Here is a 269,259-nt window from a genome sequence, read left to right on the forward strand (position 1 = left end):
ATTGAAACGGTCAAAACGGTAGAAATTGAAGCCCGATTTCAACAAAAACTTGAACCCTCAGATAGTTAGCTAGGTGAACTAGAAAGCTGTGCGCTTTTGTTCAACTTAATTGCATCCTTGGGGTGTCGGGACATGATCCCAGCCGCCAACTTGGCGTCTCTTGCGACAAATTGATGTCTTCTTCTACCAACCGTGCTCCGATTAAATTGTCACCCTCTGGCTTAACGCTTGCCAAGCCTCGCGCTCCTGGCGCAGACGTCATGTGGCTGCTTGTGGAGGCCGCCGGTAATATTGACTACCAGACATCGACCATGATAGAGCTACAGATGGTTCATGATTTGCACAGCTCTCTTGCGCTCCACCTAGGACCCTGCTCAATGCCAGTGCTCACCATCCACCCTTGTTCTTGAGTCTTGGACATCTGCCCTTGAGCTTCCTCACGTCCGCTCGTGCCAAAAGCCTTTGACATCGATTCTGGCATGAACGCATTGCTATTCGACGTCAGCGCTCGTGTCGGCTTTCACAACTGTACAGTCCATTTTTTTTCTAGAGATCGCCTATCAGTCAATTGGCATACTCCGCTGAATATCTAGATTCTAAGATATCTCGACTCTCCCCTGGGGACCGCATTGTCGTGCCTGTTTTGTTTCAACACCATGCCCAACACGACCAACAGATGGAGGTGGTCAGCCATTGACCGCGTTCTTGGCTCCAACGGCAATCAAGGGACACGGGCTCATGATCTGGCCCGTGAGGAAGAAAGAGCATGTGAGTTTGACTATTATTCGCCTATACTCCATGCGAGAATGTCATTGTCAACGACATGTAGCACACCAGACAAATCTTGCTAATATCTCTGACTTGCTCTACCTCGACAGTGCTCCCACATTTTAATCACCAGCAGATGACCTCGGCCGTGCCCGCATCCGAAGTTACCAAAATATGCCTTCGCCTGCGCCATCTGGTTCAAGAATGCGTGCCGTGTGAGATGGAGGAGAGCCGCGTCACAGCGCCCCATAGTCGCATCATTACAACCAAGGTTGTTCAGGCGGCCAAGGAGGCTGGCGGCCAGGAGTATAGAGGATGCGTGGTAAGTGTCGCTGCAGTTGTGCCTCACTCTGAGCCGCAGGCCTAATTATCTAGGTCTTTTGTTTGTTGATCAACCAGCGTTGGTTCCGACGTGAAGCTCTCATAGAGCTATGGGATTCGAGCTTGCACAAACTGCGAGCAGAGGCGTGTGCCGTCATTTCAAAAGCCTTGTAAGACCTTGTCCTGGGTATTCGAGCTTTCATCTCGAAATCCTTTAATATTGTTGTCAACTAACGCCCTGCGCTAGGATTGAGAACGAAGAAGATACCAATTATCTATTGTACTCCGTGTTACTTCATCGATACTCATATATAGCAAACGGCATCCCCACCCCGCCGGTGAATGTGATCGAGAAGGCTGTTGACTTGCATTCCGTCCGAGTCATTGGGTCGTCCGGATATCAGAAATGTATCCATTACTTGTGGCGTGGCTGGCTTGTGCAGGATGAAAATGACCCATCCGTCTTTGTTGATTACAAAGACAAGGATAATCCAAACTTTTTCGTCCATATGGATCCAGAACGCATGAGAGCTCCTCGAAACCAGAATGCCGCCCAGTTACTGTTCTCTGTCATCTATCTTCTACTCTACACCATCGCCGTCAACTCCATCAACGCTTCAGGAATTTTAGATGGGGCCGAGGTTGCCTTATATCTTTTTACCCTTGGATATATCTGCGACGAAATTATGAAATTCTACAAGGCAGGATACCATATTCTTGGCTTCTGGAATGCCTTCAATGGTGTTCTGTACTCGTTTTTAACCGTCTCTTTAGTTCTCCGAGTCATTGGCCTGGCTGCAGCCCGTGACTCGCAGTACCGCGAGCATTACAACAAGCTGAGCTACAATATGCTTTCCTTTGTTGCTCCTATGTTCTGGTGTCGGCTGATGTTGTACCTTGACAGCTTTCGTTTCTTTGGAGCCATGCTTGTTGTGCTCAAGGTCATGATGAAAGAGTCCGTTATTTTCTTCGCTCTTCTTATAATCATTATTATTGGGTTTCTTCAAGCCTTTATTGGATTGGACCTGACAGATGATAACGTTGCCAATGATGTCTTGTTTATCATTGAGTCGATGACGAAAGCCATCTTGCAAAGTCCCGAGTTTGAAGGATTCGAAGGCTTTGGTCCCCCGTGGGGCATCATTCTGTACTACTGCTTTACTTTTGTCGTCATGGTACGTTTTACTAATATCTCCATCATCAGAAAAAAAAAAGTCGAAAGACGTCATTGACACGTACTTCTAGATTATTCTCCTCAACATCCTTATTGCTCTGTATAACTCTGCCTACGAGGATATTTACGAGAATGCCGACGACGAGTATCTAGCTCTCTTCTCCCAAAAGACCATGCAGTTCGTCAGGGCTCCGGATGAGAACGTGTACATTGCACCGTTTAACCTCATTGAGATCGTTATCTCAGCCCTTTTCGAGTGGTGGATGCCAAAGCACATGTACGAGGTGATAAACGACTACGTGATGGCTGTCATATATTCGCCTCTGCTATTTGTGTCGGCATTTTTCGAGACGCGTGCTGCTCATCGCATTCGACATAACAGGTCGAGGGGAGACGAAGATGACGATGTGGTGGAGGAGTGGGAGCAATTGGAACATGAGCTTGATATGGAGGCTGAGGGTTGGACCAAAACGTGCGATTCTGTGAAGCCGAATATGGAGGATGATCCTGCAGTTTTGGAAGTCCGAAAACTACGTACCGAGCTCGAAGAGTTGAAAACGATGTTGAAAGAAAGGACTCAGGATGTCGGGGGTAATAAGACCGACGACAGCGACAAGTTGGGTGGGGGGAACCCTTCCAGGACAAATGATGACCAGTAGTATGGGCAAAATGAAGTTTGGATACGGAGTACTCAATTGTGCATTCGCGGCAGTGGAAGGGTGAATTGCTCGGCGGGCTTACTCTTTTTGCTAGGTGCGCTCACGCTCTACCAAGTACTTGGGTATTTGTTTTATATTATATTATATATTAGTATGTCACACAAGGTTTGCCTCTATGATGACGGTGGCTGAGGCTATCGCGAGATGGCCTTGGCTAGCGGCCGCGGCGCGGCACCAATTGCGCTGGTACGTCTGACGCGTCACGATGCGTAGACGGTCTACTTTTCTAGTCTCCTACTGTCCTTGGCCTGGTACAGCCCAATACTGTTTTGGATTTTACGCTTGCACGATACCTGTATCATGCGTGTAATTTCATTTGACTACAGAGCGAATCAACCACAAATTAATATATTAGTATGTACTTATTATACGCAAATACGTAATATATTTTACGACAAATTACTAAAGTATATAAAGGCAGAGTTTAAATATACAGTAAATACCTACCTAGGTAGTATGGGATAAGCGCACCTAGCAGAAAGAGTAAGCCCGCCGAGCAATTCTCGTGGAGGGTACCTTGCGAGCTCCTGGAATTCTGTGGATTGTGTTTCCAAAGGCTTGTTGAAGCGGACTAATCACACTGCACTGATGGCTATTGGAATATAAGTGATTCTTGGCATTGTGGCATCTAGTCAATTGATGCTAACTTTATCCTTAGCATCCGTGCCCGAGCTGTTTGATCTGTACACAATCAATGCTCACTCTTCTGAGGGGAAGTACTTGCTGCATCATCATCATATTAGCGAAGATGTTTCCCAAAAACTAACACTTGTATCAAACTTACGGAAGTGCATCCTTGTATGCAATCACATCCTTCTGCTCAAAAGTAACAAACACTACTCTGTCCAGAGCACCGCCGTCATCGTCTAGAAACTTTCTCACGGTTTCGCAAGCGACCCGTGCGGCATCTGTGGAAGGATAACCATAAACACCGGTGCTAATCGCGCTAAAAGCCAGAGTTTTGATGCCTGAAGATACCGCCAGACCCAAGCTTGTCTGATAGCAGCTCCTTAGCAAGTTTTCACTTGTCTGTGGATGATGGCGATCGTATATTGGCCCAACAGTATGTATGACATGCTTCGCAGGCAGCTCGTACCCCTTGGTCAGGCGGGCATCTCCTGTAGAGCAACCCCCGATTCCACGGCATTCGTACAGGAGTTCGGGACCAGCAGCACGGTGGATGGCCCCGTCAACGCCGCCTCCACCAAGCAGCGTCGTGTTGGCTGCATTCACAATTGCATCCAGTTGGAGCTTCGTAATATCGCCGCGGATGAGGCCGACGCGAGAGTTAATGGATGTTGAAGGTTGGAAGAGAGAAGGAGAGGGTGGCGGCGATGTAGCTTTTTGGAGAGCTAATTCTCGATAAAGTTGAGCCACTGTAGGTATGTCCATGACAGCTTTGATAGAGGCTCGGGCCATTGTGACGACTAAGATGAACCACAAATCCTGTCGTTTTCTTTCGCAGAGTAAGCTTGAATAAGGACTAGAGAATGCTGGCTTGAAGCTGGATCTCAAGGGCGGTATTCTTTGCCTCTATGAATAAGGCATTAACTCTTGTCCTTTGGGTCAGGCTAGGGACAGAACCAGCCAGGGTCAAGACGAAGGTGATTGAATGTAGTGTTGCAGGTACGAAGATCAGACTACATGGAAACGCTTTCTAATTTTGAATGGAAAGCGTGTGTAGCACGCGAAAGTAAGGCAAAAAGGCCGTCAATTCGATTATTAGCCGCTTGTACAGTGTTCAAATATTGATGGACTGCATGTTGAACACAGTAGGTAGTCGGGTGGGTTGTTGAGGGCTCGGCTTACTGTGCTAGCAATGTGGGCCCCGACCCTGGCTGGCATGGACGCAGTTTCGCTTATCGTGCTTATCGCTCCCGTTTTGTGATCCGAGCCCCTCGCCAACCACTCAGACGTTTTTCACACCCCGCCATCCTGCTCCCAAGTCAGATACCAGTCACCGCTGGCGGCAGAACAGCAATCCCATCCCTACACGGTCAACTCTTACCGCGGATCCCGAAGTTCAAAGCAACCATCGAAGCAGTTTTCATCTTGAATTGACCTACCTTTGCCGTAGGACTTGCGACAATGGCCGACGACGCCACAAAGAACATGGCCAAGCTTCAGCTTGACGATGTCACCGGTGAGATGGTGTCGAAATCTGAGCTGAAGAAGCGCCAGCAGAAGCGAGCTAGAAAGGCTGCGCAGGAGAAAGTCCGCCAGGAAAAAGCAGCTGCCGGTCCAACTCAAAAAACAGCAAGCCCAGCTCCAAAGCTAGAAGAGATCCCTGCCGATCCCGAAGCCATGTTCAAACTGGGCTTCCTCCATGACGTGTATAGCGAACGACCCGAAAAAAAAGTTGTCACTCGTTTTCCACCAGAGCCCAATGGATATTTGCATATCGGTCATGCCAAGGCCATCGCTGTCAACTTTGGCTTTGCCAAGTACCACGGTGGTGTTTGCTACCTGCGATACGATGATACCAATCCAGAGAAGGAAAAAGAGGAGTACTATACCGCAATCCAGGAAATTATAAAATGGCTAGGATTTGAACCGTACACGATTACATACTCTAGCGACAACTTCGACAAGCTTTATCAGCTTGCAGAGAAGCTGATCAGTCTGGACAAGGCCTATGTTTGTTCATGTAATGGTATGCAGCGGCTGTCGGCAATTGCTTTATTCAGACTCTGTAGGAAGCTAAATCTCACTCAATCATAGATGTCGAAATCAAACTTCAGCGAGGAGGCGAGAAAGGGGCAACTCCCAGATACCGCTGCCAACATGCCGAGCAAACCCCTGAGGAAAACTTAACCAAATTTCGAGACATGCGTGACGGCAAGTACAAGCCCAAAGAAGTGTTCCTCCGCATGAAGCAGGACATCACCGATGGCAACCCCCAAATGTGGGATTTGGCTGCGTACCGGATCAAAACCGACGAGCCCCATCACCGTACTGGCTGGGATTGGAAGATCTACCCAACTTATGACTTCACGCACTGCTTGTGTGACAGCTTCGAGGGAATTACACACTCACTATGTACCACCGAGTTCATCCTTAGCCGTGTGTCGTACGAGTGGCTCAACAAGTCGCTCGAGGTTTACGAGCCTATGCAGAGGGAATATGGACGCCTCAATTTGACTGGTACTGTGCTGTCAAAGCGAAAGATCTCGAAGCTCGTGGACGAAAAGATTGTGAGAGCTTGGGATGATCCAAGACTCTACACTCTTATTGGTATTCGTCGACGTGGTGTCCCACCTGGTGCCGTTCTCAATTTCGTTAATGAACTTGGCGTCACTACAAACATCACAACCATAGCTACGAACAGATTCGAGCAGGTTATTCGAAAATATCTGGAAAAGACTGTTCCTAGGCTAATGATGGTTCTCGACCCGGTGCCTTTGGTCATTGAAGATGCTGAGGCCGTGGACATAGAGCTGCCTCTTTCGGATCGAGCGGACATGGGATCCCGCATAATTCACTTCACACCAACCGTTTACATTGATCGATCAGATTTCAGAGAAGTGGATAGCGAGAATTATTTCCGTTTGGCTCCTGGAAAGACTGTTGGCTTGCTGAACGCGCCGTACCCTGTCAAGGCTGTGTCTTTTACCAAGGATGAAACCACAGGAAAGGTGACGGAAATCCGCGGTGTCTTTAACAAGGAGGCCGTAAAGGCCAAGGCATATATCCAATGGGTTGGCACCGAAGGTTCACGAAACGTAGAAGCCCGAGTTTACAATGCTCTCTTTAAGTCAGAAAAGCCAGACGATGCGGAAGGAGGGTTTTTGAACGATCTTAACCCAGACAGCGAAGTTATCTACCCCAATGCCGTGATCGAGTCAGGATTGGATGAAGTCAAGCGCCGAGCACCGTGGCCCGAGGCTGCCGGTGAGAGCGAGCTTGGTAAAGGGGGCCCCGAGAGTGTGCGCTTCCAGGCCATGCGTGTTGGGTACTTTGTAAGTTCCAGCTGTTCATTCATGCCTTGGAGACAGACAAGCGTTACCATGGCTACTAACCATAACATTTTACATAGGCAATGGATTCCGACAGCACTGAAGACAAAATTGTATTGAACCGGATTGTGAGCTTGAAGGAAGACGCTGGCAAGAAAGAATAATAGAACAGGCATTTTTGATAGGCGTTTCGCGAGACGGAGAGGGTGGTTACTCCGAATCGAGATGGTCATGGGCTGGCAAACTAGACGGGTAGGGCACTTGGTTGCTAGTGTGGCATTGAAAATCCGATGTGACGAGATTCTTTGTTCGCAATAGACTCCGTTTCGTGATGAAAGAAATACACGAACGAAAATCAATACTATTGTGAGGACACTAGGGCCCAATCCTCTTGCCCAAGTTGACAGAATGCTCTGGTATTCTTTTATCATCACACTCCACATGGCGGGCTCCCCCCAGAATAAGATAAGATTAAAGGCGGGCTAGATTAGTAACAGCCCAAATACTTGCAGATACTAGTAGTATCATGATTCGGCAGACAGTCGGACCACTGAGATAAACTTGCTGCGGCCATGTGGCTGGAAGACTAAAGCGGAGTGGAACGGGATAAGTACCTAGGTACTAGTCAAATGGTATCTCGTCCATACATACATGCCTCTGCCGGCATGCTACGCATCCAACGAAATGCAACGGCGACAGCCACTGACGAAAAGCAGTCTAGTGGCCCGGCAGAAAGCTCTGACAGGTTTCAACGACGACTCAGGGGCCGGGTTTGCCGAGCAACTAGTACTCAGTACTAGTACTACGTACCCCGTACCAGCGGCAGTAGTAGTACTAATACTATGGAGTTTTGCATGGGCATTTGGAACCTTCCCAAGCAGGGTGGGAGCCACATCCAACACGATCCGTCAAGGTGTTCGATGCTCTGCGTGAGTTTTGCTCACGGCCAACTGCGCACTTGTCGGCATCTCCAAGATCGAGGCCGCGCCCCAATTGATGCAAGATCTGTCCGTGCCAGCCACAGGTATCCTCCACCACAAGCTATTTTTGGCATTGGGCGGCAACACTCATTCGAAAACCAGAGGTGTACGAAGTAACAACTGCAAAGTTGAGGTAGGTCCCTAGGTAGGTGTATGGAGCCTGTTCGAAATATGAGAACCGACAATGGACACTGGACGAAGATGGGCCTGACAAACTACAGAGTATTGCCAGCCGATTCCAAGGACTGACATCGAACGTCTGACGCGAGACATGCACGGGCAGAGCTGAGGCTACCGTCAGCCTCATTGAGCGTCTTTGAGACAGACAGGCCAGACACGCCTCAGACTTGACAAGAAGTCGTACATACATACCTAGATACTCAAGAGTGTGCGGGTGTGTCTTGGCACTTACATAAGACAGAAGCGGCAACGGTGGATCAGATCGACCTGACGGCACTCCCTCATCTCACTGCAGCGTAGTATTTCGACAAGAGCATTTTGCATCGGGGTGATGATGATAGATACCGCGAAGAACAACGGGGCAGGCGAATTGACTGGCCTCGCCAAGTTGCTTCTGCTGACCACCTATGGCTACTAGTGCCACGGCCACTGGTCGGTGGTCGGCTCGCTCGCCCTTGATGGATTTTGCCTTTCGCCGCGGCGCCTTGGGCCCTCGCCGCCTCACCGTCTCATCTGTCGTAGCAGAACCTAGGCACTCTGTTCTCGAGTTTGCCTGCACTGGTGCACCTACTAAACAAGCACCAAGTAGTGACCATGTGTATGCCGAAAACCATAACCTCAGCCGCCTGTCGAGCCGGTCAACTTAAACTCTGCCACACAGCGCACAGCGCATCAATCTCGGGCAGCCAACCACGACGCCACCCAGGCTTGTCCTTGGATCTGAAATCATCTGAAGCTGGCTGGCCGTGCTCCATGAAACACGGCCACGGCGACGACTCACCGCCCTTGCCTTCTTGCCACATCCGGCTTAGTCCAATCCGATAAAGCCCGATAAGCCCTGCTCGCTGCCAAATGGAGGGGCAGGATGCGTGCGAATTTTTTTTTTCTCTCGGTCGGCCAGGAGCCCAGCATCCCCCATCCGAGTTTTAGCGCACCCAGGCAGAAGGGCTAAGAAAAAAATACTTTGTGGAGGCCAGGACACATAAATCTTGTCCACCCACGTTTACGCCACCCCAGAGTTTCTTCTCCTCCTCCACCCCTATAAATCCTCTTCACGTCCCTTTTCCTCCTTGTCATCTTTTTTTGGTCGTCATCCCTCCAGACGAACCGCGGACTTGTCCTCCAAACTCGTCCTTGTTCTTCGTTCGAGTTGTTCCTTGGATCCTCCTCCTGTGAACAACCCCACTACCGTCGCCGATAGACACAAAAACAGGGCCGCGATAGAGCAGAGTCGACTCCTCCATCGTCTCTGTGGGCTTCTCCGATAGAAAAAAAAAAAGCAATACTGTCTGGATACATTTCGATAGACCTCGAGTCGATTTCAGAGCTCTGTCACTTTTCCTACGCCGCATTTAGACTCGAATTTTTTTTTTTTTTTTTGCATCTTAATACCCCCCGATTACCGACACCATGCCTTCCGAAAACGCCCAGTCCGTCAAGGTCCTTGACGAGCTCTTCCAGAAGCTCACCGTCTCCAAGGAGGCTGCTGACATCAAGGAGTCTGCCAACCAGCTGGCCAGCTTCATCAACGGTCGTATTGAGGACCAGGATGTTCCCAACAAGTAAGTGTTTTGTCCTTGTCCTGCCGTGGATGTCGCTGCTTCGTAAAACATCCCGCGAGTCGCACCGGCGCGGGCGCAGAAATTTTTTTGTGCCGCCACAGTGGAAGAGAAACCCCGCTAGTACGGGTGCTTTCCCCCACCATGGCACCCAATAGCACCGGAGTCCACCGCTCTACTGGGCCCCGGGCAGTGAGCTAAGCTGCTGTCCGAATTCCAGCGCATTCAGACGCCTGGAATCCAGGTGTCCACGTCTTGGTTTTAGTGCAATCGGCCGCTAACAAATGCTCGCCACTAGGACCATCGACAACTTGAAGAAGAGCCTTACCAACAAGAAGGATGCCGTGGCTCGTGAGCAGGCTTGCGTTGCCATCCAGGCCATCGCTTCCCACTCTGAGGTTTCTGCTAACGTCGAGCCTTACCTGGTGGTCCTCCTCCCCAGTGTCTTGGCTGCCGTTGGTGACAAAATCACTGCTGTTAAGAACGCTGCCACTGCTGCCGTCCTTGCCATTGCTGGCGCCATCAACGGCAATGCCTGCAAGGCTGCCCTCCCTGCCATCATGGAGTCCATCCGCACTGCTCAGAAGTGGCCTGAGAAGATGGCTGCTCTGGACTTCATCGACGCCCTGATCAAGACTGCTCCCGCTCAGCTTGCTTTCCGTGTCCCTGACTTGATCCCCGTCGTCTCCGAGGCCATGTGGGACACCAAGAAGGAGGTCAAGGAGCGTGCCTACAAGACCATGGAGCAGATCTGCCAGCTCATTGTCAACAGAGATATCGAGCGCTTCATTCCCGAGCTCATCAAGTGTATTGCCAAGCCCGAGAACGTCCCCGAGACTGTTCACTTGCTCGGTGCCACCACTTTCGTCACTGAGGTCCAGGAGCCCACTCTTGCTCTCATGGTCCCTCTTCTGGATCGTGGTCTTGCTGAGCGCGAGACTGCCATCAAGCGAAAGTCTGCCGTCATTGTCGACAACATGTGCAAGCTCGTCGACGACCCCAACATTGTTGCTCCTTTCTTGCCCAAGATGATGCCCGGTCTCCAGAAGAACTACGACAACTTGGCTGACCCCGAGGCCCGTGAGAAGACCAAGCAGGCCCTGGACACCATTACCCGTGTCGGTAATATCGTTGACGGCAAGATCCCCGAGGTCCGCAACGATGGTGACATCAGCGTCGTCCTCGGCAAGCTCAAGGAAATTCTCTCCTCCAAATATGCCACGTACCTCGAGAAGATGGGCCCCGTTGCCGAGTACATTGCTGCTATGGCTGGTCAGCTCATTGACGAGAAGGAGAGTGAGAATGCTGTCTGGGTTGAGAACCTCAAGGCTTATGTCTCTGTCATCACCGGTATTGACAACGCCGAGGCTATCGTCGACTCTCTCCGCAAGCGTGCCTCCCCCGGTGCTGCTGAGGAGGAGGCCGTTGAGGCCGATGAGGAGGAGGGTGAGGACCTTTGCAACTGCACCTTCTCCCTGGCCTACGGTGCCAAGATTCTTCTCAACCAGACTCACCTTCGTCTTAAGCGTGGTCAGCGCTATGGTCTTTGTGGTCCCAACGGTTCCGGAAAGTCTACTCTTATGCGCGCCATCAACAACGAGCAGGTTGAGGGCTTCCCCAAGCAGAGCGAAGTCAAGACCGTCTTCGTGGAGCACGACCTGGACTCTGCCGATACTGAGATGACTACCATTGACTGGACCATGAAGAAGCTTGGCGAGGCCAAGGTCGATGTCACTCAACCCGATGTCGAGAAGCAGCTTGTTGAATTCGGCTTTACCCCTACCATGATTTCTGGCGAAATCACCGCTCTCTCCGGTGGTTGGAAGATGAAGCTCGCCCTGTGCCGTGCCGTCTTCGAAGCTCCCGATATTCTGCTGCTCGATGAGCCTACCAACCACTTGGATGTCAAGAATGTCAAGTGGCTCGAGGACTACCTCACCAGCTCCCCTTGCACCTCTATCATTGTCTCTCACGACTCCAGCTTCCTCGACAACGTCTGCCAGCACATCGTCCATTACGAGCGCTTCAAGCTTAAGCGCTACCGTGGTAACCTGGCCGAGTTCGTCAAGAGAGTGCCCTCTGCCAAGTCTTACTACGAGTTGGGTGCCTCTGAGATGGAGTTCACCTTCCCTGAGCCCGGTTTCCTCGAGGGTGTCAAGACCAAGGCCAAGGCCATTCTGCGTGCCTCAAAGATGTCCTTCCAGTACCCTGGTACCTCCAAGCCCCAGATCAGCGACATCACTTTCCAGTGCTCTCTGGGCTCCCGTATTGCTGTCATCGGTCCCAATGGTGCTGGCAAGTCTACTCTCATCAACGTCCTGACTGGTGAGCTGATCCCCACCCAGGGTGAGATCTACCAGCACGAGAACATTCGTATTGCCTACATCAAGCAGCACGCTTTCGCCCACATTGATAACCATCTGGACAGCACTCCCTCTGAGTACATTCAGTGGCGTTTCCAGACTGGTGAGGATCGTGAGACTATGGACCGTGCCAACAAGATTATTACCGAGGACGACGAGAAGGCCATGGACAAGGTCTTCAGAATTGAGGGTACCCAGCGCCGCATTATTGGCATCAACTCCCGAAGAAAGTTCAAGAACAGCTACGAGTATGAGTGTTCATGCGCCCTTGGTGAGAACGTGGGCATGAAGAACGAGCGCTGGACCCCCATGATGTCTGCCGACAACGTCTGGTTGCCCCGTAACGAGCTTTTGGCTTCTCACCAGAAGATGGTGGCTGACGTCGATATGAAGGAGGCTCTTGCCTCTGGTCAGTTCCGCCCCCTGGTCCGAAAGGAGATCGAGGCTCACTGCGCCAACTTTGGTCTCGATGCCGAACTTGTTTCACACTCCCGCATGCGCGGTCTGTCAGGTGGTCAGCGTGTCAAGACCGTCCTTGCGGCCTGCTCATGGCAGCGACCTCACTTGATCGTCCTTGACGAGCCTACCAACTATCTTGATCGTGACTCTCTCGGTGCCTTGTCCAAGGCCCTGAAGAAGTTCGAGGGTGGTGTCATCATCATCACTCACTCTGCTGAGTTCACTAAGGATTTGACTGAGGAAGTCTGGGCTGTCATGGACGGCAAGATGACTCCTTCCGGCCATAACTGGGTTGCCGGCCAGGGCAGTGGTCCCCGTCTCAAGCAGGATGACGATGAAGAGGAGGACAAGTTCGACGCCATGGGCAACAAGATTGTCAGCACCAAGAAGAAGGCCAAGTTGACCTCTTCTGAGCTACGAAAGAAGAAGAAGGGTAAGTTGTCTACATATTCCCCCGTACCTAGCACAAGGGTTTTCTATCAGGGGCAGTTGATGCTAACCAGTAATTACAGAGCGTATGGCCCGCCGCAAGCGTGGCGAGGAGGTTTTCAGCGACGAGGACGATATTTAAGCGCGTTCATACCCCAAAGTTGCTGTAATAATCTGACAGCGTTCCGCCGCCTTCTTTCACGACATTTTCTCCGTGTTTATCTAATTTTCCTTTGTACGGTAATGAGAGGGATGGCAAAAGTTTTCAAAAGTTGCGATGCGTCCTGGGATATGATTGGCATACTCGGGCCGCCAATAGAGGTGGCCTCCTACTTAGATGAAGACAGAGTGTGTGCCTACACCGATTTCTCGAAGCAGCGATGGAGGGACTGGAGGACCCCGACACACGTTGGTAGTAGATGAAAATCATGGCGCTCAGGATTGATGGTAAATGGTAGATAGACCCGAATAGAATTGTCAGTAACCATCAAAACAGTGACGGCGTGTCGTGACGGCGGTGCCTAATATGATGAGAATATCGCCTTGCGTGGGCGACGAATCGATGAGATTGGTAGGAAGATCAGTCTTCTCTCGGGGGTCGTCATAGCACACGGCGGTGCGAGTTTAGGGTATGTCTACCTTGTACCACAACTGCTTGCTTTGGTGATCTCGATGTCCTCGTTCATTTACCCTTTGTCTAATTTACTTGTCTAAGTTTTACTCTTTTCAGTAATATCCCTAGTGTTCTATTGTGGTTCTGCCACTTCCGTCGCAAAGCTGCCCGCTCCAACACATCCATTACACATCTGCCAGCGGGGGTCATCACATAGGCTCAAGACGAGGTCCTACTCCAACGACTTTTTGCAAACTGGTGCATTGCTCCGCGGGCCTTGATCAGCTAGCCGTGCAAAGGCAAGGTCATCCTACCAATCCATTCCAGCTAGTCAATGGACTATTGTCTCGGCAGTTGCTGTCGCCGTCCCCCCCCCCAAAAGCCAAGTCGCGCCTCCCAGCGACCTAACAACCCACGACATCTACACGGCAAACGCTCCTCAGATGCCTCCCGTATCTCGTAGACAAACACCCTGTCTTTCTATAACCTCGCCCACTCCTGTAAGCTAATCACGACCCCCTGCCCGACAGCCCGGAGGGACAAAACCACCAACCAGTGATATTGTATTTCCCATCCAGCTACCCATATCCTCTCTCAGGACTATCAAAGCCCTCGCATCTAATCCCCCCTCCCCGAGCAGCCAATGGCACCGGTCTGATATCAGAGAAGGTGCTCACAGCCCGTATGTATACTGTGTACATGTCCCACGCACGAGTTGCAACGCCCTCTCCATTTACGAACTAGTTTCGTAGCTGCCCGGCACGATGTCGACCTGCATATTATCGTGTCGTGTAAGAGCCACGGGCCTCCAAGACACGAGGGTTTCCCATAATTCTCCGCTCCGCATAAGGATTGACACATCCTTCTCATATGTGCACGTTGTATCTTGCGTCTTGGCGGTAACGCCAGCATTGTCCCTTCATCCGGACATCGCTCGGCGATCGGCGTCGTGTGAGCTGCCTACACACCAAACCCGTGTTTAGTGCATCTTGGGTAAGGAGCCGTAACATAAAGAACAAAACTATGACACATGGGTATCGCGCTCGTGAGGGGTAGCTGCGTTCTAATGGCATCCCTCTTATCGTCCATCTTCGTTTGGACGCGGTTTCGTCTCGAGAAATCCAAGTGGAGGGCCTGCATACGTCCTCGGACCGTTCGCTGAGCTTGGAATCGGCGGAGTTTCGCAGACTCTGGGGTCTTTTATCATTGCTATGGAGCACTTGCCAACAGGGGGAGGCGGGGAGGGGATGGTATACAAACGCACACCTGATGCAGTTTGAATCCGGGGAAGACAAGGGCGAAACGCGGAGGATAACCCTTGTCCAGAAGAGGACCTGAGTATTATATGATGTATGTCAGTCATGACTCTAGGGGACGACCTGTGCTGATGAGTTAATGGATAGCAGAATCAGTATAGAATTTGAGAAGGAAATTATCACTCTAATGACAAATATTTCAAGACACAAGACACAAGCACTGTAGTCATAAATTATTCAATTCGTCAACTTCTCGGGGTATATAATATGTACTTCCCAAGCCCACATAAACAATAGCGCCTGGAAAGTAGTCAGTTCTATCAGCCGTAATCTAAACTTGCGAGACGGTGCCTCCGTGGCAAACATCACAACATCTCATACAAGCCATAGTAATATCGACATTTTCAAATGGCGAATTCTATGTGCAACAAAAGTCTTCAAATCATGTCATCAAATGAAGCTCAAAGCACGCAACCAACGACCAGAGAACAAGACTTATTCATCCCTTTGGTGTGCTTTGTTCTTTCTATTGATGCCAACTAGGCGACCCATTTCAGCCCAGAAACCAACAGGCTCGTGCAGAAAACTGGCCTCGTAGCGGTCAATAGTCGGCCGCTCCCACACCAAGTCAGCCTCATGCGGCTTGACGAAGCTGGTGCGCTTGTAGAACTTCCAACCAAAGAAGAGAATGGGCGCCAGAATTTGCATGGTGTAGTTTCTGAAGAAGGTCTCAACATTCCAAGGGGTGAAGGCCGTGTATCCGTAGAAGATGACCACCAAAGTTTGAACGAATAGAGCAATATAGGCACAGTATGGCTGGAACCTCCCGTAGTATGGCATTGTCTTGCGATCAATTCCCTGAGCCTTGCAAGCGCGGTAGTAGAAAATGAAAGTCACCGACATGCTCAAGTAATCGATGATACCACCGGCAGTGATGAGATCGACGAGCCATCCGACGACCTTTCTTGAACCGTTGCCGACCTGAAGGAAGGAGAGAAAAGGGAAGCACATGACCACGCAGAAGCAGTAGATTGGGACACCGTTGCTCCAGCACTTTCGCAGGAAGGTCGGCGCACGACCTTCTAGAGCCAGGCCGTAAAGAGATCGAGTCGCGCAATAAGTGTAAGTGTTGCCGGCTGAGAAGATAGACGTGAACATGAGGGCGTTCACAATGTGAGGCAGAACGTCAATTCCCATATTCTTCATAGCAATAACATATGGCGAGGCAGCGGCACTGGTGCCATCTGCCTCACCTTTCATGACTGCTTGGAGCGTTGGATCATTCCAGGGCACCACAATGCCAACACATAAGGCACTTCCGAGGAAGAAGAGACCAAAACGCCAGTATATCGTCTTAAACGCAGTTTTGATGTAGATTCTCGGGCGCTTGGCCTCGGCGGCAACCATGGAGACGTATTCTGGACCAACAACAGCAAAACCGGCGCTCCAAAGGGCACCGAGAAAGCCCTCGAAGCGGCCCACGGCGCCTTTGGTGTGATACTCGGCGAAGGCGCCAGGGTCATTCCAATATCGGAAGCCATAGCGGTCGTGTGACGGGTTACCGCCAAGCATCGTCACGAATGTAAACATGAAGAGCATAAAGAGGAGAATAACCTTGCCTCCTGAAAGCCAAAACTCTGCCTCGCCGTAGGCCCGAACGGCAAGAATATTCAGTACACTAGAATCCACAAGAACAAATGTTTAGCATACGACCTCTCAGAAATTGGGGAAGGACCGGGGGATAGGCGAGAAAAGGATTATACAGCGAGGTGTGCGCATGCCGTTATGGCAGGGATGCAACGACGCCATTTCTTTTATTTTCTCCACGCCCGGTTGGAGCATAATTCTTACGCATAGCAAAGAATAACGGCAATGCAGATGCCAGCAGTAGGTCCCGGTTTCGTGACTTCTTCGTTCCAGAAGGACAAGACGAGGTTCAAGGCGGTAATTTCAAAGGGAATCAAGAGAGCTTCGTAGATGAAGAAGTTCCAACCCGTCATGAATCCAAGGGCGTCATCTACCCAGTGGCCGGCCAGACGGATAAACCCACCAGAAACGGGCATGAGAACAGTCATTTCAGCCACTGAATTGTTAACGCAAGCGAGGACCAGAGGATAGAGAATGAAGGCAATGAGCAAGCTGCCAGGACCGCCTTTTGCCAGACCTGAACCGATACTGACGAAGAGCGCAGTACCAATGGAACCGCCAATGGCCACGAGCTGGATTTGGCGGTTATTGAGACTCCGGTGCAGACCATCGGCATTATCGCCAGCGTAATCGCCGGCGAGTTCGCCCACCTCTGGAGATCCGGGGACCTCAATTTTGGAGCCCTTTTCCTCGTCGCTAGTCGCCATGGTGGGCGAGTTTAAATCGAAATTGCCGGTTCGGGTGTCTTCTCAGCGAGAATTTTTCTCGGTATAGAATCGCAAATGAAACGCGTAGCTCATACGGGGACGGACCGAAAGAGCGCACCTTTAGCCGGAAAGGGATCTTTGCAGTGGCGGAAGGATGTCAGACGTAGGAAGTGTAAGTCGATGATGTTGGAACACTCACACGGCATCAAGAGATATGCGTGGTGTGTGGTGTGGTAAGGATGAGGACGGAAGGAGGAAAGGAAAAGGAAAAGGAGGGGGGGGGGGGTGGTGAGATGAAGGAAGTGGTAAGGATGGAAGGAAGAAGGATTCGAGGAAAGAGTGAATAAGACAAAAAAAACAGAGAGCTGAGGATGGAGGGGGGAGGCCAGGATGTATATAACATGGGCAGTGAGACTAACGTCGAGTAAGTCACAACAAGACCAGACACAAGTCAACAATGACAGACCTCTGCTGCCGTACCGAACTGCAAGGACCATTCGACAATGTCAAGGAGTGTGAGCGTCGAAGAGGGACTGGGACGGTGGACGACCATGTGGATCTGCAAGTGCTGCAGTTCGTGGAATCTTTGGAGTTTTATTCGTAGGTTTGGCATGGTCCCAAAGCGGAACCTAGACAAAAGCGTAGTTTGTGCTCGCGGAAGAGGGACGAGGCAGCGAACACAATGCAAGTAATAATTGAGACTTGAGACTTGAGACTTGAGGCTTTGGACTAATAATGGGACTTTACCACAGACCAAGGTACCTGGAGACGCTAATAAGAGGGCAGTGGAACGGAGTATTACTACTCATTGTCGCGGGCATGCACTCGACGACGGGGCCGGACTAGGCTTGGCGTTTTTGGGCCTGTCTGTTTCTGCCGCACTGTCTACTTGGTACTTAGACCGCCACCTGCGCCCCATGCAAGGTTTTGCCTGGGATGAGAACGAGCGAGGCAGGCGCAACAGGTGTAGCCGTGGAGCAGGGGGGTGGGTTAGCGGACGTGGAAAGGCGGGCCATGGGTCGTGACAAGGCAGGGCGGCTGGGGAAGGGGCTTGGGGGCGCCCGGGAGGCAATTTGAACAGCGCCGACTGGCTGAATCTGACCTGTTGACCAGTTCGATCAGAACGGTGAAGACTCGTTTGCCCTCGAATATTACATAGTACATGCATCGGACAGACTGTAAGATTGCTGCAGTCGCCCTCAAATGTACAAAGTTTGGCACCGTAATTGGGTTGTCTATCACAAGTATTTGGCTTCTTTCTGTGCTGGGAGATCCCTTCCACTCCCACAACCCCCGTTGGAGCACGATGGTGGCGGGACTGGTCAACTTGGGCAGGGAAGACGTCCTGTTTCGCCGCCAGCAGCATCACTAGAGGGCAACACTGAATCTTGGTGTAATACGGAGTATGATGGCAGAAATGGGCGTCAGGTAGTGTTGTGTGGTGCCGACACTGGCCGGGATCTGATCTCCGGTCATACCTGCATGGAAGCTGGCGATCCTGCCTAGTAGCCCTCTCCATTTTGCTCGTCATCAACAGAATACGTCACTGAAATCGGGTGACTTTGGTATCTCCAGAGAAGCGTTTCATAGGGTTTATAGCGATACTCGAGTACTGATTTCGATCACATCTGTGACCACCTGCATGCTGACATCCAACTGAACGGCTGTGGGTGTTATTCTGGAGAGAGGGGATGAGCCGCCCGCTGCGTTACCCAGGGCTGCCTTATTCATTAGTGACGGATCGATCGTCATGGCGCAGAATACCGGTAGCTTATATATGCTTCACCATGGCTAATAGTGCTTCGCGCTGCGACGGACATACCCAGGTGGTTTTCCCCACGTGGACCCTGAAAGGTCTTTGGAACCCTTTCGTTTGTTCTAGTGGTGTCATCATACATGCCATCGTCATTCCCTACCATCACATTTGAATTATAGGACGCCGATAGATGCAATACATCAGGTCGTCTGTGGCTCTAATGGCTCCAATACTTGGGCTCTAATCAGTCGTTTGGAACATCAAGTCGTATACAGTCTTTGGCTCAAGATTGGTAAGGACCGTATTACATTACGCCCAACCGCTAACCCTGTAATATCAACAATTAGTACCGAACCCTCGTCGACCAGAAGAACTTGTTTCATAAGGCTTGTGATGGGGCGGGGGCGTGACAAACACTCTGGGCATCCTTCCAATGCACAGGGATGCTTATTACCTTGACTTCTTCTTTCCCTATCACGCGCAATAAACGGTGAGAGAAAGAGTTCTCAGCGAATGGGTAAATACAGCAAAGTGTCTATGCCACTATTTGCTGCTGCCAAATGGCCACTTGAAACAAAACGGTGACACCGAAGAACGTGTGGCGATCTGCAAAACGGAGCCGCATCGAGGCACCTGCGGCCGAGGCTAATTTCAATGCTACCCAAGGCTCGGAAGGCTGAAAGTGAAGGGTTCCGGAGTCCGCGGTGGAGGCTGGTGAGGACGCCGAAACAGCAAGGGCCAAGTAAAAGTTGGGCGAACTGAAGTGTTGCGAGGCTGTACATGGATGTCGTTGGGCTGTTGATGTAGTTCAGGTGCACCCCCCGTATCGTACGGAGCACCTTATTTTTCGATAACTCTAGAACGGTTAGGAATGGAAGGCACAACCCATCGTTGTTGACCATCGCCTAATAAATGTCGCAGTCCGTGCTAGCGGGCCAACAAGCAACCAGTTGACCAGCCGCCTTTTGTACACAATAGCTGGTGTCAATGGTTTGTTCAGACACTATTTTTGAACTGGTGCGAAACGGAATTGGCTTCGGCCAGCAGCCACAGTATGACCATTTGACCGACGGCCACAAAAGCGGCACCGTTGCCAGCTCAGCACTCACAGGGCTCTTCAATCTTTGACTGCATGCAGTCCAGTGTCCACCGCTGACGCTCTGCACTATGACGTCAGAAGATACGCGGGTCTTGGCGGCAGCTCCAGGCAGTTGCGGAGTACAACGAGGATAATTATTCGCACTGTACAAACCCCCCGCTGCAGGGATCAATTTGCATGCAGCCAACAAAGACTGGAATAACCCTTGCTCATGGACATTGTGCAGTGATTGGCGACCCTAGGCGAAAGTTAGATACTAGCACTTGAGGACCTGAGAGACACACTTCGATCTACGTTTGGGAAAGATTGCTCGCGTGAGTCGCAAATCCTCTTATCAACTTCAAGCAATTCTTGGCTTTCTCAAGCGACGTGGATGGGGGCGGGACACCAGTCAGCCAATTCATGACCCTTCCACGGATACTTAAAGCGACGACCAGAGAGAGATATGAGGTTCCGACCAAGAAAAAGTCATCAATCTAAAATCTGTCGTGATAGATGTTATGACACTTGAGCTCCCGGCCAATTGATATGCATTCTCTCTAGAATCTATTGAAGCGACGAATTTTGCTGGCCTATCGCACTATGGTGAGTCGTATGATTCAACATGAGGTACATACATCAGGTTGCTGAATCCCTAGACAGAGAGTGGAACAACAGCCTTGCTGAAGGCTCGGGGCAATCGACGAAGAATGGCTGCTGTCGACCCACGCCACCATTCTTGCATTTGACACTAGTACTCCGTACTGAGAGTGGGACATCCACTTGTCATTGCTGCTAGGCAGAAGAAAGTGAAACTGGCGAGAGTTATGGACGCCAAGCCCAGGCTGGTGTTTTGTAGCGCCATTGCGGAGCCCCGTGAGGCGCTGGACTTGAGCATGGCCACGATTGCACGGCTGCCCGCGGGCAAACCAGGTTGCGTCACTTCGGGCTAATACTACCTTTAGATAGTCATCTGATTCCCACCACGAGTCCGACTCCGTGCTCCATTTTCCACGATCGACGGCCGGGCCGGTAGCAACACTCTCGCCTCGGCAAAGGGACTCGTCCGATGTGAACCAGCTTGAACGGAATCGACTCAGGCTCGAATTCCAAAACCCTGTAGCAGAGAGCATTTAGAATGTCTTGAGCCGGCAAGCCATTGGATTCAACCCAAGCCTTGACGGAGGCCCGCGAGGTTGGGCGGCGCTTTCACGAATAGACAGACCAGTTGTTTGTAAATTGTTGTGTTTTGGCGGCAGGCCTGGCTGAACATACATAATCCGAGTTAGCAGTGTCACAGCTGCGACTGCAATACACGAATAGCTCATGGACTATGTATTTATTTATAGAACAGAACAAGGTGAGGACTTGGACATACGGTTGAGGGTGAATCCCATGATGATGGGCATGTTTGAACGTTTGAAGCCCTCGGTACACGTAGACGGAATGCAACCATGCATACTTGGTAGAAGCACGGTTGCTATGTCTTCGAGCCCGCTGAATTGAGGGATCTACTACAATATGTAGTACGTCCATGGCGCTGCATGCAGGTGCCTGGAGGTGTTGTTGACATACCTTGCATGGCAGGCTAGCATAGGATCTCAACGTGGTCCTTACTCGACGCTATTCTCATACTAAAGCTTTAGGCTTAAAAAAGCCACCAATGGCTGAAATTCTCGCATCATCTTGACTCCTTGAGCATTCTCGGGGAGGCACGGCTTCGCGACAGAGATATGGACAGTACAACGCGCGAGTACTTGGTGATGATGCGCGGAGTGCAGTTTCTGAAAATCGCCCATCTCGGCCTCACCAGAGGAAAGAACTAACTTGCAACAGAGATTCGTGCAAGCGGATATTACCAAACCTGTAGCAAACCTACAAGAAGGGAGGATTGATGAATGGCAATTTGAGTCTGACGAAACCACGCTATCCAAGGTCGTCCGTCTTTAACGGCATTATGACCAAGTTAGTTGGCAAACAAAGAAGCCACAAGCGACGAGAGCAGAAATACAGTTGAAACGAAAATGGCAGTGGTTCTATTCTCGGGCCCACCTTTACGTTGCGTCCAATTTATGACGGATGTTTGGGCGAACAGATAACTCGCGCGCGGTGGTGTTTTGGTGGAATGGCACTATGTCTGGCGAATGAATGGTCAGCCCATGAACGCATGAGGCCATGCCAGGAAAACATTGCGGGGCCAGGCACACTGATCAATGACAAACGGGAGGCAATTTTGGGGAGAAAATTTTTTAACGCTTCAGCCAAGAATATTTCCGTTCCCCAATGGCAGCAAGCATATTAAACCGAGCTGTGGGCCGAGTCATTTTCTGGGCGATACGGTTTTGATGCGGGACGACTCAAGCAGTGGATGCAGAACCCTGTCATCACGCTCAGTCTATCCAATAAACTTGCCCCAGAGCGATATTCTTTTCTTTCTCTCTCTCTCTCTCTGTCTTTTGGCCTGTGTACTCCGTAATGTTATTAGTCTCTTCTTCTTCTATTTGCTGTGACTGCTTTCAAGAGATGAGGACAGCGCACCAGGATCATTGTGGATGCGACCTTTGGAAACGCTTGGTCTTTTTTTTTTGCCTCATTCTTTAAAAGCGAGGCAGTGTCCAGTATGTACATATGTACATCTCAGGCCGATATTGCTAAGAGTCGATTTTAGTGTGATCAGTGGTGTGAGACAGGTTTGTAAATTGTGAGGGTCGAGGTTGGTTTAATACATACATACATGGAGGGGCAAGTGAAGATTTAAAAATTTGTGCCCCGCCCCCACTATGGCACATGGTAAAAAATGTCTGGTCTCACTCGAGCAGGATGAAAGCAACACGGCGAGGAAAAGCACACTACGGACTATTCCCGTAGAAAAGTATAGTGCTGAAGAAAATGACACCATTTATTATTTATTAATTTTTTTAAAGAAAAAAAAAACAGACGAAGCAGGCCCCGGGTTAAATGCTTTGGTGCCACAACTGTAGAAATCTCCATGTGACTGACGATGCCTCCAACGAGGTCGAATTTTCTTGACCAACTCTTCCCCTCCATCACTTCAGCTACTTCATCAGCAAGAAAACGGCTGCCACGCGCAAACCTCGACCCTTCAATCGCCAAAACCTCCCATAAACAGCTCTCACTCTGATTTGACGGCAGACCTTCAACTTTGACAAAGACGGGGGGAGGCGAAATATGGCGGCGCATAGCCCGGACCCGGCGGCCTGGAAAATGTCAGCCTCGTCCTCACATCACGATGCCGCCACGAATCTCTCTATCCTGGCCGAGGGCCAAACAGCAGCTCGTTTGATCCAAGCTCATGTAGCCGAAGTTGCCAGTTCGCCACGGCAAAAACAGCCCGCCGCGCCATCTACTGTCGATATCTCTGCCATTCCTTCTCGGGAGAGTCTGTATGTGGGCCTGGCTGCTCTTGATATCTTTCTTCAAGCGAACGTAACCGGGCCCGTGGTGCCTGCGGACAGGCTTGCGTTGATCCAATCGAGATTCAGCAAGGCTTGGACTGCGCCGTTATCCGCTGATACAGACCAGTCTGCCGCTCTGACGCAGTTGCATAAAGCCTGCTTGGCTCATCTTGAGGTTGATGGTGTCTCTCCTTACAGCCACATTCCTCACCTTGAGCTCTTCTCTCTGGCTAGATACGTTTTCAAATCGGTCCTAGCTAGCGAGACCATGACCTCCGTGGACGTTTATTTCCAAGATGAAGAAAGTCGCTCTGTCAAGTATAGCCTGTCATGGATCAGACTTCGCATCAACATCTGGCATTACAAACTACTTACCCAACCTAGTCTCGGCCCTGGGTCTAATTTCACAAAGAGCTCGCAATGGAGCGAGGTCCCCAGCTTGGTTTCTAGAATATTGATCGACATGGACACGGTCCGTGACCAAATAGCCGGCAACGAAGTGTGGTCTGAAGCAGGTTCATGGGGCCGCGAAGACAAGGCCTACTTCTTAGTTGAAGCTGCTAACAACTACATCCTCCTTGGACGCCATGGAAAGGCCAAGGATGCTCTCGAAGAAGCCGCTCAACTTACCGGACTGAAGTACGCCCTGTCCGGCGCTCTTGGCAAGCGAACTAAATTTCAAGAGAACAGTGTCAGTCAGCTGGTTGTCCTTGCCCGTAGCAGCACTGACCAGGATCTCATTGAAGAGGATGGAGGTGATGAGGAAAAGGCAAAGCCAGACGCGCTGAAGCTCAACGACGACACTCTCTTGGAGGAAATACAGTTTTCAACCCATCATGACAAGGACGGATACAAGGAGAAGGAATTGCCGCCTTCCTTGGCAGATGTATCCCCGGATAATCAACCCCAGCTTGCCCCCCTTGATCAAATCATACTTCTCACAGAGGCAACTCTGAAAGATGCCTTCTCACCCGTTGATACTCTAACGTCACAGGAAATACTACCCTACGCTGTTCGAGTCCTCGCCGATAAATCCACCAACTGGCAAATTTATACACAGGCATTGCTCGTGCGATCACGGATTGAAGTCCACCGCAGCAGGACGGTAGAACGTGGTGTATTGCAACTGCAAGCTGTGGCAGACCAGGTTCTTACAGACACAAATGTCGAAACCGAACTCACTAAAGAGTCCGACGAAAGGACAACAAATGAGAGCGACGTGCCGGCTATTCAAGTCACCGCCCCTGGCCACGAAAATGCGGTTCCATCACCCAAGGCCCAAGTTCCTACATCCTTCTTACCCGCTCCTAAAGCAACTGAATCGGCTCCCGCTCATGTTCGTCTCCGGTACATCGATGCCCTGTCTACACCACCCCGTTGGCATCTTGAATCAGAGCTCGCCTACGCGTGGGCTGGAGTGGGTTCTCTTACCTCCGCCCTCGAAATATTCAAGCGCTTGCGGCTTTGGGCGGAAGTTGCCCTGTGTTATGCCAGCGCTGCCGCCTCCGAGGACGAGGACGGCCGTGGCAGTGGTGGTGACGAAAAGGCAAAGTCTATTGTTCGCTGGAGATTGTTCCACCCCACAGCCGAAGATGCTTCTGCAACATCTGATCCAGACGACCAAGATGTTGAAGACGTCATGCATCTCAAGGCAAGCAGCTTCGAGGGCCCCGAACGAAGTCCTCCACCGCCCAATGCCGCCAGACTCTGGTGCATACTAGGAGATCTGGAAAACAATCCCAAGCACTATGAGCAGGCATGGATCATCTCTAAGCAGCGGTATGCTAGGGCCCAAAAGTCTCTCGGGGAGTACTACCTCGCGCAGAAAGACATGGTAAAGGCTCGCGAAGCCTACAAACTAGCCACCTCTGTTAATCGACTAAGCCCCGACCTCTGGAGCCGCCTTGGTGATATTAGCCTTCGCCTGGGACAATTTGACGATGCGGCAGAGGCATACAGCCGCTCTATAGGCACTGCTAATGACGTGGCTGGCGGTGAAGATGCCAGAACCTGGAGCAATCTGGGAAGTGCCTTGTGGAGCTTGTACTGCGAAGTAACTGCCGAGAAAAAGGGCACAGTTCCAGCAAACAATGAAACCAAAGCCGCTGCTCGCGCAGATGACGAGGAGGAGGACGACGTCCTAGAGGATCCAGGAGACAAGTCTCGCGACCCTGCCACCTTGTTATCCAAATCCCTAGCCGCCTACAAGAAAGGCGCGTCCATTGCCCACGACAACTGGCGAATCTGGGACAATGTCCTCACGCTCGCTGCTCGAATGCAGCCCTCCGACGTGCCAGACATGGTCCTGGCCTTCACCCACATCCTGCGAATCCGCAAGACCGAAGACGCCATCGACGCCGACGTTCTCACCGCCCTCCTCCAGGACGTAGTCATCTCCAAAGAAAAACCTGCCGGAACAGGCATCTACGAGCCACCGCGAGGATCCAGGGAACGCCTGGTCACGCGTCTCCTAGAAGAAGAGATCGTGCCACTCATCACGCACCGCGCCGAGCTATGGTCCCTTCTGTCTCGTCTTCGCACATGGAGAAGGGACTATGCGGGCGCCATTGATGCGTCTGAGCGCGCGTGGAGAGCAGCCGTGGGGTCGTCTGGCAGCGGTCTCTTGCCAGGCGAGGTGGCTGCGGACTCGGCAGATTGGACAACAGATCTGAAGGGATGGACAGAGGTGGTCAAGCGAACGGATGAGCTTGTATCCATTTTGGAGAACTGGGCACACGACGTCGACACGGTGGGCAGTAAATGGAAAGGCAAAGCGCGCAGTGCAATTCGTAGCGTCATGAGCCGCGGAAAGGAGAATTGGGAGGGATCAGAGGGTTGGAATACGCTGGAAGCCCTGATGGAGGGATTAAAGCTCTCGAAATAGACGTGTCCTCCCTCCAGAGGAGAAGACAAAGGATGAAGGGTGGATGGGGAATGGTCATCAAAGACGGAGAAATACGGAGACGTCTCGAGGGCAAATGATGCTGGTGCGATGATTTGTGTCAAACGACCCCAACGATATAAATGGATACATAAACCCCAGAGCCAACAAGAGTGGCGTATTATGACGTGAAAACAAGTCCTTCTTCCTCGCGTCTTGTGACTGCATGCGTCCTTTGATTGTCAATGTACGTTTGTGCATCACCCAGTACCTTTAACATAAGACGCCGTATTAATTCAAGGTGTGAACATTTTCCATGTCAGTTTGACAACGCTTCTGCCCCTATTGAGGCCTTCAATTGCTACCATATTTTGATAAAATGGCTCCTACACGCTGTACAAATCTTCATCACCGCTCTCATACCTTAGGTATTTAGTTTTCTCCTGCATCGTTGAAACCACGCATTCAAAGCCAGAACAGGTTGTCTCCAAACAGATGCAACAGCAGCAGTTTCGCAAACCACAGTTGCCTTCATCCCAAATTGCTGCCTCCAGCGAAGCTAATCATTTGACACTCAGCGTCTACGTTCAAACAAGGATTTTTTCCTAGGCTCGGCGTTCCTTCGAGAAGTAGAAGAGTGATGTCTCTATTTCTTGCCCTTCTTTCGGCTTGGAACTACCTTAAAGCCAGCGCCTTGGATTCCGGCGTCGGCGTCTTTAGGCTGGGCACTTCCGCTTCGCTTTGCGACTTCACTCCATCCACCTCCAGCCGCGGCTGTTTTCGCGGCTTCTCCTGGTGACTGTTTCTCTACAACACCCTTTTCAGCCAGCTTTTTTCGCCGCACATATTCAGCAGCGAAGCGATTGCCGTCCATTGTGGTAGAGCTGGCGTAGACGGCATCTGCAATTATGCTCGAGTCGAGAGGGAACATATTCAAGTCGGCTTGGAGCGAAGTTACTGTGACAGTAGGGTTAGTCCGAGACCTCGCCAGCACGATGTCTGCTCGTCTTGCACTGGCAGCGCATTGGGACTTACAATCGCACTTGAGACCTCCTCTGGACAGCTCTCGCACCGTCCATTTGTTAAACTCTTCCATTGCTACATTGGCCGGCTCAGCCTTACCACCGACGCTGCCAACAGTCGAAGCCGGCTTGCTGATAGGTCTACCAGGTGTTGGAGCTTGTGCCTTGATATTAGAGGAGCTTAGAGACCGTGGAACTTGGGCGGCCGCTGGTCCGTTTGGTACCTTGACCTTGCCGCCGGCACCAACGGTTGCCCAACCGGCAATGGATGGGCTTGCAGCCTGTGGTAGAGATGGAGAAGGTAAAGGATTAGGCTTGCCCGCGAGATTGGCATAGCTCTTGGAAACATTCACCGGCATCCCGGATTGACTAGCAGTATCCTTTGCTTTCTGTTTGCGAAACTCCTCCTCACGTTGAATTTCGGCCAATGTTTTCTTACTACTAGCAGAGCTAGATGTTGTGGGCCCAGAAGATGTTCCCTTGTTGGTCCCCGGCTTGGTCCACGGGCTAGAGGCAGATACAGGAGAGCCGTGTCCCCAGGTGCTCGTGGCAGGAAGACCCGCGGCAGCGGCAGCAGCGGCCTGCCTTTCCTTTTCTCGCATCAGGGCAGCCTCCTGCTCGATTGCAGCCTTGCGGAGGGCGGCGGCGGCTTCTTCAGCTTTCGCAGCCTTGCGAGCCTCAGCTTCTTGTATCTCTTTCAGACTGGGTCCCTTTGTCCCCTCTTGGCCTGGCTCCTTTGCCCATGGAGCCAGGGGTGGGGGTTGAGCCGCATCTGGAGTACCGCTTTGAGATCGGCTATATTGCTCAGGTAGGTTGGATCGTGCTCGTTGAGCTGTCGGCGCGGGCAGAGGTGTAGCGGATGAAGGAGGAGGAAATGGCATTGGCATGTCGGGTTCCACTGGCTGGACACTTGCAGCAGCAGCAGCCTGTGCCTTCTGCACCTGTTGGGTGAGCGACAAGGTGCCATCCTCAGAAATCTTCTTTTTCCCCTTCCCGCCCCGAGTAGGATGCTGAGGGGCGGAAGTGTCGAGGGTAGTGTCAACAGCAGAACTAGTCTCTTTCTCGCTTGCCAACTCAGTCAGCCGCTCTGCGTCATGCTGTGCACGCAATTCCTCAAATTCCTTCAGCCTACCACGGAAGCCCTCCTGGTCCTCGGCAAGTTGTTCGGTATCAGGAAGGCTTCCCCTAAATCCTGCGTCTGCGGCTTGCTGCTGATCATCCGTTACCTCGTCACTAGCACCACGCATACTTGCAAGAACCTCCCGCTCAGCCACAGATAGACCGACTAACTCGTCCACTCTAAAGGGGTCTCCGTTTCCCAAACTACCTCTCCCGGCAGTCTGAACCCCTGTTTGAGTATCCGGAAAAGAACCATGCTGCGGAGCGGCAGCTCCAATGGGCTGTTGCTGGGGGGCAACACCAATGGGTGACGTCATGCTGCCGAAGCTTGGCTGGCTTTGCAGACTGTGAGCGCTGGAATGATGCTGGAGCCCGGGGCCTGGCATTGGGAACTTGGGCATGGTCTGCTGGCGCATCATATACTCTCGCTGCTGGGCCATCATATACTGTTCCTCCTGCTTTCTTCGTTCAAGGTTATTCTGCTCCTCCGCCGTCAGCGTTCTACCAAAGCTGGGGAACACTCCGCTCAGTGGCGGGATGACACCACCACCTGTCGTTGGATTGAACGGGCCGCCTTGAGGAGCTGGGCCATGTGGTATACCGATTTGCGGTACCAGAAATGGTTCGCGTGAGTTGCCAATGCGGCGTATCAACTGACCAAGGGGTTCGAAATCTGAATCCTCAATCTTCTTGACTCGAAGATCAGGGGTAAAGAAGTTGGCCTTGTACCAATCGTTCATTTCTAGTCCAGTAAAAGGTCCCTGCATGTGCCCTTGAGGATCAAGATACACCCACCTCATCCTATCAGGCATAACCATCTGTCTCGTTTGAGTTCCAGAAGGGTCTGCACTTCCTTGGGCACCACCGAACGGAATACCACCAGTGACTGGCGTGAATGATTGAGATCCTCCGACCCCAACTTGTTGGACATTGTCAGGCGCACTAAAGCCTGTATGCGATCGACCACTGTCGCTTGATGGGAACAATTCTTCGAAGACGCCCCTGTTGGGTCGCATAGGGCTTCCGGTATCCCGTACTGGGCCAGGCAAATTGCCTCGGCCAATAGCTCCTAGGGGGTGGCCCTGCAAGGTGTCGTTCATGCCATGCTCTTGATCATGTCCTTGCATTTGGGCCTGCATCGCCGTAGGGAAGAGCGACCCAAGCTTGCTGCCACGGCCAATGCTTCCTGCGCCAAGACTAACACCAGGGGCTCCAAATACGTTACCTAGATTGGACAGGCCTGGTGACTGTATATCTCCAACTGGACTGAACAAAGAACTGCCAAATGGATTGCCAAAGCTGGGCCGTTCTCTGTCCGGCGTTCCTGTAGATGGCCCGGCCGGAGCTGGCCACCCGGACAAACCTCCCAACGGATAACCTTTTGCGCCAACGCTGGAAGTCTGACTGCGGTCACTACCCTCGAAATTAGGCGCACCGAATCCCCTGGATATAGACCCGAAGGTGGCTGGTGGTTCGTTGTGTCCTGCTGCCAGGGGTTGCTCGCCAGCACCGGTTTCCGCTTCATCATGTTCATGACGCTCCGCAGGAGGGCTGCGATAAGGATTGGTTTCTGAAGGACTGGCGGGTCCGTCGTGCCCTGGCTGGAGTCCAAGATTGAGCCCTGACATCCCAAAGTCGCTTGTTGAGCCTTTCACAGGAGTGCCAAGTACACCTACGCGACTGACATGGGAGTGCCCAGCCGAACTGGTGTCTTGTGCGCCACCCAGGACGGCACTTCCAGACAATTCGTCGTCACCAAATGGGTCAGTATCAGTACGAGGACGTGATCGCCAGGAGTGCTGTGATGGAGGGTTTTGGGTGTCGCCAGATTTGGCAACATTGTTATCCGAAGTATCCTTGGGAATCAAATGAGCTAAGCGACTACCACTCGCACCAGGCGCGGCGCCGCCAGCCCTCCTGTCCCCAATCGCGGATGAGGACGGCATTGTAAAGTTGCCAAAACCGCCACCCGCAGGGGTCGTTGGGTTCGAAGAAGGCCACATGGATATCATCCCGGCACTACCGGCAGTATTCGAACGCATCAGGTTCCCAAAGGGCAGCTTAGTGGTAGACTCTCGCGCAGCTGCTGCGTCGGTTTCGCCGTCATCTGGCTCAGACTCTCGCAAGTCATTGCTTCTCCGTTGCGTCCATGGCGAGGAATCCTCCCGAGAAAACCTGTTCGCTGTAGTTGGTGAAATAAGGGCACCACTGAATGGGTTCGATTCAATAGTTTCGCGTCGTCGGGTTCCCGGTCGCGTAGCGGATGAGGGAGATATGACCCCAAACGAGTTTCCGGAGCCCTGGGAAATGGAAGCCTTCCGGCCATTCACATTTCCCTGATGGCCGTCTTTGTTTTGCGTTGGGGGTTTCAGAGGCGAGTTGATCTCGGTAGAAAAGGCCTGAATCAGAAAGAATGACATTAGTCCGCTGCGAGACAACACAAAACGCAAGCGATTGCCTCAGTCGGAAAGCCTACCTCCTTTTCCTCTGTCGAAAATTCGTGCAAGCCCATGGGAGCAGTATGTCCATCATGGTCCCAGCAGGCACCGGGTTCCTGTGGAACATTACTGTCGTTGGTCTTTCCCCAGCCCCTTACATTGCCGCCATTAACGTGTGTCGGGTCCCATCCTGGTATAAAGAGGCGTGTCGCATCATCACCTGGCTTTTGCGACCGATAGAATCCCAACAGATCATCCTTGGTGTATCGTGCAGGTCCAGCGTCGTAATTTGAGGGCAGCACTGGGGTTGTGTCAACGGGCATTGGTTGCTGGACGGCGTGGTCGGTCGAGGGAGCTGACTGTGAAGCTTGGCCGATGGGGGTCGTTGAGGAGCGTCGGAGAGTGAGGGTGCCATTAGCAGACCGGCCGTCTCTGCGCGACCTAACCAGAAGAGTTAGCGATAGTTGCGCAAATTGAATTTCGCTTATAGCTTCAAGATGATTGTGAAGAGATATACGATAGAAGCTGGGCATCAGGCGGCATCCGCACTGACCACACGTGCCCATCGATCTGGGAGACGCGGTGCGTTGAAGTATGCCGCGAAAAAAAAAGGGTAAATAAAATGAAATTGACATGGTGCCATTGCCGCAAGGGAAGCGTCTCCAAGATAAAATTCAAACAATATGGTCATTACAGAAACATCAAGCATGGAAAATGCGCAGGCATCGGCGGTGGAGGAAAAAACAATGGGCAAATATCGAACTCACCAGTCACCTCCAGCAGCTCCCCTTCCATCTCCTCTGCCGCCCCTCGCATCCCGATTCGCATTCTGACCAGCTGCAGCCGAGGCAAAGCTGGAAGGAAGATTGGACGTCATACTGTTCTGCACCCACGGGTCGTGTGTTGTGTGTTGTGCTAGAAGGTCGCGCCTCGTTAAGGGTTTGTTTCTTTCGTCCGTGTTTGTGGTGGACGAAATGTCAAAAAGGGCGGATGGGTGAGTGTGGGTGTAATACTGATTGTACAAGTAGAGGTCGATGCAGAAGATGCTTTCGGAGCGATTAAGCAATGCAAAAGTACGCGTAGAGGGCTGGCGGTGAATTCGTGTATGGCATACAAAGCGTAAGGTGGAAGTTGACGGAAAGCTAGTCGAGCTGTGAGGCTAGTAGGTGGGAAAAACCTGAGGTTTGGGCAAAAGGCAAAATTGCAATACGGAGAAGTCGAGGTGCAGCCACTTGGTGCCACTTCCATGGCGTCGACGCAGGTTGGCAGGCGCCGGAAGACAGCGCTGCCAGTGTGCAGACACTGACCAAAGTGACGGGGATGGCGGGCCAAACACAAGTGGCTGGATTTCAAGTCCACCACCAGCTCTCCAAGTCCTTTGAGTGGCTGGAAGTTGGGAGGCATGCAACGCTAAGCCGGAAGAAGCCCCTCCGATCTTTAACCGACGCCGCTTCGTGAGGGCTGAATCCTAACGTGGAGAGCACTTGAGCATATGTGCAAAATGGCAGGCAATATGCGTGCAGAGCGCGTGCTTCAAGGTTTGCGCGTACCAGGTCCTGTATTAGGTTCTCAAGCGACTCACGCGGGTGTAGGGTTGGACGTTTAAGCTTTGATACCAGGTCACTACCTCAGCAAGAATAAGTTTATACACACTCGAGACGAGAATCCACTTTTGCAACTCTGCTTTTGTAACGGAATCTTATGTTTGCCTTTCCCAAGGCCCCAATTAGTGGTGAACTCTGGCCGTGTTTTTGACTTCCAGTGCCCGGGGACGTTCTTCCAAAGCCCTTGATGGACGCTTAACATCAAAGTCAGCTACCATGTCTAGCGTATAATTTTTTGGGGGCATTGATGATTCTTAGAATGGGGATCACGAGGCATCGTGTCCACGTTTTGTGACCCTTCGGGAAGCGTGATTGCACCGGAGAAGCCAGTTTCTACGCTACATGGTGGCTGCACGTTGATCTGGTGGATTTTAATCTTATATACCACTAGTGCTCTAATGCATGTTTGGTTGAAACCGATCGATTAGTCACACGACAGCTTCATTCAACAAAATATGTCAAATCTGTGAACCCAGAGCCTGTGGACAGATCTTCCGTCTTCTGCAAGTTATGTTGGTTAGGCTGTAAATCGTTTCTGTTGACGACTTTCCAATGGAAGTGGAGGGAAGATTTCAAAATGCTGGAGTAATTGAGTCGAAAGGGCATGTCGTACAGAAACCTGCCAAAGTGAATCCTTGAATGACGTACTCCTGAGTCATCTATTGCCAGTTTCAACACAACCATGCTACTGTGATGGGCATGGCGAAAATGGGACTGAGATATGGGTGCTAACTGTGACAAACGGGAGGGATGTCTGACGGATTTGACTTTGCCCAGGATCTACCTAAAGCAGAGTGATGCATATCTCAATCCGCATTGCACAGATGGGTACAAAGTGGATTAAGCAAAGCCGGCCTGATGAGCTGGAGGTAACCAGAACAGAAGCCCGGGATACTGAAACTGCTCTAGAAGGTTTCAGCATAGGCTTTCGTGCAAAGCTGTTCGTCCTAGGATAAATGACGTGTCCGTCCTAACAGGCAGTTCTTAAAGATCGGGGAGAAAGTGCTGCTTGAATTTTCTGTTGGCGCGGTCCGCGGAACGAAGCATCAGTTGATCCCCCAAGACTTCAAACACAAAGGGTTTCGAATCAGAGGCCGTTTGGGTCGTCTCGGGCCTAACTTCAATACGGAATGTCGTTCCTTCTTTGGGGATAATTTTGATGCCCTTCTTTTCAGTGATTATCTCGATAACGAACTTGCGATCGCGAACAATGATGCCCTTCAAGCCCACACGTCCCGGACATCGGCTTCTAACGACCTCAGTAAGCGCACCATGGAGTTCCGCGCTGGCCAACTTGGCCGCTGCCTCGGGGCCACGGCGGAATATATCACGCCCCAAAATCTCCCTCGCATAGCCTTGCCATAGTTCGTAGAGTGGCTCATATATGCTGTATTTCTGACCGTCCTTGGGGATGTCGTACAGCCCTAGCTTCCGCCGTTCTCGAGATGAGAGAGGCTTCGGACGGGCCTTGCTCCTTGCCTTTTTTTGGTCCCGAATCTTTCTCCGCGCAGTTCGAGCATTGACTGCGGCGGGCGGGGGGGAAGATGGCCGAAGATGTAGAGCACGGTGTAGAATTTTTTCATTGTAGATGCGGTTGACACTATCTGGAGAATGGGCTCTGGCAAGAAGATCTTTCGTAAGCTGCTGGGGGGTTGTTGCCGCCATATTTGCTGGCCCGTGACAATTATCGCAGACTCATGCACAGATGGAAGATGTCAGGAATTGTATAATGTCGTAAAAGCGTCGTTTTAGCCTCAGCGGGCTTCGAGGAGGCGTGGTGTGACTATGCAGATATCTGGCTGCTGGGCAAGAAGATTGCTGATAGATGGCTTCCCCGACATTTGTGATCTTTTCAAGTTTCTTGATCAGTCAGGCCTGGTCCGCGTCTGCCCCACATGTAGCGAACCAGTCGGTTCAATGCTTGAGGTTACAGGCCAGCAGTGCTCAGCCACAGGCGGCTCGGTTGCTGCTACGCGGGGCCACCAGCGGCCAACTTGGTCAAGTGGCAGATGCATGTGTCTAGATGTCCATGTCGGCACCTGGGATTCTGGCCCAAGCTCCCACCAATGGTTTCACATGTTGGCCATTCCCTCGGCTGGTCGTGCAATCAGCCAGCTTCCCCCACAATAGTAGTATTATCCTGGCCGCTCGCTCTCTCGCTGTTAGCTTCTCATCTCCATTCCATGCCGTTCAGAGCATCAACGTTTGTGGGGGATGCCGTACTGTTCGAGCCTGCTGTTTGATCCTTAGCATCTCGCTTCAGCCATCGGCGCCCGTGGTACCATATATTCCTTCTCAATCTCGCGCCGTCCATCGCCGGCAGAAGCATGCCGCCCAACGACGAGCCCGCCGATGCTGGCAGCAGCTCTGCTCCCGATCTACAGATTCTCGGCGATGAGATCACCCTGCAACCTAGTGGCTATGTTGAGCCGGAGGGTGGCCATGAGGGCAAGGAAGAGGCATTGCTGAACCAATTTGCCTCGTTCCGCGCCGAGCCTTTACAGTACCGCGACACCTACATATCCCATGAGAGTTGGCGACATGAGCTGAAGCACAGACTGACTGGTCGTACTGTAGATTCCTTCGAGAAGTGTCATTGTATGTTTCGGGTCAGGGCTGGCGAGCATATAACAACGTCATTGGTCAACCGGCCTTTTATTCCGGCTTTTCAGAGAATATGAAGTCAATGGTTCTGTCAGCACCACTGCTTCAGGAACGCATCACAAAGCTTGCAGAGGACAGGGTCGCCGTTGAAGTCAAGGAAGGACTAATAAACAAGGATGACAAAGACTTTGGAGTAAAGTGCGCCCAGAGGCGAAACGCTCTCGAGAATGGGCTCCAGGAAGTCGCAGATAAGATGACCGACGACATGATCTGCAAAATGGAAAGCAAGCCATTTATTCGAGGGGCCTACTACATGGCTACCCAGCTTTTGACCAGAGCCTATCACCAAGGAATCCACGTGTCCAGCGAAGAAGTTTTGCGCCTACGAAAGGTTGCTGACTTTGCTGCCAAGAAGAAACAGAGTATCATCTTCCTACCCAGCCACCGATCTCACGTCGATTACGTCTCGCTGCAGCTCATTTGCTATCGCCTCGGCTTAACATTGCCTATCGTCGTTGCCGGAGATAATCTCAACATCCCGCTCCTCGGCAGCTTCCTGCAGCATGCTGGTGCCATGTGGATCAGGCGATCATTTGGTGACGATGCCTTATATACCACGTTGGTTCAGAGCTACATCGACACCTTGCTCCAAGAGGGCTACAACTTTGAATGTTTTATTGAAGGAGGCCGCTCTCGCACCGGGAAGCTATTGCCGCCGAAATTCGGCATTCTGAGCTTTATTCTTGACAGCATTCTATCTGGGCGGGTTGATGACGCAATTGTTTGTCCCGTCAGTACTCAGTATGACAAAGTCATTGAAACCGAGGGCTATGTCACTGAGTTGCTTGGAGTACCGAAAAAAAAGGAGAATTTGGCAGACTTCGTTTCTGGTGGCTCGTCTGTTCTTTCATTGAAGCTTGGTAGAGTGGATGTCAGATTTCATGAGCCGTGGAGCCTGCGCAAGTTTGTTGATGAGCAGTTATCTCGCCTTCCGTCTATTCCCCCTGGCTTAGACACCGAACACCACAAGCCTGACGTGAGAGCCGCTCGTGAAAAGATTTTGAGGACCATGGGGTACAAGGTGCTAAGTGACATCAATGCTGTGTCTGTCGTTATGCCAACTGCTCTCATTGGCACAGTTCTCCTTACTCTGCGTGGTCGTGGAGTTGGTTTACAAGAGTTGATCCGCCGTGTTGAATGGCTCACTGCCCGAATTCGTGCCAAGGGAGGGCGTGTTGCTCACTTTGGAAACGCGCCCACGTCTGAAATTATCAATCGTGGTTTGGATGTGCTTGGCAAGGACCTTGTCGGCATTGTCAATGGCCTAGCTGAGCCGACCTTCTATGCGGTTGACCGCTTCCAGCTGTCGTTCTACCGAAACATGACGATTCATTTGTTCATCTATGAGGCCTTGGTTAGTGCGGCAATGTACATGCATGTCAAACGTGGTGGTGGGCCTGCTATGCAAGACATCTCATACACTGAACTGAAGGACCAAGTCTTCTTCTTGTCCTCTTTGTTCCGCGGCGAATTCATTTTCGGATCCGATGGCCTTGTCACAAACTTGGACAACACTCTCCATGGTCTCGAGGCAGACCATATTGTTCGACTCGATCGAGATCAGAGCGGCACTGTCACCACAATCGGGCTGTCCGTGGAAGAACGCAAGGCAGGCCGCGAGAATTACGACTTCTATTGTTTCTTGATTTGGCCGTTCATAGAAGCCAGCTGGCTTGCGGCTGTCTCGCTGATGGGCCTATCACCACCACCTGGGAGTAATGGAGAAATCTGGGTTGAGCAAAACAAAGCACAGAACAGCGCTCAGCTAGTAAGTGATTGAGTAGAACTGGCATCTTTATGATACATGTACACTAACTAACTCTGAACAGTTGGGTAAAACTCTCTACCACCAAGGAGATTTGTCGTACTTTGAAGCCGTGAACAAGGAGACCCTCAAGAACTCATACACCCGTTTTGAGCAAGATCAAATCATTCACGTAGTCAAGTCCAAGGACCCCAAGATCCCGCCTAGGATTCAACTCGATCCAGAATGGCGGCCGTCGCGAGACCCCAAAACCGGTGCCCTCGTTGCTGCAGGTAAACTTTGGGATTTCACGGAAAAGATTGCTAGTTCACGACGAGAGGGCAAGAATCGACGAGACGGGGCCACGGTCAGTGTGCGTGTGCTAAGATTGACCGACCAATTGGGGGCCAAGCTATTCGCCGAGGCTGTGGACGGCGAGAAGCAGGGGAAGAACAAAGTTCCCAGTCGGCTCAGTGTCGAGGAACAGGAGGCGCACAAGAAGGATGTGCGGAGGAGGAGGAAGAAGCTGAACCAGCGGGCACATTTGTAAAGATATGAATATGTATATTTGTACAACCAGAAAACGTCTATATACCCATAAATATCAACGCTTTTGCATGCCACGTCTTGGTCTTGACGTCGCTGAACCCCGCGCAAAGTATCCAAGCCCCGAGCCAAAAAGAGCCGACTCAGACATGAACAAAACCGCTGCCCTCTTTATAATGTACAACAATAGCAGCGGCTAAACCGCTATAGCCGCTGATGGATCCGCGCCGTAGAAGACAACTCAAGTTGATTTAGGCGGTAGAATGATATTGTCAATTAATCTGACAGCAGGGCCACCGGAATGGCCCAGATCCTCGCCCTCATACGGCTCTTCTACAGGGGACATTCGCACCGCGCCGCTCAAAACAGCACCCCTTGCCACATCGACGGCATCAACCTCGTGCAAAGAATCCGGGTCGGCGAGGGAAATGTAATCGACTTCAAATTGAGCCCGTTCACTTGGCTTCATGTCCATCTGCGCCCTGAGCATCATGGCGCAAACATGCTGCGCAGCGCCAAGGATGGTGGCGCGATCGGTGTGTCCTCCGCGGTAGGCATTTTCAGCAGCTCGCAGGGCAGTATTAAGAACGATGGCGACATCGCGACGGCGAGTGCCGAGGTAGACGTTGCGTGAAGCCATGGCCAGGCCATCAGTCTCGCGCTCGGTCGGGCAGACGACCACCTCCGTAGGCACCATGAGGTCCTTGACCATGCGCCGGATGACAACCGTCTGCTGGACATCCTTCTGCCCGAAATACACGCGCTCCGGCTGCACGATGTTGAAGAGCTTCATGCAGACCGTGGCGACGCCCCTGAAGAAGGTAGGCCGGCTGGCGCCCTCGAGAACCTCGGCCACGGGCGTGATGGTGACAAAGCTCCCCTTGCTATCGACGGCCTGTCCGGGGAACCCGGAGGGGTACATCTCGGGCGTGGTCGGCGCAAAGATGGCGGATATGCGTCCGAGATTGGCCCCGTCATCAGCCAGCTCGCGATCGAGCTTGGCCAGCGCAGCGGTGTCGGTCTCCCACGTCACCGGGTAGGACGACAGGTCCTCCTGGACGCCGAACTGGGCCGGGTTGACATAGATGCTCACGACAACGTGGTGGTTTTCCTTGGCCGCGGCCCGGATCAAGGCAAGATGACCCTCGTGGAGGGCTCCCATGGTGGGAACGAGCCCTACGCTGCGATAGTTGACCGTGTGCGGCCTCCTCCATCTCCGGACCTGCTCGACCGCGCGGAGCACGCGAATAGGCGAGGACGGCACGGTCTCGACGGCCGTCCGTAGTGACCTTGACCACATGTATGGCGACGGGCCACGCCGCGGGCCATGGGCAGCACGTGCCCCGATCTGAGGCGCTACCAGACGCTGCATTGCAGTGGGAAAGCCGAGGGGGAAGGAAAGCGACAGTGTGTGAGGCGGCGCGGGTGGAGGGAAATTACAAGAGAGGGGAAAAGCGTATTTTCCATTTTCGGGGCCGCAATGGCCTTGAAAAGGAGTCTGTTCGTGATGGTTTCTGCTGCGGAGATTTGGGGACGCCGGAGTTTTCGATGGGGAATGAGGGAAAAGGCGGATGAGTCAGCAGCCTCAAAGTGAACCACGGGAGCGGTGCTGCGACGCCGTGGTGTTGGAATGGTAGGGCGTTGGATAAAAAAAAAATGAAAAGATGAAAAACTGAAATGTGCTCCGGGCCAAATGATGGTGTTATATACCCGGCTCGCAGTCCAAATCTATTATGAATTGATGAAGAGTCTGCGGTGAAAACCGATTGTTCTGTCGTGCACAAGGGACGTGGTGGGTAGAACAAGGATGACGAATGGCTTTGAACTGTATTGTTCTGAGCTGGGAAGTTGGCTGCCTAAAGTATTCATGCTTGCTCCCGGCACTTGATAATCTCGCTAGTTTTACAAGACCATTGTGTTTTCAATTGATTGTTGAGAAAATAGAGTTGGAAGTGGAAAGCATGCCACGTACTTAGACATATCCGCCGCACCAGTCATGGTGACGAGGTACGAACCTCTGCCGTAACAAACAGGAAATTAATGACTGCGGGTCATGGACAGGGGGGTCAAAATCTTTGAAAAATCACTCAGCGTTATTGTTCCTAGTGCCGAACTTGGACTATGTCAGGTCTGATCTGCGCGGAGAGCAAGGGCCTCTTTGTGAGTGCCCGTGGGCATAATTGTAACCCTAACCCTTAAAGCCAGGCTACATGAACAAAACGAGCGGGCAAACTTTGCTGTCAGGCAAGAATTCGTGCTTTGACCCCTTTTCTACCCCATCCTTTTCGAATATTTGAAACTATTAGTCATTCATAAGAGTGTTCAATTAAGAAGTGGGAGATTGTGCTCATTAATCTGCGACATCTATCAATTCTATCGATAGTATAATATAGAATTCCCTCCTGCGCCAACACAAAACTTCATATTCCCAATTCCCAATGCAGTCATTAGAGTATTCTATTCTAAACCAACCCAATTCCGAGCATTAATTAAATTGCAGAGCCGCAATTATGAAGCATGTTATACTTAGGCCATGCCGCCACCAGTCATACTTCCCTGCTTCAGCTTCGACCATCGAGTGAAACAGCCGATGAGAGTGGCGATTCCAGTGGCCGCGATGCACATGGCAAAAACAACTTTAAGACCAGCCATGTAGCCGGCAATGACAAGAGGCTGTTGGTCCGCAGGGAATGCGTGTCGAATCTCAGTAGCGCCAGTGAGGACAAGGGTTCCCAGGTCAACTTGGGGTGCGTTCTTGAGAACGTGGTCGACCATCTGATTGATGAATGCAGCCTGGCTTCCAGAGACGAGATAGGCACCTCCAATACTTTGGAAGACTAAAAAATTTCACTGGTTAGTCATTGGGGGGGTCCGCGTTGGAAAAGACAAACGTCGCAAAGGCACTTACAGAGGAGCATGCCGGTGGCCGAGGCAAGATCTTCAGGGGGAACTGAGCCCTGAACAGCAATCATGGGAATCTGGAAAGCGGTTCCCCAACCAAGTCCAGCGACAATCTGGTATCCGATCCATGCACCGGTAGAAGAGTCGACGTCGAGCATGTACAGGAGACCAGCGCCGACGGTGGCAACGGCGCCACCCCCGAGGAGCATGGGCTGGTATCGGCCCGTCGCAGATACGTAGGTGCCACTGAGAATGGTAGAGATTGTGACAGCAACGATGAACGGCAAGTTGCGAACACCGCTCATGGTTGGGTTCGTTCCATGGACGGACTGAAAGTAGATGGGGATGTAGTAGATGGCGGCGAAGAAGCCGCCGGCAAAGATGAAAGCAAAGGCGCTCATGACCCAGTTGGTGCGTTCCCTGGCGAGTCTAGGAGGAACCATGGATCGCTCGCCCTGGAAGTACTGCAGAGCAGCCCAAGCCGCCGTGATGGCGACAAAGCCAACGAGAAGGCCAATGACAACAGACGAGTTCCAGGCGTGGGCAACACCGCCATACTGCACAGCAAGGATGTAGGTGACGGTGGCGCCCATCATCAAGACAATACCAAGAGGGTCCATCTGCAAGAACTTTTCCAAGTGAGTTGCCTTGACGGGGACAGCACTCTTGGGCGTCTGGAAGAAGACCAAGATGACCAGGGCGGAGAGACCTCCGATGGGGAGGTTGATGTAGAAACACCATCGCCAGCTGACGTTGTCGGTGAATGCGCCGCCCAAAAGAGGGCCAATGACACTGGCGAATCCATACGAAGCACCGAGGATGCCGGTAAAGGCAGGCCGCCGCTTGGGAGGAGCAGAAAAGGCGATGATGGTATAAGCGCCAGCTCCGAGACCAGCGGCGCCGACACCAGCAATCGCGCGTCCAGCAATGAGGGCCTCTGCGCTGGGGGCAGCACCGCAAATGACGGATCCGAGCTCAAAGATGAAGATGGCGACGAGGAAGGATGTCTTTAGTGGGAAGTACTTGTAAACCTTGCCCCCTATTCACGATGGACTTAGCAACTTTTGCGACTAGGATGAAGACGGGAACGACGTACATGTTGACTGCATAGAACCAACCGTCATGAAAAAGGCAGCACCATACCAGCCTACTTTATCAAGGCCCTTGAACTCGTCGGTGATTTTAGGAATGGCGGTGGCAACAATGGTCTACATGTAAACGTGTCAGTGGTGTTTCGACAAGCTTGTGGAAACAAGGAGCAGCTAAATGCGCGGCTTACCATATCAAGAGACAGAAGGAAGACGCTCATGACAAGGGCAACAACGATGAAGACCATTTTGATACCAGAGGGATACTCGATATCGTCAGACGCATCGTCGGCCACGGTGGATGACACATCGTCATGTTTCTCTTGTATATTATTAGCACGCCTTTCGTCCTCGCCGCCACTCGAGTAATTGGCCTTTTCCGATGCTTGGTCCCCGGCGATGGTTGATGCTGAAGAAATAGTTCGATCCGAACCCTTTGGGACCGCTAGGCCCGTAGCGCTGGTCATTCTGGGCAATATTTTGTGTCGTCCTAGGTTCTATGCTGAAAGACGAATACGCAGTGGGAGAAGAGAAGAAGAGACTGAAGAGTGATACATATATATATCTTCATAGAACAAGGTCCCCGGTTATCCCAAGTCTTCGATGAAGCGAGCGGAATACTGAAGGGAGTCGACACGGTGGTCCCCAGACATACATATAGGCAGAAAACCGACGACGATATCCAGTTCCCCCTCCTGCGTGGACCATGACCCCGGCGGTAGCAAGTTGCAATCTACCATGACTCACTGATAATCACATAGACAGATCCGGAGAGATGATGCGGTTAGCCATGCGGAGTTTACGACCCATTGAAGATCCCAAGGCCTAGCGGTGCTTATTCTCACAGCACGGCCATGACAACGAGACAAAATTTGGACAGCCTAATAACCACGCAACAACCGGCGCTTATGAGCCATAACGGGATGTGTTAGTGCGGTGGATACACACCATTACTCTGTACAATGGACATTTTGCCATTCCCAGGGTACCATGAGTCCATGACAATCATGGGTGGCCAGCCACATGCAGCTTGCCCGGGTGCATCCCCGACCTGAGACTGTTCGATTCGACGGCGCCCTGGCGAACCCGCCAAGTCCGCAGGGCTGATTGTGTAAGCCGCCTAATTTAGCCTCAAGCGAGCGAGTTCCAACATGTTACCAAGCAAGTCCGCCAAGACGGGCAAAGGAAGGCCTTGTTTGATGGAGCTCGCAGTTGATGTTGCGCCGGCCAGATATCGCCAACCAGACAGGGTTCTCGCGCTCCGATTGCCGCAGCTTTCTGCTCCTTTGGATTCGCTGCTTACGCCGTGCTCTGTAGCTTGTCGCTCATTGAACGCGGCGAGCCGACATCAGTCATGACGGTGATGTGAGCGTCAACATGGCTCATGATGAGTGGGTGGGTGAGGTTGCGGTGAGACGGACATACACAAGTTACATAACTTGCATAACGCCCATTCCCATTGCATAACGGCTCCTGGTCTGCGCTGATGTCGTGTGCCGGCAATTACGGACTTAAGCATGTTGCAAGTCTGGTATGCTTATTCCCCTGTCCCATCTTCAGACAAGCCCTCACAGATCTGCCACACGGCTGCTTCACGCCATTCCCATATCTCGGGCGTGCCCACGGGACTTGTACCGAGTGGCTGAGAGACTATCGGACAAAATGGATTCGGCGGAGTTTGCGTGATCCGCTGTCCGCACCCCTTGGTCGCGTCGCTCTTCGCATCGTCGCAAGTTTTCCAGCGCTAGATTTGACGAGCTTGCAACCGTGGTTCATGGGAGGGATACCCATCTGCACCCATCTACGCGCAAATGCTGTTCAAAGGAGAAGGATTTTGGCGTGGACCAGCCCCGGCCATCAATGCTCTGCGTCGCCATCGCCAGTACTGAAGACATCGCAAGTCTACGAGCTCCCGACCAAGCAGGCTTTTTCAAAAAAAAAAAAAAAGGTTTCGCTAATCTTTTGTTTTGTTTTATTTTTTGCTCGCAGTGCCTCGGGACTGGCTCAGCCCCCGGATTTCGGCCCCGTTTACCCCGGGTTTGCGCGCCGATAAAGCTCGTTAGATCTATATACACCGTCATTTTGTCTCAAGCCATTGAGCCTTTATACCTTTCTCTTGTGCATGTATAGTCTCTATTGACAGTCTACTGCCCCCAATGCAGCTCGTCGCTTGGCATCTCCAGGTCCCATCTAGGAAAGAGACACAACATTGAACCACATTTACCCCGCCTGCTCCTTCATCGGCCATTCCCTACATATCAAACTCCAACTTCACCTATTCCCAAGTCGAAAAGTTCTCCGTCTCTGTAGGAACAATGAGCGCCCCGTCCATCCAACTAACAGCTCCAAACGGGGTAAAATATACCCAGCCTACGGGCCTCTTCATCAACAACGAGTTTGTCAAGTCAAGATCCGGAAAGACCATCACGTCTCTCGACCCCGCGTAAGTGCATCACGCGTTTGTTCAGCAGAGACTACAAGTTGACATTTCAAATCATGGCAATCTGACCCAGACTTTCTCTTGCAGTACTGAAAACGAAATTGCTACCGTCCAGGCCGCTGGCCCTGAAGATGTAGACGACGCTGTCAAGGCTGCCCATGCGGCGCTGAAGCACCCCTCGTGGAAGCAGATGCCTGTGTCCGACAGGGGCAAGTTGATAAGCCGTCTTGCGGACCGGCTGGAAGCACAAAGGGAGTTGTTTGCTACGATTGAAGCCTGGGATAATGGTGAGTTCGCTGTCACGTCGGCCGTATTTCCGTCCTCTTCATCACCCACCCCGGGCCTTCAAAATACAACTCGCACAAATGTCCCACAGCTATTCACCCAGCGTGCTAACACCAACTCTAGGCAAAACGTATGCCGAGGCTCTCAGTGTCGATTTGGAGGAAGCCATTGGCACATTTCGCTACTATTCTGGCTGGGCGGACAAGATCTCGGGCCAAACCATTCCCACCACTCACCAAAAGTTCGCCTATACCATCCGTCAACCCATTGGAGTTGTCGGCCAAATTATTCCTTGGAATTACCCGTTATCGATGGCTTCTTGGAAACTCGGGCCAGCCCTCGCGTGCGGAAACACCGTTATTATCAAGGCAGCCGAGCAGACTCCCCTTAGTATTCTTGTTCTAGCCTCATTGATCAAGGAGGTCGGCTTCCCGGCCGGCGTTGTCAACGTCGTGAATGGATATGGAAAGGATGCAGGAGCGGCCATAGTCGAGCATCCTCTAGTGGACAAGGTCGCCTTCACCGGTTCTACAGCCACTGCCAGACACATCATGAAGATGGCTTCCGCTACGCTCAAGAACATTACTCTGGAGACGGGAGGAAAATCGCCTCTCCTCGTCTTCGCAGATAGTGACTTGGAGCAGGCTGTAAAATGGTCTCACCTCGGAATCATGTCCAATCAAGGCCAGATATGCACGGCCACGTCGCGCATCCTGGTCGAGGACAGCGTCTATGATCAATTCGTCGACCAATTCGTCCAGCAGACCAAGACGGTCAGCAAGGTTGGCGACCAATGGAGTCCTGATACATATCAGGGCCCCCAAGTTTCCAAGCTGCAGTATGAGCGAGTTCTCGAGTACGTTGAAGCCGGAAAGGCCGAGGGTGCGAGACTTGTGTGTGGTGGGAAGCCTCTCCATGCTGACACCAAGGGATTCTTCATCGAACCTACCATCTTCACCGAGGTCAAGGACAGCATGCGAATTTACCGTGAGGAGATTTTTGGTCCCGTCGTGGTGATTAGCCGGTTTAATTCGGAGGAAGAGGCAATTTCTCGAGCCAACGACTCCACCTACGGCCTCGGAGCTGCCGTCTTCACCAAAGATCTTGAGCGTGCGCACCGGGTTGCATCTGAGATTGAGGCGGGTATGGTTTGGGTAAATAGCAGTAATGACGGTGATCCAAAGGTTCCTTTCGGAGGTGTCAAGCAGAGCGGCATTGGGAGAGAGCTTGGTGAGGCTGGTTTGGAGGCCTACAGCCAGGTTAAAGCCGTCCACATCAACATGGGTAATCGACTTTGAGTGAAATGGCTGTGGGGGAGCCAAGAGCCAAGTCAAAGTGACAAATAGACATTCTTCATGGTGCATCGCCTTGACAAATTATTGGGCATGTCACATCGAGGCTGCCCAAGCCTCCGGACCCACGTCACGAGCGCCAAAGCCACACAACCCGAGACAGTCGTCTTATGTAGGTCTATCCCATATCTTGGCGAAGACTAGGCCGTAACATGCGCGGCGATCGTGACCGGATACGACTGGTTTCAGTAGTATAATAAGGGCCCTGATTACGCTGCCCCAAATTGATTTCACAGCTCCACTCAAGCTCTGGCAGCAGCAATCCACAGAGATGGACGTTGAGCCACCTTCATACAGCGAAGTCACCACCGATGGGGAGTATCTTCTTCCTCCAGCGACTCTGCGAATAAGCGGCCATGTCATCTACTCTGATAAATCTGCCACAGAGCCGCTATATGAGCTCTCACATGAGCTGATCCATCTCCGCGATACAACAAGAAGCATAACCGTCAAGAGACTGGATACCACTATCAAGCCATCTTCCTCGTCAACAGGACCACTCTCTCACGCTGTCACACAAAAACGCCATATATATGACCTGAAACATCCGGGCATCATCACCGGTCCAGTATTCTTGTACAACGCTGAATCAGTCTCGCGACATAGTCTTTGCTCTTTTGGGATGAGCACGTATCGGCCTCGGTTGTTCTCGTCGGCGAATGGATTCCGAGTACACCGCGCTGGAAAAGGGCTAGGCCACCAGGTTGTTGTCCGGGGATTGCTATTTTCAGCAGTGTCAACCAAGGCCAGTGCGGTCAAGTACGAATGGTCGGATGAACGGGGAGAGATTCTTGCACGCGAGTTGAATTCTGCACAAGGCTGCAAACTGTTCATTACCAAGGAGATGAGCGTGAAGAAGAGAGATGCGCTGGTGACAGCGTGGGTGCTAAGGACGTGGTGGGAGCTCGCACGGAGCGGGGAGTATGAATTATGACAACATGTCTGCATTATACCATTGACGTTGGCATTGTTTCGTACATGTGAACCATGTTATGGGCTATGGTTTTGTATCGCAGTGTTTGCCTTTGGGGCCGTGCCTTCGCTTTGCGTGCTTCAGTACATGTCCCAGAGACTCACTTTGCCATCCTTGGCCCCAGCCGCAACCCAATGAGCTGCCTTGACGCGGTGAATTCGTCTATCTTGAACAGACAGTCGACTCACATCAATAGCGTCATCAGCTTGCTGCACCTCGCAACCGACTTGTGCCTCTCTGTCCGTGTCGACAGTTTGCGAAGTCTCTGGTCCCACATCCGAGAAAGTGACGGCGTAAGCACCGTCCTTGTGCCACTTCAGAACAGCCAGTTCTTTGAGGCTCTTGCAGGAGTATAGTCGAATCTTGGAGTCCCACCCAGCAGTTGCGAAGATTGCTCCGTCAGATCGGACCTCGAGACTCTGTTGCCCCGAATGTTTCGTATTGGTTACTTTTCTCGGATGTTTCCACTCTTCCAATACAGCATCGTGGTCTTTCCCCTTTGCATATTCTGGTTTTGAGGTACTTGAAAGAAGAGAAATATTTTGTTTGGGGTCCTCGTCGATTTCTTCTATAACTCGCTCAGAAGGATTGAATGGCTTGGCCACCTCTTGCGGGGCCGTCGGGATCGGGTGTTTGGCAACAATGGCATCTGCCCCCGATGTAAAGAAGCATTTCAAGTCTGGCCGGAGGTCTAGGGATAGAATGGGTTGCGAATGTGCCTGTGTCCTGTATGTCGTGATCCAACTCCCCTCAGGAGTCAATCGGTGAACAGACGCATATCCATTTTCAAAAGCAGCAACCAACGTCAGGCGTTTCTCAAGGTGAGCCAGGGACAGGCTCATTGCCATGCCATTTTTTGGTCCCGGTTGGACTGTGTAGGCACGCGTTTGTGATGGCAATGTATATATATCAACCTATAATGTTAGTGTATGACGTGATGATACGAGGGGAAGGGACAAGGACATACAGATTCTGATGCGAGAGTGTTTGGAACAGCTACCAGAATTTCGGGAGATGTTCCAAGAAACGGCGAGTATTGAGAATCTTCTAACGGACAAGCTGCGAATGAGCAAAAGTTCATCGTATTTACTTCCAGTAGATGAACCACCCAGGGACGACGTCTTTCGACATCCACACCATCCAACGGCAGGACTGTGCTTAAGCCACTCTCATCTTCTCTCGCAATCTTCCAAACAATAAGTTTATGATCTCGACCATGTCTTCAGCAGTGTGAGCGAGCCATGCTTTCCAAAAACGACTTATAAAAGACACAAGGGATACCCGCGAGCCACTTACGTGATAAGCTTGTCTTCTCCCCACCCTCGTACTCCCAGTATTGCATTCTCATGTGCGCGCCAAACAGCCCGAGGTCTCATAACGGTAAGATCCCATAGCACCACGAAGCCTTCGGAATCTCCCGTCACAAGCCGCTCATTCTGCCTGATGAATGTGGCTGCATGGACGGCGGCCTTGTGCCCACGGAGGATGAACTTGGGAGACGGGACAGGGCTAGCCATTGCTCAGCCTTCATATGTGGATCAGACCGGCGGGTTTTGAGTGCTGTCTCGGATGCATAATGCACTCTAAAATATTATCAAGTTTCGTTTCGCCAGCGTAACGGAGTCTTGGATACTTTGTAAGCTGGCTGTGGAGGGAGACTGAGAAGCAAGAGCAGTTTGGTGACCGACTCCATCGATAAACGTCACGTGCACGCTTCAACCACGACTGGTAACTTTCAATCTTTGACCGACCACCTTGGCTTTTTGCGACTTCTTACAACAGCACCGAAAAACAAAGTAAACTCCACGATACGGCGATGCCACACAAGAGTCTTTCTACCCCCACTAGGTTCATGCCCACCAATTTCTGATGCTATAGCCTAGGCGTGTGCTCCGTACCATAGACGGTATTCTCACAACGCACAAGACCCTGCGCTGCAAAGGGTCCAATCGTGGCAGCAAAACCGCTCCCAACCTCTGCAAGGATACGGAAATCGATGTGATACGTAATGTCGATATACCCCATTAGCTCTCTGAAACTCTTTGACGAATGGCAAGCCGTTGCTAGCGAAAAGGCCGTGGGCTCATTTGCGCAAACCGTGTGACAAGAAAAACTCAACGTGGCCCGGCGTAGGGTCATGGGACTCATGACAGAATATAGGGTTTGAAGAACCGAGGACTTGACCTGTAGCGTGCGTTTTATGCTTTGATGTGTTGTAAATCTGAGACATTCACCTTGTACGAGAACGGCGGTGAGACATTATGGATAAGCACCGCTAGCATCCCCCAATGCATCTATGATGTGCAGAACGAATGATATCAACCGTTACCATTTTAACCTATAACCCAATCTAGAGTCACCAACAGCCGGTATTGGCTGAGGACTTTTGCACGTTTCTCCTTACTCCCCTGGCGGCAAAGTGTGGCTTAATCTCAAGGCAACTCAACCAGCACAATTGAGACAACTCGCTACGAGGCCAATAGTATTCAGGGCTCTGTCCTTTTACAGCATCATTCTATATTTTCCATGACACTCCGTCATTAATATGCAGGCGAATGGCAAGGGGATTCTTGGTGCATCAGCCACATGTACACGGAGAGTCCGGGCCAGATCGAGTGTCTCTGAACCCGCATCTCGATCTCGCATTTGTGCCACGGCCAAGATCCCACGATATAGATTCAGTGGTCTCTTCAGATTACCGGTAGCACCGGACTACTGAGAGACCTCAATGCTCGACGTCATAAATGATTCCATATCATATTGACGATGCTGCATTTCCGTAGCGGTCAAGTGCGCATGTATAAGGCTTGCCCAGCATCCTGGCTCAATCATTTTGGGAAAAAATAAAAAATAAATCAAGTTAAAAGAGTTGGTGCTCTTCAGAGAGTCTATTCGCTTTCCCTAGAACCATATCGGGTCTATAGACAGTGGCATCGACGTAAGGGCAATGGCAAAGCTTAGGAGAGTTCGAACAGGCTGTCTTACATGTCGCGAGCGGCATCTCAAGTGCGACGAAGCAGTTCCGGACTGTATCAACTGCCGCAAAAGCGGACGGAATTGCAAACGAGGCCTCCGGATCAGCTTCCTTGATATAACAGTGCACAATCCGACGCCGCAACGGTGTTTGGGCGTTTGTCAAGGTAAATTCGGAACCCAGGCGCCCTTCATGCCGCAATCTACTGATTACACCATGGTGAGAAGCCGTTGAATTCTGCGACGAGTCCCGTCTGATCGCCTCAGAATATCGAGGCGGGTTACAGCGCTATACCGATGTGCGTGCGGAGAATAAAGAGACCACAAGTCCCGATAAACAGAACCGATTTGCCACAGATTTACACTTACCCGATCCCACAGGCCGTAATGATATTCAGGCTCAACTTTCTGCGCAGGCACAGCTTTCTGTCAAGACAGAAGACAGCAGCAGCTTCCTTAGCTACCCAAGCCGCCATGCCAGTGCATCGGCTGCCATCTGGCCGCCTGCGACGAAAGTAGCAGGATACAGGAACCAGAAAAGCTTTATAGATCGGATGGACTCGTCGTGTGGAGAAGACTGGTCTATAACGCAAGTGTTCTATTCAGACGAGCTTCCGATTCACACGCCCTCTAGTTTGGGGGACACTAAGAGAGCATCGTTAATCTGCCACGGGCCGACCAAGAGCCATGACTGGAGTTCGGAAACGCCAGCGATGAAAAGGGAGCCAAAGTTATATGGCAGCAAATACAGCGACGATATGATGGAGTTCATCGCAACTCAGGACGAACTCAATTACCTACAAGCCTTTGCCGATGGTGTCGGCGTGTGGATGGATTCACTCAATAGCGGCAACCATTTCACCCAGGTGATTCCATGGCACGCACTTAAATCATCTCTTCTTCTAAACTCCCTGATGGCGTGCGGCGCAAAGCACCTCTCCTTCAGCAAGCCCGGATTAGAAGACAGGGCCATTGAACTCTACAACACGGCCACAGCACAGCTCGTTCGAATGCTTCAAAACCCAGAGAGAAACGTCGTCGACTGCACAACGGCATCCATTTTGCTCAACGTATACGAGGCCATGTCGCACAAGCCCATACATCGAATGAGCCACATGGTTGGGGCCAGAGCCCTCATTCGAGAGTGCGGATGGAATGCTGCCAGCACGGGTATCCCGGCAGCATGCTTCTGGCTGAGCATCGGCATGGAAGTCCTATCCTGCTTGTCCATGAACTGGGCGGTAACCTGGCACCCTGACGATTGGGGACTCGATCTAGACTGGAGCCACGATAACGACCTGGACGGCGGCGACTCTCAGACGTGGGTTCACAGGTCGTTTTATATCCTGGCCAAAGTTGTCAACTTCCGAGCAACCTCCTTGACATATCCTCCCTCTGATCCGCACAAGCACCAATCCAGGCTCTCTGACCGTCTCACAGAGTGGCAGGCGCTGAAGCAGCTCTGCGACGACTGGAGCAACTGCAGTCCCAGGTCGATGCGGCCGGTTGGCTACTTGGCTATGAGTGGTTCAAGTGAGCCGTCGGCGTTTCCGAAATTTTGGTCAGTGGCAATCGCCGACCTGCATGTGTGCAGTGAGCTAACATCATCAGTCTAATAGGCTGGCGCAGACGTCGGCAATGCTGGGTAGAATATTCTATCACACGGCCCAGTGTGTTCTCGCCCAGGTAAATCCAATAGAATCATCAGAACAGTCGCCAGAAATGAAGGAACTTCAGCTGCATCACGCTCGTCAGGTCATGGGAATCGTGGCAAGCGATCGTGATCGAAGTGTCATGACAATCGCCCTCCAAGCAGTCAACGTTGCCTTCTTATCATTGGTAAGCCCAGAAGAACGACAAGAAGCTTCTTCGATTCTTCACGAAGCCCGGACGTCCGGCGCAAACACAAACTCAGAAGCACACAAGATGGCGTGCCAATGGCGCATGGCAGTGATGGAATTGTCAGAACTAGAGTCGGCCTCGGGGGTGTCACTTCCCTGCGAACAATCTTGGTTTAGGGCTGCAAACATGTCAAATTCCACCTCGTGGGAATTTACCAGTCACCAAAGTTCAAGGGCTGAAGCACCGATTGACAACCCTCTCGAGTCGGCCTATTTTGGTCACGTAGATCAACCATACAAAACGTGGTATCAACCAGTATGTGGGAATGATTTCCAAGCATTCGGTTTTGGGATGTAAAATGATTTGCACATTGGTGTATTTCAGGGAGCAATGTACATGTTGTGCAGCTTATTTCTTGACCGTGTTGTTATTTGCCCCCGTTGTATGAATCAAATTCTAGCTGTTTTGTGGCTGAGCTTCAAGCAGCATGTGCCATGCACAAGGTGCCTTTGTGTGAATCTCTGCCAAGGGTATCAATGGTTCTGTATGCGGTGATGCTATTTGCGGTAGGTCCGGGCTAGGACGACTTTGACGACTCCCCTCCTGATGTGAAATTCATGCTGTACCCACCAGTCTTGCCGTCCTTGGCCATCTGAAAATTGTCGGTACTTAGCCCGAAAGGCTTCAATATGCCGTCGCCGAGCGTCTTTAATTTCCCCCACATTTCTGACATTTCCTTCTCTTGCGCGGCCTTTGTTCGAGGGGGCAGTGTCTTGAGTTGACTTTGGACTGTGCGCAAATCTGCAGCTCCCAAGCCAGGCATAGTCGATAGTGTCTTGTAGTCCTCCTCTGCACCTGCGAGGTGTTGCCAACCCCCAGCTTCTGAACGAGCCCGGGCACGCCGCAGCAAAGCCTTGGTGCGGATTCTCCGAATGTCGGCTTTCCTCGTTTCAAGGAACGAATTCTGGGGCGGTGATGGTGCAGGAGCAGCACGGGATGCACCGGAACTGATGATCTCGTCGTCAACACCATCTGGGTCTGTGAGTGAGGCTTCGCTCGATTCCTTGTCGCTTGAGTCCGACTTTTTCAAGTTGCTCATCGAGTTGCACAGACCCGGGTCTGTCTTTTCCAGCTCCACCAGTCCGTCCAATGCTTTGGAGGCAATCTTGATAGCTTCTGTCCACTGCTCTGTCTGTAAGTGGCAGGCGGCCATGTTGCTTTGGATAACGGCACGTTCATAATGCAGGTAGTTGGGGCATGACAATATGGCATGCTCGTACTTGGCCAGTGCATTCTCATAGTCCCTCGACGAGTACAGGGCGTTTGCTTCCGCCTTGATTGAATTTGACTCGGCAACCAATGCCTTCCACCGGGTGCACAAATGCATGTTAGTATGTGAGGATCATGAGGCTGGCAAGCAGGCAGACACGTCGAGCGGTTCAGGGTTGGGCTCACCTGCTCCTCCTCGACCGAGAACCTGACTATCTCCGGCACGGTGCCAACATCTGACGGGTCATGGCCTGCCGATTCTGCCATGTTCAGCGAGCGCAACAGAGATGTTACAGATGCAGAAGACAAAGGGCCGGGTTAATTGGAAAGCCAAGTGGAGACTGGCGACGGAGGGGGCAGAGAGTGAGAGGAGTCAATGAGAGGAAGAGAAAACGCAGAGCCTCCATGTCTCAGCTGTGGCCACAAGCCGGTCAATAGTGGAGCACCGTGGATTGAAAACTTGCATCAGAAAAGGGTACATGGTGGAAGAGACGCAACCTGCATTGTTCATAGACATAGACCGGAGGCCAGTAGACTTGAAATTTTTTGAATTAATTCGCTCCCATGTTATAAACCCTGTTCCCCCCCGACTTGTCAATTTTCTTGCGTCGAGACCAGCCGTTCGTCCCAACTTCCTACGTGGTTCGCTCCGTGAATCGGTGGTTCTGACCAACCTCTCTGCTGTAGATGCACGCATAGTCCTCCTCGAGCACCATGGCGCCTAGAACAGAGTAAGTGTATCACACCCTTGCACCAGCACATTTCTTTTCTTCTTCTTCTTCTTCGATACGCCTCCTGTGGCAAGGAGGGGGGAAACAAGCGGCGAACATTGGGCTGACACCAATCCAAGTTTCCCTCCTGTTCGGGCCTGTCTCTTCGACATGGACGGCCTGCTTCTTGACACGGAAGATCTTTACACGCTGTGCGTGAACCTCGTCTTGGACAAATATGGACGGCCCCCGCTTCCCTGGTCCGTCAAGGCCAAACTCCAAGGTCGTCCCGGTCCGGCAGCCACCAAGATCTTCTCCGACTGGGCAAAGTTGCCCATCAGCACAGAGGAGTACATGGCCCAGCTCCATGTTTTCCACAACCAAGTGTTTCCGACTACCAAGCCGCTCCCCGGAGTCGTCGACTTGCTCACCAAGCTGTCGCACCCGGACATCGAGAATGTCCACATTGCCTTGGCGACAAGCTCTCACAAGAGCAACTATGAGCTCAAAACCGCTCACCTGGGGTACCTTTTGTCCAAGTTTCCAGATCACCGCCGTGTGCTTGGCGATGACGCTCGGCTGCAATCCGGTCGGGGCAAGCCACTTCCAGACATTTTCTTGCTGGCCCTGAAGACCATCAACGACTCCCTTCCAGCTGGCGAGAAGCCCATCACGCCCGAGGAATGCCTCGTTTTTGAGGACTCTGTCCCGGGCGTCGAGGCTGGCCGAAGAGCCGGGATGAGAGTGGTCTGGGTTCCACACGAAAAGCTCAAGGAGGAGGTTGCGGGCAGAGAGGAAGAGATTCTGGCCGGTCGTGCTGGAGAAGCTGGAGAAGTCGACATGCACCAGGTTGGTGAGATTGGGGACGGGTGGGCCGAGGAACTGACCACTCTGGAGGCGTTCCCATTCAAGAAGTATGGCATTGTTGTCCCTTCTTAGCAGAAAAATCTTGTTGCATTTCTTGATCTAAACTACTGAATGGCATGTTCTGACGATATCTTTTTTTTTCTCTCTTTTGGCAGTCTTCCCATTGTTACATACATCAAGGCATGCTGAGCATCCATCGATGCGGTGATTTAGAACACATCCTCGACTCTACGCACCGTGAACTAGAAGCTGTTTTGTACGACCACCGCTGCAGTGTCGATTTGGTTTAATTCTATGTGAGAAGCCAATATTTGATCTATGTCTTAATATACGTCGAAATAAGGTACAGTGTCAAAAAAAAAAAAAGGAGGGAAAAAACAGAGATTCTATCGTAATACAGCCCCGTGTCTCCTACACAGTAGATCCCTCCATCCGAATAGACATTCCAATAAGCCTTGAACGGTCATCTCTGCCCCAGTCTGTCAACTCCCATAACCAGCCAAGTACATGGACCCTTGCATAGGTGGCTGCGTCGAGCCTGCATAAACCGGTGCCAGCGACATTTCAGCGTTTGTGGTCAAAGGAAACGGTCCATCCGAATACTCTTGATTGGCGCATCCGCTCTGTGCCAAGGGTATAACTTTGTCTCGTCGTAACTGCAATGCATCATGGGATGCCTCATTCGCAAACTCAACGGCTCCCAAGTCTGCAACCGGAGCTGGAATGGGCGCCAGAGCACCCTCAGTGGCATTTCCCACCGGAATGTACGATGCCGGGGTCGTCCCTATGGACGAAACGCTCGAACAGCCCGTGGACGCTGATGTCGCAAGTTGCGGCGCCCATGCAGCACTACGCGGGACGTTGAGATATGTCAATGATGGGTGCTGGTATTGCTCCCCGTGTTGGACGTGGCCAGAATTATGCTGGCCCGGGACCGAACGCGGGGGGCTATAATTTGTGTCATTTCTGGAACTGTAATCTGCCTCTTGTTTGCTCGTCAACGAGGCATCCGGTATCATCATTCCTCGGGGAGCGCATGCAGGAGGCCTGGGACAGCCGACAGCGGCAGACGCACGGAATTGTCGCAGTTCGGTCTCCAAAGCCTCATTACATCGTAATAAATGCTGGAATTCTCTGTTGAAATCCCTACTTCGGAGGCGGCGAACCTCGTGCTCTAGACGAGCGATATGTTGTTTGGTCCTTGCTCGAATGGCCCTCTGAGACTCGCGGTCGTTGGCTCGCTTCCGCTCCAGTTGAGCAGAGTTCAGATTCGATGCTGTTCTTGAAGCTAGGAGATGATTCAGACCGTCGTGTTAGCCGCTGTGCCATGAGTTGTATGACGGTGGAAGCGTATTGCACTTTGTGTCAAGGGATGGTTCACCTTTACTCTTGGCTGTTCTGGTTCCAGAATCAGATGCATTGGAGGTCGGTGTTGACATCGTGACTACGCTGACGCCTTGGTAGTCTGCAAGTTTCAGCTTGTCGGGACAGGGCAGGGCAGACAGAGTGAGTTATTACAATGAGCGTGCGGCGAAACCGACGTATGGCGCCGCATTGAGATCAACTCAAGCAGTTCCTATGCATCTAGGAACGGGTTAGAAGCCAAAATAAATGGGTTCTGGAAATAGCCGATCCTGGGACGCGCATCTTGCGATGGTAGAGAGGGAGTAAGAGTCCTCTAGTAACCACGGCAAGAACCTAACCATCCTTTGTGAGATGAATTATTTAAACATGTACGCTTCGCATTGTCCTGTGAATTTTTTATGAAACTACGGCTGAAGTTGAGTTCCCAAATACTCAACATGGCGGCACGACGGACATTCAAGCAGTACCCTACCCTACCCTACTCAATACTCAAATATGAGAACTCGAAGAGATCGAGGAGATTGCTAAATTGCTTTATCACTCGTCTATTCACCGGGATGAGCCTGCCAAACCACCGGCTCATGCCGAAACGAGTCTCGGGGCGTCCGCGCGGTCTCGACGGGCTCTAGAATAAGCATTCCCCATGATGTCATTTCCCTTGGGTCTTCGTTCGGCACAACATAGTCGAAGCCGCAATATGTCTATACTCCATACGCATATGCAGGGAGCCCCGAAACGCAAATACTACATACGGCGAGCATTCTTGTAATGCCTGGCGATACGGAACCTCCAGTCCGAGGTGCCTCGCTGGCTGAAAATAGTGATCAAGGCTCACGCACAACCCGCGTCTTGACTCTTGAGTCCATGTCAGCGTTGGGGCCTCTAAACCCCACCCATTCACGCCATCTATCCTACTGGGGTTAACGTACGGAACCTCGTATTTTAGAGTTGATCAACGAACCCGGTCACACAGCCAGGTGAGCAGAAGTAATGACTAGCATGCAGCTGCACCTAATATATGCATATGCATACCTACATTGAACTAATTTAACCTTGCACCGCTCTTGTTGAGCGGTATTTCCCGCCTCAGACCTGTCAGATAAACTATAGACATCAATTATAAAATGGGGTCATTCTCTCTTACAATCTCAATGCTGCTCAGCCGGATTGATAGTAGTGGATCCTGTTTCCTAAAGAGGGCATAGTGCAGTTGCGTGTTTATCGGGTTGTTCTTTCCATCGAGCAAAGACCCAATGCCAACAAAACTCGCCCTTCATTCCAACATGGTCTCACTTGCAAGCTAAACCGTCAATGCATCAATACAACCAAAGATTCCCGAGCACCCAGGTCCACAATGGATTTACCGAAAGAGGAGGGAAAAAGCAAAAAGCACAAAAAGCACAAAAAATGGGTCAACTCTGTAATACATACGGAGTAGCCATAGGGCGTCCCGGAACACAGCATAATCGGAAGAGGTCGCAAATCAGCGACTCACAATTTCACAAACAGCACAAGCCGCGAATCTATGACCCGACGCTCTTTTCGTAAAAACCGGCCGTATGGGGCGGGGCCCGAAGCGAGGAAGCATTTCGAAGACGTAAGGTGAACATCTTCCTGCGCCCGAGTGGCCTAACGTAGCATCGGCCTGAGCGATATACCAAGGATCTTCCAACACAGGCATCTTGGCGTCACCGTACGCTGTCCCGCGTTTTACAAGGGTAAATCCTTGTTTTCAGCGGGCTGTAGGGCCTTGGTTTCCTACTTGGTCACTGAAGATGCTTAATCGGTTAGCTCCCATGCAAATATCTTGCCCAGGTTTCTCCTTCTTACAGATTATATCCCAGAAGTTACCGGTGACGGGTGGAGATGTCCGGATGGGCGCCGGCAACATCAATCGATGTCTGAACACACCAGTGGGGCCGGGAGACATGGACTGTCTGATGCCATTATGTGCCGAGATTGCTCACTCGGCCAATGTTGTGAGTGTCTCGGATGGTTTGTCCTCCTCGCTCATGTCTAGTCCAGCCATAAGTATCCGGGGCCTGCCCTCTGGTGAGCCGTCTGGCCCTGTCTCCTAACTGAATTTTTGCCGTCACCATCAAAAGCAAATTCAGCACCTTGACCTTTGCCGTGAGACTTCGTGTCGATACCTCTGCACCATGTGGTTCGGTGCTGTTACCGTCTTGTCCGTGCTGCCATGGCTGGCCTCGGCAGCACCCGTGACTGATACCAAGCCCAAGATTGACTATGATGCAATCATTGTGGGAGGCGGTCCGTCTGGGCTGGCTGCTCTGAGTGCCTTGGCACGTGTTCGTCGCAATGTCCTGCTGGTAGACTCGGGCGTATACAGAAACGGCCCTACAAGACACATGCACGATGTTTTGGGTTTTGACGGTACGGCTACACACCATCAAGTATTTCCGCCGCTTCAGATGACGGCTTTGCTAACTAAGAGGGGTTCAACAGGTGTTCGACCTGCATACTATCGCTGGGCAGCCCGAGAGCAAATCTCCCATTATGACACTGTTTCCATGACCAACGGAACCGTGACCAACATCACCGCCCAGGAGAACAACACCTACTTTACCGTAACCGGTACTTACCAGGACAACGAGGAGAAGACTCTGACGGCCCGCAAGGTCGTCCTCGGCACTGGGCTCAAGGACCTCCTCCCCGACACTCCCGGTCTCATCGAGAACTGGGGCAAAGGAATCTACTGGTGCCCCTGGTGCGACGGCCACGAGCATGCGGACCAGTCCATCGGTCTGCTCGGTCCCCTGACAAGTGTCCCGGGTACGGTTCGCGAAATCCTCACTCTCAATAGGGACATCATTGCCTTTGTCAATGGCACCGACACCCCTTCCAACCGTGAAGCCACCGAAAAGGACAATCCTCGCTGGCAGGATTACCTGAATCTACACAATGTGACGGTTGAGAACCGCACTATTGCCTCAATAGAGCGCCTGAAGAATGGCTCCAACCCCAATGCCGACCCCAGCCTGCCTTCGTACCCGGAGTACGATCTGTTCCGTGTCCACTTCACCGACGGGGACTCCGTCACCCGGGCCGCCTTCCTAACCAGCTTCAAGCACAAGCAATACTCAAACGTCGGAGAGGAAGCCGGCGTTGTATTGTACGGCGAGAAGCTAGGCGTCGACCCTACAAAGGGTCTTGTCACCAACGTTCCTGGAATCTACGCCATTGGCGACTGCAACTCAGACAATTCGACCAATGTACCGCATGCGTTGTACAGCGGGAAGCGGACCGCCGTCTTTTTACATGGTGAGCATGCCCTCCCTCCTCTGCAGAAATTCGGAAGGAAGGAAAATTACTAACTCATCGGGGTGACAGTGCAATTAGAAAGGGAGACTGCTAACGCGGAGCTGGCTGGCTTGAACAAGACATTGCATACACGAAGTCTTCACGAGGAGGTTCGTTCTCTTTGGGATCACATGAACGGCGGCAAGGACGACTTGTTATACGCCGGGCCTTTCGAGGAATAAAATTTCTGCACGTGGGCTTTTTGTATATGATATGACACGGCATTGTTAGTTACAGGTGCCCAGTACCAAGGTGGAATTTGGCATTTTAACCTATAAACCAGCGTAATGAGATTTTTTGACTTATGAATCCTGAATGTCAAGGCTCATGCCTTTTGGAATGTGAGGTTGGGTCTGTTTCATTTTTATTGTTTTACTAATTACTTATCCCCATCGATTGATGATTGCAATACAAACTAGATGGTCGACTGCTGAGATGCTCACACTTTCTGTATCCGTGTCTGGTGAACGGTCTTGCGAGACCAGTTACCCTGAAGCAGAATACAGCAAAGGGTCGGTGACGTCATGAGGTGCCCTCATCTGAACGCGGGACGCAGCGTTTGAACTCTGTCTGGAAACTGCTGCCACTTCCAAGCTGCCGCACACTGGTTGTCTATTTCATTCGCCGAGGGCGACTATCTCCCTTAAGTACGATCTAATAGACTAAGGCTAAGCAGTTGATCCCCGGCTACTTGTACGTGCGGGGAATCTATCGGCCCAAAATAGCCAAACAAACAAGCTCTTGGTCTTGGTGCTTACCAACACGACCTCCAGGTCAACTAGTCTCGTGGACAAGAAGACGGCCAAACAACGGCACCATGGCAGACTCCCAACGCTTCTCACTTACCAAAACCCTCCTTTCATCCGACGCCGCTGGCTTCCGGCAGGCTACCCAGTCGACCTTTCTCCAGCGAGCAGCCGAGGGCAAGGTCCCCAAAGACACTCTGGGGCAATGGCTCGCCAACGACCGCCTCTACATCTTGGGATACATCCGAGGAATCGGCAAGACGCTAAGCTTCCTGCCCCTCCCGGAAACGGTGCCGCCGCCGTCACAAGGCAGCAGAGAAACAGCTACCACCCGTCTCCTAGACTGGCTCATCGACGCCGCGACCAACATCCGCCGTGAAGAAAAGTTCTTTGTCGACACGGCACGCAAGTTCGGCATCAGTGTCAACCTGCCCGCCGACGAGGACGGCCACGTCCCCGACAGCGCCAAGCTGGAAGGCCTGCGGCGCTTCGAAGCTCTCTTTGGCGGGCTTGGCCCCAGCGCCAGCGCCACCCTGCCGTGGCTAGAGTGCGCCGTCGTCTTCTACGGGACGGAGAAGTGCTATCTGGAGGCGTGGACGTGGGCCAGGAACCGCCAGCGCGAGCTGGGTGAGCTGGAGGGCGGAGATGCCGATGGCGGGGCCTTGCGCACCGAGTTTATTCCAAACTGGACTGGCACCGAGTTTGCTGCCTTTGTCGACCAGCTTGGCAAGATCGTGGACGATGCCGTTGTGGAGTGCACCAGAGGCGCGGGAGACGAGGTTAGAAATGAGCTTGTTGAGCGGTCGTTGGCCAAGTGGCGAGAGCTGCTGGCGGCCGAGAAGGCTTTCTGGCCGGCAATGGAGTGATGATGGTACGTGCCCTGTCCTGTGCTTTATCATGCACGGTGCCTGGAAATGGCTGTGAGGCTTTGGAAACAAGCCGGAGATGATGTGATGGTGGCCTGCATCATGAAAGGGAGGGGCGCCAGGCGCCAATTCTACTCCGCGGTTCCTTGGAGTGGACGGCTGGGCGGATATGCTTGGCGTCTTGGCGTCGAGGTTTGTTTCCTTTTAATGTTCCTCCCAGCACGACGCACGGGTTTTCATGCACGGCCTGTATCTTGTAATCTCGAGTCTCTCTGTCCTGTTTGCGAATCGTCATCTGACGAGTGTGCCAGTGTACTGCTTGCAGAGAGAACAACACAGCTGCAGATCTGGAACTGCTGTTTTCCCCCGCTTTGTCTCTTGTTTCTTTCAAGTTGTGCTAGTGTGCCTCGGCTTATTCTTGCAATGCCAAGCACGTAAAGTCACCCTGATCGTATGGCCAGTACTACCACTCCCCAAGGCTCATATTACATGCATGGAACTTGTTCGCCGGGAATGCCGGGGTGAAGTCGCATGTGCACACTTACACAAAGGGGACGGACCACACATTTGGGGGTGCATCACGACAGACGCTTCAGTGTTTCGGCGATGATTGCAGGCCAGGCTTGGAGCTGTGTGCTGCAGCAGCGGGCACAATAATAATAGTAATAGCGGACGCGGTGCTTCCTCCGCCGGGTTAGCGGCACGCTTATTCAGGATTAGCGCTAATAGATAGATCTATTTATTATATTACGTATATAACTTTAATAACTCTCGCAATATGTATGAGGGTTAAAGAGCTATTTTTTTTACCTTATCTTTAAACCTATTTTTACTTAATATAACTTAAGAGTTATAAATATACTTTTATTATACTTTATACTTTATATTAAGTAATTATATTCATTTTTATACGTAAGATCTGAGTGAGTTCACGAACGGGAAATATAGTGGGGCGTGGTCCGATTAGAGTCGATGGCGAGGTATCCGTTGTTGGGAGCACTACTCCGTACCAATTGGTAACCCCACCACTGCAAGTTACCGCCGCATTGTACATTAGTCCGCCCCGCGCACAAAATTATATTATTTTCCTCGTCATCCAAGAGCTCCGTCTTCGCTGATCGCAACTATCTAACTGTGCTGTTCTCTGCTTCGACACTGTCTCACATTTTGAAACATGCCGATCACTGCGATCCTAGGCTCCCAATGGGGTACTTACAGCCCTGTCATCGCTTAGCACCAGGCATGGAGATCTGCTAACGCGAGCCTGCTTTTCTAGGAGATGAAGGGGTTTGTCTGCCTTCACACGCGATATTGAACCTCTTCTGACGAGCGTGGCCGACAGAAAGGAAAGCTGACCGACATCCTTGCCACCAACGCGCAACTCTGTGCGCGAGCCGCCGTGAGGACGATCCGATCCGCATAGGAAATGTATACTGAGATAGAGATGTAGGGCGGTCATAACGCAGGGCATCAAATTGTGTGAGCCGAGACGGATCTGTGTAGGGGTATTGGAGTGGTCTTGCTGATTCTGGAATAGTACCGGGGGTGTGTCGTACAGGTATGCAGTCACATGGCACCGTCAGAGGTGATGGAGAATACTTACTCACCTAGTTTCCACCTTCTTCCTTCTGGTCTCATCAACCCGAATTGGTAACTCATTCGATTCACTGCTTTGGTGTTGCAGGACTGATACTCATCTTAGCTTGAACTTGATTGGTTCAGGTGTTGTTTTCCATGTGTAAGTCGCCGCGGGCCCCCGGGGAGGAGGTCTAGTTCTATCAATTGGCAAATTGACTTCCTTTAGCCCATCATTCTTCAGCGAGCTCAAAGAACTTGATGAGAAAGGCCTCCCCCGAGTTTACGATCGTATCCTCGTCTCGGACCGGGTTCATATTAACTTGGACCTTCACATTGCTGTCGATGGCCTTGAAGAGGCTGAGCTTGGAGGTGAGTAGTCAGTCTACTTAGTACGCGAAACACCCCCCAGCAGCTTCTGATGTCGCATTCTAGAGCAAAAAATTGGAACCACAGGCCGTGGAATTGGCCCATGTTACAGTACAAAGGCTGCAGTAAGGACTACACCAAAGCGACGATAAAACAACACTAAAATCTGCTCAACAGCGAACTGGAATCCGATTAGCAGAGGTTTTCAAAGCCGAGCTGTTTGAGTCAAAACTTCGGCGACTTGCATCAGGCTTCGCCAAGAGATACGGGGACTTGCTGAGGTAAGAGTCAGCTCATTGCGGAGTATGCTGCCCATTCTGACACCATCATCAAACCAGGTATGACGTTGAGGACGAAATCGCCCGTTTTAGAGAATACCGTCCGAAGCTTGCCGGATTCGTCGTCGATGCCGTGTCCTTCATGCGGTCTGCGCAAGAGAAGAACATGAACATTCTTGTGGAGGGTGCCAATGTAAGAGCTCTCTTCTTTATAGAAGTACCGCGCTGATCTATTTGGTGGCCTGAGCAAATGTGCCTGCGCAGGCCCATTGCTCGGTCTGCCTAGACAAAGGCCTTGATGCTAGATCTCGACGTTGGATCATATCCGTATGTATTCTAAAGCTCTATCAACCAGATGTCAGGCATTAACAGTGAACAAGATACGTGACAAGTTCTACCACAACCGTGGCAGGCATTATTGGCGGGTTGCACCTTAATCCACGTGGCCTCACAGAAGTGGTCGGGGTGATCAAATCCTGTACGCTCCATCCATTTTCACCCGGCTGAAAACAACATCTTTCCAAGGAGTTTTGGCCGCTAGTGGCTTTTTTACCCATATATTTGCTTGTATATACTAATAAGAAACAGATACGACACGAGTTGGGATGGGCAGTTTCAAAACGGAAGATCTTGGAGAGTTAGTCATTCAGCCTACAAAATGTGTTTAGTTGCTAATCATATGCGGCAGAGATGGCACAAAACTCCAGGAACTCGGCAAAGAATGGGTACTTATTTTTTCCCGAACTTATTTTAATAGTGCTAATTGTGTCAAGGGGACGTCCACTGGTCGACGGCGTCGTTGTGGTTGGTAAGTTTCTCAGATATTCGAGACTTGTGACGAGAAAGTCTTGGCTAATTCAGATAGGCTCGGTACATGAAATCGCTTGCCCCAGTCTAATATATTCTTCCCGGTATTATTAACATAGATTTTGCAGATCTTGTGGTCCTTCGATATAGCACAGCTATCAATTACTATACAGCACTTAACCTAACTAAGGTGATTGAATATCTCTGTTTATGTTCGCCCTTTTGGTCGAACAGCGGCTGACTCGCTTCACCTCTAAAGCTGGACGTGCTGGATACATTCGAGACGATTAAGGTCGCTGTGGCGTATAAGGACCCCGAATCCGGTGAAGTTCGTTTACAGATGTCTCCTATAGAGTTGCCAGCAGATACTAACTAATCTTGCAGGAGTTGGCTTCGTACCCTACGGATCCCGATATTCTCGATCGAGCTCATGTGGTTTATCATGAGATGCCGGGATGGAAGAGACCGACCACAAACGTGAAGACCTTTGATGATCTTCCCAAGCAGGCGCAGGACTATGTCGAGGTAAGAACCATATCATTGCTAGGGGGCAGTGTCATTAACTGTTGTTGCTAGTTCATTGAAAGCTTTGTTGGAGTCAAGGTAAAATTACAATTTAGAAGGTTGATTTTAACATTTTGATATATTAACATTAAACAGGTAAAATGGATTGGTACTGGCCCTGACCGGGAGAGCATGATAGAGAAATAGGGGCCTGATCTCTACGTTCCGGTGTGCTTTCCTGTGTGGCCGACGGGTACATAGCTAGGGTATGTAGATCAGTCAGGGCCCTGGTCTTATACCTGTGGAGGTTTACTGAAAGAGTCAGTGAGCTCTATAAAACTAGCTGGAGCGTTGAACTCGCCACTTCCATGAACGCAAGTGGCCGAACTCTTTATCGACCTCTTGCCGTATATTGGGACACGACCTAATCGAAAGTTGAGAAATGCTCGTGGAGTCGTAGTAGCAAATCATTCTCTTTCTTTCGTTTATCTCAAGTGGTTGGTGTTGATGTGTAGGGCACAGATATAGACCAAGGGCGTCGGTGATTGCTGTCGTAATCGGTCGATATTTTTCTTCCAACAACGGAAGGGTCTCGCAATTGGTGCCCCGGTCTCGGTATGAGTGGACATACAGGGTCCAAGTCTGACCAAGGGAAGCCTGTCACCTGCCTCGATTGCGAATTTGATAGCGTCACAGTTGTACCAGGCATCTGACTTGAAGTTGCGAATGGACTTGTGGGGCAGGCGCTTCCTCCCGAGGCTAATAGTGTCTTCCTCTTCAACCTTGGTTTTGCTGAGAACCTCACAGAACACCGCAGCAAGCTCCTTGACTGATTTTGTCAAGCAACAGCGAGATAGTGGCTCCTGGGCAAGTCAGCACATCTTACCTGTTGAAGGCCATGCTCGCTCTGCAAGTCCGCTGCTGCTTTCGCATCCAGCACGCGGCATGACATCAGGGCATCGAGTAAGCCGGACACGACCAGTAGCTTCACTTGCCGCCGCATTGCATGCAGCACATCGATCGCACGCTGGTCTGTTTTGAGTAACTCAATAACGTCTTCCAAAACTCCCACCGACAGGTAGCTCCATTTCCCACGGAGCGGTTAGGATATTGGACAAGGAGACTTCGTCACACAGGCTGACCGACCAGATTTTCCGGGATAGAATGATCCCTGGTCCAACTCCTTCGACGAGCCTCCGAACTTTCTTGGGTGCGCTTGACGATGGCATAGAACCTGCAAGAGGCGACCACCAATCAACAGGATGAGCAAAGAAAGGATCGCAGGTCTCATACACATGCCACTGCTCCTCTAGGGCGTTGAGGGGCACTTCTGTTCCCTCTTTGTAATCTTCAGAGTCAAACTTGCCTTCGATGAACTCCTCCAACCCGCGCTGGTAATATTCTGGGGGATGGACAATCCCACCGGAGAGCTGGATCTGGTCCTCGACATCAATATCGGTGCCAAGGTCGCCGTCGAGGTCACAGTCAAGATCAACATCCTCAACGCTGGAGACGTCGGTGTCTGAGTCGCCTCTAGGCTCATCCGACTCGAAGGCTTTGTAAATATCCTCAGACATGTATGGGTCATCTGAATTGTCCACATCAACGAGAGACTGCCGACGTCGTGCCATGCGGGAGAGAGACCGTGACGAGGAGGCATGATGTAGCGATGTATCAGATAGGCGAGAGAAGAGAGAGAAAGCCGTAGGCGTCCGCGACGAAATGCAGCAGACACACCGCTATTGAGCTCCAACGCGAGCGCCATATTGGGAGCCTTTTTGGGCTTTGGTCAAGGTGAATGTGGACGATGTGGTTTCCGTCGAGAGCCTTTTGGTCCCAAAATGGGCCGAGGTACCGTAATGTACTTTGTGGTACTTGGGCACGGCGGGGCGGCGTGCACTAGGGTATGTTTTTATTGCCTGGCGTCTTGGCGTTGAGGTTTCCTTTCAATACTTGATGTTCCTTCCAGGACACACGGCTTATATTTTACACTTTTAAGTTTCTTAATAAAGTAGTATATTTGTAAATTATTATTTAATAAGTATATTAATATATTACCTATAAATAAGATAATACCATTGTAAATTTAAAACTATGATCCCCCCCTTTATCTCTTGTTTCTTTGCGCTAGTATACCTCGGCTTGTTCTTGCGATGCCAAGCACGCAAAGTCACCCGTCGTGTAGCAAGTACCACTCCCAAGGCTCGTGTATGGAACTTGATTGCCGGGAATGCCGGAGTAAAGTGGCATTAATGTACATAAAGGGGACGGACCACACATTTGGAGGTGCGTCACGACAGACGCTTCAGTGGCTCGGCGATGATTACAGGCCAGGCCTGGAGCTGTGCGCTGCTGCATCGGGCACAATAACAGTAGTACCAACAACATTGAATTAACATGCGCAGAGAGTCTGGGCCTGGCGCCTGTCCAGTGTGCCATGCCAGTCAGTACACCAGCCACTTTGACTGTGATCAATTGGGTCAATGAATAATGCGTCGGCGGCCCACTTCAATCAAATGCCTGGCTAGTCACACTTGACTGGACATGCAGCACCAGACCACCAGACACATGTGTGTGCAGTCTGCCGTGCTGTGCTGTGCCTCGCCATCGAATAGCCACAGCCATTTTTATCCCGCCTTTGATGCGGCCCCCCGTCAACAAGTCTAGAAAGCTCTGTCGCATTCTATCCGCACATGTGCAGCCCGAAACGGCCCTCCCGACATGTCCCTCCAGGTCCCCCAATGACGACCCCCTCTCAAAGGCGGCGCAGTCGCGCGCAGGCAAGATGCAAGTCCTGTCCGGTGGTCCCTTGCTGCGCCACCATCGACGCTCAAGTGCTGCGTTTCACCGGGCCACCAGCAAGGCGCACTTTGTCCAAGACGTCTTCTGGTGCCCCAGACCCGGCGAACACAGCCCTACGCTACCATCATTGATGGCTAACGTGCTGCCGTCATAGGTTGACGCGAGGCCGATGAGCAAGGCAGTGGCCGCAGCTGCGTAGGACCCCGGCCAGCCAGTGCTTGGCTTACGCTCCCCCACTTCGTCCATCGCTTGAGTGCGTGCTTTGTTCACGGCTTTCGGCTTTCTGTCAGATGATATTTAAGTTGGCCTTGTCCTCCGGGGGCGCTCCTTCCATTTCCTCTCCCCATCTCACTCACGCATTCCTCTTGCCTCTTCCCATCAAACATTCATCCATCTCGACAACGTCCATACCACCACAAACGTCCCTTACCACCCATACAGCCACAATGTCCAACCAGGGTTACTACAGCGGCGGCGGCGGCGGCGGCTATCCCCAGCAGCCCACCTACGGCCAGCAGTCCGGATATGGTGGCCAGGAAGGCTACGGCCAGCAACAGGGCTACGGCCAGCAGGGCAGCTATCCCCAGCAGGTAAGAAAGAAAGGCAACGCCAAACCTGCGCCGTTCCAACAGTCACATCAACGGACTCTAACAAATCTCTCATAGCAGCAGTACAGCCAGCAGTCGGGCTACCAAAACCAGTACAACCAACAACAGCCATCTTACGGCCAAGGCCAACCCCAGCAGGGCTACAACAACCAGTACGGCAACCGCGGCCACTCGCCCCAGCCGTCCCAACAATACGGCCAGTCTGGCGGTGCCGCCGCCGACTACGCTGCAGGCGCTCCGCAGGGCCAGTATGCCACTGGTCCCACTGGCCCTGGCGGCCCCGGCGGCCCCGAGGGCGCTGTAGGTCCCGATGGTGAGCGCGGTCTCGGCGCCACCCTCGTTGGAGGCGGCGGCGCCGCCTGGGCTGCCCACAAGGCCGGCGGCGGATTCCTGGGCACTGCCGGTGCCGCCATTGCCGGCGCCATCGGCGCGAATGTCCTGGAAAACGCCTTCGACAAGAAGAAGAAGAAGAAGCACGGCAGCCGTGGCCTTGGTGACGACTCTGATTAAGCGGGGGCATATGATGAATTTTTCATTTTTTTTCAGGCGAGATTGACGGGAATTTTGTAATATGATTTTACGGCTTTTTATTGTTCTCTCTGGTAGATACCATGGACAGGATGGAAAGAGGACAACACGATTTATGCACTTGGCCCCAACGAAACTAGTATACGATGCACTCGTCTCTTTGTGACTGTCACCGACACCCCTGTCAGTAGTCATCTTTTGTCGTACGCGGAAAGGTCTAAGCGATAAATAGCGCTGCAATTACATAACTTAGAATAATTGTTAAGAGCCGCGCTGTAAGCATTTAAACAGGTTGCATGAGTATTTCACCATGGCGTAGCATTCATCGCCACGTGCACCGTCTGGTTTCCCAATTTGTCTGTTGGGGTATATTTGAACACCCATCCATGCACAAGTCACATCTCACAAAAGGCATGGTCATGGCACACAAAGCTTCATTAGGTCGGTAAACGCAGGCCGTATCGAAAGAACAAGAAAAAATAGAGACGAAGCCCTAATTGTGATGAACAGAAACCCTCTTCTCCTCATCATCTTCAATGTCACGGGCCTTGCCACCACTATTCTCATGTAAAACGCCGGCACGGCCAACAGTCTCAACTCCAACGGCCTCCTTGGCATCCCGGTCGTGGCTGACGTCGAATTTGCGGCGCAGATGCTCGGGTCCGAGAAAGGTGAGCAGCAGGGTGTATGCGTAGACGCAGCCCATGAAGATGCAAATGACCTTGCCGTACTCGTAGCGCTTGACGCCCTTTTCCGAGGGCGGCAGCGGGAAGCGCTCCCCGAGACGGGCCTCGATGGTGGACGAGGCAGACGAGACGAGGTTGCCGAGCTGGTAGGCGGTGCCGACGACAAAGGTGCGAAAGGCGCCGGGCGACAGCTCCATGAGGTGGATGGGGATGACGCCCCAGGCGCCCTGGACGCAGAACTGCTGGAAGAAGGCGGCGGCCATGATGGACTTGTCGCCGACGAAGCCGTAGGGGTACAGCAGGGCGCCGCCAACGATGCAGCAGAGCACGATGCTGAAGCGGCGGCCGACCGACTGGCTGCAGAAGCCGACGACGGTGCCGCCCGTCATGGCGCCCAAGTTGGCGACGACCTGCGTCACCGTCACGGCCGTCTTGCTGAAGCCGAGCTGGTTCTCGAGCATGGTCGGGTACAGATCCTGCGAGCCGTGGCTCATGAAGTTGAAGCCGGCCATGAGCAGCACGAGGTAGGTGAGCAGCAGCCAGTGCCGCCGCAGGGCCACCTTGCCCTCGCTGATGAAGACGGCGCCGGCCGACTTGCCGACGTGCCCGGCCTCGTTGCGCATGCGTTCGCGCTCCTGGAACACCTTGGTCTCGGGCAGCATGAAGCGGATGGCAATGAAGATGACGGGGGGGCAGGCGGCGAACCAGTACAGAGGGCGCCAGGTATGAGACGTGGTGTCGACGAGGCCGCGGGCAAAGGCGGCGCAGAGGAGGTAGCCAAAGGCATACTATAGTATGAAGGCGAAGAGAATGTCAGCCCAAGAAACTGAACGATTGTATGCACGGTTTGTGGTTTTGATAATAAGTATTCGACCACCCGGTGGTGGAGTTGAGTGAGCAGCGCCGCAGGGGTCTGAATACTCGACTTCCCCCCACTATTGCCGGGGGGGGAAGGAATCCATTGATCTTTTAGGAAGGGGCACTGGGGACGGGGGAGGGGGAGCGGATAAAAAACACCACAAGCACCATGGGCAATGATACGTACGCCTTGCTGCAGGATACCGCTCATGAGACCGCGCGCCTCTTCAGGGAGGTCTTCGAGGGCCGTCGCGGCAGCGTTTCCGTAAAGGCCGCCCATGGCAATGCCAAACAGGGCGCGGCATGCGAGGAACTGGGAGTATGTCTGGCAGAAACCAGTGCCCTAAGAAAGATACGTTAGCGAAATAGTCACGCATGGGGTTTCGATCATCTGTTTCTATCATCACAGATGATGTCTCTCTCTTCTCTCTTTTCTTTCCCTCTTTCCGTTTTCCTCCCGCGTTTGCGCACTTGCGCCTACCCCAGAGACGAGGCCCAAGCCATCTGGAACATGGCTGCGAGCGCCAAGGTGGCCAAGTCGGGTGGCTCCCCGCGCCGCGCGCCCAACAGCGCCTCCTCGCTCCATCTTCTCATCTCATCTCATCTCAGTCTTGGCAAGCCCTACCAAGATGGGGACCAATGCAACGATCTGCAACGAGCACAACGTGTTCAACGCCGTCAAGTGTGGGTTTGACAGTTTGCATTGTCTCAGTGGTCTCGATGCACCATGGTGTGTGGCAAGAGGGATTTTTTCCTTCTCTTTCGATTCTCATCGATGAGCCGTCCTAATCTCCTGCAAACATGGCCACCGCACGCAAAAATGGCAAAGGGTGAAGGGGGTTCATCGTACCAGCTCAAGAACAATAAAGAGTAAGTTGTTCACAATGAATGGCCACCGACGGCCGTATCGATCGCTGGCAATACCAAACAGGATGGATCCCACAGATCGGAACATGAGAACCAGCGTGATGCCCCATGTGATGTCTGTGGCGGTTTTGCCAAATTCTTTCGACAGGTCAGAGACGGTCAGGGAAACCGTAAAGAAGTCAAAGGCATCCCACGTCTGTCCACTTTTGTCAGCACTAACTTGGCCCAAGGCATGCATGGGAAATTTTCAGCTCTCACCCAAGCAGAAAAGGCCAGGGCAAAGAATGCCCATTGTTGCGCGTCGAGCATGCGAACCAACTTCCACGGGTTGGGAACGGGCAACATGGGTGGTTTGAGGGTTGAGAATCTCGTCGCAAGATACTTGCCGGCCGACATGCCCTCGTGAGGCGCCGCGCCTTCATTTTCGGCGCTCTCGCCACCGTGTTGTCCCATGGCGACTCAATTGATGGTTGATGTGATGAGAAGATTTGAAGTTCTCAGATTCTGGTGGTAAACGATAGGAAAAGGGGAAGATGAGAGGAAGAAGGAAGAAGAAATGGTCGACTGGGAGGAAGAAAAAGAAGAAGACGACGACGACGAAATGGCCAGCACAAGCCACTTGCAGATCTCGCGTCAAGCATCAGGGAGAGCCGGCTAATATACCATCATTATGCCGTCAACAAGAGCGACGGGCTAGGGACAACAGCTCCCAGTTAGCCTGGCCCAAGTGTCTCCGACGCCGACTGGCATGACTTGGGATCTTGCTTCTGCCGTCTTGTGATTTGACTGGGGTATCACAGCTTCAACGTGTTTTCGACTGCCCACATCTTCAAGTGCCCACACTCCGTCGCAGCTCCGCAAGCGCCACCCTCCATCTCCAAGCATCTCTCCCCCCAACAAGGCATGGAAAACCGGGGTAAGCCTGGCCTTTCGCCAATCGAGCTCCATGGTCTAGAGTGGCCGTAAGCAGAGGGGGCCACAAAAAGACTAATACTAATACCATCGTAAAGGTCTTGCAGCGTTTCGAGAGAACGGCCGAAGGGGCCCAGCAAGGACGAGAGGCTTCAGAAGAAGGGACGCCCCAAACGCCCAACTGCATCACCATGGTCAAATCCGGTTCGCAAGTGCAAATGCCGTGTTGAATTCAGTTCAGCCGGTTACGACATTGTTCCAACTGCAAATTGCACTCTGGCCGTGTCCATGGCAGCTCTTGAGTCTTGCCCCTCGTTGCCAAGGTCCATAGCCCTCGGTTTGATGTTGGCGACTTGACAACTGGCCGAATCGCGACCGGTCCTCCTCGGCCAACGATTATTTCCACGGTCCATGGACGACAGGCCATGTCCAAGGGCCCGGTTCCGGAATGCGGCACTTGATGAGTTGGCTCTCCAGTCTCCACCGCACGACACATGTAGGACGTCTCGCCCGTGGTCTATTCTAAAGTTTGTACTGGAAGTGACGAATATGCAAACCTTGAGGCCTAGCGGTGTAAGAAGCACAGAGTCACATGACGCAACGCAACAAGGAATACCATGCTACCATGGAACTCCTTTTGGCGATAGACTTTGATGTCGCGCGGCCGGCATCAGAGCATGTACTTACTGTACATACATGTGTACGAAGTATCAACCACAACTCATCGTGCTGGTCCTTTTCCTTTGCTCGGCCCCGTCTGTGGATCCCGATGAACGATGCAGGCAGCTCCGACTACGCATGGATTACCCGCAACAACACGAGAAAGCCATTCGGCCCCTGACAACACGGTCATCAATGGATCAATGGATCAATGGACCAAAGTTCCATAGTTTGTGGTTCTGGCCCACGCTCCAATAAGCCTAAGTCTCAAGCTTCAAGCCCCGAACATTGAAGCCATGTCGTCGACACGCCCGCTGTGACCCCCTCGGTGAGGCGTCGATTCATCAAGTCTTGGAATCCTAGCCCCAGGCTATCTCGGCAATTCTCTGCCGGCCCGAATCCACCACCAGGTGCCTCCCCTGCCATTAGCAATGTCTTGGCCTTTTGCGAATTGTGTTTTGAGGCCGAGTACTCCGTACGGAGGGAGGATGATGAGATGGATTCCAGCGGCTCGCAAGATTGCCAGCCCTTATAGCCGACGGGCCACAGCTAGTACTGGTAAAGCCTGCTGTTTGATCCGGTTTGATGCAGTCAGTCACGGCGCTACGGAATGCCATTGACAAATTCATCCTCAAGATGAAAGCAAAGGTCGGCAATGACGGGGCCTTGCGGCTGATTTCCCGCCCGCGAAATTTCTCCTGCGTGGCGTCGCAAGGAGGATGGCGCCGGCTAGTCTCCTGCCTCACCTCCTCTAACCTGTTTGATTATCCAGCCAGAGTAAATGGTGATGCGCCACCTGCACACGCCTCTTCTTCTTCTCCTTCTTCTCCTTCTTCTCCTTCTTCTAGTTCTTCTTTTTCTTGTCCGGCCTATGCGCATCTGGTGGAGACAATCCGGACAATTATCCGCCCTTTGAGACTAGTTAGGCTACGGACATGGGCCGAAATTCGAACCCCCGATGCCATGAGCGCGAGCGCCAATTTTGGTTGTGTCCGTTAACATGATCAATATCTTGGGTGCCGCCTTGGATGCGGCATGCATGGCAAACCCGACGACATGGGGACTGCAACATGCACACGTGAACCACCCAGGCTGAGCATCTCACAGTTACCGAGTTTGCCTACTTTACCTAAAGTACCTAGGTAGGTACCTAAGTAGTGCATTGCTTGGGAGAACGGCTGTCTGTGCAGAAATGGCCAATCTACAACAATTGCCAATTCTGGCTCCAGCGTAGGATTGGGAACGGGATGCTACGGGATCAACTTGGGCCTTTTCTCAATGCTGGGGCCAGGGGAGGCCCCCATGGGGGGAGCATGGCTACTCCAGTCTGTTTGTACGGAGAAGCGTCATGCCTGGTCCTTCTTATTGGCAGGCTCGAGTCAGCTGGTCGTCGTCACTGAGTAGTAGTACTCCGTATTACTAGTCGCTATTCCCTCCATCCGGAGCGCCACAAACCCCCGCGTTCGGAGTGGGTGACGCAGAAGATCTGGACATGGATCTATCAATGGTGAACTAGGTGTATGCATGTACTACATACATATGTACGTACTGCTACTAGTACAACAGAGGAGATCCCGGGCCGACAGGTCCGACTAGACCATAGGGGCGCATGAAAATACCCTTTTCATTAATTGACCCTTCCATTAACCAACAAGCTGTCAACTTCCAATCTTAGCGCCCGACGCAGGGACACGACTTGATGATCACTGCCTTCCGGCTCATTCTCGTCGCCATCTCCTCACGGCCGCCGCAGGTAGCCGACGAGATAAGGCGACAGCACACGAAATCAAATTGGATAAGTATTGAAAAGAAAGAAAAAGCCAACCACCCCCCAATCATGCAAGTTCCTACTCCGTACACACGGGCCCAACCTACCTTGACTTCTTTACTTCCCATACCCAGCTAGCTGTTGGCGCAAAACGTCGTCGATCCGCCTCCCAGTCATTTCCATCCGCCGCCACGACACATCACAATGACAGCAGCACGCTACACCCAGAGGTACGTATCCCGGTCGGGTACATTGGATGAAAATAGCGACTCCATCTATGCAGCAAGACCCGAAGCTCCAAGAGCATGGCCCAGATAAAAGAGTAAACGAATGTATTAAGAAACGGTTGACAAACTAACATTCGTCTAGTAATCTCCTGACAAATAAGTCCAAGTCAAGACATCATGCATTCCCGTATGTCGTCTCGTCGGCATCCATTTTAACGACCCCTATTGTGACTGTGCATATAACCATTCCAAATCCCTGCAACGCCGCCCCCCCCTACCTAATGAATCACCGGGTATCCGTCCTGCTCGTATAATCCTACAAAAGAGCCCTCCGTTACTCATCCCCCTTCATTCGCCTAAGAGATACCTTCAATAAGCAACTTCATGCCCCATGTTGCCATACAATAACAGTGTGCTTCGGGGTTGTCAAAGACGCCTCACTGCCGGCGTGCTGCGCCATCAAGCATGAAAGGCGCCAACCCCTGGGCTGACTGTCAAACGCCACCACCCATAAATGCGGCAAGGTCATCTAGGTCGAGAAGCTGCCTCTCGAATGCCTGGCAGAGCTCTGGTGCTGTCATGTCTTGGCTCGTGGTCTGACCCTCTTGTGATGCAGAGACTCCGTTCGATGCCGAGTCGGGACTCCGCTGCTTCGCATCGCCAGATTGCATTGTGGCCAGCGGTGCGCCCGGAGGGGGCGATGTAGTAATGGAGGGTGTTTGAATACCGCCCGAGCCCCCATTGATTGTCGTAACGCCGCGTCGAGGAAGAGTGACGGCAGGTGGTTCACTGTCACCTCGAGCGGATTCCGAAACTGACCTCGTAGCAGAGCTGTGGTGGCCAGCCCCAGACCCTCCAGTTTGCTGATCGTAATCCATCGCATCAGGGTTAGTGTCAGCGTTGGAAGAAATCTCATCTTTAACACCAGAGGCAGACTGATGCGAGCCAGAGCCGTGCCTATGAGTTGAGGGGATATTGTTATTGGATGCCGCAGCGTCATTGTTGAGGACCCGCTGCATGACAGCAAGATGCCGAAGCCAGCTTGACATGAGAGGCCAACTTTCGGTGCCTTCATGCATGAACTTCAATCCATCCTTGACAATGTGGGCAGCTGTTTCGACGGCATTGGGAGGGGTAAGTCCCTTGAGAGACAAGTAGGCAACAGTTGCGCTGGCAGTGAATGCAGAAAACAGCATCACAATGGGGAAACAAGTTGGATGATCCTTCTCAGAACCAGCCTCGACAGCGTTGAGAAGCGAGATTGTTCCATGGCAAGAAGTGAAGAGCCGGTCCACGACATCATGGCATCGGGTACTCAATCGGAAGGAGTCCAAATTAAAGCCCGGCGATATGACGTCCTGCAGCAGACGTCGACGATGAACGAAAACTGACGCACAATGCAGCAAGCAGTGCAGCATGGCAAAAGTATACCCGGAGCCCATAGTCATGTGCAAATTGATTTGGCCAGGCTTGTCGACAAACTGCATGGGCAATGAGGCCCGGAGACCTTCAATCTTTGCGAAGAGATCGCTGCAATCTTCATCCCGGAAGGTCTGGACGGTGCCTGCGGTGAGCATACCCACTACATCACGCCAAATGGTGGAGGCGAGGACAATGTATCCGAATTCGCCAATCTCACCACCAGACCCGTGGCTAGGGGACAAAGCACTGTGGCCAAGATACTGGGGTAGGGTCTTGACGTAGACTGCGTTGCCGAAGGCAAAGTTGATATCGGAGCAAGGCAGCGATACATCCGACGTGTCTTGCACCGCAAGAGCCGCAAACCGGCCAGGGGTGCTTGTCAAGAGACAGTCAAGGATGTAAACCAACCACAACGTACGTCGTAGGCTCTCATCGCGAAGAAACTGGTCTGCTTGATCAGAACTGTGATGGCCGTTGAGGATGCGGTACATCTGCAGCATACGGGCTGCTTGGCCAAGGTAGATGTAAGCACGGACGGCATTCCGCGTCCCCCATTCATGAATGACGATGAGACAAAGGGCCTGAATATCGGCTAGATTGGGGTGGTCCAAGTTCTGGTTGATGAGTGCGATGGCCTTGGAGGCATATGACTCGGCAGCATGAGTTGGGCTTCCATGTCGACGAATGAGTGTTGGTGAGCTCCTGCGCGTCAAAAGGTCAGTGATTATTCGGCGCAAACCCTTTCAAGACGTATTCAGCTCCCTTGGCTTCCGTCTGTCAAGTCCACGTGCGGCGATTTGACGAACAGAAGCCGGACAGTCGGGTGTTGGGAAGTGGCGCGATGCACCGATGGGTGGCATTGGCAGCACAGGCATGCAAAGCGACTGCAGGATGGGCCGATGCAAAACAGCATCTTGTCCACGCCGCACAAGATGATGCCACTCGCGGGATTGACGGGAGAAATGAGGCGGCTTACCGAGAAGCACAGGTCAAGAGACCGTAAACAAGAGTCGGCTCCAAAGTGGCATTCTTGAGCTGCTGGACAAACGTGGGCTTGTGGAAAGCCACACAAGCCGGGAATGTCTTGGAGACGACGCGCTCACATTCGGCGATGAGTTCTGGTGTAAGCCTGAGGCGAAAAGAGTCTGGTCAGCAAGAACAACTAGCTTAGGGAAGGAGGATGCACAGTTAGGCAGCGCCAGGCAAAGAGACGGGTATCCATCGAGAGCACATGGCGCCACCAGCCGACGACGAGCTTAGTCTGGCAGTAGACACCAAGCCGGCTGTGTTTCGACGTCGGCGTGGAGTGGGCGAACGTGTCCTTGGCGGCAGCTCGTTGGCGTGGGCTCGACGGGGTCGCAGCCATGAGCAGCCGCGGAACAAGACTCGGTGCTCGAGCTCGGTGCCATGTGAGGTGAGAGGGGAGAGGGGAGAGGGTAGACGGCTTGGCTGGGCAGCGCAGGTCGCCGGCATCTCGGAGGAAGGGGGCGATGTGGATGTGGAGGGTGCCGAGCCAAGAAGGAGTGGTCCGTTGTGATGGGTGTGGCGCGGCACCCCAAGGCCATGCAGGGCACAGCGCGACGGCCGCTTGGCCCGGGAGGTGCTGGACGGTGCACAGGACGTGGGAGAGAGGAGAGAGGGAGAGGGCCAGGACGAGGCCAGGACGGCGGCGGGGGAAACAGACAGAGAGGTGCGCGCAGGCAGCGGGCAGACGAGCACGGGGGGCGACGAGATACTCACTTCTCGGGGGTGACCTGGGCGTGCCTAGCGGATCCAGAGCCCACCACGGGCTGCCTGGCATCAGAGGCGCCGGCGCCGGAGGCCGGGAGGCTGTCGCGCGCTGGGCGCTGCGTGCTTGCGTGGCGAGCAGGGCTCTGGCCGTGATGGTGAGCCATGCTCTCCGAGGGCAGATAGCACTCGTGCATGCCCTTTGCGCAGTTCTTGCAGGGCGCGCGGCCATTTTCGTAGACGCACTTGGTCTTGCCCTTGCGACAGCGCACACAAGCGCCGCCTGCCCTGAGGGCGGTTGAGCGAACCACGCCCGACGACATGGGGACGGTCTGGCGCGTGGACGGGGGGCAGCAACGCAACGAGGAAAAAATTGGTCAAACGACGAGGGAGACGCCCGCGGTGTCTGCGGTTGGCGTCCGGATCAAGGCGACGAAGAAGATAGGATGAAAATTGCGCGTTGGCGATGCTGGAGGAGAGGGAAAGCGCGGTGCCGGAGAATCGAGGGCCCTTGCCGTGCTTGGTCGGACCGGGCGACCAGGGAAGAAAAAAAAAAGAGGCTCCTCAGGCGTGAAATGACGCGTGAGGCGACGAGGCCAAGCGGGCTGGCGACCTAGCAGATTGCCAGCAAACGAGCAACGTGAGCGTGCACTCCAACGCCAGACTCGAGAGACAATGGCCGACACGGCAATGTGCGAAGCAAGATGATGGAGGAGGGAGATGGAAAACCGAGCGGGAGAAAAAGAGAAGCGGGAATGCGGGCACGCGGGAGAGGAAGAAGAGAGGCAGAGAGGCAAAGGCAGCAGACACGGACGGGCAACGGACCTTGGGGGTGGGCGGGCGCCTCGAAAGACGGGGAGGGGGCGAGGCAGAGCTGGTCATGACTGGAGCGCCAGCGCAGGGTACGGGCGGCGGATCGGCTGGGTCTGCCGGACACGCTGCTCCACCTCGCGCGCGCAGAGTTGCATGTCGCACGTCGAGTCGGCTCCAGGACGCTCCAGGACGCTCCAGGTTTGAACTCTGTCTGCCTTTGCGTCTGCGCTTTCCTCGTGGACCCCAAGCCGGCTGGGGCCGGGGCTTGGTTGGGCTTGGAGGAGGCGACGAGGCCGCGGCCGCGGCAAACCATGGGCAAAAAGGCTCGACTCCCTACGGTCCGTTGTCTGTCTCTCTGCCAATTCCCTCCTCATAGGCCGTGGATCATGTCCTTCCCACCCACCCCTCAAACCGGCCAATGTGCGGGTTGGGGATGAATTGTTTTGGTCTGCCGGCGCATCCAGGCATGCCACCTGAGCCGGTCGACCCTTCTGATCCAACGTCCAGGCTGGCCGGCCTGCTCCTTGTGCTCCAGCCGTCGCGTCAGGCGAGACGGGCTCTTGGGCTCTGGCTGGCTGAGCCTGGTGCCTTCAAATGTTCCACGCCATCCACGGGCCAGCCGAATCGCGGGCCTGCGCATTTGCACCAACGTGCGCCAGCCATGCCGCGTGGGCAGCAACTCCAGACCTCCAGACGCCATGTACATGGCCGCGGGCCCGGTGGGAAACCGATCCAGGCATTGCAAAGTCAGACATGGCAAACGCAAGTGAGCAGAACTGGCGAGGCTCGGCACGGCGGCGCTTCCCGACCGAGCCTGGAACCCACCCTGCCTCCTGCCTCCTGTCTCCTGTCTCTGTCTCTGTCTCTGTCTCTGTCTCTGTCTCTGTCTCTGTTTCCAGTCCAACATGGAAGCAACGAGGCAGCCTGGCCCAGGTACATGGACCATGACTTGCCAACACTGGACCTGCCAGGATGGCCGGGGCGGAGTACGGAGCTTCATCGTAACAGCGCCGGAAGGCCGCAGATTCGTCACACCTTGGCGAGTTCGCGGATTTGCGCATTGCATGTTTGCCCTGCCCATCTCTGCCTCTCGACCTCCCTACAAGAGGCAGATGCGTCACGTCACTGTTACGGAGCACGCGAGGCCAAAATATCAAACCACCACCTCGACCATCGAATGAGGTCGTGGGCTCGCCAGGAGGAGTCGTTGCCGCCTGTGTGCTCGTGTCACCCCCAGCGCGCTGCTCTTTCCCTTCCGGCTTTGCATTCTCGGGGTGGGATGCATTTGTGTGTTTGATATCGAGCCAGGCAAAGACCAGACCACCCACCACCATGACAATTACCACCACCCCCTTTTTCAACTTCCAAGACTTCCATGTCATCAACAAGGAGGAACGGGGAGGTGACGGCGGGAGCCCAGTGCGGCGGGCGAATAAGGCTCGTCGCTGGGGTGCGCTGCTCGGCGGAAGGAAGGCACCACCAGCTCTGGAACGGGGTTTCCTCAGATGCGGACGGTACATGCCTGGCGAGGTAGGTACCTTGGTGCGTACTGGATACTTGTCTCTCGCGGTCGTGCGGCCCTTACGCCGTGTCCTGGACGGCGCATGTGCTCAAGTACTCGAGTACCTATCCGCTACTCCGTGCACATGTGCTCCGTGCTCCGTCCCTGCTCCTGATTTGGTTGCCCAAATGCTGCGTTTCTGTAGAGATTATTTTTATCCCGCTTCTCCTACTTAGTACCTACCCTTCGCGCCGACTGCGCCCATCAGACTCTTCAATATTGCTTCCAGCAGAGACCTCAGCCTGCCAGGCCACTTCACTTGGCATGGACCAGACTGCCCCATTTCATTTGGTGGGCTCGACAGATGTCCAATACATTGACCCCTTACCACAGCCCCCAGTCCGGTGAGGTCTGGTGGCCTTCACCCACGGCACACTCACGACCAGGAGGCGCCGCAGATCCTGCTTCCTCCGCACTTGTCGGGGCACCAGCTTCATGCCCAACACCTCTCCCGTCGTGCCAATTTTAAATGAACGGAATCACCACAAGTCGGACACCATGGTCGCTCCGATGCGTCAGCAGCGGCTGCTTGAGCCCGTACCAAGCCGAGTCGACGTGTCGATTCGATTCGACGCGGAGTGGCGCGCCTCCACCAGTAGAAATCAGATAATGTTGCGGTCCGACCAGCCTTCATGCTTTGCCGTCTCATCTTTTTCCCCCACGGATTCGGAACCTCGCCTTATTCCCTTGTGGGGCCGAATGTCTTCCTGAGGCTTCACGGAATCGCCAATTTGCCCATGCCCGACGGGGGCTGGCCTACTTCTCATGTGCCTGTGTAACCGCAAACCTCAAATGCGCCCTTGTTGGCTTTGGAAGAGGCATTTGGACCTCTGCCCAGTCAAACCGGCCCGCGAGGCTGTCGCCAGTAGGAAGGAGCTGGGCGGGATTGCAGACCATCACGCCACTCTCCTCGCGGCACCCCATCTTCTACACCGCGCTTGCACGGAGTACCTGATTATTAAATGGAAGCTCATGTTGCCTTCTCATGGCTGAGCGCTTCAGAGCGTGTAGCACGGCGTAGTCAATCAGCGCATGCACTCGTGTGATGAGCCATGGCTTGAGTTGATGGCTGGCCATCCTGTTTCTAATTTTGAAAGCCCAGCCAACGGGGGTTGGATCCCAAGCCCGCCTCCTCCGGCTCGAAGTGACTGCACCCGATCTTTCTCATTGGCCACAGAGACAAACACCTGGGAAAACTTGATCTCGACGGCCACGGCGCTTGCCCGCGCTCAACGTTACCACTGTTGATGGAAAGAAGTCCAAGGCATTGCGACCTACCGCGTTGGGGTCCTCATCCGTCATCGCGTGAGCTTGCCGCACCGGTGACATGAACAATTTAGCATTGGTGGAGACATTCTAGGCCGCCAGTGAGGCCGGACGGCTTCGGCCCTGGTTGATGCCAGATCCTGCTGGCTTCCCCACACCAGGTCATTCATTATTCAACATTCAACGTTGACGCTTCGGCCTCCGGGTACCTGGGTTCGGATTGGGGTGTATCCAAGCACGGAGCAGGAGCACACCAATATTTCGTGTGCTTGCTCGGCGTTTACAAGGACACGTCGAGTTGCTCGTATGAAACACGGTCGAGGACACATTGGCAAATTTACTACGCCTGGACCGACACGGCCCGATGAAGATCATGTGTCGTGCCTGCTCACAAAACACGCGCTCAAGCAACAAGAGTTTTATTGCCGCGGAAAACTGGTTTGGCGACAGAGAGAGCAAAGGCGAGGGAGGCATGCTGGCAGGCACGCAGGTGAGTGGAAAGTATGGATTGATGGCCCGAGCTGTGAGACAGGCACAAATCGGCAACCTGATGCGAGGGTATTGTGCGCATGGCCCGCCATGGCGAAGGGGTATGCAGGTTGCCACGAAATACCGGGTCATGGTGCGATCCGAGCATTGGGGGCGGTCGTCTCTTTGCCCGGGAAATTTGGGAAACCAAGGGTGCTTTGAAACAGACGCTGCAAACATTGACGCCGGCTCGGCCGCGCTCCTGGCGTTGTGTGTCCTGATCCAGACGCTCGGAGATGATGCTGGTCCCAGCTTTTTATGACGTGGCAATCGGTGATCCACGCTCGTCGGTCGGCTGGCGTCAAGGCGAAGGCCAGGAAGGGTATCGGCATACGGAGTATTACCGCTCACAAGTCCTCGGGCCCTAGGCTTGTGCTGCGGGACGCGAGTAATCCTGATGTCAAGCTTTGTTCGCAGAGAGGGTACGGAGTAGTTGCTTGCACGTACTCTGCATTTGTTTTTTTCTTTTTCCTTTCTTTTTTCTGCTTGCCGTCTCCTCAAGGACCATGCCCCCGGTGTGAGTGAGTGTCCTTCCCGGTGCGGATGTGACTGACTGGTCGGCGAACTGCCCGTCTCCTCGCGTCTTCTCTGCCAGCATGCCACGTTGACGGGTAGAGTCACCAACAGCACAGCTGTTTGAAGATAAGAGACGATTTAAATTAAGCTGAAAGGTATTGCGGGCTATCTGGTCTACTCCGTACTCAAACAGTCAATTTGTACATGTGGGCTTGTGGGCGGGCAGACGGGGGTCAAGACCATGTACCTGGCTGGCGGGGCCATTACTGTTGTAGACATAGGGTACGGGGTAATGTATGTACATTGATGAAAGACACGAGAGAAATGGATGCAAGATACTCGTCTACTCGTTCCTCGTGAGGCATCGCCATTTCTAAATTACTTATGCCAAGATGTGAAAGAAGAAAAAGAGACAGAGACAGAGAGATGGATTTAACATTGTATTCGAGTGGCATCTCCCATCTCCCATATAACCGTACAGACTACTGATATGGGAAGGCTTTTTCAAAACGAGAACCCTCAACTCATATATATAGTGACAAGTTGCATCCCACAAAACAGCGTTCCCGTGTTACAAACACCCGAAAACAGCTACTCCGTTCAAAAAATATAAATGGACGTAGACACAGAAACGGCACAGCCACATACTGGGATGCTCGTTTGGAATCATGCGCTGACAAGGTTACTTACCTGGGCAATCAATGAACAGGGCGTCACGGTATGAGATATGATGGGAGCTTTCCCCAGCATTTCATTCAATATCAGACAAAGCATGTTGAGGCCCTCGCCTAACTACCTAGGTAACTAGCACTGCTCGTATCAATGTGCAAATCAGCACGGGTATGTTCCTGTCGGGAAAGCAATTGCATATTCCAGCGTCAATCGCACGGCCTTGCCCGCGTTCAGGCTCACATCCCAATTCACCTCACCGTCCTTCTTCAGACTAGCCTTGGCGCTACCCCAATCCTTATTGTCTCTGGCCTCCAAGCCCGGGGCTCCTGCTCTGACTTCTCCGCCGCCCAGCGACATGCCCTGGGGGTTGAGCACCTCCACCTTGAGCTTCTCGTCCTGCGATACCGGCACTTGATCGAGCACCAGGAGGGAGGTGGGTTTGCCGGCGGATGCGCGGGTGTTGTGGAGCATGATGGTTCTGGTGAACATGGCCGTGTTCTCTTTGCTAAACAGGCCTGCCGTGGCCCGTTGGACGACGGGCTTGGGGTACGTGACCTTGATAGCTGGGTCGATTCCCAGGCTGAGAGTAAACGTTTCACCAGCGCTGCACCGCGGCAGGCTCGTCCGGCCCATGAAGCTTCCGTCGAGGGTCAGCCCCGCGCGTCCCTTGAATAGCGTCATTTTGCTGGTGTTCTTGAACTTGGCCTTGAGGAATGCCACGGGCTTGTACTTGGCGACAACGGTATGACTGTAGGCTATGTTTGAGAAGTGGACGTGGGCAACGCGTTGCTTTGTAGCAGTAGACTTGGGGATGAGCGTCCTCAGCCCAGGAAGCTCGTATGTAGATGTAAGACCAGTCTCTTCCATGATGGAATCTGCCGAGTCGGACTCTTCCTCATGGTCTTCATCACCGTCATCATCACCGCCGCCGCCACCCACAGAAAGCATATCCGAGTTCTCGCGGCGTCCCACAACGCTTGATAGCATTCTTGCTCTCGCAACACCAGGGGCAGCTGACCCGAACCCTGCCGTCGATGATGGCGGTGCACCACCGAACAGTGGCCCTGACGCTCCCCGGGTATCTGAGGCAGGTGCTCCAAAGAGGCTCACACCAGCTGGTTGAGCTGGAGGCGGGGGAGGCATAGCGCACTGCGCTACAGGGAAGGAAGTAGGAGGAGTAGCCGAGATGGAAGAGTACTGGGCGGCAAGGGCCCGTTGCTTCTTCTTGATGGACTTTCCAGCCTGGAAACTAGCAATGGACTGGACTCCATCAGGAATACCAAACATTTCACTCCGAGCTTTGTGTGGCCCAATTTGTTTCTGCTTGGCCAGGAAAATACCCGTGTTGGAAACTTCATCGCCGCTTCGGGCTATCCGTTCATGGCTCTCAGAATACCCGAATGGAGGAGCGCCATGCGCGAGACTGATGTACCACGGATTGAGTGTCGGGATAGCATCGTCCAGTCCTGAGAATGTCGCCTGGGACGTCGACAAGACAACCTTGCAGTTCGACCACGTCTCAGACGTAGAATTGTGAAGCTCGGCATCGAAACTGAGTGTCCCTGTGGCACTCGTCGTGGAAAGCTGCAAGTCGTATGTTGGAGACCAAGATGCTGACGAGGTGACGTACGACAAGACCAGGTCGCACAGGGTAATTTCGCCGTCGGCCGCCTCGTCAGCCGGCGTGTCATCTACAACTGGCTTGGAGACACGGGTCTCGCTAGACATGGAAGTCCTCCTCGAACTCGACGGGGTAAAGGTATCCGTCTCAAGTGTAATGCGGACAGCGTAGCAGTATTTCGGCCAATACTTCTCCCTCTCCTTTCTGACTCTGTTCTTCTCCTTCCTCTGCTCTTCTTGTCGCCTGGCCTTTTTGAACATGTCCTTGGACCTGGCTTTGCGAATCCTTTCTTTTGCCCGTTCGGCTTTAACGCGCTCTTTGTCGTCCATCTTTTGCAGTTGGTACACTTGATCGATTTGATCTTCAATTTTTTCAGACACCTCACGCTGCTGCTTTAGGCCAGTCATGTAGTCATCGTAAGCTTTTGATCGTTGTGACTTGTATGTCTCCAGACTGTCTTCAATAACAACTCCACGTTTCTTATCCAAAGTCTTGCCGTATGCGTCGAGAAGCTTGAGACGGCTTTCTGCGCTGGCGACGGTTTCATCTGCCCGTCGGCGCGCATCCTCCAGCTGTGTCAGCTCTTCCTTGGCTGCTTTCAACTCAGGGCCTTCTTTCCACCGCCTGTCGTCTAGATCGTCGTCATCTGATTCATCTGAGTCATCGCTGTCTGGCTCAGGATAGACTTCTTCAAAGATTTCTCGGTTGGGGAGTTGTTCTACTGAGACGTCACTGATGGTGAAGCCTGCTCTGCCCTCGACCTTGACTGAGTCTTCATCTACGGTGGGGCTGAGTCCAAAGATGGTGATTTCATTCGTGCCGGACTGTGGATGATGTTAGTCTGGAATCATGAATGAGATTGCTGTGACACTTGCCTTGAGATTCACGCTCTTAATGTCCCGCTGGATCTGGGCTCTGGTAGGGAAAAGGGTTACGGAGCGCGTACCGAGGTCTCGGAGTTTGTACTCAATCTTGTGGATGGGGTCCATGATGAAGAGCCGATGGTGCCAGTATGGTTTGTTGATTTGCTGGAGCGATAACCAGGTGAAAGTTGTTGTTGTTTGGCTCACAATTGAGTGGTAGATTTGAAAATTGGGTCGCGGAATTCGCTTCAACAAGCTGTTGACGGTTGGGCTGGGTACAGAATCGTTACGATTGTCGAGGGGCGCATAAATTAAGATGAAGTAGACGGCATGAGGGGAAGAGCGCCATGTTATATACGGCAGAGGATGTATGTATAAAGGCTAGCAGATGCTCAGCCCCGAGTTTTGGCTTGATCCCAGACGATGGGATGGATGGTCCATGTCGCCACTCGCCAGTACCCTTGTCGGAGTTTGCAGGCATCCAACTAGGCAGCGTCCCAGGCAGAATAGACAACACAAGGTAGCCAATAGAACAACAGCGGAATGACGGGACCATTCGTCAGCGAGGAGAAGGGTTGCCAAACATAGAATCACGGATGTAAAGTGGAGGCATACAAGATGTAGGCTGCAAGCTGAGAATGGGCTGCCTCTATGAGGTCTGCAGGTGGAAAATTCACGCCTGGCCTGAATGGTTGGCTATCAGTGGAGCAGACGGCTCTCCAAAAGTTTGGCGTCGGAAGGTGCAATACAACATGCTCCTTTCCCGTTTGACAGATCGACTGGATCGGATCAATGATGCCTGCCAAAGTCATAGCAGTCAGCTTGAGTAATAATCCCAACCCTTCAATGCTGCTCCTTTGCGGGTAAACATTTCAAGGGCAAGAGTCCCGCAGTGGTGGGAGTGACTGTATTTTAAAGCAAAGAGCAATTTTGTTGCACTTGAAAATACCCAAAAGTATAAATAGCTCTCTGCGATAAGGGATCAGGGTCATCTAGTGCATGATGTTATTATTTCTTCTAAACCAATTGATTGGTGTCTTTCTTGATCTTCGCGCCCCCTTTATCTTCTTTTTTCCCCCGCATCACGCGCCGCCTTATGTAAGAGGTGATGATGGGAGAGAGATGAGATCTTCGCAGCCTCGATATACACATCGGTGAGTCATCAGGGTTTTGGCCTATCGGGGTGGTTGTTTGGTGAGCAGAGGGAATGGGAAGAGTCGGTGGGTGTGGTGGAAATCAATACCCAGAAATACATGCTGCTATTGAACATGTCCGTCTCTATGCTTCCCAAGTTATCCACGAGGGCCAGCGTGACAAGGGGAAGCGGTCCGGGGCGCTGCAATCATGCTTTTGCACGTGCAAACAAGGGCCGGAAAATAGAATGGCTTCAATGTTCCGGGCCATGCTCGACCTTGGCAGAGAGGCAGTCCCATCAGCTGCGGCCAATAGTGTCACACGGCACTGTGGCTTTGCTCTCAGCATCTGCCAGCACCTGTCACTCCATGTGGTTCACGGAGTATTCATCCATGCATGTGTCCATGTCCATGTCACCCCAGAATGACGCCCAGAATGACGCCCGGAGTGATGCCCAGCATGGCGCCCACTTTACCAGCCCCCCAATCAAATCATCGCCTAAAAGCTGGCAGTTGAACCGCAAGTGCTCATCCATAATTATCAATCTTGGATGCCGCTCTCCTTGACTATCATCGAGGAGCCTTGCAGCTTCTTCGTCTTGCCCCAACAATGGCATCTCCAAGCTCCCAACCGCCCATGCGGCCCATAGACCCCCAGCCGATGCTATCGCCATCTAATGCTCCGTACTTCCCGCCTCCTCATGCCGGACTACACGGTCCTCCGGGCCCTCCTCCGCCAGGGCCAGGTCAGGGCTTCGCCTTGCAACTCGGGCCCGACTCCCAGATACCAGATCATCCCGGAAGCACAATGGACATCCCGACCGTGCCAGGGCATACCTTGACTCCCATGGCCCCTCCCGTACCGTTGGATATTCGCAACGTCAAGGCCAGCGCGCGGTTTCACCTCCGTGAGTTCCTACGTGTCCGGAGCCAGCTACAAGAAGGTGGCGGCGCAGCGAGATTCGAGCTTGAATCCCGCCTCAGGAGCCAGGTTGGTCTGGCACTGGGCGACCTGAGCACCTTGCAAGCCGAAGTGAGAGCTCTCGCCAAAGCTGCTGAGAATCATCGGTGGAGAAGATTCCTTGTCGGAGGCGCAATGTAAGTCATCGAGTCCAAGCTGCCAGCCTAGCACGACGCTTGAATTTTGCCTCGGTTCCAGTTCTAATGCCAACCCAGCGCGGCATTCATCCCCGCCGTCCGTAAAATCTTCCGCCGCAACTCGGATGAAGATTCACGGCTTTCGTCCAACGACACCGAGTACGCCTTTCGCAAATCCAAGGGCTTACTGTCCGGGATGAAGAGGGCCATTCTGGGCGGAGGCATGCTTGCCAAGGTGGCGTTTTTCGTCTTTGCCATTTTGTATGTGTTTCAGAATGAAGTGACCATCAGAGTGGCCAAGACCTTGAACAAGAGGTTGAGGGAGTTGACCGAGAGGGTCGAAGGGGGAGATCCCGACTTCAATGAAAGTGATTTGAGGACCTTTGACGGGTGGCGATGGAGGGTGCTGTTGTGGTGATGTATAGTCTTTTAGAAACTACCTAGTAGTAAAGGAAGACATCATCCTTTGCTCCAATATGCGCCCAATTAACAGACGCAAAAGCTGAGAGTCTCAATATTCGAGTCTTCCGGTTCATGTGAGCGGCAACTGAGTGCATCAATGGTAGCTTGGCACCGCAGCGTGATGTATCGACAAGTCTACTCCGCCAGACTATCAATGGCAGCCGGCAAGACGTATTCAGAGACCAGGAGTGGTCAGACAGAGATGCTCTTCTTGGTTGAGGATGGCATCGGTCAAACATACTGGCCTAATGGTTGAGTGAATACTGTACCATCATGATAGCAGCGGATTTTTGGCTCGGTTATCCTCCTCAGAGGGAGAATGGCTCACCGCATTGGAAAGAGATCATAGAAGTCTCTTCCGACTCGTGCTTTTCCAGACCTGTTGCAACCTTGCAGCTGTTTAGCCAAGGGTTCGCCTACTAAGTGCGATTGAAGCCAAAAAGTGGAGGGCTGTGCTCGAATCTCGCCGGAACGCTCCTTCCGCACCACAAAGTTACAAGCTCAACTGCATTCAAGACTCAAGTATCCATTCGGCTGTTTGTCAGGCGGGCCTTGCTTGCATCTTGCACAGCTCCGCACAGACAATGCCGAAGAATGAAGAGAGTATATCCCAACAAAACGATGGGAACGACTCCCAGCAGACCGTCGTCGTACATTCTGATGGGAAAATGTCTCTGGGTGACACGTTTTGGCATGGGACCATCCAACCCATAGCAGCACTTGTCAGCTGTACGCAGCCGGAGCCGCAGCCGCCCCACTTGACACCCTCCATGACACCAAACTGCTATCAACTTCAACGTTTGAACCACTAAACTCCAATCGCCGACTCAAAATTCTACTAGGGTTTGGTGCATCGCGCATCCAACTGCTTGCTGGGCAACTGGCTGGGCAACTGGCGGTGATGTAAAGCGTATAGTCCGAAACAAGCGTAATCGAGGTCCATGCAGCGCAGACGAAAAGCCTCTTTGGAGGCTGATACGAGTGTGAAAGAACAAGCCGATGGGAGCTTAGTGAAAGCGCCAGGCAACAAGACCATCGCCAAGCCATCCAGCAGAAATGCGATAGATCGGCATTTTCGAGAGCTTTATTCCACACCGCCCGACTTTAAAGAGCTATCTCGTTTGGATCCCGAGTTTGCTGCCGTGTTTGTCGCCCACTTCCAACATTAGTTCGACTGTGTGGCAAGGCTGATTCGTTGAGCAGTGCTAAAGGGCGAGATGTGGACTTTCGGAACCCAAAGTCGGTCATGCAACTAACCAAAACACTTCTCAAGTTAGATTTTGGTATCAAACTAGAGCTTCCAGACGATAGATTATGTCCGCCAGTGAGTCCCAAGTTGCCCTTCCCTCAACCGGTCTGCACACTCACCAAACCGCCAGGTGCCAAACCGCCACAGTTACATCCTTTGGATGAAGGATTTACTCGACACATCCTCTTATAATGAGCCTGGACGGAAGCTTACCGGAATGGACATTGGCACCGGCGCCAGTTGTATCTATCCCTTGTTAGGATGTGCTCAGCGGCCATGGTCCTTCATTGCAACAGGCACGTCCGAATCCTTATCATCTATGCCATACTTGGACCTTGCTCATGCTTTAGCAGACATTGACCCTGAAAGTCTAAAATGGGCAAAGAGGAATGTCGAAATTAATGACCTATCAAGTCGCGTCAATGTAGTTGCCCGCTGTACAGGCAGCTCACTTATCCCGCTGGACGAACTGGCGCTAGATTCCATCGATTTCACCATGACCAACCCCCCCTTCTACAGGTCAGAAGAGGAATTGCTCAGCAGCGCGAAAAGGAAACAGAGACCGCCGTACACTGCATGCACGGGCAGCAAAGCTGAAATGGTCACACCCGGCGGAGAGTTGGCCTTTGTCGTTTGCATTCTCAAAGAATCCTGTGTTCTGCAGGCACGAATACAGTGGTACTCGGCTATGTTTGGGTTTCTCTCCAACCTTGTAGATTTTATCGAGCAGCTGCGGTCATCCGGGATTGAAAACTATGCAGTCACAGAGTTCGTGCAGGGGAATAAAACCCGGAGATGGGCTGTGGCATGGTCTTTTCAGCCAATGCGTCCAGCGCAGCATGTCGCGCGGGGCACGAGATCTGCGCTATCGAAGAACATTCTTCCTTGTGTGACGGAGGCGGAAGTGATGTCAGTTGAGATACCTGAGAGCATTGGAGAGTTTGCTTCCAAAATCACTGCCGCTATTGAGTCCCTGGACTTGATATCTTGGGACTGGGACACACAAGCATATGAAGGAACTGGCCGCGCGGTCGATAAAGTATGGGCGAGGCCATGGCGCAGACGGAAGAAGAGAGAACAGCAAACGCCCGACGAGAGCACAGGGAGCTCGATTTCGAAAAGCGACCCAAGGTGTATGTTTGGCTTCAAGGTGTGGATTCGCGTATCAATGAAAGAGGTATTGGTGGGATGTCGCTGGACGGAAGGGTTTGACGCGAAGGCGTTTGAGAGTTTTCAGGGTTTTCTACAGTCGACGGCCACAGCCGCCGCAAATGTAAAATAACCTACACCCGTACGAGCCAGACGCTCAACGAGAAGGAAACATCTCCAAGACTCTTCCGCCTGCGAACGTGCCCTGCAAAGGATAAACACACTCACCATGAATAACTCTACTCAGCCCCCAAGCTTCCCATGGCCCGACGATGAAGGAAAATACATGACCAACCCACAGGGGAATGCTTTCACAAATTCTATGTTTTGTGTCCATCTATGCTGTCTGTCTACTTTGCAAGTACGTCTAATCCTCACTTGGATCCATTCACCACGGATCCCCTCGGCAGATGCCTGTCATAACCCGCCCTCACGAGCCTCTCCATGGCCGCCCACACACCATCCGGAATGACCTGCTCAACCTGGAACCCCAGCGCGGGATAGTCCCGAATCCTCACCAGGTCCCCGACCATGATGCTGATAACCAGGTCCCGCGGGTTATCCGCGTCCGGGTACTCCTCAAACGTAAACTGCGGCGACGTGACGGCGAAGCTCGCCTCCCCGGGCCACTGCTTCCTAAACGTCGCCCACGTCCGGCGCTCCATGTACGGCTTCTGCACCAGGATGAGCGACTCGGGGCGGAGGCCCATGCCCTGCAGCAGGGCGTGTGTGAAGCGCACATTCTCCCCCGTGTTGGTCGCCCTCGGCTCCACGACCACCCTGTCGCCGGGCACGCCCATGGCGCGGGCGACGTCGGCAAAGGTCTCTGCCTCGGTCTTGGCGAAGCGTCCCGCCGTGAGCTGCCCCGAGGCGCCGGAGAAGATGACCATCGGGGCCAGGCCGTCGAGGTAGAGCTGGGCGGCGCGCCGGGCGACGCGCGTGTCGAGGCTGCAGAGGCAGAAGATGGCGTCGGCGGGGCGGATGGGCATTCGCAGTTGGTGGTAGTTGTAGATGAGCTCGGCGTCGAGTTGGATCTGGGCCGAGTCGGCCATGTTTACGGGCCCTTATTTTTCGGTTGATTTGATTTCCTTGCCGGTTTTCCCGGGTGATTTTGTCACTTGTATGCGCAGAGGTGCGTTGTTTTCCTTGCAGGAGCGAAATACGAGCTGAGCTGTCAACTTATTATCCGACTCCTGTCAGGGTTTACTAAGCCCCCACGATCATGTCTTTAATGTTTACGTAGTTGCTGGTGTTGAGATTCATGAATTTGCTACTACTCAAAATCTTCATATTAAAAAAAATGATGTACCAAGAGGGAAATTCCCAACACAGAGAAAACAGCTATAGCGTCATGCCGGAGTGCCCCCCGTCAGGATCCAAAACGTAACATCTCCCCTCCCCCCGATATGACACTGGGAAAGGCTCGCCGATCCGGAGGTAAAAACACCTCCTTGGCCTCGCTGCTGTTCAGAATCATCTCGGAGTAGTACATCAGAGGCAGGCGTTCATACGCTAAGTGAGGATTGGAGTTCATAAAACTGTCAAATGACGACTGTTCCGCAGTTTGCTCGACAGCAGCCAGAACCTGCTGAATCCAAAACATCTTGCAGGTAAGCCCCTCTGCCGATGGCCCCGAAACTCCCAGCGCTTTGTTGACGGCTTCGACAAGACCGCTTCGTCTTTTTGAAGTGGCCGTTGGCCTGTCATCCGGTCCAGCCCGGACGCCGAGGTTGGCCACCAGGGTATCGTAAAGAAACACAATGAGCTCCGTGTGACTCTTGACCACGCCGTCTACCGCGTCCGTATCAGACAAGGCGGCCGCATCACACACGGCAGCTACCATCACCGCAAGACTCTCTGGGGGAGGCATGCGCGGCGTTGTGGCAACACCCAGCCCGGCCTTGGACGCCATGTGCAGTTTCGCACGGCTGCTGCTCGACTGTGGCGGGATGGAGATGAGCCCGGGTAGCGGCGCTTGATCCGGGTTGACAAAGGCAATGCGAGCCTGCATACTATCCCACAGATCAGGGGAATAATACCTTTTCCACTCGTCACCAGAAATGTCGAAAAGGGACTTGAACGCCGTCAGGGTAAGACTTGTCATGGACCCGTGCCATCCTGCAGTGCGGTTTAATCCATCCCCCGGCGACGATTGCAGAGAGGCAAGCGCTGCATGAACGTACTGGATCCAGAAGTAAGCCTGGGTCTCGGAATACGGGCTAATGTTTGACAGGGAAGCCCTCTTTCGCATGATGGATGTCTGCAAAGCACTCAGAGCATGTTTGATGACAGCACCTCGACGGAGTCTTGTTCCCAATGTGCTCTGAATGACTGTCAGGGCAAAGCGAATTAAATGGTCGCTATCCGCAAGTGGGATATCGCCCGGCGACGACTCATGTTGGACGGGCTGTGCGATGGATGGGAGTGGTGACTTGTCCGGCAACACCCAGTTCGCTCGAGCGTTGGGCGCAAACATCAAGTCTTTGGAGTAGTGTACTTTCCACAAGCTGGCATCCATGAGCTCCGGCGTATGAATTAGAATTTGGGGGAAATCTTCGCGACAAGTGAGGCCAACCAAGTGCTTGAGGTGTGCGTATCTGATGGTAGCTACCTGAAGTTGGAAGAGCCAGAATATCGTCATTGTACTATATTTCGTCAGTCAAAGGAGTTTCGGGTGCTTTTCGTTTCATGAAAGCATCATACCGGTGGGTGGTGTTGCGGAATCTCTCGGGTCTCTTGGATCTCAACATGTCTACATGGTCCATGAACATGTCTGCGCATTTCATCACAGTGTTTCCGCAAGCCATGCCCTCCAGAAGCACAAAATACCCAGCTCGCAAATGATTGTAGTGGTCCCAAACGGGTAAATCAGCATCAAGGAAGCCTTGCCAGAAATCATCAGCGGATGCTGTGTTCCTCTTGACATTTTCATTGATGCGCTCTTTCGAATCCGTCTCACCCACATGGCTGCTCCGTGGCTTGTCGTCATTTTCCAATGGTTTTGGAGACTTGCCCCCTGGTATAGCGTCCGCTACTTCATCAAGCAAGGCAGCGGCATGGCCATGTTCAAAAGCATTGAAACCGGGTGGACCAAAGATGCGTACCCTCCCTGACTCTACAGTCTTGGATAGCCCCTTTTCCAGTTTTGTTCTGATCTGTTTGACAGCTTCATCGCGTTCATTTTGTGGCAAAAGATCCTGCTTGTTGAGGACAACCCACAAGTTCTTTTTACCATGTTCGTTGTCCAATTCATTAAGAAGACTTTGTATCTCGGGGACGACCTCGTCAAATCTGCAGGTGTCTGCGCAGTCTACGATGAAGAAGAAGACGTCCGTATTTTGGAAGTAGTGCCGATACAGAGGACGCATTTTGTCACAACCTAGCTCACAGTGTTAGCTGCAGTCTTTCCATATGCCTCAATTGTGATGGATTTTGTGACAAATCATCAAACGAAATGTTGACGCAGGGTCTCTTGGGTCGTAGCGATACATGCCTCCAACATCCCACAACGTGAACTTGTGGCCCTTTGTGCTCTCCACGGTTTCGACATTGAATCCAATGGTAGGGATCGTCGTGATCTTCTCATGAGGCAGCTTCAGCTGGTAAAGTAGCGTAGTCTTGCCGGCAGCGTCAAAGCCCATCATGAGGCCACGATACTCGGGATTCTTCCCGAAGAGCCACGATGCAAGCTCTTTTAATCCCGTCAGTGTCTGTGGTATCATGTTGACTGTTGAACAGGAAACTTACTCATGGCAGGCTGCTAAGTGATGATGATGCAGCAGCGATGTATGAGTAGCGATGAACGGCTCATCGTTCCTCAAAGGAGGCAATTGAACACGTTCCACTTGATATAGGAGTTTCTCTCGTGAAACCGTGGCATGAAGTCGAGATGAAAACTGGCCAGATGCTAGATTTATCTCGCAGCCTGCAGGTACCCACGATGTTGGGCAAGGTGGACACGAGAGGCGCTGGATGCCTGTCAACTTGTCGAGATAATGTGACATGGGCTCTCGATGCGAGGCTGAGTCGACTCAGCCGCAGGCCAGGCTCTCTTAATTTCATAGGCATCATCGTTTTGCAAGAAGGCGGGTGAATGAAGATGAAAGTGGACGGCGGACGCCATCAAGGCAGCAGCCACGAATGTGTCTACTTGGTGTTTACGCATGCTGGCCAGCAGGGTGAGCGATGAAGCAAAGCAGGTAGGCTCAGCCAAAACATACACGAGACAATTGCAAAATACACTGCCCATGACCGAGAAACACCATCGTCGGACTGCCGCCCTCCGAAAAGAAGTGGGCGACTGTCACCCCGCAGACAAGGCGGGAGGGGAGCTCGCTGCATCATTCACGAGCTACACATCTATAGGCTCTTGGCTTTTTCAATCACCCTGCACGGCACAATTTCAATTACATCCAGCCAGATGGCTTCTCAACCACACGCATCAGAACGGGATGCCCTCACCTCGCGCGTCCTCCCGTCCATGACGCTCGCGCAAGGCGACGACTCCAAATACACCATCAACAGCCCAGCCACGCACACGCACCCCCGGGACTCGGCGCAAGGCCGCTTCGCCGTCTCGGGAAACGCCATCGTCACAGGCGGCACCGGCGCCATTGGCCTCAAAACGGCACGGGCAATGCTCCAGCACGGCCTCGCGGGCCTCATGCTCCTGGATCTCAACGCCGACGCCTCTCAGCGAAGCATCCAGCAGCTCAGGGACGAGTTCCCAGGCGCCAAGATCGAAGCACTGCCCGTGGACGTCACCAACGAGGAGCACGTCTCTGCAGCCGTCGCGGAAACCGTCTCCCGCCTCGGATCGGTCGACGTGCTCGTGTGCTTTGCGGGCATCGTGGGCTGCGCGCACGCCCTCGAGACGCCGGCATCCCAGTTCCGCAGGATCCTCGACGTCAATGCGACGGGAAGCTTTATATGCGCGCAGGCGGCGGCCCGGCAGATGGTGAGGCAGGGCACCGGCGGCAGGATCGTGCTCACGGCGTCTGTTTCCGCGCACAGGGTCAACTTTCCCCAGCCCCAGGCTGCGTACAATGCGAGCAAGGCGGCCGTCGTGATGCTCAAGAGCTCGCTGGCCGCCGAGTGGGCCAGGTATGGCATCACGGTGAACAGCGTGAGCCCGGGGTACATGGACACGGTTCTCAATGCTGGCGAGGGTCTGGCCGACGCGAGGAGGACGTGGTGCGAGCGGAACCCCTTTGGGAGGATGGGCTTGCCGGAGGAAGTCGCTGGGGTGGTGGTGATGCTGGTGAGCAGGGCTGGCTCGTACATGAATGGGGCGGATGTAATATGTGATGGCGGCGGTGTCGTATTCTAGACGATGGGAGAGCTACGGAAAACGAAAATACGTTTTTGCTGCACAAGGTTGGTGTTTACGACGGAGTCATTCAATGCATGCATGCACATGTGCTTGTGCTGGGGCTTGTGCTAGCATTGAAAATTGCATCGACTCAATCCGTTGCATTACTCAGTCACACGACCATTCATAAAACATCAACACAGAATCTATTCCAACACCACATGTCATTGTCAACCAATCCTCCCCTCCAAGAGTCGGCTTACCGCATTGGACGTGCGCACCTTGACGCACACCGCAATGTTGCAAAGTATATGCATGTCGCCAGCGCCACAGATGTCCTGCGCGCATTTCGCATCAACGTGACTGGTGAACCAGTTCGCATCTCATTCTAAAATGCGGCCCGGGAGGCTCTTTCGGTCCGGCCGACGAATCAGCGGCCCCACGTGGAAGCGAGCGGTTGCGTCGTTCGCCCGCAGACGGGACTTGTCGGGTCGACGGTGGCATCGATGCTTTTCATTCTTTGTCCACACAGGCCCTCCGTGAGCCGGGCGGCTGCCCAAAGTCTGCCGACATGCCAGTCCCTCGTCCCTCATCCCTCCTCGTTGGTCTCCTCCGTGCCCACCGTGGCCCCCGTGCCCCCGGGCTTGACGAGTGAAGCGTCGCGGATCGGCAATGTGCCCTGGCGCCGAGTTGTCGAGAGAGCCCCGTCTCTCCCAACTTGGCGGCGTGTTGCTACATCTGCTCAATGCAGGGAATCTGGTTGGATGGGCTTGTGAGTTGTGACTACGGAGGAGGGGTCTTGGTGGAGGGCGCTTTTTGGTGAAGCCGTCTGCCGCGTCTGCTTTATAAAGTCCATGTTGCAATCTTGACAACTCCAACGGAACAGCGTCTCCTTGTGCTCTCGGTGTTCTCTCTTCTTCCCTGTCCCCTCATCTATATCAAATGCACACAAGTCATAAAAGGCAGGCGCTTGCAACAATGGACAAGGGTTCGCTTCTGGCAGCTTCCAAGGTGGAGCCCCTGGTTTCCATCAACCCTCGCTCTACCGTCATCGGTCGTCTCTGGCCTGCTCTTGCTTCCGCCGTGCGATTCCAGTACATGATCAGCTCTTTTTCCTCCTTCCTGTACATCCAGACCTATTTCGTTGCGAGCCTCGCCGTGGTCAACGCCCTTTATGCAAGCCGTTTCCTCGCCATCCAGGCTTATATCGCGACCAGGTTTGGGGCCTTTCACGGTTTCAACATGTCCGCCAAGGCACTTGCAGATTTTTGGGATGCCAAAACAACACGGATGCTGAGGAAAAAACTCTTTTACGAGTTTGCTGTCTTTATCCTCGGAAGTGGAAACCCTATTATCCTATTGCTGTTCTGGCCGGGGTGGCTGATAGTCGGCGGGGCTTCATTCGCATTGTGGCAGTTTTGGGGGTGAAGGCCGGAGCGAGCCACAATCAGGCATGATACTTATTAGCACGTCGAGCGTGGGAGAGATTTCACCCAGCACCTCCAACATACAAGACGGCATGGCCACTGTTGGTAGAAGCCCCCTGGCGCACTTACTCTGGAACCGACCGATAATCCGATGTCGACGCCACAAGTCATTTGGAGAAAAAATACGTGTTGCCGCCGGTATCCTTGCGTATCTCGCTGGAGTAGTCCTTCTCCGGGTCAAACTCCTGCCAAGTGCTAGCAGGGTAGATGTGCTTATTTCTCTCATACCACCGACGATCCACCACCTTTGTCCTCGTTGGGTCTTCCGAAGCCCCTTCGAGGGTATCGATGCTCGCCAAAGACTTCGCCGCGGCTGCCCGCGACGCAGCCGTGCTAAGACGGTTTTCACTAGACGGACTAGACTGGTCCATCGCAGTCTCCTTTCCCACAGGTGCCTCGGAACTATAGTCAAATAGTCGACGGCCCCCGGGCCCAGTGGTCTTGTTCATCACAAAGAAGTGAAAATCGTAGTGCTAGATAATGTCCAGGTCAGCTGTGAGTAGGATGATGGACTGGGAAAATATAGAACGTACATGTGGAATGATAACGGTATCTCTTACGAGCATCAAGTCATCAACACCAACACGTGCCCACGCCCGCCGCGCATTGCTTTGGTCTCCAACACCCAATTCGGCACCGACTTTGCGACTCTTGTCCAGGAACACCCACACAAAGTCTCCCTTCTTCATTCGCACGGTCCCCCCTTGTGTATTGGCTCCATCGTAGAAAACGAAGGGGACCGCAATCTCGGTGGCCTTGACAGCTTCCTGGACCGCCACGAATTCTCGCCGCAAGGCCTCTCGCTCGGTAGCCTCTTTCCGCAGGGCTGCTTTCGTGACGGCTTTTGGCACGATGCCCACGTTCGCATTCGCCTTGAATTTTATCCTGCCCGTCTCGCTATCGCGGTCCGTATCCGAGTCCTTCGGCTTGCTCCTGGGATCAGGGTTGCTGCTAGCCTCGCTGTCGCCGTCTTCCTCGTCGTCAAAGGACAGCAGCTTCTTGCCTTGCTTCTTCTTCTTCTTCGGCGGCCGTACACCTAGCCCGCTGTTCGAGTCACTGCCGGCGTTGTCAGGGGTGCCTGTCAAAGAACGGTCCGGTGTGGACGTGCCTGAGATGGCAGCCTCGCGAGCCTCGCGCTCCTGCTGCTCGAGCACCTCTGCTCGCCGTTTGCGAAAGTCGGATAGCGCGACAAGACCAACGGTGTTTGTTGACAGACGCTCGTTCGTCGTCCTGTTTTGCGGCGTGAACCGCGAGTTTCCCTGGTCAGACATGGCGGCGTGGCAGCCGTCGGCTTGTATGTCATGAGGTTGCGCAAAGCAAGTTCCACCACGGTGTGGTTGAGGCGTGAAGGCAATGTCCGCCTCGGAGTGCGAAATGTCTCTTTGTACTGTACACTTTGCTGGTTTCTGCTCATGTGTCACTGTGTGCAGAAGCTACCCTGTACCCGTTGTGGATTGGGGCATTACAAGTTCCACGAAGGCGCTTAGGAGGACTATGTCATGATGGCGAGTTTATTGAAATGGTAATTAACCGTGTCATTTTGCATAATTCATAGTCAAGTCTGAGTACTAAGTACACATGATAGCGTCTGGGCAAAAAGTGCAGGATACTCCTCTCCGGACCGATATCAAAGTAAAAGCCAAGGATCATGAAACGGGTTCGGTATTCCGCGTATATTATTTGGAAGCCACATTGCGTCCCCTCAACGCAATCCAAGATGCACAAGAGTTGAGCCACCTCAACTTTATGGCAACCTCTGTCCTTGTCTTGTGGCCTGCCCGACGAGCGAATTTGTGGTATCATCCGCGTAGCGTTTATAAGCTATAATATATCGTTCATCAGCGCTCCATGTGTCCTTGACGCTCTGTCGGTCAACAATGGCATGGTACCACTTGAACCAGCGTTGCCAGATGGCATCTCCATCAGCTTGTGGAATAGCTAGTCCGCCGGACTTGTAGTGATCAAGCAACCATAGTCGTTTTGCCCAAGGGGCTAGGCTAATGTCGACTAAACTTAGGTGCTCGCCCAAAAACCATGGCCCATCAGGATCCATTTGCTCTGTCAGGGTGCGTATATGGCCGTGAAACTCTGCCCGAGCCTGCTCGATGCTATATGGCTTCTCCGGGGTATGCTGTAGAAAGCGGTAGAAGGCTGGGACGATTCTTGTGCCAATATGGTCGATCCACAGCCGGGCGCGGGCACGCTCGTAGGGATCAGACGGAAGCAAACGACGGCCGTGCTTGGCTTCATCCGAGTACGCGTCCTCCAGGAATTCACAGATGACCAGACTTTCATACAGTGGTTTGTGGCTCTCTCCCTCTGGCCCGGTGGGAACAGCCAGTGTTGGCACCAGGCCGCGAGGGTTCATGGCCAGAAAGTCGGCTTCTTTCTTATAGGGGTTGATTTCAATGTACTGATGTGGAATTTGCTTCTCACACAATGTGATCCAAGCCCGCTGAACGAAAGGGCAGAACCATCCGCCGTATAGCTTGAGTGCATGTTCAGAGGCATGGCGGGAGGCCAACTCGGCAGCCGCGCCCGACGGCTCTGGCGGAAGTGAAGTATCGACGTTGGCCATGTTCGGGGAATCAAACGGGTTGATGCTCAAAGAGGTGGCAGGTGAGAAATCGATGGATACCGAAGGGATGCATCCGTTTGCATGACGTGATGCTATCAAGCATCAAACCCCGCCTCCCCACACATAGTAGTTGTAGTTTCATGCAAAAGGAGGCGCGGACAAGCGCCATAGTCTCCCAAGGCTGGACATGAGTAGAAAACCAGTACCTTTGGACCACTCATGATGCTAGTCTCGGCGTGTACTTGAGGCTGTCATCATTCGACGCCTTGACAGGTGTTGTAACTTGTAAGGAGCCACCAGTTGACGTTATCCAACGTCACCCAGCCAACGCAAGCGAGATTGTTGTAGCCCCTTGAGTCCTTGACCGGCCATACAGACATCATTATTCATTAGACTTCATCATCAATAATCCCCTCTCAACACCAGGCAAACGTTCGTGAGCGTAGGAACGAATCTACTACGTACTTTTGAGTGAAATGTGAAAAGAAGGTGAAATTAGTCAAGGACTTTTCCTATCCCAAGCTTGCAAACACGTTTGATGCAAACATGTTTGATTCACAGCCTGTACATGTAGCCTGTAGCCAAGTTCACCGCCTGTACCGGTGTTATTGCATAAAGTCGAGAGCTTCACACACGCCTACCTGGCGAAGAAATTTACTACAACATTTCCTAGATGAAGCTGCCAATCTTCCTTCATCTCAACCAGTGTTCTGCCCAAGAAGCCTGTGCCACCGGTGCACGCACATCAAAATCCACAAGTCTTGCTTATACACAAAATGGACGAGACCGACGATTCCAGCTTGCTAAAGAAGCATATTGCCTTGATTCAAGCTGACACCAAGAGCTTAGAAGAAAGTGAGGTGAGTGGCACGCCCATCTTCACCGAGTCTGTGAGACAACATGGCAACAATGCGTCCACCTCGAATGGGGAGATATTTACTCAGTATGGATTACTGGGAGGGGACGTCGCAAAGCTCCACGCAAGCAAGGACATGGAGCTGGACATTGAAAACGACCCGAGAGTTTTCTACAACATCAAAGCCCCCTCGAGCGTCTTCATTTGCGGCAGCCAGGGCTCGGGGAAGAGTCATACCCTGAGCTGCTTGCTTGAGAACTGTCTCATACCCACGGATGCAAATACCCTGCCCAGACCTCTCACCGGCATATTGTTTCACTACGATCCCTTTTTTTCGGATAACCGAGGCCAACGCTGCGAAGCCGCCTCCATCTCTTCGCACGCGGGTGTGAAAGTCCGTGTCTTGTGCCCCCCAACAAACGTGGGACAAATCAAAGTAAGTGAGAAATACAACTTCACCAAAGAGAGAGACTGTAGAAGTTGTATTCTAATCACGCGTAGAAACTGTATAAATCGCTGCCAAATGTTGAAGTTGAGGAGCTGCGAATCAGCCAGCGAGACCTCAATACCAAACGAATGCTGGATCTTATGGCAGTCAGCTCCATTCAAGGAGGAACCATGCCACTGTATCTGCATATCGTGACTCGCATCCTGAGAGAACTCAGGGTCCAGCAACAGAAAAAAGGCGGCCACTTTAATTACAGAGCTTTCCGCAAGGCCATTGCGGCAGCAGAACTCAGCCCAGGGCAGTCTGGACCTCTGGAACAGAGACTCGACACTCTGGAAAGTTTCATGGCAGAGGAAGACGTTGCTGAAAGCAAAATCCCCGGGTTTACCTCCTACAAGCCCAAGGGCAAGCAGTCCATGTTTGACCCCAACGAGTTCACAAGCACAGCCACCACATGGGAACCAAAGGTAGGCCATGACGTTGCCGGTATGAAAAAGTACCATCTCACACTAACTGCGATATATGATACTAGGCCGGGCAGTTGACCATTGTCGACTTGTCCTGTCCCTGCGTCACCGCCGAGTCTGCGTGCTCGCTGTTCAACATCTGCCTGAACTTGTTCCTGGAGCAGCCCTCGGACGACATTGGACGAGTGATTGCCCTCGACGAAGCCCACAAGTACATGACGGAAAGCGCGGATAGCCAAACCCTCACCGACTCACTCCTGTCCGCCATTCGCCTCCAGAGGCATCTCGGCGCGCGTATCGTCATTGCGACGCAGGAGCCGACGATTTCCCCGAAGCTCCTGGACCTCTGCTCGGTGACGGTCGTGCACCGCTTCACGTCACCGAATTGGCTGGGCAGCCTGAAGAACCACCTGGCAGGGGCGACGGCAGGCTGGAAAACCGCCACAGAGGGAGAAGGAGAATCTGGGAAGAGCAGCGCAGAGAGCATGGCTGAGCTCCTGAGCCGCATCGTCTCTCTTCGTCAGGGGGAAGCTCTGTTGTTCTGCCCCAGTGGTATCGTTGGTGTCAAGACGCCTAAAAGGACTGATGACATTGATGGAATTGCGGATGGGTTTGCAAAATGGTGTCTCGAGCAGGATCGTTCGGGTGCGTATTCTGATTGCGGGAATGGCCTGGACTATCTGGGCCAAAGGATTATGAAGATTCGCGTCAGAGAGCGAATCACCGAAGACGGAGGAAAGAGTGTAATGGCCGGTTAGTACGGAGGCGATATAAAGGCATGCAAGGAAGAAGGTTGCGGCATCTTCAGACGGCCACCGAGCTGTTGTACGTGGAAGAAGGTGCTCCGAGGAAATCGTGCTGTAGGTTTTGGGTTCGCGACGTATCAAGGGAAAGAAATGAAATGTTGGCTCTGCTCGTAGGATAATAATTCACACTGTTCGCCTCATATTCTCTATTGCTAGACGACTTGCATGAAACCATTGATATGGCTTGAGCCTTGGTCAAGCCACCACCTTGCGACATGGCGTGAACATTTGTTACACGGCTCACAACAGACCTCGTGCCCAATCCCCGGAGTTTTCGTGTAATGAACTTGGTTGGTTAAATATGCAGCTTACAAGCGGTCTGGTCAGATGATATGGGGTGCCATTTTACCACCCAAGATTGAAGTGATGATCGGCAGCTAGCTTACAGGTTACGGCGCCCTTCAATGTTGGCCGATGCAATGTACATTTGACCTAAGTAGGATCAATCTTAGCGCAGGCCGGCGCCGGGTACGGACAAACTATATCCTGTCAATAAATAGAAAGTAAACACGCACAGGACAATACTGGCGCCCGGCAGCACTTGAGGTGTTGGGCAGCTCGTATTTGATGCCGGCAAGCCGCGACTGCGACGCACAAACTCCGCCCTCTTATTTCGTGCCACGCAAAAGCGTCACTTTTATCCACATCCAAGACTCTCATCACCTTCTTCAAACTGACGTATCCTCTGCAAAATACACAAGAAGGGCCAGTCGTCGCTCAGAAGAATAAAATACTCTTCACTCACGAGTCACCAGTCACCAGTCTGAGGTCTCTGTCTCCTCCGCCAGACACCAGCCAGCACTCACCCAGCCCCAAAGTCCACCACAATCTTCTCAGACGCCATCAGAATGAAAAAGGTGCTCCTTGCTCTCGCCTTCCTGGGACTGGCTTCGGCCTCCCCCAATGAAGCAGCGTGGCCTGAAACCACCCATGCCAGAGGCTTCCGCCTCGTCGTCAATGTCACCCATCCTTCCCGCGACTTCAACCCGCCAGTTCACAACACGTACATTACCGGCGTCCACTACGGCGAGCGGACGGATGCCGTCGTCCCCGGCCAGGACTTCAAGAACGCCCGCATCTTCTTCGTCAATGGGACCCAGGGAGAGGCCGACGCCGACGTGGCCACCACCATCTGGGCCGACTGGGACGTGTACGAAAGCTGGAGGCTTAGTCCGGAGCCGGGGTCAGAGACGCTCTCCGAGGTGCTCATGTCGGGGGCAGATGGCGACAAGGGAATCGGCATCAGACACTACAAGAGCCCGTTCGTCTTCCTCACCCCAGAGACATATGTTGCTTGTCGCCAGGTGCTCCCGATTGGGGGTGAACAGGTTGTCATCAAGCAGGCCAAGACTACTTTCCCGCCAGACGGCTCGCCCAACTACAATATTCCGAGGGACTGTGCTCCTGTTCGTCTTCTTCCCGAGTGCGCTGAGCTGCTTCCTCTTTCTCCCCGTGCTCGGTTTGACTATCGGTTTGCAGTCCAGTCTCAGTGCTATAAGAACGTGACTGGTATTGACTGGGCCAAGTACCAGTCATGATCTAGAAACGGGACCGGCATTGTTGTCCGCCAGATAAAAGAGATACATGGTTCAGATGCCCAGATGACAGTTTTGCCGGACCATCGTTCACTCGGTGGAGAGCTAGGTAGAGACGGGAGGAAAGGATGGCGGACTATGGCGCTAACGCGGTAATGACTGTTCAGTTTCACGTAATGAGCATGAAGAAACTTGGGGGAGATTGCCCGAATGCAAGGGTTGTCATTTGGCGGTGGTTGGAAACCGTAGACTTGTTTTCTCAAGTATGAGTTATTAGGGTATCCATCTACACGTTATCAATACACCAATAGGCAAGCACTTTTTTACACTGACAATTTGTTGAGTATCCTGATTTTTCCTTCCTCAGGTACTACTCCGTTTTACTATGTAGGGTCAGAACATGAGCAAAATACGCAAAGAATCGGCTGCGAGGAACTTTACTGCAGTTTAACTAGAAAATAGCTCAAGTATGCAAAACGGAACCCTCAGACTACATATAGGTCCCAGGGCAACGGAGAATTTCTCCCCGTCTTTTCCTACACTGATGCCAAAAATGCTCCATTTACCAGAAACGGCTGAGGCAACGAGGGATAAAGGAACGAATAACATAATTCACTAACAAGAACAATGAGATGCGTTTAATATCCAAAACTTTATTCATCGAAATATGTAAACTAGTACATCTTCATATTCCTTCTCCAACACCGGCGTCAATTCGGGTGGTTGTGAATTTGCATCCGTAAATCAGTGGTCTCGTGTGTTGAAACTGAGACAATGCTGGCCCGTGGGAATCTTTGGATTGACAAAGACCCTGATGCCAAGATGTTGACAGAGGGTAAGGGGCAGTGGTGACAGCCGGGCGGGCGAGGAGATCCAGTCGAGTTTATCCAAGTCTTGAAGATGTATAGTGGTTGTCGAATTTGAAGTTTTTTGGCCGCGTTGGTCAAAGGTATGCGGTAGCTACCGCGATACATCTGTACGTGGGTAGCTTGAACCCTCATCTAATTGACCGCTTTCCGAGGAGTATTTCGAGGGGGAACCAGAGGATGGGAGTCGGCCTCATTCATTACAAAAAAGAGACAAGGCCGGAGGCTGCAGCTCCAAAGCTACAGCTTGCTTGCCTGCGTTGCTTCTCGATGGCGCAAAGCACAGGCAAACCTCCGCTTTACACGGGTGGTTTACAATTAAACAGGCAAAGCGCGCATATCCCGGACGGCGCCTCGATCATGTTCGCGCAGCCATGAAAGCATTCACATGGAAAGCATGGTTTGAGCCGATGATGACGAGGGTTGGTGTCGACCGAATCCGAGTGGTCATCAACCGGAGCTGATTCAACAGGTCCAGAAGGCATTTTTAAGGCTGGATATAGTACTGTAGTAGATATTTCTATATCGCCGTATTGTTGTTGTTGCTGCTGTTGTTGTTGGATGGTTTTGTGCGAAGCGTCGTGGATATTCTGTGTTGTTGTCTGAGAAGCTCGGTGCTTGGTTTTGTTTGAGGACTGATAAGGAGGGCAGGAAGGAGGGCAGAGGTCTTGGAAAGATGGGAGAATCTATACATTTTTCTAGATTGAAACTTTGTTCAGAGATTTTTCAATGCACACAATATATGTCACTGAGCACGATGCGAACACCGTGTGCCAATGTAGCATGGCGTTGCATCACAGCACGGGCAGGCACTCACAGGACGAGCAGCTGAGTTTTGTTCATTCGAGGCTCACAGTAGAATTACTAAAAATATTCGAACTGAACCAGCCGCATCATGCGTGGCTAATGCGCTCATACCATTGTCGTAGTGATTCATCAATAATGCATTTAACCCTTTCAGAACTCAGTTTCTCTGTGCGGTCAAATGTGTATAGTCCGTTCGCTTCTTGTTCGATATCAGTCCTAGTCACAGTCAGCCTTTGATCGTCGCTCTCACACACAAACAAGTAACGGGCAACCTACAACTGCGTATAGACAAAGGCACAACAATGCCCGCCGTCGGCAACACCCCGTACTAATTTCTCAAACCTAGTCAAAAGATCTGCCGAATTGCTGGCAGTTGTGTATCCCCAGTCGCGGACATTCTCCCCGCTATCCTTGGCTGGCGCGATATTGACGCCGCCAAACTCAGTGCACATGATGGGCGTTCCAGGGACGTGCTGTGCACCTTGGTCTCGACCTTCGATAGCAGGTACAAATAGATGACGGTCCGCCTTCTTGTCCAGTATGGCATCCAAGCTGGCACATGTCTTGGCTAGCTCAGGCCCATCGCTATAGTCGTGAAAGGTTGTAAGATCTGTGTGGACGTGCTCCCACCCGCAGTTATCGTTGATGCTGCGCGTTGAATCCAGAGATCTGCGTGCGGCACTGAGGTTAGTCATCGGAAAATGATACACAGACTCGTCATGCTGTGCTTTACCTTGTCAAGAAATACAGCGCTCGGATATGATTGCGCTGCTCAACACTATCCTGAAGCGACGTGTACGCCCAGCTCTCATTCACCGGCGTCCAAGTCACAACCGAGGGATGATTGATGGCCAACTTGACCGACTCTACCCACTCCTGGTTGAAGCGGTCGATGTATTCACGGCTGAATTGGTAGGCGTTTGCCATCTCTGCCCAGACGAGGTAACCGAGTTTGTCGGCAAAGTGGTAGAACAGCGGACCTTCGACCTTTTGATGCTTTCTGCAGCCATTGAAGCCCATTTTCTTGGCCAACTCGATATCGTGCTTGATTTCGTCCGAAGAGCCCGTCATGAAGGTCTCGGGCCAGTAGCCCTGGTCTAGACAAAGAGCCTGGAAGTAAGGCTTACCATTGAGTCGCCAGTAGCCATCACCAGCTTGCCATTCTATGGATCGCATTCCCGTTGATGTCTTGACCGTTTCCAAGACATTTCCGGTTGATGTATCGATAAGATTAATGGTAATGCCATAGAGCAGCGGGTGCTCTGGAGACCACAGGGCGACTCCGTCTTTCCAGCACCATGGATTTTGCAATGAATCTGTGTCAATGGTGCCGGGCAAGAGGCTGGACTTTTGATTCTCAGACATGCGCATCTTGAGTTCGACATCAACAGAATCTTTGTCATTCGGCAGGGCTATAAGCCCCGACTTGGAGACCAAGACGCCCCCGAACCAACTTTCCATCTCGATGCTGTAGTTCCGGCCGACTCTTCGACCAAGCACGGCAACGTGGCAGTGCAGCGTCCCTGAATCAATGTCATTAGACCGAAGAACAGTTCCATGGGAGCTGTCAGCAATCCTCGCCCCAGGAGCAACCTCCAGCCAGACCGACTGCCAGATACCGCCCGAGGGAGTGTAAAAGATGCTCTCTGGCTTCGCCCCCCAGTACTGCTTCCCACGCGGCTGGGTCAAATCATACGCAGAGTCATAAACCCGGATCGTAATCCGATGCGGACCGGCTCCGGCTTGATCGACAGCGTCGGTAACGTCAATGTCAAACGGGACATGGCCGCCGCGATGCCCTCCAACTTCACGGCCATTCACCCACACGCGGGCTTCGTAATCGACAGCCCCGAATCGTAACAAGAGCTTGTCTCCGCGGTCTTTTTCTTGGCTTGATCGCAGGTCAGCGACGGAGCGCTCGTACCACAATACTTGATGGACGCCGCGGTCATTGATCCCCGAAGCAGGGCACTGGAAGACATAAGGGACATGGATCTGTCGCTTTCGGTTGATAATGGCCGATTCTCTGGACAAGGCGTTGCCCGGTAGGAGTTCTTGGGTGCCCGCAGCGATGCGTTGCGTGATGCTGTCACCTTCACCGCCGAGGCCATCATTGCTGCCGCCGCCGACAGCTTCCACAGCAATCTCGCTGGGAAGGCCTGCATCTTGCCAGCGGTTCTGTAGTCCCACATCGCCGTCGTCAAAAATAAAGTCCCAAGCGCCGTTGAGCGATTCCCAGTGCAGACCAGCTCGCACAAAGTCTGGGCGGGGGTAAGACGTGTCTGCCATTTTCGCACGGTGGAGGTCTGGTGGAATGAGCGCACGTGCTACGGAGTACTCCGTACAGAATCGATAAATCAATTTTGGTCTTCTTTGGGATTGTGCAGCTGGAATTTTCTACAGATTTTTTTCTATAGATTTACGACTACACGATTCATGTTTCGAAATGAAGGGAGCTGGGTGTGCGTCATTTTTGGGTTCGAAACAGGTCGTGGAGACGAGTTATTATTATTCCTCGCCATACGTCGATCACAACCATATAAAGTGACCGATGGACAACGTGGGGTGGTAGACGACGTTTCCTGGCAAAAGATCACTGCAAGGTCTGTCTATACTATCAGCGTATATCAAGGCCAGTTTACATGGAGCTCTAGCTCTACGTACTAGATCCATCAGCTTAAAGTCCTACCCTATGCTCGAAGGCTCTCAAAACCGTCGAGGCAAATTGGCATGCTTCTTTCGCTACGCAACATGCGGACCACAATGCACACCTGCGCAGAGGTGAATAAGTTCTTGAAGGGGGCGGCTTCTGCTTCGTCCGTAGATATAGTGCAAGGTTTTCCGAAGAGATATTTGACTCGAGGCCACAGTCTTTTAGAAAAAGTCCGCAATATCTGACCCAGGGCCGAAATCTCTTGTAATATCTGTCGCCTCACCGCAGCTCAGCAAAAATGAAAAATTGACTCACCTCTTGTCACACAAGGTTTGCCAAGGGCCCCCCGTGCAGAGACTATGATGCATAAGGTTGCAGCAACACTGGACTCGACGTCATCAGAGCCACCCAACCTCTTTGCCACGCGATGGAACCTTGGACACTGATAACGATAACCTCAAGGGCCCGCCGCCACTGCCACTGCCGCTGCTACTGTTACCGCTAGTATTCCGTAAATACTGGTTTGCATTGTCATGGCCCGGATGCCGAGACTTTGGTGTGGGGATGGATGGTTTACATGGTTCCTTGGCGCCGGGATTAAGAACGGGCAGTGTGCAAACCACGATTAGCGAAGACTGCCCGTCCAAATTGGCGGGGTCCACGGAGGCAAGGGTTTGCTCCGGATGCCGACTGCCATGGTGACGGTTGTTTGAACAGCTGATGGCATGATTGATATCATTCGGGGTATGATATTCTGGTCGCCCGGAACCGACAGCAGTAGACGAACTACTCGTTTCACCTGGCATCATAAGTATGTTCAATAGATTTTGCTTTTATGCACCTAACATGCAGGTGAGCTGCTGGCCTGCAGTCCGACACCGTTGAACAAAGAATCAGCTCTTCTGGGCCTCCAAAGACTGCTTGTGGAACAGGGATACAGGCGTTTCAATCCTGCGAGGGATGTATGTACCACCCGTCGAAGCCATGATCCGAGGTCCAGATCTGACCCTCGGTGCGTTATTCACAAGTCAATAACAACTCACCAGTGCGTCTGCGTATGTACCACGCCTCGTGATACAGAGGCCCATCGTACGAGCACATGCAGCCAACCCGAGCTGTCAACCGTCAACCGTAAAAAAACGTAAGGAAAATAAGCACGCAGCTGACAGTCGGTTGCGTTGCATGGACAAATCGTGCTCCGATTATGACTCTTGTTCATGTTCTGTTGCAGCTGACCCTTGCATTGAGCGGCATTATAGTCGCTACTCAGCCGCCTATACGGAGCGACTAACGTGCGAAGTGGAATACGAGATTCTAGTGCTGGGTCGCTGCAGATCTCATTGGACCCCCAAAGTTTAACTGGCCGATTCACAAACTGCAACGAGAGTATTATCTGGGCTTGCCCGATGCCCTCTGCTTGGCTCACGAGTCACGACCGTGCGCTGCTCCATTCTCCCCGCCTCGTTCTTGAGAGATGCTATTCCTGGGCCCCCACGGTGTGGTCCCTTTGTCAGAACCGTTTTCGGCCGTCTAACTCTGCTCGACCCAGCTGGTTGGTGGTTCATGCGCTGGCAGAAGATTAACTGTCGCTCGTCTTGTCTTTGTTTTTGTCGAGGTGAGATTGCAATGTCTCAGTTGTCGACGCGGTGAAGCGCTCGTGCTCACAGCAAAGGGCAAAAACCTACGGAGTAATCAGATTGTCAATTGATCATTATTACGCTGCGGTACCAAGTATTGACACAAAAAAACGGTGACTTGCAATGACACAGCCCTTTGCGTTGCTGCAGGGAGCATGGGTGACATGAGCCGGCATTTGGGCTTGTCAGGTTGCAGGGGCCCTTCGATGTTTCCGTGGCGGCCGGTTGGTCAAGACTCGATAGGCCCCGTTTGTATAATGTCGACCGGTATTGTTCAGGGAAACAATGTACGGAAACTCAATGTTTGCTGCGGAGTGGAATGGCCCTCAGCTCCTGTCAGCCGTCGTCGTCGTCGTCGTCGTCGTCGCCGCCGTCTTCGCCGCCCTCCGCCTCCCCATCGTCAGCCGTTGAGAGGCAAAAGGACTTGACGCTAACCTATTATCTGCTTAGTGCCAGCTGGCTGCCTGCTGCTTCCAGTTGCTTCGGCAAATACGAAGTCGGTGCTACGTCATTTGCTTGGCCGACGTCTGGAAGCTTTCACCTGCTTCACTCTGTCCATGTTGTTCCCGCCATCACCATCACCAACCTCAATGGTCAATACCCCATCAGTTGGTTGGTTGCCACACGCACACAGACCAGCCCACCAGTCTTACCTGACCGATTGGGTGTTGCTCTGCATCATTGGAAGGAACAAAGCTGTCTTTGGCCCTCGGCCAACGGGCCAGACAGCAGTCTCAACGCGGCTCGGCTTCTTTTGATGACCCGGCCAGCAACTTGTTGCTCCGGCTATAAGTATGTGGCAAGATCCCGTTCCCAAATGTAAGATCAGAGACATCATCTCACAAGATACAATAGCAAACAATCTCATCTGTTCAAACTTTCTTCCGAAGAAGTCTTTTGCTACCCTTTTCTTCTCTCTCCCCAAACCAAGCAATAACACCCTCAAAATGTTCAACATTCTCACATCTCTGCTCTTGGCCGGCACGGCCCTGGCAGCCCCGTCAACCCTAGACCTTCGCGCGGAAGAAACATGCACCGATAAGTCGATCAAGACCACACAATGGACTGTCGGCGACTTTGACTTCCATGCTTCTTACATCTTTACCACCCCTGCCCATCAGAACTCCTGGGGCTACGTCAACTTCACTCTGGAGAACCCCAACGTTGCATTCAAGCCCCAGTGCTCGGCCGCCTCCAACCAGCTGAATGATTTCTTCTATGGCAACCTCATCTATAATTGCGTCCAGCCCGAATCCGGAGACCCTGCTACCTTCACCTTCTCGTGGCCCGAGAAGGAGCTCAAGGTCAACCAGACATGGGCGTGTCCTGAAGAGGGCAGCCGCTTCTGGGCTCAGGGCGGTTCCAAGCTCGACTTGACCTGCACTGATGAAACCTGGCAGAACGATAACTGGACGATTGGCCAGATCTATTCTTCTCGCACCATCAGCTGCAACCACATTAATGCCCCGGTTCCTATCGAGGCCATGCAGGCTGTTGCATAAGCAACTCTGAAACCCTCTCTTGGCTCGCTGGCATAATGAAACGGAAAAAGGCGAAACCTCTCTTGGAAATTGTGGCGTTGGACTGCCAATTTATGGACTACTGCATTTTATTCTATACCGTTTGCATACGACGGCGCATACGTAATGTATCTTTTGGAAGATTTGTTTTGGATTGGGCAGTCGAGAAGCAGCAAGACGGCTGTCGTGGAGTTTGTAACAGGATTGATATGATGGATATTGGGGAGAAAAGCAAAGGCAGAATCACGCCATTGTATGACACTCCTTACCGCTGGATGCTCCCTCCTTTGAAACAATATGATACCGATGATAGACCAGGAAGGCTGGAGTAGTTGAGCCAAATTTTAGTAATGCTTACGGCTGATGGCCATGCAATACACAATCCATGTTAAATGAGGCGCCCGCTCGCGAGTCGTGAAGCCTGCCAGGAAATACGATTGCGTGACGGATCCATTTGAGCTATTTCGCAGTCATGGAATTATGGATGACCGGCTGAAGTGAGGTAGGGCCGAGAGGTCGCACTTATACATCATGCCATTGGTGAAAAGACGCCACGAGTCCACGAATCCACGGGAACCACGGATGATGCCGGCTCAGGAACGTTCCAGGGGCGGCTCAGGGGTGATTTCGAAGCAGCGAGGACCGAGAACAGGCCGCAGTTGATGGGAGAGATGGCAGTTGATGGTAGTTTGGTTGACGAGGGCCTTTATACACACCACAAGTGGCCAGTGTTGGCACGGCCGAGCTTGCGAGGTATCATCGAAATTGTGCCTCAACCCAGACACCACGTGCCACCGCCGTGTACTCCGTAGGTTACCAGAGAATCGAAACTTCAAGTGAACCTGCGCAACATCGATCGCAGCCATTTCTCCACCATTCCCGTCACCACAGAAGCCCCGAATATTCCATCACGACGCCACCACCACCACTCCCATGCGCACCCGCAGCTTAAAAAAGCCAGGGCCGAGCTCCATGCTTAAATCAGAGGTTGAAATTCAGCCCCGGCCCCATTCTATTTTAGTCCCCGACCCGCCTGATTGGCCCATGTTTCCCAAACCAGGCGGCTTTGTCGATCGCGTCATCGAAGCTAGTGCCGAAAAAAGAAAGACACTCCAGTCTTTTACCATGCACAAATTTCCTCACATTGGGTGAAGTCTACTGCGGACAAGAGAAGAAATTTTTACAGATTGTGGCTATACTGGGTAATTATCCGATTGAGCAGACAAATTCCCCGAGCACCGTAGCAAAGGTATCGGCTGAATAAAAAATGTAGTCGCAGCCTGGCGTGACGACACATGCAACAACGTGAGGCATCAAGCAAGGAGCCCTTATGCATTCCATGCCTAGAAAAAACGTCAACCAAGGGGTGCGATGGCACCATTCTCGCGAGACCCGCCTAGGTGAGCAAAAGAGGGTCAGGAGAAGCTCTAGACACAGCAATCGCTGCTTCTGATGGGCTTCTAGCGTCGCGACACCCGCTTCGGGTATCCACACTTCTTGTTAGGACGACGATGAGGTGCTTGGGGACCTTTGGGACCTGACTCTTGGCTTCGTGCTGCGGCGGGCAAAGATTTTTCTTTAAATATGTCGACGGCGTAGCAGTCCGTCCGAGCCTTTTTTCGTTCCCCATATTTGTTATGTTGTATTGGCTCGTCCCTATCTGTTGGTGTCTTATCTTGGTTCCTTCTTATTTGGGTTCTCGTGCGTTGATATAAAGCTTGGCATGTGTGACGGCCTCATCATCTGAACCGACGAGAAAGCCAACCTTGCGCACAAAGATGGACCGCCTTGTTGGAGGTGCCCACGCTGAGGGCAAGGACACCGTCAAGGTGCATCCTAGCGATGCCAGCTCGGGGCCCGACACAGAGAATGGTATGCTTGTTATCCCTCGGCCCTAGAGTTCGTTGCTGGCCAGCCTCACACTACCAAGGGCCTTTACACAAGACTGACAGTCATGAAACCAAAAATAGGCCAACTCGAAATCGCCCGCGAAAACAAACGCCAGATAGGCATTCCCTCGGCCTCCATGCTCATCTTCAACCGCATCATCGGTACCGGCATCTTCGCCACGCCGGCAACCATTCTCGCCCAGTGTGGCTCCCCGGGCCTGTCGCTCATGATCTGGCTTGTGGGCATGCTCATCGCCGCCGCCGGAACAGCAGTCTACATGGAGTTTGGCACGGGACTGCCCCGCAACGGCGGTGAGAAGAATTACCTTGAATTCGTGTACCGCAAGCCCAAGTTCCTCACCACGTCTCTGTACACTGGCTATGTGATCCTCCTCGGGTGGGCGGCGGGCAACTCCGTCATCTTTGGCGAGTACATCCTGCACGCCGCGCAGGTCGATGTGACGCGGTGGAACCAGCGAGGCATCGCGCTGGCATGTCTGACGGCCGCCTTCTTGATCCACGGCACGGCGTTGAAATGGGGAATCCGACTGCAGAATTTCTTGGGTATTTTGAAGATCCTCGTCATCGTCATCATCGTCATATCCCCGCTGGTCAATCTCAAAAAGGTGAGGGAGAACAACACTTTCTCCAAGCCGTTCGAGGGCACGACCGGCAGTGCGTACGGCGTCGTCACGGCGCTGTACAACGTCATTTGGAGCTTTGTCGGCTACAGCAACGCCAACTACGCCCTCAGCGAGACCAAGAACCCGGCCAGGACGCTCAAGTTCGCCGCCCCGCTGGCCCTCGGCACCATTTCCGTCCTGTACATGCTCGCAAACGTGGCCTACTTTGCGGCCGTGTCGAAAGAGGAGATGCTGGAATCGAAGCGCCTGGTGGCGGCCTCGCTCTTCCGCAACATGTTTGGAGAGTCTGCCGAGCGGGCCCTGTCTGTCTTTGTTGCACTGTCTGCGTTTGGCAACGTCCTGAGCGTCATCTTCTCCCAGGGTCGGCTGGTCCAGGAACTCGGGCGCGAGGGTGTCCTTCCCTTCTCGCGCTTCTGGGCGAGCAACCGCCCCTTCAACGCCCCTCTCGCCGGCCTCTTTGAGCACTGGCTCGTCACGGCGATTACGATTCTGGCCCCCCCATCTGGCGACGCGTACAACTTTGTGCTCAACCTCATTTCGTACCCGCTGGCCATCATCAACACGTTTGTCGCGGGCGGGCTGATTCACCTGTACCGCAACCGGGCGGCGAGAAACTGGAATCCTCCCCTCAAGGCAACCCTCCCCGTGGTCATCTTTTTCCTCCTCAGCAACATATACTTGGTCGTGGCTCCGTTTGTGCCCCCCGAGGATGGGCAGAGTGTGTACGAGAGCCTGCCGTACTGGATCCACTGCGTTGTCGGATTTGGTGTGATTCTGGCTGGAGGCTTGTACTGGTTAATCTGGGCTGTCATCCTCCCCAAGATCGGCAGGTACGAGCTTGTGCGGGAGACGGTCGTTGATGACATTGATGGATGGGAAAAGAGTTATTTCTTTACCCGGCCGTTGGGAGAGCGGACCAAGGATACCCAGGATCCTAATGGTTCTCAATGATATTTCGATGTATTCCTTTTCAACATGAGCCTAGTAATTCAACATAGCGATGTAATTGATATTTACTTTTTTGATACCACACATTTGGCTTCGCATTTGTTGACTTGCGCGAGTGTGACAATGTATATATGCTTATACTTGGTACACTCATATGCATATACACTAAAAGGTACATATATACCTATACACAGACATATGTACCTACTTAAGTACCTAGCCAAGTAGCAGGGACTACTAGGTCGGTGTGAACAATGCACCCTGTAGCCACGTGCTGAGAGCCTGAGGCGGCATGTCATGAGTCCATGTCGTGACCATCTTTTCACACCGCGGCGCAAATGCACTACAAACCGAGATCCAAGCCACCACTTGGTCGGCCAAGCAAATGCTCAGCGCCTGAATCTGCATGCGACGAGACGATGAGAGCAATGCAAACGACAACGCTCGTATCAATGGACCCGCACCTGATCTGCGCCCATAAATGCCAAGGCGGTTGACGGAAGCCATGCATTTGTGCCGTTGTTCCGAACGCCTGCCAAGATGGGCCATGGTGCGAATGAACGAATGTATAGACCTTCCATGACTTCAAATTCTGTGTGGACTGGTCGGCAGAGCGCCACCACATGCTCTTATGCGTCGTGTTTTCGGCTGTTCCTGCCCGACAGTTTCCACAACGGGTAATGCACCCTGCCAAGATGATTCGACAACAAGGGGAGACTTCCATTGCCTGATCTTTCCAGCTACGTCATATCTCGACGTTGTCCCAGAAGAGGCCCTGGGGGTATTCTTCACCTACCCGTTCAGGCAGGCGTTGAGCCAGGTCTGTCCGTACGGGGTCACAGCGATTGATGACATGTCGGCAATTGGGGAAATGACACAAACCAACTCGAACATGAGGCCGGACCCGACGCAACGCCATACGGCGAACAGCCCGGAAAGTCCAAGACAAGATGGATTGTTCAGGATGCTTGTTTTCTTAGCCGAGACAAGACACGGCATCCCCATACCAGTGCGTGAAGCTGCATCTTCAGTTACGCCACATTCCGCCATTATCCGGAACCCGCACGGGGCCGCATGAAGCTTGGAGAGAACTTAGAAGATCGGCAGTTGAGCTTGGTGTGTGTTCGACACCATCACTCACTCGAGCTTCACCTGTCCTGGGTTCTTCCGGACTGACCTCGCCGTATGCAATGCTGAGAGCGCTATGACGCCGACGAAGCTATGTCGGGCAGTGATCTAGGTTCAAGTGCCAACCCAAAATAGCTACCGGTGAGACCTCATCATTATTAAGAAAAGGCTATGATTGCGAGCGCCCACCATGGCACCGGCCCTGCACACCCACCTTCCTGTCCTGACCTAGGCGCACTTGTGGGTTTGGTCCACGCAGCATTACCCATCTACAAACCACAAACACCATGGTATTGCCCGAGGAGCCGAAGCCGACTCTCATGATCGACCTTGGAGAAAGACCCGGCAACTAGGTACCTTCCTACGAGGCAGTAGGGAAAGCCGGCTAGTCTAGTCGAGTCAAGGTCCATTGGTCCTTCTACAAAAAACGATCTTATTCTTAGGTAATGCTAGCTTGATAGCTCCTGGTAATTAGGGTTCGTGCCACAAGACACATATCAATTGATATCTATATATATTCAGGGAGGAACCGCACGCCACTGTCTCTGTCCTCTGGCCATGCTCTCTTTTTTTTTATGCGACATTCTTGATATTCATCTTCTAGAGACTGAATAACAGCCGGACTTCCCACAAGAGGTCAAAACTGGTCTCTCCCTTGTCCCCCAGTTTTCTGCTTGGGGCTACCGCATGTTGTCCTCTCCATCCGCCATGCGTTTCTCTGCTGCATTTTTCCTTGGGCTAGTCTCGGTGACAGCCGCGTTCCCGAACCCATATCCCGATGAAGCAACAGACATCCCACCTACCAAAGAGTCCCTTGGCAAGCGAGATGGCGAATTCAGCTATTTAATCAGTGGAGCTGATGTGAAAGCTTCCCAGAAATACGGTGGCCATCTTGTCAACTACAAATTGCGTGCTAATGCGGTTGACCCAAGTAGACTTGGCGTTGACACGGTCAAGCAGTACACTGGATATCTCGATGACAACTCCACGGACAAGCATCTCTTCTATTGTAAGTCAATGTCTGATGAGCATTGCTAGTATCCATCTGGCTAATTCTCATTTTACTTAAGGGTTCTTTGAATCTCGCAACGACCCCAAGAACGACCCTGTTATTCTATGGCTTACCGGAGGGCCTGGCTGTTCTTCCATGTCTGGACTCTTCATGGAGCTTGGTCCCTCTCACATTGACAAGAACGGCAGCCTTGTCCGAAACGAATACTCCTGGAACAATAATGCCTCTGTTATCTTCTTAGATCAGCCCGTTAACACCGGCTTCTCCTACAGCAACGTTCCCGTCGACACCACAGCTGCTGCTGCTAAAGATGTCTACGCCCTGATGACCCTGTTTTTTGAGCAATTTCCCGAATATTCTGAACAGGATTTCCATATTTCCGGCGAATCCTATGCCGGTCATTATATCCCAGTCTTTGCCTCTGAAATTCTCTCCCACCCTGCTCGTAACATCAACCTCAAAAGCATCTTGATTGGCAACGGCCTCACCGATCCCTACACCCAGTATGCCTATTACGAGCCCATGGGCTGCGGAGGTGGAGGATATAAGCCTGTCCTTAGTAATTATACTTGCCAAACTATGGAATATGCACTCCCCAAATGCCAGGCCGCGATCAAGGCCTGCTATAACGGAGAAGATGCCGCGTGTGTCAACGCGGGCGACCGTTGCAATACCCCCTTCCTTGGTGCCTTTGCGTCAACAGGCCTCAACATTTACGACATACGGAAAAAGTGTGTTGGAGGTGATCTATGCTATGAAGAGATGAACTGGATTCAAGACTGGCTGAATAGAAAGGACGTTATGGGAGCCCTTGGCGTCGAAGTTGCCAACTTTAAGACCTGCAACGACCACGTTAACGCTGCCTTCCAGCAGGCCGGTGACTGGTTTCTTCCCATCCAGAAACACGTTCCGACACTCTTGGAAAAGATCCCGGTTCTCATCTATGCAGGCGACGTCGATTTCATCTGCAATTGGCTGGGCAACGAAGCCTGGACAAAGGCTCTGCCGTGGCCGGGCCAAACCGACTTCAACGATGCCAGCATGGTCGAGTTGACAGCCTCTTCTGGAAAGGCCTATGGGAGCTTGAGGCACGCACGGGGATTTGCATTTCTACGAGTCTATAAGGCAGGGCACATGGTCCCATATGACCAGCCTGAAGGTGCTCTTGACTTTGTCAACCGATGGGTAAGGGGTGAGTGGACTGACTGAAACAAGTGTATACAGTTCTGCGACGAAGTATATTTAATTTGAATATTGTTAAGTATTTGCTCGTTTGCTCCAGCAAATTGCACTATACCGCGGGACAGCTTCGTACCTGCTCTACTGAAATACGTTTTGCACTTTGCCATACCATATAGCATTCTTCATGCCGCGCAAAGGCTTTTACAAAGCAATTCAATACCCATAATCACATGGGGGATTTACAATATGGGAGAATTTCCCGCCCGCAAACGTATTCGTGTTTCACTTTGAGTGCGTCGCAGTAAGATTGCGACTCTCTGGTCACGGAGGCGTAGTCTTAAGTTTTAACCGGGGAGCCTTAGCAATGCCGCATGAATGAATCGGAAGCAAGCCATAAAATACCCATGGGCCCTATTTCCTTTCAGCCGCGTGAACTTTACCGAGACTCCCGTGCTGGGCGGTGCATCGCATTTCGTCGCTGTCGGATGCACTCGTATTCGTATTCGCATGTGCGTTTGCCCTCCCGTTGGTGTACAACAAGCCAATACTAGAGAATACTTGCAAGGCTCTGGTAGTCAAGTTACAAGAGGTTTATATATTCTCCTTAGATCTAGCAGAATTTCTTTCAATTTTCCGTGTCGTTGATTGTACATATCTTTCTCCTTTATTTGCTTGGCTAGAGCTATCTCGCAACATCTTGCCCTGACCACAATTGTATTCTCCCCTTTCCCACAGCATCAACATGTCCAGCCGGACGTTGGTATCGGAAAATGACGCGAGGCACGCTGCCTTCGACAAGATTCTCCATGGCGCATCGTCCGAGTCCCGCGGCGGCTTGCGTGCCATGATGGGCAAGGACCGAGGCGCCAACGAGGCGGCCGTGAAGGAGTATTTCCAACACTGGGACAACAACAAGGCCCAGGACGAGACCGAGGCCGTCCGCCAGGCTCGAGCCGACGACTACGCTAGCCTGACTAGACAGTATGACTTACTTGCAGCCCCTTTCCGTGCCCCTTCTCGCACGAGTGTAGCTTTGTCCGGGTGAGATGGCCGACTTACACCACTGTTTGCAGGTACTACAACATCGCGACGGATTTTTACGAAAACGCCTGGGGCGAGTCGTTCCACTTTTGCCGCTTCGCGCACGGCGAGGCATTCCCCCAGGCGATCGCCCGGCACGAGCACCTCCTCGCCGCCCACGTCGGCCTCAGGAAGGGCATGAAGGTGCTGGACGTCGGCTGCGGCGTGGGCGGCCCGGCGCGCGAGATGGTCAAGTTTGCCGGATGCCACGTCACCGGGCTCAACATCAATGAGTACCAGGTCCAGCGGGCCAAGTCGTATGCCGAGAAGGAAGGACTGGCCGAGAGGCTGGATTTCGTCCAAGGGGACTTTATGGTGGGAGATGCTTCGCCGTTCCTGTGTTCTGCACGCGGGCCGGCTTTTGGTCTGGCCCCGTGGCAAAAAAGTCTGAATGCTAATGGTGGATGCTTAGAAAATGCCGTTTCCGGATGACTCCTTTGACGCCGTGTACGTGATTGAAGCGACGTGCCATGCGCCCTCGCTCGTTGGCGTATACCGCGAGATCAACCGCGTTCTCAAACCGGGCGGCATGTTTGGCGTCTACGAATGGCTCATGACGGAGGCTTATGATAACGAGGACCTTGAGCATTGCCGAATCAGACTTGATATTGAACAGGGAGACGGTATCCCCCAGATGTTTGGGGTACGCGAGGGACTGGCGGCTATAAGGGAGGCCGGCTTCGACCTGGTCTACCATGAGGACCTCGCGGCCACGGACAGCGGTCCCGCGCCGTGGTACTGGCCGCTCGGGTCAGACCTGAGCTACGCGCAGAATCTTTGGGATGCGCTGACCGTCTTGAGAATGAACCGCTGGGGGAGGGTGGTGGCGCATGCGTTTTTGCAAGCCCTTGAGATGGCGAGGATTGTGCCGTCTGGCACAAAGAAGACGGCCGAGAGTCTGGGCAGGGCGGCCGACGCCTTGGTCGAGGGCGGGAAAAGGAAGTTGTTCACTCCCATGTATCTGATGGTTGGGAAGAAGCCAGAGGTGGCTTGATGCAAGGGGCTTTTTGTAAAGCGTACCGAGAGTAATTGTCTTGTTGACGCATGAAAGAGACACACAGATGTAGACAAGTATAGGTTGTGATTTCGAAAGTGTTTACTTATATCTATTTTGCCTCGAGCACCTAATTTTCACGCCTGAAAGGTGCTTTATCAACCTGCATGGCCATGCTAGGTGGTAAAATTGGTTAACATGGAAGGACTTTTCAGACCGCCTGCAATGCCAACTTCATTTTCCTCCAGGGGTGTCATCACCGACCCTTACAGAACGTTTCAAAATCTTGGCCTTGGCAAAATTTCCTCTCGAGTTTACTCGCTTTGTCTGGCAGTGTTATATTATCAGCACTGAAATCCTAGACTCGTTTCTTGTAAATTTACCTTGAGCTCTTTCTGTGGGTGGTTGACAATCCGTATTTGCCAAGCGTTGCCAGCACCGAGGAGAGACTTGACGACTTGTTTCGAGAGCTACCAATATCCCCTTTGTAAGCACTGGACACAAAGTCGGTCATGTTTGGGCCACGGTATCGGGAGAGCAGACTACGCACCCGCAAAACACGACAGACTTCCTTCAGTCGGGCGTCAAACGTTTTGTACGGCTCCTAACCGCCTTCCGAGACGCACCAGTATGGAACTTGAGTATCCCCCTGCTGGGACTTGATAGCGGCACCCTGAATCGTGTCAATAATCTGCTTCCAACATTTGGCGGTGTAATCACCAGAAAAAGAAAAAAAAATACCACAATGCCCCATGAAATCCATTCAATTGTCTGGTCATTAGGTATTTGCCTTAGCACCCTTCGCTGTTGATCTTCAACGGGCGGCAGTATTTTGACAAGTTCGGCCTCGGTTGGCATAAAGTCTGCCGGTGGATCGTCCATGGACTCCCCCTGACGGCGCTCCGGTCTGTCTTGTGAGAATTCAGCACTGATGCGATTCTCTTCGCCCTTGGGCAAGACTGTCCTCCACTCCAAAATATACGACCAGTCGCAGATGGCATCGAATACCTGGCGAACCCTCTGGCGATATTCTTCATCTGTCTTGGGAAAAGATTCGTCATCTGTCGGAAAGGAACAATCCGACACCGGTTTGCGATGTAGCTCTATGATGGTTTTCAATGATTTATCGGCATGATGCTTACTTTTAAACAACTCCTGAAATACTCTAGTTGGAGATTCTTTACTTTTGTCTTGTATGGCCTTGTTTTCAGGAGTCATCTCAGCCGTCGTTGGAGAAGATTTGCGGGCTTTCTTCCTTCGGGGACCGCTAATATCATTGAATTCGTTCTCGACACTGCGTTTCATGCGCTGTGCAGTGAGCTCAGATGCGTTTTCAATACCGTCAATGATAGTCTCTGATGTGGAAGAGTGTTCTTCATGGCCCGATCCTACGGATCTATTGCGATCGAAAAATCCACCGGGAAGGCTATAGTGGTGGCAGGAGTTGGTCAAAATGTCTTCATTCACAGAAGTATCTGGCAGAATAAGTCCCCCAAATGGCTTCATATTATTGGAAGTACTTTGAATAGAGAGATTTTAAATTAGCGTATGTACTGCGAATACGACATCTCCTAACTCACCCTGTGGATATCCCCGAAAAGGGCTGATGCATCGAGTAATCTTGAATTAGAGGTTTTTCATTGATAACGGGATCTTCGAAATGGCGTGATGTTTGAATAGCATCTCCCTCCATGCAGAGAAACTCATCATGACGGGCCCATCGAGGGCAGAGTTCCGATCCCCAGGCTTTGACCAAATTATTGTTGTATTCGTCGGTCCATAATTTTGGATGCTGGAATTGAGTCGACGATGCCACTGGCTCGTCGAATAACCCATCGCCATTTGTATTCATCATTGACGTGATGATACAAGAGCTGATTGATGACACTGTGAACTTGGCTTCTTGGTGTCGTCAATGTGGATCCTTGCACCCTTTCAGAATGGTCGATAGCAAAGCGGGAGGCTTGTGAAATAAGTCAACTTTATCAATGATCATTCTTGACTTGCAAACGAGCGAGAGAGCGTTCCATATCATCAACGGCCGTAGATTTCTCGGGATCCCGCATCTTCCCATTTTGAGATCGGGAATGTACATATAGACTGTTCCGGCTTCCAATTGCAAACGTGTTTGGTTGGGCACCAGTACATACTATATCCTGGACGTCCTTTCCCACTTTCACCAACCTCCAAACAAATAACCGGTCGTCTGATTGCTTCAAACACTACTACTCAAATAACGACGAGGCCTCCACGAAGAAATATACCGTCGTGTGTAAGAGAGCCCCCTCAGCTCTAGCCAGTTTCCAACCCATGTCGGCTAAAGAATCCCGAAGTGTGTTTATGCGGGGAGAGCTAGCCCGCTCGTAACCGATGCAGAGATTGTTCATTTCGGTTGTTTCACCGGCATGGTGGCGTGCACGGTAGACCAGGGCATCCTGCACACCTTATCGATGCGTTGATCCGAATGTCAGCAGGACTTCCAATAAAGGAAAACTCGTGGAAGAAACTCTGGCAATATGATATATATCGCATATAGCTGAATAGGCACTGAAGATAGCGGGCGTTTCTCAAGCCAACAGTCGACTTGCTATTGAGTTCAGCAGACAACCAGTCAGTCGGTGTTGTTCGTCTCTCGTATCCCGGAGGCATTGGGTGTTCATAGAAGGCGTGATGAACGACCTAGGTGACAAACAGCTTGCGTGACTCAAACTTGGGCAGTCGGTGGTCTTGGCCTCCCGACGCCGTCCGCAAATACATGAGGTGATGATGCGAGGCTGACATTGCCACCGCATGTTGTACCCGACGTCCAAGATGCTGCGGGCCGTTGTGCGCAGAGAGAAGACCGGCAATGGATCCCTTCCTCGTTTGATGGTTTCCTTCAAGACCCGTAATGTTGCCATACAGCTTGCATGTCCGCGGATCCTGCCTTGCTCCGTGGGCGCCGGATGCTCCAATGGCAAGCATGTAAGCAAATAAGCTATGCAGCATATAAGCAATAAGCCATGCAGCATGTCAGCAATAAGGTTTCAGCCGCACTTGAAGAGGCAAAGCAACGTTGAGGATTGCGAAGGCATGGCTAGTCCGCCACAAAATCTAAAGACCAAAGGAGTAATTAGACGAGGCATGTGTGGGGGTGGCAGCATGTTGGTGACAATTTGAATGGTTCGAGAAGCAAGCCGGGGGGCCGCAATGACTCCCTTTAGCGTCTGGTTGGCATATTTCTAGCCTCAGGCTCGCGGCGGCGGGGGGCGAAGGGATGAACCGGTCGCACCTGCCCTTGAAGTCGGGCGCCAAAGTCCGACACGGATCCGACGTGGACCCCCATGTCAATTCTACCAGCAGTTGACCACTTACTTGAACAAATCGATTAAACATTGAACGGTCCAGAGGCGTTTTAGCGGCTGTTGGGCTCCACTTCGTACTAAGTACTTTACCCGGATCGATGTCCCCTGGAGCCCTCCACGCCGGAGATTCCATTGCTGATGTCCCAACATTAAACCCCCCCGGCCCTCCGGGGCCCCCATTGCAAGATCCAAGTGGTTGGCCATTTTCAATTACCTCAGCTTATGCTCTAGTTTCTAAGACACGGCCCTTCTTCTCCATATAATAACCCTCCATGCTGCCGACCTCGGCCGAGTCGTGAGAATGTTTGATCCTCGCGCCAACTGGGGTCTTGCCGTGCTGCCACGGTCATCTTTCATCTCTTCTCGCTGTGTGCACGCGCCGAGATTGTGATACCTGGCCAAATTCGAGCGTCCTTGCGTCGGTCGAAACAACTATCCGCAGACATTTGAACCTTGGTCGTTTGATCCACGATCAGAATCCTCACAGCCCACCATGGCAGTCCCTGCGGATGAGAAAAATCGCGACTCGCTCAGCCAGCCTCAGATTGGCGAGACTGGTATGCTCTCTGACGCACAGGAACAGCACTTCAAGGATGGCATTTCGGACGAGGAAGAGGTCAGGTGTCCGTCACACACGACCGATCTCCGGCTTCTAACCAAGATTGACCTTCATGTCGTTCCGTTCCTTTGTGTCATGTACTTGCTGGCTTTTCTTGGTAAGAACACAATCAACATGTCTACCCGCCTTTCTGACGGGCTACTATCTCGATTTTGACAAACTAACCAATCCTACTTCACAGATAGAGTCAATATCGCCAATGCTAGGATTTTCGACCTTGAGACGGACCTTGGCATCAAAGATGATCCCTCAAAGTTTAACACGGCCATTGTCGTCTTCTTCGTGCCATATGTCTTGTTTGAGATTCCGTCCAACATACTCCTCAAGAAATTCAAGCCGTCTACGTGGCTCTCCTTGAACATGTTTCTGTTTGGCTTCACCACGATGATGCAGGGGCTGGTTCGAAACTATGCCGGCTTGCTGACAACTCGATTTTTCCTCGGATTGTTTGAAACAGGCATGTTTCCCGGTGGTAAGTGATGTCTTGCTTTCTCTCAGTTGCGCAAATTTCTCACACCAAGTACATTGGACTGATTCACGCTTCTTTCGCGGCTAGCATTCTACTTGATTGGCATGTGGTACCGCCGGCATGAAGCCCAACGACGATACTCCTTCTTCTTTAATAGCACAACCCTGGCCGGCGCCTTTGGCGGGCTGCTTGCTGCCGCCATTGGTAAGATGAGTGGAATGCGTGGTTATAGCGGGTGGCGCTGGATTTTCATCATCGAAGGCGGCCTTACTGTGCTCGTCAGCTTCTTTTTCTACTTTTGGCTCCCCAACTTCCCTGAGCAAGCAAAGTGGCTCAAGGATGATGAGCGCGAGTATGTCGCTGCCAGGCTCCGCCTCGACCAAGGCAAAGCTGGATTGGACCGCAAGATCACCTTGCGTGATGTCGGAAACATCTTTAAAGACTACAAGGTCATCGTTGGTGGCTTCATGTACTTTGGTCTTATTGTCCCGGCCTATGGTTATGCATACTTTGCGCCGACGATTTTGAACGGTTATGGCTACAGCAAAATTGAGACTCAGCTGCGCAGTGTACCCCCGTGGGTTGCTGCGTTTGGTTTCTCAATGATGTGCGCTTACGCCTCGGACAAGATACGACATCGAGCCCTCTTCGCTGTGGTCCCCATTGGCATTGCCATCTCGGGATTCGCCATCCTTCTCACCGTCCACACAAACCTGGATGCGCAGTATGCTGCTCTTTTCCTAGCTGCTATGGGCGCCTACACGGCAATGCCTATCATCGTCTGCTGGTTCAATATGAACTTGGGTGGCCACCACCGACGAGCCGTTGGGAGCGCCTGGCAAGTTGGCTTCGGTAACCTAGGTGGCATTATTGCTGCTTTTGCGTTTAAGCAAGACTCGGGCGCCAAAGGGGTCCAAGACTATAGCCTTGGTTACTCTTTATGTATCGCATTCTGCTGTGTCTCTGTTGTGGCTTGCGTCGTGTACGCGTTTGCCTGCTGGAAGGCAAACAATGACCGTCAAAATGGTAAACAAAACGTGGACCATCTGTCAGAAGAAGAGAAACTGGCTCTGGGCGATATGAACCCCAAATACCGCTATCTGTTATAGTTTTTAGGGATAGTGGCTGCTTGGGTTGAGGAATATTGGATTATTGAACCAGTCAAATTTTTTGCTCCATCACGATACCATGTAACATGCAGATGTAGTCGTCGCACGAGATTAAAAATACTGAATTATAATCATCTGCTGCAAGTTCTCTGTCCGGTCGATTACGACGTCGTTGAATGTTGGCAGGCCAACTTCCGCTTACAACGCCTTAAACACTCTTGGCTTTCTTGCCTATCGTATACTATGCTCGAGATGTCCGAGGGCACACTTGGCGAGACGGGTTTCATGACAATGAGAATAGCGAAAGACGTGGTAGATTTTATGGGAAAACTATCTGCAAAAGCGACTGACTATTGTTCCAAAGCCCCTTGTTGAAAGGAGGCTGCCCCTGATGCCATAGCCTCAGGAATCAGGATTTGATGACGAAACCCTGCAACTTGAGTACACCAAAATTCCAACCATATTTCCTGTTTGTAGATGCACCGTGATGGCACGATTGAAAAGAAGAGAAAAGAAAACACTGCATGCAGACACTCTGCCCACGGAGGTTGGCGGTAATGGTACGTGTGCCGTGTCATGTGCCAGCCGCATGCGAATGCAAAGCTTGAAAGTTGAGTGCGGAGGTGATTCGTGAATGCCAACGCTGGAGAGAAGTACAGGTGTCCTTACTGTCCATTCCCCAAGGCATCGGTATCCGTCTCTCCATTCATTTGTTGCCAACTGAACGTTTCTCCCTCTCGCAATAATGCTTCCCAAAATCCTTCCATCTATCGTCCCAAAAGGTCATGTCGGTTTTACGCATTTTTCCATGCTCGGAATACTTTTCTAAGAACCACCGAATTTTAGTCCAAGCTTTTGTCTGGTTATCCTCCGCAGACCTCCAAGTGTTAATCAGGTCGTTAATCGGCTTTTGGCGTCTGATCGAATCAAGCAAAGCCCTCTCGTAGACACGTGCTACCAAGTAGAACCACTGTCTAGCAAGATAAGCAGGGTGGTTGTAGTGGGGGATGACAGGACGCCAATCATTTGTTGTTGAAGGCACTTTGACCGTGACGAGAGCGGACGGGTCGATCATCATTGGAGACCGTAAACTTCGGGCAAGCAAGGCCGTGTATTCCAAAACATGGTCAGGGTTCGATGAGCGTAACAATGGGTGATTGTTTGGTAGAAAGACGCCAGCTGAAATGGCATAGGTGTCCGAAAAGGGGAAACCACCCTCTTTGGCGGCGGCAAAGATGGCCTCGATCCCTTTGTATATCGGGCAACTTGTGGTGGAAGATGGGAGCTGGTATCTGAGGCGACAGCGCTCCTTGTTGAAAAGTGGTGTGATGACACCAATGTGGGCATTTTGCGGCTTCCGAGGCTCGTCAAGACTGGGATCTACTCGGTATACAATCCACGTTGTCTCGAGAAGTGTGTCGTAGCCAGTGCATCGCCCTGTTTGCAGGAGCCCGCGAAGTGCCAGTAGTTCAGAAGATCTCATTGCGGACTCAGTTTGCACCCCCATGCCTTTATTGATAAGTGCATTGTATATCCGAGAAATGCGATCCTGGATTGTATCCTCAGAAATACTGCTTGGCGGATGTTCTGACAGCATTTCTTGGGGTACAAGGTGCATGTCAAGTCGATAACCGAATCGGTCAGCAGAGTGTGACCTTGTTTGGCCCCGTGCCCTTGGGTTAGGCATTTTTGGGAACCTTGAGAGGACTGTAGGATGAGATGTAGTTGTCGATGTTGAGATGACTGCCGGGTTGAATTGACTAGAGCTGGCTCTACGAGATGGCCTAGTTTATATAGAAGTAGAGGAATCATTTCAAACTGCCACGGACAATGAACATCGGCACAGAGTAGGAACGGCAACAAAAGTCGAACTCGGAAGACAATTCACCTCTATCCATGCACTTGAAACATCTCGCGGAAATACAGTCCTACGAACTGCAGAACAGCACCAGTGTGGACATTCACCGATGATTCTCTTAGCATATACAGAGCTTCTTTCAGTTCATGCAGCGCTGAATGATAGAAGGCAGAAGCAAAGGGCCCATTTGTGAACAAACGGACCGAGGTGTGGTGTAAGTGCCGAGCTGGTATGTCCATGTCGCAAGGCCTCATGTAATCGCATGAGACACCGGTGAACAGTGAAGAGAGTTGGATCTCGACATGCAGAGATGTACAATCACAGCACAGTAGAACGTGGTGCAATATATCCCACACGAGCAACTTCACCGACTCCATTCTGTCAACTCTGTGAACAACGTCCCGTCCCGGTTGTGCCAGTCTCTGGGTTGCTTCCACAACAGTGAACCCCGATGTGTCCTTGAACCAACCGCCACGATACCTCGGCGGAAGAAGTAACTCCAGACTACATGCATAAGCACCAGACGCAACTATGTATTGTCTGGCATTGAACAAAGATCCACCTAAACCCAACTAGCTTGACGCCTCCCCCACCACAACATGCTCGTGCGCCCTTCGATGAAAGCCCCGCGAACATACATGTATTCCTGCATCACTCCGGTGTCGCAGAAAGCTTCACGGCCCATTGTATGAAGCACAAAGAGAAACTGCCCCTTGAGCCAAAACCCTGCATTGCGACCCATCATAAAAGCACACTCAGACATGGCTACAATCAGACATGCTCGACGGGAAGGTATGCCCTCATTTGAACAACCAGGCCCCAACCTCCCAACTGCTCCCGAACTGACAAAACGACCGTTGACAGATGCCCCCGTGATCCTCGAGCTCATCCAGGCCCTCGCCGAGTACGAAAAGGAGCCCGATGCCGTCGAGGCCACCGTCGAGTCACTCGAGAGGACAATTGCCTTTGCCCCGTCCGACTCAGCCGGCAACGACGCCACGGTCCCCAACACCGAAGCCATCACTCCTGACCGGCCATCCCGCTGCTTGCTGCTCTTCTCCCCCGAGGGCAAGGCCGTCGGAATGGCACTGTACTACTACAACTACAGCACGTGGCGGGCCAAGGCCGGCATCCACCTGGACGATCTCTTCGTCCAGCCTTCCGAGCGTGGGCGAGGGTACGGCAAGAGACTGTTGGCCGAGCTGGCGAAGCAGGTCGTCGCCATGAAGGGCGGAAGGCTCGAATGGGTCGTGCTCAAGTGGAACGAGCCCAGCATCAACTTCTATGAGAGTCTTGGAGCGCAGGCGTTGGATGAGTGGGTTGGCATGCGCCTTGACGGAGAGGCATTGGACAAGTTGGCACATTCTTTGGATTAGACTCGATACCATAGAAGTTTCCCGCGCTACTGGGATAAGAAGAGAACAACATGGAAAAGGAATGGCAGTGCGGTGCTCCAAGTCATGCATCTGGCTTTTTGTGAATCTTGTTTCCCTTTCTGTCCACGCTTTCGAAAATCCCTTGCTGGGCTTTTGTTGCAGCCGGCAACTTGGATGTCGCATTTCCCCAACAGAGGGAGTACTGCAGCGTGTGCGGATCCTGTTCCACAATCGGGGTGAGCTGCCATGTCCTATTGTACGCTCTGCGGAACCATCTGTTTGAGACTTGCTTGCTGCGCTCATGACCACCGTACGGACCGAGATCGTATTGTCCCGTCCGGCGTTGTCGAGACATTGTCTTGGGTTTTTCGATTCTTGCGGCGGGCGTTGTGGCATAAGATTCCCAGCTCCAACACTGAGACGGCTCCGTGAGCAAAGGCACCTCTGATGACGCATAATGCCGCCGCCGAGGCACGGTCCATTCGCCTTCTGCTTGCGCACCGCTGCTTAACCGCTGCAACAGGTCCCATTCTCCTTTACCCAACGGGGGCATGATCTTGTCCGCACTCCTCCTCCACCAGTGAGCTCGCTTGGCCCTCACCAGGCTCTCCGCGGGCGGCTTCCCCCATATATTGGTCTTGGGGACGAATTGGTCGGGATCGACTGTTCTCACGGCGGTTCCGGGCCAGCTAGTTGTGCTTTTCGTATCTTTCTGGTGCTGCCTCTGCGATTCAAGGACTTTTAATAGCTTGGGTTGATCCCACTTCTCGAAGAAATTATTCTTTGGCTTGCGCGCCGGCTTCGCCTTGGAGACGTCTGCCCCTGGTTGTATTTGAGCGTCGCACTTCTCGGTCTGATCCATCAACGACTCCAAGGCCTTGGTGTCGCTAGGACCTTGCGGTTTGACAAGCTGCGTCATTAGCTCTCGTCTTCTGTTGCCGGTTCTGCCAAACCCCTTCATCATCAAGCTCTGCATGGCAATCTTGTCGCCGCTATTGGCAGCCCGCAAGGTTCGAAGAGACGACTTGGCCTTTGCCAGTCGGCCCTTGGTGTGTATGCCATCTTTGCGGCTCTTGTGAAATCTAGTCCGGATGGTTGAGTCGATGGTGGCTCGGAAGGCGGGCGGAAGATACGAAGCTTCCCGGAGGAGATGGCGATAGAGATGGATAGGTGAGAGAGATTGAGGGAGGGGATATGTCGGGACGGGCATTACGGCGAGGAATACAAATAGAGAATGGGAGAATGCAAGCTAGGAACGAATAATAGCAGGCATTGCAGAAGCACGACGCCTCGTAATGTTGAAAGCTCATCACTCAACAGTCTGTGGAGCGCCACTCGCCGGCCCGGACCAACCTCGGGGCCCACAGTCACTGATGATCAGGTTTCTCCCGTAAGATACGGTATGTGGTGGCTGCACGGATGTGGCCGGGCCAGCAGGTGCAACGATGATTCTGCAAAACCAGCAACAACTTAGTACTGCCCCGAAACTAAAGATTGAGAAGGATCAGATGCAATAGGAATGGCGTGCCCCCATCTGCTGACTATTTCAAAGATGCCATTCGATGGTTGTGTGTACCGTGCAGGCACTCAAGCGGGACCCACCCACGATCAGGTAGTAAAGGCTGGTTGGTGGGCTTACTAACCTCTAATTAGACGATCCGTCACCGCCGCCAAAAAAAAAGTCCGCGGCGCGACACGCGTAACACGCCTTAACACGACCCGTGCACGAAACCGACACGTCTTGATTAATTGACGGGCGGCATTCCACGACCACGCGCAGCGGCCAACGAGGCCGTATTGCTTCCAGACGTCGAGTTTCGTCATCGCATGATTATCAGACAGGCACTGGCAGCGCATGCCTCGTCTATCTGTTGCTGCACCCCTCGTTTTGAATTTCGTGCATTGGCCGGCACCCTCGCTTTTCCATTTACAGAAAGAGCGAGACAGGCCTCTTGCCTGTGTAACACTCAAACGCTTCGACAGTGATTGTGTCCAATTGCTTTTTCCCGTTTCTTTTTTCTTGCTCCCTTTTCAGATCGCAGCGCGGGCAGGCATCTGTAGCTACGGAGTACAAGGCTTGCCATCCGGCCGGGCCTCAATTGAATTGGCCCGTCTTGGTTAGCTAGCAGGCAGGGAAAGGCCGTCTTGGGGCATTCTGCACCTCCAGGCTCCAGCTTCCCCTCCTCTCCACCATTCCACAGTCGAGTTGTCTCTCACTTACGCACGCACTTGTGCACGCATAACTACCGCGGCGCTGCCCTGCAACCAACCCACTTGCCTGCTCCGTTCTCCGCCATTCATTTCGCCTGCAGCTGGGACTCACAACCCGACAAACTCCCCTTCGTCGACGCTGCAAATTCTTGTCGTATTGGTATACTGTTGCGACCGGATTCCGAGTAGAGCAGCCGGGCATCACGCTGCCGATTTTGTGCGCGCGCACATGACCCTCGACTGCCCTCGGCCATCCATCTGTTCTTGAGACGCCAGCTCCCTCCATCGCGAATTTCCAGGTGCCGCCCACACGGCGTCACTGCGCATAGTAATCGGCATCCCTCCCTTTTGGCCTCTTGCGTTTCTCAATTCAATTCTTTTTTTTAATGGCGCAAAATTTTGCCAACATGCCGTCAGCATCACAGTCATCTCAACAGTCTTTTAGCATGAGCCAACAGTCCCAACCGAGGCATAGCGCCTCCTTCCACCAAAGCTATAATGGCGCAGACGGCCCCCAGATCTACTCTGTACGAGCTCTCAGTCCGTTTCAAACCAACTACTTGAAAGCATTGTAGGTGGCTAACCGATTTGCTTTGTCGCAGGCTTCATATTCAGGTGTCGATGTCTACGAAATGGAGGTCAACAACGTGGCAGTCATGCGAAGACGTAACGATTCCTGGCTAAACGCCACCCAGATCCTCAAAGTCGCCGGCGTCGACAAGGGCAAGCGAACCAAGATTCTCGAAAAGGAGATACAAACAGGCGAGCACGAAAAGGTCCAGGGCGGCTATGGCAAATATCAGGGTACTTGGATCAAGTTTGAACGAGGCGTCGAAGTTTGTCGGCAGTATGGCGTAGAAGAGATTCTGCGACCACTTCTGACATACGATATGGGACAGGACGGTGGCGTTGCCGGCAGAGGAGATTTCAACACTCCCACCAAGGAGCAGGCCATGGCGGCTCAGAGGAAGCGATTGTACAACTCGGGTGTAGATGCCAGACCCAATGGCATGTCCGGCACCTTTTTCAAGAACATCTCTAGCACCGCCTCACATGCGGTTGCGGCCATCAGCAAAGCTCGCTTCGACTCTCCGGGGCCGAGAAGTCGAAACGGTCCCGCCCGAGCACCTAGCTTCAGCCGGCAGCCGTCGATGCAGAACGGCGATGAGTTCCCCGGAAACTCGCAACAGAGCTACACGTCCGACTACAGCCAACAATTGGATTCGGCATACTCTACGCAACAAGCAGCCGCCTTGGCCGGCATGCCCGAGCATGAGCCTCCTCGTAAACGCCAGCGGGTAACAATGACGCCAGTCGACAGTTTCAGTGGATACAACCAGAGTATGGACATGTATGGGACCGCCTTTCCAGGATCGCCCACTGAACCCAATGAGTCTTTCATGTACACCCAAAGTGCAATCCAGGATGGCGTCGCTGCCGGCGATGACGGCAATGGCTCCTTGCCTCCCTTGCCGTATGAAATGTCTCCTGACGTGGAAATGAAGCGCAACACCTTGATGGGCTTGTTCATGGATTCATCACCCAATGACACCTCGAAGCATGAGTTACTACGAACATTCAGTCCAGCAGAACTTGACATGCCTATCGATCCCCAGAGTCACACGGCGCTTCATTGGGCGGCCACACTGGCCCGTATGCCACTTCTGCGTGCCCTGATCGCAGCCGGCGCATCTCCATACCGGGTCAATGCATCTGGTGAAACTGCGTTGATGAGGGCCTGTTTAGTCACGAATTCGATGGACCAAGGCTCGTTTCCTGATCTTCTCGAAGTCCTTGGAGGCACCGTCGAGTCTCGAGACCACAAGGGTCGAACAGTGCTGCATCATATTGCTGTAACCAGCGCCGTCAAAGGTCGCAATGCTGCTAGTCGATATTATCTAGAGAGCCTTTTGGAATGGGTTGTTCGACAGGGTAGCGTACCGAGCAGCCAGGCCAATAGCAGCGTTCCCAATAGCTCTCAATCCGTCATTCCCAAGATGGGAATTGCTCGTTTCATGAGTGAAATTGTCAATGCTCAGGATAGTTCAGGTGACACCGCTTTGAATATCGCGGCTAGAATTGGCAACCGGAGCATCATCTCACAGCTTCTCGAGGTCGGTGGAGACCCCAACATTGCCAATCGTGTCGGCCTGCGACCTCTTGATTTTGGCATTGGTGGTGACAATGCAGAGGAAAAGACCAACAGCGAAATACCAGCCGACAAGAACGGCGGTGCCGGGTCAAGCCAAAGGACGCGAGAGAGCAGTGATGAGATTATTGCGTGTAAGTTCCACTATAGCCACGCTGCGATACCTTTATGTAGCATATTAGCTGACATGATACAGCCATCACACATCTCCTCGGCGAGACGGGAACAGCTTTCCAGCAGGAAATGAAGTCCAAGCAAGTCTCATTAGACGCCATGCATGCGACGCTGCGCACGACTTCGACCCAGCTTGGTGACGCCCGCCGCAATCTCGAACAGCTAACCTCCACCGTCAAGAAGCAGCAACTTGCTCGACAGAAGGTGTCCAACCTCGCACATGCCCGCGAAGACGAGCAGCTCCGCCTAATGAACGAACAACAGCGCTCATCACAGCCCAACCCCTCAGCGTCATGGGAGACTGAGTTATCAGCCATGCTCGAAGCAGCCGAAGAATCCACAAACAGCGGCGGCTTCGGCAGCGAGAGCATGCTCCCAACCGCCTCCATCCTCCGATCACGCATCCGTGCCATGGAAGCCCGCCGCGAAGTAACCCGCAAGATGGTCTCCGCACTCAAAGGACGCAGCCGCGACGTCGAAATCAAGTACCGCCGTGTCGTGGCTCTCTGTACAGGCGTCCAAGAGGGCGAGGTCGACGCCGTGGTAGACAACCTCCTCAAGGCTGTTGAAAGCGAGCGCGATGAGCTAGACATTGGCCGTGTACGAAGATTTCTAGGCGGAGTCGAAGGTGTGGTGCATTAATGATGGCTTCCCCCGGCGTTTTTGTTTCCCTGACTTCTTTTAAACTCCCGAGTGTTATGATATCCCGTTGATTCATATGCTTGTAATACCTTCTGTTTTTTTGGCGCTACTTGGACACGAACTGTATTTTGGGTCTTTGGGATGGACTTTGTTTTGCCCCTTTCTCCCCCTTTGATGCCTGCCCTTTTTGGCTATGGGGTTTTTGTGTACAAAAATGCGCTGTTGAGCGTCTGGATAGGCGTCGTGGTTGGCATTGTAATGATTATTATAGTACATTTCTGTAGGATTGCGGGTTGTTGCCTGGCAAGTAGTTCTGGAACCGATATTTGTCCGAGATCCTAATACAACCGATACGTTGATTCAATTTCGTGTCCCCTTGTTCAACTGCGCTTGTTTGTAGTGTCGGGGGATTAGTATAGTATTGTGCGACATGTACGTCTGGCCTTGACTATCCATTCTACGCATAAACCAGGCCTATGCTCCTTGTCCCAGACCCCTATCATCCAACCATTGCTCCCAAACGCCATGCCATGCTTAAAATACGCCTAGTCAACATCCAACCAGACAAATGAAACGCCAGAAACACACTCCCCTACGCCACTCCATTGCGGTATACTCCTTCCCATTTCTGCTCCACGTCCCCTACTTTTGTCTTCAACTGCTGGATCTCCTGGTCCAACTCGTCAACATTGCGTGACAAGGCGCCGACTTCTTCGAATCGTCGCGCTCCCGAGGCAGAACGAATCATCTCCTCAACCATGAATTTTTGCTCCTCCAGGATGGCTAATCGCTCCTTTAGGTCCTTCTCTTCTGTTTCTAATTGGCTGACAATGGTGCTACTCTCACTGGCTGCTTGAGATCCGGCGTCTGAAGCGAGTTCCGAATGCCGCAAGCTCGAGGTAGATTGCGACGGCGTTGCGAGAAAACGAGAAGACTGTGACGGCGTAGAGCGATGTCGCAACACCTGTGGCAAGCTCTTCAGCGGCAACATGTTTGTGTGTAGGAAATTATTCGTTTGTGAGTATACGGCTTGTTGTAACATTTGCTGCGTCGGGCTGTCTGTTTTCAAATCCCGTAATCTCTTTGCTGCCATCCCATACTTGCCGAAACTATCAATCAACCTTCTACGAATCTTGCCGGCTTCTTGAATTTGCGCATGACTCGGTGGAGGTACGGATAGGTCCATCTCTCCGTTGGGCAGCGTTGGCGTTTGCAAAGCTTGGAGAGCTCGGTGAAATGAAGGGAGCAATTGGCGAATACCTCGTTCAAATTGTCGCAGGGTTTCATATGCCTTTTGATCTGGAGGCTTGTGCAGTAGCGACTCGGTGAAGTCACGGCCGGAGAAAATGGTATGGTTGCATTCACGGCACATGCGTATATTGAGTGCGAGGCTATTCTCTCCATTTGTCTCGGGCTTCTCGGTTCCATTTCTGGGCGGCGCTGCAAGTCGGTCAGTTCATCATCTCAAAATTCTAATTTTAACCATTCTTACCAGGGGCAACATTGAGGCTGACTTCCGAGGAGCACCCAGTTTGACTGTCCGCACAGACAACCCGCCCACATATTCGACAATGATGTCGTCTAAACGTCCACGAGCCAAACTCTTGTTGACAAAATGGACATTTTGACACCTTTTCATCGTCCTCCCAGGTGACAAGAGATTGCTCTATGAGTTTTCGATTATTTTTCTGTCCAGTAAGGGTCGATACAGGGGAAAGCAATGATCCATTGTGCGACGGCAGCTTCTCGGGTGGGTTGGCTAATATCCTCGTCAACTTAGACAACCGTTTCTCCAGTCTTGAAACGTCCAGTTTTTGTCGCTCCATCTTTTTCATTCTAATCTCAACAAACGTTTTCATGTGATCTACTAGCACTCCATTGTGGTCGTTGTACCCCTCCCTAGATTTATAGCATGTCTCGCAGACTCTTGCCCAGTATCCTCGTACGGGTTCGTGGTTCGCGCTTCTGCTAAGTTTCATTTGGTACATTGTATGTTCTTCGCAGAATAGTCGCCCGCAGTGCCTACAGTTAATATTGCCATTCATAGGGCCCAGCCTCTTGCCGCACGCAGGGTCTGTACATAAATCATGGCTCGTCGGCCGTTGCCAGTGGTTTCGAGTGATGAGATCGTCGGGGTCTATAGGTGTCTCAAGTGGTGCTTTTCCTGCGGCCGTCGCCGGGGCAGAAATAGGGTGCGATTCGTTTGACTCGAAAACTTCCAGCCCACGTAGCTTCTGGTTTATCAGAGATAATGGCTGGAAACGCTTGGCTTTGAGGACCTGCTTATCAAACCATGTTTTGACCTCATCCTGCGCTGCTTCTGGTAGTTCCTGGTGGCTATCGTCGATATGTCGGTTGAGCTGGAGTAAGGTGACCTATTATGCAGACTTAGAGATGCTGTTATAGAGTCGATGCTCGACCGGTGATGCGTACCATTTCTTCGTTACATATTGGGCAAACCAGGCCAGTAGCGTCGGTTGCATTTTTCTTCCTCTGGGATCCGACGCTTATGCTAGCACCGATGTCCTGACCGAGCTCGGGTAAGCTCGCACTAGCTGGCGGTGACATTGATATTGAGCCCATAGACGCGGTGCTCTCGGACGGAGGAAGCGGGCTCGCGGATCTGGGAACTGATGGGGGAGTCGGAGGTGCCAGACCCTTGCCGCTGCCGAGAATACGGCCGCCTCCAAGTTTACGTCCAGACATGGCTGCAGAAGGACGAGGCTTGCTTGGTATTGAAGCTGGAAGACGGGCCACGGTCAAGGCCAAGGGAGACAAAAAGCAAAGCAACTCGAAACGACGAGACGACCAGGCGCGGTCGAGCTACGTGCCTCGAGCTGCGCTGACGTGTGCGGGAGCATGCAAGGCTGCAGAATGGTGAAGACGGAATAGAGCCAAGCCAGGGTTTAGGGAATAGAAGCAGTAAGATGAGGCAAGCAAGGAAGCGAAGTTGGATGTGGCGATGATGCGACTCGTTTGATGATCGTCCTTTGTCAATCAACGGGCCCCCGCCGCCTTGCCGAGTACCAGCTGGTAGGTAGCCAGCGTCCCAGACTACATCCGGCCCACATGCAGCATCTCCCACGAGGCCCACAAGCACAATCGCTGGCGGCTAGAGAGGGGCCCCACAGCGGACACTCGTGCACCTGGCAGTTCCATGTTACCCACTCAAGCACTTGAGCACCTCCATGTCCGGTTCGCAATATTGAACTGATAATGATAAGGTCGTCAAGTGGCAGCTCCAGTCCCGTCAACTGGCCCAGCTTACCAGCCAGCTATGTACTTTCAATGAGCCAGCCAAGCTTAGCGCTTCCACCCGATCATCGGCATCTCGACCCAACCTTTTTTTTGTCCTACACTCCCGTCCATCTTCTCCAGCTCACATTTTTCGGTCGCGCCATGGCTAGGAAATTTCCAGAGGTGCAGCCAGGAGGGAGTCTCATATTGGCCTGGCAGATCAAGGACAAGAGGGTACTTGTCGTCGGCGGCGGCGAGGTAAGCCACACGAAACTCCAATGCTATGAGACTGTCGCAAATGCAACGCCGCTCGATGCCATGGAATAATACCCCGGCGCTCAGCTGCTAACAAGAATTTGCAACCCAGGTAGCTGCGGGCCGTATCCTCAACTGTCTCAATGCCGATGCCAGTGTCACCGTCGTCTGTCCTGCCTCGGGCCTCAATGCCGAGGTAGCTTTCCGCGTTGCCCAGAAGCAAGTTACACACGTCGACCGAGTATTCGAGCCTTCAGATTTGGAAGGTGCCGAAATGGTCCTTGTGGCCATTGACGATCCCGTCGCCTCTACCGTTATATGGAAGCTGTGCAAGGAGAAGAAAATTCCTGCCAATATCGCCGACGTGCCCCCTGAGTGCGACTTCTACTTTGGCAGCGTACACCGCGATGGTCCGCTTCAGATCATGGTGAGCACCAATGGCAAGGGTCCCAGACTTGCAGCTTCTATCCGGCGGTTTATTGCTGGCAAGTTGCCGAGGAACGCGGGTAATGCTGTCGAGTCAATTGGTCTGCTTCGGACAAAGCTGCGCAAGGTTGCACCAAATGCGGAGGATGGTCCAAAGAGAATGCGATGGTGCGTCTGCATGCGTTCAAAGACTACGAGTCATTTCCCAAGTTTAATCAGCTAACTCGATGCTATTGCAGGATGTCTAAGGTTAGCGATACCTACAAGTGGGATGAAATGTGCAGTCTCACTGTAGAAGACATGGATAACCTGCTGCTCTTCTACCCGGCTGACAAGGTCCCTTCCATGGATATTTTGCTGGCCCTCAGAGGTGGGAATGATGTGAGAAAGCTCGATGTGTTTGACGGTTCTTTTGGATTTAGCGTGGGAGCATAAAGTGCTGGTTCACTAGCGTTTTGCAGCATTTGATTCACCGTCTTTGGGAAGCTATTTTGCGACAGGCTAGGATCGGAAATCCAGATTGCATGGAGCTATGTAAATTTAATTTATTTACTTATTTTGTTGAAAACATAAATCTGGTTTTAAAATATGAGAGCTCTTGTTGGTGATGTATTTTATGCGCCGGATTTTAGTCGTTTGCTCGCTTGGCCGACCTGAGAACTATCCCCTTCCATAAGTAAAGGCATTAAAGTCGTGGGGTGTATGTGTGTGTGTTTTGCTGAATACTACCTTTGACCGCTCTTCTAAGGCTTTCTTTTTTCTTTTCTCCTTTTCTTTTCTTTTTTGGCAAATTCGATATTAGGCAGTGTACGCAGGGATTAACAAAAGCAAAGATTGATGTGTTGGTGGAGAACTGAACGTCGTTGTGACCTGGGCGATTCTGAAGGATATTCTGAAGCTATCTAGTCCGTACTCAGTACCAGGAATACAAAAGAACAGAAAGTTAAAATTCAAACTTGAAAACTTTACAAAGTTTCAAGAAATGAGTTTCCTTAATCCTTTCCTTCATCGGGATCAACATCATTGCGATTTTTATGTATGTAACCATCTGATAGTTGTTCATGGAAGGGTAAATAGTTTCAATTGCCCCAAGCAAAACCTTAGTCAGCAAAATTATTGCGCGCTCATAGAACACCAACAAGACGGCTTCAACCCGCCCAACAGCAAAGCTCGCCGCATCCAGGTTTTCACTTCTTTCTTCAAGGCTTCACGTGATATATATCGCCCTGTCTGTTACGAACCATTTTACAAGACATAGTCGTCCTAGAAAGAGTGCGACGCGTCAGCCTCACGCGACACCAAGCTTTTGCATTGTGACAGCCGCAAAGACACGATGCCGCCGAGATCTGGGCGTTCTCGTAATGATTTGGCAGACGACGACAGTGACGCCGCAGAAGAAGTCTTGCCTCCATTTTTCAACACCACCTTCTCCACGCACCGCGTGTCTCCCTTATACGTGGGACGACAGGAACTAACGTCATCACGGCTGGAGCAGCTGGCTCATCGCCTTCGGGATACACTAGTAGGAGATGTTGTACGAGGTATTCAAATTGGTCTCGAGTCGACAGACACGCCAGCTGGGCAAGTTGGCTCGCTTAGGTCGGTCAAGATTCGCTGGTTTCATGCACAGAGATTACTGGATCGGGACCTCTTCTACACAGAACAAGATGGAGGCTCTGGGCTCACCGACACAGTGATGCGTCAATGGAACCGACTACAGGAGACATACAAAAGAGGCCTCTGGATTGAAATACGACATGAGAATGCGGCTTACATCGCACTGCTACTGCCGGGACACCCAGGCACTGTGAAGGATAGGAGATCAGGAACGCATGGCTTCACCATGCAGTCTGATGGCAACGCTCCCGATACGAAAGTCAACCAAGATCAATTCATCCATCTACCACTTCTCCTACTACGGATGCCGCAAGCTCTCAAAGGTGTAATTGGCGATTGGATATCAACCACATTTGACTGCCGAGTAAGCAAGCTGAACTTGGGTACACGAACGCTCGTCACAGTCTGGGAGGATTGGATCAAGACGGCAGGTTTGCCGGGAAAGGGCCCAGACTTTGCAATTTCGCTAGCATTTAACGCCCCGATAGCTAAGAAAGAGCCGTCTGGCCCGACAGAATCGGAGGATGAAAGTGACAACGACGGCATGTCATCGGATCCCGGACTCCGTGGCATGGACATTACCATCGCGCCGCAGGATCTACGCCGTTTTTTCCGCCGCGGTGAGCAATCAGGTGAAATGTACAGAAGCAGCAGCTCGGGCCCTTGGGAGAACGATATCAGGGAACGTCGACGGCTGGCTGGTGGCAACGCAGATGACGGCTGGGGTTGGCGGGCAAGCCAGGAACCAGATGAGCATCCATTCACCGAGGCACTCGCCCGTTATCTTGACCATCACCTCGCGCTCAACATGTTCCATCCCAGTGTGCGGGTTGTGCAGATTTCATGCGGTGGATTTATGCTTGCACAATCCCGCTTAAAGATCGTCAAAGTTGGTTCCGTGTCGGACGAACTTGCGCGAGCGGCATGGGTCTTTGTCACACGACTGGGCGAACGACTCCGTGCAGACCATCTGGTTGATCTCGGCTTATGAGGGAGCGCCCCGACTTGGGAAGGTCCCGAGGGTTCCAAAGGTTCTAACAACACGACAATACCAAATCTCCAGAGCGCTAGGCGCATTACGAACTACTTGCATACATGACACCACGAGGTGCTATTACAGTACTCTCAAGCCCCGCCGACATCGGCGACGCTGCATGTTCGCGCATGGCTGCCCAGCAGGCCCCCGCAAAGCCTCGTTTGTGAGACATGCGCCAACCCATCATGCAAGTGGCCCGCCAGAAGGGTAAGGTTTATTGTTATTATCTCACGATGGTGCCTTTTGGCTATTTTCGACAAGATCAGGTGGCCATTTCACCTGTTTCCGGACACGCAGCCCACCGTTCGATGGCTCTCCTCTAGCGGTCTGGACGGATGGGCCGGGATCAATCAGAGGAACTGGCGTAATCGGCGCGCAATTGTCTTTCTAGCTTATTAGTAACAGCGCTATAAGGGGAAAACTTTGACTAAGAAGTTGTCCGCTATAGGGAGAATCGCAACGGTAAACCCACTTTTGCCCGTACAAACACTTCGCGACATTCGTCAGAATCATCACCGGCATGTATCGGCATCCAGCGGGCCTTGTGGGAGGGAGGTGGTTGCGAACCCCGCCACTGGCACAGGCAGAGTTTTGAAGTCTGGCAGCCAGTCGAGGCCCCGTGTCTGATGGCTGTGTTCCTGGATTCTCAACTACTTGGAATGTTGATTCCACCTTCGCCGTCTTTCCACTGGAACCTCGTTGTAGGCGAAAACGTTCAAGTCCGAGGACCTCGCAAAGACACCCGGCATACCAGGTTGTCTATAGGTCATCGAGCGTTGCTGGTTTAGAGATATTAAGAAAAACAGAAAGGACCCAACGTTTATGTACCCCGACCTGCCACTCATCGTTTATTACCAACAAGAAAAATGCCTGACACAGGATACACCGCCAAAGAGAAGTATAGCTTCTTGGATGATTACAGTGAAGGAGCTCACCCACAGCTTCTGGAGGCACTCATTACCAGCAATCATACGCAGGAAACCGGTTATGGTAACGACAGATACTCTGCTGAGGCGAAGCAAAACATTCGCGCCCATCTAGGCCGCGATGATGTTGGTGTGTTCTTTGTTCCTAGTGGTACATCGGCGAATGCCATCTCCATTGCCGCGTGCCTTCGACCGCACGAAGCTGTCATCGCTGCCAGCTCTGGTCACATTGTTACGAGAGAGACTGGAGCTGTGGAGGCGAGCGGCCACAAGATCATCAATGTTCCTCCCACGAATGGCAAGTTGACACCCGAGACCATCACCAAGGCTTTGGACGACAATTGGCACTTCCCGCACATGGCCAAGCCCCGGCTGGTTTATATTTCAAACGCTACTGAAGTTGGCACGGTCTACTCCAAGGAGGAATTGACGGCAATCAAGACGCTTTGCGAATTGAAGGGACTCTTGCTGTTCATGGACGGTGCCCGCATTGGCGCCGCGCTCACCTCGACAAAAAATGACATGACTCTTGCCGACATTCTTGAGCTAACCGACATCTTCTGGATCGGGGGCACCAAGAACGGCGCACTGCTTGGCGAGGCCGTGATTGTCAAGCACCCCGTTCTCGCGCAAGATTTCGAGTTCTACATCAAGCAGCACGGGTCCCTTCTGGCCAAGAGCCGCATCATGGGCGTTGAGTTTGCGGAGCTCTTCCGAGATAACTTGTACTATGACCTTGCGCGGCGGGCAAACAGCGCAGCGGAGAAGCTGTCGCGGACCATTGTCGGAGCCGGCTACGTGCTGCGTGCAGAGACGGAGACCAACCAGGTGTTTGCCATTCTCCCGACGGATCTTGTGCAGGAGCTCCAGAAGAACTTTACTTTCTACGTCTGGGAAAAGTGTGGAGAGGATTGGGCCGTGGTACGGCTTCTCACCACCTGGGCCACGGACATTGGGCAGCTGGAGAAGTTCAACCAGACGGTATTGAGCTGGGCTCAGTAATGACGATTCCTACCCACAGCGTTGACGCCTACATTTGCAACTGATGACGACTACAAGGAGCAGGGTGACCAGAGGGAAAGGGGGGCTCCACCTGATGAGACGATGATGACATTTTCCCCAATAGATTAATACAGTTACGCTTTTCTTTTGCATCGTCTTTTTCTACTTTTGCACCCATTTGATAATGATATCGTTGGGCGGGGGGGGACTTGACCGGTGCTGTTGGAAGTGTGGAACAATGGGTTCGAATGCAAGCCTCCAAAAATACACTGGCACGCTGTTTGGCTCGACGCAAAGATTCCAGAGGCAAATGAGACTCGCATAGCTCAGCCATCGGCTCTGGCAAAGCATCCCATTCGCCAGCATTGTTGTAGAAGCACCATCGCGGTGTCTGACGGTCTGTCTGCCTTTTTGCCTGCCCACTTTTCCCGTCAACCCGTCCCATCCGCTGCAGCCTGTCACTCGTTATCGCCCTCTGCAAACGGAGCAATTGAGTCAATTCTTCATGGCAAACCCAGCCAACGGCCATGGAGCCTGCCGCGGAACCCGGGAACGTGGCAACGGGCATCTTGTCCCCATTCCAGAAAAGCTAGCTCCGTGTCAGCTTATTTCATACAGGCCTGGGATGACCAACACTCTCATTCCATTGATTGCCGTAGGGTCAAGTCTTTGTGGGTGAGACGACGAGGAGCACGGGGGACCTCGTGGCGTCAAGGCCCAATGATGTCGGGCGGCCAGGACAACAGGCGGCGGCTGGGCATGGCCAAGCCGTACGTGCTGGTCCAATGACCCGTAATACTAGATATCTGTTGATTCTTAATTTTAATAATAACATGTTAAATTCAACCACTGTTCTCGACGGCCAGCATCCAGCAACCGAAATGACGGCAAGCCCAGCTTCATACGAATCCGTAGCCTCGAGCTAGCCAAACCATCGTCTGGCCGGCTCAGGCCATTACACGTTCATACTCAACAATTACACCATCTGCTCCCCCCAGATTCCCTCTCAAGTCCTGTACGAGATTAGCAATTCCCCCTGCGACGCGGACACCACCGTCTACGGTGTCCAAAAGGTGCGATACCGCCTAGATGCCTACATTCAATGGAAGGTGAAAACGGCGTGGTGACTGCGCTGGAAAGAAGGCTAAGGAGGAACGAGGATAGGACCGTGGACGTGTTGCCGAGGTTGGGTATGATAGTGACGCTTGAGGAGAAGAATTTGGATTTGCTGGTGACTTTTTGGGCAGCGAGGCTGTGGAAGGAGGCCAAAGGGGACTTGAAGAGGCCTATTAAGTGGGAAGACTGTAAGTGAATCCTTTGCATTTCGGGCATTTCGGGCATTTCAGGCATTGCTGATGGGTCATGTAGTTAAGCGGATTGCGAGCGGAAAGACACACATGTTGAGCGTCGGTGCTCTGGGACTCGCTGGTGCACCGGCTGCCTTCTGATTATCGCAGTGAATCAGGTCTGATTTAGGATTCAGGAGGTGAAGGGGACTTGGTGATGGACGACTGCACACCATGCTGGGCAAGTTTATGAGAGTATGCCTGTTTCGTTTTCACGCATTCCAACTTTTCAATATCAATATATGCAACCATGTGTGGATAGCACTTTTGCATACTCGTGCACGGTTCAAACCCGTCAAATTCGCAAGCCGGACAATGGAAGAACCCTGGATGAGCAGCTGTCACTTCGAGGTTTTCTTCAGCGTTGTTTTTAAATCGAGTAAGTATTGTTTATAATCTTCTTCATGATACTACTTGCTGCTACAGGGTTAGGAAAGGGGGGGTTGGATTATGAGCTGTTAATGTGGAATGTCCTAATGTTGGGTAGCAAAAGACCTTGATGTAAAGGTGTAGCACTCGGACTACATGTCGTATCCTGGGTTTATCGTATCCACCATTGGATACAGGTTTGGCATTAAAAATTAGTAGACTGCCTGTTTCACTCACGTAGAACCTCGAAATTCAGGATCGGAGCGTCACTAATTGACCATGGGCTCTCGACAGGACGGAGACTGTTGGCTCGACCTTTACTCCCCTGCTCATTTGCACGAGCTGACGCAGCTGAGGCTGGAGACAGCCGCTGTTTGGTAACAAATTTTCTAGAAGCATCATATCATTAGAAGAGATGGGTCCAGCGTCGGAGTCGTGCGAATATCAGCTGGGATGGCGACTGGCTCCAAGTAGGGCGGCGGATGGGAAACGCAGCCCGTCGTTACCCCGTACTGATGCAGTGAGGCCAGAAGCAGGACGTCCACCCGTATTGGGCGATAATAAACAGTGGCTTGTACGGAGTAGATAATTGCGCGCTGGTCAGCAAAGTGCACCAGTCACTCGGATAGTCGGCACGTCGAATGCTGCATCACATGACAGTAAATCCGCCAAGTTACAAAACGATACAGTAATAGAGGCGTGATGGGATACGCTGGCTGCTTGGGCATCATATCGAAAAGCCGAGGGTACGTCTGCGGAAACATTCGGGACCAGGAACCGGAAACAGTTTGTGGAGGAGGTTCTGTCTATCCTTTGTGCGATGCGATTCTGTCGACAGACGCATGGACGTGACGACTCCAAGCGTACCGACCAGTATGTCTGTGGGGGGCGAAGAGCTGGGTTGCTCCGGCAGTGACTCGGCGAGAGTGGTACTCATCGGGGTACTTAAGTATGTTGGCACGGCCAGACGTGCCAAAATCATAAATAATATACCGAATTTCGAGGTGCCATGTTCCTCGAGATGCCTTGTGCGGGATGAGGACTTAAGTGCTTTGAATGCATACATGCATGTGGATTCGGCACCAGGACGACGTCGGGACATTTGGGCCAGACCGGAGTCACTGCCAACTGGACCCTTCCAAGTCGGTTGAATATGGCAACTTGGGGTCTGACACCTGCGGGAGCTCCTTCCCCACCAACGTGCCAGTTGAAGCCACAGATTTACCTGCAGATGTCCGTTTCAACTTGGACCAGATAAGTCCGCATGTCTGAGCTGCATTCAATCTTTGGCCGCGCCCAGCCAACTTCAAAGGAACTCGCCTGAGTTTAGAACCTCGGAGGCCTCTCATATTCTCCTCTCCTATACCCTGTCCGTATCCCGCATCCAGAGCGGGGAATCCGAGGCAGTAGCTTGCCGTTCTGACATCCCAGACTTCCGGCGCTGGCGTTGGCCATTTCCTTGATTTACGTTTTGGTATATCCAACCTTGGAGCGAGATCGCGGCGCAACCTACCCTAATTCTACATTATTCGAGGGCCCCTGAAGTGTTGACTGACCTCTGCCCTAGCCGTCGTGGACTTCGCGTCGATCATTGTGCGACTGGGTCAATGAGCCAAATAAGCACACGGGTCAAGTCGATGATCTGCACCTCAGACAATTATTTCCGCTGCAAGTCCGGATCCTGCAAGCTCCCCCTTCCAGCTCCAGTCCTCCCACTTGTCCGTTCAGGTGTTTGGTCAGCCCGTCCCAACATCCCCCAGCTGCAGGACTCTAGCGCAATCGTTGGTGGTCACAATTGGGCTGCTGGCTTACTAGACTCCGGGCACTAATATTATATCCGACAAGGAAAAAGAAGGCTTGCTGGGACTCCGACAATAGGTTGCGACAGCAGGTGGACGGACCATATGTGCACACTCGTGAGAGATTCTTGCTCCGCTGGCAGACTTAAACCTCATCACAGACTCGGTGTCTAATGCATGGACGACCAAGGTTCAATTTCGCTCCCGTTCTGACTATCCCGGCCTCCTTTTGGGGCTAGGTATCCCTTTGGCTTCTCGCGCCGACTCACTTCGCCTCACCTACTTACGCAAGCTACGCTATATATCGGTCGGCGTCAGCACCGAGCCACTCCTGAGTCCTTGGTTCTTGGCCTCGCAGCGCTTTGGTCAAGCTCGGTACTGAGGACTCCGTATCTAGCAGGTGTTTGCGACACAGCCGCTTTCCATTGACTGTGGCATTGTGACATCTGGACCCCCCCCGGCTCGAGCCGTGCTATGACAGTTAGCTACCATCCGATCATTTTGCTTGGCGCAATTTTGCTGCATTGCCGTGGCCCGGTTGCTTGGCATCTACCAACTACTCGCCATTCTCGAATGCTGGATACGCTTTGGCGATTCTACCTCCTCTGACGTATTTTATTTTGGGGAATTGCAAACTTGCTTGGAAGAAGCAGAAAGAGGCAATACACTCACAGGTACGTGGGGAGTAACTTGCAATTTGATACCTTTGAATCATTGCACATCAATGCCGATCCGGTCGACTGGTGCACTTGAAGGCTGAGGCCCATGCCAAGCCTCGGAACCCATGCATGGCTTCAGCCATGATATACGCACTCAGTTGAGCCACGATTGATTGAAGGCTGCACTGATGGACCGTCGTGGTAAATATCTAACCTTCAACTATATCAAGCTCTGTTCATTGAATAGAGCTGTCCGCTTGCCAATTTTGGACAATCCAGGGGAGTCTGGTTTTCCAGCATTATTGCGAGACCCCTCTCACTGTAGTCCTTCCTGCTTTTATATTCCTTAGTCCTTCACAGCCTGGGCACTAAAACTTTGTCTTTGCACAGATTACGCACGTTGAAGATTTTCTCTACAACACGCCGAGTCTGGTTGGTTGACTGCCTGGAACTTAGTCCTCTTTTCCGTGCTACCCAGTTTCCCAGTCAATACTCACGTTGGGTGGCGACCTGTATTGCTCGATTAAGGCGACCTCGAGAATTGCGCCGCCGTACCAGTTCCTAGTTTCCACATTCCATGAAGGTCATTGTAACTGGGCCCACCGGCCGGGCTGGCCAGGAAGTTGTTAAGAAGTGCCTCGAAGACGAGCGCATCACCAAAGTTGTGATTCTTACCAGGAGAGGACTGCCTGGAGAAATCGAAAGTCACCCAAAAGCGGATGTCATAATGCATCAGGATTTCACGCAATATTCCGACTACTTGATTCGCAGAATGCAAGGTTCAGAAGCTTGCATATGGTACGTTGAACGCATGAACTCGGGAGACCATCTCCTCTCCCAGTCTTGCGATATACGTGGCATAGTTCACAATATAACTAACAAACCCCCCTGTTCTAGGGCAATTGGCGCCCGTCAAGAGCAGGCGAAAACTGATAAGTTCATTGAACGCAGGGTTGGGGTTGATCTTCCTATTGCTTCAGCGAAGATTTTGTGTGAGAAACTCGCTGATAAGACGCCCGGAGGAGTCAAGTTTCGTTTCGTTTACTGCAGCCCGAAGCATACGGAGAAGAGCAAGAAAACCTTGATGTTTGCAAATGACAAGCGAAAACTGGCAAACGATTTGGAAAAAGGAATAGCCGAAATCGTTAATTCTTACAAGGGCAAATTCGAAGCATACACTCTCCGGCCTGCCAACTTCAGAATGCCAGACACTCCCCCGCCGACATTAGCGCCGTCATCGAAGAAACTCGTTCCAGGGCTAGGGCAAAGTGCTGCTGCGTCAATAGATCCGGAGAAAGTGGGCAAGGCTATGGTAATGATCGCGTGTGATGGATGGAAAGAGAAGGTGATTGAAAACGAAACCATTTTGAAGAACTGGTGCTGAGGGACATATTGATCTTCCAAGTTACCTGACTTGGCTCGCCAACCTGTACACCTAGAAGGAGCATGTAAGACTGTGCGCCTCTTTCCCGAATAGTTCTGATTCAGGGTGCATGCGATGCAAGCGCTTGGCGTATGAGAGGGCATTTTTGATATGGCGTTAAAAGGTTGGATGCAGGTCAGGGATTGGCGGCATTGAAACGGCTATTTAAACCAGCATCCCCAAACGCTTTATACGGATAAGCATTGTGCTAATTTTTATACGCCTCACTTTTATGTTCCAAAATCCGATACCCATCGTTTCATGGAATCCACGACTTTTTGCATCATCGTCGCTTCCCGTTCGGCCTCAGCACATTCTGTCTTACACTAGAGGCCGCTTCTTTCCCAGAAAAAGTTGGTATTCTATGAGAAGCCTTCATCATCCTCGCCACTGGTGTCATTACCGTCTTGTGTGGGCAGATGTAGCCTGCTATCGACACTCCCTTAATGCAGGACCGTAGAAAGCCATCACCGCCTTTCTCAATGATGAAATATTTCATCTTCGATAGACATTATGATACTGGACATGCTTTGGAGCGGCTACCACCCCCCCTCGAAGATGGCGGGTGGGCGACGGGGCCTTGCGTTTGCAGAGCGCTACAGAGTTCATGGAATTCGGAGCATTCTGTGCCGTCCAACCGAGTTGTCAGGCCGCAGAAGCTCCGTATTCCTTGTCTTCTTAATGTATATTTGGATGGTGGGAGATGCTAGGAAAAGCGGTTGCGTTCTATTTCGATTAGGAGGCGCTCTATTCGGAGACGGCTTCTTCATGCCGTCGCCTTTAACGCAGCCGCAGCCTGGTGCTGCTGTGCAGGACAATGTTGTGTTTGACGAGAATTGCTGAGAGCTAACTTCTCCGGGTGCATTAGGAGAAGCTTTAAAGTGCATTGTTCTTCTCGACAGCGATCCAGGCGCGAGTATGGTGTTGATGCTAGTATCACGAAAGCTCGCCGACGCAACTTACCCTTACGCCACGCATGCACAACCTACCACTAACTTGACTACTTTTTTTCGTGAAGACATATATAAATACCTGAGCTGTTTCGTTCATATTCTCCTTTGGGATACTCATATCGTGCTTGTAATTTCACTTGACTACAGAGCGAAACAATTCACACGTTGATATTCTCCTTTGTCATCTGAAAAATCATCTGTTATCCAGTTCATTATACGAGAGCAACTCTATCCAAGACGACAGTGCAACTACGCCGGCAAGAAGCAACCGTGCAAAATCAAGAACTGCTTTTCCACGATGGCGCTCGAAACCGTCAGCGATCTGAAGAATACTTCAGAAACCATCTTCTTCGCCATCATCCTCGTCATTGTGAGCCTCTTTGCGCTCGGCATCGTCTTGACCATACTCGGATGCATCACGTCGGCCATCACGGGGGGCCTCCAGAAGCGAAGGGCCCGCAAACAGAATCAAACTATTCCTCTGCAAGAGATGACTCCGCAGAACGAACCTGCGGGCAATGGCGGCGAAGCGAGTGGTGACAGCAGCGTTGCTGATAGCAATCATACGCCTCCGCCTGGGTACAGCATATGGCGTGATGAGGAGGAGGCGGCGGGCGGCGTGGGCGACAGGAACGGGCCGACTTTGGCGATTAGGACGCCTCCTGGTTGCTATCGCAGGCAATGAGCCTAGACCTGATGGTGGATTAACTCGGGGACTCTTTTGGGGGGGGATTCAAACTTGAGGCTTTTGCGATGAGTGTGTTTGGGCGGACAGAGGCGTGAGGCGGGCTTGGAGCCTCGGGCATGGCGTTTTCACTAGCATCAGTGCTGAAGTTTTCTGTTAAAAGTGCATTGACGGAACAGAATAAAGTTTGTTGAAGCGATTGAACCATAATTGTGTGACATGGCCTATTTCTGTAGCGTCTTGTCGCTTTGCTTGCTTGCTTGCTTGCTTGCTTGACGGCCTGACGGACGGCGACGAAGCGGCAGACTCGTGTGATGCCACGCACTTACGTGGTCGGACAGTATGTTTTCCTTGGAATGTCAAGACTGAAAGTCGCATGCTCAATTTTTGCTTTAAATTCTTTGGGGAAATGGCGCATTCGACACCCGCTCGATGCGTGAGACTTGGCTGAGGTTGTCCGGTATGATTTTACGATTATCCGGCAGCCTGTCAGCAATAGCCAGGGCCCAGCAGCATGCATGGATGCCCAGATGTTGCAGAAACAAGCCCGCAATGGTCTGATTCTCTCTAGGTTGAGAAAAGTTGCGAAACTACGCACCCGCTTGGAAATGGGATGAGCAGTGCCGCATCGTCGAGTTTGCAACCGGAAGCATAGAGGTCAGCAACTAGGTACGGTGTGCATGGCATGGAGTCCATGGACGAGAGTGACGACTCACGAGACCTTTTTGGATGGCGCTGGTCGGTTGCTCTTTTGCCGCACAGCCATCCACTCGTCGAAGAGTACTTCCCTTTTCCAGCAAGCCTCTCTTTACTCGATTCCCGGCGAAACTTGCCTCCGCCAAATCTCACTGGCGCAACAATTAGAGTTGGGTTTTGTTCCATACGCAAAGCGACGAGGCCCCGGCGAGGCCAATCTTGATGCGACGCCTCTCGCCCAAGATTTCTTCGCTTCGGAGCGAGCCAGACAGCCACCACCAGATCGGTCGCTAGGAAAGCCTCGAAGCCCGGGGCCAGCGTCTGATGCGAATCCAACAAAGAGACGGGACCTCTTGTCATTGGTTTGCCGTATCCACCTACGTCTTACATCTCCATCTAGATTCTACCGAGCATGGAGTACAAGCTGTCAATCGGCGGCTGTGGCCGCATCCCTGCGCCCCAGATGCAACCAGGGCCAGAACCGCGGACGGTATTTTCCACCAGTTAGCACTGATGCAGCTCTTTTGTCACGATGCGATGCTTCGATGGCCTGGACCTGGCGACGTCCCGTGTGGATGAGCCACGGCAAGCTCGCCCCAGGGCCCCGATTTTGGCGACATTCTTGGCCGGTGTCGACAGATGCCATCATGTGAAGAAGTAAGCCCGTTGAAAAATCTATCCGAGTCTTGACTCTTTGCTAGTCCGCCGGAAGCATTGCTATCTCGGGGTCAACCACCCGTAGAATATAAAAACCAGGTCTCGCCGTGCAACATGGTAGATGACTCCAGACAGCTTCAGAAAACACTCATAGCCCACAAGTAGCCAAGCAACCAACCCTTCCTATCACACAGAATGGTCATCAAGTCCTCCGTTGCCGTCTCCCTCTCGGCCCTGGCTGCCGTGGCCGCAGCTCGCGATGTTCCCGCCAACGTCAAGAGCTTCTACAACAGCATCCGAGGCCAGGGACAATGCCGCAACGTTCTCGCCGGGGGCTTCCATAGCATAGACGGAGATTCAGGAAGTAAGTGACTCTGTTCGTAATAGGGCATTTATATCCGCTCCCTTCTTGGCAACCACACATACACACATACACACATACACACATACACACATAGACAGGAGCCCTGACATGAAGCCCATAGACTTTGACTACTGCGGCGACCACATCAGCGACTACAACGTCATCTACCTTCAGGGCAAAAACGGCCAGCTGGCCAATATGGACATTGACTGCGATGGCATCCAGCACGGCCCAGCCGACGACGGTCGCTGCGGCTCCTCGGGCGACACCCAGTCCGTCACGTCCTTTGCCGACACCCTCCGGGGCTACGGCACCGGCCAGCGCGATCTCGACGCCAATGCCCATCCGTACGTCGTCTTTGGCAACACGGGCAGCAGGAAGGGCTTTGCAAACTTTGACCCGAGGAAGTACGGCGTCGAGCCGCTGAGCGTCATGGCCGTCGTGTGCAACAACAAGCTGGTATGTAACATGTCCCTACTCACACTACACACAAGCCACAACGAGTGCCGGTTACTAAAAGAAAACCCTCCATCTCGCAGATCTACGGTGTCTGGGGCGACGAGAACGGCGACGACGGCTCCGAGTCCATGGTCGGCGAAGCCTCCATCTCCCTTGCCACGGCGTGCTTTGGCCGCGGCATCAACGGCAACTCGGGCCATGACGACAACGACGTCTTGTACATTGCCTTCCCGGGCAAGGACGCCGTCCCCGGGGCCAAGGGCGCCAAGTGGAATGCCCAGAACTACGACGAGTTTGAGAACAGCATCACCGGCTTGGGGAATAAGCTGATTCAGAGAATCGGCGGCGGCGGCGGCGGGAACCAGCCTCCTCCTACCGGATCTTGCTCCTGGGAGGGACACTGTGAAGGTGGGTGGCTTTCTTTGATGAATGTTGCTTTTTTCCTCCCTTCTTTTTTCCCCTTTCCCGTAGCTATCTGGTTGGAGATGACATCGTCACATCGCCAGTCACTCAAGCAGTGTACCACGTCCAGGAGAGAAATTCAAAGTCACTAATGGTCCGTTTAGGCGCTCCCTGCAAGTCTGAAAACGACTGCTCCGACGAGTTGGTCTGCAACGCTGGGAAATGCAGCAGCGCGGGTGGTTCGACTCCTCCTCCGCCGCCGTGTAGCTGGGAAGGGCACTGCCAGGGTAGGCGTCGTTGCGCATTCTCTCACCCAAAGTCCATTGTTCACGCTGTAGAACGCTAACGATTGAAACATTAGGTGCCTCTTGCCGTAACGAGAACGACTGTGCTGATTCTCTGGTCTGCCGTGGCGGTCGATGCTCGCAATAGATGGCTGTTGGCATCGCATCAGTAGTTCCAGGGCGACTCAAGACAAAAGAAGAGGGGGAAAAATGACATGCAGGGATAGTCGTTTAAACAAAGCACGGCACGACTGTAGATTGGGTAGACGCAGACTGTACATAATACAAATAAAGCAGGAGAGGACTAATGCCAGGTCCTCTTCACATGTATTGACTGAAGTATTTATTCGTTTCATCGTGGAACAACTCTATGAATCTCCTCCAACCATCCTGATGCGTCCCTCCAAAACCGGCGCAATAACTCTTGTCCAGTCGACGGCGCAGTCCCCGTCTTTCAGGGGCTCACAAACCTTGGACTTGACGCCCGCCTTCTTTGCCCACCTCGCCCAGAACTTTCTCAGCAACAAAATCTCCAAATCCATGTCTAGATCCTCATCCCCACCTTCTTCACTGCTGTCCTTGTGGTTTGCGTGGGGATCAAAATGGTCGTCATCGTCATCGTTCAAAGGTTCTTTGTGCAGGCCGACTCTTCGTCGTAGAAAACCCCTCCACGTTGCACCTGCTGCTTCGTCATCTGTCTTGGGTGGCTTGTGAAGACCCAGCATCTTCTCCGAGTCGTCGCGTGCGTGCGAGGGCGACAAGGGCACATTGGCTTGCTCTGCCACATCGACCCAGTGGTCTGAAATGCGTTTCCATTGCCCGATGGTCCGGAGGGCCATGAAGTATTGCCGGAGTATGGCGGATATGAGGATGCCGTTTTCTTCGTCCACGATTTCATGGGCACTACCGCCTTCGGAGGAGACGAGAAGGCTAGTGTAGCCATCTAATTTGAATTAGTGCGACTGCGTTGGAGTGCCCGTATGGAGGCGTATCTACTCACCTTTTCCTCTGCCCATGTATCCCCTTGTGACGAGGACATATACATCTTCTGGGTTGTAAGGCCGGCCGCCTATTTGCATGAAATTCAATCTCTTCCCAGGCTCCCTACTGGGATCGAATTCGAACACAATATTTGACACTTGGGGAAACCGACCCTCCAAGGCTGGGTATGTCGACACTCCATTCTCCAATGCATCCCAAATGGCCTGGCCCTTGACTCTCAGACACACAACCGGGTCTTCGAACGGGAAGCACGTCGTGATATCCTTGATACGCACTACGCCTGGGGGATACACCTGGTCTCCGCGAATAGTTCCCGATGCCATGATTGTGCAATCCGCGTTGTGGTATCGGCGCATGACGTCGCACACAAAATTGCCCAAATTAGATTCCTTGATTCGAACGGTGCTGAAGCGAGCATCCAGCGGCATGGCCGTCCACCCGATCGGTCTCGAGAGGGACTTTTGCAACTTGGACGTCAACTCGCCCACCAGCTTCGCCGTCTCCTCATGTTCCGGAACCTCCGATGTGATGTCCCGCCTCCAGACGTCGAAATCCCACCGCTTCGATCCATCCGTTTTCCTCCGGGCTTCAATGTAGCTGAGTTGCTTGAAATCCGTACCCGACCGCAGCACATGGGTGCCTTTGATGAAGCTGTGGCTGTAGTAATGATCATGACCACCGAGTATGATATCAATGAGGCCATCAGTCTGCTCCGCAAGCTTGTTATCATTTGGTTCCCGCATGTGGCTTAAACAAATGACAATTTCAGCGCCTTGTTCTCGCAACTTTGGAACCAGTTCCCTCGCCGTCGCAGACGCAGACTTGTAAACGAGATTAGGCGGCAGGCTATTAATCGTTGCCAGCCACTCCCGCTCGCCCAGGCCAATGAGGCCAACTTTTATACCGTTGGATGTGGTGAGCATGTGTGTTCTTTTGGCATTGCCAATGGGTACGTCCTCGCCGAGATCTGGGTCCAGGACGTTGGCAATGAGCCAGGGGAATGTGCATTTTCCTACTAGGTACTCAAATTGCTTGACGCCAAAGTCAAAGTCGTGATTCTGACAAGCGAGCCTGCGGTTAACCATGTCCAATCTTTGTGGGATGAAAGGGTTGGCGAAGCGTCAACTTACACCCACACATGCGCAGTCGGTTCCAATGGCATTCAGAACAGGAACCATGTGGCGTCCTTGGGAATAGTGAGCATTTGCACGGCATGCCTGCAAACGAGGCTATCAAAGAACTCACCCTTGGTCACGCTACTCTCCAGACTAGGGTTAAAAGCATCGCCGGAGAACAGGGTTAAGATCTTTGGCTGGTTCTCAAACTGTGTCCCTTCTTGATATTCCTTGCACAGCGTCATAAAGCGAGCGAGCCCTCCAACCGGTTCCGCGCTCGCCGCATCGACATGGTAGACATCGTTGTAGTGTAGCAGTCGCACGTCAGGGACATCTCGGATCTCTCGGTTGACGCGGCCAGAGGAATACGTCTCTTGGGGCTCTGCGCTGGGCGGCTTCTTCTTGTCCTGAGCCATGGCAACTCTACTACCTGAGTTTCCGGGGGAGAGGAGGGGAAAAGGTAGGACGAGGCCTACGTCACGCGCGTTGGTGTATCTGATGTATGTAAATTGAAATAGCGGCTGGACCAATGGTCAGAAACTCCCTCACGGTTCGCCTGGGATCGCGAAGTGGCGCAGGAGCATATTACTAGTGGATTCTAAAGTTATGGGGAAACGGCACAATGCAGGACAATGGAAGCTCGATTTCTCTGCCTCACGTGATGTGGAAATTGCTGATTTGTTTGCGGCTGCCCAACATTGATGAATTGGTCTCTTGGTGATTAGCCGGATACGGAAGGGACACACAAGTGTCCATACAAGACGGTATTTCCATGTTTAGAAGAGGATGCAGCATGGCGGCCCAAAGTCGTATGAGGAATGAGGAATTGTTAAAGGAGAGGCATCGAGTGGTTGGGCGCCACGGTTGCACGGCCACCTCGGTGTACATATGGTGGGGGGTGCATTAGTAGTGGGGGTTGTGGCCTATGCCCCGCACTTCACCTTGCTTTCTGTTGTTGTACGGCGTACATGTTCGGAGTATGCTCTCCAGCATCTACTAGTATTTATTTATTTACACATGTGCTGTTTCACAGGCAGAGTCCGGCGTCATCAGAATGGTCATAGGCTCAAGTCACTCCAGCCTTGACATTTTGAATAGATAGTGGCAGTGTCCAACAGAGGTTTAATTATATATGCCCACAACCAGCCTCGAACAGGTCAATTCCATCATCATTATGCCCTTGTATAAGACCATCTCCCACGCGTCCGACTAATAACAAACGTCGCATATTATAATGAACACGCCCGTTCTAAAGCCCCCTCAACGCAAAGGGAGAACCCCCTTGTAAATGCACCCATCAAACCCAAGGCCCACTCCATTGCATCCGCAGCATGTACTATTGTATCGATTTCTTATATACATGCGCCTCAAAGCGCTGCTTTTCCTCTCGACTCAAATGGCAATAACAAAACCAGTATGCCCGCAGCAATAAATAATGCGCCGCTTGTATACACCGGTGCGGCAGTCTGAAGATTTGCAAACATGGCAACAATCGGCTACCAGAAATAGAAATTAGCCAGATCCTCGCGCGTTTCCATTTTAAACTGCCAACCACTCCCCCGTTTGAAATGTGACTTACCGCCATGATACCGAAAACTCGGTTGCTAGTCGCCGTCAGAGCATTGCCCGTTCCTCGTTGGGGAGTAGGGAACACTTCGGGCGTGTAGCCGTACAGCACCGCGTACATGACATTGCTGCAAAAGTTGAATGCACAGTTCCAGCCAAGAAGGGCGGTGCTGTTCAACGCCGTGGTAGAGCAATATAAAAAGACGCCCGTCAGTGCCGTGAAGACTGAGAGCGTGCCCTTTCGTCCGATCCGGGGCAACTCCACCAGCACGCCTCCCAGAAGCGCTCCTGGGACACCAAGGGTGGAAATGATGAGACTGTTGCGATAGGTGATGTACGTGCTACCATCATCAAATTGTGCGCCTTTGCTGGCCTGAATGTAAGGTAGGAAGGCATTGTACAGAGGATATGCAAGTCCAATCAGCGCCCAGATGGCCATCATTATACTAGTGCTGAGAGCCATTCGCGTGGTAGCAAATAGGACCTTGACTTTCTTGGCATCGACCTTTTCAAGATGTCGCTTCACTGCTGCGGCTGCATCTGTCTGAGCGACATAGCCTTCCGGTTCACACGCCCTGAGGTCTTCGATAGTCAGGGTGATGGTTTTGCCGTTTCGCTTCGCTACCTCGTGGATGACACGAACAGCCTCCTCATCTCGTCCCTTGCCAATCAAATACTTTGGCGATTCGTGGATTGTGAAGAGCAAAAATCGGGCCAGGAACATGAGCAGGGTCAACCCCCCCATGGCAATGACAAAGTAACGCCAGCCCATGTTGTGACTGCGGAGACAGGGCTTCTCCTTCTCGTCGCACGTCAAGTTACCCAGCAGCGGCCACGCCACCAGGTTGGCGATGACCTGGGCCAGCGCCCAGTCCAATGACAGGATGGTGAGCAGATATTGGTGCGACTGTGGGAGGAACTCCAAGAAGATGGCCGAATCAACTGGCAGATTACCGCCAACACCAAACGACCACAGAGCAGCAAAGACGCCGGCGGCGGCAAAATTGGGAGCGCTGGCCGCAATCATTCCCCAGAAGGCCGTGAGACCCAGAGTCAGGTTGAAGCCCCATTTGCGGCCAAAGATGTCACACCCGAACCCCCAAAATACCGCCCCAGCCAGGAGACCGATGTTCTGCGCAAGCGTGAAGAGCGGCGGTCTCGATACGTTGAACTCGTTGGAGATGGCGGGCAGGATGAGTGAGGTGACGATTGGCCACAGATTGTCGCTTGCCCAGCCAAACCCGACGACGATGAAAAGCTGCCATTGGTACCATCCCATGCCAATATCACGAATCTGTATTTTGCATTGGAGGCGGAATATTAGCAAGACTTTGTTTTACCAGGTGAAATTGCACGGTGCATCGTGAAATGCGGAGCAGCGTCTCGGCTTCAATGAGAGGCTGATTCAACAAACTGGGAAACAACAAAGAACATGGATAATACGTACAGCGCGATTCAAAAGTCGGGCTTTGGCTTCGTAGACGGGATCCAAGGTTCCCTTGGGCACAATTGCAGCATCATCATCGCTGAGGTCGATGCTGCTGTTGTACTCGTCGTCGCGGCCGCGCGACCGCTCGTCTGCATCGGTGGCGCCGTAGCCCATGGTGAAGGATCGATCTTGAGAGGCAACGGCTCGCACTCTTTGGCCCTATGCGGAGGGGAAGGACGAGCGGGCGCGATGATGGGAAACTTGGAAAAGGGTTGGCAATGGACAAGTCAATGCGAAGCTCGCCTTTTGTACACGACGACGCAGACCGCGACATTTGTGCCCTTTGTAGCACCATGATCCATCACCATCAGCTCCATGCAAGCTTGCACTCTGGGTACAGCCCAAAGCTACCACCATGCAACCATAGCAAACACACAAAAGGCGTGGGAGGTGATGGCGCGATCAGGCCCTGGCTGCCATGATTGGCCTCTGATGTGCTGCGAAGCGGGTTCGGATGGCAAAGACGAACATCGGCGGCGCCACATGGCTGCTAACAGGATGCGTTATGTGGAGGACGCCTGGAGTTGATCCGCATTCGCCGTCATCGTGACAGCCTACAAGCCAATAGGGCTCCTGGCAGGCCAGAGATAATCTGGATTGATTCCTGATGCTTAATCTTGCCAGCACACACGGCCGTGAAGGAGTGGCGGAGGTTGACATGGAAGGCGGTTCATCAAGTACTCCGTACCTAGGTAGTCTTTCGGGCCGACAGAAACAATGGCCTGCCTCAGGCAAATGCTGCGCTCATCACTCACTCAGGGCCGGCATCAAAGACAAAGTCAACCCTTTTTTTTTATTCCTTCAATGTTTCTTTCCCAGCCATAACTCGGGAGTCACCACGAATAACGCCATCGATTTCCAAATGCCCCGGCAGCCAGTCGCGCTCAGTAACTAACCGTAAGCGACAGTTGAAGCTAGTAGCTGGGGAGCTAAGCTTGCCGGTGGGCGCATTCGATTGTCAGCTGGTAAGGTGCCATGGGTGGGCTGGAAAATGCGTGCAGCCAGGCACGTCATCAGGCAGCTTCATGATTCCATCACCAGCGGCACATGTGTTCAATGAGGACAGCCAAGGTTGGCTTGGATTACTTAACAAACACGCCCAGCAGCACACGCTTCGAAAGTCAACCGAGTTGCCGCAACGAGGGGGAATATAGGCAAAAAAGAAAAAAAAGACAAAAATCAAAAATAGAATTGCACAGCCCAAAAAGAACCCGGCAAGACGAGGAAAAGGAAAGAAACTCTCAGTAGACTAGTACTCGGTGCATTCTATCCCAAGGTTGGGGGTGGCGGTGTCGCATCTGTTTGCGGCCCAGATGGATGGGTTCGCGAGCCATGGCTTCTAGAAGCCAAAGCTGACGCCCATACGATGGAACACCCACGAGCTTTGGATGTATGGGCATCATGGCCAAAGATCAAAAGATCTGAGAGTACTCGTACGACTAAAAACACGCAGCCAACAGCGCACCGACGCCTATTAATTTCATCTCGTCAAGGCGGAGATTTTGTGATTGTGAGATTACGATGCGTCGCTCCACTCGTAGCCGAGGACGATCACTAACTACTTGGGTAAATTGCAAAGCACCTCGCTTTTCTGTGGCGAGCGGTAGGTATAAGTTGGTATTATCAGATGCTGCTTCCACCTTTCAACGTCGGCCCATCTGTCGGCATCATGAGATGACCATGATGGAGATGCCGCTCTCATGCAGACCCAGAATGTAGTAAATGGCTCCATGTCGGGGCTTTGCGAATCATGAGGCGCCGACAAGCTCGCCGCAGTCACAGTCACAGTCACATCACTCACCAGAGCCAGTCACACCGTTGGTCGGGTTTTGCCCAGCACCACAAGCGCCGGCTACTTTTGCATACAGTACAAGTACAATAAATACTGCGAAATGGCTACAGCAATTTGCGCCTGCCAGACATCCTGCGCAGAAAAATCGGAGTGCATTTTTTCTTATCGGGCGCAAGGTCTGGATGCTTGCGAATGTTTTGGACAAGTAAAGGGATGTTTGAAGAAGTAACAGGTGCGGCAGGGAATTCATCGACTCAGCTACAGTTCAGGACACAAGTATCACAACATTAGTAATTCGGCCACCCGGGCGGCGTTGAATGACTCCAAAGGGGGTCAAATACTTGCAACTTCCAACCCCACTCACTGTACGGGTACATGGAAAAATTAATTTTTGAAAGAGGCAGAGGTCATGTATTTACACACATGCCCCCGTCGCCATCACGCATGTTTATATCTTTTCTTTTGGCCGCGTCAACCGGCACCCCGGACACGTGGAGCCACAATTAGGCACCTTGAACTATTGAATTAGGTCCATGGTGCGCCGTATTAGTATTTATCTCACGTTCATATACTCCGTATACAAACACGCTACGGAGTACTCCGTACTTGAAGTAGATACTATCCTCCGAGTGGCTCGGGGGCTCTTGCCTTACGCAGCGGGCATGTCCAGATTGGGTCGTCTGAAACGCCCTGACCCCTGGCTTGCGTAGTTGCGTGGGCTCGAGCACTCCGAGCCTCGTCAAATCGTCAGCCCATCAGCCAGTCATCTTCAGCGTCACATCCCGCCTCCCCTTGCCCTTGCTCAGGTCGTCACATGCATCTCGCCCTACAGAACACCAGGTCGCACGCGGGCAAACGTATGACTTGGTCAACATCTTAACTTTGCAACTCGCGTCAACCTGACACATGTGCAACGCACAGGGGGGGGCCATCACCAGTTTTCTGTGACTGGTCTCAATCGTCTTCAACACTGAATGCTCCATTTCCACGTTCCACGTCCCTTCACTACGGACTCACGGAGTGCCTCGCGCCTTGAATCTTGGCTTCAATATTTGTCTTCCGCACAGCCTCACGAACAACAAAACAAAGGGTTGGTCCACCCGCTCAGGAGCCAAGAAGACCTCCCGGGCCACAATTCCAGCTGCACCGCCGTTCGTCTCATCAATCCGTTCCAAGCTCTTGCACACCACGTCTGTGGGTATGCGCCACCGCAGGCATAAAAAGATAGCGTCTCTCCACCTCTCGCCTCTCAAGCGGCCGCATGGTACGAGGGCTCATATGTACACCAAGGCCCCAGATTTTAGTTCACGGGGCGTGTGTTCCTTTTGGAAGGGGGTTCCTCTCTCTCGATGGCTCTCTCGCCCCCTTCTATTTTGTGGCTCTCGTATCGGCCGGGATATCACCAACAAGAAAAACATTCTCATACACTGGCATGACAGGTTCTTGTCTACCCGGGGCCATCTCTGCTTCATCGCCAGTCCTAACGGTTTCGTCAATGTCTCAATAGCGGACTTTGGCTGGTGTGGCACTCCCACGACGTCTCACCAACTAGTCCCAAACCCATGCCCTTGTCATGTTCCGATCGGCCAATCAAATGCGTTGCCGAGTATCAAAGCAGAGGCTTGGAGACGGTGCGCCAGGGGTTTTTGAGTTCTTCATCACAACTTCGTGTGTACAATGGCTCCATACCTCTATCAAGTGTACGGCTTGTAACCTGAGAGATCAAACCATGGTTGCGGCCACGGCGGTCAGAACCGCCACCGCAACTGACGGATGACCTGACCTGATCCTCGTAACAGGGAATGAAACTAAGCTGCCGCGCCAATGTGACGGACCAGAGAAGTCGTCGTTGTTCGGCAGCATCGGTGCCGAGCAGACATATCAGTTGCACCCTTGGCTCTCGCACGCCAACACCTTTTATTATTGCCGTCTGCCTCTTTATATCCCTGCCCACTTTATGTACTGCGCTACTCTTTCACGAGTCGAGGTCGAGTCGAGTCGAGTTGAGCCGCTCATTTACGTTCCTACATACAACCTCTTTTCCGTTGACCGTGAATTGGGGTGAAAACACAAACTCGTCGGCGCATCGACAACTATCCCAATTGAATACACCGCTCGTTCTCAACATAACCATCTTAATTGTCTAATACCGGTGCCAGTAATCTTGTGTGGATCGATCGCAATTCGCCAGGCGCGGCCGGTCGATCTGATCAGGGAAAATATTCAGAACGCAACATATGCCCAGCAACAAGACCAATTTGGAAAACGAGAACGCTTTCCGAAAAATACACTACTCAGCAAGGAGCTTTGGTCAGGTTCACTGGCCGTCGTCAAGTGCAGCCTGTCATGCGAACTCCTGTCGGCATGGCTATGTCGGCGGTTTACCTGGTTTCTACGACATTGGCAGCCATGAGCTTCATGGGCGGCAATACCATACTCCGAGCTGATGATGTCCTGGAACGACCATTCTCAGATATTGTCAATGCTGCTGCTGCGCCGGTGCTAGTAAGGCGGCAGGGGAGTGGCGCCAGTGCTGCTGCGGAAGACGCGAATGTCGTCAAAGTAAACAGCGATGGGAAATTCAACATGACAGCGTGGGGGACAGCCACCAATGATGCCTGTATTAAAGCCCTCACCACGCTCCACCGCAGCTCGAACCCTTCAGGAAATTGTATATGCTACAATTTGCCTACACTCGATACCGTAACGGGCGTGTTCGAAGCGGACCTACGACTATTTCGTGTCTCGGAGCCCCGAGATGCATTCGCCAATATTCCTCCAGAGAAAATCAGAGTCGGTGTATCATATCAAGGTGCGAGTGTGAGCCCCGTCTCAGCCGACGAGTTGATGGGCATGGGCCAAGTGAACAATGAGACCAAGGTTGTCGCGCCGCGAGATTCGCCTGGCCCCAGCTTGGTTCAAAGCTATGTGTTTGTAGGCCAGATTGATAAGGCAAAGATTGCGGAAAACATGTCATTGTAAGTTGTCGTGTAGCCACGAAAATCTCGGGGCTCCCAACCCGCTGCTCCTTTTTACCTCGTCTCCATGCAGTCACTCACAACATGCTCCAGGGCCGCCTTCGAAGCCGTTCTCATCCCAACCTTCACATTGACCGCTACCAATTCCACTGGCGGTACAGTTCAAACGAATGTCTCTATGAACGAGGCTTCCTTTTTGACCGGCGTCTTCAGCAAATCCGTCGTCATGTCCGACTTCTCAGCAGCCCAAGCAGCCGTCACTAAACAGCTGGACCTCTTACACAACGGCACTATAGCCTTCATTCTACCCGGCACGCAGATCATGATATTCCCCATTGGAGCCATCATCACATCTATCTGGCTGGGCCTGGGGCTTCTTGCATACGGCTGGGGCACATATGAGAGAATGAATTATGCGGAAAGGTACAAGAGGAATTTGGCGGGTACTAGGTTCACATCAACTATTTGAGTCATGTGTAGTATCAAGGATGGAACAGTGGTGGGCATGGCTTAGAGGTGGTTACATTAAAATTATATCTTGGCATAGCGAGCCTTGGAGACATTGCATCAGCCTTGGAATTCAGCGTTGGGATCTTACTTTTCTTTTTTTTTGTTCATTTTTTACAATCTTAGCTCGTCTCTCAGGGCACTTAATACAAATAATGTATTGAATCATCGTGAAAATTGCACAACACAGCATTTGTATATAGTCCTTCCTTGGCCACACGGGGTTCGCCGTGACTCGTCGTGGTCAAAAAGGACTGCATATTAGATTCAACTATGTATTTGAGGCTCAACCATTCTGGGTATATCTTAGATCCAAGTATATAAACATAAGTAAAACACAGGAATGTGTGAACCGACCCGTGTCACATTGGTTTCGGCAATATGGCTGCCGTCTTGGCTGCCGCCATGCATGCTTGTCCGCTAGCGCTAATCTCACCCCGAGATGGGAGAGGGTAGCAATAGGCGAAGCCCCTATTGTCACATGAGACAAGGACGTGTATGCATGAAGAAAAGGAGAGAAAGAAGGAAAAGAAGAATGTATTGAACCAGCCCACTTTACGCCGTTCGTGTCCTACTCATGTACGTTCATGTATCGTGAAAAAGGCACGCCCCTGAAACTCCGACTGTAGCCACGACATTTGGCAATGTCGCTTCAGATTGTGACAGAGACTTTGCTGTCTCCCGCCCTCATGCGACCCTTGGCCCACATGAGACACTCTGTAAAAAGCACGTAGCAACCGGTGACTGCCCAAAAGGTGATGATTATGCCGAGACCACCCATCAACCTGGCGTCGATGATACTGCGTGTCATGGCCTCACGCAATGCGTTATTCATCATGAGCCAGCCATAAATGGGGACGAGCTGTTGCGCGGTTGATGACAGAGCAGCGTGTTCTGACAATCGCCTCACCTTTTCACACTCACGTATACGCTCTGAAATAGTATCAGCCATGCCCCAGGCGACCTTGTTGTTGATCTTGTCCCACGTCGCTTGACAGGCGGCTTCTCTGGCTGCTACACCCATGCGTTTCCGCAAGATGTGGTCATTGGCCAGCTTCACGGCCTTTGTCACAAACGCGTCCATGTCATTCGGGGGGATTAAGAAGCCAGTGTCGCCGTGTTGAACTATGTCAGACGGACCACCTTCATCACGGGCGATGACCGGCACGCCACTGGCCATGGACTCAAGTACTACGAGACCAAAGGTTTCCGTGATGGAGCAGTGCAGGAAGATGTCGCCGCTTGCATATGCCGTCGCGAGATCTTCGCCGACTTTGAATCCTGCAAAAACAACCTTGCCTTGCTCGCGAAGTGGATCAAACAATTCCTGCACCTCTTTTTCAACGTCTGGGTTTCTGTTGCCGCCAATAATGTAAAGCTTGAAGTCCAATCCCCGTGCGTCAAGTTCCTTGGCTGCCTTGGAAAGAAAATCGAAGCCCTTCTCACCGGCAATTCTTGAGACGGTGACGAAGATAATCTCTCCATTTGGAGCAAGCTTCTTGCGCAAGTCCTCGCTTCGTCGCTTAGGGTCGAACATTTCGGTATTCACACCTCTGGTCAAGAGTTGGAGCTTTTCGGGCTGCACTTTGTTGTGGACGAGGTAACGTCGCACAAATCTTGAAGGGTAGAATATGGTCTTGACGGAGGAGTGTCGGAAGAGATAGCTCTGGACAGCATCAAATGCAAAAACAGCAATATGGCTCAAGGGCGAAGGGAAAAGAATTGCACAGTATCCAGCAAGATCCGTCTGGAAGTTGCAAATAATGGGTATCTGCTTCTCGCGTGGCTGTTGGCGTAATTGAAGCATGACCTGGAACCCCAAACTCGCAGGCGAGGCCAAATAGATCAAGTCGGGCGACGAGTCGTCACCAAACGTCCGCGAGTAAAGGCTTGAGTTGCGAACTGGGTACACAATTGAAAGCTCGGGATTGAATGGAAGAGGATAGCCCGTCACACGAACTTCAGGCTGTCTGTCGGCGGGCGACAGGTTAGGCGAAGGGGGCGGCGAGAATGTGTTGTGGTTTGTATGGTTATGAGGCGCTACCACTGCCACTTGCGCGCCGTTATTGCGCAAATGGTTCACAAGCATCAGTGTCGTGCGACTCACGCCGTTGACAGGGCCGAACGACTCGGTGCAAAGAAGGATGCGTTTGCCCTTCAAAAAAGTCGGGAATTGAGACAGGTCATGTTCTTTGTACGGCGATGAGCCACCGGCGAACTTGGCTGACGACATTGCGATTCAGATCCGGAGGCGATGCGCCAACTTGACTGTGATGAGCTTTTCCAAAGGTTTACGAAGGTAAAAACAATCACAGCTCATATTTTGCAATCGCGGTCGCGGGGATACAGCCTTTCTTTTCTCTACCTGGCCTGGTATAGTTGGACTTGCAGACGCAGCCCAAGGTGACACCACGTGGTCGCAGTGAGCGGCCATGAAGATCCGGAATCGAAGCTATTCAGCACGGCACATGACTCCATCTGCGGGCGGGAACTCGTGTTTGGCCACAATGGTGTCCCCTGTGTACGCCACGGGCATTCAGAATTGGACCCTGTTCGTCGGCATATGCAGTGATGACGGCCACGGTCAGGCAGGGGTCGTCAAGCAGGGACGGCTGTGCTTGAAACCCCTCCATACAGAGGAGGGGCAAATACTCCGTATCTTGCATGGGATGCAACGGCACTGCTCCCGATATCGATAGCATACTCAAGTCGGGAACCAGGTACTACTTGAAAATGATGTCTGGGCGTCAAAGACGAGGGGCTTTTCTCTGTACCATGGTATCGAACTGTGCGGTTATTTGACCGGCTTCCAGTTATTGCGTTGTACCGGGCGAACCTCTGCTGTTGGCATAGCGAACGCGACGCTCATGCACATTTCGTCACGAGAGATTGACAGTATGTATGCATGTGCTCAGTGGCTCACAGTAAAAGAGACGAATCGAACGTTGGCTTCATGGCGTGTAAGTCGGCGGACTCGAGAAGGTCGAAGTGATAAGCCGCAGTGGACCAATCATAAATGGCACTGCAACCACATTGCCCTCGCGAACCAATCGACAAGTTTTGCTCAATGGAGAAGACAGCGACACACACATATGCCGCCACCCCAAATGCGCGAATAGGCATCTTGAGCAAGGTCCTCGTGCTTCACTTGGTTGGTCGTGTTGACTTTGGATGATGTGTCAACCCAACTTACTTATACTTCTGATTGAGATGTCAGACTTGTGCCCATGTTGGAATTCAGTGCGAGCGAATGTCTAGCAAGGGGTTGTGCTATTTCCTAGCAAGAGGATGGCCTCTTTGAGCACTTACCATGATACCCAATCCCGTGCCTCTAATGACCCATGTGAATCGCCACAGATTGCGTTTGCAGGCGTGGCAAAGCCTGTTCGTTGCATGAGATGTGGTCACGTATGTCTCCTGCCGGCTTGCCCGTACAATAAGGACAGCGGCGGCGGATTATCAGAGTACACCGCCTCGCAACAGACTAATAGGTAGGTGATTCCAGACGTCATGGCCACAAAAATCAGCTTTTGAGCAGGGCCTATGTCTCATCCAATTAGGGCGGGAAATGCCTCAGCTGGCTCGGTTTGGTTTCTCTTCCGATTTCGCGGCCAATAATTGTGATAGCAAGCGCAGAATCGACTGCTCAGCCTCAGCCTATGCGGGCGCATAATAGTCTTTGGAGGGCTGAGGCGGAAGCTGAGGAGTTGCGGCCCGATGATTTCATGTCGGCAGTTCTGACTTGTATGTAGGGTTGAAGGCATAGTTGATGACAAGGACGAGATGGATGAAAAGTCGAGACAGTGACAGTAGTCCCTCAATTGGCATTTCTGGTTGTCACGGCGCTTATAGTAGATGGCTTCTCGCTGGGCTTACCACCCTGTTGGATCCCGGAGCTTTGACAGACGGCATCCTTGAACACTTTGATATATCTTTCGATATTCCCAGAGCAGACTCCAAGGTACGGCAGTTATTGTTTTGAAAAAGCCACAATCCCCCGCCACTTATTAACACCTGCTGGCTAGATCTAGGGTCGGTCCAAGTCTTTGGTTCATTGGCTACGGAGCCATCAGGACGCTCGAACGTACTACTACTTCAGCCTCAGCCACTGCAAACTGTTGATGACGCATACAGCCAACATCTTTTTGGTGGACACATTTGCGATCGTAGACGCAATATATTAGCCGCTGGCTTGTGGTTCTGTGCATCTGGGTGTTGGAGGGTCGAAATTATGTCAGCGCTTGATTTTACATACTTCTTTTTGTAAAATTCAGTGCAATGTGCAGAAAAGTCGTCCCATTTGCAAGGTTTGACGGGTCGAAGGGGTTGGTTGTCAGGAGGCTGCCGAGAACGGCCCGTGGCAAGTACGTCAGCAGTTTTTGGGCCCTGGCATGTGGCTTGCCCAGGTCAACGGCCCTCAACACGCGGCCTCGGACAACCAAAATGAGTGATGGAGAAGGAGACAGCGGCAAGGCAAGAGAGATTGCAAAATAGTGCAAGAGATGAGGCAATTCGCGTGTGTTTTTTATTTTCGGCATTCATGAGAATGCCAGAAGGCAGCAGAGCAAGATGTTTGAAAATTGTACATTACTGCTGCAACCAGCAGTTGGTTCACCGAGTGCCACGTTCCTGGCTCCTGCCCGACAGCCACCAATAGCTGACAGCCAATTTAGAGTTGCGGAGGAAGGAGAGATACCCACCTCAAAGTACAGAGCACGGAGTAGACACATGTACTTAAGTGCCTGGGCCATTAATTGATTGTGGCGGCGGGCTCTTTCGTGGCCGTGAGCAGAATTTTCCTTTTCCTTGTCCTTTTGCATCTCCATTTACGTCTTCTCATCGCAGAATATTACTGTTCTAGATTGGGTGTGGCTCAGACTGGATTCTTGCTTGTCTCCGATGACACGGCGCAGTATACAGGACGGGTGACGTTGGCTAAGTAGCATGTGCACGAAAGCCTACACGCTGAACAGAGCACGTAGTACATTGTACCAGTTTGCCAAGTTGACGGTTAGCTCGGCACCAAGAATTACGAACCTGTCTTGGCCGCTTGGCAAAAGGCAAAAATGATTTGCCAAGCCGCCAGGAAATTCGAGGGCGTAGCAGGTAATCTGCATTCTGCGCGAATGTTGGGGAGCTGGTAACATGTGTACATATGTTCCCTGCAACGACGACGACGGGTGATGATCTAATTCGTCATTCAACATGACGATAAGCGGGTGTCAGGTGCACTAGTATAAGCAGAGGTTGTTTCATGAACCATGTTGCCGCGATGCTCCGTCATGAGGGCTTCGACAAGGAGGACAAAAAGGACAGGAGGCAGCTTCTATCACGACAGTGGGTCTTCATTCGGCGCGTGCGGAGACTAGAATTTATGTACGTTGCTTGGCGGAAAGTCGGTCTCAATAAGCTTGATGAGTTTCTCCCTCACATCAACGACACCCCAGTCTCCCCTGGTTCTCCGTTGTACTACTTTAATAGTACTTACAAGACATCCAATGGCTTGGCTCGACATTGAAGCTACTTGATCAGAGTGGCAGGCGTCTGGGCCAAACACAGGGGTCAGTTGGCGTAGGCACTTGCCACTCTTGGCGGGGGATGGTGAAGATTTACGCGCATCAAGTCTCAGCAACCCACTCGCCAGCTAAAATGACCTGCTCCTTTGATTATATTAGCGTCTACTTGGCGGCCGAGGGCAAGTGAATGTGTCTGGCCGGAGACTCAGAACTTGACATGAACTCCGTTCCCAGCCTCTGGTACGGAGTACCTCGAAGTACTTGAGTAAATACCTGGTACCACTCGCTTTGCGCAGGAGCGATGGAGACGTCAGCTTGTGTCTGTGGCCGACTACGGCGTTGGACGCCCACCGCACCCGCTGCGGCTCAACTGCAGGCCGGGATATCAATAGTACTAGTAGGTAGTACTTGACAAGACGCAACACGAAATGGCTGCGACTTTGCGAAAGCCGCAGCAATCCCGGACCCAGCGTGGGATGCCCAGCATGGGGTCCTATGTGAGAGTGTCAATGTAACGGCTGGGCCACGACATTTTAGAGCCAATGCCCAAGTCTACCAGCAACAATCAGATTGTGCCCGTTGACGGCGTCGTGGCGGGACGTTTGCGCTACTCCGATGAATGAATGTCTGGTACTACATAAAGTAAAGTAGCTCTTGGAAGTTCAGCTCGTCGTAAACATGTCCAGCCTGGTACTTAAGTACTTAAGTAGTTACTTCGTACTCTGACTCCATACTCGGTACCCCGTATGTTATGTACTTGGTACTTGAGCACCCTGGTACTCGTAGTCGATTGCTTGATTGCATGCTTGATTGCTTGGCTTAGATGCCCCGGGGGTGTGGACACGCGGGCGGCGTGCTCAAGTGGATGGCGCGGCCTTGGCGGACGCTTGCACACTGGAGACTGGATGGATACTGGATACTTCACACAGCAGTTGACTTCAAAAGAGCACCAGACTCCAGACGGCAAGCACATTGGGCGCTGCTCCCGGCGCCGTGGACAACAGAAGTGGACAACAGAAGCACTTGAGCCTTTGACTTCTTGATTGCCCCCTTTTACTTTTGGCAACCTCCCAAAAACCCGTCTGCTGCTTCCGAATCTTCTTTTTCCCTCCTTCATTTCATGTGTGTGTGAGACCAAACATCACGGCCGTTGGCACACATCCATTCGTTACCCTGCGTTCCTGTTTGCTCAGCCTGGATCCTCTACTGAATCATCAGAGTCCTGCCCTTCTGCGCTGCGCTGCGCTGCCGCGTCCGTTCGCATCCAACAAAGACCTAACCAAGGCGGCACCCGTCCCGAGTTCGGAGACAGACAGAGACACAGACGCAGACACTCACTGACTCCTCCATCACTCGCTGAGGGACCAGGACCAGTCCATCCACTTGCGCTGAAGCGAGATATTTGCGTACAGGTCGCCTCGTCGTGTCGCCGTGTCGCCGTGGCCGTCATGCACGAAGCTGTTGTCGATTCCGTCAAGAAACTCGGCCTCAATGGCTCCTCGGAGCACACTAATGGTGTGATTAAGGATGGCTTCAAAGTACGCACCATATGCTGTGTCGGTGCCGGCTATGTTGGTATGTTTTGTGGCCCCGTAAAGCGCCCCAGATCATAGATTCCATGTTGTTAGTCGGCAAGACTCGACGCATCCATCCCACCTCGTCATGGACATTCAACAAACTCCTCGCCCCCCGCCCCCTTCTGCATTTGCATGACGCACCCCATTGCGGCTCAATCCAGACTTGTTGCTGACCATTTGGCCGTCCTCGGTATTTGTTAGGTGGTCCCACCGCTGCTGTTATTGCCTTCCAGAACCCGCACATCAAGGTGACGGTTGTTGATCGAGATGAGCTTCGTATTCGCCGCTGGAACTCGCGCCACCCTCCCATATACGAGCCTGGCCTGCACGACATTGTCCGTGTCGCTCGCGATGGTTCGCGCGATTTCACCTTCGCCAACGAGAGTGCTTCTGAGAGCGAGCTGACCTCTGCCCAAGAGGGCGACATCTCGGTGCCCAGCCGGCCCACCAATCTTTTCTTTACCACGGATGTGGCCAAGAGCATTGGCGAGGCCGACATGGTTCTTGTTGCTGTTAATACCCCGACAAAGGACCGTGGTGTTGGCGCCGGAAGCGCAACCGACATGACGGCTTTCGAGGCCGTCACTGCCGTTGTTGCGCAGTACGCCAGGGAGGGTGCTATCATTGTCGAAAAGAGCACGGTGCCCTGCCGGACGGCTCAGCTCGTTGCCGATACTGTACGTTAATTATAAGCCCATGTGTATTTCCCATTACTTGGGCATTGACGTGTTCAATGTCAATTCGCAAGGCTCCCTTGGTGTTATTACTCTGGCTAACATGCCGTTTACAGCTTTCCATGCACCGCCCCGGTGTCCACTTCGAAATCTTATCCAATCCCGAATTCTTGGCTGCAGGTACCGCCGTCAACGATTTGCTCTACCCAGATCGTATCTTGATTGGATCTGCACCGACCCCTTCAGGCAAGAAAGCTGCCGAAGCCCTTGTCGAAGTGTACGCTGCCTGGGTTCCCCGGGACCGTATCCTCACGACCAACGTCTGGTCATCTGAGCTGGCCAAGCTCGTTGCCAATTCAATGCTGGCTCAGCGCATTTCCAGTATCAATTCCATTTCGGCTGTTTGCGAGCAAACTGGTGCCGATGTTGACGAAGTCGCTCGCGCCGTCGGTGTTGACCCTCGAATTGGCAATAAGTTCCTGATGGCTGGTATCGGTTTCGGCGGGAGTTGCTTCAAGAAGGACGTCCTGAACCTTGTCTACTTGGCTGATACCATGGGTCTTCCGGAAGTTGGCGAGTACTGGAGGCAGGTCGTCAAGATGAATGACTATGCGCGAGACCGATTCACGAACCGGGTCATCAAGTGTCTGAACAACACTCTTGTAGGGAAAAAGGTTGCTATTTTGGGATACGCCTTCAAGAAGAACACCTCTGACACGCGAGAGGCCCCTGCCCTGGAAATGATCAAGACCCTGCTCGAGGAGCGTCCTAGAGAAATTGCCGTCTTTGATCCGTGCTGCAACCCACTCGTCATCAAGGAGGAAATCAAGACGCTTCTTGGAGATGTCGCCGCAGGCAACAATATCTCCGTCTACGGCAATGCTTACGACGCTTGCAGCGGTGCTACCGCAGTAGTCATCGCTACAGAATTCGATGAGTTCAGGAACCAGCCGGCTCCTAAGCCATCTCCAACCCCTGTTGTCCAAGAGGCCGCCCCCAAGATGATTGGTCGCAAGCCCAACCCGAAGTCAGATCCCCGGCCGTTCGAGAGACCAGTCCCTACGGAGAATGACTTGTTGGCGCTGCACAAGTATCTTGTCCAGCGGCCAAGCGAGACTTCAGACGACCCGCTGGGCAGATTCAACATTGAGCCTTCATGTGCCGACGACTGCCCCGACTGCATTCAGGAGAGGCAAAGCAAGAAGACCGGCCATGCCACTGGCATGGGCAGCGCCGAGGAGTACAAGGCCAAGGAACGGATTGACTGGGTCCGCATTGCCGACGCCATGGCCAAGCCCCGGTGGGTGTTTGATGGTCGTGGTGTGATTGACTCGAGAGAAATGGTGAAGCTTGGCGTAAGGGTAGAGAGCGTGGGCCGTCAGCACCGATTCTAATGTGTGGAGTTTGACTGGGAGTTGCGGTTTCGTATGGGAAGGCATTGAGGTTATAGGAGTTGAACATTTTTTTTTCTTCTTCTCTTTATTCTTTTATCGGCTGTTACAACGGCCGGCTGTTAACATTCTACGCGGCAAAGTGGTGGCGCTCTGGCTATGCCTCCCAAGGATGGGTGCCAAGGCCACCTTGCCAATTACCACTGTTTTATTAGGGCATAACCCCGGGGGAACATTACAGGTGTTTATAAAAGGGAACGTGCAGTCGTTTCTTTTGTTTTCAGATCAAGATATGGTAGAAGGATACAACTGGAGAAGGTCTGATAGGCCATGGGGAATCCCTGAACTGCATTCGGAGAGAATTGACTCGTGAGGGATAGATAGGACTGCTATATAGCATGGCGGACTGCGCTTTGATGCATTATTTGTAAATATATGCATCTCTCCGGGTCAGAGTTTGTCCGTGTAGAGTCTGACCAATGCTTTCTGATAGACGATGGACAGTGTCTTCGTGTTGCCGATGACAAAGACGGCCACCTATAGCCTCCATCTGGTACAAATTACGGGTTCCAAAGCGAGAGAAACGATGGCAAGACTGAAGCAAGAGATGAGGCGCACATGACGTGACAGTCGTAGATTCCTAGTCTCACGCGGCTGGATCACCACCACCGGGAAGGCAGCAACCAAAGATTCAAGCCGGCAAACTAGACGACCCCTTGGTATCAAAGGCATGAGTTTTGTTTGAGACCTTGGCGGAAGCGCCGGGTAATCCCCCATCGCGCTCTTACGCGGCTAGTGTGTAAGCGGCAGCAAGTCTACACACCAGCCGACGACGGCATTGTGGAAGACAGGCGTGTTTCAGCGGCGGAATTGCCCACGGCGGTGTTGGGTCATCAAAGTGGCGTTTCGAATGCAGGTCATCGTGTAACACAGGGAACGGAGCCAGCAAGCCTGGTGCTGTGCGTGTTTAAAGTATTCTTCTCACCGGCCATGTGAGTTATCGGGACGGTGCGGGGTGTTGTGTTTTTTTTGCGATTTTATATGGCGACTGGCTGCGATCTATTACAATTTGGGGGGGCAGTCTCGACTCTTGGGTGGTTGTTGGGCCCCTGCCGACGTTGGGTGCTTGTTACGGAGGCAATACTTCCGGATTCGAACAACTGCTGCGCGGCCATTGGGCCCAGGGCGTGTCAGCGGTGCTTAAGCGAACCCCGGTGCCGTCAGATTCTTGTTCCGCCGGGCGGAGATGCGCGGACCTGCGGCGCCGCGAAATTGCCTGCGCTTGCCGCTGCACCCTGCCACGAGTTTATCCATGTCCGGGCCGTGCAGCCAATCTTCGGGTATGTACTCCGTGCGCCGGGCTCAGCTGGACGGCCGCGCGTGTGTATTATCCAATGTATGTCTTTAACCTCGTGTATTCATGGCTTGGCCGTGATCCGCCCCCGTCGGCCAATTCTCACGTCACGTCGCACCAGCGCAAAATCCACAAACGCACGAGTCGCAATGCACCGGACCTCATGCGCGCCGGAGCCACGGGCCTCGTCGGCTCGTCCGTCCTCAGCCGCAAGCCCGTGCCCGTGACACACAATACACAGAGCCCACACATCAACATCATCATCCACCCCGACTTTGAGAGGTACGACGCGCTCGCCGCCGCTGTCGGCGTCCCGGCTATTCGCCTCATTGCAAGATTGCCCACTTGCCTACAGAGCATCTCGGCGGTTTCATGACGCACATGGCCGTGGGCAGTCTCGGCGACAAGTTGCAGGGCGCGGGTGTCTTCAAGCCAAGTCCTTCTTGAATCATTGACAACGTGGGGTTTACGAGCATCGTGGGTCCATGAGCGGCCGGTGGTCCTGGTCGTGAGGGGGGCATTCTGCCAGGAACTGTACTGTGTTAAAAAAAATGGCATTTTCAGAATCGAGTTTGGCGAAACCTTGCGCGGGCATTTGGGAAGCGGACGAGGCTACAAAGATAGGGCAGGACAACCAACCGTCTTGATGAGGAAATGTCGGCGTCTGTTGAATTAGACTTGCATCTTTTAAATAAACGTGCTGGAATGCATCCATCGTGTAGACCAACAATGTCGTGTCTTTTATTAGAGCCACCTGCACGAGCTTGTTGTACCAACGGCAGCGCACCAGTTGATGCGCTTTTTGCTGGGACAACAGGTCGCCAGGCCTATCAAGGAGGTCAAGGAGGTCAAGGCGGCCGGCGCCGGATGACGGAACAGACGCGGCCCTATCAGTGATACTATCATCCATGCGCATAAACAAACATCTCTGCAAACACCGAGCCACCAGCTGCTCCAAGGGCGCCAGGGGGTTTGTCGCCGCGTTCCCCGGCCGCGCCTGGGACGTCGGCTGTAAGCGGGATTGCGAGTGTCCCGGTGCTGAAAACTGCCGTTGCCATGGAACTCTTTTTGTCTAGGCATCATGTTCATGTTAGTTACAAGGAATTTGAATACATCGGAGTATGGCCGTGCATCCAGGCTCTGTGGACATGTGCAACGATTATTTGCTGGTCGCAACTCAAAGTTGAGACTATCTTGTCGCTAAAATGCCCGTGGTAAAGACGGCTGTTCGCACGCATCCCATGTATATGCCTATGGAATGTTTGAGCCGAACATTTAAAAAAATCCCACCTATGTATGGCATTCCACCACCCGAAAGAAAACATTGTTCGTACCCCTTTCAACGCCGGTGATCCAAGTATTAAGCCCCAAACGCCTCGCTTACCGTCTCTCCCTCGTCAGGTGTCACGGCCATTTCCAACAGCTCGTGAGCTGCCTCCACAACCTCGCCTTCAATGCCAGCCTCAATTACCAAATCCTCTTCTGCAAATGCCAGACGGCCCAACGCCAGGAGATATCGCTGACTGCCGCCATGAGACATGGACAGCTTTTGACTAACGTCCACGACATTGGCAGTGCTAGTATTCGTGACCAGTCTGTGTATGAGAAGAACACTCTGCGAAATGATGCGATACAGGTCCGCCGATGCGGTGGACTCTGGCAGTTTTAGAGACTCCTTCAGAGAGTCTGGAAGGGGCAGAAGGATGCTAGGTGGGATCGGCTGATCGTATAACCCGTCAATGGCAGCGCTTAGACATGCAACAAGTCGAGGAATGGCATTCTCATGAATACCCAACTGTAGAGCTCCAAAAGATGACAATGAGAAGGCTATTAGAGTCCGCAGTGCTGCCAGTCTGATCGACCTTCTCTGTTTCTGAGTCGTGGAGCCGCGAGGCTGTTCAGTCAATTTGGCAGAAACGCGCTCGATGATTGCTCTTGCAATGACAGGCGGCTCTGCATCACCGCTGACAGGCCCGATGGATGTGGGCAATACAGACGTGGAAAGCAGTTCGAGCATACCTATTACATCGCCCGGCCTCTGCCTCGGAGTCAGGAGTAATAGAACCATGTCAAGGGACATCAACTTCCAGAACCCGACCGACGTGTACTCAAAACCATTGTCTGTTTCGGTTGGCGTCATTGAGCACGATAGCGCCGACGTATACAAGAGGCCCAACAGCCGTTTGGTGTCAATGTGCTCTTCCAAAAACCCGTACTCCGCGCTAGTAGACAGATGGCTATCTGGGAGTCGTCGTCTCAAATCAGCCAGAGCAAAAATGGTGGATTGCGCGACAGGTACCAGACTGGGTACGATCAAAGGCGCCACCGACGTTGTGTGAAGGTCAAACGTGAAGGAGATGAGAGACACGAGATATTTGATAGGTTCCCAAAATTGCTCCTCTACACACCGTGTCCAAAGAGACACAATATGCTCAGCAAAGTCAACAAGAAGCTGCATGGGGCGGTAGGGGTTTCCCATCAAGGGCAGCTTCTCAAAAATCATTGAAGCAAACGAAGTGGCTGGATCGGAGGGGAATGTGAACCGAGATAACGTATCAAACGTCGGAGGTTGTTGATGAAATGAACCGTGGTCTAGCACAAGTTGAAGAAACTACATAGGGCAAATTAGTCTCGAGCCTCACATTGACGACACACAAACCTACTTCGAATGGCGCCGCCGGGGCTGCCACCGTGATCGGGGGCGAAGGCTTTGAATCATGTTTGCTGTTGTCGCCCATAACGACGTCCTCGGTGGACGTTTCGAGAGCAGCGATGGGGCTGTCCATGATCGGGCGCTTCCTTTTACCTTTGCTGGGCGTACGCTCGCCGACGTTAGCAGCGACGGAACCAGTCTTGCCTCGTCCTTGACCCTTACTCGGGCTTGCGGCAATGTCCATTTCATCAAAGCCATCCGCGATCCCCCACGACTTGGCAGCCTTTTTCGGCGTGGTGTTGAATCCACCACCAATGTCCTTCCTCCTTGCTCGATCATTAACTTCTCGCATGTCTCGTTGCAAGAACTGTAGTTCAGTATTGGCACTCTTCTCGGCTGCCACGGCTGCCTCCACAATCCTGGCTTGCTTTTCCAGTTGCTCAGCATTGAGCTTCTTGAGCCGTGCCACCTGGGAATCGTAGTCATGCTGTGCCTTGCCGGCATTTGCGCGAATAATAGAGGCCTCGCCACGGGCTGAATGCAGCTCGGATTCAAGTGCACGCACTCGCTGTTGAAGAGCGGATACAATGTCCCCGGCCTGGCCAGCGTGAGGAGTTTGGGGTGCGGGAAGGCGACTTGGTGGCAGCGCCGGCCGAGCATACTGGCTGGCCTGTGTCGGAGGCTGTGGTTGGAACAATTGAGAGCCAGAGAAGCCTCTGGCCTTTGGCGGCGGATGAAGAGACGCTGCGCCAGAAGCGGACCGCGAGGGCGGGTCTACAGCCGGATTCCATCGTGGATTCGGCACAGGAGGTATCGGTCGACGCGAAGCTTGTGAGCCGGCATGTGCAGGTTGGTGATGATGCTGCCGCGAATTGGAATTGTTGATGACTGGTCGGCCAATGGGAACACCGACGTGATTAGTAACTTCGGTATTGTCCAAGTCGTCGTCTTCCTCCTCCCAGCCATAGTCAGAAAGCTTCTGCGGTGGATCCCGGGAAAGTGATGGCTCTATCTGAGCCTGGGTGAGCTGGATGGCATTTCGTTCGAGTTCTTGGAAGGCATTATCGGTGAGATCATCGAAGCCGCCATCGGAAAACTCGTCGGCATCCATGGTCTCCGTAGACGCGACGGCGCGACGACTTCATTGCCCCTACAAGCGATGCGATGTACGGAGTACAAGCTTGATGTGAATGAAGGCAGACAATGCAAGTAGTACACGCAAGCCGGGTATGGGTCGACATGGATGTTGGTAGAAAATCGCCAACTCATCGCGTAGTCACGTTTTTTTATATTGGAGACGCATATGCCTCAAGTGGCTAAGGTCTGGGCGAGTCAAGTGTGGCTTGAACGGCAACTAATAGTACTAACTAGTACTCCGTACGGAGTAGTACTACCACAGACGTTGCTAGTGTGGGTTGGGGGACGAAGCTGAGTGGCCAATGGCCCAGTGTCCAGACTCCAGAACGGCAACATATCGTGCGCAACTTGCCAAGCAGCACGTGCCGTCCATCAGAGGCCGTTTGCGCACTTGGAAGCTGGTAACAGCTGCTTGTGACGACGGTCTGCGAAATATTGGACCGAGGAGTCCAAGGACAAGACCCACAGTGTTGGGCATTGATGAAGACAACAGACTGTATATCAAGGATAGATGGAAGGAACCGACCATGAACCTTCCTAGGTAGGTACTCCGTACGTACAGTCGATTCTGCAGTGTCGACCCAGATTGAAAAGCTCAAGCAGACTAATTGAACGCCGGACTTTGATCTTTTAGATTCGTCAGGCTTTGTGGCTGCAGCCCACCCCTGACGCGCACGCTGATGCCGAATCTTCTTGTGATTGTGTTGTACGGAGTAGTACTACAATGAATGCATGCGAGCAATTGTTAACTCCGTCAAGTCCGCTGGAGCCATGTTTGTGCACCACGCATAAAGCCGGCACCCAAGTACTTGCTTGGTAGGTGACGTCAACGGGAGAATAGACCACGACGGAAACAGCTTGTTGGCGGCGGCCAGTCACGATCCTCGGCCAGCCGCCACAAGTGGCCACACCGTCTGGTTGAGGGTGGAAGCCGTCTGGGGACATTAGACCTCCAATGTTGAGAGCGGCCGCCGGGGAAACATTGAAATCCAGTCAATTGATGCGGAAGGGGAAAATTCAGGCAGGCCCACTCTTAGCCTAAAAGAAAACAATTGAAGAGTCTCAGACTGGCCTTCAATCTGGTTCTTCCGCCCCCAGATCGCCCAACCACGCTTCATGCATCCAAGCACTGGTTAGGGCCAGCCTAATGCCTAATAAGCCTAAGCCCATTAACTTACCCGCCACGTCCGCACACCACCCACCACCGACAGAGCGACGGGACACGGAGCACGGGAGCACGGGGGACGGCTGAAGTCAGGGAACGCACAAGGCACACAATCAATTGCCTAGGCAAGTGCAAGTGCCAGTCAGCATTCAAGGTTAGGTCGCGCTGGTTCCATGTTCTGCCGCTCCGCATCGTCATCAACCCCAAACGGTCCAACAATCCAACCAGACATTCTTCAAAACCACCAGTCTCCGCCATCACGGACAACCACTCTCTCTGTCTGCAGTTGACCCCTCCCCCCGACTGCACATCTCTGCTGGCCTGGCGACTCCTTGGCAGCCCGTGCCTGGACATTGCCTCTTTTCCCCGCCAGTAAAGCTTCAGCTCCGTGCTGCAAGCTTTGTCGCGGCTGTACGGCGCATCCCTATCCTTTGCGTCTTCCGCTTTTCCCTCTCTCTTCAAGCCGTGACCTTCCGGACGAGCCGCGACAACCACGCCACACAACCACCGTCCCCCAGACCTCAGCCGTGCCACGTCGTCCTTTCGAGTGCTGCTACACGTACTCGACAATATAAATCGACAGCACAGCGACGACACGGACACGCCTGTTTTCCCTCGCCTCGAGCCCTGATTCCCACTTTCTGCTCACAGCTTCAACCATGGGCAGATCAAAGCGAGGGGTTAGGTTCCCCCACAGCAACGGCCAGGCCAACGGCTCCGAGGGTCGCCGTTCTAGCTTCAGCGATGCCAGCGAGGATGGGAGTGGTTCTCCCACGCGGACCAGAAAGGTCCAGGCAATGCAGCTTCCTCCCGTCGAAGAGGTTGGCCACCCCCAAGTTGACTTGCAGTTGATGATGGATGCTGACCATGCCTGACTTCTAGAAACCTCCCACCCCTGAGGAAGAATATCAGAAGAAAAAGGCCAATTTCATCACTCGCACCTTCTGGACTCTTTGCATGCTAGGCGCCTTCTTTACCGCCCTTTTCATGGGCCACATCTACATCATCATCATCGTCACCATGGTTCAGATTGTTTCCTTCAAGGAGGTCATAGCCATTGCAAATGTTCCGAGCCGAGCCCGATCCCTTCGATCTACCAAGAGTCTCAACTGGTACTGGTTGGCTACCACCATGTATTTTCTTTACGGCGAAAGCGTCATATACTACTTCAAGCACATTGTCTTGGTTGATAAGGTCCTGCTACCGCTTGCCACCCACCATCGCTTCATCAGCTTCATCCTCTATGTTTTCGGTAGGTTGAGCCTCTCTTTCTTGAAGACTCTGCGTTTCTTCTGGTCTTTCTGGTCTCCCCTCAAGAGAAGCTAACCATCAGAGCAGGCTTCGTCTTCTTCGTCGCATCGCTCCAAGCCGGACACTACAAGTTCCAATTTACCAACTTTGCATGGACGCACATGGCCCTGTACCTCATCGTCGTTCAGGCCCATTTCGTCATGAACAATGTGTTCGAGGGCATGATCTGGTTCTTCTTGCCTGCCGCCCTCGTCATTACCAACGACATCTTTGCCTACATTTGCGGCATTGCCTTTGGTCGCACTCAACTCATCAAATTGTCGCCCAAGAAGACTGTGGAAGGATTTGTTGGTGCTTGGATTGCCACTGTTCTCTTTGGCATGGTCCTCGTGAACCTGATGGTCCGATCCAAGTACTTTATCTGCCCCGTCAATGTAAGAGGACGCGCACCTTGGTTTATCGCAGCGTCGAGCTTCCGCTAACATTTATACGTAGGACCTCGGCGCCACCATCTTCACCGGCCTTCAATGCGATCCGAATCCCGTTTTCATACCTCGCACGTACCATATGCCCCAGTTGTTCTTTTTGCCGCCAAGCTTTACAAATATCTCCTTCACGTTTGCTCCCATGCAGCTTCACGCTCTCGTCTTGGCATCATTTGCCTCTCTCATCGCTCCGTTCGGAGGCTTCTTTGCTTCTGGACTGAAGCGTAGCTTCAAAATTAAGGATTTCGGTGACTCGATTCCAGGACATGGCGGCATGACGGATCGCATGGACTGTCAGTTCATCATGGGGTTTTTCGCGTACATGTACTACCACACCTTCATCTCTCTCCACAAGGTCAACGTCGGAACGGTTCTTGAGACTGCCATTACGAGCTTGAGCCCGGAAGAGCAAATCGATCTGGTCAAGAGCATGTCGCGGTACCTGGGCAACCAGGGTGTCGTGTCCGAAAAGGTAAGCTTATCATGTTGTGTAGCGCAAAGCGGAGAACCAAAGCTGACAGGCGGATGCAGTTCCTTGAATGCGTTGAGCGAACAATCAGCAGCTAAACGAATTCTACCTTTTTCGCTGTTCTCTTTCCGTGTCTTGTACCCTTCAGCCATGGCGATTTTATACGCCTCCGCCTTGTCCCATGTTTCCTGTCGTGTAGCAAATTCACTTTTAACAAAAGCAAGGGGATGCGAATTATTTTGTTTCCTTTCCCTTTTTCAACTTGTGCCAGCGCGCCAATGTAAGCAAGTAATTACAAGGCACGTGGCGTAGGCTTGGGGAAAACATCGGGCTATTCTTTCATCAGCCCTGGGAAATGGTTGTAGATGCAGGGGCAACAACATATCAGGTATAATGGGGCTCAAGTATTGGATGGACTGGCCGGGGTAAGATGGGATGAGATGGGATGGGATGATATAGCGGAGTATCAAGATCCATAGCTTGTCCATGTAGGGCTTTCGGAACCGAAATCATGACAACGGTTATTACTATGTATATTTGAATGGTAGTATATGCAAGAGTGCGTGAGGTGCAGGAACCCAAGTCGGCGAGTCCGGAGTTACTGCCATGGAGATTGCGAGGGTCGACAGCGTGCTTGTCTTGGATATTACAGGGTTTCGAATCTAAAGATTACTACCAGGTCGTTTGATTCGGGCCGTCCAAGCCTATTACTGCGTATATCAAGTACTGCATACATACTCCGTGCTTCAGTGCCCAACCTACCAAGAGCTAGGTACTTAAAAAGGCAGGTCATCATCAAGTCTGCGACGCCAGCGAGGAGCTATTCGCCTTTAATTTCAACCCTCGTCCCAAGCTCCGCGCGTCCCAAAGTTAAAAGTCCCACTCGGAACGGCGACCGGCTGTCGGCGGCCAAGGCCAGGCAGGCAGCCTTGGGGGCAATAATTAGACTCGGTGCAGCTTTTTCCTTGGGCGCCCTATTATGCCGTGCCTGGGACGGCATTTCTCAATACGGCATTGTACCGATACCAATGCTAGCACTTTGCGGGAAGCAGATGGATCAACAAGGTGAGCGGCGCATGCTCAACCAAGCCAAGCAGAATCGGCGCAAATGACATGACATTGCATCGCATGACAGGGGTGGGAGCCATCGAACAAGCATTTTTAAGATGAGTATTGCGGTGCAATATGGTACAATACAGTTCCACATGTGCTTCTGGAACAAGACGGGTCGACGGGCGCTCCGTAGTAGTACTAGTAGTAGTCTTTGTATGTGTGTACTGTACTATTTCGGGCAAGATTGTAATACGTAGTATGTACAATGTTATTACGAGGTGCTCCGTAGGAAATCATGCCCAAGTACCACCCCTGCTTGTCGCGTGGCACACGAGAGCGGAGCTGGGCGGCGTCACGGCTGGCTTGCAGGAGTTGGCCGATCTATGAGGGTCAAATGGCCTCTTGGTCAATGACAGCAAACGCTTGTAGGTGGGAGGATCGGTCTACTTTTTTTCGAGGGCCGCGGCTATGGGCCAGGTCGCGGTTGTTGTGTCGGGGAGTTTTGCCTCAAGGGGAAAGGTATTTGCTGACATGTCGCGGGCAGAGCTGACCGAAGAGGAGGGAGGGAGGGAGGGATGGGGCTGGCTGGCTTTTGTTGGTTGTCATTGAGAGTTGAGTGTGTGTATGGATGCATGTAGAATGGTAATAGATGTGTGTTTCTGCAATGCGTATGTATGTACATACATACACAGTTGTATGCGTGTGTGTGTGTGTGTGTGTGTGTGTGTGTGTGTGTAGGAGTTTGGCCTGATTCGTAAGGTGTTGCGAGGGAGGGAGTGAGACAGGGAAGGAAGGAACGAAGGAGGGAGCGAACGGAGTTGGAGGCTCTCCAACTGGCACGGCTGCGTGAGGCGGTCATGGACGGAATGTGCCAGTCTTCCTGCACGGTGCAAAGATTGACGGTGGGCTGGCGAGAATCGGCCTTGACCCCGTTTTGCGTGGACGTTGGACCATCTCCATTCCGATGTGGGTTGATGGCATGGCATGGCAAGGTATGGGCAGTTATAACACGGCAATTCAGTCCAACTGATTCACCCATGCCGACACACAAGTCCACTCGACGGGCACATCTCGAGGACACCACGGCCGCACCAAGGGCACACTGTTGAGTCTTGACGACGACGACACACACCTGGACCCCCGGTCTCCGTTTAAGCATCAAAGGGCTCGCCATGCATCATCGCTGCCTCGGCCAGGCCACCCTGCCATGCGCCATGCTCCCGCCATGCTCCCGCCATGCTCCCGCCGTGCTCCCGCCGTGCTCATGCAAACACAGTGTCGTGATGCTCGTCCATTCATGAGAGCTTGAAACGGATCGTGGTCGTCGCCTGTTTCCCTTTTTCATCTCGTCACTCGTCACCTCCGACGCACGCGCATGTCGGTCTGCACATCACACGCACGCATACATACATACATACACACACATACATGCGCACACTTGTTCTTCACGCAGACGCACACGTACACGCACCCGCACACGCACACAGCCTTTCTCGTTGCGTTGGCTGCGACTCTGCAAAGAACCGACCGAGTACATACATACATACACCCGGACGGAGTCGCCAGGTTTCCTCCCCCAGCCCTCGGTACTTTGTATTTTGGCCAAGATTTGTTTCGAATTCGAACTGCAACAAGAATAATCCTGATCCTGGTCGCTTATCCCGTTCGGCTGTGTTGTAGAGTTGTTGCGCTTGCAAGGTGCTCCGCGCCTTCATCTTATATTTTGTCCATCGTTGGATGACGCTCATGGTTATTTATGCTTTTCCCGTTCAACATTGCCATCTAATCAATTCTGCGCATCGACAGCCACCGCCTTATTCATCCGTCATTCCTCCCTCTCACCCTCCGCGACTCCCAGCAATTCGTCTTAAATCTCTCTTGTTCGCCTCGTTACGGCGCTTTTCTGTCTCTTTCTTTTTTTCTACCTCTCTGAAAAAGTGGCTGGCCTCCATTACTGACTGGCCCATTCATTCACTTGGTCGTCGCATCGACCACATTTCGCTCCGCAAGCACGGACATGCTCGTATTATTGTCCGATCATTCCGACCACCTTCCTTTCGGTATCAAACATCCTTGCTGCGCCTGGCCATTGTGTAGCTCTGCCGGTTAAATTGAAATTTAAACTGCACCCAGGCCCGGCATTTGATCCTGCCCTACTCCGTACCGAGTACGGAGTACCACGTTGCGGAATAGCTCAGGTGTGCAGTGGATGCCACGACTCGAGACATTCGTTGCTCATTCTTTTAGCATTTAGAATTTACTCGCAAAAACGGCAATTCTCATCTCTGACTGGTGGGTTTGACCTTCTTTTCTCGGCAGTCTAATCATACCGACCGCGCTTTTGTAATCTTTGCTCCCTCGGTTTCTCTTCTTTCTTTTTCTTTCCCTTCTTTTTTTTTAAAAGAAAAAATCCCTCGACAACTGGGGCCTACACGATCTGGGGTCAATGCACGAGAGGCTGCACGGCCGAGACATAAAGGGATATTGGCAAACGGCGCCATTTCACAAAGGATATATAGAACAAACGAATTCTAGTCTTGGGCCGACAACCCTCTCTCGGGCCCGGCCTGGGACCGCCGGGGATCCCTCTGACATACCATCACCTCACCACCCGGGGTCTATCATCATGAACGACGACGATTCCACCTTTGGAGAGGCCCCGTCCAATGCGAGCACTTCCATACGAAGCTCCGTTACGAGATACGAATGGAAACATGGCCGTCGATACCATGCCTACCAGTCTGGTACGTATCCGTTTCCCAACGATGAGCGGGAGCAAGATCGTCTGGATATGCTACACCACGCCACCACACGACTGCTCGACGACCGGCTCTTCCTGGCACCCATTCAGCCTGATGGCATGAGAATCCTGGATATTGGTACAGGAACGGGTCTGTGGCCTATCCAAATGGGCGATTTATACCCCGGAGCGAGTATAACGGGCAACGATCTGAGTCCCATTCAGCCCACCTGGGTCCCCACAAATGTCAACTTTCTCGTAGACGATGTCGAGTTGGATTGGATCGAGACGAACACATACGACTACATTCACTGTCGCTACATGTCTGCCTCGATAAAAGACTGGCCACGGCTGATTCGCCAAATACACGACGCCTTGAAACCCGGTGGGTGGGTGGAATTTCAAGAATTTTCAACGACATTCAGCTCAGACGACGGCTCAATGGGCGTAGACCATCCCACTCACGCATTCGTGCAACTCAGTCTCACGCTGAAAGAAGCGTGTAGTAAGACGGGGAGAATGCTTGATCCAACGCCGTGTTTGAAACGGTGGAGCAGCGAAGGGGGGTTCAATACCATTGAGCAGCATGTCTTCAAAGCACCCATTGGCAATTGGCCCAAGGGTCTGCGGAGCAAAGAAGTCGGTACAATGATGGGTGTCGGCCTGTCTGACGGAGTGGACGGCATGACGGCCGTGTTGGTGAGGGATGTACTGGGTTGGTCGGCAGACGAGGTAGAGGTACTGAATGCCAAGGTGCGGAGCGCAACCCGCAGCGATCCAAAGGTCATGGTTGATTACGTCGTTGTTCTGGCGCAAAAGGATAAATGACCAGGATGGCAGCTGCGAGATGCTGATTTTTGTGTTTTGACTCTTTTATTTTATTACCAAAGCGTGGCGTTGTGGGCATAGCGACTTGGTTCGAATTTGGCGGCATTGCTAGTAACATCATGAGCATTAGTGGGCATGGGAGGGGTTTCTAGATTTCTACATGGCCGAGGTCCTTGGATCAGTTCAAGCGGCTGTTTTCATGCGGAACGGAGCGATGTTAAGGAGGCAGTACGCCTGAGGCGTGGGTGAAGGTGTTGGGCTCTATACCCCTGCGTCAGCAATAGTCGTGTTCAAGAGGTTGAGAAGTACTTTTGAGTTTATTAATTAAGCCACACGTTTAGGCGTCGATATAAATAGCTGTGCTTCCAAAAGATATCGCTGCTAACCTCATGGCCGGATCTAACGTGTTGCAGATGAGCGCCATCTCCATGGCTGAAATATGAAACGGCTTCCAACCATGACGTAGGATCATAACACAACGTATGTACTAGCTAGTCCTCACAATAGAAGCGCAAATCAACTTTTTACACGCAAGTCCCGCCGCAATCGGCTCCTGGCTCTGTATTCCGTAAACTTCAATGGACTGTCCCTGTCTAACCAAAAAGACGGCGCTCCCATAGAAAGCCGCAAAGAAGACGAACCCAGACGCATCCATTCTCTCAAATCCTCACATTTCAGCATGGCAGGCCGTGTTGCCAGTCCAGGTAGCGGAGGACACGGAGGAATAGCATCCGTATATAGTTCGACGGGCGTCCAGGAACGCGGAGGAAGCTACACGTAGGTTTATGTATACCAGACACGAGGCCTACAAGAACCGGGGAGGGCTTGTCACGCACACGGCGGCGGGCTTTCTAGGTCACGCGTAGACCACGATGAGTTCTTCCATGATATCACTGGTGCTGAATACCCAAATGAAGTATATAATCTACCGGATATCAAAAGTCACAGGCTCCCCTTCCCATAAAGCGCCAGCCATGGCCAATAGCAAACTAGCCCCAAAAAGAAGAAAGAAAATAAACGCCCTCCCGCTCGCAAAAAGTCATCATCATGACGGGCAACTACCCGAATGTTCCCTTGCCCAAGATACCGCCGACCATGCCTATTCTGCCCCTGGCACCCTTGACGCGCCTCTCCTGCCTCCGCCTCTCGCTCTCCTGCACTTTGGCTCTCTGCTCGTTCTCCCTCGCGAAGCCGCCGATGCCGCTCTTCTTGCCCGCGCCCTTCTTGATCTTGGCGTCGTCGCCGAATCCCCCCACGCTGCTCATGGCGGAACTCCCCGAGGACCCGGACATGAGGCTTGAGTTGGTGGTGGCTCGTCGTAGCAGCGCGGGCACCTTGAAGGACGACGACGTCTGTGTGGTGAAAGCCATGCGAACGGTGGAGCTCGTGCTCGAGGTGTTGCGCTTGAGGCTGATCCGATCTACTACGGGCTGGTTCTCCTTGTTGCTGCGTGACAGGTCGTCGTCGTCGGCTTCTTCTTGTTGTTGTTCTCCTTCGCTGTCGGAACCAACTTCTGTGGCGGGGATGATGGATCCGTGTGGCTCGTCAAGGAGGTTGGACAGCGTTTCGCGCACCTCACCTATGTTGGAGGGTTTCTTGCCGTTCTTTGTTCTGCGCATGCTCGCCGGCGCTCTGCTGTTGTCTGCTGTTGAAGAAAGTGGCTGTGGTTGTGGTTGTGGTTGTGGTTGTGTAGGCTGGCTGTCAGGGATCAAGGTAGGATGCTGAGCTTGCTCCTGGGTGTCGTTTTGAGACTCAGAGTCCGCTTGTGACGGCGTGTCGAGAGCGCCCAGGAGATCAATCTCATCGTCACTGTCGCGGTCCTCAATGGTTCGCATAAATGCTTGATTTCCGGGGTTTTCAGCAATCTTCTTGACACGCTCGTCTGCAAAGAGCGCCTTTTGCATCTTGGCGAATTGTCGGCGCTTCATGCGCTTGCGAGCCTCACCATCGGAGTCCGAGTCCGAGAGGTCAAAATCGCCTCCGCGCTTGCGACGGAGCATGCCGCTGGTGATGTCCTTGAAGAGCCTTTCGACCTGTTGTTCGTCGTTGGCCCGTTCACGATCACTGGGCTCAAGTTAGCTTCTATTATCCACAACGTGGTCAGGGGGGGAAGAGAGGCACTGCAACTTACGCATAAAACGCAGCTAGCTTCCGTTTGTCGTTTTCGTTGAGAGCCGCGTCGTCAATCATCTCCTCCATCGACCCGTTGGACTCATTGTCACTATCCTCGCCGTCCACGCCACCTAGACCGGCGTATTCATCCTCTGATTCTTCGGCCTGCTCCTCAACCATTTCTTTAGCCTTGCTCTTCTTACGATCAAAATCGTCGGCAAGACGGAGTCTCTGCTCTTTTTTGGCTGCATCCTGCATAGCTTGGAAGGCGTTGCCTTGAATGCTGGGTGCGCTGGGCTCACTGGCCTCCGGGATAGCAGTCTCGGCAGGGGACATGTCCATTCTTCGCCGAAGCCGGCCTCTTCGAACGACCGGTGACTCCTGGGACATGTCCACGTCCTGCTTGTCGGCAATCATGGTCTCAACCGTTGAGAAGGGAGGATCTACGAATCTGTCTCGGAGAGGGGTATGTTGTTGCAAGCCCACATCCTGGGATAGCTCCAGTGTCTCAGACAGCTGAGTCTGCATTCCGTTGGCAATCAGCGTTCCGAGACCATGCATCTGAGACTGTGAGAGGTTGAGCTGCACCCCTTGGGTCTCCTCTTGTTGAGAATCAACAATCATTTCTTCAATCGGCTCGTCCATGGTGGCTGAAAAGTTGGAATCGGGGAAGTGGTCGAAATCCGGCATCATAGACTGCGTGGGCCCGGCTGCACAATCGCTCATTTGGCTGTCCATGGTGCCAGCAAATATCTGTGTGAGTCCCAGCCCAGCAGGCCCCTGGACAGGCAGTCCGGGAATAAACGTCTTTTTCGCAGATCGTAGAACTGAGCCGGGAGCGACAGGAGATATGGTGCCTGCACCCGCGGGTGTCATCTGGGTAGCAGTAACCTTGACAGGCCTGGGTGTAGCCTGCACTTCACCTTCATCATCCGAAAGCACTAATATGGCCTTGTTTCGTACTCTGCGTTGTCTCCTCGGGGCTGGTTGCTCCATCTCATCCATATCAGCCTGGTCTTGAGCAGCGGTCTCGGCTTCAGATGCGCTAGAGTCAGCCTCCTCGTCAAATAGAGGGTTTTCGGCGCCCTCATCTTCCTCCGTGCCGTCTGCCTCTGCCTCATCCTCAGACCCGGACATTTCTAACTCTGATGCCTCCGCATCCGCCTCCTCAGCCGGATCCTGGTATTCTTCGTCGTCACTGTCATCCCAAGCAAGAGGATCAACTTCGCCATTCTCCTTCTGTTGCCGCTTAGCCTCGCTTCTCTCCTCCTCCATGAGCTTCTGGGCCTCTTGTCTAGCCTTGGCCACAATGTCCTCGACTTCTTGCTCTTGTCTTTCGCGCTCTTCAGCGGTCTGGATGACAATTCCTTGTCCCTTGAGAACCTCCAGGCGGCGATCGCGCTCCAATTTGGCTTGCTGGCGGGCTTTGAGTTGCAAATAAGCCTGAAGCTCTCCAGGGTTCATCCTGGACTGGTCTTTCTTGCCGCGGCTCTCCTTGCCAGGAGACTTCACCTGTGCCAAAGCACGGAAAATTTGTAGAGATTGAGTCTTGGATGACGTCTTGGAAGGAATGTTTGCAAACAGAGCATCAACCTTGTCCTTGACCGAAGTCGTAATCTGGAGATCGTCGTCCGTGTCGATTGTAACTGCGTTTGTGGGCATGACAGGCAGTCGAACACGTACTCTTCGCTTTGGCCGTGCCTGTGAACCAGCATCTACACTTGCCATTGTGAGGCTCGCTGTCTTGGCGGCAACTCCTGGTTGAGCTGCAGCCTCGATGTTTTCTGTTGGAACAGCAGTGTCCTCATTGACAAGCCGACCACCATCCTGCTTACCCAGAGGTGGAGAGCTAGGAGGTGTATCCGCATGTCCCATCTCAACATCAGACTGCGGTGTCGTAGGTCGGCTGGAGCTGTTGGCAGCAGGCAATGTGGTTTCACCCCCACCAACAGGCTTGTAATGGAACCGCTGGAAAAGGCTAGCTTTAGAGATCTTCTTCTTTGTCTTAGCCTCATGAGCAAGCTGCATGCTTCTGGCCATCCGCTGCGTCTCCCTGTTCATTTCCTCAATCGCCTTCTTGCTCGCTTTCCTCGTTGGGCGAACTTCTTGTGTGAGTCGTCTGCCACCTTCGTCGTCGGTGATGCCGTCGACATCATCATCCGAAACGAGCTGCTCCAGCTCAGAGGCAAGATGTTCTTGCTGAGCTCGTCGCTCAACCCTGCGGGCCTCCTCTGCGGCTTCGCGTGCAAGACGTTCTTGTCTCTTTCGTTCGACGAGAGCCTGGAAACGATCTGATTTCAGCGGCGGTAAGTCGTTATCCGAATCCGCTGCCCCGGCCGCGCTTTTCACTGGGGAAGGACGCATTGGGGAAGAGACGAACAATCCGGGGCTATGAGACCGGGATGTTCTCTCTGCAGCATCAGATTCGTCATCAACAGGAGCTCGACGTTTCAACCGCCTCGGGGCAGTGGGAAGCTCGTCGTCTTGGTCGCCGTGGGCCACCGAATTCTCCTGTTGCTCCGCCTCGTCGCGTTGCAGCATCCTCCTCACGCGTTCTCTTGCCGTCTCTGGGGCCGAGGGGCTCTGAGAAGCGCTCTTTGTATTTGCCGAACCACCCTGCATCCGTGACGCGAGCTTCCCTCTCGGTCGAACTGCAACGTCAGACTCGTCAGACTCATTGTCATTTTGTGCCAATCGAGGACTACTGTGTATCTTGCGAGGCAATTGAGAAATGAGAGACGATTTTGATTTCCTGTTGCCAGTATGTGGTCCTTCGTCGTCACTGCTCTCTACTGTTGCCAGCAGAGCTCTTATCTTGGATCGCGGTGTCAACGGTTCCGGTGAGCCACCGCGTGATGCGGGCGAGGAAACTCGTGGAAGCGCCATCGGCGGCGATGAATGGCTAGAAATATTGGCTGGCGGGATAATCAAGAAACTTGTATTAAATCATCGAAAACGAAGAATGACAGGAAATTGACTGCTCAAGGCGTATACTAAAAATTCTGTTGGATGTGTGTCAAGTACGGAGCAGACGGACCACGAGCTTGCTTGAGAGGTTCAATGTTGCTGCGTTTAAGTGGGATAACGGCTGGTGGGGAGCTCGCGGACGCGCGACGCGATTTTGGTGGCGCGCTGTTGCGGGCCATCCCGCGTCATCTTTTAATTATCTGCGATGGACCAACCTCATTGTCCAACACACCGCAATTGTGCACATGCCAAAAGTCCAGATGTCGTATTAAAACGCAGTTGCTCATCTTCGACCGAGATAAATGGCAAATGCATCGTCATAAGGCTTTGACAAGAGATGGTTTCTTCAGCTGCATGCATCTACGGAATTGCATGCAGACGTTTATTCGCCAGCCACTTCACATGGCGCTGAATGAGCTGCATTGTCGGCGAGACACAATATTTTCATTCAAGCAACTTGGCGCAGATGCCTGTTGTCTCTACCTAATGTTTTTATAGTTTATTTTTATCCTTTTTTTTTTCAATTTTATGCTTTTCTTAAGCAACAATTCCGACCCAGACCATGTCTTGTTCTTATTCACATTATCCCCATTCAGAAGAGCTTGTGCTCAAGTGTCATATCAGACTCGGGCTGAAGACCAACACAGGCACGGAAGATGTTGGTCAGAGCGGCACGCTGCTTAGCAAGAGCGTTGACAACAGGGGTGCCGGGAGGAGTCAGAGGAGCCTTGAGCATGTAGCTGAGAACACTGAGAACGCTGTGGAAGTTCTTGAAGCCGTCCTCGGACGTGGAATCCTTCCACTGGATACGGGTCATCATCTCAGCAATGACGACAAGATCAATGATGAGAGGAGAGGCAAGCAAGGAGTCCTCGCAAATGTTGAACAGGCTGCGATCATGTTAGCTCTCATCTCTCACCGTGGCACACGTGTTGCTACTTACGAAATAGTCTGGTGACCACCGAGGAAGATCTCTGCATAGTACTCATCAAGAGCACGCTTGTTGTCGGCGACAGCAGGCATATACTTGATAACAACGCAGTGGTCAGGGTGCTCTCCCTTCTTATACAGAACGGTGTTGGCCTCAACCATGTCGTCGACCACGTTGGATTTGGAAATTTCCTTGGAGCGGAACTGCTTCTGGGAGCTCAAGTTCTTGCCGTCGTTGTTGCCCAGGTGGTTGTAGCTGGCAATAGACGTCAACTTGATACCGGCATTGATGAGGAAGTCGACAAGGGCAGACTTCATCTTGGTCTGGCCAGACTTGAAGTCATCACCACCAATGAATGCATTGTGCTTCTCAGCCAGCTGGATAGCGCCAGGCACGAAGGTGTTCTGAGGAGAGCCGTTGATGAAGGGGGTTCCCTCAAGAATACAGGCAACGGCAAAGACGGTGGAGGGGGAGACTTCCTCATGTCCTTGCTCAATGGCCTTGAGGAGATTGTCAGCAGTGTCATTGACACCAGGAATGATGTCGGCATATCGCTCCGTGTTGGCAGTCCACATAACAATGACCTTGTCCAGGTTGTTCTTGGCCTTGAAGTCGCGGATATCCTGGCGGAGCTTCTCAACGTGGCCATTGCAAGCCTTGGTGCCCTCGAGAACATTGTCGGCACGGTCTTCCTGATTGGCAGCAATGAAGTCAGGATAGTAGATGGACGGGAGGGGGACCATCTCGTTCATCTCTTTCTTGACAAGAGACTTCAAGGTGGGCTCAAGGACCTGAGCACGGTCCATGGCCTGAGCCAGGTTCATCTTGCTGATGTCCCAGCCGCCAATAACAAGGTCATTTGGGTGGACCATGGGCAGGACATTGTGGAAGGGGATGTTGATGTCGGCATTGGTCTTGGCATCAGAACCGAGCTTCATGGTGGAAGCCATGACGACAGAGCCGTAGTAGTTGGCCTCGCGGGGACCTTCCTTGGTCTCCCAGACGAGATTGCGGCGGTTGGCGAGAATACCAGCGGTAACGGTAGTGCCATTGTTGCCGCCCCAGCCGACCAGCATCATGCCGACCTTGGGAACCTTGCGGTCGACCTTGAAGTCATACTGCGTCTCCTTGGGAGTAGCAACAAAGTTGCCACTGGCGTCAGTCTCGACACTGGTGGTACGGTAGGTGTACTTGGACTTGATCTCGGCGTCAGTATAGGTAACATTGGGTGAGTTGACGACGAAAGTGGTGGGAGAAGCAGCGGCGGTGGTGCCATTGAGAGCCGCCCCGTTCGTGGAGCCCGTGGTAACTTGCGCGTGGGGAGCCATGTTGACAAGTGGTATTGGCGCGAAAGTAGATGGTTCGTAAGACAGGAAAGTTGGGGATGCTTGGATGTCAAGTTTCTGCCTTTACTGGGTCTGGACTGAGTCCGATGCTCCTCCAGAATCGGCTGAGCAACGGGCTCCTGCGAACGGGTGGTGAATCCTGTTTGCACGGGTTAGCATGGCGGTCTGTACAGGCGGCGGCAAGGTGTGACGTGAAAAGGTCGACGTACGAGTTGAGGAGATTGGAAAACGTCTTGACGACTGTGTGATCGAGGTTCAATGCCTCGATCTGTTGAGATTGGAGTGGTTTGGTGGGTGGGGTGGTTTATTTTTGCAGTTTGTTATTTTTTCGTGGCCCGACGGAACCAGAAGTGGAATGTACCGCGAAGATTCTGTAAAAAGACAGAAAGATCGGGCAAAGGAAAGGTTTGGTTTGGTGTTGTTGTGTGTAGCAGAATGCAATTGACGTGGTTGAAGAGGGAAGAAAAGGAGGCGGGAAGCCGACGTGGGCGATAGGCAGAATGTGGACCTGATATAGCAGCAGACACCGGCGCGGCGATTCTCGTGGAGCCCCGCGGTTCAATGTTGTCACTTATGCCTGTTTGGTGGTCTCTCACACGTGGACCGTGGGCGGACCAGACCGGAGGGCGGTGAGGGGCTCGACTGCTCGACTGCTGGGCTGGAGCTGCAGGCGTCGACTGCCATCGGATGAAGCGGGAGAGACGCAGACAGGCACACGACCGCCAAGCGCCAACGAGTAACTCGGCGACATGGACGATTGGCTCCCCAAAGGGCCGCGGGAGGGTTCAGCGATCGACGGCCAGGGGCATCACCGCCGTTTCCGTCCATCACATTGACCTTGACGGACCATTCGGTGCCTCGCGGCATAGCACCAACCTGAAAAGTTGCGCATAGTGTCGAGTATCAGCGCCAATCATCAACTCTTTGTTCCCTGCTCTCCGGCCTCGCACGGCACCATGACAACATCGACGACACGTCGACGCATGGCGGGGCCGCACGAGGGGCACACAATACAGCCCATCAACCAGGGGGGATATCATCGGACTTTCACATAAAACCCGCCATTCTGCAGCCGCAGGCACGGGAAACGTCAATCAAACTGTTGGGAAAACCGCTCAATCGAGACGCGGTCCTCAAGTCACCAGTGGGCCAGCACCGACGCCACCACACTGCGTACTGGTACTAGCTCATCGATCTGATGTGGCCTTGCTTCAATAAATATCCCGACATCAGACAAACCATGCCATCGTGAAGAATACGGTGTCCCGCCCCTAGGTACCTAGATATGTGCATACGGGCATTGAAAAATGCACAACATCTTTGTATAGGTGCCAAGGCCTGCGCAACTGCGACTGCCCGTCGCCGTCTCACCGCGTGTCCGATGTCGTTTGTTGAGGGGGGCCGTTAAGCCAACTTAGAAGCCTTGCATGCAATACTCTGCACGGTACTGCATCTACGAAGCATAATATGTATGCATGTCTGAAGAACCGCTTCGACGCGGCACAAAACGGTACACCGTCGATGGAGATTCCCTACTTGCCCTGAATGATTCGCGAGTTGGAACACTCAGTCCTTTGAACAAGGGAAGCCGCTATCTCGGGTCTCGGCTTTCTTTTGGGCGCGTATGATGTGCCCGCCGTGGCTGAGCTGTGTATCGGGATTTGATTTTGAAGTCTGGTGCTCTGTACTCCAAATTATGTTCGCCAGACTCAATAAGCGTCCAGTGTCTGCCTTTTGATTGCTGGATAAAACTGTCGGTTCCAGCCACTCGATCGGGCTCATCGCGAGTCTGAAGCAAAGCACCATGTCAGCTACAGAATATAGGGTACTCCCCATCCATGTCATTTGACAACCTGGCTCAGAGCATAATGCTGATAAGCACGGAATAACTGCCAGCGGTAGTGTGACACAGGCAAACGTAGAATTAAAAACCGAGGCGCATCGGGCACTTAGAATACCCTATACCCAGCGCAGTGTGGACTTTGGTATGGAGTACCAGGGGTGGCCGAACAATCTGGCCGTCCAGCCAGTGGTCAAACTACCACATAGTGCATGTTGTATTCATCTGAAAACTATTACTTTGGAATCACCCAAGACTGTGCGACGTTCTGACTCTGTTTAAGAGCCCCCATGTTACTGGGTGATATCGACTTCATGAAGGTGAGCGATCCGATTCGCACGAGACGCGCCCCCGTGTGAACCCCTCGGCATCGCAAATATAAGAACCACAAGAGTCCGTCCGGTTAGCATGGAACTCTTCATTCCCGCGAAGGACGAGGCTTAGCAACTGGCTCATCGAATTGGCGTCGGCGCGATCGGAATGAGGGCTGTCGGTTCTGGGGGCCCTAGAACATCCATTCTCGCTTAATGTGATGATTCCGACCTAGCTCTTCGGAAGCATGATGAGTTTAATGTTAAAGCGTGGCAATGAACGTGCTTGTTGGTGCCGGGGCCTGGTCTGGCCTGGCAGGGCATTGGCCATACCCACATGGAACGAAGACAAATCTGCAATCGTTGTCAGTGTCGAGTTGCTGTTTTTGTACCCAGGGCGAACGGGTATTTCTTCTTGGCTCTTCCTGGGCAGATGCTTCGTGTTTGTCATCCAGGACTTGAACCAGAACCCCGATACCTAAAACACACGTCAGGTCGATTCCTCTTGCTGACTTGAAATCTTTGGGGCTATTTCACATGGTTCGACCTGTAACTGCCGCGCATATACTCCGTACTCTGTACTGGGTTTGCGGTACTTAATTATCAAATACAATAATCTCAGATGACGGTATTCCACACCAACTTGTCATGCGCGGACCATGTATGTATGTATAAGGAGTGCTAAGTTTTGTCGTGTTCGGGCGTAGGAAGCTGATTTTGGCTGGCAAGCTATTTGCCTAGAGCAGGTGCATAGCGACCTTACTGGCTGTCCGGTCCGAAGTATGGTTTGATGCAAAATAATGATCAACCCATCACGAAATGGATTGCTGGGATTAAGCAAGGATTTGAGTGCCATCAGCATCTTGGCGAGCTACCTGGGTGGCCAAATCGGGTATGGTGTTGTTGACTGTGTATAAGTAGTATGTAGTATTCGGTCAAAGAGGTACTAGTAGTAGTCACATAATTATCCTCGTTAGTGCCAAGTTGTGCGTGTCCTTCTTCCATCATCACGGGGGTTTGCAGCTTTGACCGCTTCTTATTTGACAAGTGGACGATTGCACTTATGTGCTGTATGGCCTGTGCCTCCGGTGCGGAACGTCCGTGGAAGGGGAGAAGCAGTGGCAAACAGCTCTTGGTCCACGTATCGTAATGCGTGATGCTGCAAAGGAAGAGTGTTGGTAGTAGAAAGGGGAAAAGCCTGGGAAGGGTTGAGTGAACCATGGACTTCAGCCCATGACGAGGGTGGGTAACAACAGCTCTTCCTCTTGCGGTTTAAGAGCTAAGAGCATTGGCCGCGAGATGGTCCAAGAATGTTCTTCCTTTGGATGTGGCGCCCGTCGGCGGCAGGGCTTGTGCAAGGTACCCGGATGCCATTCGGCGGGTGGATGGTCGGAGCGCAACACGGTTGACAATTTGGGCAACGGCAGACCTGTGACACTCGTCCACGCCCAAATGAGCTGTGGATGCGCCGCATATCCACTCCGGCGGGTGAAAATGAGGCTGTGGACACCAACCCGAGTTTGGTGTAGCCAGTGAATGCTTGATTAAGTGAAGGGTGCTTCAAGTTGATTCAATATGGAGCAATCCGTAAAGCAGCGCCATAAAGAAGAAGCAACCTCTTCATGCGTCGACATTGATGTTGGTCGTGTTCTCGTACGATTGACGAGTAAGGATATATACAAGCCCCAAGCAATAATCCACTGGCGAAGAGCTGGTGGTTTATGCGTAGCGATATCGCTGCGAGACGGCGGGAAACTATTGGAAGACCATATCAGCGTGCGGATACCCCCTACGGAGTACGGAGTAGGAGATAGTACCAGATTGTATGGCCAAGTGTCCCTCGTTTCACCCTCAGCTTTGCCTCGACACTCGATGGGCCGTAGAACGGGACCTACAATAATTGCTCGAAACAGGGCGAAAAAAAGAGACCAAGACCATATTGACACAGAAGCAGTAAATAATTTGTGTAGCTAATCGGCAAATTTGGGGCGAAGCGCAAGGGAGCCTTCTAGTGAAGGGTCAGGAAATGCTGAAGGGCTGAAGGGGGCTCTCCAACCCTTGGCTGTCATGGTTGCAGAATGGGATTCTGACGTAACCACGATGACCTCAAGGGCCAGCATCAAGGGCCAACGTCGATCCTCCTTGCTTGCCACCAGCTTGCCCTGAAGATGTTCCCAGGGTTCTAGTCGCCTGTCCAGAACCATTGACAGCGTCTCCCTGGCTTCGCATCTGCCCTGAAGGGCAATTTGTGGCGGTCGTTTGAATTCAATAGAGCTTTATCGCATAGCAACCAAGAAGTCCTGACCCATTCTGTCATTGATGATGGACCCATTCGGTGTTCACTTGGTCGTGTATCAGGTGTCGCTCATCGATTTGGTGGCTCTTCGTCCACCGGAGCCGAGCGCGCAGAAAGTTTTATTAGGGGAACCAACTCCCGTACGGAGAGTCGACGGGACCACCGCCTTCAACTCGACTTCTCTCGGATCTTTGAGAATACGAGGCGAAGGATTCCTTTTTCTTTTTTCAAGTTGTCATTTGTCCCGCCGAACACCTCTCTCTCTCTCTCCTTCTCTCTTTGATGGTTTTGAGCCAGGATCCAGTCTCACGGCAGGTACCTTGTCGTATGTTTCCTAGGTTGTGCCTTCCCAATACGAGTCTCCGCACAAGCCAAACCATTGCCGCTGGCACAAAACTACTCGAACCGTCTCCACCGCCATCACCGTCCTAGCCTGAGAGGTCACGTTTGTGATCGGGACTCGACCTGAACACCTACCTACACGAACCGGCGACGAGTTGGCGCCACTCGAGGCCGAAGTTGCAGGCCAGTGCAAGCCCGTCACTCAAGGTGATTAGAGCCGGTATTAAAGAGAACAAGCGAAGCCGCCGGATCAGGGGTTGGCCAGGGTTCCACTACTTTGAATACATGCCTTTCCTTGACAAGACTCGAGACACAAGGTGCATCACCTCCCAGTGCTGCTGACCATCTCTCAAACATCGTCCATCATATGGCATCGTCATTGCACGTTCTTCCATTTCTGCTTCCATGAGCTGCCTGTTTCACCCATCGCTTCTGTTTTGTCGGAATCAACAAATCCCGTCGCTCGGTGCTGAAGCAGAAACGCGCATCCCGTTGCCTGTAGGAAACATCGACAGCTAGACCATTGAAACATAGTGACTTGCTTGCAAACACGACCTCCGCCGGTTCTGTTGCATTAACAGCGTCAGCCTCTTTGTTTCGACTTCGCCTCGTCTTTAGACCTAGTCAGTACTGATTCAATCGACGTCGTGTTGTTGGCACACCTGGGTACAGTGGTGGCAACCTGTGTCAGGGACGGGGAGACTGAATCAGTCGTCTCTTGCTTTCGCAAACTCTCCGTTTCTCATGCATGAAGCAAGTTTTTCTGGAAAGATAGTTCTCCTCTCCTCCCTTTCTCCGGCTGCCGACGACTGCCGTGTTATTGCCAGATATCGAATGCGTGTTTTGCATATTGGAGGTTCTCCGAGAATAACTTGAAGAGAGCCAGCAGCAACTACTCTGGGGTTCCGAGCCCGTTCACCACCATGGCGCTGCCAAGGGAATCAACATTTCTGCCGACAATAAAATGTTCATTATGTGGTAATCAGGTGGAAATTTCCATGATGGGAGACCATCTCTGTGCTGGTCCAACAGCAGAATGTGTGTTATATGGCGTCTTCTCCATCAGCGTAACTTTGGGCTAATTACGAGGCAGTGTCACCACCTTTGGATTCAATCGATGAATTTGAGAGCCAATTCGCCAAACCGCCTTATCCCAAACATGCCACACCACCTCCCGTAGAGACAGGTTCAATGGGTAAGTCGCTCAAGCTGCCCTCTGCAAGCTTGACGAAACCACTAACTGGTTACCAGGCCAAACATACATGCATCGTGGTCAACTGACCCCCATAAGTCAGCCGAGTGAATCGCGGGATGCGTCCCCAGTATACCCCAACAGGCGTGAGAGTTCACGCAGGGCCCATGAATCCTTCGGCTCTAGGCAACCTATTGATGCCAGGTGGGAGACGCCAATGTCTGCCAACCCATCTACACGATCGGGAGGGTATGGAGGATTCGAAGAAACAAACAGAGAAAACTTTGATAAGCCTCTAAGCGGAGGATTTATGGCTAGGATGAATACCTCTGTTCCAGGCCCGTTTGATCCTATGAGAGCCAAGAACTCATATCCTCAGCGAAACGACTCACTCGAAAAGTTGGTTCCTTCAGAAGAGCCACTGCCGCCGAGACAGCCCCGAAAGGATGGATATGGGGGATTTGGAGCCCCAAAGAATCTGGACTCAAATGGTTCGGCGACGCTTAGCCGGTCCGAAACATATCCCAAGCTTTCTCCAACAACAAATTACTTCCAGACACAGCGGGTAACTTCAGCGCCAGGGTCTCATCCCGAGCGCTTACGCACCGGAGGAGGCCATGGACACGAGTATAAGAGGTCGATAGGCCCGGATACCTCACGCAAGCCTCCTCCTCGCACAAGCTTGCTGCCAGAATACAGTCTGAGAAACGCGGGCTCCGTTGATCTGGCCGCAGAATTTGGAATCGGGAATCCATACCATACGCCATCCGATTCAGCATCATCCGTCGGATATTCCGACTCTAGCCGCGCAAGCCGAAGCACTGCCGTAACGAGCCCAACTAGCTCAGAAATCTATCAAGCTGACCAAAATCGCGACATGAATGAAGCCGGTTTCTCGACGGACAAGCTTAAGCCCAAAGACTTGCGCATCGATCCATTTGCAGCTGCTTCACGGACACGTTCTCCGCGAATGGTCGAGTCCCCGTATGGTCTCTCTCCAACCACCCAGTTTGACGGTGCGTTAGGGAACGACCCACGACGACCCCCTTCTAGAGCAGGATATAGTACCTCTCCGACTCAAGATAGCAATTACACGTCGGCGGGTTTCAGAAACGACCATGGACTAACGGAACATACTTCTCCGCAACGGCAGCATACTTGGGAACGACAGGGTTCTCCCAAGAGGCTGGCGCTTCCATCTCGGGGTGACTGCAAGTCCTGTGGACTAGCCATTAAGGGCAAGAGCATTTCCTCAGCCGACGGTAGATTAACTGGCAAGTACCACAAGGCTTGCTTTGTTTGCACCACTTGTGCCGAGCCATTTTCGTCGTCCGTCTTTTACGTCCTCAACGACAAACCCTATTGCGAGCAGCACTACCACGAACTCAACGGCAGTCTCTGTGGCGATTGCGGACGTGGTATTGAAGGACAATACCTTGAGGATGAGGCGAGGGTCAAATACCACGTCGGCTGTTTTCGATGCTTGGACTGCGGCGTATCTCTGTCGCAAGGGTACTTTGAGGTTGACGGCCGCTCTTATTGTGAGCGAGATGCGTGGCAACGTGTACAGCCAGCGGCGTCTTTAGAGCCAGAGCCATATCGACGCGGACCGCCTCGTGGAGCCGTTGGCACTCGAATTCCACAGGGACTTCCGGCGCGTCCAGCACCTCGTCTTGGACAAGGAGGAAGACCTCATCCACCGCCGCCCAACGGTATTCCGAATGGAGGACGTCTCGGGGTTGGTGCAGGTCAACAGTTCAAAATGAACAAGCGCATGACGCGCTTAGGCAACATGAACCTGTGAAAACACATGAATTAATTTATTAGGCGACTTCGGCCAATAGCTGACCCGCCATGAGACCTATGATTTGTCATGAACATATCATCACTTATTAGTTTTATAGTCTGTTCGGTTTTTTTTTAACGGCAAAGAGCCGTACCCCTTCTGGGTTCATTGCCCATGTTATTCTTTGCAATGTATCATTGTAATATTTTGGGGCGCTAGTTCCAAGTTATCGGACTAGTCGTATTTTATATATCCTCCTTGCGGGAACCGGTATGTCCTGGCAGGATTCGTTTGGAAAAATTGGGATATTTTGGAAGACATGAGCCAACCCGGGGGCCTGAGGGTATCGGTCCATAAATTTCGGTAACATTTGGATAAGGATTCTGGATCAAGGACGCGGTGTTTATATGTACTTGTTCAATGCATTTGGGGGGGTGGAGGAACTCTGGCAACATGTAGACAGTGATACCACAATGACTTTCGTCTAATAAAGAAGATTGTCGCGTGAGCGATGCATTATATTCTAATCGCCCGTCCTCCTGCTCGTGTCATGTGTGGGCTTTGAGAAGCAAACAGCGAGAAACATTGTGTGTGTGTGTTGGGGGAAGCATTTTTAACATGCCTCTCAAATCAATACTTGGCGTCTCTTCTGTAGTTAGTACTCGACGTTTTTGATGTGTCGTCAATTTGGATGTAGTTTAAACAAATACCAGAAAGTCCGTATCGGGGAAGCGCACGAGTCACATATGCGAATTACGTCTTCTGTCTGGCATCCTGAAGTCCAAAGACGTCGAAACATACCTTGTAAGCTGTGTGCCAAACTGTAGGTCAGACTGGCAAGTGACTATTCCCCAGCCCACAAATACTCAGTACTATGGCTGTTGCTCCCGGATAGTTTCAATATTCATTGGGCGGCAGATTGGCGATGGCCTCTTGTGAAATCATGACTGGTATGACGAGACACTTGGCACTGTAGTACAGCACGAGAGTCTGGTAGACAGGCGATGACAAGTCTACATAAAGGGCTGCATGCATGCATCTCGGCATATTTTGCTGTAGCTGGACAGGGAAATGGCCACAGTCACGGGACAGAACCTCTGCCGTGAACCTTTACAGCGGTTGGTTGTACAAAGTTATTGGTCGGCATTTGTGCTGACCATCTGTGGAGGGCTGCGCGAACCAAGGTCTTGCAAGACAACTATTCTGATGCAACTTCTTTCGTCTGTAGAGTGTGATCCAGGAGGCGAGTAATTGAGACTGGTCGGACTCTCTCTACCTTGAGCCAAGCTAGGAGAGGTGTGAGATTGATTTTCATTGGTGTTGACTTGATCATTGGTTTCTTTTTGGAGAATGTCACGATGGTGCTGTTGGCGGGGTTATCCGAGGCCGCTGTTGTCTATGTGCATAATGTTTAATGACAGAGTGGCGTTGAATGGCGGGCATTCTCGAAGCTACGTATGTACATATGTTGTTGCCAATAATAGCTACGCCAGCAGTTGTGGCGTTCGATTCTTCGTGTCGGGTCTCCAAGACGTTGACAACTGATGCCGATTCAGTCCCGTCACTAGCCATCGCCGTCATTGTACTGGTCTTTTTATTGAGGACCGTCAACGCTAAATGCCGTACGCAACGCGCCTCCAAGCAATTCTTTTTTTTGTTTGGGTGACGTTGTTGAACATTCGGATGAAGCCCAAATCCGTGGCTTTGTCTTAAGTCGTCATCTCGGTTGCAAACCACCATGTGCATGGAGCGCACGTGGGGTCTGTTCGTTCGCTGTGGGTTTATTGCGAGTCTGCGCCCGTCGTAAATCCATATTATAGTTTCAGACTGATTAGTATCCTCAGGAGCTAAGCTTGTTTTCTACAGAGGGCGTAACAAGACTCAATGAGTTTACTAGGCCGACCGTTGACGCCTTGAAGGATTCGATATTGTTGAGAGAAACCCCATGGAGCACGTGGGAACCAGTGGCCAAACTACATGTACATACCTACCTAGGTACTTAGGTAAGTACCTAGTAGGTAGGTAAGTTAGGTAGGTACCTGGGTAGTGAATTTTGTCCTTCCTTTTGCGGCGGGTATCGTCGATGCATAGATCAACACGGGCGATCGATGGCTCAAATAGAAGAACTGCACCAGCCAAATGTCCAAATGTGTTGCATTGTAGGGAACCCCCCCGTACCGATGTTTGCCGTTGGTGGCCTGTCAGTCCAACCCTTGAATGATTCGTGACCTGAACTGTTTTTTAATATATTTAAGTTTTGTTTATAATCCTTATAATTTCTCTCCACACCATATAGCATAAAATAGTATATTAATTATAAACAGTACACTACCCCCTACCCTGTCAGGTCACGCATGAAGAACAATTCGGGGGGCTGACTGTATGTATGTGTGTATTTGGTCAGCAGCAGGTTTTGGGGGTGATGGGCAGATACCATCAGATTGAGGGATGAGACCTCGGTGGCCGACGTCGATCTCGCCTCTTCCCGGCGACTTTGAGCGGGTTGGAACATGACCATGGGTCGCGCACGACCCACGGATTGATTGACCCATCTGTTTGCACTGTGCATTCCCGTAGCGTCAGGAGATCTGTGAAAGGGGAAGCGGAAAGCGCCAATCAATTGCGTATGGAGCAGGAGCAGGCGATCTACGGAGCAAGAAAGGGGGGCGAATGACTTCAAGAAGAGACAATCGTACGTAGGAGGATGCCAAGTTGGGTGATCTGAGGCTGAATGGCCTCAGGCAGGCACCGGGATTCTCCCTGTTGTTACCGCGACTGAGCAGGTGCTCAATGCTTCCTGCGTTTGTTGCAAACTTGTGGCTATGGATTGACCTTGTTGCGCCGCCTGCCCCACCAGGCCTGTAACCTGTAACCTCGAGCAGCAGCAAGAACGAGTACGACCACAAAGCACGGGTGGTTTGACTGACCCTGGTCGTCCCAATGCCTTCAATGTTTTGCTATTACCACACGCCGGGTCTCAATGGACCGGGGGGGGGGGAGGCCGTCAAGAATCAAGATTGACCGTTCATTGTTGGCCGTTGGCCGTTGCGGGAGTGGTACAAGGGTGATGCCAGCTGCTTCACTCCAACATGTCGACGTCGGCTTCTCGCCCGGTTTCGGCTGCAGCGGCCTGACGTGATGCCATTTGCCCCGACGCTCTCAAATGTCGAAAATGTCGCAAAATCTGTCAAGCCTCCTGGTTAAATCAACAGGTGCCGCCAAGAGAGCGCCGTCTTGACTCTATTTCCCTACCCAGGTAGATACCTAGGTAGTTAAATTGCTTGCCCACACCCCTGGGGGAAAACCCGCTGCTCTGCGCGCCACAAAGGCCCCTGTTGCACGCAGTCTTGGACTCTTGGGCCCAAGAGAACTGGAACATTGAAGCCATTGTGCAATCGTCCGGCGGCAAGTTGCAAAATTTTGAGCCCGAGGGAAGGCCAATGGAAAACAAGTCTGGTCGCGCAAAATGACGTAGTGGATACCAAGAATCAATTGATGCGTTCTTGCCAAGTCGTTGGCGATTCTTGGCCAGCAGGGCCTTTGAACGCCCCCGACAGGCATGTTATGCTGCGCTGGTTATTGGACCAGACCAGAATAGAAAAGCCTAAAGTACGGACAGATTACCAGACACGTACTACAACTCCGTACCAGACCAGACTGACTCCGGTGACAGGAAAGAAGTGGTGCAGCCAGGAGCAGCGACCCACACCAAATTCGAGGTAGTACTGGCAGTATCTTGGATTGACAATTTCAACTGCTGACAAGCTTGGCTGTCCACGCGATGGAGATTGGTGGTGGGAATACTCCGTAATCAACAAGTTGTCAAATGCTGGTCAAGGCTGCGCCAGAAACACTTTGCCTTGTTCTTCACTCAGTACGGCGTACGCCCTGGAACAAACATGGCGCCGCCCAGGGGCGTAGCACACTCCGAGCCGGTGGACACAGATCAACAGAGTATCAACACGGAGTTGAGGGAAATGACTCAATTGTTTGCTCATCATCGCTCTGTATTGCTCTGTGCAGCATGAACCAACGCCCACCGGAGTGTTTGAGAAGGTCCTGTCCATGCGTGCTACTCCGTAGACTTCAATGATCCGCCTGGCGCTTTGTAATCGGTGGCGGCAGCACGCAGCGCTCGAGTCTGGTGGGTGACGACGCGCAGACTGCTGAACTGCAGATGACGACAAGAGGAGGTCTTATTATGCTAGGTCCATGCACGTCCAGGCCGTCTTCATTTTTTCCCTTTACAACTGCTTCATCGCTGTTCCTTATCTCCCAGCACCCCAGCGCCGCTTGTAGCATTTGACGCTGGTGGATCCAGATCACAGATTCTCCAGGTCCGGCATCCATGTCAATTGGTTCCATGCATGTTAGCCTCTAAAGTTCGGAGTTGCTCTTGGCTCTGCTGCGGACGCTGCTCCACCCTGGTATTTGTATATACACAGTACTCCGTACGTACGTACGTACGTACATACATACATACATACCATTAGATCGCCAGTAGTTGATGGCCACCTAACCTGGCAGCATTGAGGTGGCGTCTACTCCGTATTGTAGTATTCGTAAACCCCAAGCCAAGGATGCAAGACATGATACTATTAGGTCGGTGCAGGTGCTCACCCAATACCACTGGTCCCACCTTCTCCCACTTAATTCATTTGTATAAATTTATATAACCCTCATGTACGGAGTATCATACGAGCTCATGTATATCATCTTATCTGCTACAGCCACAACCAAGCCATTGAACCCGTCTTCGTCTTGAGCAGCCTCAAACAAGCTCCAGTCATGTATGCATGTTGGCGGCCAGTCAAACCAGACACTGCCGTCACCAAGCACCATTAAAGACACCACATGCACCCACCCCTTTCGCCACTCCCCCTTTCGGCTGGTGGCACCAGTTGACTCTACACCTGGCACTTGAGCGGCCCGAGTGCGCACCCCCTCCTGAAAGTCAACCGGACTTGGCTTGCCTGGCCAACTGGTCTGGTCACTTTTCGCTGCTCCCGTCACTGCTGTAGCTCGTCTCTTTTTTTTGTCGGTCTGTTTTTTCTTCGTCATTTGCGTTGACGCCTCTCGCTTCTCCCATCGCGTCAGCTTCGACTCGCCTCTGGCCCTTTCCGTTCTTTTACTCCCATCCCTCGTGAGGCCCTCTCGTTTGCGGTGCCGGGACTATCAAATCGAATCGGGTATTCCGTACCCAGTTCCCCATTTCCGAGTTCACTCCGTGCGCGCGCATGACGGACTCGACTCGACTTGTCTCAACTGATCTCTCAAGATAATGCTCCATTAATTCTCCTAACTCCCGACTTCAGGATTTGAAACGCCCCGTGGTTGAGCCAAGACACCGCCCTGGGGCTTTGAGCCTCGCTGTTGTCACAGTTGAGAGCACTTTCCATTTGCAGACCACGAGCTTTTGCAGTCAAGCAAGAGTTTGTTATTTCACCAACCCCGACCAACGCGGGATTACGACCAGCAGGCTGTCGAATATCTCTTTGCAACCTGCGTTGGCTTTTTGTCCCGCCAAGTCGACATTCTATCAGTCCACCACCAAGGTATAGAAGCTTCCTCGCCTCCTAGGATTCGAGCCCATCCGTCGCCACTCGTCTTGTTTAACTCACCACATCCAAACGAAAACGAAGGTCAGGCCAATTTCAACTTTCAGCCTGGTTCTTGTTTCTCCATCTCCGCCATACAGAGAAACTCAAGTCGATTAGTTCCTGATCGTTTCCGGTGAGGGTTTTACGTCAGATCTCGTCCTCTATGCCATATCTTGGCAGGGGGTCAATGGATAAGATGCTAAACCCTCAAGGACGACGAACCATGTTGTCTCGGCTAAGACCGAGGTCGGTCTTCATCATCTTTATGGCGGCACTATCGCTTTATTTTCTAGTCTTTAGCGGTCCGTCGCCGAGGTTGCACATTGTCCCTTACACTAAGGGTGGAAACACGGACAAGCAAGGCTCAGCAAAAGACACGAAAAACAATCAACACGACGAAAAACCGCTCTCCAGCCCCAGGCCGGAAGACGTTGCACTCAAGCCTGACCCTGGCCATCACCACGAGGAACCTACTGGTACTCGTGCGGGTTGGGAAATCGACATTGATGATCTGACCTATTGGTCCGACCCGGACGATCCGGAGACCAACGACGACGTCCTGCCTGGCTACGAAACCGACGGCACGCCCAGAGAGGCCGGTGATGTTGCCAGACTGCAGCACGAGAAAGACTTGCGAAAGATGTGGCGTTACGCTTACAAAACCACTGCAAAGTACGTTTTCATCTGTCGTGTTTGACGGTCCCTTGATTGCCAATTTTGTTTGTCAAGGTGCTAATCTTATACACCCAGACTCGCAAACTCCAACCTAGTTTATGGTAACACACTCAACCAGCTGATACAAAAAGACAATCGAACCGAAGAACAAAGCAAGTGCCTTCGTGAGGATCCGAACGTGAAATTCAAGTTCAATGATGATCAGCCTGTGCGATTTAACCCTTATCCCGACTACAATGGCGACGAATGGAAGAAAGATGGTCATGCCCCTTACGTGCCCTGCAAGGGTCCCACCGGCGAATTTGTTGAAGACTTGCTTGTTTTCCGCGGTCGCCCAGCGAGATGGCCTCAGACCAAGTTTGGGGGCTACGACTTGTTTGGTATTGACCCGAATTTGTGCTGGGAACGTGATTCCCGCCTAGGCCAGTACGGGCTCCAGGAAATGAAGAAGAAGGTCGGGGGATCGTATAAACCTATTGATTGGGATAACGTCAATTGGGGTGAATTACAGAAGCACTGTTTGAAGCAAAATGCCGACCGATTCGACATGACTATGAGCAAGAAAAATCCCTATCTTAACAACTACACCGAGAATCATCAGCAGGCTACCCGGTCCGAGTACATCAAGACAGAAGCGCCAAAAATCAAGGGGAGATTCATTGGTGCGAAACAGGGCCAGATCACCAAGGAGTCTCGAACGGCTCTCCTGCTTCGATCATACACGGGAATGAAGTACACCGACAACGACAGACAAGTCATTCGTGCCCTGGTCAGCGAACTCAGTCTCAAGACAGGTGGACAATATGAGGTTTTCCTCCTAGTCCACTCCAAGAATCAAAGTCTTCCCATTTTTGATGATGACGAGCTGTACCAAACTGTCCTCAAGGAGAATGTGCCTGCAGAATTCCATGGCATGACAGTCTTGTGGAGCGACCATCAGGTCTGGGATGTGTATCCCGCGTTGACAGACGAGTATGCACGAGCTGTTCACAGCGCTCAGTGGCTTTCGGTTCAAAAGTTCAGTCAGGACCACCCGCAATTCGATCACATTTGGAACTGGGAGATGGATTTCCGATACACCGGTCACCACTACGACCTTCTCGAGAAACTGTCCGCGTTTGCGAAGAAACAGCCTCGGAAATATCTGTGGGAGAGAAACGAGCGCTACTATATTCCCGAATACCACGGCGACTATGACACCTCTTTCCGCGAAGACGTTGCAAAGAAGCGGGGCAACAAGACGGTTTGGGGGCCTCCTGACCTGCCGTTCGTCAAGCCTGTCGGTCCTAAACCTCCAGTGGCTTCTCATGAAGAGGATAACTATGAATGGGGTGTTGGTGAAGAAGCCGATTTCATTAGTGTTGGCCCTATTTTTGATCCTGTTGACAGCCAGTGGATTATATCAAACCATGTTTGGGGTTACAGCGACGAAAACCACAAGTCTACCGACCTTCCTCGACGCACAACCATCGTCACCCAGTCCCGAATTTCAAAACGTCTCCTCGACATCATGCACGTTGAGAACTTGCGTGGTCAGCATGTCGCATCTGAGATGACTGCGCAGACGGTTGCATTGCTTCACGGCTTGAAGACTGTCTTCGCTCCCCATCCAGTCTTTATGGATCGTGATTGGAAGGGAGGCTTCCTCAATAACTGGTTCAACCCTGGACCTGATGGCGAATCTGGCGGCCGTGGATCACCGTTTGGCTGGGGGAGGGAGCGCCGTTTCCAAGGTACCACCTGGTATTACCGTGCCGAGCCGCCGAACCGACTCTACAACAACTGGATGGGCTGGGTTGACACCAATATTGGCGGAATCGACTGGGAGAAGAAACATGGACGCCCCTGCTTGCCGTCGGTTATGCTTCACCCCATTAAAAACACGCAACCCACAAAGCCCGGCCACAAGTCTGAATTCGAATTGGCTATTGGCTAAGAGACTTGTAGCATACTTGTGATCGTCCCAAAACTCGCAATACCTAATCTTTCGCGATTGATTTGATTCTTTTCATTCCTCTTCTTTTTTCATGGCGAAATCAACTTTGTCCATTTGGGATACCCAATTCGTTTTCTTCAAATTCATTTCAAATTTTTCTACATGCAGCACTCGCGTCTAAACGGGATACTCGAGAAGGGCAGTGTTTCTGGTACTACATTTTGCCAAGGTGTTTTTTTATTCCACTGTGTTTATGAAGTGCCACGTCTTCCCTGGTTGCAGGTGAAGGATGCAGTGTACTTATGATGGTTTGCAGCCCTTCGATTTGGTTCTGGGCCACAAATGAGGGAGGTGTTGCATGACGATGAGATGCACAAAATCGGCGTTTGTCCATTACATGTCTTATTGAGGTTTTTTTTTTACGGTTTTATATGGACCGCGGCATCATCATGTGGCCGCAGCGCTCGTCGCTCGCTTAGGCACAATATTTCATTGCGACGCGCCTAGACTGGCATATTTCTTGTTCCATTGTTTCCTTCAGCCTTGGGGAGAAGCGAATGCCTGAAATCCCATGTCCAGAGCATTTAGTATATATAGGGAGAAAGGCCTGCCTGACATGGTCAATGACAATAAATGTAACATGGAATGTGCCTGTGAACTAGTTTGGTGAATGCAGCCTCTGCCGCTACTTTGCTGCCGGAGGTGATGGATGACTGTAGAAAGCCTCAGAAGTGAGAAAGGAAAAAAAAAAAAAACATGACTAGAAGTCATGAATAATTGTAGGCAACAGACAAAATATGCAAATTCAGGCATGGCGCCGTTCGCTCACCAGATGGTGCCGCGCCAAGGCAAAATGACGCCTGGTCTAGTCGCGGCATTAATGGACCATTCACCAAGTCGGGCACTTTGCTCTCACGCACCACCAAACCGGACAGCATTTGAAGCACCATGTCGTGAACTACAGAGCATGAACCCGCCACCCACGGTAAGCCCGCCCTTTCAGATCCAACCTCGTCTTCCAAGATGCCAGTGTCCAGAAAGAACGACTCGTTGTTAACTCGCCAAGACACCTACTCCGCGGCGGTTCCTGCTGGCCAAACGGCCATCTGCCTCAGAAACCCCGGCGCCGCAGGCATCGCAGCAGTTCCAGTCAACGCCGCGCTTCGGCTCGTCCTCTGTACCGCAGCATGCGCAGCGTCGGGCGCATGACCTCGAGGATGTCGATGAAGATGGCGACGAGTCGTGTGACTCGTCGCCACGGGTCGAGGCGGAGCCCAAGGGAAGCCGGCTACAGGATACCATTGAGATGAAGTCCGACGACTTGATGTCGCAGGATACGGAGCGCCTTTCTCAAAGCCAGTACTTTTCAGGAGAGGATGTCGAGGGTGTTCCCGGTACCGAGTCGTCGCCCCTGTCGCCGGATGGGAGGGAGGCCAAGAGGCGAAGGGTATCTATCTCGCCCCCCGCGCCGTCGAGCTCCCTCGGTACTCCGGAGCAGGCAGCCACACCTGCGCGGGGACACGCATCCCCAGCAGAGGGCAACGGGTCAGAGTCTCCCGGGGAGCTCGGGGGGCCGAGCCGTCGACACCAGCCCGTCTTCCAACCGGCGCCACGCTTCAAACCTACTGATAATGAGACGTCGCTTCCGGTCCTCCCCGGGGCGTTCTCGCCCCAACATCGCGGCGCGAAATATCTGCCCGGCGGACACGCTGCCCAGTTGCAGGGGTGGCTGTCTGAAGTGAAGGGGTGGGAGGGGACGCGGGACGAAGACTCTGTGCTGAGGCTGACGGTGGAGGAGATCAGTCCCGGCGAGCACATGTATCTGGCTAGGGGGAAATCGGGGGGATCTGGTGATTTGAAGGCGTACATACTTGCTGGGGAGGGCCGGTTGACGGGCTTGGGTAGGAGGGCGGCCGTGAACGTGGGGAGCGTGGTCGTCATTGAGCAACCGGTCTGGGAGGTTGATTTGGTCGGGGAGTGCTGGACAGTGGGCTGCAATTGGAGCGTTGACGGGTGATGATGGTGGTGGGATATTGGCGTTGTGGGCGCTGCTGTACTGGATACTGGGCGGACTATTGTTTTCATGGCGGGCTTCCTGATTCTTCTTTTCAAATACGCTGTTTTTGTGCTGGAGTCTTGGAGAAGAAAGACATCATGTTCAAGACGAAACCAAGGTGGCTGGGGGCATGGCTCTTCCCAAAGAATATGCATACGTCGAGAGGAATCTAGATGGCATTTTCTTCCGTCAGATGGTCAAATACATGCTTCTCTTTGGCCTCTGAGCTGGAAAGAGCTTCTTTCAAACCCGTGAGTTCAACTTGCTTCCCGTTTACTGGAAATCACGGTACGTGGAGTGGCATAATTGTTGGCCTGCTTGAATTAATATCGGACAGGAAAATACAGACGACGAGTCGAGGAGAGATGCCAGTAATGTGGAGTCTATCCGTAGCTTTATTTGTGCCTCTCCGCTTCTGTCCAATTTGAAGTTGACGGAAAGTCCTGGGCGAAAATTGACGAACCGGCTAAAGAACCTTCAACATGGCATGTCGGCTACGTTTGCAAATTACTTGACTTCATCATAGGCGCCAGTTGCTTGTCTCGATTCTGCCAGTTGTGATGGACGAGCGGTTTGAGACTATGCCTGCAGAAGGATGAACGAGGCCATCTGGGTTATCCTAGGGACACAAAGACGCTGATGGCGGGCTGTTTAAAGCTTCATTGACAAGAGTCCAAGGCTATCGTGTTACCCTGCCGATTTTGGAAAAGAAATAGACCGGCATTAGGAACCGTTGATCACCTCTTATGTGTATCATCACCCTTGGTGCAACGGGGGCTTGGAAACATTAGCCTTTGGTCAAGACTACAAGTCCCTTTTATAGAACCTCTCTCCAGGAGCGGATTGTTCCTCGCTGTAAAGGATATAGAACATCATTCCGAAGCAATTGCGATTTGAAAAGAAAAATAAATGTTTCCTGTCGGCTGGTTTCGAGCTTCTGGGCCTACTTGCAGCGGCAGGTTCGACGTGGTGACTGCGATACTCATAACCACAATACTGATGCTATCTAGGGTAGTCTTTAAAATTAAGATATATTCCCAGTGTAGGAATCTTTTTCCAGTAGTTTCGACCAAGAAACACGGCGCAGGTCATTTGAAACCATCTTACATATGTACGTTCGAGAGCATAGGAAAGCACGCTGGGATGTCACTGCAAGAAGCCCGCCACTACAGGGACCTACCCTGCTCAATGCTACTGTGAAGTTGGGGAACAAAATCAAAATAGAAACAATAATAATAAAAAATGAAGGAAAAAAAAAAGCTCTCCAGGCGCGACATGTGGATTTCATTTCTCTGGCTGTCGTATTTTCCGTACATAGGGTTGTCTGTACGGTCACATGCTAGTATGGAGAGGCCCCAGTCAACTGTTTCTTGCTCTGGCGGACCTTTGGATGGCCAGCCCGAAGGACGAACAAACAAAGGAAAAGAAAATCAAATAAGAAAAAATCAAAAGAAAAAAGACGGCAGGTATAGTGCAAATTGGTTTTACTTCCTAGCATACAGCATCGGACTCGTCAATAAGATAGGAACATGTACGTCAAATGCAGGATGGACTGGCGAATTCACGCCCCATCCGCGTTCGTCAGGGGTCCGATTATGCACATAACCGTGCTTTCTCGCCAAACGCGAACATCAACCACACGACTCCCAAGTTCACCACGCACAGTCATCACCAACTGGCACCCTCATACCCGCCAGACGATGGATCCACTTCTTCGCCAAACATACAGGTAGAAATAGAAAATATGATCCGTCCGCCATGTTCCGCCTCATAAATAGGGCCCAAGCTCGCCTTCGCCTCCCGCCGCCATACGCCCCTTTTCAACGGCGACACAGCTCGCGCAAGGCCTCGGATCCCTTGAGGATATTGTTCTGTGGCTCGGACGCATTCAGCTGCGAGTCCCTGAGGGCCCTGCACCGCGAACATGTGAAGAACAGGGCGTTGGTAGAGGCACTGGATGTGATGGTATTGCCGGGCAGGAGGACAGGAAGGGGCCTCAGGACGGTTCGTGAAGGTGAGGATTCTGCTCCCCCGTCGTTTTTCTCTCTCTGTCTTATTATCTGGGCTTCGAAGTTCCTGGCTCTTCTACTGCACTCCTGTTTGTTTTTTAAGCCCCCGGCAGTAAGAGTCCATGCAGCCAAGTATTGTCTGCGAACAGAGGCGGTGCTGCATCATGATGCCTCTACAAGACCGCGTGCTGATATCGTAGTGCCCTGCAAAATACTCGCAGAACAACTCAACCTCCCAATCCACCAGCGGGAGACGTTTCGGAAATGGGATGTAAGTCCACCGGCCTGACTGGCTGAAAAAAAAAACATTAACATGGACAAGCTCCCCGACGGCACAAATCTAGTCATTGTCGTGTCCTTCGGGCTCTTCGTCCCCCCTCGGATCCTGGCATCCGCCAAATACGGAGGTCTGAATGTCCACCCATCCTTATTGCCCGAGTATGTTGGATAGCTCACCCTGCAGTACCCAAGCGAAGCACTACTAATGAGAAGCCCCCAGCCTCCGCGGCCCGGCGCCAATTCACCACGCCCTCCTCAGGGGAGACACGCACATGGGGGTATCGCTACAGACTCTGGATGACAGGGCCTTTGACCACGGGACTATTCTTGCGCAGAGCCCCGCGCCGGGCATGCCCATCGCGCCGGACGCCTCGTTCCAAGAGGTCCTGTCTGCTGTGGCGGTCGAAGGCGCAGAGATGCTGATCCAGGGATTGCGCGACGGTGTTCATGTTGCGCCCCGGGAGGACGTGGGCTGGAAAGCGGCCGCGCTGCAAGGCAAGCAACTCGTCCACGCACCAAAGATTACAAAGGCAGACGGACAGATACACTGGTCTGCGTGGACGGCAGAGCAGTTTGCTAGAAGGGTTAGGGTGCTGGGGTCAGTGTGGACACATGCGGTCAGTGATAGGGGTGTCAGAAAGAGAGTGATTTTCTTGGATGCTGGGCCAGTGGCACAGGGAGACGTGTTGCGGCAAGGCGGGGAGGGCAGGTTGGTATGCGAGCATGAGGGTGCAGATGAGAAGAGGGCGGGGCGGCATGAGATGAAGGTGGTGCTTCAACAGGATGGCTCGTGTTTGATTGGCATCCCTGGCGACTCTTGGATACGCGTTGAGAAGGTCAAGGTTGATGGGAAGCCAGAGCAGATGGCTGCCATTGCTCTTGGGAACTTTGTCCGATGAGGCGTGACGACGAAAGCAGCTAGAGACAACAGACGGTTATTGCATCAATGACAACTTCCAAGATGGGACACCTCGACGGCTAGACACGGGCATAACCGGACGAATGCACATTTTGTGTGACGGCATATACATAGAATGAATTGTGTCCGAGGAGTTTGATTTCACCAGAATCTGCTTGGTCCGGGTTGAATACGCAAGTCTAGCCAGTAACGGAACTCGCCGAGCCGGTGCTTTGGTCACATCTCGAAATTGCATACGGGTACAGCACTGGCCACCGTATTTTGGGGCGAGGGTCTTGCTACAAATAGGATACAGAGTATTAATGAGGCATGTCGAAGCATTGTATGTATGCGGAGCAGGCGCAGAGATGATGGACGCATCGGCTGTTCCATAGTTCGAAAAAGTTCTATGCCAGAGGCCAAAGGGGGGTTTTATGTTTGCCTAGCCATCATACATAACATGTACACACATACACATCTAATACGAGTAAAAAAAACCATGGCCAGGTTGGAAATGGCGGATCCTAGGAGCAAGTGGCATCTCTACAATCGCTGCAATTAGAACACGAACGGGTAGAGAAAGAGGCAACCGGCTCGAATAATAGCACAGTCGGTCCACTCTGGCATGCTGGACAGGATGTGGGAATGAGATCCTGGTGATACTGGCGACGATGGCTGGAAGGTGGTGCTTCCTCATGTCCTTTTTGGTTTTTGGTACTTCGTATGGAGTACATCGGGTGAGAATTGACTGGGTCCCGAGCAATTAATTCACCATGGGTTGGTGCTCAGCAAATTCCTGATTTAGCAAGGCGGTCAACTGCCATGCTCGAAAATGAATGCCTGCTGATGCTTATTAGCAACACTACTCCATCGCCTCCCTGGGCTCAAGTGGAGACGTCGCCAGCTTAGTTGTCGACTGCATACTTTAGTACGCAGAAGCCGGAATTGCATTCTTGTACCGCATGCTCCGTCTGGTAGTCAGCGATGGGGAGGAGCAGAGAGTGGCAGCGCTCGCCACATACCGGCCTCGGGCAACCAACATTGCATGGCGCAGGACAGAGCAGAAAAAAGGAAGCCGAGCCACAACTCAAGAGAAGGGCCAACGAGTGTCGGCTGGTTGGGCCGGATCGTCGTTCATTCTAAGTAGGTAGGTAGTATTCCAAAAGGTCGACCGACAAACAGGGAAAGGGGGAAATCGTACCCGTCAGCGACCAGATTTTGGTGCGGAGAACGGAGAACAGGACATCGAAACAATTACTCGCGGCAGGCGGGGGGGCTCAGAACGACACTGGCCATCGAATCAAGCCGCGGGAACATGGCGCTTGGCTCTTTACGGAAACGGGCGTCCGCTCGTCTGCACCACCTGTCAGCATCCTGGTCCCATGGGTCTGGCCAAACGGATTTATCTTGCCAACGTCAAGTCACCATCGAATCATCGCAACCTGGCTTCGCCCTGGTATTCAGTTCCATGAAAAGCTCTCGAATTTACCCCAAGACTCTCACGATGAATCACGCCCGGCGCCCAGGCCATACCGGGGTGACGCGGCCACAGCTCCATCAAAAACATATCGAGGACCCGTTCGAAAACTCCATACGCAATGTGCTATAATTATACCTAGTTGTGCACCACATCGTGGTAAACGTCAATGAAGGGCGGCTTCGTCTCGGCCAAGGATATCGCATTCGAAATTCAAACGTCGTCCCATCTAGTTCCACGTTCCTGCATTAGCGGTGACTGATCGAGCCTGGCCGAAAGCCATACATGGACAACCGCCATGTGCAGCGACTACATTAACGAGGCTTCCCCTAGTTACTACTCAAGGGCAGCTCCATAGACTGCGGCTGGAGACCCCATTTTTGGCTCCATGGACCCGTTCGCCATGGCCGAGGTACCCAGATTCAGATTCCTTCGCGGCCAAATTGTTGACAACGGGGTCGACCTCTGCCGCGCCGACACTCTGGAGGGAGGGAGACCGTCAAGACACTTGCTGAGCTGACGGCCCAATCCCTCCACTTCAATAAGCTTATTTATGTTTGATTCAGTCTTACCGAGTACAAATGTATCAAGCTCTTCGATGCTGATCTGTGCGTGAAGAATGGAGTCTTTCAATGTTCGTATTGTACAGTTCCTTGCCTCCCCTCTCCGTCACTCAGACACTTTGCAAGCTTACGAGATGCTGTCCATACAGACAATGCCTGGTCAGTCTATACGCGAGCTAACATGCTGTAGGCTATACCCGTGCCATGCAAATTGACTTCCATCACGGGAACCAGTAATACATTCCCAGGTGCTGGACGGTGCTGTGGAGTTCCTCGGCCAGCCCACCGCCATACGCAGCAGTTTTCTGCCTCCGTCAACCAACAGCCCTTGTTGACGATTCCATATCTTCTGTATTATGTATGGGGTACTATTTGTGTAATTTATACCCAGCCCAGTACCAATAAGGAATGTGCCGCGTGGGATGCCATCGTATCTCGTGGACCGCGAAGTAGACCCCCAACCCCTTCGGTCCAACGCCGACGAGATGGTTCAAAAGCAGCTGTCCACCCAGCGTTGGTTGGGTTGTGGTTTTCTCCTTGGTCGTTTCTCTTGTAGCAGAGGCATCCTTAGTCCTTTGCCTCACGTTGGCATTTAAGAGCACCCGGCTCATCCTCTGACGTATCGTACGTCGTAGTCATTCGTTACTCATTGTTTCGCCCTTCACATTCGTTAATTGCAAATCTAAACCAAAAAAAAAAAAAACTATAATGGCTCCATCACTCCTTTCCTTGGGTGCTGCGGCTCTGGCCTTGGCCGGCAACGGTGCCGCTGTCCAGTGGTATCTCGAAGACACCTACAACTCGACCAACTTCTTTGACAAGTTCGATTTTATGACCATTGACGACCCCAACAGTGGATATGTCAACTACCTGGGTCGCACGGAAGCCATCAATGCCGGACTTGCCGCGGTTCAGGATAAAGAGGTCGTCCTTAGGGTTGATAGCAAGTCATCATTTACAACAGCCGAAAGAAGGCGTGGTCGTGACAGTGTGAGACTGGAGTCCAAGGCGAGACTCAACCAGGGCCTTATGATTGCCCGATTCACTCACCTGCCTCAGAGCGCGTGTGGCACCTGGCCTGCCTTGTAAGTCGTATTCTCGCTTCATATCGTGCTTTTCACACTGACTGACAAATGTATTAGTTGGACCGTCGGTGATACCTGGCCGCAGGATGGCGAGATCGATATCATCGAGAATTGGAACCTCCGGGGCGTCAACAATCCCGCCTTTCACATGGCTAACGCAGCCTCCTATGGCAGTTGCAGGATTGACAGCGCAGACCAATCCGGCGACCTCATCACCCCCAACTGTGACAACTACTACACAGACTACAATACCCAGTGGCTTAACCAGGGCTGCGTCGTTAAGGATAATGGTCCTTCGGGTGGTAGTGGTGGCGTGTGTAAGTCGACATGCAAAGCTTATGACTTGCTGGGTGAGATGGAACTTGGCTGACTCTTGTGTGAAACTAGATGCCATGGAGTGGACCAGCGACCACATCAAGATCTACTCGTGGTTCCCAAACCAGGTTCCCTCGAACATTGGCTCTAGCTCTCCCGATACGTCCACTTGGGGTGCGCCGACCATGCACCTGAGGAAAGATCTTTGCAATATCGACAAGATCTTCAAGCCCCAGCGAATTGTCTTGAACATTGCTATGTGCGGCAACCCCGTTGAATTTTCAGCATGGGAGGGCACCTGCAAGAACACGCATGGCGACAGCTGCCGAGACTACGTTGGCCAGAACCCTGATGCCTTTAAAGATGTTTACTTCCAGGTTCAGGATATTCGCATCTTCAACCAGGACGCCCCCAAGACTACTGCCACCTCCACTACTGCCACCACCATGGCGTCGTCTTCCACATCCAAGTCTGAGATTTCCACGGCCTCTGCCACACCAAGCACAAAGGCCTCGTCCACGTCCAAGTCTGAGATTTCCACGGCCTCTGCCACACCAAGCACAAAGGCCTCGTCCACGTCCAAGTCTGAGATTTCCACGGCCTCTGCCACACCAAGCACAAAGGCCTCGTCCACGTCCAAGTCTGAGATTTCCACAGCCTCTGCCACGCCAAGCACAAAGGCCTCGTCCACGTCCAAGTCTGTCAAGAACACCTCGACCTGGAAATCATCCAACTCAACCTTGAGCACAGTGTCCAAGAGCGCTGGCTCTGTGAGCGTCAGCATTGCCTCCAAAGCCTCCGACTCTACTGTTCCGACCGTTTCTACCCAGGTTCCCGTCACCTTCTCAACCTCGGTGCCCAGCTTGTCAACGAGATGGCCCAACTCCACAATTGCCTCTTCCGTTGAAATGACCACCTCGACTGTGTATACCACCTCTACTCGTACCATCACCAGCTGCCAACCAACCGTCACCAGTTGCTCCGTTGGCAAGGTCACCACTGTGACTCTCCCTCTGTACATTACCATCTGCCCCGTCTCTGCTGTCGAGACCAAGACTCCCGCCCCCAAGCCCACCAAGACTTCCGCCAACGGTGGTAACGGCGGTAACGGCCCTGAAAAGACTACCATCACTACTAAGGTGACCAAGACTTATACCATTACCAGCTGCGCTCCCACTATTACCAACTGCCCCGTTGGTAAGGTCACTACCGAAGTCTTCACTACCACGTACTGCCCCGGCGAGGAGACGGCGGTACCAACTGGCTCTAATGGCGGTAACAACCCCAACGGTGGTAACGGCGGCAATAACCCCAACGGTGGTAACGGCCTTGATAAGACTACTATCACTACCAAGGTGACCAAGACTTATACCATCACCAGCTGCGCTCCTACTATCACCAACTGCCCCGTTGGTAAGGTCACTACCGAAGTCTTCACTACCACATACTGCCCTGGCGAGACGGCAGTACCAACTGGCTCCAATGGCGGTAACAACGGTAACGGTGGCAACAGCGGCAATAATGGCAACAATGGCAATGGTGGTAATAATGGCAACGGTGGTAACAGCGGCAATAATGGCAATGGTGGTAATAATGGCAATAGTGGCAACAACGGCAGCAATGGTAATAATGGCAATGGCGGTCAAAACGGTGGTAACAATGGCAACGGCGGCAAGGGCCCTGACAAGATCACAATCACCACCAAGGTGACCAAGACTTACACCATCACCAGCTGCGCTCCTGGTGTCACTAACTGCCCCGTCGGTAAGGTTACCACCGAAGTCGTTCCCACCACATACTATCCGGGCAAAGAGACACATCCCACTGAAGCAACTGGTCCAAAGGGCGGATTCACCGCTCCGCCCCCTTTCCACCCTTCCAAGACCACCATCCACAACACCCAGACAATTGTTTCCGTTCCTCAGCCAGCCAAGCCCAGCGGCGGAAACAACAACAACAGCACCACCAACGGTACCAGCATCGCCCAACCCCAACCCGGACCCAGCGGCTCCCAGGTCTGTGTCGGGCCCTCGTGCGGCGCGCAGCCCAGCAGCCCAGCACCCAATACCGGCAACGGGGGCTGCACCGGTCCCAACTGCCCTCCGACTGTTGTCAGCGGTGCTGCCAAGCAGAGCCTGAGTGCCCTCGTTGTCCTCGGTGCTGTCGCCGCTATGATGCTGTAAATTTTTAAACGGGGACGCCTGCAGCTTCGATGGGCTTGTGATTTCGTACTTTGCAGTTGTCGGCTCAACTGGCATGGCATGGGGGAGATCTGATTCTGGTATTCTGGTGTAATTCTACTTATATATTATCTCCTTTTATTTACAGGGTTTTACGATTCACTGGCTATTGGTTTGCTCTTTTTTGTACGTGTGAGAAGTAGGGCGGTTTAGACGAACGAAATACAATTTCTTAGAAGAAAAAAAATAACAAAACATGACACACACTCATTTGTCTGAAACGCGGCAACGTGCGATCATAGACTGATGTTATAGCATGTCGTTTTAATAGTGGGACGTGTTTGTACAAAATCCCACCATGTAGTTGGGGTCCGAGGCCGTATTTGCTCAGCTAGACATGTAAACTCATACTTTGTTAATCACCCATTGGAACCGAGTATTTTAATTTTAGGTGCAGTGGTTCCGGAAGAACGTTCGTCCCCTTCGTATTCTACTGTCTTGGCAATCAAGTTGGACCTTGCTATCGAGCCAGTAGCAGCAGCATGATGCCACCGGCACAACACAGATGTTGGGGAATTACCCCCCGCCCATACTCACAAGGGTGCTATTGGTATCGTGTATTGATGCCGTGAGTTGGCACTATTCTACACCAGGGTATCATCAAGTCGTCTCCTCTTCGTCAGGCCGCCCCTAGCCTCAACCGTATCCATTCGGACCACAAGCACAAATCCTCCATAAGTTCCAATACCCTGCCCAGCTTTTGTCTCGTGAATTCTTTCCTCCTGGGATTGACCTCTCCGTTGTCGTCGATGCAGTCCAGAATATTCTCATCCACAATTTCCACAGTTCCGCCTTCCAAGATCTTGAGGGAGATGTTCGCGGTGGAATTGCCCATTGGGAAAACAACCTGCATATGGGGCGCCGGATGAACCCAGAGAACGACATCTAGGTCTGTATCGGCCGCATGGTCCACACCGAATGCGTCTGGTTCCAGCCCATCCATGTACTCTGCCAAACGATCCTTTTTGGTCTTGATACCTGTTGGCTGCGCCTGGGTAGGGATTTCAGCAGGCTTCGTCTTGGAACCGAAGCTGTTTTCGAGCAGGGTCGACACAAATGCGTACTGTCGCAAGAGCGGCAGCATGTCGAGTAATTGGCGGGGGTGGGAGAAGGGCATCTCAGAAACGGTTTGTGAATAGATGGGCTTGTAAATATAGAGAGTATTGTTGTGATTTACGACAGACTCGATTCGATTGCTCAACAAAACGCGGACTAGTCGCTGTCGTCTTATGGCTCGGGATTCACTGGGGTCGACTTTCATCCCGTACGGGAAGGGGAAGAGCAGGCTGTCAAAAGTCGGTGGCGCCGGGGGATGGCCACGCTGGCTCAGTTCATTGACGATGTTGGGGGGATTGACGTTGGCATACATGTAAAGGCGTGCCCAGTCGTTCTGTGGCAGAACAACCGGCGGGTCGAACGTGACGGTGAACATGACTCTGGGCACTCTTGTGGTGGAAAGATCAGCCTGCAAGAGGTCCATTCCGGCATCCTTGTTATCTTCAGACTGGGGTAGTGAGATATTATCAGGCTCCTGCCAGTCCAGAATGGTCTTTGTAGGATCAATCATCGCATCCTGCTTGGTAATCTCTTTCGAAATCCAGTTCTCCGAGACTCTCACAGGTGGGACGCCCATGCCATCCAGCGGAGCACAACCGAGAAGAAGGGACCAAACTTTGCCGCTTTCGTAGTTGTACGTATACGTGCCATCGGCGACCGGTGGCATAAACCGAAGCTCCCTCCAATATTGTATGGCGAGTCCAACTGTATCTCGGTCGTGCATCACGGGCCGTCCATGCCTGGAACACATTACCATATTCGAGAGATGCTTATCTGATTTTGCCTTCATATCTTGCTCCTCTCGCAAATTTGACAGATCCCACTGGTATAATCTCTCGAGGCTAACATAAATGCCAGCCAAGGCTTCGTGGCAGTCGAGTCCTGGCACAATGCTCAGCTTGTCCAAGCTAGCCAGACGTTCGAAGTTGGAAGCAAAGTTCTCCAGAGTTTTCGTCAATGGGCTTTGCCCTGGGAGCAGTTTCAGGTCTTTGAGTAATATTCGGCCTGCAGCATCCATGTGTTTTGATACAGACGAGGCAGATCCGTGGTAGGCCAGGGAAACGCTCTGAACAACATTGTTGTCAAGCACAATATCAAGCGCAATAGCTGATCCAGCAATAGCCAATGTTCTAGTCTTGCGCCCGTCGGGAGTCCTTTGCTCTTCGGATAGTAATTCTAGGCCAATGCGCTGCGCGAGACGTTCGAGACTAGCTTCGCTCACGAGTCCTTTCTTGGCCTACCAAAATGCATTAGTTTCGGCGCAAATCCAGTGTGACGGGTGGGACACACTAACACTCAACAACGTCAATATTGTATCGAGGCGCTTCATCTTGTCATCTTCATTGGCAAGCGCAGCCCCAATTGCGTCTAATCCGCCGACACCCACGTTATCCAGCCCAATGTCGAAGCCGCCGCCCATTCCTAGTGCGCCCATGGCAGCGGCAGTCGAAGGACTATCAAAGTTGAAAGCTCCCATGCCCGTGTGGCCCATGAGGGTTGAGGTAGCAGGGGATTTCTTGACCTGCTGGGGAGACGATCCCGGGCCTCGAGGAGAAAAGGCAGCTCGAGCCGTGTTGGAGAATGGCGTCGAAACCGGAGGAGTCGCGGCCGCGAGCTGGGACGGAGTGCGACCCTGCTGCGAGGGCGCATGCTTCATAGGCGTTGGAGTAGCCATCTCGACAGAATGCTATGTCTCGTGCAGGCTTCTTGCGTATGGAATCGCGGCGCAACGGTCGAGCAGCAGGACACGAGGCACCGCGCTCACCTTCCCGGCCGCACCTCAGGTCGTAGGATGGCGGGAAGGGTTCGCATCAGCTTGTGGGAGCTTGTGTCGAATCAGACTTGGGATGGTGTGGAAACGATGATGAAACAATGTTGATTGGAAAAGACGTTGGTGAGGTGTAGCTATCTGGCGTCGCGTTGTGGTGGTCGACGATACGATGTAGTCATGTCCGGTAGTACGTATGTACCTAGTCATGTACAGTACGGAGTACAGCTCGTGGTGTATGAATGCACTTGACAGCCCTGTGGTGCTTCCATCTTCTCGATGTCTCCACTTCGACTGCTAGCTTCTGCCAGTCAGCAGCCGAGACCCACCCAGGGAGCCGGGCTAGGCTCAAGCTGGATGTCAACTGCTCAACTGCTCAACTGCTCAAGTCGAAGCTCTCACTCAACAGCTCGGGAAATACCACCTCGGACCCCTTCAACAAATCCTGCCGTTACAATGTCATCAGCTATCAATATTGTGCGGCGGCGCTCCATCCCCGAGCGGTCCATCCGAGTCCTCGTCTCTCCCACGCCGGTCACCTTTGCAGAGCGGCGCTCGGTTTTGCAAGTCTTGGAGCAATACGGACCTGTCCAAGTCTTCAAGATGACGCCGGTAAGTTCTCACACTACCTCCAGTCTTGCCTTCAGTTCGCCATCCACCTTTCCCCCAGGTTCTAACCCGACATGCGTGTATAGGGCTACCATGCAAACTTCATATCGGTAACCAAGGAGGCCGCCACAGCAAGCAAACTAGTCGAATACAGCCCTCTGACTTATCACATCCCCGTGAACCAAATGAATACCGACGTATGTATCGCCGATTTGGACGACTCGGAAAGCCTCAACAGCCTCAAAAGCAAAAGCAATCGGCCGTCTATGACAGCTGCACCAGACCAACCACCACCCCTGGTCACGAAGCATGTCTTCACATCGCACGCCGCGTCCAGCCATCAAGAACAGAGGCAGTTCACGTTGGAAATCTTTCCAGCCCCAGATTACATGCACAAATTCGCCATGACAGGGTCGCCACTCCACCACTCTTGGCCAGAAGCTTATCGCAAAGACAAGTCATTCCTGGCCGCGACTCTGAAGCAATCACTGCCTCAGACCATGGCTTCGAAGGGTCTGGCGCACTGGCTGTTCGATGTGGGGAGCAATAACGCCTCTGAATCAGAGCGCAAAGCAGAGCGACTGCAACTGAAGGGATGGATGCCCAGCAAAATGAAGGACTGAGCAGCCAACCCAGGCACTGTTCTGTTCTGCGTGGGCATATATGCATGCTCAGCGACTCGGTGCATGGATGGGCATGATGCTATGCTATGTTATGCTATGCTACGCTACACTACGCTACAAAGTACGCCATTGACCACTCGGACTGCCTTCCACTCCCTCGCAATGGTCGAAAGTTAGTTTGATTGTCGTCTGTCGCTGAAGAACGAACTTTTCCCAGGCCAGCCCCGCAACACCAGTTACTGGCGCCGCGGCAATTGGACGCGTTGGGAAATTGGAAACCTCGCCGTGGCTGCATACCTGGCCATTTCGAAACACGCATGGCTGATTGGGCCGAATACAACATACATAGAACCACCATCCGCTTGACCACTCACAAAAACCTTGAGTTCTCGTGGTGACAAGACGGATCACAACAAGACACGTTTTTCGTCGACATAACGTTACTTTATGCGTCCAACCAGGAAAGGGCCTGGTGCAGCATAATGGCACAAGTGGGCAAACAACTCTGGAGTCACCGATCAAAGCATCATGACTCTTTTTAATTAGTATGGCCAGGGGGGAGGCCTCAGAACAAAGATCCACAGGCACAAGCCGCTGCGACGTGCTTCCATGTTTGTCTATCCTTGCGCAGCGCAGCGTAGGCTTGGCACAGATCAAACGAAAAACCTTGATTTCCACTTTTCCCTTGATCGGCTCTCGTCGACCAGTGCGATGGGCCGCATGGTTTCGCGGGAGCTGTGCCACAGTCCCTCAGCTCATCTGCGCTGAGCGACTAGCCAAATGAAATTGGTCCATGGCGCATGTATGGCTCAATGAAGCAACCCTCCCTTGCCAGCCTCCACGAGATAGATGTGGCGTGGCTCCGAACCAGATCAGGGCAGCAAACAGACCCACCGCCGGCTTCAGTCCGACTTCCATGGCGAATTACCTTTCGATTGCTACGTCACCCCCGGCTCCCAAAGAGTCGCAATGCCTTCTTTCCAAGACAAGACCCAGGAACACTAGCACTGGCTGACTGGCTCCATCTCTGCATCACCTCCTAGTAGTACTCCGTGCCAGGCTCGGTGCGACTGCACTCAGACCCAAGACGTGCAAGGGTCGTCAGCTGCTGTTGTATGCCGGGATGACGTCGCAGAGTCTGGAAGAGGTCAAGGGTTGGGCTTGAAGGCGCCCAGAAGATGGAGCATCCGACCGCCCGTGTCTTATGAAGCATTGTTGATTTACATATATGCCTGTTAGTTCCCCAGCCTGGCTGACACGAAGCTTGGTTTGGGCCATACCTTTCCACCGTCGGTCGTCTCCAGGAAGAACACCCCAAGCAAAACCACACATAGTACCTCTCACAGGCGCGAAATCGACTTCAAGATGGGCGTCGGCAAGTTCATTCACCACATCGGCACGTTTCTGCTCTTCGTGTCGTTTGTGCTTCTCATCGTCGTCGACATCACAGCCCCTGTCATCAACAACCTCTCGATAATGAAGGTCGACCTCGGGAGAAACCGTGCTGGGGCTGACCAGGTCACATTTGGCACCTTTGGTTACTGCCTTCGAGGCATAGAGTGAGTCTGCGTCCATTCGTCCACCTGAGGCAAAGCTCGGGGGCACTGCTTGCTGACTCTTGGCCCGGACAGCGATTCCGATGAATGCACCCACTCCAGGATTGGCTATGACCCTGCCAATCTGATGAACCGCCTTGACGGCACCGACTTTGGCGATGCCTCTGCCACCACCGCCAAGGGTCTCACGCGAGTTATGGTTCTGCACCCTGTCGCAACGGGCTTGTGCTTCATCGCCTGCCTACTCTGCATCTTCACCGGCACCGTCGGCTCCTTCCTGGCCTCCCTCGTGTCGCTGATTACGTTTGTCGTCACCTTGGTAGCCATGGTCTGTGACTTTGTCACCTTCAGCATCATCAAGCACGACGTCAACCAGAACGGCGTCAGTACGGCCAGCTGGGGTTCCGGTATCTGGCTCATTCTCGCCTCCGCCATCTTCACCCTCTTTGGTGCCGCCATCGTTTTTGTCACCTGCTGCTGTGCTCGCAAGAAGAAGAGCTCGGAGCGCCAGAAGGAGAACTGGAATGAGACCACTACTACCCCTGCCAGTGGCCGCAAGCGTCGCTTCTGGTAAACACGGCGCGTGCCTCGAATAGAAAGGGCCGGCGCAAAGCTGGTCACTGTCGAGTGCTAATAATGACGAAGTTTGGATCGAGCTTCCATTAATCTACGGTGAAATTATGAGATGAGAGTTGTGGTAATGTGGCGGAAGCGCAACGTCATTCCTGGGGGCTATGACAACAATGTAGCTTTTTTGGCGGCGGCGGCGGCGTTGTCGTAAAATATGCTCATGTTGTCTACTACCGCAGCAAGCGTGCGTCGAGACATGATATGATATCCCTTGCTATTTCTATGCACAGTATCCCGTAACGCAAATATATATTTATACCTGCCTATATCCACGCAAACCACCAGAACCGTGTTGCAATGACAGTAGCTAGCACTCACCAGTCCCCTAGGTCTCAATTCTAGTCGACGAGTCTAATCATGCTCAACCCATCCCACAACGGTGTCAAAAACGACTCTAGTCTCTTCTCACCGACAACCTGATCGTTGAACTTCCTCACAGCCTCAATGTGCAAATTCCACAAGCCCGCGTCCTCCACTTCACGATCCGTCTTAGACGAGTCGGCGACGTGGCCCCTGCGCAGAACATTGTCCGCAATGATCAAGCCCCCCGGTCGGAGGAGGCGGTTCTTGCTTCCGGGCTGGGAATTGGCCAGAATAATAGACAGGTAGTTCGAATAGCCGGGCTTATCGGCGTCCAGGAAGATGATGTCGTAGGGAGTAGAAGGGCTCACCTTGGGCAGACTAGTCGGGGCGCAGGTCAGCTTTTCATTCTCGGCACCCTGTTCCAACCTCAAGCCACCGAACGGGAATGTGCCGATGGTATCACAGCATATTCAGATCCAAGTGCCCCCAGGAGGGTTTTGGTATCACACAAACGAGCCCCGGGATTCACAAACCACGCGCTCCAAAGGGTGGGGGGAAGGGATCACGCACGTCTCAGCGGCATTGCCTACGATGATCTCGACATTATTGATGCCTTCCTTTGCCAGGGCGTCTTGGGCAATCTCTGCCAACTCGGGGCTATATTCGAGGCCGGTGACGAGGCCGTCTGGCCCCGTGGCGTGGGCCCAGAGCATGGCCGAGTAGCCGACGTAGACACCGACTTCGAGAACTATTTTTCGAAAAACCATCCGCATTAGTTTGTTCCGAAACGGGCAGGGTCTGGGATACATGTATATAGACGGTGCGTGCACAAAGTGGTGGGAGGCGCCGGGGTCTCGGATCTTCCCCGGGTTGCAGCTTTTGCCATGGTTTCTAACAGGAACAAGAGTAGACGAATGGGAAACAGACTCACCCGTCTTGGCGCCGATGGACCTGGCCAGGAATAAATGCAGCTTGCTCTGGAAATTCGAGCTCAGCATTTCCGAGTCGTGCCTGCTCGCAGAGGCGTGCGCATGGTAGGCCGTGATGTGCGCCGGCAACGGGGTTGAGTGGGCGTCGGCATATTCGCTGACCTTGTCGCCGGACGCTTGGTCGTCAAAGAGTCTAGTGTAACCACCCTTCATGGTTTCTCGGCTAGTTCCTGTGATACACAACTAGTTATGTAGCTAATCAGAGCGCGTGGCAGGGTGGTGAGGATGGATGGTGGTGGTTGTCAAGCGGCAATTGAATTGAGAAAAAGCACTGGTTGGAGTGGAATGGATCGTCTCGATATTTATCAGATGGTTCGGTCCACCTTTATTTGACCGTTGACAGCTCGTCTCTGTTGAAACGTGTCTCTCGGATTCCGAGCCTATACGGATTGTCGGGATGGCTTTGGGATTGCGGTCAAGGAAACTAGCGGCAATTGCATGGCGCTTCGGACATCTCCACATTTGGTGATGATTGGGAAGGAGGGTCCGTCGGCCGGGGCTACCGGGACGGGACTTTGCGTGGCTGTCTGTCTGGCATGTTGCGTGTATGTGAGGCGGAGGACGTCTGGTGGAATATTGAATCGAGAGCCGTCGAGTCTACTTCCAAAGTCAGCCATACACACAACCATCAACGTTAGGAAGCATTCTGTTTTTCCATGACAATAGCGCCCATCAGCTGAACGACTCGCAGCAACAGTCCCTCGAATTGCGCAGTCGGGAATTTCCAACATCAAAGATGCCTGTGCTCGATGCTCGGAGCACAACAGTCCATTTGGCGGAACCGACTCAACCATACCGCCGCGCCCTCCCGTCTCTCTCATTCTCGGGAAACAAAGTCAGGCAAGGGTCTAATTCTCGGGCTTCTCTTCTTTCAAACATAGAATGGGGCCACGCCGTCTGACGCTGCACCAAGTAATCTTTACAGAAAAGAGGTTGTTGGCGATGATGATGCTCATTCGCTGCTCTCGAACCCCAGAGTCCTCGCCGGCCGCTTCCCAAAGAGGCAACTCCCAGACTCCGCTTTCCTCAACACCAACTCCAACTCCAACTCCAACTTCAACTCCCCGTCATCCGCCAGTCGTCAGCCGTCCTCCGAAATCCGTCATAGCAGCCGCGTCTTCGCCTCTCGGAGATAGTCGTGTTTACGCATGACGCGCCGCCAGCAATCGACGCGGATCTATATCGCAATCAACACGAATGAGTCTGTAAAGTTGACACACTTGGTCTGTTTTCTGGCTCTAGGCTTACGAAAAGGTTTCATGTGGCGTTGTGAACATGAGGGGCAAGGAAGGCGGGGGAAGGTTGGGTAAAACTGGAAATGACCGATTTTGACTTCGTTTGACGGCGGTGCTTGTCTTCAAACTACAACACGTGGTTGTGGCTAGCGTTGGTCTCACCGTACCAAGTTCAAAGTTGAACAACACACAGGCATCATTGTTTTCCCCCCTTTCCTTTGGGGAGGGAAGAAGACTCACAAGAGGACGTTTATGAACTAGCCGGGTATTATTATTCTTTAACTCGCGCGTACACGTTTATCATACGTCACCTTTAAAAAAAAAACTACAATCTGGAGAACATCTTCCACCTAGAGCCCGCACACACCACACTCCCATTAAGCATTACTCTCCTCCTGACAAGCCCAAATGTTCAGATTACCACGAAACAATAATAACAATATCATCCCCATTCCTAACTTTTTTTTTTTTTGGCCTCGTTTCTCCAACCCAGCGATTTTTCTTTTTTTTTTCAGTAGCACAAAACTTCGAGCAGAGCGTTAAAAACAAAACAAATTCCCGGTAGATGTAATAAAAAGCTCTCGAAAGACATGTCACAACTCCCCAACCAATCCATCTTGTCGGATTAGTCCCGCCCTCAATTAGTTGGGTGTTCCTATCAAGGAACAAAAAGCGTTGCAAGATATCCATGGAGCCCTGCCTTCTTCTTAGAAAAGAAGGAAGCCAGCCAGAGCAACAATGCCCAGGGCCAAGTCGGAGACGGCAGTAGTCTCACCAGCACTGATGGGTACATAAGTACCAACCGGCATGCTGCCATCTCCACCGATCATGCTCCCAGAGGGTGCAAGCTCGTCAGTTCCGTTGTGAGCCTGCATAGGCTTGTGGCAGCCTTTGGTGCAAGTATGGCCCTCATGGCCATGTCCATCGCATGGCGTGCCGTCGTCGGCATGCTGAGCCTCGCCATGAGGTTTATCACATACTTTACCACCATGGGTATGGGGAGGTGTCTCGGTGCAGAATGGGTGGTGAGGCTCCCTTTCGCAAAGAGTGGGCTTTGGGCAATCAGATTGACTATCCCCCGTGCAATGGGGGTCATGAGCGCACTCGGGCTCCTCAAGGTCCCTTTTACTATGCGTATTTTTGATGGGAACCGTGGTATAAGCAGGCTTGGAGTAAATTGGCTTGTCAGTGCCGCTCGGCCCGCCTGTGTAAGTTGGCCCGCCTGTGTAAGTTGGCTCGCCTGTGTAAGTTGGCTTGCCGGGACTAGTTGGCTTGCCAGGGCTAGTTGGCTTAGTTGGCTTGCCAGGCTTAGTTGTCTTAGTTGGCTTGCCAGGCTTGCCAGGACGAGTTGGCTTGCCGGTACCAGTTGGCCTGCCGGTACCAGTTGGCTTGCCGGTACCAGTTGGCTTACCAGGAGAGGTAGGCTTGTCAGTATCAGTAGGCTCCACGGTGTGACTTGGCTCCTCGGTGTTGTGCGTCGGCTTATGAGTATAGGGCGGCTTATGAGTATAGGGCGGCTTCCCGGTGTGACTTGGCCCCTCGGTGTTGTGGGTAGGCTTGTCAGTATCAGTAGGCTCCACGGTGTGACTTGGCTCCTCGGTGTTGTGCGTCGGCTTATGAGTATAGGGCGGCTTCACCGTGTGACTTGGCTCCTCGGTGTTGTGCGTCGGCTTATGAGTATAGGGCGGCCTCCCGGTGTGAGTTGGCTCCTCGGTGTTGTGGGTAGGCATGTCAGTATCAGTAGGCTCCTCGGTGTGAGTCGGCTTATGAGGATGGCCCGGCCTCCAAGTGTGTGTCGGAAGCTCAGTGTGAGTTGGCCCGTCAGTCTCGGTAGGTTCCCAGGTGTGAGATGGCTCCTCGCTCAGAGTCGGCCTATGAGTATAGGCCGGCTTTTTGGTGTGAGATGGCTCCTCGGTCTGAGACGGCCTATTATGAGTATAGGCCGGTTTTCCAGTGCTAATTGGCTCCTCGCTTTGCGTTGGCCAGACTGGCCAGGAAAGACTTAACCAAGGAAGAGTTGGCTTGCCATCATCATTAGCCCTGCGGGCGTGTGTTGGCTTCCCGGGAATGGTTGTCCAAGAAAAACTTGGCCAGGGAAGAGTTGGCTTGTCAGTCACAGTAGGCTTCCCCGATTTATTTGCCTTGCCCGTCTCGGTAGGCGTGCCAGTAGCAGTAGGCTTCCTAATGTGAGATGACCTAGTCGGAGTGAGAATCTCATCATCAATAAACAGACGCCTATTGGTATAAATGTTAGTTGGCCTCCAAGTGCCAGAGACCCTGAAGGTATCACTAGGCTGGCCAGTGTTACTTCGTGTCTTGACACCTCTATTTGTGGCCGTCTTCCAAGTCATAGTTGTCCTGGTGAGAAACGCTCTCAGCACGCACTCGGGAAGGGGAGGTTCCTTGCAAGTGCAAATTCTGGTATTGTGAAGACACCGAGGACAATAGCAGACGCCTAACGTCCGGGGCTGGACATACCCAGTATTATTCAACTTCTGGCCTTCGCCTCGGGGCAGGACAGTGCCAGTGCTATTCACCTTCTGGCCTTCGCCTCGGGGCAGGACAGTGCCAGTGTCATTCGACTTCTGGCCTTCGCCTCGGGGCTGGATATACCCAGTGTCATTTGACTTCTGGCCTTCGCCTCGGGGCTGGATATACCCAGTGCCATTCGACTTCTGGCCTTCGCCTCGGGGCAGGACAGTGCCAGTGCCATTCGACTTCTGGCCTTCGCCTCGGGGCAGAACAAAGCCAGTGTCATTTGACTTCTGGCCCTCGCCTCGGGGCTGGATATACCCAGTGCCATTCGACTTCTGGCCTTCGCCTCGGGGCAGGACAGAGCCAGTGCCATTCACCTTCTGGCATTCGCCTCGGGGCAGGACAGAGCCAGTGCTATTCACCTTCTGGCCTTCGCCTCGGGGCAGAACAAAGCCAGTGTCATTGAACTTCTGGCGTGCGTCTCGAGGTGGACCAATGCCACTGTTATTATACCTATGAGTTGGGACGTCCTGCGCCTGGGCATGGCCGTTGAGGAAAGCCGTGACGGCGAGAATGGCAACCACCCTCATGTTGAAACACGTTATGTAGAGTCAAGCACCAAAGAAGAGTAGAATAAAATAAATAACTCGGACCTCAAAGGGCGTGCGAAGAAAAGACAGGAAAAGTAAATGAAAATGAGGAGAGCAAAGCGGCTTCTTATAGAAGCACTTGGGAAATAGAAGGCGGGTGGCTGATCGTGGATTGGGTGATTGTTCGCCATCAAGCATACCAACATCTTCATCCAGGAAAATAAAGTTTATGAGAAAGGTGCCTGGTTTGACAAGCAGTATGTCATGAGTCGCGGTGAAGGGGCTGGTTATCACTTAGTGTTCAGTCGAAGATTCATCGGTGTAGACGGTGGTGGTTGAGTGAGCAGCCGTTTTCTCAACTTGGTCCCCCCTTTTTCCTCATTCGGACTTTAGGATGTTTAAGATGTTTTGACGGGCATTTGGTCCCTGGACTATATGTCACGTTATATCAGGTGCCACAAAGAAATATTCAGGGGGAGAGGTATACGTGTGGGAATATGAGACGTATTTAACTCGCCGGTGGCGTTTTAATGATAAAGGAGCAATAGAGAACGCTGCAGTGTCAAGATCCAATCCCATCCCTTCGAAAGCCACGGCCAACGACAAAAGCCCTTTCGTGGCCCCGGAAAATGCTCGCTGTTGTGTATGTGCTTCTTTCGCCGCAAACTCTACCCTTTTGCGTACTGTCTTCCCCTTGATAGCAGTTGTAGTAGTACCTTTTGACCTGCCGCCCCGCCGCCCCCCTAGATAGAGACCAAAAAATCAATTACATGAACTAAACGTCACTTCACGCGCTGCCATACCGGACCCGTAGTACTAATCCTCCTCGGGGGGTCCTGAGAACAGGCCAAATCGCATCCGGTGACTCTAAAAGTTTATAAAAAGTTAGTGATTTGGCCAATGGCAGCAGGATTGATATCAGATATACGCGGCGACCTACAAAAGGCAGCTTAGGAATGACGACGGCTAATACAGCCAAGAAATTAATGATGAAGTATGCAAGGTCATAGTGGGTGTAATGTGTGCTGAGTAAGAACAGCACAATGGGGACACTGAGCAGAAACTTCTTGGTCGGGGTGTATTGGGCGCCATTGTCGATTTGTTCCCACATGTTTAGGTTGTCAAAGGCGCCGCTATTAAATTCGAAGGGGACACCGCGGACGTAATGGAACATGATATACGAGCCAAACATGTACGTCATGTTGGTGAGCGTCCACGATGTCTCCTGGGAGACACCGGGGATAATGTCGTAGAGAATCTTAAGGGCGGCGATGAGAACAATGTGGATGGTCCAGGCTCCTAGAATGCAAATTCGAGTGCGTTAGCGTCGTCCACACCCTGCCACGCGTGGCCGGTCAAGAGCACCGGCAAGACAAGAGGAAAGCATATTTGGATGTCTTGCCATGTAGGGGCAGTTGTGGCGTTGTCAAGCTTAGTTCCTCGCTTCGTGTCGGTTCATTCATACCTTTTGCACTTGTCCAATTGGCGTTGAGGTTGGGCAGCACAGCTTGGTCACTGATTTGCTCGAGCGTCTCTGGAGGCTCATGATAGACTTGCAGAATGCTGCTCGACCTTCTCCTACGGGCTGAACTATTTCGGTCGGCCATGTCTAGATATATGCTTCCACGACGCGGAGGTTTTGTGCCCGCGTCGTAGGAAACGGTGCGCTGGAGAAGAATTGGGGAAGACAGCTTGGCGGTATTGTCGGGTACGAGTAGGGGGAGAGGACAGGAGACCCGAGTCGTGGATCAGAGAGCGGCAAGTTGCGAGGCGGTGATGCAAGTCTCTCGCGGCACCGGTTCAGGAGCGGCTGTACCAAGCTGCGCGTTGGAGAGGAATAACGGCAAGGATTTTACTCGATATTGAGTTGGCAGGTACAGGACAGCCACAAGGCTAGTTGTCTTGGGGCAGATGGTGGTTTGCGATGCCCAAAGGGAGAAGCGGCGAATGCGGAGAGTCGAACACGACAATGGACATTGGGGGGGGCAAAGGTCGTGACGAGGCGGGAGAAAAAAAGGCACAGCCAGTGGCCAATGTATGAATACAGTGAGCGATAGTACAGAAGACGATGGCAAGGAGACGGATGGCTGGGTGGCGATAGCAGCGCGCACAGATGGCAGAAGTCGACGATGAGAAATGGCCGGATAGACTGGTGATGGGAGAATGTCCGAAGACTGAAGCTGGGGTCCGAAGGTGGGACTGGAAGTGGAAGTGTCGACTCGACAAGGAAAGCGCCAGAGCCAGACTGGACTGGACATGGAGCGTGCGGGCAGCAGGCAGGAGCCAGGCACGCAGGCAAGGAGGCAAGGAGGCAGGCAGCGGGCGGGCAAACACCCGGCGGACATGGCGGATGGGACCAGACATCTGGACATCTGGAGTCACTGGTCTGGTGCTCAGGTGAGTGCGCCCCCAGCACCCCCAGCACAGGCCCCGGCCGGCACTGGGTCCGACCTGCTGACACGGCTGCTGTGAGTGGCCAGTTGGTGGTTCTAGAGCTGAGCAGATGAGGTCAACCGGACATGGACTCGACTCAACTTGGTCGCATAATGTCTTTACAGTCCAGATGTCATCTTCGTGCCCACCACCAGACCACCAGCCGCCCTTCAAGGACGGCGGTTTCCGCGCATCTTCCTTGTGTCTCCTCCGTCGAGAAATTGATGGCCCTGGCCGGGCCAGCGTGGCATTGCAAGGAGCTGGTCCCCAAGCCTTGCCGACTCAAGCACGCGGCCAGGACCACGACCAAGACCAAGACCCAAGATTTGGCTTTTTGACCCCTGTCGCGGGCATGGAACATGCAACGCTTCCATTACGTCTTCAATATCAACCGATCTTATTAGAATGTCGTATCCGTTTAGGGCACTGCAGCATTCACGGCCTCCAAAAATTTGGCGGGCCAGCGGGCGCACACGTCCATGTCGACACCGGACGGCAATGCACACCCGACGACGTGCAGGCGCGCACCACATGTCAATACTAGCGCGTGCGTGGCGCCGCACGCCGCACGCCTCAGGCCAAGTTGGCATCTAGTTGGACCCGGCCAGGAAATAATCCCCATCATACCTGTGGCCTTCTGACGGCTAGTCGCAGTCGACAACACGCCGGCGGGCGCCGTCGCCGCCTAGCAGAACATGATATTGACTTTTATTCGGACAAGCACAACAATGCCATCTTTAATTGCTATTCTCGTTATCGATGTCGTTGCCTTGCCAGACTCGATGACCTGTTGGCCGTCTCCTAGTGTTGTTTCCTGTTGCTCGTACGGAGTAGTTACTATACATGACGAGCATTACAGCCACAATATGTGGGGCCTAGACGCGCCGACAGCGGCCCAATTTGTTGAGAAAACATTCAACATGTCGTGACTTGAGGCCCCTACCCTATTTCGACGAGGAAAAGGAAATGGGTATGAGAAAGGTCGACAACACATTACGGTACATGGACAAATTCACACATCCTGTTGCTCTACACGAGCCTGCACAGGGTTCCAGCCTGGTATAGATGGGTATAGGGTAGCACCAGCAATTCACGGCTCAAGCCCATGGTTCCGGGTTAATCTTCGGACGCTGGAGTCTCCTGCCCGTCAATCATACAATTCAACGACTCGGGGACGCGATATGATTCGTCCGCTTTCCCGTAATTTTTTTCTTCCCCAGGGAAGGAGGAATAAGATTGACACTTTCGGCATACCTCATTCTGGTGCGCCGATGAACGATTTTTTGGTCGAGTATACGTCGTATTCAGCAAGGCTGCTGAAAAGTTTTGCGACGGTTGTATGCTTCATTGACTTCCAGACGGTAAAAGAGTGCGCATCCAAACCGAGCCGTGCGTTGCGTGTGTGACAGTGTCGGATTGCGACCGAGAGTTAACCAAGGGAGAGAGCATTCTGTGCAGCCGCACCCCCGGGAACTGCCACGAGAAATATCATCATCATCTCATGGACTGAATAAACTTGGGAGGACAGGCAGTATCGTCGTTTGATCTTACTGGCCGTTGGCGCAGGGCTGGCTTCGACATGAGCGCCAAAAACGGGAATGAGACGCCAGGCGACGTCATCCGCCTCGGGGATAGTGACGACGAGAGCAACTACGAGCCCGAGATTGACCAGGAGCCAATTTCGCAGCCAGCACCGCAAGGCATGGATAGCCAACTGTCAACAGCCGGCCAGAAGCGGCCACGCAATGAGGCCGACGAGGGCGAGGCTCACGGCTTCCCGCCAGCTGCTACCGTCCATGAACATGTGCCCTCGCGCCATCCAAAGCGGGCCAAACTGAGCACATCACCTTCAAATCACACCCACCAAGCCTCAGAGGAATGCGAAGTTGATGAGTCCGAATCTGAAGCCAATCCTCGCGCTGCGTTGGAGAAGGGCAAAGAATATATGCTTGTCAGCGCAGCCGAGGCGACAGCCCCCCCTGCTCACTCTACGGCAGCCACTTCTCCTCCGGCAACAAACGGGCTTTCGACATCAGGTCACACAACCGACCAGGCCGAGGTTGACGATTTGGAACCCGTCACTCGAGCTCATATGCCCCGTGAACCTCCTACCTACACGGTAGGTTCACTATCACTCGACCTGCCTGCATTATCTCGAAAGAAGCAGGGTTCATGGACTGCCAGGTTCAAGGACTGGGCTCAGGTACTCTGCAAGCACAACCCGCACAACGCCTCTGCAATCACGCCTACAGTGGCGACGGACGCCTTTATCTATTACCTTGATACTCATAATAGTCGCCTGCGACAGGCGAAGAAGAAGGCAGCAAAGCAAGCTGCCAAAAGTTTGCTACTTGCTGGCACGACAAAGACCGCAATTGGAGAAACCAAGTCTTCGACGGATGCTAGTCCGCATCAACCGGCTGCTAAGCCACCAGCGAAAACCCAAGGTGCAAACGACGGCTCACCAGAGGAGGGCGAGGTCTCTAGTAACGGCGGCCGTCCGGCACCAACGGAAATGAAGTACAAAACACAGAATGGCGACGTTTCCATAGTCAGAGAGGGGGTTCCAACTGGGCCAGAGGAGCTGGAGCAACAGCGAAGATACTTCCCCTCGGCTGCTGATCCAAGCAGCATGTGTCTTTTGTGTGGCCTCGAGGGTCATAGGGCGATTCATTGCTCTCGCTCCAAATGCAGATTTTGCGACAGCTATGATCACTGGGACTTTTGCTGTCCCAGCATTCAAGAACGATGCGCCAAGTGCCGTCAATTGGGGCACAAGGCTGCCGCCTGTGTCGAAAAGCTGGCAATGACAACAGACGAGGGCCTGGCTTGCCTTTACTGCAAGTCTTCTGAGCATCTGGAGGACAGCTGCACAGATATCTGGCGATCATTTCACCCGGAGGAACAAACAATACACAAAGTAGTGTATTTGCCCAGTTCGTGCGCAGTGTGTGGTGGCAAAGACCACCTTTCAGGGGATTGCAGACATAGAAGAGGAGTCTGTTCCAACCCTACCTGGTCCTTACAAAACCGCAGCCTCTATATGGATTATAGCTGTGACGCGTTGTCGATCGAGGATGCCGCGAACCCTGAAGGCAACAGGAAGCCATTGCGGGCCCCGGAGACCAAGATTCGCGGACACGCTGCACGGACAGCCAATATCCATTACTCAGAAAGTGACGACTCTGACATAGAGTTCCTTGGCAAAAAGCTGCCGAAGGCACCGAAAGAGGGCGTGGGTAAATCTCGAAAGTCTAGCTATATCCAGTTGACGTTGCCACAGATGATGGGTAGTCACGCCGTCAACAGCTTTCAACCACTCGCTGACCAACCACCGCTTCCTCCGGGACCGCCACCATCAGGACCTTTGACAGGAGGCCAATCTAGTAGACATCCCCCTCCACCTGGAGCTCGCGGGTATCACTCCCAACCGACAGCCCCTCCCCCTTCTCTCCCATCCAAGCCTCCCCCTTCAACGCGAGGCTATCACAGCGTGCCGCCACCTCCTCTTCTACCGCCAACCAACGCGAATAGGTCCAGAGGTGGACATGGCGACCAAGGCGGGCGAGGCGGCGGCGGCGGCGGTGCTGGAAGAGGGGGACGAGGTAGAGGCAGACCCAGAGGCAGACCCAGAGGCAGAGGGCGATAGAGCATGCGATGCAAGATGTGAGGAATGCATTTCAGGTGTGGTGCATGCGGGAGGTAGCCGGTTGATTTGCATTTTCGCATGGATGACAAGGGTCGGTGGACTTGGTTTATGCAGAGAAAGAGAAATTCAGATACCCAATGATGCAGTGTCACAAGCGATGAGGGTAGTAATGCTAAAAGTGCGACTTTTGCGCTTGGGATGTGATTGGCATTTGTATGGTCGCAGCCGAGACGACTCAGAGCCACAGCATGACCAACTTGCAGGGACCGATGCGAAACTTTTCTTCAAATTGTGGGTGTGAGGACCAAGATGCCGTGTTTTGAGAGACGGGATGAACTTTGTGTGTCATGGCACCGATGAGCATAAAGGTCAGTGTTGGCGCACAATCCAATTGACTGGTCTGAAGCATCGTTCCGTTTCAACGCGTGCAAAACGTCGCCAACGCCACAAGCTGCGGTTGGACAACGACTTGATGAAAGCGCGCATAACAGTGTGCGATAGGGTGAGAGGGTGACGTGATGAAATCGTTGGGATTTACACGAGCAGGGAATACTCAAGCCGAGCACTATGACGGCGGGATACGCCACAGCTTTGGCTTTCAAGTTGTGCGTTGGTGATGGCTTGAATTTAGATTGATGCGTCCTGCCATCATGGGCATCATCCGCTGCGGCCAAACAAACGACCACATGGGAGACCTGATTAAGATTAAGCTCTAGGTTATCGTTTCCAAATGGTGCCGGACCAGACGATTCTCGGAAACGTCGTCCAAACCACGCATGAGCAGCCACAGCGGCGTCACCCGCGTCACCCGCGTCAACCATTTTCGTGGCGCGCGTATCTCGCGTCCCCGCAAGTCCATATGATTGGCCACAGCTGCCATCTCGCAACGTCGACCGCACAAACGCTCCAACGGCTCTCCTCCGCGCAAAGGCCGCTATCAGATCGGCGCTGCATACGACACCCATGCCCGCATCGTGGGAGGCCATCCCACTGGTCCATCACAGGTCGTTCTGCACCCCATGTGGAATCCAGAGACCGGCGTGGCCAACCGTGGCCATCGGCACGTCTTCCCATCGCGGTCGCGACGCCAGAAAACACCCGGACTGCATGCATGCATACCGCTGGATCCCTCAGGACCACTCGATTCTTGTGCTTTGCTGCGGCGCCGAGACGGGGATAGAAGATGGATACGTACCTGTTTGGTGGGGGGAGGCGACGGGAAAACCAAGAAGTGGGATCGGGAGAATGAAAGAAAAGGGTGATGCAGATGCGGGATATATACGGGCCTCCGCCTTTCATGGCCCGGATTCAAATTAATTTGGCTGTTTCCATATTGATGCCTGTGCCTGGATAGGTGTCCATTTTTTACCTTTTTCAGATTTCAAGTTGAGGTATTGTCAGGGTTGAATCTTTATACCGGTTCACGACTTACACCGCAACTCTTGGGCAGCGATATTATCTGATCGACGTGGCTATTTTCATCACAACTTTTGATTTTGAGAAGCTCAATCTTGGGTGTCACTGGGCTATCAGCTACATCAATTGCTATACCAACCATCAAAATTCCACCACACACGGTTGCATCGTCACCCCGAACCACCTCACCTCACTTACACTGTCCGCCACACAATGAAAGAGAAATGTCGTCCGCAGAGCAACTCCTCATCATCCTCTTAAGAAATGACCGCATCAAGGACCGTCTATTCTCGCACCTCTCCACCTCTGACATTGCCTCCGTCCGCCGGCTCTCGTCGGCATGCTGCAACCTCGTCACGAGACACCTCTTCACCCGCATCACCGTCACCTTCACGCCCGCCACCTTCACTAAACCCACCCGCGTGGCGGCTCTCAACCGCATCGGCCACCACGTCGAGCACCTGACGTTCCAGATGCCTCACTCCGAAGCGACCTTCCTCCCGCCCCTCGTGCATCCGCTCACCGGGCAGGAGATATGCTTCCTGTACACGCCCCATACGAGCATGAGCTCCGCGCTCACTCGCCGCAAGTATGCCAACACAGAGCTGGGCGACATCCTGACGCAGCAGTATCCGCCGCTCTTCCACGCCGCCACAAACGTGCCCAGCTTCATCCATGCGCTTCACTCGCTCCCAAACATGAGGCACCTGACCGTCCGCTGCCCCGGGCAGGACCCCAGAGAGAGGTACAGGAGGGACATTGTCGACTATGCGCTCATCAGCCTCCGAATCGCCGTGGAGAGAGCGCCGCTCGACAAACTCAACAAGCTGAGTCTCTCGTCGCTGCACCCCTCGGCGTTCAACTACCTCCGGCACACGCAGGGGTTCGGCTCTGTGCCCTCGGCGGGAAAACGCTGGAAGCAAGTCAAGAAGCTCAACATCTCTGTGGAAGCATGGGACTTTCACGGCCCTTCCCCAGGGCTGGACCACCTGAAAATCCTCGACGACTACGTGCGCTTCTTTGCGCCGTCCCTCGACAAGTTCAGTTTTACGTGGATCGGGGCAAAGGGTCCTTGTCCCGTGGCTCTGTCCTCCGATTCGCTCTTTGCGCCGCCCAGGTCGTCCAAGAAGCTCTTCCACGAAGTCACGTCGCCCATGTCGCCGCTGCCCGTCCGCCCGCCCCGGGAACCCATTCACTTCCCCAAGCTGCGCCACCTGCAGATTCGGAATGCCGCCATGAATGCGCCCCAGCTGAGCGACCTGATCAAGTCGCATAGCTCTACCGTCAAGGAATTCGACTTTGAGAACGTCGTGCTCACGAACAATGGGAACTGGGAGGATGCCCTCGCGCCGCTCAGCAGAGACGACTCCTGGACGAGGAGTAGCATGGCGGCCGCGTCCGACTACAGCCTCGTGACGTGCGAGAGCGACGAGGAGCTGCCCAGTCCAAGTGCGGCGGCCGAAGCAGCCAGCAGGGAGCTGTTGGATCTGGACCTGGGCGCATCGGGATTCAGCGACGAGGAGAGGACCGTCGTCGAAGGGCCGTCGGAGGAGACGTCTGCTGCTGCTTCTGCCGCGCGGTCTGAAGAGAGTGTCGGCTTCACGACCAAGTTGCGCAAGAAGAGGACCAAGAGGAGGAGGAGAAGACACGATGAGCACGGCCCTGATTCGAGGCCGTCGTCCTCGCACCGCCATGACAGGAAGCCGCCCAAGCCAAAGCCCAAGCCTCCCCTGGAGTCGGACAGGCACAACAGGCCCGTCACGCCCCCTTCGCCGAAACATGTCATCACCGCGCCTATCCTTGCGGCGGGCCCGCACCCAGTCATCCTCCAGCCGGCCGTCTACGACCCGTCCTGCTCCCAGGACGACGGTATCTCCGCTGTCCAGCGCAACATTGAGCAAGAAGAAGCGCACAGACTCCTCGCCGAAGACGCAGCAGCGAGGGTCAGCGCTCTTCAGAAGGCCAAGGAGGCTGTTCTCTCGAAGCTGAGCAGGGAGTTTTCCGCCAAGAGGAGTAAAGCGGCTGATGCGGTGGCGGCGTGTAGGTTGATGGCGAGTAGGGAGTGGGCGAACGACATGTACACGACGAACGTGGTTGTTGAGGATCGGGGCCGCATGGAGAGTCGGAGCGCGTTGGTGCCGTTGATGTTTAGTCGTTCATGAGAGTCATGTTGGGAACGAATAGCAATGACGTATGGGCTCTCTCTTTTTTTCTCTTTAACGATTTGTAATGAAGTCTGATGACAGTCATGACCTTCTTCTTTTTGTATTGATTATCTTTTACCTTCTTTTCTTCTTCTTACCTGTCTCTATCAATAGCACATTGATGTAAACCACTTCCCTGCCCAGACTTGATAAGCGCACGGCTGCATCAACGTACATATTAGCCCTTTGTTCCTGCGTGTTGTACCCGCCTCACATACCCCATCACATCAGGACGATTGGAACTCGTATATCTTCATTCTGGAAAAGAAACAGCTTGTATGTAGTAATGTCGACCAGTCCTTCCATGCAGATTCACAAAGCGCCAGTAATTACAAACAAACGGTCCACCATCAAAACTCAGGCATCACCCGCTCTCCTTGACAACCGTCTCCAGAGCCTTGATATAATCCTTGACCTCCTTGGCCCCCGTCAGCGTGATGTCCCTCCTCTTGCCCTCCACCGCCACGACCGGCACCGCATCAGCGTCCATCGTGACCTCCCTCAACCGCGCTCTCACTTCCCTCAGCCCCAGCTCCTTGTCTTCCACTAGCTCCCTTGCCTCGTCCTCCCCTACCCCGGCCTCCACGCACGCTTCCACCAGAGTCTCGTCCCCGGACGGATGCTTCGCCTGCTCAAAGTACCGCCTGTACAGCCCTTCTACCAGACGGCTGGCCGCGTCGGCTCCCCTGTCCCGCTGAACCTGCTGAATCACCCGGTGGGCGTGGAGGGTGTTGCCCATTTTGCCGGCGAAGTTGAGCTTCACGCCGTGCGGCTCCAGGAGGGACGTCATGTGGGACTGGTACGCTTGCTGGGCGGCTTCATTGTCAAAGTGCTTTTCGTGGAGGTACCATTCCTGCTTGTCGGCGGTGTCGGGGAAGTCCGGGAAGAGCTGGAACGGCTCGAAGTGGAGGGTGAATGTTACCGGGGGTGAGGTTGCCCGGACTTGGGCGAGGGCTTCTTCCAGTCTGCCGGCGTCTTTAGTGGGTGGGCGAAGTGAGTTGACGGGCGAGGATGTACAGACCTCTTCTTTGCCAGGTACGTCCTGAGAGAGTTGGCTCTTGTTCTGGGATCTCGGGGGGGAGGTTGCTCGATCTGAGTGTTTTGAGGGCGATGCGATGATGGGGGTGAGATGCTTACCACGGGCAAATGGTATCGAGGGTGAATGATACTTGCGATTCATACATGGTTTCAGCTACAGATACGATAGGGGAGGCGTGCGGGCTCAATTATAATCTGCTCTGGAGGGCAAAGCGTCTGATGAGAGGAGCAAGAGACAGTCGTCGATTTGAAGGAATTGGTTGCAAGTTTGATGAATAATCGACCGTCACGGCAGGAAACAGTCGATGCGGGGTGAGAGGGAGCCACAACGCCTCTCCGTCTATCCGACCCAGATGCGAAAATTGGATTCCTTGAAATTGATCGCCTCGTGAGGGTATCTTCATCCTAAACGCAAAAACACCCAATAGATACACTGTTCAATCAAACGTCATCTTGGTACCCGTATGCTTCACCACCGCGCCCGTCAGTCTGGCAACTTGGATATCAGCAGCCTCTTTGAGTGGCTTAGCCGCCTTCTCTGGGGCCTCAGTCTTGGCACCCGAGTTATCGCTCGCCGCTTCATCTCTCGACTTGAATCCATTTCGTCCTTGTGAGGGCCTGCCCTTTCGCTCACCCCCGTTCGCTTGCCTCTGGGCGTCCTTGCCAAAACGCTTCTTGTACCGAGACTGGTCATCTTCGGCCAGCTCCAGCTTGAGTTCTCGACCCAGCATACGGTTCACCCACCATTTCCTCGTCTTGAATTGCTTCTGCTGGTCTTGTTTCCTGTCCTCTGCGTCGTCGCCATCGTTGAAGTCGTCCTCCGTCTCAACCGCCTCCTTCACCTTGACAAATCCTTTGACAGCCCACGCGGCCGCTTCGGGTTGCTTGAACTTGACCCATCCGTAGCCCTTGCATTTGCCCGTGTCTTCAAACGTAGCCACCTTGACCCAATCAATCTCTCCGCACTTCTCAAAGTTCCGCCACACATCCTCCTCTGTTGTCTTGAAGCTCATGTTTCCCACAAAGATTTTCCGGCTGGCATTGGGGTCGGCTTCTTCCTTTTGCTCGGCACCGTGCTTGATCTTGCCGTCTGGCCCGGTCTCCACCGCCTCGGGTTCCTTCTCCTTTGCAGGTCGTCCTTCAAATGACTTGGAATCTTTGATCAGAAGCTTGCGGTGTCCGAGTTCCGTCTCTGATATCGCAATGGCAGCAACCTTGCCAGCAATGTCTGTGAAATCAACATAGGCAAAGCCCTTGTTGGCGGGCTTTTGGCTCTTATCTCGACCAGGGTCTTTTGACGTAGGAATCTTTATTCTCGTGATTGAATCATCAGTAATGACTCCACCGGAGTTGTCCACAAGCCACTGCCTTAACTCTGCCGCTGTGATGGTGAAGGGCAAGTTGCCAACCCAGATGCCGTGTTCTGACCTAGCCTTTTCCTTCTTGTCACGTTGCTCGCCATCGCCATCTGCCTTTGCTTTTTCGTCGCTGCTGTCATTCTTTGCGGGGAGGGGCTTGCCCTTTTTCAGAGCACGGCGAGCCCGTTTTGATGGTGGTTCGGGAAGTGTAAGGTCGACCTCGATCTGGTCAATGGCAGACTTGCGCTTGGTGGACGTGACTCCTTCCCCATCCTGGGGGATGGCCTCTTCTTTAACACTTTCCATTGGTAAAATCCAGAGTCGCGTAAATACTTGTAATCTGAATAATGCAATAAGACTGCTTTGGCAGATCTCTCGTCTACAGGTCAATGACAATCTGTAGAATACTCGGTGGCCAGGCAAAACGACAAGCAGCCAGAAATTTTTCCCTTGGTGCAGCAAGGCGATAACGATAAGCTACCAGCAGGGGTAGTTGGACCATTGTGGGAGGGGTCCGAGAGTGGGGTCCAAGAGTGGGGTCCTTTTCGCTGCAGTCAGATGAATTCATCAGGCAGAAGTAGAAGCCCAAAATGAGTTCTCAAGGAAACTACCATGGAACGGATGAAAAGGCATCCTATCGGTTCACGCAAGACACCAAATTCGTGAAGCGAATTACTCGGAGCGTATCCCTTTGAATGTGCGCAGGTCCAATTGGGGTAGCGGACCAGGGTTCTAGCCAATGATAAATACTAATAAAAAAAGATATATAAACTTACTAGGAAATTATATAAGAAATCAGGTACCTTATATCTTTTAAGATATAAATAAATATAAAATATTACCAGCTGTTTACCCGTATCAGAAAGTATCTTCAAATATCATACCAAAGTGGGTCGAATACATCAATTGGACCTCCGCACATTCAAAGGGATAGAGTAGGGTCAACGTATTCGGACACCAAGGGCGTGCGGCTGATGCGGGTGTGTCATGTACTCGCCTGAAGCAGCAAGGTTCTCACATCTCGGCGTCATGATTAGGCATAGCTTAGATAACTTCCCGTCAATAGTTATTGTCTCAGCAGGGAAAGACGATGGTGATGAATGACAACGTCTGCCCGGCATCACCTTGCAGGCTTCAGCTTGCTGCGCCTTCTGATGCTTGGCCTCGTCTCAAGTCTCTGTAGTATTGAACGGCAGTTTCCACAGGCATAGCACAGAGTTTCATAAAGCAAGGGCAACTTGTGACGGACGCGAGCAGCCGATGGGGTTGCATTGCGGAGATGGAGGCTCATCTGGTGTGGTACTACTGTACTCGGTAGCTTGTCTCACATGGATGGGTTGAGAAATTTCTGTGTGCAGCAACGGGAGAAATAACGTGTCGAGGCCAAGTATCGAAAGTAGCTAGGTTCGCTGGTGGTTTAAGAAGGCGATGCAAGCGGTGTTTCGCAGTAATACTCCAAGCCCGTTCTCGTTTTGCACCATGGAAGCAGCTCACCAGCGACGGTTTACCAGATTGACCTTTTTGTCTTTTAATTGCCAGAACCGCTAAGCCTCCGAAGCACTGATGAGTAATAATAATGAGTACTTAAGTACTTAGAGGAGGCAACCACCAACGTTCGGAGGTATATTGCGACGCGCAGCTTCGGCCTCGGGCTGACCTCCGCGCGAATGCACACACATGCATCCAAGTACTTATACAGAGAGACCACCCGCATCAGGCCAGGCTTGGCTTCAATGTTCCTTTTTTGTCCGTTTGTGCAAATAATAGATGGCGCTGGGGGCGAGCATTTTCGGCGCGGCAGGGCGGACCCACGCCAAAGCCGCCAAAGCTTAGCTGCGCGGTCCATCTCGAACCACGAAGTTGCCATCTAAAGTACTACTACGAGGCTGAGGTGCTCCGGTCTGGTGCCAGCATTTGAACCAGCCCTAAAGTTGACGCCGGCGATCGCTCTCGGAGGGGCCCAATTAGCGACTGGGGCCACCGAAGCCCAGCACTAGTCCAGGCGCCACCAGGGCCCAGGCCATCACGTGCGCAGGCTCAGTGCTGGGCACTTGTGGGTGTTGCAGTGGTTGAGTGCAGTGGTAGTACAGAGTACTCCATGTCCGCAGTAACATGAACATCAAACAAGTCTGGTTGATAACAAAATTGATTGAGCCACGCCGCCCCCAATCCTTGCATCCGGTCTTCTTTCTGGTCTGGTGTTTTCAAGCAAGGCATTTGCCATTTGTTTCCTGCTGCCGCATCTCCCCATGACAAAATAGCTCCGGCGTACCGAGTAGTATATCCAACCAGCGGCATCCTTCCCTTCCCTTCGCCGTCTCTCCATGTCATCTTCCATCGGCCATCTGCTGTCCGCCTCCCGCAAGCGACGTTGCTCTCTCGGTCTCTCGCCCTCTCGCCCTCTCTCCCCACTCCCCGTCACAGCAACACAAGGTCCAACACAAGGTCGATCCACTTGCATTTGCACAATCGCACAATTTAACCCAGTCGACCATTTTGTAAATCCGCCAGTGCCCACTCAACCGCGGTCCTGCCACCCTTACACCCCTTCCACCCCTTCCACCCGTCCCTTGGCTTTCTTGGGCTGCCACCCAACGTCCCAAGTTTGCCAGCCAGGGCACGCCTACTGGACCACCTGGGCCTCGCCTTAGCTCTGACCGCCTTCTTTCTAGAGTCGGCTGTGATTTGCAGGCTGCCTGCGTCCAAAGCCGGCTGTTCCATTATTACGACTCCGTTTCCCGTTTCCCGCTTCCCATTTCGCCCTTTCTGCTTCCCCTCCCACAGTTGTTGCCTCGCTCAACCTTCACCTACCAAACGCCCCATCGCAACGACTCAACTCTTTGCTCTGCAAAGTATCGCCTCTGCAACGGCAACTGTCACTTCGCGTAGTGGACAACGCCTTCCAGGAAATCGTACTGCTGCGACGAACCTTGCTCTGTCGGTTTCATAGTCGCCCTGTTGACGGCTTCGCCTCGGTCAAACGGCCTAAAACTTCACCATGAATGTTTTGTTGTCGCCGCAGCCTCCAGTTTTCCCACACCACCACGAAAACCCTCGTTTGTCTCCTCAGCGATCTGGTACGTATATATAGCCACCAAGTCTGCGTTGCAATCGTCCGTATTTTTGTGTGTTTGGCCATGGGCCCGCAGCTTTCTCCTTTTTCTTCTGCATCCATCATGGCTAATCCCCAAAACAGTTTCACCACTACTCGGCATGTCAAATCGAAAGCGAAAGGCCGATGATGATGGGGACGAAACCATGTCGCCATTGAGCTCGCCTGCCATCTCAGCTCGACCACTTGTACGCCCCTCGAAAAAAGTACGATCCAACGAGCTTATCGGTCGACCCCTTCCCTTGCCTCGACTTCTGGAGACTCTCGATGCCAGCCAGCTAAGGATGGTCCTGGAACGGCTCTGTGAACGCCACCCGGATATTGGACAGGAAGTTGTCGTCGGGGCGCCTCGACCGTCCGTTTTGTCTGCCCTGGACGTTTTGCAGGACTATCACGTCAAGCTGAAGGAAGCCATACCTTACGGCGAATCAAGCCCTGAATATACCTATTATCGAGTCAAGGAACCCTTAATTGCCCTCATCGATGCTCTATCCGACTTTACACCCCAATATCTCCCACCTATCGAGACACAGCCGACTACTTCATTGCAGTTCCTTGATGGCGCCACAAAACTTATCCACGACCTGCCCAACTGGGAGCCCCAGGCTTATCGCCATCACAAGGAAAGTGCATACGATGATATTTCACGGGCCTGGGCTCTGGTCATTACTGAGGCTGGTAAACGAGGTGGCGGCCTTAACTTGCACACTGGCGGGTGGGACCAGACGCTGTCTCGTCACAATGAACAGTCAGGAGGGCGTCTCGGCACTGCCATGTCCGCCATGGCTAGCAGTGTAGGCTGGATGGGTCCGGGACCTAGCACGCAAGGCAACCCGTCTGAGCAGAATTCTATTCTCAATCGACTCATGTCCGGCTCATATGGATCCCCCGTGCGGGTTGGGCCTTGGTAAAGCCTCCAATTTTCTACAAATATGAACAAAAAAAAGAAAAAAAAAACCGGCATATTGTCCCTGGTGACACCATCGCGGACAACAATTTCACGACACATGATGACGACCTTTCTTTTGCATTAAAGGCAGCATAGACTTGGGAGTTGATACTTCATGCACACACTGGATGAATCGGCGTTTTTTTGTGAACCTGCGTTACACTTTCCCTTCTGCTATTTTGAGAATAGTAGGAATCTTTGTTGCTGGTTTGCTTGCATTTTGGGGCTTCTTCTATTCCTACATTTTCTTCTGTCATCTTGTCCCCGCGAATGTAACGCGGCTCCTCTGTATGCATACATCCTCTACACTATGTAGGTAGTAAAATCTTGGCGGAGGAAGACGTGAACTATGGGCAACACAAATTATACCCATTATTTTGGTAATACAATAAAACTTGGCGGACCCTGCTTTCGGCATTACCAGAACATGTGTCGTCCATTCGCTGTTTAAGCTCCGGGTATATTTGTAGTGACTCGGCCAGGTCAGCCATCTTACGCAACAACGACCTCTCCTAATGTTGTGAGTTTTTAAACTGCCATCGCTTCCGCACTTTTGCCTCGGCAATCAATAGATATAAATAGCCACCAACTGGCCTGATGATTAGGGTGACGGATCTTATCAAGGTGGGGCAATTACGGCCCTTGCCGAGATTACAGGTGCTGACCCATTCATCCTGTTGAGGTTAGCCATCACATCTGTCACGTGCTCACCCGTGCCCAAGTCAGACGCGCCAAATCTGAGGAACGCGACGCAACTGCACCCCGGATATCGAGGTGGTCAGCGGTGACTATTTGAATGACGGAACACTCCCTGGCGACGCTAATCATCGGAATCAATATTCATGAAATCCAGACATCGATGAAACACGGTGCTCTGATCCTGGCTTATCATGCCTGCGTGCGTGCATTCCCTCTGGTCTTCTGTACGGGGCCGTTCACTGACAATTGCAAGCAGCCCAGGCGACCAACATACCTCGTGGGAAAACCCATTTGAGGAGGCTAAACCACGAGTTTCGGGCTGGACAGCCAAGGAAATTGCTACAATTGCTTCGAAACTTGACAAGCAACTCGGCCCAGAATACATTTCGTCACGGTCCGGACCTGGTGGTTCACGCGTGCATTACCTTACAGCTGAGAAAGTAATTGGCTTAGCCAACGAAGTATTTGGATTCAATGGATGGTCATCGTCCATACAGAATATTCAAGTCGACTTTGCCGATGAAAACCCTCAAACCCAGCGCGTCAGCATCGGCCTCTCGGTGATCGTTCGGGTTACCCTGCGAGATGGAACATACCACGAAGATATCGGTTACGGCTCAATAGAGAATGCCAAGGGAAAGGCAATGGCCTTTGAAAAAGCCAAGAAAGAAGGCACAACAGACGGACTGAAGAGGGCGCTCCGAAGCTTTGGAAATGTTCTTGGCAACTGCATCTACGATGCAGACTACGTGAAACAGGTCACAAAGGTCAAGGCGCAACCTGTGAAGAAATTTGACCAAGATAATCTCCACAGACATTCAGACTTCGTCAAGAAGGACGCCTCGATGAGTGGGATACCTGTGACGGCCGGGCCTATCAAGAACACGACTAGGCCAGCTACCGTAAAGGTGGAAGCTACGGAGTCTTTTGAAGACTTCCTCGGTGGTATGCTTTCCTCAGACGGGTTCGAAGAAATCGAAACTGAATATCAGTAGAACTCGACGAGGCCGACTTCTGTGTTCCAGGAGAAGGCCACCCGGACGAAATCGTTGTTCACCAGCCGGGCCCCGTGCAGGCACAAGTACAGCATTCAAAGCCGCCATCCAAGGAGCCAGGGCAAGCACAAGCACAGGGACCAAGCCGTCCAACAACTAGGGCAATATCAGGAGGTTCTGGGAACCGAGCACCGCAAACACCGAATAGTGGTGGAAATGTGCAATCTGGTGGCGCCGTTCGAGATTCGCCGCAGATGAACAACATGCCTGCCCCGCCAATGCCTCCTCCAGGGGCCGAGACAGCAATGTTTTTCTCCGCTAGATCTATCAGCCGCAATACTGATGCCAGGGAACAGGGGCTGGCCAGCTCCCACGCTTTCAATCCTAAAGCTGAAAGTCCTTCAATCAGGAAAACGCCAGGGATTGACCATACATTGTCAAAACCGGTTTCCAGAAACGGACAACACGTCCCGCCGGCGAACAGCCAGTCTGGTGCACCACCATCTAGCGCTACTGGCTTTACTCCAGTCCGACCAGGGGGAACGGCAACTAGAGGCAATCTTGTCAACCCATCTCTTGACCAAGCACGAAGGATTGGTGCGCCTGGGGGTCCTGGAAGCCCCCTAGCAAACAGAGGAAGCTATAAACCACCCACAATGAAGAGACCTTTACCTGGTGAGACAGGCGCGGCAAGAGCTCCCTTGATTGACCTACCAGCCAACACAACTGCGCAAGGCAACGGAACGAATGCGGCCGCCACAACGGGAGGTGCCGGTCTCGATGCGAAGAGACAGAAGACAGGCTAGTTTTAAACAGGCATAGCAGCGGCTAGTTCATGATGGTGTTATGGCGTACTTGTTTTGGGCTGGAGCAGGACATGTATGTATTTCTTGAGCGGAAATGACGACTTTTGATAATCATTCTATGAACCAGGACAGGACGTACCGGACGCCGGCACCGGTAATGGAAAAAATATTCTTCTCTTTCATAAACTCTCAGCGCCATTGAACACCAGGCTCGTCTAAATGTAGGCTGTGAAACGCGTCTATCTAGGTAAAAAAACGGGGGTTGTGTAACGCCATAGCAAATTGTTTGTTCTACTGCTGGGTGTCGTCGGCGTACTCGTACGCATTGGGCGAGAAGTCGAAGCCACCCGCAACATCAGAGCAGTGCTGCACGGAAGCTGCACCGAGGCGAGCTGGCATCGTCTCGCCGTTGACGGGCGTTGGTGTCCCCATGCTCGACCTGTCTTCCTGCTCGCCGCCCAGTCTCTCGTATTCCGTCCGCAGGGACAAGTACGCCTGCGTGAGCGTCTCTTCGCGCCGATGGGCTTCCTGGAGAAGGTGCTCCAGGTCGCGGATGCGCTGCTCCTTGCGCTCCCGGTACGCCCTTTGCGAAGCACGATTCTGCGCCCGGCGCCGCTGTGTGAGGGATGGGGGTTAGTTCACGGCTTGTCTGAACGAGACTGCTGGTGATGCCTGACGCACGGACTGGACGCTCGGGGGAGCGTTGCGGTATCGATTCTCCCTTCTCCGTGGAGGCCTGGCCTGCGTGTCTTGGGATAGGTGCGGCACGGATGGCTCGCTGGCCGTGCTGGTTGGGCTGGCGTACACAAATGGCGTGTCGTTTATGAATTCCGTGTTGTGCTAGCTGGGGTTTAGTTTTTGTGGCTGTCTGGTCGTTGCTCGTGGGTTGCTGGGCTGGGCTCACTGGGAACTCCTGGTGGAGGGCATCGAGATACGGGTATGCCACGGGGCCGTGTGGTTCCGCCATGCTGGACGCTTGCGATTCGGGAAGCGTCTGCATGGTGCCGAGAAAGTCTAGCCATGGGATTGGAATTAGTGGCGAGGCGGTTGCTGTGGTTTGGGGCACAAGTTCCGCTGAGGATTGACTTGCGGATTGGTGATCCATGAATGATGTATGGACGGTTGTGGCGTTTTTCATCAAGATGTTGAAGCCTGGCATCTCGCCGCTCTTTACTGGATTACATGCTACGAAACGACTGGAATTACATGAAATTGGGTTCAAATCTGGACATGGGCAGTACGATGGCCGCGTCGCTTCGCTCTCGGGCTGGTTCCATGTCGCGAACGAAGCGACAGGCGGATGGAGAGGACGACGAGGTCAATGTCGAGTCGAGGCAGAAACGGAAGCGAGCCAGTCGGCTGGGGCGGATGCCGATGGCGGCTTTGGGCGATGGAGGATGGAATGGGAGGGAGGTGGCATAGGGCTGGGTAGATGCGTTGGTTGAACTACTGTACTTTGGGCTTCCAATATTCTGTTGGTTGTTGGGTGCGTTGGACCATGATAACGCATCATTTGATGGCCTATATATGGCCTGTGGCGCAGTTGGTGCAGGACAGTGCCACGACGGGGGCCGTGTCGTCTGCGTGAATTCATCCGCAGATTCGTGTTTGGAATGGCGGATGCAGCGCAAAACGCATTGGCGAGGGGCAGCGAAAGCGAGGCGAGGGTGAGGAGGGAGGATTTGGACCAGGCTGATGGTGGCGGTGATGGCGGTGATGGCGATGATGTGCTATGTGTCGCGGGCTTGTAGTCAATAGACGTCCGAAACTTGAGCAGCGCAAGTGGCTCTTGCCGTATTAAAAAGGTCAATTTGGAAAGTCAATCAGAAATAGACTCGATTGACGCAAATACAAGGAACCCAAAACACCAGCCCATGCGTATCAAATCAATATGTGTGGCGAGAGTATGTATGTATGTATGCATGCGCAGAGAAGGAGTGCCACATTCCAACGGATGTCAATGATATACTCCATATGTTCATCTGTATGAAGCAAGCCTTCTCTGGTCTGGTCTTTTCTCCGCTCGGCGTGAATAAAGTTAGTCTTTTGCCAAGATTGGACGTTTCGCCTGTCACAACTGGGGCATGATTCCACCAGGCAACCTGGACAACCAATGGCCCATGGGCAGCCGCCGAGACCAATAATTCAATTTCCCATCATCTCGGTAGTCGGTACGGGCGTTGCGGATCAGTCTGGCAAAAGGCTAATTGTTGTTCGGTGCTCCGAAACGTCCTCCGTCTGCCAGATAACGGTTCATCCATTCTCCAACCAGCCCCGCAACTCGACGACAGCATCTGGCATCTTCACCTGTGCCATGTAAAAAGGATATACCAGCCCAATCATGGACCCTCAGTCTCATAATACCGCCGGTTCATTCACCGGATGGAGCACATCCAAAGTCGCCGCAAATAACACAACGAGACAATACTTTGAGCACTTCTCCGGCCAGGCCTCCAGCACCAACACCATCCTCGCTGCCTCTCTCAAGGAACAGTACCCCAATCTCAAACTCTCCATCCTCAGCCAGGTCGACCTCTTGGGCTTCGCGGCAAACGGCTTCGCCAAATGCACCCCGCTCGCCGATGATGCGAACTCGGGCCTCCCATCATCCGTCACCGTCAACGCCTACCAACCGGCCCAGCGAAGGGTCCGAGGCAGCAATGGCCTTATTGCCCAGGACATTCGATTCGGCAAGTTCCACTACCAATGGCAAGCTCGCGACTTTATCCTGTACATCGCCCATGGGCTAGATGGCTCCTCGGGACTCAGCAGCTACACATATACCTATCTCCTGTCCAGCGACGAGTATCATTCCGAGGCCCTTGTCCTTGCCGCCGGGAAATGGACCAGCTCGCTCCATGAGGAGATTTGGGTCTATGACGGCGGCTACTGGTCCAAGAGTGCCGAACTGTACCAGAGCGTCATGAAGGCCTCGTGGGATGCCGTCATTTTGGACGCCCAGATGAAGAGGGACCTGATCAACGACCATTTGTCCTTTTTCCAGTCCGAGGGCACCTATCGCCGGCTCAAGGTGCCCTGGAAGAGAGGCATCATCTACTACGGGCCCCCGGGCAACGGCAAGACGATTTCCATCAAGGCAATGATGCACACTCTATATGACATGAAGCCTGAAGTCCCGACCTTGTATGTGAGGTCCCTGGCCTCGGTGAGCTATTACAACCCCGTTGCCCTCCCCTCGCCCATATCTCTATGGATTGGCCGTGAGGAAAATAAAGGTTTTGTTTTTGGCTAATTGAGACCAAACCCGCGCAGTTCATGGGCCCAGAGTACGCCATCAAGACCATCTTCTCAAAGGCACGACAATTCGCGCCCTGCTACCTCGTCTTCGAAGACCTCGACTCGCTGGTCTCTGACTCGGTAAGGAGCTACTTTCTCAACGAAGTGGACGGGCTCAAGGAAAACGATGGCATTTTCATGATTGGCAGCACCAACCATCTCGAACGTCTGGACCCAGGCATCTCGGTACGTTGAAACCCACCCTCAAAAAAAAAGGGAAAAAAAACACATTGGTATGGAATTTAACATGTGCTCCCTGCGGGGGGGAACCAAAAACTACAGAGACGCCCCTCCCGCTTCGATCGTAAATACTTGTTCCCCAACCCCAATCTCCGCGAGCGAATAGCCTACTGCCACTTCTGGCAGGCCAAGCTCAAGGACAACAAGGAAATCAACTTCCCCGACAAGTTGTGCGACGCCATTGCCGGGATCACGAGCAGGTTCAGCTTTGCCTACATGCAGGAGGCGTTTGTGGCCGCCTTGCTGGCGATTGCGCGGGACGAGAAGCCGGATGGCATCATCACGGCAATGGACGTGTTGACGGTTGATGTGGCGCATGACTGGGTGGAAGTCCTGGGTTGTGCAGAGGATGACGAGGACCCCGAGCTGGAGAAGCTGGTGCTGTGGCGGGAGATGAAGAAGCAGGTCAAGATTCTGAGGGAGGGTCTGAGAGGCGGCGACGGAGAGCTTGATGCCAACTTGGCGTCTGTGTAGGTTCTGTACTGGGATAATTTTGAGACGCACGTCGTGGATGAGAATGGTCTAAACGGTACATTTCTTCTTGTTATACATCTCTCTTGTAAGGGGGTGGTGTTTTTCTAAATCTACATCGACTTTTGCAAAATTGGGCCCTCTGGTTTTTTTTTAACTCTGACAAAGACATTGAATGTGCGCTTGCTTGACGTATTTGAGGCCAATTTCTTATTATACCTTGCTGTCAGGCGTGGTCGTCAACCTGGCGAGTCCCTCCTGGGCCTGCCTGACACCGTCGGCAAACTCCATCTCCTGACTCGTCTCTATACACTGCCTATACTTCTGTCGCGCGAGCTCCCTCTGCCCGAGCATAGCAGCCACGTCACCCCAGTTGCACAGAGCTACGGCACATGCCTCGTCGCACTCGGCCGTCCTGTCGTCGCCCTTGACATCCCTCCCGTGGACGTAGGCATTCTGGGCCCAGTTCAGCCCCGCCTCGAGGCACTCCTTGCGCGTCTGCGGGAGGGCGGCTTGGTCGGAGATTTGCTGCATGGCCACGGAGACTTCTGCCGCGTTGGGAGAGAAGATGGGCTGCTGGGCGAAGCATGCGGCTAGGTTGTTCATGATGATGGCCCTGTGACACGGGCTCTCGCAGAGTTTGAGGGCCTGGAAGAACAAGGGGACGGCGAGCTGGAATTGAGACCGGCGCTCGTAGTCTCGGCCCAGGGATTCCATCATGCCGCCGAGTTCCGGGGGCGAGAGCCAGTCTTGCTCGCCGGGCTTGATGCCGTCGACTTTTCGGCGGCTGAACTCCTTGAGGGATGTCTCTACAGCCCATACTAGGTGGTCGTGTGACTTGTCGGGTTGGAGTACGTGTTCGTCGGCGTACATCTCGCCTAGCTTGACTGCCGTGCCGATGGCTTTGGCCAGCAGTCGCTGTCTCTTCCGCCAGAGTGTTTCGACCTCGGGCTCGGGCTCGGCCTCACCGTCCTTCTTCGTCTCGGACGCCTTGGCGATGCTGTCTTTGGGAGGGACGATGGTGACCGTTTCACTGCCGGCAGGCTGGCTTCCTGTAGCTTCATCCACGTATCTGCCGGCTTCATTCACTTTGCCGTCCGCGACAGATTGCTCCATCACACCAACCCACCTCTTGCAATCCTGCAACACAGACTCCAGCACATCAATAGATCCCTTGTAGTTATTAATCTTTTGCAGCCAGAACGACACCTGGATGCGAATGCCGAGCACTTCGTCTGAGAAGGGGTCTAGCCCAACCTCTTTCACTTGCTCCATGGCCTTTTTGTAATATTTCAACGCCATCTCCGGATCCGGCTTGTAGTTGGTGTAGTAGATAGCCCGTCGCAAGGTGTTTGCCACGGGTTCTGGGTACCGGCTGAATTTGGAGTTGTAGAAACTGAGAATGTAGGAGCGGATGGCGATGACGGATATGGCAAGAGTGAATGCGAGCCTAGAAAGAGGAATCAGCACATGGCACAGCTTCGTGAATGGCAATTGGAGGAGAGAAGGATGTACAGAATGATATTCATGCTCGTCACAACCGGTGAATCCTTGTACGCGGTTCGAATTCCACGAGGGCTCAATGCGACAGCCAAATTGCGCAGACTGGCTCCCAGCGAACGCCCGACAAATTGCCGGAAAGACATTTGCGGCCTATCTCGCTTCTCTTGCTTGGGCGGCTCATCTTTGTTTCCTGGCGCGCTCGACTGATATCTCGCCTGATGCGGCTGCAACTTCACCACGGCTCGCAGGCTCCAGCTCGCGGATCGTGACTTGACTTGCACCGATAATAACTCGGTCGCAGCATGCACAAGACACCTCCTTTGCAAGGGCCTGAATGAAGCAATCGCCGTGACAGACATTGCTGCAATCTCGGTGCGCACTGCCGCGCGAAAGGGTCGGAGCGCGATGCTCCAAAAAATTGTTCACACTTGAACGTCACAAAAAGGCAGTGACGCTTTTGCTCTCAGGCAATCGACGCTAGTCCCGACTTGGCCCGTGCGTCATGGTATTCTGCGGCCCGAGGTGGGGAGTTTCCGTGACCGAGGCCATGAAGTTGCGTTCCATCCATCATCGGGCTGTTTGCTAAACCACTCAAATTCACGCTATTTGCAAGACAATTCAATATGGCTGGCAGATTCGAGCCCAAGGTCCCCGTCCAGTTGAACCCGCCCAAGGATGACCCCATCTCCGTAGAGGAGTTGGCAAAGGCAACCGGTATGTTTTTCATCTGACCCCTCCATGAAGCGCCGACTCCATGTGAGAGATGTGTTTGTGTGCGCGCGTGTGTGTGTCCGTGCGGCTGCAAAATCACAAAAAAACCAAGGAAATGTTTGCTGTTTCGCCGGCGTTGGAATAGCATCGATTCACCATCGAGCCGAGACGACGAGGTGGATTGCCATCTCTTTGCTTTTGGAGCGGAGGTTCCGGACGATTGCGCACATGAGCATGACACAGACCCAGGCTTGTGATACTGACTAGCGAAATGCAGGAGTGGACGGCGGGAAGTGTTACGTGGCCATCAAGGTATGTATGAGGTGAAGAAAAGGAGAATTTGCTTGTTTTCAAATTGTTCAAAAACTACTGGGCTTTCGGAGCGCGTCAACTGACCTATCGTCTGCAGGGCAAGGTTTACGATGTGACTGGCAACAAGGCATACCAGCCTGGGGGGTCATATCACGGTGCGTCTTGTGAAACCACGCAAGAAATTGGGTTGAGCTCGGAGACTTAAAAACTGACATGTCAAACGATAGTCTTTGCAGGAAAAGACGCGTCAAGGGCCCTTGGCAAGACGTCTACCAAGCCAGAAGATGTCAAGGCTGAGTGGCATGACTTGGAGGATAAGGAGAAAGAGACGCTCAACGACTGGATAATATTCTTCTCCAAGCGCTATAATGTCGTTGGTGTCGTTGAGGGAGCCAAAAATATGGAATAGCGTCATCACGGATCTTCTACTACTACGGAGTACTACAGTAAAGAAAAGAAAAAAAAAGACAGAAAAAGAAACAAGTTCATTTCATCCATTGGCCCAGATACGAGGATCTGTCGTCATTGTGTTATCAAGACCTCGAAGAACATAAGTGCCGGTGGAAGACAATGCAAACACAAACGACCCGAGTCTTTTGGTCTCCAAGTACCGAGTACAACCTATTCGCAGTGAAAACGTCTCCTCCTCATCTTATTGCTGCCAAAGTTGTCCCACATGACATTATTTCCGACGTGACGCGGACGTGGCTCGACAGTAGCACGACGGGTTTGTTGTTACACAAGGTTGGACATGGAGTAACCGTTATGAGAAAAGGGGGAAAGAGAAAACAAAAGCTTGGTCGGGCCCAAGATTCCATGCCCTTGACATAGCTCGGCCACTGATTACTCCATGCTTCAAGTCATGGCACAAAAAATACCGGATCCTCTTGTCTCTCTCCTCTCTGCCGTGTCCGCGGGACCAAGTTGGAACGCTCCTGATTTTGTGCCAGTCCATCCATCAATTGTGTATGGGGATGTTGGCTCCGAAATGCCAAGAAATGGCGAGAGTACGGAGTACGTACTCCGTAGTTCAGTGTGCAATGCCACATGAAAGGGCTCCATGTAGCTTTCGGTTGCGAGATCATTACGGAGTATAGTACGGAGTATTGCGAGGCGACTTGAATCCTTTGGACCCAACCAACCCAGCCCATAGACCATTACTCCGTAGATAACAAGTGAATAGTTTGTTCTACAGAGTACGGAGCATCACATTTTCGATTTACATGGCTTCGTATCATTGCTACAGCACTCCATAGAGGCAAGAGTATATGGTATTGTTCGTTTCAAGCAATTTGCATGTCTCGCGCATCTTTCATTTTTACTACGGCTGAGCATCTCTACTCCGCACTCTGGAGAACTGCCGGGGTTGACAGTGACACCATCAAATGCGTGGTCCATCGTTACCAAAGGTGTGGGATACACCAGAAATATTTCGCAGGGTGTTGCGCAGACGAGGCCCCTCGACTTGGCTAGATCAGGCGCAAAACAAAGGAATTGCCAACACCGTTAGGATGGGGACGGGATGGGTGTGTGGTCAATTCCACCATTTTGGACCCCTCCTGGTTGCCTCATGGTCGCCTTGATAAGATGTCGAGGACTATGAAAGCACCACCAAGTTTGACATCGAACCCTTGGTTATTCAGAGATCCAGAGTACTAGTAGTACTTCTACACGGGGGAGGCACCGGATTTTCCGGCGGGCATGGCTGTTGTTGATTGGATCACTCTTCACCGAAAGCTCAAGGTTGATGAGAGTCCAAGTGGGCGTCAACGATGCAATGGGCGTGGCCCATGCATGCATTGCCCAAGGCATGTTGCACTGGTGCAGCAATCTTGACGGGGTGGACGACGTGACGGGCAGCCTTGGGAAAGTGAGGCGAACGGCAGGGCGCACCACCTCCACTTTTCATCTTTCGAGTTGGCCAAGTGACTGCTGGATGTTATCGATGGATGGCTCGTCGAGATGAGGTGCAGACGAATATGCAGACAAACATGCAAGCACTACTCCGTATGTACGCAAGCAGACATGTAGACAAGGTGTATACATACACGAGCACGGAGTGCCGTATGGAGTAATACGTAGTAGGAAAAAGAGAGCAGTCAAAGGATTAGTCAAAGGACAAAGGACAAAGGACAGTCAATGTGCCAGCAAGCCAGAAGGTCGTCGACGGCAGTTAGGCCCATTGCTCCTTCCCCCAAGACGATTGGATCATCTACGCCTAAGCACCCAATCGCCCAACCGCCCACCGCCCTTCAGGGTTCACTGTTCTTCATGTCCTGTGGCTGATTCTTTGCATAGCCATCGCCATTGCCATCATCCCCATTTCCGCTCTCTCACTCTCCGTTTCACAACACTCTTTGCGTCGCACCCTCTGATGCGATTTGTTTTCTTGGCCAGCTTTGTCATGTGCCGACCTGGCCTCGATCAACGAATAAGCCATCCCGCATCTTCACCCTCGACCCGGCGCCTGCTGTTTGGCGCCACACACTGGGTCCTCTTGTTCCATCGTGTCGTGTATCCCCTGGCCGGCTTTCGCATGCCATGCTAATGTCACCGGGGTACGGTTCGATTTGTGGCCGAATTTGAGTTGTCTTGGGTTGCTACTTTTTCCTGTGCCACCTCCGCATTAGGTTCATCACGCTCCCTCAAGACAGAGCTTGATACTCTACGACTCTACGACCCTAGTCGTCACTCTCTCCCTTTCGCCAACTTGCATCTCAAATCCATTGCTGGTTGCAATTTCGCCTTTCTGGAAACCGTCTATTTGAACTTTTGAAACCACTAGACGATACGGAGTACTCCTGTTTCCCACGGTTGTCTTGGAGCCCTGCCCATCCATCCTTCGGAATCGCCTCAGTGGATCATGAACTCTATACCGACCTCCTTTGGCACTATAACCTTTCTCTTTGCTGGATGACGCGGTATAACCAAGTTCACCTCGAAATATAGCCAAATATCTGGAGGATTAGCCTTTCGCATATCGATCATCTAGTATCTTTATCGATCCTCGCTTGTTACGGCGTCTCAGTCTCACTTCGCAAGCATTCTTGCTCTTTCACCCCCAGGTCGCGATCCTTTTCATCAGCTTTTCTCTTCAGGAGCGGGATTTCTTCTCACCGCTGCCTGTATTTTTATTGGACCAGGCTTCTCTGCCCAGGCATCGCTCCTCAACGTGCTGGATTGACCTAGCTCGGAAAAATGCAACCTGACATTGGAAATCCCCTCGGTAGGGGCCGTCAAACCTACCAGAGGAATAAGAGATGGACTGAAGGAAGACGTCAACAGTCCAACGTGGACCCATGGGCTCCTGAGCGTCTCATGCCTCTGGGAGGCGACAGTATGAGACAGGAGTTTGTTTTCCAAAAGTTTACAACGGATGTTGCCAACGACCCCTTCATCCCGACAGGAGTTATCGCACCATTTTCCTTAGAAAGACATCAGGACCAGAACGTTCTTGAGGCGCAGCTAGCAGCACCACCTCAACAACAACAGCCCTTCTATTCCGGCGACATACACCACAATGTGGGCATATATGCGAGCCACGATGACTCTGGTTATGGCGGTAGTCGTGTATCCCACACTGTCACAAGCCCTTCTATCGACGCAGGACAGGAAGGCAATTGGTCCCAACTGCAATGCGACATGTGCAATGAATTCAAGGCCAAGAACAAATCAGAACTAAGGTACTGTCATTCCAAACAACGCCCCAAAATATTAATGATTGAATGATCGAAGTCCTCTTTGCCTTTCAACAGCACTAACCGAATGGTCTAGAAAGCATCAGAATCGCCACACGAAGCCCCATAAGTGTACTGTTCCGACATGTCACAAAGGGTTTGCGACGGCAAATGACCTTGAAAGACACAGGAGAACTGTTCACCGGGATTCGTGCCACAATGACAGCAACTCCATTGTGTATAAATGCACCCATTGTTTGACCGAGCCTGGTAAGCAGAACAGACGAAAGAAGCAGGAATGGCCTAGGAAGGATAATTTCATCGCACATCTGGCGAGAATACACAGTATTGACGCCAATGTTATGGACAATTTGGATCAATACATTGTTCGTAGCCAGTCACAGCCTGTGACCTTGCCCGATATTGCACAAAGGAGCAATAGAGACGCCGCGCAACGAAACGACCTGACAGGGGTGGGGACTCTGCCAGATCTCATGGCTCCTCAAACAGAGGGCACCTATGTAAAGCAACTTGCAAATTTGACAGGAGGTCAAGTCAATGCTCTCACAGAGCAACGTCTGAGGAAATTTTGGCAGAACAACTCTAACCACTTTGAGTCTTCTGGGGAGCCTCAATACATCACCCCCCACATGCTGGGACAAGGACTGAATGACGATTTATTACTTGACTCTTCATTGGAGACTGCACAAAACCGGCCACTTGACTTCGAATTTGTGAGCAACCACAGCGTGATGGATCCTCCGCCGCAAAATGATGGCATGATCGCAAGCTTGCAATATCCTGGCATTGCAACCAATGGCGGGGAAACCAATGATGCCGGTATGGATAATGATGAGACCGACGCATGTATTCCCAATCACTTGGAGCGTCCAAACTCTCCCTCTGAAATTGTTCCCGAGCCTCTCGAATCAGCAGCGCCACCTTTGCAAGCTGACCATGGAACAGAGGACAACGCTATCATGGACGTTGTGAAGAGGCTGCAACTCCCTGCGCCAGTAGGCCCATCATCTAGTCTTACAGACCATGTTAAAAAACTGCCTCAAGAGACTCGGGATGCCCTGGTAGCTGCTCTTTTCCCATCTGGCCTGGATGACGATGATCAGAGCATTATTGATCTCGACACAGCAGCCAAGGGTCAGAATGCATGCCATATGTGTCAAAAAAGGTTTAGGCGACCCTGTGAGTTGACGTACGTATTTCTGTTGAACCAGTCACATTTCCCTCATGCCGTGAAGACCAAGCTAACCTCGAAGCAGGAAGCATATGAAAAGACATTCGAAGCCATACGGATGCACATGGAAGGGATGTTCCAAGACATTTGGGAGTAAGAACGACTGGAAACGACACGAATGCAAACAGCATTATCATATGGAAACGTGGACATGCGATTTAAGCTCTTGCCCAAAGAGGAGTTGGAATCGTCGCGAGACATTCAAAGCTCATCTAATTAAGGAACACATGTTCGCCGGACTCGAAGTCCTAGAAAGGAAGGTAGAGCAGTGCCGTCGTGGCGCAAATAGTGCTTCACATTTTTGGTGCGGCTTCTGTGTCAAAAATATTGATGTAACAGCAACAGCAACATGGACCTCGAAGTTTGACCACATTGATAACCACTTTTGCGGCAAGGATGGCATGGAGCAGAAGAGCATAGACGAATGGATACATCCTGAGCCTGAGAACCGTGAAGATATCGCAGAGGCTCTAAGCAGTGCATCGCATAGCACTCCCATTACGTTTTACCCACCAGATATAAACGGGTTCCGTAAGAGGAAAGCAGAACCAACAAATTTCGAGTCCCAGCCGCTTGGAAAGAAACAGAGTCCAGGCTATATATTAGCAGAGATGTGGGATTGTGTAAGCACCTTCCTTTTCGAAGCCGCCGTAAGGTTACTGACATTTGACAGTGCGGTTGTGGCGCCTTCTTGAATATCAAAACTTCTCCAAGTTGTATCACCTGTGAACATGTCCGTTGCGACTACTGCCCCGTTTCACGAGACGTCCTGCGTCATGAAGAAGATATAACGGGGTACCAGTTTAACGATATATCGGCTTTTGGCGAGCGGGATCTGGCCATGCACGCGGGATGAGACTAGAAATCTACGGCGGATTCATAATGGGTTCATGTGTGCAATGAGTAATGACACTTGATAATGCTATTTGCATCAATTCTTCTGTTGGCATATGATGATGGTGCGGTTGTACGTATGCTAGAGCGGGAAGGATAGATAATAGCGGAGAGCCGACTGGACGTCTGTTCTAATCAAAATCCCCTTGGCTGCTTCAGAATTACGTCGGCGTGGTGGCTGCTGTTTGTGGATTGAACATGGAATGAGCTGGCCTATTCGTGTGCATTTCATCTCACGACCCTGGAAAAAAAGACCCATGTTCTTTTGCTGCAGGACGCATCACTTGCGATCTTGTCATTTGATTCCTACCCCGGACCCAACAGCGAAATGGGAAACCCGTCACTGGGTATCGGTCTCGGTATTGGAAATGACTCATCACAAACCCCATTCTGTTGGCATTCAGTTACCTCTCGGCGATCCCAGCGCCTGTCCGCACGCAAAGGCAACGATGTCCAACCCACCCTGCTTACCGGATGGTTGCGACCCCCCCCCAGTCATCTTGTTTCCCACCCCAGAACCCAGCTCTGTGACTCTGTCGGTGTTGCCGCACCCTGCATGAGATCAATGCGGTGCATTTTTATGGAGTACAGACAGGAAACACAGCTGCCGCCGGGCATAACCACGGCGCACAGAGCGCTGTGCGCGTGTTGCGCTGTCTAAAAGTCTCAGCGGCATCTTCTGAACGTATACACACCAGCTGCAGATCGCGCCGAGCCTTAAAAGGCGGATGAACCCGCCCCCGATCCATCAACTGTGTTCAGGGAATTTGGGCACTTGCGGCTGATAGAGAAACATTGTCGGATGCTTGCGAAGAGGCGAATAGCGAACCACGGTTTGTCATGGCATTGGGACACTTGGGTGAACTCCAGGGGCTGAGAGGGATCAAGTTGTGACCTTGTCGCTAGTAATTCAACTCGCAGGGCTGAAATTGATCAACGAGCTATGGCCACATTGTTGGAACGCAAGACAATCACGGCATACACGCAGTTTGTCCAAGTATTGGCGTAGGGACAGGTTCATTCGCAATGAATTACTCCGATGTCCGTAATTCTTTGTCCATCGGCGGGAGAGAGCAGGTCTACACCCGCATGAAACGTTTGGGCGGCCGCGATCTTATTTACTTGAGTACTATATTTGGTTTTCTCAAAGGCCTGGATTACTGAGTGGCCGTTCCACTGGTCCTAGCGATGTTTGATCAGTAACAACTCCACAACCAGCATTTCCTCGTTTCCTGTTGGCCTGTTCCCTAGAGGATCACCTCAACGGCGGAGCGGCTTGCCGTTGAAGAATGTCTATGCCAGCCGTTGTCCATCATTTTGCTGATCGACAAATTTGGAGTGCTAGCCGGGCGAGGAAGGGGAGCGACTAACAAATGGCCCGCTTGAATGCAACCCAGTACATGTTGTGACAGTCTCATTCATCTTCGAGGTCGCACAGATGGGACACGGAGTACGGAGTACATGTAGCCGGCTCTCGGTCATTTCTTTCTTATCCCAACTGTGTTGGGGTTGCACAAACCTTTCGCGCCGGCCGGTGTCTAGGGTCAAACTCTTTTGGGAGTGCAGCCTCAGTACGGAGTACACCTTGACCATTCAAGTTCCCAACGCCACAGGACTTTTGGAGCCAAGGTACGGAGTATGTACATAGTACCTACTTTAGTACCTAGGTAGGTAAGTACCTAGGTATGTATTGTATGTACTTAAACACATGAGGCATGGGCTGGTCCTTCCTTTGAATCAGTCTGCGATACCCAGGCAATGGATGGTGCACGTGTTCCCGCTCCTCAGCTCAAACCCCAGGGCTGGCAGGGCTGGAGAACATGAAGGCGGCAAGGCGCAGGTGAACAAAACAAAACGACGAGGCAACTGGAGCACATGCACTCGTCGCCTGTTGGTTGCGCGCCACTAGGCAACTGAGGCAAGGTTCTCTCGGTGGGTGTGGGAACGACGCACATGCTCGACGGTGAACGCAGTCAACTAGCTACTACCTAGTAGTAGTTAATAATTGGCGGATTGAGACAAACATCAGGCCATACTACTAGTATTTCAATGACTTGCCATTGGCAACCCGATCGGGTCTATGGAGAGACTGGGCACTCGTGCTGACCGTGTACGGATATGGTTGAACAAGAGGGCCTCTCTGATGCTGAAACGAACACTGCCATCCATTGATGCAACCTTGCCTATCATCAGACGTGTCTTGACGCCATGGGGATCATGTTTGATCAAGTAGACGAACTTGCTCTCAGCCTCGATCATTGTGGCGGAGTTGTTGTGGTCCAGCTGCATAGCCGACACCACAGGACAATGACATTTCATATTCAGATAGCGAAGCAGAGAAATGGCATCTGGCCCCGTACCTGGTACTGACGTTAGAGAGCATGGAGCAGCCCGCAGCACACACGACTCCACGGTTTCAGATGAACAGTTCACTGGACCTCGACGTCGGGAGAGCCTTCTGGGACGGCATGTATGTATCCAACCCAGAAGAGAGGCTAGGAGAGAGACTCGCTCTCGCAGAATACCACGTCTGTACACGACAAGACTGGTTGTTGAAAGTCTTCCAATAGGTGTGTGGCTGCTTAGCCCCTTTGCATATTTGAGGGACCAGTGACAATATCCGACCAACACAAAAGTCAGGCATTTCCGAGGAACCAACTGGACAAATCTGATATGTCTCGTCTGCGATGGTGGCTGAAGAGTTGGCAAATTGTTGGTCTACGGATCAAGACACTCCGCTCCTTCGTACCCGATGGAGCATGCCCGTCCTAGGAGAGCACCGAGAGACTCCTGTACGACCACGAGGTTCTGGCGACCAAATCGTAATGCCTAAGCCCAACTCGTCCACATACTAGAAAGGTCTGCCTTGAGGAGATAGCAACAGAGGGTGACCTTTGGATGAGAATAAAAATGCGAGTGTAAGATGTCGTAATGCAAACCTTCTTCTTTTTAGGAGACGCATCCACTCCATTAGCGGTTCCATCTCAACCCCTCATCTCCATCAGGGTCGTCAATGTCAGCCATGTGCTTTGAATCACGATATCATGGATACGGTGCCATGGTGGGACGCAAAATGTATTTGGCCAGACCGGATACCTGGCTCTCCTGAGCAAAACTGGCATATGCCGGAATATATCAGCGTATACTCCGTACTGATGACAGGTAAATACCTCTTGCCAAAGATAGCATATGACAGAGGAGCTATTTAGCGGGACAGCAGATTCAGACAACGGCTTAGGGATTTAGCCGTGTGCTAAAGATTAGAAGCCGACGATCTGCGGGAGCTTAACGACTAGTGACCGACCTGTCACTTTTCTTCGGACGCCATGTGGAAGCGGATCATCCTCCAGCATGCAGGACATGATAGAGAGACGGGACCCTTAAGGGAGACAGGCGGCAGACCTCGTCGGTGTTGGCTCGAGTCCATTGCCAAGTTCGGTCGGTGCAAGCCCCAGAACTCGCTCTCCGGTTTTGCCAGAGCAGATCCAACTGCACAATGGCCCTTGACCTTTCTGCCAATAGGCACTGAGAGAAAATGTGACGGTCGGTCGAACTTTTTTGATGATGTAGTCACGACTTTACTTCAGTCTGGATATTGTCCACGCTGATGATGCCAGTGAGGTTGGTGACTAAACACGGAAGGACTGATGGATTCAAGATGTCACAAGCAGCTGATGACTGGCTGGCGGGCCCGAGCCACGCTGCTTCAGGTGGCAGTCTGATTCTTACTGTAGAACTGAGTAGTATCCAAGTACGGAGTACTGGTATTGTCTTGTGCATGAAAGTGGGCGAGGCGCGCAACATACTACTCCGTACGGAGTAGTACAATCGAACCAAGCGTGTCGTGGGCTTGAATTTGAGGCGGCGGGCCAAACGCAACTGTGCGCAGCGGGCGGACCTGCAGCTGGGGCTCCCGAGACCATGCGTAAAAGAAATTGGCGGCAGGCAGTGGTGCAGACTCATGATGAGCACTCCGTATACACCGTGGATTGCCGCTCTCAGTACTTAACGAGAGGACGATGCCCGCGATGATGCTGATGCTGATGACTGCCTCAGCGTGACATTGAAGATGACAGGCGAAGGCGTGGCCGAAGCCGTCGAGCACCTTGCTGGTCAAAAATAACAACCCTACTTTAGGCAAGTACCTTGGGTGTCTAGGTAGGTAGGTACCTTCGTATGTACCCAGGTAGGTACCTACTATAACGAGGGAATACATGATGACTACTCCGTATTGCTCTTTCTGTTTTATTGTTGTTGTTTTTTATTAGTCTACCTAGCTCAAGCACAGTGGTGGAAGGCACGACTCATCGGTGCTGAGACCCAGTTTTGGTTCAACCAGCATGCCGGCTTTTGTCCTTGGCGTTCCTGGCCTGCCTGATCAACTCAGTTGGGAAAGGTGCGCTTGCTTTCCGTGGTCCCGCGTGCCGCCACCCGCTTCGGCCGCCGGCGCAGTCGACGAGCCAGGTTTGTCGTGACAGGTGGCAGGCACCAAGGACAACTACTTCCTACGTGGCTACTCCGTACGTAGTCTCTTTAATCTGCCGCAGACTACAATTCGCCCGACGACAGACGAGGGACTACGGTCGACGATCGACAGGACAAGAACCAGGCCTAGTTCTGCGTCTGATGTTTGGCCTCGACGCCTGTCCCCGTTCAATCTTGTATCCAAATCGATCCAGCTCACGCCCTGCTTCAATGACGGGGGGATGACCCCGTACAAGAACGTAAACATACCGGTCATCTTCCAACTCCGTCACTCGCCCTTTCGCATCCCCGTGCTTCCTACTGGGCCATCCGTCCATCTCTCTGGCTATTTCTCCAGCTCAGGTGGGCCAAGTTGCGCGATTCGCGCCTATGGCGGACCGGTCATTCGTACAATACTCGACCCTCCATGCCGCCCCCCATCCTTCTGCACTTGGCTTGCATAGCAAAATACTCGCGCCGTGCAACAAGTTCATTAGCGATACCAACGGGTGGTTTGAGATGCATGTGCGTAGACCCCGTACCGTCTCTCTTGCGAGATACCATGACCTACGTGTCTGGCATGTTAACTAACCACCATAATATCAACTAGACAAGACCCCGAGTAACGGGTGAGATTTGATGCGACCTGCGAGCGACAAACGCCAGACTTTTCGCCCCCCTCCTGACTGACAACCTGGGCGACACGGCCATGCATCAGAGACACCGAAAATAGAAGCAACTGCTGGTCAGCTCCATCAGTTCCCTCACCCACCTCCTCCCAGCAGGACAAACCAACATGCATCCTCACACAACCGCACACGCTAGTGCGGCCACTTATACGTCCAGCTCCCCCCCCCCAAACATACATGCCTGTCTGCATTGTTACACAGGACCAACCGACTTGACATTTTTCAGAACTCTCACTGAGCCCAATAATGTCCGCGTGTGGCCCAACCGTTCATTCCCCTGTATGTTTGTCCCCAAATTAGATTTAGCCCGACGAGTTACAGTTTCCGGAACAGCTCCAAAGGACTGGTGACGAATCTTTAATATTGCTTCAAGATGAAGAGCCAACTCACAAGTCGGCTTATCTCTTCGCTTCTCATTCAAAACAAGGGAGTATTTGGGAAAGAAGATTGCTATGGCAGACGTAAAAGGTGTCTCGTCTCGCACAGTATTCATGATTATCCTCACGGCCGACGTTGCAAAGGAGCGCCTAGTCATTTCTGTACTTTTAGGTGTCATAAAACCCTCGCTGCAAGCCACAGCAGTTGGCTGGCCCCGGATATGAGAGGCCCTAAACGCTGACATGGCCCCATTTGGCCTGTTCACGACCTGCAGGCTCAGAATTCGTGTTCCTGGGATTGGTGTATTCGCACTGGAACCGAAGCCAGCCCCAGACATCCCAGAAGCGTAACACCAGAACAAGATTGAAAGCTCTTTACAAAGTACGCAGTACCCTCAGCACACAAAATTGCCCTATTTGTGTGACCAGCCTGCCCCAGCTTTATTTGCATTGTAGGCAGGGCGCTTGTCTCAAATCTCAGTACGGGGAGTACAACAGCCAGATACCAGTGGACAGAGCTTGCCAGAAACAAAAACAATGGATGGAAAAAAGAAGCAGGAGGATGAGGATGGAGAGAAGAAGACTGCAAAAGGAACAGTCGAAATAGCCAGGCATAGACGGGCATCTTCTAACGCCATTCGAGAAGTCCTGTCAGCAGGGGTCGGTGTCTTGCCAGATGTTGTTCCAACACATCCGATGGACTTCGGCGAACCCTCCGGTGATGGGCATCCAAAAACAATTCTATGACAAACTGGTCCGATTCGGCAGAATGCCAGCTCCCAGGCGATTCTCCCTGCACGCATTCCCTACCGCTGGTGCGCGCGAACATCGTTTCCCAATGCAGAGGCAGCCAGGCTACTCCACGAAATGAAGTTTGAGTGGCAGATGGACGCCGACTTCGATTTGCCTTTCGCTCTACACAGGTGTGATTGTATCAAGGCAATCAATCACCACCGAGAAGTTCTGGAACTCGACACGTGCATACATGAATGCCTGAAATTGAACACTGCAGCATGAAATCATGGCTACTTTGAGACGCACAATGCCGTGATCCCTGAATTGGCTGACGGGGAACGTCTTCTCGGCCGACAGAACATGAGCAGCATCCACTGCTACCTTAGTTGTCGTGGACTATCCAAATGGATGACTTACAGGCCCACACTGTATGCCTCTCTTGACAAGGGATGGATGGGTGCGCAGGCGGGATGGACCCAACAGACCCGTGGACGCGAGCACCCTCCAAGCAGTAATGATCAAGAAAGGACATGGACTTGGGGGGGACGGGGGGCGTCCATCAATAAACTGTGAGGCTCTGCTCTGCTAGACCAGCACCGTCTAGTCGGGGTCCTTTCCTAGTCACCGCCCATACGTCCTCCAGTACGGAGTACACAAGTCTACTAAGAGGTAGTTATCAATGGTCCAACATACGGGGGCCAGGCTTGTCTCTCGCCTCTTCGGCCAGAGAGGAGCCTATTACTTCTTGCCTCATCTCTTATTTCTATTTCTGAGTCGATACCCCCACATCCAGAAGTTCAAGTCCCGGACCCTCCACACATATAT

General features: G+C 52.6%; 88 protein-coding genes across 88 annotated transcripts; 52 read left to right on the forward strand and 36 right to left on the reverse strand.

Moving 5' to 3' along the window:
- Window positions 1-656: 656 nt before the first annotated feature.
- Window positions 657-2,922, forward strand: YVC1_3 (Calcium channel YVC1; the record flags this gene model as incomplete). Its single annotated transcript, XM_014690223.1, has 5 exons — window positions 657-768; window positions 879-1,090; window positions 1,144-1,259; window positions 1,337-2,264; window positions 2,335-2,922. 5 exons carry the CDS (start codon window positions 657-659, stop codon window positions 2,920-2,922), a joined length of 1,956 nt encoding a protein of 651 aa, XP_014545709.1.
- A 758-nt stretch (window positions 2,923-3,680) lies between these two features.
- Window positions 3,681-4,401, reverse strand: macrod2 (ADP-ribose glycohydrolase MACROD2; the record flags this gene model as incomplete). The annotated part of the gene is made up of 2 exons (XM_014690222.1): window positions 3,681-3,705; window positions 3,767-4,401. The coding sequence occupies 2 exons, from the start codon at window positions 4,399-4,401 to the stop codon at window positions 3,681-3,683; spliced, it is 660 nt and encodes a 219-aa protein (XP_014545708.1).
- A 669-nt stretch (window positions 4,402-5,070) lies between these two features.
- G6M90_00g073580 (uncharacterized protein) lies at window positions 5,071-7,102 on the forward strand (the record flags this gene model as incomplete). Its single annotated transcript, XM_014690221.1, has 3 exons — window positions 5,071-5,635; window positions 5,704-6,941; window positions 7,019-7,102. The coding sequence occupies 3 exons, from the start codon at window positions 5,071-5,073 to the stop codon at window positions 7,100-7,102; spliced, it is 1,887 nt and encodes a 628-aa protein (XP_014545707.1).
- Window positions 7,103-9,508: 2,406 nt separating this feature from the next.
- On the forward strand, window positions 9,509-13,050 carry TEF3 (Elongation factor 3; the record flags this gene model as incomplete). Its single annotated transcript, XM_014690220.1, has 3 exons — window positions 9,509-9,660; window positions 9,956-12,912; window positions 12,992-13,050. The coding sequence occupies 3 exons, from the start codon at window positions 9,509-9,511 to the stop codon at window positions 13,048-13,050; spliced, it is 3,168 nt and encodes a 1,055-aa protein (XP_014545706.1).
- A 2,222-nt stretch (window positions 13,051-15,272) lies between these two features.
- AGP2_3 (General amino acid permease AGP2) lies at window positions 15,273-17,131 on the reverse strand (the record flags this gene model as incomplete). The annotated part of the gene is made up of 2 exons (XM_014690219.1): window positions 15,273-16,455; window positions 16,629-17,131. 2 exons carry the CDS (start codon window positions 17,129-17,131, stop codon window positions 15,273-15,275), a joined length of 1,686 nt encoding a protein of 561 aa, XP_014545705.1.
- Window positions 17,132-23,154: 6,023 nt separating this feature from the next.
- On the forward strand, window positions 23,155-26,265 carry G6M90_00g073610 (uncharacterized protein; the record flags this gene model as incomplete). Its single annotated transcript, XM_014690218.2, has 1 exon — window positions 23,155-26,265. One exon carries the CDS (start codon window positions 23,155-23,157, stop codon window positions 26,263-26,265), a length of 3,111 nt encoding a protein of 1,036 aa, XP_014545704.2.
- A 643-nt stretch (window positions 26,266-26,908) lies between these two features.
- mpd2 (GYF domain-containing protein mpd2) lies at window positions 26,909-31,718 on the reverse strand (the record flags this gene model as incomplete). The annotated part of the gene is made up of 4 exons (XM_014690217.1): window positions 26,909-27,219; window positions 27,298-30,802; window positions 30,880-31,282; window positions 31,609-31,718. 4 exons carry the CDS (start codon window positions 31,716-31,718, stop codon window positions 26,909-26,911), a joined length of 4,329 nt encoding a protein of 1,442 aa, XP_014545703.1.
- Window positions 31,719-33,429: 1,711 nt separating this feature from the next.
- On the reverse strand, window positions 33,430-34,110 carry POP4 (Ribonuclease P protein subunit p29; the record flags this gene model as incomplete). The annotated part of the gene is made up of 1 exon (XM_014690216.1): window positions 33,430-34,110. The coding sequence occupies one exon, from the start codon at window positions 34,108-34,110 to the stop codon at window positions 33,430-33,432; it is 681 nt and encodes a 226-aa protein (XP_014545702.1).
- Window positions 34,111-34,772: 662 nt separating this feature from the next.
- On the forward strand, window positions 34,773-37,403 carry GNPAT (Dihydroxyacetone phosphate acyltransferase; the record flags this gene model as incomplete). Its single annotated transcript, XM_014690215.1, has 3 exons — window positions 34,773-34,948; window positions 35,023-36,877; window positions 36,939-37,403. 3 exons carry the CDS (start codon window positions 34,773-34,775, stop codon window positions 37,401-37,403), a joined length of 2,496 nt encoding a protein of 831 aa, XP_014545701.1.
- A 237-nt stretch (window positions 37,404-37,640) lies between these two features.
- panC (Pantothenate synthetase) lies at window positions 37,641-38,771 on the reverse strand (the record flags this gene model as incomplete). Its single annotated transcript, XM_014690214.1, has 1 exon — window positions 37,641-38,771. One exon carries the CDS (start codon window positions 38,769-38,771, stop codon window positions 37,641-37,643), a length of 1,131 nt encoding a protein of 376 aa, XP_014545700.1.
- A 1,154-nt stretch (window positions 38,772-39,925) lies between these two features.
- G6M90_00g073660 (uncharacterized protein) lies at window positions 39,926-41,855 on the reverse strand (the record flags this gene model as incomplete). The annotated part of the gene is made up of 4 exons (XM_014690213.1): window positions 39,926-40,236; window positions 40,308-41,339; window positions 41,397-41,508; window positions 41,580-41,855. 4 exons carry the CDS (start codon window positions 41,853-41,855, stop codon window positions 39,926-39,928), a joined length of 1,731 nt encoding a protein of 576 aa, XP_014545699.1.
- A 1,848-nt stretch (window positions 41,856-43,703) lies between these two features.
- G6M90_00g073670 (uncharacterized protein) lies at window positions 43,704-45,411 on the forward strand (the record flags this gene model as incomplete). Its single annotated transcript, XM_014690212.1, has 3 exons — window positions 43,704-43,831; window positions 43,916-44,115; window positions 44,237-45,411. 3 exons carry the CDS (start codon window positions 43,704-43,706, stop codon window positions 45,409-45,411), a joined length of 1,503 nt encoding a protein of 500 aa, XP_014545698.1.
- A 325-nt stretch (window positions 45,412-45,736) lies between these two features.
- Window positions 45,737-46,399, forward strand: G6M90_00g073680 (uncharacterized protein; the record flags this gene model as incomplete). The annotated part of the gene is made up of 1 exon (XM_014690211.1): window positions 45,737-46,399. One exon carries the CDS (start codon window positions 45,737-45,739, stop codon window positions 46,397-46,399), a length of 663 nt encoding a protein of 220 aa, XP_014545697.1.
- A 119-nt stretch (window positions 46,400-46,518) lies between these two features.
- On the reverse strand, window positions 46,519-47,955 carry asa-1 (ASTRA-associated protein 1; the record flags this gene model as incomplete). Its single annotated transcript, XM_014690210.1, has 3 exons — window positions 46,519-47,352; window positions 47,406-47,658; window positions 47,735-47,955. 3 exons carry the CDS (start codon window positions 47,953-47,955, stop codon window positions 46,519-46,521), a joined length of 1,308 nt encoding a protein of 435 aa, XP_014545696.1.
- A 1,649-nt stretch (window positions 47,956-49,604) lies between these two features.
- On the forward strand, window positions 49,605-51,610 carry G6M90_00g073700 (uncharacterized protein; the record flags this gene model as incomplete). The annotated part of the gene is made up of 3 exons (XM_014690209.1): window positions 49,605-49,631; window positions 49,699-50,972; window positions 51,031-51,610. 3 exons carry the CDS (start codon window positions 49,605-49,607, stop codon window positions 51,608-51,610), a joined length of 1,881 nt encoding a protein of 626 aa, XP_014545695.1.
- A 220-nt stretch (window positions 51,611-51,830) lies between these two features.
- On the reverse strand, window positions 51,831-52,789 carry TTC1 (Tetratricopeptide repeat protein 1; the record flags this gene model as incomplete). The annotated part of the gene is made up of 2 exons (XM_014690208.1): window positions 51,831-52,616; window positions 52,709-52,789. 2 exons carry the CDS (start codon window positions 52,787-52,789, stop codon window positions 51,831-51,833), a joined length of 867 nt encoding a protein of 288 aa, XP_014545694.1.
- A 447-nt stretch (window positions 52,790-53,236) lies between these two features.
- On the forward strand, window positions 53,237-54,171 carry G6M90_00g073720 (uncharacterized protein; the record flags this gene model as incomplete). Its single annotated transcript, XM_014690207.2, has 2 exons — window positions 53,237-53,253; window positions 53,373-54,171. The coding sequence occupies 2 exons, from the start codon at window positions 53,237-53,239 to the stop codon at window positions 54,169-54,171; spliced, it is 816 nt and encodes a 271-aa protein (XP_014545693.2).
- Window positions 54,172-54,581: 410 nt separating this feature from the next.
- On the reverse strand, window positions 54,582-55,538 carry G6M90_00g073730 (uncharacterized protein; the record flags this gene model as incomplete). Its single annotated transcript, XM_014690206.1, has 2 exons — window positions 54,582-55,387; window positions 55,481-55,538. 2 exons carry the CDS (start codon window positions 55,536-55,538, stop codon window positions 54,582-54,584), a joined length of 864 nt encoding a protein of 287 aa, XP_014545692.1.
- A 2,085-nt stretch (window positions 55,539-57,623) lies between these two features.
- G6M90_00g073740 (uncharacterized protein) lies at window positions 57,624-58,967 on the forward strand (the record flags this gene model as incomplete). Its single annotated transcript, XM_066130988.1, has 3 exons — window positions 57,624-57,858; window positions 57,931-58,746; window positions 58,816-58,967. 3 exons carry the CDS (start codon window positions 57,624-57,626, stop codon window positions 58,965-58,967), a joined length of 1,203 nt encoding a protein of 400 aa, XP_065987036.1.
- A 635-nt stretch (window positions 58,968-59,602) lies between these two features.
- G6M90_00g073750 (uncharacterized protein) lies at window positions 59,603-60,397 on the forward strand (the record flags this gene model as incomplete). Its single annotated transcript, XM_014690204.1, has 1 exon — window positions 59,603-60,397. The coding sequence occupies one exon, from the start codon at window positions 59,603-59,605 to the stop codon at window positions 60,395-60,397; it is 795 nt and encodes a 264-aa protein (XP_014545690.1).
- A 1,570-nt stretch (window positions 60,398-61,967) lies between these two features.
- PURA (Adenylosuccinate synthetase) lies at window positions 61,968-64,137 on the forward strand (the record flags this gene model as incomplete). The annotated part of the gene is made up of 14 exons (XM_066130989.1): window positions 61,968-62,047; window positions 62,100-62,135; window positions 62,202-62,344; window positions 62,408-62,466; window positions 62,519-62,622; window positions 62,680-62,812; window positions 63,208-63,256; window positions 63,308-63,344; window positions 63,393-63,427; window positions 63,555-63,616; window positions 63,686-63,754; window positions 63,811-63,951; window positions 64,003-64,029; window positions 64,087-64,137. 14 exons carry the CDS (start codon window positions 61,968-61,970, stop codon window positions 64,135-64,137), a joined length of 1,026 nt encoding a protein of 341 aa, XP_065987050.1.
- An 839-nt stretch (window positions 64,138-64,976) lies between these two features.
- Window positions 64,977-65,561, reverse strand: G6M90_00g073770 (uncharacterized protein; the record flags this gene model as incomplete). Its single annotated transcript, XM_014690202.1, has 1 exon — window positions 64,977-65,561. One exon carries the CDS (start codon window positions 65,559-65,561, stop codon window positions 64,977-64,979), a length of 585 nt encoding a protein of 194 aa, XP_014545688.1.
- Window positions 65,562-67,178: 1,617 nt separating this feature from the next.
- On the forward strand, window positions 67,179-67,850 carry G6M90_00g073780 (uncharacterized protein; the record flags this gene model as incomplete). Its single annotated transcript, XM_014690201.1, has 2 exons — window positions 67,179-67,322; window positions 67,398-67,850. 2 exons carry the CDS (start codon window positions 67,179-67,181, stop codon window positions 67,848-67,850), a joined length of 597 nt encoding a protein of 198 aa, XP_014545687.1.
- A 511-nt stretch (window positions 67,851-68,361) lies between these two features.
- JEN1_2 (Carboxylic acid transporter) lies at window positions 68,362-70,732 on the reverse strand (the record flags this gene model as incomplete). The annotated part of the gene is made up of 4 exons (XM_014690200.1): window positions 68,362-69,342; window positions 69,600-69,755; window positions 70,263-70,475; window positions 70,538-70,732. 4 exons carry the CDS (start codon window positions 70,730-70,732, stop codon window positions 68,362-68,364), a joined length of 1,545 nt encoding a protein of 514 aa, XP_014545686.1.
- A 3,608-nt stretch (window positions 70,733-74,340) lies between these two features.
- G6M90_00g073800 (uncharacterized protein) lies at window positions 74,341-77,319 on the reverse strand (the record flags this gene model as incomplete). Its single annotated transcript, XM_014690199.1, has 3 exons — window positions 74,341-75,970; window positions 76,245-76,397; window positions 77,009-77,319. 3 exons carry the CDS (start codon window positions 77,317-77,319, stop codon window positions 74,341-74,343), a joined length of 2,094 nt encoding a protein of 697 aa, XP_014545685.1.
- A 5,192-nt stretch (window positions 77,320-82,511) lies between these two features.
- G6M90_00g073810 (uncharacterized protein) lies at window positions 82,512-84,962 on the reverse strand (the record flags this gene model as incomplete). Its single annotated transcript, XM_014690198.1, has 2 exons — window positions 82,512-84,797; window positions 84,861-84,962. The coding sequence occupies 2 exons, from the start codon at window positions 84,960-84,962 to the stop codon at window positions 82,512-82,514; spliced, it is 2,388 nt and encodes a 795-aa protein (XP_014545684.1).
- Window positions 84,963-86,579: 1,617 nt separating this feature from the next.
- On the forward strand, window positions 86,580-87,485 carry G6M90_00g073820 (uncharacterized protein; the record flags this gene model as incomplete). Its single annotated transcript, XM_014690197.1, has 2 exons — window positions 86,580-87,067; window positions 87,146-87,485. 2 exons carry the CDS (start codon window positions 86,580-86,582, stop codon window positions 87,483-87,485), a joined length of 828 nt encoding a protein of 275 aa, XP_014545683.1.
- A 985-nt stretch (window positions 87,486-88,470) lies between these two features.
- On the forward strand, window positions 88,471-90,060 carry MET16 (U6 small nuclear RNA (adenine-(43)-N(6))-methyltransferase; the record flags this gene model as incomplete). The annotated part of the gene is made up of 3 exons (XM_014690196.2): window positions 88,471-88,673; window positions 88,733-88,853; window positions 88,909-90,060. 3 exons carry the CDS (start codon window positions 88,471-88,473, stop codon window positions 90,058-90,060), a joined length of 1,476 nt encoding a protein of 491 aa, XP_014545682.2.
- Window positions 90,061-90,301: 241 nt separating this feature from the next.
- Window positions 90,302-90,979, reverse strand: G6M90_00g073840 (uncharacterized protein; the record flags this gene model as incomplete). The annotated part of the gene is made up of 1 exon (XM_014690195.1): window positions 90,302-90,979. The coding sequence occupies one exon, from the start codon at window positions 90,977-90,979 to the stop codon at window positions 90,302-90,304; it is 678 nt and encodes a 225-aa protein (XP_014545681.1).
- A 317-nt stretch (window positions 90,980-91,296) lies between these two features.
- ARF1 (ADP-ribosylation factor) lies at window positions 91,297-93,678 on the reverse strand (the record flags this gene model as incomplete). The annotated part of the gene is made up of 4 exons (XM_066130990.1): window positions 91,297-92,572; window positions 92,631-93,306; window positions 93,379-93,618; window positions 93,675-93,678. The coding sequence occupies 4 exons, from the start codon at window positions 93,676-93,678 to the stop codon at window positions 91,297-91,299; spliced, it is 2,196 nt and encodes a 731-aa protein (XP_065986997.1).
- Window positions 93,679-94,347: 669 nt separating this feature from the next.
- On the forward strand, window positions 94,348-95,256 carry ARD_2 (D-arabinitol 2-dehydrogenase; the record flags this gene model as incomplete). Its single annotated transcript, XM_014690193.1, has 1 exon — window positions 94,348-95,256. One exon carries the CDS (start codon window positions 94,348-94,350, stop codon window positions 95,254-95,256), a length of 909 nt encoding a protein of 302 aa, XP_014545679.1.
- Window positions 95,257-96,216: 960 nt separating this feature from the next.
- Window positions 96,217-96,666, forward strand: G6M90_00g073870 (uncharacterized protein; the record flags this gene model as incomplete). Its single annotated transcript, XM_014690192.1, has 1 exon — window positions 96,217-96,666. One exon carries the CDS (start codon window positions 96,217-96,219, stop codon window positions 96,664-96,666), a length of 450 nt encoding a protein of 149 aa, XP_014545678.1.
- Window positions 96,667-96,832: 166 nt separating this feature from the next.
- On the reverse strand, window positions 96,833-97,996 carry fam50a (the record flags this gene model as incomplete). Its single annotated transcript, XM_014690191.1, has 2 exons — window positions 96,833-97,198; window positions 97,259-97,996. The coding sequence occupies 2 exons, from the start codon at window positions 97,994-97,996 to the stop codon at window positions 96,833-96,835; spliced, it is 1,104 nt and encodes a 367-aa protein (XP_014545677.1).
- A 473-nt stretch (window positions 97,997-98,469) lies between these two features.
- GSTO1_1 (Glutathione S-transferase omega-1) lies at window positions 98,470-99,303 on the reverse strand (the record flags this gene model as incomplete). The annotated part of the gene is made up of 1 exon (XM_014690190.1): window positions 98,470-99,303. One exon carries the CDS (start codon window positions 99,301-99,303, stop codon window positions 98,470-98,472), a length of 834 nt encoding a protein of 277 aa, XP_014545676.1.
- Window positions 99,304-100,079: 776 nt separating this feature from the next.
- G6M90_00g073900 (uncharacterized protein) lies at window positions 100,080-101,832 on the forward strand (the record flags this gene model as incomplete). The annotated part of the gene is made up of 3 exons (XM_014690189.1): window positions 100,080-100,595; window positions 100,661-101,074; window positions 101,140-101,832. The coding sequence occupies 3 exons, from the start codon at window positions 100,080-100,082 to the stop codon at window positions 101,830-101,832; spliced, it is 1,623 nt and encodes a 540-aa protein (XP_014545675.1).
- Window positions 101,833-102,728: 896 nt separating this feature from the next.
- G6M90_00g073910 (uncharacterized protein) lies at window positions 102,729-103,418 on the forward strand (the record flags this gene model as incomplete). The annotated part of the gene is made up of 1 exon (XM_014690188.1): window positions 102,729-103,418. The coding sequence occupies one exon, from the start codon at window positions 102,729-102,731 to the stop codon at window positions 103,416-103,418; it is 690 nt and encodes a 229-aa protein (XP_014545674.1).
- A 1,756-nt stretch (window positions 103,419-105,174) lies between these two features.
- Window positions 105,175-107,377, reverse strand: lacZ (Beta-galactosidase; the record flags this gene model as incomplete). The annotated part of the gene is made up of 3 exons (XM_014690187.1): window positions 105,175-105,304; window positions 105,365-105,757; window positions 105,822-107,377. 3 exons carry the CDS (start codon window positions 107,375-107,377, stop codon window positions 105,175-105,177), a joined length of 2,079 nt encoding a protein of 692 aa, XP_014545673.1.
- A 2,948-nt stretch (window positions 107,378-110,325) lies between these two features.
- G6M90_00g073930 (uncharacterized protein) lies at window positions 110,326-110,880 on the forward strand (the record flags this gene model as incomplete). Its single annotated transcript, XM_014690186.1, has 1 exon — window positions 110,326-110,880. One exon carries the CDS (start codon window positions 110,326-110,328, stop codon window positions 110,878-110,880), a length of 555 nt encoding a protein of 184 aa, XP_014545672.1.
- A 1,796-nt stretch (window positions 110,881-112,676) lies between these two features.
- Window positions 112,677-114,382, forward strand: MUP1_1 (High-affinity methionine permease; the record flags this gene model as incomplete). The annotated part of the gene is made up of 2 exons (XM_014690185.1): window positions 112,677-112,770; window positions 112,869-114,382. The coding sequence occupies 2 exons, from the start codon at window positions 112,677-112,679 to the stop codon at window positions 114,380-114,382; spliced, it is 1,608 nt and encodes a 535-aa protein (XP_014545671.1).
- Window positions 114,383-116,215: 1,833 nt separating this feature from the next.
- On the forward strand, window positions 116,216-117,728 carry CPYA_2 (Carboxypeptidase Y A; the record flags this gene model as incomplete). Its single annotated transcript, XM_014690184.1, has 2 exons — window positions 116,216-116,516; window positions 116,578-117,728. 2 exons carry the CDS (start codon window positions 116,216-116,218, stop codon window positions 117,726-117,728), a joined length of 1,452 nt encoding a protein of 483 aa, XP_014545670.1.
- Window positions 117,729-118,443: 715 nt separating this feature from the next.
- erg6_0 (Sterol 24-C-methyltransferase) lies at window positions 118,444-119,775 on the forward strand (the record flags this gene model as incomplete). Its single annotated transcript, XM_014690183.1, has 3 exons — window positions 118,444-118,682; window positions 118,775-119,096; window positions 119,194-119,775. 3 exons carry the CDS (start codon window positions 118,444-118,446, stop codon window positions 119,773-119,775), a joined length of 1,143 nt encoding a protein of 380 aa, XP_014545669.1.
- A 604-nt stretch (window positions 119,776-120,379) lies between these two features.
- On the reverse strand, window positions 120,380-121,627 carry G6M90_00g073970 (uncharacterized protein; the record flags this gene model as incomplete). The annotated part of the gene is made up of 3 exons (XM_066130991.1): window positions 120,380-120,448; window positions 120,517-121,294; window positions 121,356-121,627. 3 exons carry the CDS (start codon window positions 121,625-121,627, stop codon window positions 120,380-120,382), a joined length of 1,119 nt encoding a protein of 372 aa, XP_065987059.1.
- Window positions 121,628-123,612: 1,985 nt separating this feature from the next.
- prlL_4 (MFS transporter prlL) lies at window positions 123,613-125,316 on the forward strand (the record flags this gene model as incomplete). Its single annotated transcript, XM_014690181.1, has 3 exons — window positions 123,613-123,835; window positions 123,920-124,210; window positions 124,295-125,316. The coding sequence occupies 3 exons, from the start codon at window positions 123,613-123,615 to the stop codon at window positions 125,314-125,316; spliced, it is 1,536 nt and encodes a 511-aa protein (XP_014545667.1).
- A 706-nt stretch (window positions 125,317-126,022) lies between these two features.
- On the reverse strand, window positions 126,023-127,003 carry G6M90_00g073990 (uncharacterized protein; the record flags this gene model as incomplete). The annotated part of the gene is made up of 1 exon (XM_014690180.2): window positions 126,023-127,003. The coding sequence occupies one exon, from the start codon at window positions 127,001-127,003 to the stop codon at window positions 126,023-126,025; it is 981 nt and encodes a 326-aa protein (XP_014545666.2).
- Window positions 127,004-127,935: 932 nt separating this feature from the next.
- On the forward strand, window positions 127,936-128,550 carry ats1 (N-acetyltransferase ats1; the record flags this gene model as incomplete). The annotated part of the gene is made up of 2 exons (XM_066130992.1): window positions 127,936-127,966; window positions 128,039-128,550. 2 exons carry the CDS (start codon window positions 127,936-127,938, stop codon window positions 128,548-128,550), a joined length of 543 nt encoding a protein of 180 aa, XP_065987160.1.
- An 82-nt stretch (window positions 128,551-128,632) lies between these two features.
- G6M90_00g074010 (uncharacterized protein) lies at window positions 128,633-129,760 on the reverse strand (the record flags this gene model as incomplete). Its single annotated transcript, XM_014690178.1, has 1 exon — window positions 128,633-129,760. One exon carries the CDS (start codon window positions 129,758-129,760, stop codon window positions 128,633-128,635), a length of 1,128 nt encoding a protein of 375 aa, XP_014545664.1.
- A 1,408-nt stretch (window positions 129,761-131,168) lies between these two features.
- cdc10 (Start control protein cdc10) lies at window positions 131,169-133,726 on the forward strand (the record flags this gene model as incomplete). The annotated part of the gene is made up of 3 exons (XM_014690177.1): window positions 131,169-131,288; window positions 131,364-133,044; window positions 133,107-133,726. The coding sequence occupies 3 exons, from the start codon at window positions 131,169-131,171 to the stop codon at window positions 133,724-133,726; spliced, it is 2,421 nt and encodes an 806-aa protein (XP_014545663.1).
- A 592-nt stretch (window positions 133,727-134,318) lies between these two features.
- On the reverse strand, window positions 134,319-136,432 carry pep7 (Vacuolar segregation protein pep7; the record flags this gene model as incomplete). Its single annotated transcript, XM_014690176.1, has 3 exons — window positions 134,319-135,166; window positions 135,219-136,101; window positions 136,160-136,432. The coding sequence occupies 3 exons, from the start codon at window positions 136,430-136,432 to the stop codon at window positions 134,319-134,321; spliced, it is 2,004 nt and encodes a 667-aa protein (XP_014545662.1).
- Window positions 136,433-137,125: 693 nt separating this feature from the next.
- Window positions 137,126-138,079, forward strand: met8 (Siroheme biosynthesis protein met8; the record flags this gene model as incomplete). Its single annotated transcript, XM_014690175.1, has 3 exons — window positions 137,126-137,221; window positions 137,331-137,812; window positions 137,884-138,079. 3 exons carry the CDS (start codon window positions 137,126-137,128, stop codon window positions 138,077-138,079), a joined length of 774 nt encoding a protein of 257 aa, XP_014545661.1.
- Window positions 138,080-138,977: 898 nt separating this feature from the next.
- Window positions 138,978-140,252, forward strand: G6M90_00g074050 (uncharacterized protein; the record flags this gene model as incomplete). The annotated part of the gene is made up of 1 exon (XM_014690174.1): window positions 138,978-140,252. One exon carries the CDS (start codon window positions 138,978-138,980, stop codon window positions 140,250-140,252), a length of 1,275 nt encoding a protein of 424 aa, XP_014545660.1.
- Window positions 140,253-141,163: 911 nt separating this feature from the next.
- Window positions 141,164-142,225, forward strand: ltaE (Low specificity L-threonine aldolase; the record flags this gene model as incomplete). The annotated part of the gene is made up of 1 exon (XM_014690173.1): window positions 141,164-142,225. One exon carries the CDS (start codon window positions 141,164-141,166, stop codon window positions 142,223-142,225), a length of 1,062 nt encoding a protein of 353 aa, XP_014545659.1.
- Window positions 142,226-143,327: 1,102 nt separating this feature from the next.
- G6M90_00g074070 (uncharacterized protein) lies at window positions 143,328-143,673 on the forward strand (the record flags this gene model as incomplete). Its single annotated transcript, XM_066130993.1, has 2 exons — window positions 143,328-143,529; window positions 143,594-143,673. 2 exons carry the CDS (start codon window positions 143,328-143,330, stop codon window positions 143,671-143,673), a joined length of 282 nt encoding a protein of 93 aa, XP_065987244.1.
- A 3,302-nt stretch (window positions 143,674-146,975) lies between these two features.
- On the forward strand, window positions 146,976-147,782 carry G6M90_00g074080 (uncharacterized protein; the record flags this gene model as incomplete). Its single annotated transcript, XM_014690172.1, has 2 exons — window positions 146,976-147,196; window positions 147,296-147,782. 2 exons carry the CDS (start codon window positions 146,976-146,978, stop codon window positions 147,780-147,782), a joined length of 708 nt encoding a protein of 235 aa, XP_014545658.1.
- Window positions 147,783-149,072: 1,290 nt separating this feature from the next.
- G6M90_00g074090 (uncharacterized protein) lies at window positions 149,073-149,459 on the forward strand (the record flags this gene model as incomplete). Its single annotated transcript, XM_014690171.1, has 1 exon — window positions 149,073-149,459. One exon carries the CDS (start codon window positions 149,073-149,075, stop codon window positions 149,457-149,459), a length of 387 nt encoding a protein of 128 aa, XP_014545657.1.
- A 1,548-nt stretch (window positions 149,460-151,007) lies between these two features.
- csn_1 (Endo-chitosanase) lies at window positions 151,008-152,469 on the forward strand (the record flags this gene model as incomplete). Its single annotated transcript, XM_066130994.1, has 5 exons — window positions 151,008-151,176; window positions 151,271-151,635; window positions 151,716-152,043; window positions 152,202-152,324; window positions 152,399-152,469. The coding sequence occupies 5 exons, from the start codon at window positions 151,008-151,010 to the stop codon at window positions 152,467-152,469; spliced, it is 1,056 nt and encodes a 351-aa protein (XP_065987026.1).
- Window positions 152,470-152,689: 220 nt separating this feature from the next.
- yfkN (Trifunctional nucleotide phosphoesterase protein YfkN) lies at window positions 152,690-154,854 on the reverse strand (the record flags this gene model as incomplete). Its single annotated transcript, XM_014690169.1, has 4 exons — window positions 152,690-153,264; window positions 153,322-154,381; window positions 154,454-154,509; window positions 154,569-154,854. 4 exons carry the CDS (start codon window positions 154,852-154,854, stop codon window positions 152,690-152,692), a joined length of 1,977 nt encoding a protein of 658 aa, XP_014545655.1.
- A 951-nt stretch (window positions 154,855-155,805) lies between these two features.
- On the reverse strand, window positions 155,806-157,607 carry mfs1_4 (MFS siderochrome iron transporter 1; the record flags this gene model as incomplete). Its single annotated transcript, XM_014690168.1, has 3 exons — window positions 155,806-155,934; window positions 156,018-157,298; window positions 157,452-157,607. The coding sequence occupies 3 exons, from the start codon at window positions 157,605-157,607 to the stop codon at window positions 155,806-155,808; spliced, it is 1,566 nt and encodes a 521-aa protein (XP_014545654.1).
- A 4,024-nt stretch (window positions 157,608-161,631) lies between these two features.
- G6M90_00g074130 (uncharacterized protein) lies at window positions 161,632-162,732 on the forward strand (the record flags this gene model as incomplete). The annotated part of the gene is made up of 2 exons (XM_014690167.1): window positions 161,632-162,263; window positions 162,357-162,732. 2 exons carry the CDS (start codon window positions 161,632-161,634, stop codon window positions 162,730-162,732), a joined length of 1,008 nt encoding a protein of 335 aa, XP_014545653.1.
- Window positions 162,733-163,422: 690 nt separating this feature from the next.
- Window positions 163,423-165,003, reverse strand: mgtA (GDP-mannose-dependent alpha-mannosyltransferase; the record flags this gene model as incomplete). The annotated part of the gene is made up of 1 exon (XM_014690166.1): window positions 163,423-165,003. One exon carries the CDS (start codon window positions 165,001-165,003, stop codon window positions 163,423-163,425), a length of 1,581 nt encoding a protein of 526 aa, XP_014545652.1.
- A 4,731-nt stretch (window positions 165,004-169,734) lies between these two features.
- UGD4 (UDP-glucose 6-dehydrogenase 4) lies at window positions 169,735-171,931 on the forward strand (the record flags this gene model as incomplete). The annotated part of the gene is made up of 3 exons (XM_014690165.1): window positions 169,735-169,861; window positions 170,065-170,540; window positions 170,654-171,931. The coding sequence occupies 3 exons, from the start codon at window positions 169,735-169,737 to the stop codon at window positions 171,929-171,931; spliced, it is 1,881 nt and encodes a 626-aa protein (XP_014545651.1).
- Window positions 171,932-173,322: 1,391 nt separating this feature from the next.
- G6M90_00g074160 (uncharacterized protein) lies at window positions 173,323-173,658 on the forward strand (the record flags this gene model as incomplete). The annotated part of the gene is made up of 1 exon (XM_014690164.1): window positions 173,323-173,658. One exon carries the CDS (start codon window positions 173,323-173,325, stop codon window positions 173,656-173,658), a length of 336 nt encoding a protein of 111 aa, XP_014545650.1.
- Window positions 173,659-174,642: 984 nt separating this feature from the next.
- G6M90_00g074170 (uncharacterized protein) lies at window positions 174,643-177,046 on the reverse strand (the record flags this gene model as incomplete). Its single annotated transcript, XM_014690163.1, has 2 exons — window positions 174,643-175,893; window positions 175,946-177,046. The coding sequence occupies 2 exons, from the start codon at window positions 177,044-177,046 to the stop codon at window positions 174,643-174,645; spliced, it is 2,352 nt and encodes a 783-aa protein (XP_014545649.1).
- Window positions 177,047-178,896: 1,850 nt separating this feature from the next.
- On the forward strand, window positions 178,897-180,540 carry G6M90_00g074180 (uncharacterized protein; the record flags this gene model as incomplete). Its single annotated transcript, XM_066130995.1, has 5 exons — window positions 178,897-179,058; window positions 179,120-179,489; window positions 179,576-179,922; window positions 179,984-180,445; window positions 180,505-180,540. 5 exons carry the CDS (start codon window positions 178,897-178,899, stop codon window positions 180,538-180,540), a joined length of 1,377 nt encoding a protein of 458 aa, XP_065987084.1.
- A 3,581-nt stretch (window positions 180,541-184,121) lies between these two features.
- Window positions 184,122-185,063, forward strand: laeA_4 (Secondary metabolism regulator laeA; the record flags this gene model as incomplete). The annotated part of the gene is made up of 1 exon (XM_014690161.1): window positions 184,122-185,063. One exon carries the CDS (start codon window positions 184,122-184,124, stop codon window positions 185,061-185,063), a length of 942 nt encoding a protein of 313 aa, XP_014545647.1.
- A 1,058-nt stretch (window positions 185,064-186,121) lies between these two features.
- Window positions 186,122-190,061, reverse strand: G6M90_00g074200 (uncharacterized protein; the record flags this gene model as incomplete). The annotated part of the gene is made up of 2 exons (XM_014690160.1): window positions 186,122-187,127; window positions 187,195-190,061. 2 exons carry the CDS (start codon window positions 190,059-190,061, stop codon window positions 186,122-186,124), a joined length of 3,873 nt encoding a protein of 1,290 aa, XP_014545646.1.
- Window positions 190,062-190,734: 673 nt separating this feature from the next.
- On the reverse strand, window positions 190,735-192,401 carry ino1 (Inositol-3-phosphate synthase; the record flags this gene model as incomplete). The annotated part of the gene is made up of 2 exons (XM_014690159.1): window positions 190,735-191,032; window positions 191,086-192,401. 2 exons carry the CDS (start codon window positions 192,399-192,401, stop codon window positions 190,735-190,737), a joined length of 1,614 nt encoding a protein of 537 aa, XP_014545645.1.
- Window positions 192,402-198,131: 5,730 nt separating this feature from the next.
- PXL1 (Paxillin-like protein 1) lies at window positions 198,132-200,204 on the forward strand (the record flags this gene model as incomplete). Its single annotated transcript, XM_014690158.1, has 3 exons — window positions 198,132-198,246; window positions 198,302-198,403; window positions 198,460-200,204. 3 exons carry the CDS (start codon window positions 198,132-198,134, stop codon window positions 200,202-200,204), a joined length of 1,962 nt encoding a protein of 653 aa, XP_014545644.1.
- A 5,805-nt stretch (window positions 200,205-206,009) lies between these two features.
- Window positions 206,010-208,397, forward strand: G6M90_00g074230 (uncharacterized protein; the record flags this gene model as incomplete). The annotated part of the gene is made up of 2 exons (XM_014690157.1): window positions 206,010-206,458; window positions 206,537-208,397. 2 exons carry the CDS (start codon window positions 206,010-206,012, stop codon window positions 208,395-208,397), a joined length of 2,310 nt encoding a protein of 769 aa, XP_014545643.1.
- An 853-nt stretch (window positions 208,398-209,250) lies between these two features.
- Window positions 209,251-210,414, forward strand: G6M90_00g074240 (uncharacterized protein; the record flags this gene model as incomplete). The annotated part of the gene is made up of 2 exons (XM_014690156.1): window positions 209,251-209,382; window positions 209,464-210,414. The coding sequence occupies 2 exons, from the start codon at window positions 209,251-209,253 to the stop codon at window positions 210,412-210,414; spliced, it is 1,083 nt and encodes a 360-aa protein (XP_014545642.1).
- A 1,797-nt stretch (window positions 210,415-212,211) lies between these two features.
- Window positions 212,212-213,640, forward strand: MTFMT (Methionyl-tRNA formyltransferase; the record flags this gene model as incomplete). The annotated part of the gene is made up of 4 exons (XM_014690155.2): window positions 212,212-212,467; window positions 212,663-212,733; window positions 212,785-212,900; window positions 212,962-213,640. The coding sequence occupies 4 exons, from the start codon at window positions 212,212-212,214 to the stop codon at window positions 213,638-213,640; spliced, it is 1,122 nt and encodes a 373-aa protein (XP_014545641.2).
- A 2,747-nt stretch (window positions 213,641-216,387) lies between these two features.
- On the forward strand, window positions 216,388-219,262 carry G6M90_00g074260 (uncharacterized protein; the record flags this gene model as incomplete). Its single annotated transcript, XM_014690154.2, has 3 exons — window positions 216,388-216,764; window positions 216,822-217,081; window positions 217,152-219,262. 3 exons carry the CDS (start codon window positions 216,388-216,390, stop codon window positions 219,260-219,262), a joined length of 2,748 nt encoding a protein of 915 aa, XP_014545640.2.
- A 676-nt stretch (window positions 219,263-219,938) lies between these two features.
- Window positions 219,939-222,050, reverse strand: G6M90_00g074270 (uncharacterized protein; the record flags this gene model as incomplete). Its single annotated transcript, XM_014690153.1, has 2 exons — window positions 219,939-221,612; window positions 221,670-222,050. 2 exons carry the CDS (start codon window positions 222,048-222,050, stop codon window positions 219,939-219,941), a joined length of 2,055 nt encoding a protein of 684 aa, XP_014545639.1.
- Window positions 222,051-222,599: 549 nt separating this feature from the next.
- On the forward strand, window positions 222,600-223,375 carry G6M90_00g074280 (uncharacterized protein; the record flags this gene model as incomplete). Its single annotated transcript, XM_014690152.1, has 2 exons — window positions 222,600-222,755; window positions 222,839-223,375. The coding sequence occupies 2 exons, from the start codon at window positions 222,600-222,602 to the stop codon at window positions 223,373-223,375; spliced, it is 693 nt and encodes a 230-aa protein (XP_014545638.1).
- A 1,365-nt stretch (window positions 223,376-224,740) lies between these two features.
- Window positions 224,741-225,505, forward strand: prr-5_0 (pH-response regulator protein palI/prr-5; the record flags this gene model as incomplete). Its single annotated transcript, XM_066130996.1, has 2 exons — window positions 224,741-224,934; window positions 225,007-225,505. The coding sequence occupies 2 exons, from the start codon at window positions 224,741-224,743 to the stop codon at window positions 225,503-225,505; spliced, it is 693 nt and encodes a 230-aa protein (XP_065987054.1).
- Window positions 225,506-225,899: 394 nt separating this feature from the next.
- G6M90_00g074300 (uncharacterized protein) lies at window positions 225,900-227,006 on the reverse strand (the record flags this gene model as incomplete). The annotated part of the gene is made up of 3 exons (XM_014690150.1): window positions 225,900-226,242; window positions 226,435-226,612; window positions 226,796-227,006. 3 exons carry the CDS (start codon window positions 227,004-227,006, stop codon window positions 225,900-225,902), a joined length of 732 nt encoding a protein of 243 aa, XP_014545636.1.
- A 1,789-nt stretch (window positions 227,007-228,795) lies between these two features.
- Window positions 228,796-231,153, reverse strand: G6M90_00g074310 (uncharacterized protein; the record flags this gene model as incomplete). Its single annotated transcript, XM_066130997.1, has 2 exons — window positions 228,796-230,323; window positions 230,567-231,153. 2 exons carry the CDS (start codon window positions 231,151-231,153, stop codon window positions 228,796-228,798), a joined length of 2,115 nt encoding a protein of 704 aa, XP_065986993.1.
- Window positions 231,154-231,969: 816 nt separating this feature from the next.
- G6M90_00g074320 (uncharacterized protein) lies at window positions 231,970-232,760 on the reverse strand (the record flags this gene model as incomplete). Its single annotated transcript, XM_014690148.1, has 3 exons — window positions 231,970-232,020; window positions 232,094-232,452; window positions 232,619-232,760. The coding sequence occupies 3 exons, from the start codon at window positions 232,758-232,760 to the stop codon at window positions 231,970-231,972; spliced, it is 552 nt and encodes a 183-aa protein (XP_014545634.1).
- Window positions 232,761-235,165: 2,405 nt separating this feature from the next.
- AIR2 lies at window positions 235,166-237,235 on the forward strand (the record flags this gene model as incomplete). Its single annotated transcript, XM_014690147.1, has 1 exon — window positions 235,166-237,235. One exon carries the CDS (start codon window positions 235,166-235,168, stop codon window positions 237,233-237,235), a length of 2,070 nt encoding a protein of 689 aa, XP_014545633.1.
- A 1,640-nt stretch (window positions 237,236-238,875) lies between these two features.
- On the forward strand, window positions 238,876-240,813 carry G6M90_00g074340 (uncharacterized protein; the record flags this gene model as incomplete). The annotated part of the gene is made up of 1 exon (XM_014690146.1): window positions 238,876-240,813. One exon carries the CDS (start codon window positions 238,876-238,878, stop codon window positions 240,811-240,813), a length of 1,938 nt encoding a protein of 645 aa, XP_014545632.1.
- Window positions 240,814-241,219: 406 nt separating this feature from the next.
- On the reverse strand, window positions 241,220-242,035 carry G6M90_00g074350 (uncharacterized protein; the record flags this gene model as incomplete). Its single annotated transcript, XM_014690145.1, has 1 exon — window positions 241,220-242,035. The coding sequence occupies one exon, from the start codon at window positions 242,033-242,035 to the stop codon at window positions 241,220-241,222; it is 816 nt and encodes a 271-aa protein (XP_014545631.1).
- A 295-nt stretch (window positions 242,036-242,330) lies between these two features.
- On the reverse strand, window positions 242,331-243,557 carry NOP13 (Nucleolar protein 13; the record flags this gene model as incomplete). The annotated part of the gene is made up of 1 exon (XM_014690144.1): window positions 242,331-243,557. One exon carries the CDS (start codon window positions 243,555-243,557, stop codon window positions 242,331-242,333), a length of 1,227 nt encoding a protein of 408 aa, XP_014545630.1.
- A 2,692-nt stretch (window positions 243,558-246,249) lies between these two features.
- STS1 (Tethering factor for nuclear proteasome STS1) lies at window positions 246,250-247,274 on the forward strand (the record flags this gene model as incomplete). Its single annotated transcript, XM_014690143.1, has 2 exons — window positions 246,250-246,328; window positions 246,448-247,274. The coding sequence occupies 2 exons, from the start codon at window positions 246,250-246,252 to the stop codon at window positions 247,272-247,274; spliced, it is 906 nt and encodes a 301-aa protein (XP_014545629.1).
- Window positions 247,275-248,202: 928 nt separating this feature from the next.
- On the forward strand, window positions 248,203-249,812 carry RHM52 (DNA repair and recombination protein rhm52; the record flags this gene model as incomplete). The annotated part of the gene is made up of 3 exons (XM_066130998.1): window positions 248,203-248,210; window positions 248,268-248,956; window positions 249,007-249,812. The coding sequence occupies 3 exons, from the start codon at window positions 248,203-248,205 to the stop codon at window positions 249,810-249,812; spliced, it is 1,503 nt and encodes a 500-aa protein (XP_065986985.1).
- Window positions 249,813-250,103: 291 nt separating this feature from the next.
- On the reverse strand, window positions 250,104-250,971 carry G6M90_00g074390 (uncharacterized protein; the record flags this gene model as incomplete). The annotated part of the gene is made up of 3 exons (XM_066130999.1): window positions 250,104-250,427; window positions 250,494-250,652; window positions 250,717-250,971. The coding sequence occupies 3 exons, from the start codon at window positions 250,969-250,971 to the stop codon at window positions 250,104-250,106; spliced, it is 738 nt and encodes a 245-aa protein (XP_065987131.1).
- Window positions 250,972-252,153: 1,182 nt separating this feature from the next.
- Window positions 252,154-253,823, forward strand: G6M90_00g074400 (uncharacterized protein; the record flags this gene model as incomplete). Its single annotated transcript, XM_066131000.1, has 3 exons — window positions 252,154-252,978; window positions 253,086-253,295; window positions 253,392-253,823. The coding sequence occupies 3 exons, from the start codon at window positions 252,154-252,156 to the stop codon at window positions 253,821-253,823; spliced, it is 1,467 nt and encodes a 488-aa protein (XP_065987101.1).
- A 210-nt stretch (window positions 253,824-254,033) lies between these two features.
- Window positions 254,034-255,682, reverse strand: G6M90_00g074410 (uncharacterized protein; the record flags this gene model as incomplete). Its single annotated transcript, XM_014690139.1, has 2 exons — window positions 254,034-255,270; window positions 255,336-255,682. 2 exons carry the CDS (start codon window positions 255,680-255,682, stop codon window positions 254,034-254,036), a joined length of 1,584 nt encoding a protein of 527 aa, XP_014545625.1.
- Window positions 255,683-255,946: 264 nt separating this feature from the next.
- G6M90_00g074420 (uncharacterized protein) lies at window positions 255,947-256,755 on the forward strand (the record flags this gene model as incomplete). Its single annotated transcript, XM_014690138.1, has 4 exons — window positions 255,947-256,037; window positions 256,312-256,346; window positions 256,444-256,501; window positions 256,574-256,755. 4 exons carry the CDS (start codon window positions 255,947-255,949, stop codon window positions 256,753-256,755), a joined length of 366 nt encoding a protein of 121 aa, XP_014545624.1.
- Window positions 256,756-259,544: 2,789 nt separating this feature from the next.
- G6M90_00g074430 (uncharacterized protein) lies at window positions 259,545-262,131 on the forward strand (the record flags this gene model as incomplete). Its single annotated transcript, XM_066131001.1, has 4 exons — window positions 259,545-260,029; window positions 260,121-261,178; window positions 261,621-261,898; window positions 261,949-262,131. 4 exons carry the CDS (start codon window positions 259,545-259,547, stop codon window positions 262,129-262,131), a joined length of 2,004 nt encoding a protein of 667 aa, XP_065986958.1.
- Window positions 262,132-269,259: the final 7,128 nt, after the last annotated feature.

Source organism: Metarhizium brunneum, chromosome 4 (assembly GCF_013426205.1).
Source record: "Metarhizium brunneum chromosome 4, complete sequence".
Taxonomy (NCBI): domain Eukaryota; kingdom Fungi; phylum Ascomycota; class Sordariomycetes; order Hypocreales; family Clavicipitaceae; genus Metarhizium; species Metarhizium brunneum.